The following is a 268,587-nucleotide window of genomic DNA, read 5'->3' as shown; positions in this document are numbered from 1 at the left end:
TTTAATTCATTCAGGCAGTAGACATTTACTATGCACTTGTTACAATGAAAAGATTGTCTCTGCTTGCTTTTTTTTTTTGAGACAGAATCTTGCTGTGTTGCCCAGGCTGGAGTACAGTGGTGCAGTCATAAGTCACTGCAACCTCAACCTCCTGGTCTCAAGCAAGCCTTCCTACTTATGCCTCCCTAATAGCTGGGACCACAGGCACACACCACCATGCCCACCTAATTTTTTATTTTTTGTAGAGATGGGAGCTCCCTATGCTGTCAGGGCTGGTCTTGAACTCCTGGGCTCAAGTAATCCTCTCGTCTTGGCCTCCTAAAGTGCTGGGATTACAGGTGTGAGCCACCATGCCTGGCCATCTCTGCCTTTGAGAAATTCACAGTCTAATATGGACGCACGATGAAGATGATAGAGATCATGGCAATTATAGCAATAATGTGCATAGAAGAGTGCCTGACGCATAGTTGGCAAGCAATACACGTTTGTTAAATGCATTAATTAATGAATCACTGTTCCAAAATGTAACCTCAAAGAAATGTAATTTGTACTTTTATTTTCTTTTCCTTCTTTCTTTCTTTCCTTTTCTCCTTTTCCCTTCAACTCCCTCCTTTCTTTCTGCAAGGAAAGTGACAGGAAACTGCCCTGGATTCACCCAGGGTATCCTCCATTAGCACACTGATTTGGAGGTCCATGGGGTAGCAGAGTCCAGAGCAACTTCTGAAACTCAGTCCTGGAGCCAGCTAGCTCCCTAGGAGATGGATGCTTATGAAGAACAGGGCACTAGAAATGTAATAATAGGAGCCCAAGCAAGAAGCACCCTTGGCTTAGCTAAGAATGGAGGAAGTGGACTTGAAGAGCCACTCCCTTGAAGAGCCACTGAAGCCTGGGCAGGAATATGAGTCACCAATGGACCAGCACCTTCTGTACACCTGGTAGCACCAGATTTCAACAGAACACAGGGTACCAGTGGTCCCATTCACTGTTTATCTAACGAACATTTATGGAACACCTGTATTGAGATAGGCCCTCTTCTAGACACTGGGGATACAATGGTGAATGAGACAAATAATTGTGCTGCTTTCATGGCACTTAAATGTATGGAGACAGACCAAAAGGATGTAAATAAATGATATCTTTTGGGATAGTGATACATGCTTTGCAGTATAATTGACATAGGTTGTAGTAGGGAGAGCGGGCTTCTTCTTTACCTAGAATGGTCAAAAAGGCCTCCCTGAGGACATGACATTTGAGCAGAGACCTGAATGAGCTAAAGGAAGTAGCCATGCAGAGATCTGCAGAGTAGTCCACATTAAAGGAACAACAATAAGGTCCAGAAGTAGCAGTGAGCTTGATTTGTTCGAGTAAATGAAAAGGGAGCCAGTTTGGCTGGAGTGCAGTGATCAAAGGGAAGAAGAACAGAAATGAGATCAGACAGGAAAGCAGAGTCAGGTCAAAGAGAGAGAGGCTGGTTTGTAATCTAAGCACCATAGGAAGCCAGTGGAGGATTTTAAAGCAGCAGAACGATACCTGATTTATGTTTTAAGAAAGATCACAGGCCGGGCGCGGTGGCTCAAGCCTGTAATCCCAGCACTTTGGGAGGCCGAGACGGGCGGATCACGAGGTCAGGAGATCAAGACCATCCTGGCTAACACGGTGAAACCCCGTCTCTACTAAAAATACAAAAAACTAGCCGGGCGAGGTGGCGGGCGCCTGTAGTCCCAGCTACTTGGGAGGCTGAGGCAGGAGAATGGCGTAAACCCAGGAGGCGGAGCTTGCAGTGAGCTGAGATCTGGCCACTGCACTCCAGCCTGGGCGACAGAGCGAGACTCCGCCTCAAAAAAAAAAAAAAAAAAAAGAAAGATCACATTCAGGCCGAGCACGGTGGCTCATACCTGTAATCCCAGCACATTGGGAGGCCGAGGCTGGTGGATCACTTGAGACCAGTAGCTTGAGATTAGCCTGGGCAACATGATGAAACCCCGTCTCTACTAAAAATACAAAACGTAGCAAGACGTGATGGCACACGCCTGTAATCCCAGGTACTTAGGAGGCTGAGGCAGAATTGCTTGAATCCGGGAGGCAGAGGTTGTGTAGAGCCGAGATCGTGCCACTGTACTCCAGCCTGGACGACACATCGAGACTCTGAAAAATTAAAAAAAAAAATCACATTGACTGATCTGTGAAAGGCAGGGTAGTGGAAAAAATATTTGGGAGGCCACTCCAAAGATGGATATAATAGACCTGACAAGGGAAGATGATGGCAGGGACTAGGTGACAACTGTGGAAATGTAAGAATTTATCAGGCTCAAGATCTACTTGGAAAGTAAAGCTGACAGAGCTTGCTAATGGATTGGATTTAGGGTGGGAAGGAAAGAAATCAAAGATGATCCTAGGAATTCTGCCTGAACAACTAGGTATATAATGAATGGTGCCACAACAATAGAAAAATGTGGAGAAGAACTGGTTTGGAGAAAGAGAGAACTCAGTGGTTTTATTTATTTATTTATTTTTAAGATAGAGTCTCACTCTTTCGCCCAGGCTGGAGTGCAGTGGTGTGATCTCAGCTCACTGCAACCTCTGCTTCTCAGATTCAAGTGATTCTCCTGCCTCAGCCTCCCAAGTAGCTGGGATTACAGGCGTGTGCCACAATGCCCAGCTAATTTTTTTTGTATTTTTAGTAGAGATGGGTTTTTGCTATGTTGGCCAGGCTGGTCTCAAACTCCTGACATCAAGTGATCCACCTGCCTTGGCCTCCCAAAGTGCTGGGGTTACAGGTGTGAGCCTCCACATCCGGCCAAAACTCAGTGGTTCTGCTTTGGACTTGTTAAATGTGAAGGGCTTAATGGAAATACAAGTGGAAGTGTCTATCAGGCAATTGGATATATGATTCTGGAGCTCAGGACAGAGGTTGGATTCAAGACGTAAACAGGAGGGTCATTGGCATGAATAGAGGAGATTTGATGAGATCACACAGAAAGAAAGGGGAGAGAGGAAGGGAGGAAGATAGAGAGCCTATGGAACTGAGGAAAAAGCCCGGGGCACTCCTACATTTAGAGGTTAGGAGAAGTGGATGAGCCAGCAAAAGAGATTAATGTAAAGTAGAACGCAAAGAAAAAGAGCTGACAGTCAAGCCAAGAGTAGAGTGTTTTAAGAAGTGGTTGATGCATGACAAATACTGAGAAATGACCATTGGATTGAGCCAGTTAGAAGTGGCCTTGGCAAGTGTTGATTCTTTGAAGGGGTGGAGATACAAATCTGAATGAAGTGGGTTGAAGAGAGAAGAGGAAGTAAGGACAAAAAGTATAAACAATTCCTTCAAGAAGTTTTGCTATGAAAGGAAGCAGCAAAATAGGCAGGTATTGAAGGGAACAAATGATAAAAGGGAGGGAGTATTAAGATGAGATGTAATAAAGCAATTTGAGTTCCAGAGAGGATGAGCTAAAGAGGGAGGAAAAGAGAGATTAATTATAGAGATGAAGTCTTTGAGTAGAGGAAAGAATATGAGATCCAGAATAAAAGTAGAGCTCCAAGAGGGTGTTTCTGGATTTCTAATAAGTCTAATAGTTTATTGATCAATTAGTTGGAAAAAATAAGAACTATGGGTTATTGTAGTTCGGCATATTAAAAGCATCCTTCATGTATTATCTCATTGAATCATCATACTAACCCTGTGAGGTCATAACGATTACCCCAATTTTACAAATGAGAAAATATGATCCAGGAGATTAGATGAGTTGCTCAAGGTCATACAACAAGTAAGTGGGAAACTACTGTTAATTTATGAGTATAAGAGAGGCATGCATAAAGTATTATGGAGGAAGCGATGCCTCAAGCAACAAAACAGGTCAAAAGAAGAGGAATGGTGAAGGGTGAAAGTTAAACTCATCCACCTACGGATTTTATTTAGGGGTTTTTGTTTTTAACTGGTGGATCTGGTGTTCCTCAGTTTCCACATTATTTCCATAAAGGTCCCTTTCTTGGTTACCTTCTCCCTAACCAGGTGCTCTAGGTAAATATAAATGCTAACTAATAAGAATCCTACAAAAATGTCAAGGAGGGCGGGCGCAGTGGCTCAAGCCTGTAATCCCAGCACTTTGGAAGGCCGAGGCAGGCAGATCACCTGAGGTCAGGAGTTTGAGACCAGACTGACTAACATGGTGAAACCCCGTCTGTACTAAAAATACAAAAAATTAGCTGGGCGTAGTGGTAGGCACCTGGAATCCCAGCTACTCAATAGGCTGAGGCAGGAGAATCACTTGAACCCGGGAGGCAGAGGTTGCAGTGAGCCGAGATTGTGCCACTGCACTCCAGCCTGGGTGACAGAGCGAGACTCCGTTTCAAAAAAAAAAATTTAAGGAAATACATTTACATCTTACTGTTTAAAAAGTCTCTTCTCTCTTCATTGTTAATCCTGAAACACCCAAGAAATATAACTGTTCATAATTTCAGATTCTAATCAAAATCTAAGGTTGACCTACCTTAAACAGGACATTTGGTAATTGTATTAAAAACCACTCCCTTTTGTAGACAGAAGGAAACAGAAAACCATATCAGCCTGTAGAAATGATTGTAATGTTCTTTATCAAAATCCTTAAGACCACAAAACTCTCATTAACTATTTGCAGGGAGGAGGTAAGTGGGCTGGGTCAAACAGGCTAGATCCAAAGGTAATCAAATAAAATTTTTGTTTCCAGGCCGGGCACAGTGTCTCAGGCCTATAATCCCAGCACTTTGGGAGGCCGAGGTGGGCGGATCATTTGAGGTCAGGAGTTCGAGACCAGCCTGACCAACATGGTAAAACCCCGTCTCTACTAAAAATACAAAAAAAAATTAGCCGAATATGGCGGCACAAGCCTATAGCCCCAGCTACTCGGGAGACTGAGGCAAGAAAATCGTTTGAACCCGGGAGGCGGAGGTTGCAGTGAGCCGAGATCGTGCCACTGCACTCCAGTCTGGGCGACAGAGTGAAACTCCATCTCAAAAAAAAAAAAAAAAAAAAAATTGTTTCCAGCCTTAAAATCCCACTGGATGTTATCTGCCTTTATATACTTTTCTTTATAGTATTTCAAGAACAAACTGTCACCAACTAGTTATTTTTTTCATTTAGGTCCAGAAAATGTATGTTATTTTTTTCTTCCTACTTCCCACATGCCAGCTAAAACCACTTATTTCCATTTATTCAAAGCTGTCTTTAAATATATCTCCTGCAAAAAAAGAAAGTTGCAAAACCATTACCTTCTGTATAATCTCATATTTCTTTTTTCCTACATATTTCCTGAGTGATACATCCTTTAAATTGAGTAATTTATATCTTGTCCAAAGTGCTTTGTACTGTTCTTTGTAGACGCTTTCTTGTTTTTTTTTTTTTTTCTCTTTTTTGCAGGTGCACGTGTTTGTATTGGTGATCATAGTTGGAGGAGGAATTCATCATTCTTTCTTCACTCTTAAAAATACATCATCTCTTACTTTTCAGTTTACACAGGGGCTTCCATATTGGTGGGGGGAGTATGTATATAGCTCTACAGATATAGATGTCCATTCATTCATCCACTCAACAAGCACCTATGGTGTTTTGGCACTGTTTCAGGTGTGTGATAGACAGCAGTGAAGAAAAGTTGAATTCTGCCCTCAGAGATCTTAAATCCCAGTAGGGATGATAGGCAAAAATAACACAAACAAGTAGACACATAGTATAATATCTGAAATGTCGGTAGATACATAGTATAGTGGTAAGTACTATGTTACAAAAATAAAGCAGGGCAAGAGCAGTATAATGTCTTGTTTAAAAATAGCAGATGAGATCAGAAAATCTATGATACAATATGGTGACTATAGTTAAAATCAAGGTATTGTATTCTTAAAATTTGCTGAGAGTAGGTTTTAACTTTTCTTACCACAAGAAATTGTAAGTATGTGAGGTAATGCATTAATTAGCTCGACTTAGCTATTTCACAACGTATACATATTTTGAAATAATATGTTGCACATGATAAATATGATTTTTATTTGCAAATTTAACAACTACTTAATTAAAAAAATATATAGCAGATGAGATGACCATATAGAATATGGCTCTGGAATTAAACTGCCTGGATTTTAATCTTGGCTCTGACACTTAAGAGCTTTGTGACCTTGGGGAGGTTATTTAACTACTTGTATGACTCAGTTTGCATGTCTGTAAAGTGGGGATAATAATAGTATCTACCTCAAAGAGTTTCTCTAAAGACTAAATTAGTTAAAATATGTAAAACAATGGCAGGGCACCATTGTTAACACCTTTAATCCCAGCACTTTGGGAGGCTGAGGCGAGCAGATCACTTGAGCTCAGGAGTTTCAGACCAGCCTGGGCAACATGGCAAAACTCCATCTCTACTAAAAATACAAAGAAAATTAGCTGTGCGTGGTGGTGCACCCCTGTAGTCCCAGATACTTAGGAGGCTGAGGTGGGAGGAACACCTGAGCCCAGGAGGTAGAGGCTGCAGTGAGCTGTCATTGCGCCACTGCACTCCAGAGCCCAGGGAACAGAGTGAGACCCTGTCTCAAAAAATAATAATAATAAGGCCGGGCGCAGTGGCTCACGTCTGTAATCCTAGCACTTTGGGAGGCCAAGGTGGGTGGATCACCTGAGGTCAGGAGTTCAAGACCAGCCTGGCCAACATGCCAAAACCCTGTCTCTACTAAAAATACAAAAATTAGCCAGGTGTGGTGGTGGGCGCCTATAATCCCAGCTACTCAGGAGGCTGAGGCAGGAGAATCCCTTGAACCAAGGGGGTGGAGTTTCCAGTAAGCCAAGATTGCACCACTTCATTCCAGCCTGGGTGAAACAGCGAAACTCCATCACAAAAAATAATAATAACAATTATTATTATTATAAACTATTAATATTAAGAAAACAGGAAGTGATGGGGGGGTCCTATTTCAGAGAAAAAGTTTAATGAAAATCAATCTGAGGAGGTGAGTGAAATGAAAGAAATAAATCTTGTGATGTCTACCAGACAGAAGCTACCAGGCAGAAGAAAAAGCACACAGAAAAACAGATGAGGTTGGTATGGCTTGAGCAGAATGAGTGGGTAATAGTTGTAGGGAATGTGGTAAAAGAATGGAGTTGGGCCAAATCAGCTAGGGCCTTATAGGTCATAGAAAAACCTCAGGTGGTATTCTAAGAGTGATGGGAAGTCATCAGAGGGCTTTTAGCTGAGCAGTGTCATAACCTAATGTTTAGAAGGACTATCCTGGCTGCATGTGGAGAATAGGCTAAAAGTGGCAAGACGGCTGGTTGTTAAAAACATGTACCAGCACACTACTGGATTCAAGATATACTAATAAATAGAAAAAGGCAAGGTGTGGGACAAAATGCATGATATGCTGCAATGTACATTTTAAAAATCTCTATATATGTGTATTTGTAACATATATGTGTATATATACATATATACATTTTACAGCTATATATAGACATTACATATATACATATACACAATGTATATTACATATGTATTTTCTTCATATACATATCCTATCCCTGGAAGGAAGGATATGTAAGAGACTGGTAACAGTGATATTTTGAAGAAGGGAACTAGATGACAGGATTTAAAAGATTATCTTTTGCAATTTTTGAATTTTGTTCTTTGAGACAGAGTCTCGCTCTGTTGCGAGGCTGGAGTGCAATGGTGTGATCTCGGTTCACTGAAACCTTTGCCTCTCAAGTACAAGGATTCTCCTGCCTCAGCCTCCTGAGTAGCTGGGTCTACAGGCATGCACCACCACGCCCAGCTAATTTTTGTGTTTTTTAGTAGAGATGGGGTTTCTCCCTGTTGACCAGGATGATCTTGACCTCTTGTCCTTGTGATCTGCCTGCCTCGGCTTCCCAAAGTGCTGGGATTACAGGCATGAGCCACCGCGGGCGGCCTTGAATTTTGTTCTATGTGAATGTATTACCTATTTAAAAATAGATAAATATTGTCGGACCCTTGAAAAACAGAAAAAAAAAAAAAAAAGATAAATGAACATTAAAAGGAAAAAAAAAAGAATCAGAATCATTTTACCCAGATGTTAAAAAGTGGTAGTGGGCCGGGCACAGTGGCTCACACCTGTAATCCCAGCACTTTGGGAGGCCGAGGCAGGGGGATCACAAGGTCAGGGGTTTGAGGCCAGCCTGACCAACATGGTGAAATCCTGTCTCCACTAAAAATACAAAAAAATTAGCTGGGTGTGGTGGCAGGCACCTGTAATCCCAGCTACTCAGGAGGCTGAGGCAGGAGAATTGCTTGAACCTGGGAGGCGGAGGGTGCAGTGAGCTGAGATCGCACCACTGCACTCTAGTCTTGGTGACAGAGAGAGACTCCATCTCAAAACAAAACAAAACAAAACAAAATGAAACAAAAAGTGGTAGTGAAATCAAGGTTGAGGGACAGGGCTAGAACTAAAGTTCATAATGGATGGGATGCTCAATAGGAAAAAACATGAATGAACATCATGTTTAGGAACCCCAAAGGTCCTAGTATGGGTTAAATAAAGTAAAACATGGCATGGTTTCCTGATACCTTTTTATTTCAATGATAAGTTGACTAGTGTGAATTGGTTGTACAATTATTGCGTCATACTTTATTTCCTTGATTTTTTCTTTTTCTTTTTTTTTTTTTTTTGAGACAGAGTCTCGCTCTGTCTCCCAGGCTGGAGTGCAGTGGTGCGATCTCATCTCAATGCAACCTCCACCTCCTGGGTTCAAGTGATTCTCACGCCTCAGCCACCTGTGTAGCTGGGACTACAGGTGCGTGCAACCACGCCCAGCTAATTTTTGTCGTTTTAGTAGAGATGGGGTTTTGCCATGCTGGCCAGGCTGGTCTGGAACTCTGGACCTCAAGTGATCTGCCCGCTTCAGCCTTCCAAAATGTTGGGATTACAGGCATGAGGCACCATGCCCAGCCTTCAATTCTTTTTAACTTTAAAAAATTTTGGTCTTGTGTGATGACTCATGCCTGTAATCTCAACACTTTAAGAGGTTGAGGCAGGAGGTTCGTTTGACCCCAGGAATTGGGGACAAGCCTGGGCAACACAGGGAGACCCCATCTCTATTTAAAAAAAAAAAAAGCCAGAGGTGGTGGCGTGGACTACCTGTGGTCCCAGCTACTTGGGAGGCTTAGGCAGGAGGATCACTTGAGTCTGGGGGGGTTGAGGCTACAGTGAGCTATGATGGTCCCACTGCACTCCAGCCTGGGGGATAGAGTGAGACCCTGTTTCAGAAGAATTGTTTCCGTTGGCCGGGCGCGGTGGCTCAAGCCTGTAATCCCAGCACTTTGGGAGGCTGAGGCGGCCGGATCACGAGGTCAGGAGATTGAGACCATCCTGGCTAACACGGTGAAACCCCGTCTCTACTAAAAATACACAAAATTAGCTGGGCATGGTGGTGGGCGCCTGTAGTCCCGGCTACTAGGGAGGCTGAGGGAGGAGAATGGCGGGAACCCGGGAGGCGGAGCTTGCAGTGAGCCAAGATTGTGCCGCTGCACTCCAGCCTGGGTGACGGAGCGAGACTCCCTCTCAAAAAAAAAAAAAAAAAAAAAATTGTTTCTGTCACTTAAAAAATGTTTTTCTTTTTTAAAAAGAAAAATCTTGCCCTCTGTGTACACCACTGTGTTTTCAACAATGTCTGTTTTCCTTTGTGCTGCTTGCACATCATGTTCACTTCTGCAAATTTTAACATTCTTTTTCACTTCTCTCTGGGCCCTGCTGTCTCATGTTTCGTCAACAGGAAGAAAAACACGTCTTCATGTTTGTTTTTTAAATTTGTTTGTTTGTTTGTTTGTTTGAGACGGAGTCTCGCTCTGTCGCCCAGGCTGGAGTACAGTAGCACGATCTCGGCTCACTGCAAGCTCTGCCTCCCGGGTTCACGCCATTCTCCTGGCTCAGCCTCCTGAGCAGCTGGGGCTACAGGCGCCCGCCACCACGCCCGGCTAATTTTTTGTATTTTTAGTAGAGACGGGTTTTCACCATGTTAGCCAAGATGGTGTCAATCTCCCGACCTCATGATCCGCCCGCCTTGGCCTTCCAACATGCTGGGATTACAGGCGTGAGCCCCCGCACCCAACTGTCTCCATGTTTTATTTTACCTTCCTTGAAGCTTATATTTCTGCTTTGTGTTCTTTTAATTCATGACAATGTGTTTGGTCTCAACTTTTATTAGCTCTATGGTGAGAATGCTTTATCTACTGTTTGTTTTGTGGGGGCTGGAGGTGGGTATTCCCATCTTTTCTTTTTTTTAAATAGTTCCTATGCTAGTTTTTATTTTATTTTAGGTCAACTTTAAATAAGGTAAGTTCTCATCTATTTACCGGAGTTTTGTGTGAGAGAGGCCAGGATGGCATTCGTGGTCAGCAGAAACTCTCTCCATAAGACAGGGTTATGTGCTGCCTGTGTGAATAAACTTTATGTTTTGCTTCTCTGCAGCCTCCTCAAGGTCAGCACCAATGGGGTGTCACAATGCAGTCTCTCCCCCTTCTCCTTCCTCAACTACAGACTACTTCCTGAAAAACATGATTAGTTTATGATATTTCTTGCTCAAATCCACTTCCTCAGCTTTTTCTTAGTACCAAACTGTCCAGAAAAGTTCCCACCACCGGAACCTCATTCCATTGTTGCAAACAAAGAGATTATTGATTTTTCATCTTAGGCTATGCATTTCACGTTAGAGTCATGTATTCTGCTGGCTCTGTACATTTCTGTTTGATCTTCACTGCTTTTGGAAGACCTTTTTTCTACTTCAGTTTCAAATGTCTTCTAGTTGCATCAGATATAGAGTTGACGTTACCGTTTCTCATTCTTTTTTTTTTTTTTTTTTTTTTTTTTTTTTTTTTTTTGAGACGGAGTCTCACGCTGTTGCCCAGGCTGGAGTGCAGTGGCGCGATCTCGGCTCACTGCAAGCTCCGCCTCCCGGGTTCCCGCCATTCTCCTGCCTCAGCCTCCTGAGTAGCTGGGACTACAGGCGCCCGCCACCGCGCCCGGCTAATTTTTTGTATTTTTAGTAGAGACGGGGTTTCACAGTGGTCTCGATCTCCTGACCTTGTGATCCGCCCGCCTCGGCCTCCCAAAGTGCTGGGATTACAGGCTTGAGCCACCGCGCCCGGCCTTCTCATTCTTCTTATTACTTTTGGGTGGCTAGGCAGTAAAGACCTACATTCTTTGCCATATTAATACCTGGATAAGATCAGAAGATCATTTTGCATTAATTCTGCCTGGCATTTAGTAGACTCTTCCAATCCAAGTCCTTCTTTAGCTCTGGAAAATGTTCTTTTTTTACTTCTTTGATAATTGTCTCCCTTTTATTCTTACAGTCCTATAGCTCTATACTGTATAATTTTAGTTATATGTATCTTCTGTGTCTCTTAATATTGGTGTACTTTTTCTTTTTTTCTTTCTTTCTTTTTTTTTTTTTTTGAGACAAAGTCTTGCTCTGTTGCCAGGCTGGAGTGCAGTGGCGTGATCTCGGTTCACTGCAAGCTCAGCCTCCTGGGTTCACACCATTCTCCCGCCTCAGCCTCTGAGTAGCTGGGACTACAGGCGCCCACCACTACGCCCGCTAATTTTAGTGTTTTTGGTGGAGACGGGGTTTCACCATGTTAGCCAGGATGGTCTTGATCTCCTGACCTCATGATCCACCCACCTCGGCCTCTCAAAGTGCTGGGATTACAGGCTTGAGCCACTGCGCCTGGTCTATTGCTGTACTTTTTCTTTCTTTCGTTTTTTCTTTCTTTTTTGCATAAATTTTGGAAAAGTCTTGCAGCTCAATTTTCCAACTCATTAATTGTATATTCAGCCCAAGTATTGGATTTAACATTTTTTTGTTTGTTTGTTTGTTTGTTTTGAGAAGGAGTCTCACTCCATCACCCAGACTGGAGTGCAGTGACGCAATATTGGCTCACTGCAACCACTGCCTCCCGGGTTCAAGCAATTCTCCTGCCTCAGCCTCCCGAGTAGCTGGGATTACAGGTGCCTGCCACCACGCCTAGGTTTTGTATTTTAAGTAGAGATGGGGTTTCACCACGTTGACCAGGCTAGTCTTGAAATCCTGACCTCAAACAATCCACCCCCGTCGGCCTCCAAAGTGCTGGGATTACAGGCATGAGCCACCGTGCCCAGCCGTAATAATATTTTAAAATTTCCATGAATTCTGGTTGTGTTTCACAGCAGCTGTCTCTTGTTTCAGTGTGATATGCTTTAAAGCAACTCTGAGGATAGGAACTATGTTTAATTTCAAGTTTTTATCTGTTTCCATTTACTATTTTTTTTTAAGTGGGCTAGTTCTGTTTGTTAAATTTGGTGCTCTCTTTAATGCTGTAGGTTTCTCCAAATGTTTGTTGATTCTTGGTTTTTTTGTTCCATTTATAGGAACAGAATTTCAGTCTAGACTGAAATTCATAGCCGGATGCATTTCCTCACTTCAAATGAGAACTCCTGTTTACCTGGCAGTGAATGCAAGTTTTGATTACAAGAATCTGCCTCATGGGATTTGGTAGGGATAGGCAGACTCTGTAGGTAACGTCTCTTCTTAGAATGGTTTCCTGACCCTCCAGGGTATTGTCCTTTTCCTCTGACCTTAGCTTACTCTGGAACAGTGGTATGTTGGTAAATGTTTGACAACCAGCTCTGGGTGGAGTAGGGGAAGTCCTAATCTGCAGCATTTCCTGATTTCCATGCAATGTAAAATCTCCCACCCTAGCCAATTTCAAGCTAGCAACGTAACATCACTGAAAGGGGAGCTGAGAAGAGATGTGCAAACTAGATTCTTAAGAGACTGACTTCATTTAGCACACCATTGCTGTGGGGCTGCTGCACTACGTCAGAAAACTAAACCCATGACTCTCATCGAAGCCCGAACAATGGAGCCAGCTGCTCCAAGAGCAGCTCCAGGAATTGATGGGGACTTAGGGGTATGGCTCCGTTATTTCCTCCGCTAACAAAGTTCTTTGTTCCCTTGAATGGTTTTAGGCTCTTATGCCCTGCTAGATTTTTCTATCAATTCCGTGTTTTTAATTTTTTTTGAAAAATTCCTTTCTATGTTGTTTGCTGGAAGCACCTTTTCTGGTTTTCCTGTGCTGCTTTGAATTTATTTTTCTTTTTTTTTTTTTTTTTTTGAGACGGAGTCTTGCTCTGTCGCCCAGGCTGGAGTGCAGTGGCCGGATCTCAGCTCACTGCAAGCTCCGCCTCCCGGGTTCACGCCATTCTCCTGCCTCAGCCTCCCGAGTAGCTGGGACTACAGGCGCCCGCCACCTCGCCCGGCTAGTTTTTTTTGTATTTTTTAGTAGAGACGGGGTTTCACCGTGTTAGCCAGGATGGTCTCGATCTCCTGACCTCGTGATCCGCCCGTCTCGGCCTCCCAAAGTGCTGGGATTACAGGCTTGAGCCACCGCGCCCGGCCTTGAATTTATTTTTCTATTTCTTTGTGATTTCAGTGGAATTTGGAGAAGGAATGGCAAAGCAGATGTCCTTCTCCTATTTCATGCCTTAGCTTGTTTTTATTGGAAGTCACTTTCTCTTTCATCTCAGAGGCTGATTTCCCTCCCATAACCAATGATTTTCCTATAAGCTCATTATCCTGAATGATGGTTGAACTAACCAAGGCTACTGGCTGCTGAGGGGTTTCTGAGGAAACTTGGGTAGCCTGATTGAGGCCATCTGCCTCTCCACCTGGGCTCTGGTTGTGGAGTATACCACTCTGTTCGTGGAGGCCATGCACATTGGCCAAAGAGCAGCCCAGGTGCAAAAGGATCCATGTGAGCATTTTCCATTTTCACAGTTCAAATAAGAGGACTTCCCACATTTATTCAGAAGGTAGTTGAAAGTGGTCAGCCCCAGATCTCCTCCATGTGACTCTTTGGTTGATGCTACTTGTACCTCAACACTTGGAAGGCCCGTTCTGGCCAGGAGCAACTTTCACTTTACTCTAGAAACATAGGCAGGTGGGTACAGAATAGAGTGAGTCTGTCCCTGAGGCAGGAACTCCTTCAGGCTAACTTTGTGACAGACACTGTTCTAAGTCTTTAGGTGAGTTAACTCATTTAGTCTTCAAGACAATCCTCTGAGGTAGGTATTGTTATTATCCTTAGTTTACAGACACAGAAACTGAGACACAGAAAGGCCCTTTAGCCACTCAGTGGTTGAGGCAGGACTGAAACTCAAGAAGTCTTGTGATAGTTGGAATGAGTTAGTCGTGATGGTGGCTACCAGGTAGGTGTGTGGATAGATATGTAGTGGCCTCTCCTCCGATGGAAAACTCCCAAAGCCCTGTGAAACAGTCTGGTAGCTGTAGTTGCCGAGGGGTGTAGGGGCATTGGTGAGCTCAGCAGACTGTGTTCCAAGCCACATTAAAGAGGCAGATTTATCGCAAGCCTATCTCCTAGAGACAGAATGTATTTTCCAAAAATGGGCAAAACACTGTGTCCCATCCCACATGCTGTTCTTATAATGTAACTTTGATAGTACATTCCTATTTAGAGATGGAAGTCCATGTTTCCTCCCTTGGATGCTGGGCAGAATTGTGACTACAATGAAAATAATGCTATATGGCTTTTGAGGCTAGGTCCTAAAAGGTAATGCAATATACATATAGTTCTCTTGGAACATTTAATCTTGAAATCCGACCACCACACTGTGAAGAAGCCTGCAGCCCATGGAGAAGTTCACACAGCCAGGAACTGAGGGCCAGCTGAGCTCCTGGCCTACAGCCAGCCCCAAGGTGCCGTCATGTGAATGAGACATTTTGAAAGTGGATCCCTCAGGCCCAGTCAAGCCATTCCTGCCAATAAAATGTGGAACAGATATGTGATTTCTTTTTAAGACCTCCCCAAATGACAGATTCATAAGCAACAATAAAGGACTGTTGTTGTTTTAAGCCACTAGGTTTTGGAGTGGTTTGTCATGTAGCCATAGATACATTCCTGGATATTACCTGCTTGTCTCCAAAAAATCCAAAACTCAGTCTAATAGGTGGGACTTCCCCTGAGGGCTCTGGCACTCATCACATTTTCCCCATAACTTTCACCAAATTATTGAGCTGCTCCAGGAGAGGAAGAATATAAAGAGTATATTTACAATCTTCCTTTATTTCATTTATTTTTAAATCTTCTTTTTTTTGAGATGGAGTCTCATCCTGTTGCCCAGGCTGGTGTGCAGTGGCACAATCTTGGCTCACCACAACCTCCATCTTGGGTTCAAGCGATTCTCCTGCCTCAGCCTCCCGAGTAGCTGGGATTACAGCATGCATCACCACACCTGGTTAATTTTTTTTTTGTATTTTAGTAGAGACGGGATTTCACCATGTTGGCCAGGCTGGTCTTGAACTCCTGACCTCAAGTGATCTGCTCACCTTGGCCTCCCAAAGTGCCGGGATTACAGGTGTGAGCCACCGCACCCAGCTTACCTTGAAATCTTTAACCTATTTAGAATATAAAGTTTAGATGAGTCATAACATAGGAATCTAACTTTATTCTGTTTCTAGTTACAACACAACAGTTAAAATTTTCATCGTTTTGCTATTGATTTAAAATATCACCTTTAGGCCGGGCGCGGTGGCTCAAGCCTGTCATCCCAGCACTTTGGGAGGCCGAGGCGGGTGGATCACGAGGTCAGGAGATCGAGACTATCCTGGCTAACACGGTGAAACCCCGTCTCTACTAAAAATACAAAAAACTAGCCGGGCGTGGTGGCGGGCGCCTGTAGTCTCAGCTACTCGGGAGGCTGAGGCGGGAGAATGGCATGAACCCGGGAGGCGGAGCTTGCAGTGAGCCGAGATCACGCCACTGCACTCCAGCCTGGGAGACACAGCGAGACTCCGTCTCAAAAAAAAAAAAAAAAAAAAAAAAAAAAAAAAAAAAAAAATCACCTTTATCATAAATTGGGCCCCCTAAAGACAATATTATCAAGGTAAAGTTAAGCACAAAATAAACCTATACACAGAAGGGGATAGAAAGGAAATTTGCTAATTTGACCTTCACACTAGATGGAGAAAATCTCTGCTAAAAATTCATAACCACAATCTAGGAGTTACATGAATGTGCAGCCTGAGTTCATGCTACTTAAAAAAAAAAATCAACCAACGGTCAAGCAGAAAATGTATTTCAAAGTGGCCCTGGGTTGCTTGTATGCCAAGTAAATAGCAGAGGCAAACATAAATTATCTCTGAACAACAGTAATTTCAACACATGCCTCAAGAACTTCCACAAATAAAGTTCTAAGAAACATGAAATAAACAAATTTAAAAATCACGAAACATAAGGAAACCAGGCACCATAAATAAAAGAGAATCACACATACAAAGAATTCAGATATTGAAATTATCAGACACAGAGTATAAACAACTATGTTGGCTGGGCACAGTGGCTCATGCCTGTAATCCTGGCACTTTGGTAGGCCAAGGTGGGAGGATCACTTGAGGTTAGGAGTTCAAGACCAGCTTGGGCAACATGGTATGATCCTGTCTCTAACTAAAATAAAAAACTTACCCAGGCATGGTAGCATGTGTCTGCAGTCCTAGCTACTCAGGAGGCTCTCTTGAGCCCAGTAGTTTGAGGCTGCAGTGAGCTATAATCATATCACCGCACTCCAGCTCAGGCAACAGGGTGAGACCCTGTCTCTAAAAAGAAAAAAAAATTATGTTTAACATGTTTACACACAAAAAAAGAAATTGAAAATAATAAGCAAGGAAATAAGAGACTATATAAAGTAACCATATTTGAAAAAGCATCAACTAGAACTTTTAGTTCAATACAATAAATAAAATTAAAGACTCAATGGAAAAATTAAGCGGAGGAATAAACAGAACCGAAGATAGAATTAGTGAACTGGAAGATAGATATCTGAAGACATTGAGAAAGAGATAAAAATATTAAAAAGTGACCGGGCCTGGTGGCTCATGCCTGTAATCCCAGCACTTTGGGAGGCCGAGATGGGTGGATCCCTTGAGGTCAGGAATTTAAGACTAGCCTGGCCAATGTGGTGAAACCCCATCTCTACTAAAAACACAACAAATTAGCAGGGTGTGGTGGTAGGCAACTGTAATCCCAGCTACTCGGGAGGCTGAAACAGGAGAATTGCTTGAACCCAGGAGATAGAGGTTGCAGTGAGCCAAGATCTCACCACTGCACTCCAGTCTGGGTGACAGAGCAAGACTCTATTTATCTATCTATCTATCTATCTATCTATCTATCTATCTATCTATCTATCTACCTACCTATCTATCATCTAAAAGTTATTAAAAGACAGATAACAGAGTGAGGTCTAACAAACATTTTATGATATTCCACAAGTAGATGAGAAAATATTCAATGTTTTAGAAGTGGACTGGTAAAAATTATTAATAGGTATTAATCTGCATACCTGGCAAGACCAATGTCTCCCAAGCAGGATAAATTAGAAATATTTTCACAAACAGGATAAATTGGAAGGATTTCCACACAACTTTAAGATCTTAGAAACAAAGAGAAAAGCAGATGACCTATCAAAAAAATTTTTAAAAAGGTAATTCGCTGGGCATGGTGGCTCACACCTGTAATCTCAGCACTTTGGGAGGCCGAGGTAGGCAGATCACCTGAGGTTGGGAGTTGGAAAGCAGCCTGACCAACATGGAGAAATCCCATCTCTGCTAAAAATACAAAAAAATTAGCTGGGCGTGGTGGCACATGCCTGTAATCCCAGCTACTCAAGAGGCTGAGGCAGGAGAATCACTTGTACACAGGAGGCGGAGGTTTCAGTGAGCCAAGATCGTGCCATTGCACTCCAGCCTGGGCAACAATAGTGAAACTCAGTCTCAAAATAAAATAAAATAAAATAAAATAAAATTTTATAAAAGGTAATTAGATTGAGGACTTCTCAACAACAATTTAAGGCTCAAGACAATGGAATGATATCTTCAATGTGCTAAGAGAAAATAAATGTCAACCTAGAATTATCTGCACAGTGAAAAGATCTTTCAAGAAAGAAAGCAGAATTAAAAAAAAATTAGGCAAGCAAAAATAGAATTTACTACAAATGGTGAAATGGTTTGGCTGTGTCCCCATTGAAATCTCATCTTGAACTGTAGTTTCCATAATCCTCATGTGTCATGGGAGGGACCCAGTGCGAGGTAATTTAATCATGGGGGTGGTTATCCTTACGTTGTTCTTGTGATAGTTGCCATGAGACCTGATGGTTTTATAAGGTTCTTTTCCCCCTTTTGCTTGACACTTCTCCTTCCCTGCCACCATGTGAAGAAGGACCGACTAATATAAATGGATCTTCACTAAAGAAAATTCTGGCCAGGCGCAGTGGTGTACGCCTGTAAGCCCAACACTTTGGGAGGCTGAGGCAGGTAGATCACGAGGTCAGAAGTGCAAGACCAGCCTGGCCAACATGGTGAAACCTTGCCTCTACTAAAAATACAAAAATTAGACAGGTGTGGTGGCCGTGCGCCTGTAGTCCCAGCTACTTGGGAGGCTGAGGCAGGAGAACTGCTTGAACCTGGGAGGCAGAGGTTGTGGTGAACCAAGATCGTGCCACTGCACTCCAGCCTGGGCAACACAGAGAGATTCTGTCTCAAAACAAAAACAAAAACAAAAACAACAACAAAAAAGAAAATTCTAAAGTATGGGCTGGGTGTGGTGGCTCTCGCCTGTAATCCCAGCACTTTGGGAGGCCAAGGTGGGCAGATGACCTGAGGTCAAGAGTTCTAGACCAGCCTGGCCAATGTGGTGAAACTCCATCTTTACTAAAAATACAAAAATTATCCAGGTACGGTAGCGCACGCCTGTAGTCCCAGTAACTTGGGAGGTTGAGCCAGGAGAATTGCTTGAAGCAGGGAGATGGAGGTTGCAGTGAAGCAAGATCATGCCACTGCACTCCAGCCTGGGCGATAGAGTGAGACTCCATCTCAAAAAAAATCCCAAAAACCAAAACCAAAAAACAACATGGAATGAGTAGAAGAGGAAGGATGATATAAATGTCAATTAGTGCTAAGTAGTTTCAGAAAAGAAAAAGGATTATAGCAGCCACCCATGGTCTCTTCCTTGCCTTGTTATTAAAATACTATATATGGTAACCAATTTTCTTTTCTCTTTCTTTCTGATGAATCAATGGTAATTCAAAAACTTAATCCTTAGAATATAAGATATCAAGGTACAGTTGATACCAGGAATTAAAAAAAAATCTATTCAGAAATCAAACTGGATTTGTTTGTTCTAGTTCTTTGAGCCCCTTTCTGAATCAAATAAATGCTCACCAAGGCTCTGAAGCCTATGGCTGGGGGAAGGAAAGTAGAGAGGAAAGAGGAGGCAGAGAAGAAGAAAAACCTATGCTAAATATTACCAATTTTTGACCTGAAGGAAAGTAGAGAGGAAAGAGGAGGCAGAAAAGAAGAAAAACCTATGCTAAATATTACCAATTTTTGACCTGAAGGAAAGTAGAGAGGAAAGAGGAGGCAGAAGAGAAGAAAAACCTATGCTAAATATTACCAATTTTGGCCTGATATAAAGCCAAAATTCCTTAAAATTCATTTCTTCGTACTGATATAAATGAATAAAGAGTGGGACAGGAAAGACCTTCCCTATAGTAGAATACCAACTTAAAAATGTAGAAAAACACTATTTGGTAATCCACATAGTAATAATTGACTCAAGGCAAGAAAAATCAATAAATGCTAAAACTACTGGAGGTGTAATGAAGAAAAAATGATACAGTATTTGCAAGTTTCAAGTATTGGCCCACAAGATATTTATTAATTGCAGAGAAAGTAGTAACTTTACATTTGGGAAACGTGGTAGATAGCAAAACATGGTAGAGATCAAAGTTGACATTACTAATAATGGTACAAATTGGTATGTTTCCCTTGTAGAATAGTATTTCTGCCAACAATGCATATTTCTGGATCCAATATAAAGGAAACAGTAGATGAACCAAAGTCGTGAGACATTCTACAAAACAACTGGTTTTTCCTCTTTAAAAGTATCAGTCATGAGAGACAATGGTTGAGGAATCTTTCCAGATTGGAAATGAAGAGACAAAGCCACCTGGATACAGTGAGTGACCTGGGAATTTTCTTTGCAAAGGTTGCAAATTGAGTCTTAACTTTGATCATTTTTCTATGGCTATGTAAGAGAATATATTAGGACATACAGTTTGAGGTATTTATGGATAAAGGCGCATTCTGTAACTTATTCTCAGGTGTTTCAGGGGGAAAAAGAGTTGTAGTTATTAACATTTATTTCCCTGTAAAAAATTACCCCAAAACGTATACACTAAGAACAACAATATTTACTCAATAATATTTACCCAAGTGAATAGCTTATATATGGTTGTTATAGAAACCAAGATGTTCAACAAGTAAAATGATAAACTGTAGCATATCCATATAATGGAATACAACTTAATAATAAAAAGGAAGGCCGGGCGCGGTGGCTCAAGCCTGTAATCCCAGCACTTTGGGAGGCCGAGACGGGCGGATCACAAGGTCAGGAGATCGAGACCATCCTGGCTAACATGGTGAAACCCCGTCTCTACTAAAAATACAAAAAAACTAGCCGGGCGAGCTGGCGGGCGCCTGTAGTCCCAGCTACTCGGGAGGCTGAGGCAGGAGAATGGCGTAAACCCGGGAGGCGGAGCTTGCAGTGAGCTGAGATCCGGCCACTGCACTCCAGCCTGGGCGACAGAGCGAGACTCCGTCTCAAAAAAAAAAAAAAAAAAAAAAAAAGAAAGAAAGAAAGTAATGATGAAAAAAGGAGTTGACCTAAGTAACTTGGGAAAATGGTGTAATTTGAAAATTACAAAATTACAAAAATCGTGTAATTCTGAAACTACGTTTACTAGAGTTGAACAAATAAGTAAACACACTGAAGATAATTGGAGCTAGGTTTATTACTTTCAGAAAAATAAATTATAAGTAAAAGTGAAGGTGGAGGGGGAAGAGACTAGAATGGATTGTAGCTGAAGATATTTGAAGTTATGTTTCTTTTCCTATAGTAATAGAGAAATGTAGATATGTGGATATACCTGGGTTCATATACACATATTTATTTCCTTGCCCTGCGCACTGAGAGGACTAGAACAGCGGCAGTAGCAGTTAACTTACACAGTGGCCTGATCTTGGTTTCTAAATGCTATCCTCCAATAAAAAGAACCAGGACTTCTTAGGGAAACAGCCAATTCTACGGCTGGGGCAGGAAATATACAAGATGAGCCTGGAGCATCATATAGTGCCAGAAAGTAAAGAAGTGACACAAAATAAAAAAGGATGGGAGTATGTCAAAAGTACACTGCTAGGTGCAATGGCATGTGCCTGCAATCCTAACTACTTTGGAGGCTGAGGCAAGAGGATCACTTGAGCCCAGTTTGAGCCCAGCCTGGGCAGCATAGCAAGACCCTGTTTCTAAAACTAGCAAACAAACAACCCCTCCCCACCGACACACACACACAGGAACCAATCTGAAAGTATTCCCAATAGTCAAACCCAGAACAAGCTGGGTGATGAAATAATGATAGTATTATATTATAATCCAAAGAATACAACAAATATTCATGAATCCACACTAATATAAATTATTAAACAGATAAGTAAGAGAGAAGGAACAGTCTTCTTTAGAGAGGAATTCCAAATAGGATATGTAGATGCTCCCCTTCCAGGAGGTGAGGTTTCATTCTTGTCCTCCAGAGTGTGGGCTGAACTTGATTAGCAGTTCAGACATTTGAAACTGATGGTATGAAGACCTTAAGGTTCTCCTCACTCTGTGATGAAGGAACAGAGAAGTCATGTGGCAGGGGGAGGGGGAAGGGGAAAGAGAGAGAAGGAGAGAGGGAGGAGACAGGGAGAGGGAGTGTATTTCCCAAAAGAGGAAGAGGGGTGAGGGAGAGGGAGACTGAGCTGGGAGACACAGAAAGGGCCAGATGACACAGAAACCTGTGAAAATTTGATAGGCCCAAAAGAACTATAAGAAACAAACAATCTTAGTATGTCAAGTATTTCTGCAAAGTATTGGGAGCAGAGGTTGGAGAATATATATTTAAGGGACTTTGGGATTACAGGAAATAAAGATATCTAAAAGGTAGGAGAAGGTCTTAGGTAACTTTGAATTTACATATACAGGTTATCTTTTATGTTTCCTAAGAAGAAGATAGAAGCTTTCTGAGGTATCTGTGAATCTTCCTATTCAACAAAATCGTTTTTATTGGGTCCGGGTGCGGTGGCTCATGCCTGTAATCCCAGCACTTTGGGAGGCTGAGGTGGGTGTATCACTTGAGGTCAGGAGTTTGAGGCCAGTCTGGCCAACATGGTGAAACACCATCTCTACTAAAAATATTTAAAAGTTAGCCGGTGTGGTGGCGCACCCCTGTAATCCCAGCTACTCAGGAGGCTGAGCCAGGCGAATCACTCGAACCCGGGAGGCAGAGGTTGTAGTGAGCCGAGATCGCGCCACTGTACTCCAGCCTCAGTGACAGAGTGAGATTACATCTCCAAAAAAAATTTTTTTAAATTGGGACATTATTATTCAGTATTAAATACAAAGCTACAGGAATTTAACTTTCAGTCACAAAACAAATTCGCTGCAGACAGAAAATGGATTAGTTGAACAGTAAATGTGTTTATTAATACCACACATCCCACTATTTATGTACAAACTTCTGGTAGATAGAAAAATTTGAAGTAGCCATCTATTTTTCTTTTTTTTTTTTTTTTTGCCAGATTTGCAAGTAAGATTAAATTGGTGGCTTTGGAAGATTAGAAAAAGTAACAATGCCAAATAAAACTTTCTTCTGACAATATGATGATATAACTGGAATGGCAATTCCTATCAGAAAGCCACAGAAGATAGCTTAGTACTGATCTCTGGTGCAGCAGAAAGCCTGAAAATTAGATATTAAATAACTCCACTTAGCTGGTTGCCAACGAACACTTGAGGAGCTCCTGTCTTTATCAATCATCTTTAATTTGGGATTATGACAGTTCATTCCTTTGGCTGATGAAACTATAAGACTTAACCAAATTAGATAATGGGTTAGGGACTAGTGGGCACCTTGTTCCTTCATTAAACCTAAGTGAGTCTTAACGGGATGTTTCTCTTGTTTCTTTCCCACCCCCGATGTGTGAGCCAAATCAGAGTGGGGAAGTGCTCCCCACACCAACAGTGTGCAGTCTTGACTACCATCATCAGGACTCTATGTTGTGGCATAGCGAACCTCACCATCAGACAGCAACAAGCAACCATACACAGATATATCAGGCCTTTGGACAATAATCACCTGTATCAGTCTGATACTTGAGCACCATGTTGGTAACAACTTACCTAAAAACGGGTGGCGGTGGCAGTATTTTTGTTAAAGCATGGGCTCTTGGGTCACACTGACCAATTATTTGGGTTCAAATCCTTGTTTCATTACATATGACTTATTTGCTTCTCTGTGAGCCAGGAATAATAGAACTTACCTCAGAGGCTGTTAAGATTAAATGAGTTAATATACATAAAACACTTAGACATGTCCTCATTCATTCAACAAATTTTTACTGAGCATTTATTTTGTTTCAGGAATCGTTCAGGGCACTGGAGATACTTGAGCAAACAAAATACACAAAGCCTCCGATATCTTGTGAAGTGTACATGCTATTTTGTTATTGTTGGTTAAAACGGAACTTCAATTTTCCAAGAACTCTCTGGGTTCTTGCTAACTCAAAGTGAGTGAGGTCCATAAACAAACAATGAGGCATCACAAGGGAGCCTGTGAGAAATACACAATCTCAGGACCAATCCAGACTTTAAGAATCAAGAGATGCATTTTCACAAGATTCTCAGGAGACCACATGTCCATTGACGTTTGAAATGTCCTGTCTATATCATAAACTCTGTACTTGGACTTAAGGAAATATCTTGAAGGTTTCCTGCATTCCAAGGTGAGAATAGCACTGACATTTTAAAACTACTCTAAAAAATGTTTTCAATATTATTTTCATGTAAAAATGCATGTTGAAGTGACCTTAAGAGGTGGAAATATGCTTATTATATGTACATACCTTACATTCCTATAAAATACTGTTCTGATACTAGCATTCCAGAGTTAATCTAGGTAAATGGCTCCCTCTAATGGAAATATTTTGATTTATACATCACTGGGTATAGCTTAAGCTTAGAGTCCTAAGAGAATCTCAAGAAAAATAAAACTCATTTTAAGAATCTTAAGGAAAATGTGCATGCCTACAAGGGACAAATAAAGGATGAGGTTTAACAAAAACAGAAATGCTTGTAAAATCCTAGCATACATGGGAAAGACTTAGTAACCTTAATTCCTTTCTTTTCACGTATAAAGAGTGGGCCTTCGAACAAGTGCTAACTTTTAAACTGTAAGGAAGTGTTAAGAAGATAGCATCCCAGATATACTTCTCTAGTTGGGAATATGTGCCTTCAAAGTGAAAAAGTGAAAGTACTTAAGGAATTTGTCAGTAAAGATGGTAAAATTTCAATGGTAAGAACGTCAATTACTTTTGCACCAACCTAATATGTTATCTGTCCTTGTAGAAAATATTTAATACTTGAGTTTAACAACAAAAGCTCTTACGCTCTTTTGTTCCCAAGAATACTGGATTGAAATGATCTTAAGTTAACACATCATATGCTAAGTGTTGTTATAAACTTGCCTTTTTAGGATGGGCATAGTGGCTCATGCCTGCAAACCCAGCACTTTGGAAGGCCGAGGCAGGTGAATCACCTGAGGTCAGGAGTTCGAGACTAGCTGGGCCAACGTGGTAAAACCCTGTCTCTGCTATTTAAAAAAAAAAAAAAAAAAAAAAATTAGCTGGGCATGCTGGCGGGCACCTGTAATCCCAGCTACTCAGGAGGCTGAGGCAGGAGAATCGCTAAAACAGGGAGGCAGAGGTTGCAGTGAGCCAAGATTGTGCCATTGCTCTCCAGCCTGGGTGACAAGAGCAAAACTCCATCTCAAACAAAACAAAACCAAAAAACCAAAAACAAACAAAAAAAAAAACTGCCTTTTTTCTCAGTCCTAGTTTTATTATAAAAGGTGAACTTACTAAAAAAAAAAAAAAATAAAGATATGTTGCCATTGCATGGTAAGCAAATAGGTCTTCTCTGGTGCAATGAAGTTATGTGTGAAATGAGTATTTATGTACCATTTAAATAAGAATATCTATGTGCCCACCACCCAGGTGCACAGATGTTCATGATTGTATTCTCAGCTCTGCTTTAAAGATGTAACCATCTTAATTTTGTATTATACATGTATACATGCATCACTATGTATTTTTTGTTGTTAAACTTCGATATAAATGGCTTCTCTTTAGGTACAGAATTGAGACTGGCTTTTTTGGCCAAGTTCTATTTTAAAAATTTACCCATTCTTTCGGGCATTTGGGTTATTCCTTTTTGTTTTTTTGCTATTACAATGCTGATATACATTCTTGTTTCCTGGCACATATGTCAAGTTATTCTAAGGCATGTATACACTGTACACATACCTTGGCGGTAGAACATAGGTCTAGGGGTAGGCCTAGGTTTTAGCCTATGCAAGTGTTCAATCTTACTGGGTAATGGTAAATTGGTTTCCAAAGTAGTTGGACTAAATCATCAGTGTAAGTTCCTATTCCTCCATCATTCATCCTAACAACTGATAGCAACTGTGTTTTCAATTTTTGCCAGTTCAGAGAATGTGAAGATTATTTAGCACCTTTCTGTTTATTTATGGGCTGTCATGCAGGTTACTTAGGGGATGATTTATAGGTCAAACTATACACACACACACACATATATTTTAAATATATTACTGATTTATGTTTCCTTCATGTTGTACTAATTTGCTCCTACTAGCGATGTATGAATGTCTTTCTGTATTCCCTAGGTAAGATTATGTCCTCAAACCTCTTTCACCTTTGTTAATGTGTATGTGACCTATTAAATTTCAGTTGATTGGGGTGACTATCTTTAAAACTTAAATTCAAGCTTGTGAACTATACATACCCATTGCCTACTTTTCTATTGGGCCATCCTGACTTGTAGTGTTTAGTTTAGAAAGTTACCATTTTCTGTGAAAGGAGTCTGTCAAGTTTTTCCCAAGCTTTACTGTCATGCAGACTTTTTTTTTTTTTTTTGAGACAGGGTGTCATTCTGCTGTCCATTCTGGAGTGCAGTGGCATCATCACAGCTCAATGCAATCTTCAACTCCTAGGCTCAAGCGATCCTCCCCAACCAGCCTCCCAAAAGTAGCTAGGACCACAGGTGTGCGATACTATGCTCGGCTTTTACTTTTTGTAAAGATGGGCATCTCCCTAAGTCACCCAGGCTGGTCTTGAACTCCTGGGCTTAAGCAATCCTCCCAACTTGTCCAACCAAAGTGCCACAACGCCCAGGTAATTTTTGTATTTTTTGTAGAGATGGGGTTTCACCATGCTGCCTAGGCTAGTCTCGAACTCCTGAGCTCAAGATCCACCTGCCTTGGCCTCCCAAGGTGCTGAGATTATAGGCATGAGCCAACGCACCTGGCCTTTTAAAAATTGTAATACTTTGAAGTGCCATAAAATAGTTTCCAAATATATTAGTGTATTTAGATGTTTCTAAACTTAATTCTTCCAAGCTGCTTATTCATGCATCATAAATTCCTGAAGCCATAATTTAAAAGAATGTCAAACTGGCATTGTTCCACACTCATTACTGTTTTTAACAATTTTTCTGCCTTGCCTTTTTCATATGAACTCTAAAATAATCTCATCTAATTACAAAAACTTGTTGCTCATCTTTTTTTGGGGGATGGTGTTTTATTTTGTATGTAGACACTACAAGCTGGTAATATTCAAGGTAGTAATCTGGCCACTTTGGCCTGTTTATTCACTCTTCATAAGCTTCCAAATTTCTTGAACAACTGTTTTAAAGAAACAAAGCCACTGAACTTGGCCTTGAGGAAAACAGAATCCCAAGCTTTGTAGAAACCTAGAAGAGAGGAAGGAGATGGCTCTCATTCTACGTCTCCCATAGCCATACAAAAATCTACCAAAATAATGACCTTCATACTATAAATGTAATTCTCACTGCAGACAATATACATCGAATACTATGCTCCTTTGATTTTTAGTCAGCTCTCAGACTTTAATGTTGAGTGCTACAGGGTTAGTCCCTACCATCTTTAATTGTTCCAGTCCTCGGATGATGTTCTTGTTCAATGATTTGAAACAGTATTTATACACCAGCTTCCAGCTTTCCATCTTTAGTCAGGTTATCTCCCTGAACTCCAACTGCCTACTCTACTTCTCGTGGGTGTCTCAAACCAAATGCCAGATCTTCCTTACTTTGGTTAAGGTAAATTCCACCCTTCCAGCTGCTCAAGTCAGGCCAAGTCTGAAGAGCCATTTGTGATTCTTCTCTCCACAACCCAAATCCAGTATGTTGGCAAATGTTGATTCCTCCTCAAAACATATCCAGCCACTTTTCACCTTCCCCACTACACTCTGATTCAAGCCACTGATAACTCTTCCCTGTTCATAATAGCATTCCCTAAAGCATCTACTTGCTTTGACCTTTGTGCTATAGTCTATTTTCAATTACATCACTTTTCTAACCCAAAACCCTACAATGGCCCTTTACTTCATTCACATGTAACACTTATACCATGTGGCCTTCCAGTTACCTCTTACATCTAATCTACTCTTCTCCCTTACTTTGGGTGCTCAAATTAGAACCCTCTCATTTATTTTACACAAACGCATTACGGTTTTTGGGACATCTGTCTTTATTGTTCCCTTTACCTGAAATAATCTTCCTCAGACATCCATCATTTCTTCAGCGTTTTGCTCATATGGCACCCTCTCAGACCTACTTCCTTACTCCATTCGAAAAAGCAACCTCCCCCACTATCATCACCTTCCATCTCCTCCTTTCCTTATGGGTACTTGCCACCATTAACACACTACTATCTGTCTCCCTAAAAGAGAATGTGAAGCTCCATGAGATCACAGAACACTGCCTGCAATGTAAGACTCAAACAACTGTTAAATATGTAATATAAAAACCTAGATTTTGTATGTAAAATTTCATACAAAATCATGCTATTAAATCACAACTTACAGCACACATGACAGAATCCACTGAAGTTGGTGCTGGATATGAAAATTAGTACAATTTAACTGAAAGGTAATTTAACTACACCAACTACCTTTGACCTGCTAGTTTCACTAAGAAATCGCTACAGATGTTTGCAAACATTTAAGCATTGTGACTCTCACTACAACTTTATTTCTAAGAGTGAAAAATTAGCAGTAACTTCGGAATGTCCAACAACAGTATAATTGCATAAATTGCTTATAGAATAATACGTAGGTGTCAATGTATATTAAACAATTCTGGATATAACTAAAAACACAAACTCACCATATATTTATGTACGTACACAAGAATATTAGCAGTTAACACTAGGTAGTTCTATTACTATTCATTTAACTGTTCACTTGTCTTTCTTAAAATTGTTTCAAGTTCTTCAAGAAGTAACACAAAGCTTGAAAAGAATACTTAAGATTTAAAACATCAGCGTAAGACTGCCATCAATCACATGCATATAAATGAATTGCCTGGCACAAAAACCTAAAGGGTCTCAGTGTAACAACTCTTCTCTGTATTGCTCTTGCCAATGGTTTAGAAATTTACAAACTGTGGCCGGGGTGGTGGCTCACACCTGTAATCCCAGCGCTTTGGGAGGCAAAGATGGGCATTTCACTTGAGGTCAGGAGTTTGAGACCTGCCTGGCCAACATGGCCAAACTCTGTCACCTAGGAGGTGGAAGTTGCAGGGAGCGGATATTGTGCCACTGAAGACTGGGAGACAGCGAGACTCCTCTCAATTAAAAAAAAAATTTACAATTTGTAATGTGTAAATTATTTGTGTCTATCTACATACTGGAGATGTTTCAGGAGGTTCTTAAACTTTTACATCAAATTAACACAAGACTCAGAAATTAAGAATTTAAAAAATGACAGAGCTTTGGCAATTCCATATTCCACTGTGTAGTACACAAAGGAAATTAAAAGTTAGCTGTGTAGATCCTACTGCCACTTTTCCAATCATTCTTAAAGAACCACGTGAAATTGTGGAGTTATACTGATTATGCACTCATTACAAGAATGCCCACCAGTCTAAAAATTGTTAAGCCAGGCTTACTCATTTATCATTATGATGGTTTAATCACCTGAGCTGAGAAGGAAAAGATCATTTGCATAAAATGGATAAGGCTTTAGTGTCACTAAAATATTGACGACTTAGAAATGACTTTTGGTTTCTAATCTTGAACAAGAATTAGGCTGATTTTAATTATCTTTTCCCCACAACCTAAATCCTAAAATTCTAGAATATTAATCTCTTGAGGATGTGTTTTAGAACACGGTATCTAAGTTCCAATTTTCTTTTCTTGTTAACACAACAGAAGTATCTCAAATATTTTCAGGGCCAGGTAACAAAGAAAAAGAAACCCAAGCCTCATTTCTCTTAAAAGTTTTTGCATTGTACTGATGTAATCTTAGGCTCTTTCCTGTTCTAAATCTCAGATAAAAGACTGTATGACAAGGCCGGGCGTGGTGGCTCACACCTGTAATCCCAACACTTTGAGGCCAAGGTGGATCACCTGAGGTCAGGGGTTCGAGACCAGCCTGGCCAACATGGTGAAACCCCATCTTTACTAAAAATATAAAAATTAGCCGGGCGCAATGGCACATGCCTGTAATCCCAACTACTTGGGAAGCTGAGGCAGGAGAATCGTTTGAACCAGGGAGGCAGAGGTTGCCGTGGGACGAGACTACGCCACTGCACTCCAGCCTGGGGAACAGAGGAAGATTGGATCTCAAAAACAACAACAAAAACCATATGACAGTTATGCACACATATTCCCTGAAATATGTTAATATACATTTAATTAGTAACATGCAACTATATTAATGGATTACAACCTGAAGAAAAAATTACTTTTATAAGTTAATTCCCAAAATTACAAATCTTAATTGTTTGAAGGATATACAGGAAGGCTTAACAGGATATACATTCATACACACTCATGCAATTTATCCTTACATCAACATTTTATATTCACAATTTCACCTTTAATTCCCTTTTTACACAATACATCTCCCCCGTCCTCAAACAGCTGAACCTAGAATCAACTGTTTAAAACACATCGAGTTAAGTTAAACTGTGGAAAAATAAGTTTTTACTATACTATGCAAATAAGAAAACACTCGTTTTAAGAAATAAATGATGTTCAACAACAAAACTGTACTAATGTGTAAGCTAAGGAAAAAAAACCAACCAACCAAAACAAAACCTCAAACTAAAAACAAGGGAAAAAACCCCCAAAAACATAAGGCTTATCTAGATCCAAATGGGGTAAGAGGGAAAAAGAAAACTCATTTCCTTTCATTAAAAATCAGAGTGCAACATCTATAGTTAAACAACTTTATTAACATAGTCAAGCAGTGATTAACATTCACATCTATTATGTCACATCATACAAATGTAAATACAAAATTACTACAGTACAATATATATTCTCTGCATGATCCAAAATATTTGGTGGCCCCAAAAAACTCTCTTTAAAATTCAGCAGCTTATCAAAAATTAAAACCGTATTCTATTTAAAATGGAGATCTGTTAGCACAGAGTTAGACTTCAAGAAATATCAATTTAGTACAGTTTGAGAAGTTGCAGGAGGATATGTTTGAAGGACACATTCTAACATAGTGTGGCAGGTACACGAAACATCAGATTTAAAGCTTTTAAGCGTAACTCATACAACCTAAGTTGTCAGCAGAAAGATCCAGTTATTTATAACTAAAGCTAATGCTACTAAATTATTGCACCCAATGTTAACATATTAAGTGTAAAACTGTTTTGTAATATGAAGTCATTTACCACGTTTAAACATCTCTTCTCACAAGATGATAATCTATTAAGTAAAACTAATCATACAGTATTGTCTAATTATTGTCTCCATAAAAATCACCCAAGCTCAGTTTGCTTATATATCCATAAAGGAAAACAACAACAAAGTAGTATGCGGAAAGTACGGTGGAACCCCTTTATGAGGCCGACATTAGAAGGGGACCAACACTGCCTTATAGGCTAACCATATTATAATAGGCTTTCAGAAAGATGTAAGACCTGCGAAATAGCTAATCTTGAATAATACCAAGCCACAGTATAAGGAAATTCTATGGTAGATAAACAAAAATTGCAATGAAAAGAAAAACTGCTTTTCTTATTAGTGATACACTGCTTGGCAAATAGATTTGGCTTGGTTTTAAAATGTACAAGAGGTGAAAAAAAATCACCATTTTAACTTCTTTCAAAGTCATGCATACATTCAGCTATTATGCATCTTTTAAAAAACAAAATACATTCTGGAATACAAACCACAATGAACAATTGTGTAATTTAAATGTGTACCTTTAAAATTAATATGTATAATAACTAGGCATAAAGAATTATCTACGTAAATAATGCTAATGGGTGAAAGATCTACGTAAGAATGAAAAAATTAGTCACAACTCACCTGGAAAGCCTAAAGGTGAATAAAACTAACTTTTATGTAAAATTTAATTTTAGAGAGGCATTAGAAGTATCTCCACATTTAATACAGTATAAAATGCACTACGTTGGTATACAATGCTATATTGCATGGTATTATTACCAGATAATATTAACAACACAGCTCATTATTGATCTGACCTTTCATTTAGATTATCCCAGGCCCATAACTATCTGAAGACCAGTTTTCTTAAAGGTTCCAAGGCCTACACTTCATTAACAATACTAGTACCAACAGTTAGTTTCCCCGCCTTGTATTATTTGCAAAAATAATTCAGTAAGCAAAGCTGTGTGTGTTTTAAAGTACTATCAAAGGAAGGACTTAAATTGCAGTTATGCATGATACACTCTTCCCCTGGGAAGAATGCTTTTGCACCATTATCTGTTAATACATTCAATATGAATAATATAGATTAACCATATGAAGCAAAAAAACACTTTTTCCTCATGGCAAAGGACTTAAATTTAGACTAAAGAGTTTAAGATGTAATTAATTTATTTCTGGCTTTTCTGCTAGGTAGAATAATTTTATATAGGGGAGAAAAATGTCCACTTTCCTATTTGAGAGTCTGAAGAAAATGAGGACCAAATGTAGCTCATTTTCAGTTAAACCTGCACGCAGGCGGCTTGTCAGGAGGGCTTTATACCACCCCAGTCTGCTAGAGTATTAGGAAAAAAATCAGACTAAATGGAAAGAGTCTCAATGAAATACACTAAAAAACAAAGAATGTAAGTAGGATGACCCTTTATAAGCATGTCACCAAAGCAAAAACAATACAAGAGTATTCACCTGAGATAAAACTTGTATCTGAATATTTTATAACTGAGTAGACAAAGCATTTCAAGAGGAAAGTCCATTGAAATTAGTTTAAAATATACATCTGATCCTATTTTACAATATATGCAATTTAAGCAATTCAGATGAAAAAGTCTTAACCAAAAAAATCACAGTGTTTATCAATATGTTAATTACAAAATGTATGCTACTTGTTTTGTTTTTAAGATGTAATGGCTTGGTTAAGTGTTTTAAAATCTATTCTTCTGAAATCTAACTTGCGTAACAAAATCAAGTAGCAATAATGTAAAGCATCAGAACTGGCTCTTAAAAGATTATTTACATGTTGATTATTTGGGAAATAACCAACCAAAAAATATAAAAAAGTGATTTTTTTTTCTAACACAGTATGAAGTCATTGAAGAGATCAGACAATACAAAAAGCAAAATTCTTTCCTGAATAAATGAATACCTGTGTCACTAAGTTCACTCACTAATGGACTGTAACATGGAACTGCCAAACATGCATTTAAGTTATATTAATTACACTTTCTGTTTCCAACTTAGGTTGATCAGCAGCTTTGTTCTGTTAGAATCCTTCAAAGAGAGAAGCTCAAACAGGAAAAAGAAGGCATATATAAAACAGTAAACACTGACCTCCTGAGGTTCCTACAACATAAAAATATTCAAGTAGAAAATCTACATCACTTAGCAGCGGCTATTTCTGTAGTTGAGCACACTAACAGCGTTTTAGTGTGTAAGGAGCAGATGAAGTAAGCCGTGCTTTAAGCATGCCAAGAGGCAGAAACACTGGAATGTAACAAAGACAAACTCACAATTTCATAGACATTCAGTCAACATTCAAAACTATTAAGACTACACCACAAGAATTAAGTTGCTTTATATATATCCCATGATGTATTAGGTTTTATCAGAATAAATGCTAAATCAGAGCTTACCTCAAAAGATAACTTAAATGGCTTCTGCAAATTCCTGTTCTACACTATGTATCTGAAATATAAATTAGGAAGAAACAGTAACCTCAAGGGGAAAAATACAGAAAAAATCCCAATACAAATTTAGGTTGCCAGTCATATTTACCTATTTTTATTATTTTCAAATTAAATTTCATTTAAATTAAAAAAATGTCAAGTGACTACAAAGCTGGGTGCATTTTTAATAGTGTTACTCATCTGCCTAATTGGAAACTAATTTTTAACCAGACAGGTGACAATATTGCCTTTAGTCAGTACAGAATTGTCAACCACAAGTTCAAAAAACTTTACTGAAGATTGTTTTTATGTGTTTTAAATTGAATTTGGTCATTTCAATTTAAAATATTATCTATTCCAGAATACTAAACTAGCTCTCATATTATTCTAAGTATTTGAAACACTACAGAATATCACTATAATCTAAGAATAAAACAGCTACTCTACTCAGTTACTAAAGACTAACAGGGAAGAAAATTTTGAGTCCCCAGTGAAGCAATGGTACTAGAAAGCAAAATGCTGTATACCCTCTGAATCCAACTTATAATTTTAAAAATATTAGGCACTATAAAATAATTTAATTTCAGGCTCTACAGACTGAAATTTGCAAAGCCAAAGTAGAGGAAAGGTGAAAGAACGTGTTAAAACAAAACAAAACAAAACAAAACAAAAAAATACACACACACACACATAATAACAAAAACCTTTCTGCATGCTACCATGCATTTGAAATTTTTGAAACAGTATAAATTCACACGCACACAGCTCAAACTTCAGTGCAATGGCTGTATCATTCAACACTTTTAGAGAATAGAACCATGCAAAGAGGAGCAACTGCTTATAAAAATGGTTACTCAGTATTTATTCTGCAATGCGAAGGTGACAAACTAAAATATAAAAAGGCTGTTATGGCTTAACATTTTTGTTGCAGATTAAATATGCAGCATTGAAAAATGGAAAGGCGTGGCTTCATCTCTGACCAGCAGAGTTAAAAAGAAAAATCTCTCCATTTTCCTTCATCATGGGATACACTGTTCAGGCAATCCAAATTAATAAAGACTTGCACTTTCATATGAACACAAGATCAAGTGTACCAGTTAGGTTTTCACATTCACAGTATATAAGAAAATACACATGGAAGGAAAAGTAAAGGGTTAACTTAACAAGGATTTATTCACAGGAATACATGTAAGTAGAGAAAAATAACAGAAAAGCTAAACAAATGAAATGAAGAGGATCCAAACCAACTTTCACTCTGTAGCTTTTAACTTGCACCCTGTGTGCATATATCTAGGGCACAGAGGGCCACCAACATGCGCCAAAATACAGTGTAGGAACCCTGCATTACATCCATTAACTTAAACATATCTTTAAGATCATGCTTTGAACAAAAAAGGGAAGCTTAGAAGGCAGTATGTTGAGTGGGAATAAACATTGAAATATAGCAATCATTTTTCAACTTCTACAATTGTCTTTATGTGCCAACTAACATTTATGCAGCCTTTTACAGATCTTTTACCATGTAATTTAAATTTTAGGAGTTTTGATAAAATCACTAGTAGTATATAACCATGCAGAAAGCACATCACACTGACAGCACAGAGGCAAAGATTTTGCACAGGTATATCAGCTTTCCACATTGTGCAGGTTACACACGATACAATATCAATCTTATCCTAACAGATCCTAAAAAAGATATTTCAAGGCCTACCTGTAACTACAGTACTTTATATATCTATATTCTTAATAAAAAATAAAATCCACAAATCTTAAAAAGGAACTTTAAATGCAGGGCTATATTGAATTGGTAAACTGCAACACAAACTGGCGCAACATAGGTAAATGAATACCAATCTCACTCTATGTGATGCAAGCATGCTACTTTCCCACTAATTTCAATTACTTTCAACCACTATGAGCCAGAATGCATGCCTGAACCTTAAACTGCACTTTAAAAAATAACATCTTGGCCTAGAAATTAAATCTAATGAAGTATAACCATCAAATTATATCTGCTACATTAATGTTCAATGCAAAATTAAGATGTCATCTTTAGTTTGATATGCCCAACCCCATTTATTCCTCCCTCCCTGCCCATCCCAAAAAAGGTAAAAGGAGTGACTCATTTGGCATTTCACAGGGTGCTTCATTGTTTATGTTTGTTTTGCTTTATTTCCAACTTTTTTGGGGTACCTTAAATTGTAACTTCCAAGAACCTGCTTCTACTATGGGAAGGCAAGCTGATTTTAACTATATTAGTTTTGTTTGTGTAGTTCTTCACCAACATGCAAAACAAGGCCCCATCATGTGGGAAAACTTATATAAAAAAACTTTAAATTAAAAAAAAAAAAAAAGCTTCTTTACTATTTGTAACTCCCATTCTTAGGTTTCCTTTATTGTGCGCTGTAGAATTGTTCCTCTTTCTTGTCCCTAGGCATCATTTATATGGTTCTTGTTTTGGTACAATTCCCCATAATATTCCACAATGTACTGTTTTGTGAGTAGACTGAATAGATTTTTTTTTTTTTTTTTTTTTTTTTTTTTGCTTCTTCACATCCACTGCGGAGTTGTAACTGGAGACATATTTCCACCCACAAAAGCTCCAGATGTTAAAACGTTTCCCAACATCGACTTAATACAGTGACGGCAACACCTCCCTCCCGCCCCTCCCAGTAGGGTTGGGATTGTACTGTATTCCCTACTGGTTTACCCTTCCCCCCTGTAAAGGGTAACATTTTCCCTGGGTGCAGAGGCTCCCTCATAGTCTCCAAGACTGAAGGACCTATAAGAAAAAGAACAAAAACAATTTTATCTTTAACGATCGTTTGTCTTTCAAAGCCAGTGGAGCACAAAATTAATCAAATAAGAATACTATCTTTACCCATAAAGAAAATGAGAAGTTTGGACAAATTGCCTAAGATCATGTTAGTCATAACTACACTGCTTCCTTCTCTTATGGCGCTGAATTGTGCTGCATCAGGTATGAAAGTGAGGCCAAGCTGGGTAGCAGAGTTGTACAGACAGCCGTACAACACTTTGTATAGATGAAATATGGCTTGTATGATGCTATTAATCTAATTCTTTATCCCCTTTTGCAAAATGGGACCCAATGGGAACTGGTTATTTATTATATAACAAGTGGCCTTATTTTCTTGAAAATTAAGTAGCCCTTTCTTTAGGACAACCCTCAGAATGAAAACACCATCTTCCCCCCCCCAGTATTCTCAATATTAAGCAAACAAAAATTCAACCTATCAAAACACAAAGGAGCATTTTTTATTTGGTGTTGTCTGATATTTTAGCCTAGAAGGCACTAGAAGTGTTCATTACCACAGTAGGGTTACTAATTCAGTAAATATCAAAAAACAAATTCTACATAAAAAAAGAGAGAAAAGCAAATTTAACATTTATTTATTTATTTTGGAGACAGCACCTTGCTCTGTCACCCAGGCTGGAATGCAGTGGGGTGAATATGGCTTACTGAAGCCCCAACCTCCAGTGCTCAAGCAAACCTCCTGCTTCAGCCTCCTGAGTAGCTGGGAACATAGGTGCATACCACCATGTCCAGCTAATTTTTTAAATGTTTTTCATAGAGATGGAGGTCTCATCATGTTGCCCAGGCAGGTCTCAAACTCCTGGGCTCAAGCAACGCTCCCACCTCAGCCTCCCAAAATGCTGGAATTATAGATGGGGGCCATTACACACTGCCTACACTTGCCTTCTTGATGTTCCTAATTCTCATTCTGATCCTATTTCATTTGGTCATTTCCACTATCTTCCAGTCACTTGGTTTTCCTGGTAAGACCTTTTTTCTATGCTAAACAGTTTTAATGATAAAAAGGATATTAAGAAATAAGGTAAGATTACTGGGAGATTAAACTGTTACCTGACAGTGGTCCTTTTACAAACAGAACTCTACTACCCACTGATGCCAAATTTTGGCCATTTATGAACGTTCATGTGAATTCACAGAGGGCAGTTAATCCATCTGTGTAGAAATACAAGCAACCCACCCCCCTTTTCTCCTGCCTCTGAAGAAAGGGAAGAGGAGTATAAAAAGGCAGGAATAAAAGATACTGATCTATTTTTAGCTCTAATTACAAAATCGAGAACTATTTCATACCTTGTCTTAGAACAGTTGATTCATAATTGGTGATGAGACCACAGAGGTAATAAATCTGAAAGTGATTCACTTAAGTAATTTTATTTTCTATTTATATGAGATGGAGTCTTGTTCTGTCCCCCAGGCTGGAGTGCAGTGGCACGATCTTGGCTCACTGCAACCCCCATCTCCCAGGTTCAAACAATATTCCCACCTCAGCCTCCTGAGTAGCAGGGACTACACGAACGTGCCACCACCACGTGGCTAACTTTTGTATTTTTAGTAGAGGTGGGTTTTCACCATGTTGGCCAGGCTGGTCTCAAACTCCTGACCTCAAATGACCCGCCCGCCTTAGCCTCCCCAAGTGCTGGGATTACAGGCACGAGCCACCACGCCTGGCCCACTTAAGTAATTTTAAATTTAAAGCGCAAGATAGAATGATATGAGGCTATGTTTTATTCAACCTCTAGAAAACAAATAGCTTTTTATTCTATTTAGTAGTTTGAAATGATAGCCCTAACAAAATTTTCTTCATCCTGAAAATTTCCAAACTTCTTATAACTTACCCCTAATTTTGGGACTGCAGCTTAAGTGTATTAGATTAAACACCATAAAAAGCTGCAAGACGCTCTTTTAAGGGAAGAGGAAACTGGTCAGAGAAACGCCTCCAATTTTCATCGCCAACTTGATTTTTAAATCCATGAAGGATCTGTAAGAGTGAAAAACCATTAATTTATCACTAACAAAAGAGAAAAACAGATCTGCATAGTTTCTGAAATCCAACACAACTGATTTTATTATTTATAAATTTTATCCATTTTAAAGTAGCAATTCTCAAACTTTGTAGGATTCTACACCATTCCCTGCTAATATGTTTCGGCTGTGTGTGCCCACCCAAATCTCATATTGAATTGTACTCCCATAATTCCCATGTGTTGTGGGAGGGACCTGGTGGGAGATAATTGAATCATGGGGTCAGTTTTTCCTATACTCTTCTGGTGGTAGTGAATAAATCTCATGAAATCTGATGGTTTGATAAGGGGAAACCCATTTCACTTGATTCTCATTCTTTTTCTTGCCTGCTGCAATGTAAGACGTGCCTTTCACTTTCCACCATGACAGTGAGGCCTCCCCAACCACATGGAACTGTGAGTTGAATTAAACCTCTTTCTTTTGTAAATTACCCAATCTTGGGCACATCTTTTTTTGTTGTTGTTGGGGACAGAGTTTACTCTTGTTGCACATGCTGGAGCGCAATGGCACGGTATCAGTTCACTGCAATCTCCACCTCCTGGGTTCAAGCGATTCTCCTGCCTCAGCCTCCTGAGTAGCCGGGATTACAGGCGTCCGCCACCATGCCCAGCTAATTTTTTATATTTTTAGTAGAGATGGGGCTCCACCATGTTGGCCAGGCTGGTCTGGAATTCCTGACCTCAGGTGATCCACCTGCCTCGGCCTCTCTCAAAGTGCTGGGATTACAAGTGTGAGCCACCGCGCCCGGCCCTCGGGCATATCTTTATCAGCAGCCTGAATATGGACTAATACACCTGCCTTTCTTAAAAGTACCTCATAGCATATGCTTAAACTCTGCTTTGAGAAGTTTAGAATTTGGCAAGTATTCCAGCAACAGACATACTCTAAGCAATCTGATACCATACTAATGAAAAAACAGAGAAGTAGAGAAGTCATCCAAGTAATACAATTTTTATGTAGTATTTTTTCAAACTGGAAATATACAAGCTTTGAGCTCATGACAAACTACAGTTCACTAACTTTAATCTTGGGTGATTCAAATGTGTAACTGCATTTTATTTTTTACTGTGGTTGAGTACTGATGAGTTAATCAAAAGGGGGTATTGACAAAGCAAATAGGCCGGGCGCGGTGGCTCATGCCTGTAATCCAGCACTTTGGGAGGCTGAGGCGGGCGGATCACGAGGTCAGGAGTTCGAGACCAGCCTGACCAACATGGTGAAACCCCACCTCTACTAAAAATACAAAAATTAGCTGGGCATGGTGGTGCGTGCTTGCAATCCCAGCTACTCAGGAGGCTGAGGCAGGAGAATCGCCTGAACCCAGGAGGCGGAGGTTGCAGTGAGCTGAGATCATGCCACTGCACTCCAGCCTGGGAGACAGAGCGAGACTCCGCCACCAAAAACATAAACAAAGCAAATAATGACATGGGCTTACTCCTGTGGCGGCCATTTAGATTTACTCTTTTTCAGATTATACTCCAAATCTCCATTTCCACTTGAAAAACATGTACTATTTTCCTTAAATGGAATAATGGGACCACCTAAACTAGTGGTACACTTGGGAAAATACTTTCAAAGTGCATCCTCTACAGATAGGAGTCACTGCTAGGCCGGGCGTGGTGGTTCACGCCTGTAATCCCAGCACTTTGGGAGGCCGAGGCGGGCGGATCACGAGGTCAGGAGATCAAGACCATCCTGGCTAACATGGTGAAACCCCGTCTCTACTACAAATACAAAAATTAGCTGGGTATGGTGGTAGTGGGTGCCTGTAGTCCCAGCTACTCGGGAGGCTGAGGCAGGAGAATGGCACGAACCTGGGAGGTGGAGCCTGCAGTGAGCTGAGATCGCACCACTGCACTCCAGCCTGGGCAACAGAGTGAGACTCCATCTCAAAAAAAAAAAAAAAAAAGGAGTCACTGCTGTATTTTAAGAAAAGATCAAACCAACTTTGTTACCAAGAATAAGAGTTATATATATAAACTATCAATACTGACTTGAAGAGCCTAAGTTTTGTAAAAAATGTAAACATAATTTAAAGTTTTCCACTAGGATATTAACAGTCCCAAGATGACGCATTATAAACACTTATTAGTTACCTTACAGAACATGTCTCTGAGATCATCTTTTGGGTTAATCCATGATGCAACGGCATCACAAAAAAATATAAAATCCTGTAACAAGCAAGAAATACATCTTAGGTTGACATTGTATTTGTCAAACTCAGCAAAAGATATATGTAAACCTTGGAGTTTAGAATCTAGCTTAAAAAAGGAAACATTTAAAAATTAACTATGATCATGAGGAATTAGAAGAGATTACCTTAATGGTTGTCCCTATTAGCCCACAGTCAAGGAACCTCAACTCATTCAGTTTATACTGGACTTTAACGTCCTCCATCACACAACAAAATAACCCCCTGTGCAGTAAATGTTCAGCATCAGAAATGAACTGGAAGCACCAAATCGACACCTATAAAAATACTCTTTCACTTACCGGATTAAAGAAAAACATAAAATCAATGACCTTACAGTTCTGACTAGCCAAGAACTTAAAGCTAGCTAAATATATGTTAAATGACCTTGATTTGAAATAGAGAAATTAGTGATTTCAAGGTCCATTTTCAGACAAAACTTAAGTGAAACAACCAAAAATTAGAGAAAAACTAATTATGTAATTACAAATACCCAATCCAAACAAGAACAAAAAACCCAACTTTTGGACAATTCCTTAAAAGACAATCAGGCTATTCTGACTACAAGAACAAGATGACAATATGCTTTAAGCATTTCATTAAAACATTCTCTCAATCTTGCCTATCATACTGAAACATTAACAGTTCAACAAACAGCATTCAACATAATGCTGATTTTCTGACATGTCAACTATAAATTTTACTAATAAATTCAGAGAACATCACTAATTTCAAAAAATTTGGTAATACCACAGTATGTGTATAAGATGCTTATTTAAGCAAATAAGACTTGCTTAACACAATTTATTCAATTATGTCTTCCAAATACCAAATCTGATGTTAAAAATTTAAATGCACAGATACCTAGAATTTGTGATTAAAAAATTTAAATGTAAATAAACCTATGACATTTTATTTTAACCATATCCAAAATAAGGTATGTAAATAAAAGTTGTAAAACAGAAATTGCTACCAACTCTTAAGTTGGTTTCCTTCCATGCTTTCTTTTCCTCCAACTCTTAAGTTGGTAGCAATTTTATGATCATACATGTGCTACTTTTATCATCTTACAACATTAATTCAAAGAGAAAGAAACAATAAAATCCTGGTCGGAAGATGCTTTTGAAAAAGATGGTACATGTCGTATCAGATATCTCTAACACACATTTGAGATCACACGAAGTTCTTAAGTATTAAAAAAAAACCAGAAAATGTCAAAAGCTTATTGTGTAACTAGAAACCTCTCAAGATGGCACTAGCTTGTTCTAACAGTAAGTTATGAGTATTTTATGAGTGTGAAATCAGTCAGAAGTTATTATCTAACTCTAACTTGTAGGTTTTCAATGTCTATCACCTATATCAATTTGAATTTTATAAAACAGAATTAACGTTTCTAAAACTGAGTTAAGAAAAACCACAATACAAGCTAGGAAACATCAAACGGTCACAATTTAAAAATGTTCAAAACACCCCTCTCGGAGTGGAAAGTTGGAATTTTCTTGAAAATTAAAAAATGCGAGAAAGTTATTGCTATAAAAGCATTTTTTGGGGGCAGTTTTCTAACTCTTGTGTGTATTCCTGGACACCAAAGTTTAGTTCTTCGCTTCCCTCCCTCAACTACTTTTTTTTTCCCCAGACAGTCTTGCTCTTGTCTCCCAGACTGGAGTGTAATAGCGTGATCTCGGCTCACTGCAACCTCTGCCTCCCAGGTTCAAGCAATTCTCCTGCCTTAGCCTCTGGAGTAGCTGGGATGACAGGCACCTGCCACCACGCCTGGCTAATTTTTGTATCTGAAGTAGAGACAGGGTTTCACCATGTTTGCCAGGCTGGTCTTGAACTCCTAACCTTGTGATCTGCCCAACTCAGCCTCCCAAAGTGCTGGGATTATAGGTGTGAGCCACCATGCCTGGCCTCAACTACATTTTTAAATTGATTTGATATATCTTGGGTCTCTTGTCTACAGGTTTCCTTCCATGCTTTCTTTTCCTTAAACATGTCTGCTGAAGAATCCAGGTATTTAACCTGGAGTCCCACAGTTAGTCTTTTGTTCACTGAATATACATGGTGTAATTCAACATGTTTTTGTTTTGCGTGTCTAGAAAATTGGCAGTTGGATCCAGATGCTTAACTGGACTCATGTTCAATACTACTGCCAAATAATTAAAATGTCTACATATAACTTGAACTTGGAAAACAAAGATGAATAAATCATAAGCTCTCAAAATTAGAGCAATTTCAATGGCTGATTTGTATTTCATTTTATTCATTATTTCTAAATCTGATTCAAAGTATTTTATTTAGAACAGAGAGATAGGATTCCTACTATTTGGTCACTCTCTTAAGTGTAGATATCCACAAACTGATATCCAGGGATGGGAGGCAGGGACAAAATAAATAAATGAGGTCTGAAATCTGGATGAAAGAAGCCATGGCCTGATTCAAGACAAGAATATAACCTTGTTGTCCCAATCTGCTGTTACTATCTCATTTCATGACAAAAAATTTTCGGGAAAAAAGGTATTACAATGTCAAGATATTAAGAAATAAACATTTTAAAGGTTTAACTGTATTTTAGTATTTTTGAAAACAGTTAACTTTTTATAATTAAAGTATTAAAATATTTCTTCCTTTAAAATTTTATTAATCAGACATTAAAAACAAATCTTTGTGAAATCTTACTTGGATTACGCCACTGGGATTCACACTGATCATGGTACAAATTCCACGGAATGCTGAATCCTTTTCCTCATTGTCTCTTATGTTTCTCAGAGAGGTGCACCTATTGAATTACAGAATTGAGTTCAGCATTTAAGTAACAAGCAGATTCAATTACAATACTAATGGACAGTATTTAATGGAATAAGCACCACAGTATAGATAATGATTATATTAAAAGAGTTTTTCGGAAAGCTTTAGTTTCATTTACTTATACTTCCTGTTTGTTGGGCCCATCTTATCTCAATACAGTAGAACCAGTGAAATCCACATTTTCTTAATAAATTGCATCTATAAAGTAGATAACTCATTTGAATCTCCCATTTTAAACTATTACTGAGCCTGAGCCAAGAAGAGCAAATTACCAAATTAACTTTTAAAATTGTACTCATGACTTGTATTCCATTAAACACTACTAAAATGATTTGAATTGAAAGATTATCAATTGAAAGAAGCAAAACATAGGATATAGTGCCACAATATAAACTATTACTATATAGCTTATGGTGTAGATGTTTAATTTTTACATTAACAAGTAAATAATATTTTTATACGTAACAAATTTAAACATGTATTTCTTAATGCAATCCAAGTTTCCAAATTAATTCTAAAAAAGAAACGTAATGCAAAACCTAAATTTATAGAATTTGCATGCATCTTTATTTTTCTGGTGGATATTTAAATGCTTTTTATGTATAATCAAGCTTTTTAACACAGCAAGCATGTGACAATCTTATCCCATGCATCAATTAGTCGTTAGCCACAACATAAAATAAATATACATGACGATGCTATTGAAAAACCTCACAAACCTGATAGGACAAGATTAGTCACATGGTTGGCAATGATAAAGGATTGTGATTTTTGTAACCAACTGAAAATATATCTAAAAGTGAGATAGAGAAAGAAAGAGTGAAGAAAAATGAATTAAAAAAAAAGATTGAATAATACACACCAGGGTCTTATAAACTGCTGTAGCATGGGGGCCACCTCTTGAGGACAAACGTAACCAAGACGACCAATTGTTATTGCTAAGGTAACGCAATCACGGTTATACACCACCAAACGCCAACCAAGACATGAGCAAATGAGGGGGGAAGGAGAAAAAATAAAGAAAAAACAACAAATAACTCAGAAACAGAAACCAACAGAATTTGTGTATGATAATAAACATAAGATTTCACCAGTGCTGTTTATTACCACCCCCTAAAGTAAGGGGCAGCAACATATATGGCATACTCTTGGAAAAAGAAAAACAAAAGGAAGTAAAAAAATCTAAAGATTGAGAGAACACCAAAAACCATAATGAATTGCTTTTCTTGCTCAATCGAATGTCAAGTTATCATTCTGTTAATAAGATGAGCAGTTAAATGGACAAATTTAGATAACCTTCATTCAAAAGTCAGCCAAAATTTCAGAATTTAATAGTAAAATCTAGTTTTTTTTCCTGAGGAAATATCAGTAAATGTGATTATATTTCTCAAGTATCTCAAACTAATACAGGTGAAAGTAATTTCCATTCCTTGGAAATTATCTAGGGAATTTAAACCAAATTTTTGGTAGTTTAAAAATTTTTTTGATTAACATTTGCCAAACCAACCAGTGGAAATCTGTTACTTTATATCAAAATCAACTGTCAGATTTTAAGTCTCACGGTACTCACTGAATGAATGGATTAGAATATTGCTATGCTACAATGTCAAATCTCATTTTGACAAACCTCTGGTAATTCAGGTAACAGTCCACTAACTTTAGGCCATATTTGAAATAAAATTCTAATAAAGGAAATTTACAGCCCACTGCAATGACATATGATATGTGGACCATAGGAAAACATAAATATTCTGTTTCTGCTACTAAAGGTACAGCACAAAATAGGTAATACATTATAATAATTACACACTATTATTTTATTTTTTACAATTTTGAAGTGGGCAAACATATATTCACCATAAAAACTAAGGAAGTCTTTAAACTTACAAAGAGCTAAAACAAATGCAACTCGGAACTGCATTCTGCAATTCAAAGGTACGTACATATAAATACATTCATACACAACGGGAAAAAATACAAACAGAAAACAAACCATGAAGTGCTTTAATGGTGTTCTCTCAAAAACTTACAGGTTAACCTTTCATAAAAAAAGGGTAGGGGGTAAAGAAAAATGTTTAAGGATTACTTGAAGCAAACTACACAGATAATACTAAAATCCAGCAGATTCATATGAAGCAAGAGAAAGAAAACCTATGTTCAAAAGACACAAACTATGCAACATTCTCATTAAACAGGCAAGTATGAACAATCCAATGAAACATGCGATAAAGCAGATGATGGTCCATTGAAAAAGTTCACTGTAGGATATATATTAATCGGAAAAAAGCAAATTAATGGCAGACTAAGGAATTGGCTTTATGAAATACTGAGATAATGGTAATTAAAAGCTGCTAAAATCTAGTATTAGCCATTGACAATCATTTTAATAATTAAAAAAAACCCACTTTTTTGGGTAAGTAATAAAGAAAACAATACTTTATGCAGCCACTTGTGATAAGTGATAATCTAATGAATCCCAAGTGTGTTTCTCAATAACATCAATTTAGTCCATCAACTTTAGGGCATTACGACTCATTTATTTATGCAGGATATAATCATACTTAAAATATAATCTTATAAATAAAGCCAATTTGTTAAATAAACTATGTAACAAATTCACCAGCTGATATCCCACAAGAAACTTTCATATACATTACACTCAACATTTATTTGCAGTTAAGCATTCACATTTAAAAATAAAAAGAAGTTTTTTTAGGTTCAACAATAATTTTATAATGGCAAGTGTTTCAAATCTGAATGTCATGTATAGGTACTGCATTCTGAAAAGATAAAAACCTAACAGGATTTCATAACCCATCCTATACATAGATTTTTGCACTTTTCAGCAAGAAAATCTAATTCACTTTGTAAAATAAACAGTACCCATACAGCCAAACAGCCAGATAACTGCTTCATAATTAAAAGATTTCCTTCCATACCAGTAAACATTATCAATTTTAATAGCATTAGAATAAAATGAACTTTCTATAATTTAAAAATACCAAATAAAAATGCCTTTGAAAATTAACTTTCTTATTTGGAAAACCTTATTTTAATCTTTGTCTAGTATTCTGGTAGAATACTCATTGAATTATAAATAAATTATAGGAATCATCTTAGTATGTAAAGAAAGGAATGTGCCTGAATGAAAACAAAATTTCTGTCTTTCTGGATTGTTAGCAGCAATCAGGGAGGGTAGAAAGAAAAGGACTCAATTCACCCACAAATGTGTTCTATAGTATGGAAGGTACTCTTTAATATAAACATGCTCTCTATAATGCAAAAGAGAAACAAGCTTCCTAAAAAAAAAAAAAAAAAAATCCCATAACATACTGCCTAAATTCCCAATTCGAAGAAAATTGTATGATGAAATACAAACTACAAATGCCATTGTTATCTAACCAATTTGCCACTGAATCTTTTTGACCACATTTGGACAGATTGAAAAAATAAAAATTACTTCCCAGCTCCCAGTTACTCTTCGAATTGATTTAAAAGCAAAATTCAGGTGGTTCAAATAGTTATCTTAGCTGGGATCCATTTTAGGAAGTATTAAAACACTGGAATAGGGGAGAAAAGTGTTTTTCTGGTTATACCACTAAATATATAACCACTGAAAACTGGTTATAGAATGTAGCTGGAACAGTATATTTCATTACTGAGAATCCAAAATAGCAATTAAATACAAAATAAGCTTGATTTTAAAAGCTAGTTTTGCTTTGGTTTCTCTACGCATATTAAAATTAAAATGCAACAAATTTTCTCTTCACTGAAACAGTTCAGTCATATGGTACCTGTATTCTCTAACAACGTCTTTGGTGTGTTGGGTCTGTTAATGATTTCTACAAGCTGGTGCAACACCATAGGAATATAAGGCTGCATCTCTATACCTAGAGATCATCCCAAAAAGAAAAAAACAAAACAGAAAAATTGAACGTTAAAATACCAATGTGAAATTTTGCTTCCCTTATTAACTCTGATGTGTCATACAAATACAGAAACATAAATAATTAAAATTAAAGCAATCACAAAAATATCAAGGCACCTAAAAATTTATATTTTATTTATTTATTTATTTAGAGACAAAGTTTTGCTCTGTCGCCCAGGTTGGAGTGCAGTGGTGTAATCTCAGCTCACCAAAACCTCTGCCTCCCAGGTTCAAGTGATTCTCCTGCCTCAGCCTCCTAAGTAGTTGGGATTATAGGTGCCCGCTACCACGCCAGCTAATTTTTGTATTTTTAGTAGAGATGGGGTTTCACCATGTTAACCAGGCTGGTCTCGAACTCCTGACCTCAGGTGATCTGCCCACCTCAGCCTCCCAAAGTGCTAGGATTACAGGCGTGAGCCACCGTGTCAGGCCTTACGCTTTTAAATAGGGAAAAACATCTTACCCATTTGAATGGAGATTTCTCCAATTGCCCATGTGGCATTGTTGCAGACTGAAATGAATTCTGGATTTAGGTTGGTTCCCAATATTGGCATGAAATCAGCTAGAAAAAAAATTTAAACTATGTAGTAAACTTTTCAATAGCAGTATATTGTATTTTAAAGGAAATCTACTAGATGGAAACAAAAATCTAAGCAAGAAATAACAAGTTTCACCATTAAAAAAACTACTGCAACATCGATTTAAAAATCAGTGGAAAAAGGCGACTGTATTTAAAAATATTTTTAAAAGGGGTTGGTAATGTTTATCTTAAGAAAGCAGTATCTGGCCAATGAACTTTCATATAAAGTTGAACAGGAAATACGAGTTTGGGTATATTTTACAAAATGCCACTAAAAAGAGTTGGTCAGAGTAATCTCTTGTAATTAGATGAAAAAAAAAATCAATGATTATGGCTTTTAAAGCAACTTTCACTCTTGTACTCTGATTGTGGTCTCTGAATATCATTTTCCACTAAAAAAAAAAAAAAAAAGGACTCTCAGAAAATGTCACATTACAGGCAAAGGCAGAAAATGTGTAAAATAAGTGGACTACCTCGTCGTAACGAAAGGACTTGGGAGCCAACTTAAGTTCTCACTGCAAGCAGTACAACAGCTTGAAGATCATGAAGTCACACTGGCACTAAAAAAACCCAAAAACTAAACTCTGAAACATCAAAGATACTTTTGGAGGATGCTAGGAATCAATTCATTTTCTCAAAATCGGTAAATAGAAAAGAATCAAGTATTTATCTTGCCTTTGCTATATGATTTTACCTCAGGGCAGTAATCTATTGATATGGGAAATGTCTCTCTATATAAGCATCTTTATTATTAAATGAAGAATTAGAATATCATAATTTTTTAAACCCCTAATAAATCAGGAGATGTAAGCCAGGGTTTCTTGATCTCAGCAATACTGACAGTTTGGGCCAGATCATTTTTTTGTTGGGGGGAAGAGGAGCTGTCTCCTGTGTAAGATGTTTAGCAACATCCTTTGCCTCTACCTACTAGACATCAAAGGCACCTCTCCAGCGTTAAACAAAATGTCTCCAGACATTGGCAAATGTTCCCTGAATGGCAAAATTGTCCCTACTTGAGAATCACTGATTGAGACAATCATCAAGATTGATAACATAAAAAAAAGGAGGGACAACTAGACACTATGTAGGTACCTCCTTAAGAAAGTACACAATACCATCTATAAAGTCTTAAAAACAAAACAACATAAATCTCATTAAACCTCAGTCTCTGTATCAAAACAATTTACAGTAAATACAACGGACAAAGGAACATGTTAAAGACATCAGAAAGATGCAATCAGTAAAATTCACAGTAAACTCTTCAGAATAAAAAACATGGTTTAACAAAAAACAATTGTAAGAAGAGGTAGTATGTACTAAAATATTGTGACTTCTAACGCTGTGTTTGAGATTTGCTCCAAAATATCTGAGATCTATGTGTCTCTCACCATTGACAACAATATATAGGAAACATGGCTGGACAGCTGAAGCTGGGTGATAGGAGGTTTGTTACATTTTTTCTACTTTTGTACATCTTAAAAACTTTATAATAAAAAAATCAAATCCTTTCATGTAAATTTCAACTAAAAAACTAAATTAGATGGTAAATATGAGAATCATAAGCTTCCCATAAGAATTCATTATACTGTTAGGTTTAAACTTGATGGTTCTTAATATATCATAATTTATGTTAACGTTTTTTGAGAAATGGTTATTACACAAAAGCACGATTATATCAGATGATAAAACATTCAATAAATATTTTAAATTAAGGTTTAAATCAAGTATTAAAACAATTTTTTTTCTTTTTTCTTTTTTTTGAGACAGAGTCTCACTCTGTCACCCAGGCTGGAGTGTAGTGGTACAATATCGGCTCACTGCAAACTCCGCCTCCCGGGTTCAAGCGAGTCTCCTGCCTCAGTTTCCCAAGTGGCTGAGACTACAGGCGCATGCCACCACGCCCAGCTAAATTTTTGTATTTTTAGTAGAAGCTGGGTTTCACCGTGTTAGCCAGGATGGTCTTGATCTCCTGACCTCATGACCTGCCCACCTCGGCCTCCCAAAGTGCTAGGATTACAGGTGTGAGCCACCGTGCCCGGCCATATTAAAACAATTGTTATCCAGCATGCTGAGATACAGAAAAGGGGGGAAAAATCCCATAACGCATTTATAATCCATAGGTTTGAGAACAATTCATGGTACAACATTCAAGGAACTCCTTATCATTGTCACAAAAGGCCAAGACAAATGCTATGCTAGTCTCGAACCTCGCACTCCTGACGTCAAGTGATCTGCCTGCCTTGGCCTCCCAAAGTGCTGGGATTACAGGTGCGAGCCACCAGGCTCAGGCTCAGTTAGAGTAACATTTGTTGGAAGTTTTCTGCAGTATCTGAAAAAGTATGCTGGTTTATTAGAGAATAATAAACTGATTATTACTATTTCTGTGTACCTCTACCAAAAAGGTGGCTACTCAAAAAAAGGATCTATTAACTAGGCCGTGGTACCAAGGCTTCCATGGTGGGCATGTCCTTTAAAGTATTATTACTAAGATTTCCTCCAGTAACAGGAGCGCCTAAAAAGCTGAGATGATGGCAAGCTCAAGGAAATTTTAGGGGTTCCTGCCATCTTGCCTGTTTCAGTCAGAGCAACTTCACTTTAACCAATAAAGTGTACATTTATAAATGCTGGGATTCCATGCAATTTCAGTTTAATAATAAAAAACAAAGCTGATGTAAAAATAACTTTAAAAAACCATATTCATAGCAGTAGAAAATATTCATACCTATACAAGGCTTAACATGCTGAAAGCAAGCTTTTGTGAGGTCACCTAACAGGGCAAAAGAACTCTGTCGAACTTCTGGCATTTTATCCTACAAGAAATAAGAAGAAATTAACCCCAATGTGACACAGAGAAACAGGCTTCAATTTATTTTCACCTTTCACGTCTCACCTGCATACACTGATACATTAGTGTTAGGATGTTACTTCGGGCTACCAGCTGTTCAATGTTGCCTCCAAGTCCTTCAGCCAGGCCACTCAGTAAATCAAGAGCCACTATCATAAAATCTTTATCTGGAGCTTCATATTGATCTGGTTGAGCATTGTTTAGCTGAAATTAGACACAATGTTTTTTGTAAGTTTGTTTTAAATTAACTACTGAAAAAGTTTGTATACATTATGCCTATTTTTGGAAAAATGTCCACCATGTCAAGAAGGGAAAGACATTTTAAAAAAATTACCATGGCTTGTGCAAGAGTCTTCTGTACTAGGTTTACACAACGCTGATACACAGGTTCACAGTACGGAAGGAAGCCAGACTGCAGTGCTGTGGCAACTGAAGATAGGCACTAGGAAGAATAAAGTACACATGCTAAATTTTCTGGTTACACTGAAGATTATGATCAATGCTTTAAACTGTGCTCAACAGAATCCTGGTCATTTACGAGCTTGCTCTACTAGTTTCTACAGTAGCAGGTGTCTTTTGTTTTTGTTTTTTTTTCCCCAAACATCTCTTTTGGAAGCTATTCATTGCTGTTAGTTTGCGAGCCAATCAGGTCAGGTTTACTCAGAGGAAGAGTTTCTACAAGAAACATTATCCTTCAAGGACAGATTGAGTATTATGTGTTCATATTTTTCCCTCAAATTGAAGTGATTCATTTCATGCTCCCATCATGGTCAATGTTGTGGATGGACTTTACTGGGCACATCTGAGATCCCACTGGAAAGTAATATACATACAGTTGGCCCTCTGTATCTATGGATTCAACCAGTCTTGAATCAAAAGTATTTAGAAAAAAAATTAAAATGATTTAAAGTATATTGGGAGGAGATGCACAGGCCATATGCAATACTACACCATTTTATATAAGGGACTTGAGCATCGCTGGATTTTGGTATCCACAGGGAGTCCTGGAAACAATCCCTTGAGGATACTGAGGAACGACTGCATACAAAAAACGAACCATAATGATTCTTCTTGTTTTGTTGGGCCCAGAATTAGTTGTTGCTCATGGTCATAAAAAATTTAACTTCTCTGGCTAAGGAAATCCACGGTAGAAGTTGGCGAACTTCTAAGTTTCAGTGACTACATTTCATAGTGCGTTCAGTTACTACAAGGTCATATACAAGTTTGCAATGGAAGGGGTGTTACAAAAAAGTAAGTATGCATGGAAACATTTTCAAATTAGAAAATAAAGTACCTCCTTACTGGCACCAAATCCTACTACTTCACATATATTTATAAGTGAAAAGATATATACACACACACACCCTGGTATACCAGCATGTTATCTACTGTCTATATATAGAGAGTAGATAACGTAAGAGAACTTAAAACTATAATTTATTATCAATTAAGTAAATCAGGTTAGAAAACAACATGTATAATATAATTTCCTTTGTCTACTTCAGAATATAAATTTATTAACACTTTTCTTATCACATATACCCATTTTGGATTTGAACATGTGTTCTTGGCAACAGATTAAATATTACTAGCCCTGCATACCTCAAGTAAAGGGAAGAGATCTTTATCTTCATCCTTTAACATGTTCCATTTCTGGATCAGTGGAGGCATTAGCATCTGAATATATTCCTATTTACAATGATGAAAAACATATAAACTTCCACTATCACATGTAAACAAGACCACTGAGTCTTTGAAAATTAAAATCCATTTTAAGCAATTGTGTAAAATCATTACAAAAGGCATTTTAAGAGTCATTCCTCACTTCTGCACACTCCCTTTTAAAGTTTTCCTTTCTTTTGCCTACCTTTATACTTACATCACCATGTTCTAGTTTTAGATCTAGAACTAGTGATCTACTAATCTTTTATCCCTGCTGAAAAAGAAAAGTCTATCAACAAACACACAGCTAATCAAAATCTATTACTTAAAAAAATCACAATCAAGGAAGATCTAAGTTTTTAAGTTACAGAACATTTTTATTTCTGCAGCTGGGCATGGCGGCTCACACCTGTAATTCCAGCACTTTGGGAAGCCGAGGCAGGCAGATCACTTGAACCCAGGAGTTTGGGCCAGCCTGGGCAACATGGCAAAACCCTATCTCTACAAAACATTGGCCACGAATGGTGGTACCCGCCTGTGGTCTCAGCTACATGGGAGGCTGAAATGGGAGGATCGCTTGAGCCCAGGAGGTGGAGGTTGCAATGAGCTATGATCACACCACTGCCCTCTAGCCTAGGTGACAGAGTGAGACCTTGTCACACACACACACACAAAAAAAAAAAAGAAAAGAAAGAAAGAAAGAAAGAAAAATAAATTCTTTTTAGTCCTGGAACTGTAACATGTAATATGGCTGTTACTATACAGTACATTTTAAAATCAAGAGGTAAACTTATATAGACGCATTTGTAGAAAAACAGACTTAAAATCATTTAAGTGTCAAACTAAAGAATGATCCATAAAACGAATAAACAGTTATCATGTAAACAGGGGCACAGATTCTAAAGACATTCAGAAAACCACCACAAAACCAAACCAAACAACCAACAGCAAAGCAAACCTACAAACTGCCCTGTACCAAATTTTAAGTATAACCTAAAAATAAAACAATTTCTTAAGACTTTTGATATAGCAATCATATAGAAGTCTATTCAGCAGGGTATGTGGAGCTATATTACAATTCTACTATCACTTAAACCCTCATTAGACAAATCCATCCTCCTCTTCTCTTAACACTACTGGAAACAAGGCACTTTTGCATTATTATTTAGCATTTTTAAACCTATCACCCCAATTTCTAATTGTTTTATACAGTATACTCCCCATACCTGCTGAGAAAACAAAGATGTCTAGATATCATACTCTAAAGCTACAGTGTTTATGAAGCAGGAGATTCAAAACCACTAGAAAAAAGCAGATAGCTAGATTCTAAAAACTTTTTTATCCCTTTGCTTTAGTCATTCTAAGTAGTATCAGAGCATTCATGTGAAATGCTGTTGTAGTTTCCACACCAAGTATATACTTAAAGAATACCATATGAAAGGGGATATATTTGCTGCCTTTGTAAGATCTATACTCCTTAAAGTAGCAAATGCTACCTATTCACATCTCCCAAAACATCTTAATTTCCAAATATACGCTAACCTATTGATTGTTAACTATGCTACACATTATTTTCCATAATAGTTCTTAACAGATACTTACTGGTTTGTTTAAATGATGTCCTACTGAATCTGCTAATGTTCCTATGGCATCATAAAGAATGAGCAGGTTCTTATGCTGGTATTTACTAAATGCAAAAACCAGAGTATCAAGTATATAAGCAAGGTAAGGAACAAGTTCTGTACAAGCCTCCTCTTCTAGGGTAGCAAAGGCACTGTTAAAAAAAAAAAAAAAGAAAAGAGTACTTATTGACTGCAAGACATATCTAACTCTTAATTTCTAAAATGTTTATGTTCTGTTTTACCCAATCAGAAATTTCCTAAAATGGTCTAAACCATCTGTTAATGAAAGCCCTGGTCATCAGCACTGTGAATTATTTACCCATTTCTTCTATAGCACCTGCTATAAATGATAATTATGTTGTTGCTTTGTATCTCCTACTAGCCTGTATGCCTCAAGATGGCAGAGACTGTAAACTCAGCACTTAGTATATGCTTAACAATTAATAGCTTAAAAAAACTCAAAAACCAGGTACTGAATGAATAAACTATAGGATCTCAAACATAATCTATATCCTCCCTCCCTTGAAATTATTTAGTGCTATATTAATCACTATAGCCCCCTGTTCAACTTTCTTTCATCTCACTAAGAATATCTTCCAGATATTAAGGTCAAACTCAGATTTACTTTTCTTGCCAGGTGTGGTGGCTCACGCCTGCAATCCCAGCACTTTGGGAGGCCAAGATGGGTGGATCGCTTGAGGTCAGGAGTTCAAGGCCAGCCTGGCCAATATGGCAAAACCCCATCTCTACTAAAAATACAAAAATCAGCTGGGCATGGTATCGCACACCTGTTGTCCCAGCTACTCAGGAGGCAGAGGCAGGAGAATCGCTTGAACCCGGGAGGCGGAGATTGCAGTAAGCCAAGATCGTACCACTGCACTCTAGCCTGGGCAACAGAGCGAGACTCCATCTAAAAAAAAATAAAATGAAATTTTACTTTCCTTTGTTCAACAGTTTTTCTTCCTACTATCAAGGTCAACGGTAAAAGCAAATCTACTCGAAAAAGTAAGAACTATAAACATAAGCAGAAGGCCCTTTTAAAATATAAAGGTTTGTTCCAGGAAACTGGAATATTTGCAGTAATAATAGCAACTGCTGCTTTGATATGAAGAGACAGCCTCCAAAGCAACAACAGAATGGCTACTGGAGCAGAACTACTAAGCACTCAAGACCTGTAACTGGTAAGTAACAGAGCACAGGTCCCTGTGGGACTTTCTAAGTTACAGAGGTTGACCTGTAGTCTAAAGATGTCACTCTGCTCAAACTTTGTTATTCCTTCAAGAGTAGGAGTCCTGTCATCACTACTTCAGATGTTTGAGAGAATTAGGGTGTAAGATAATTCTGTTATAATAACCACTGAGTGGGAAAAATGAGCCAAGGAAGAAACAGCTAAGATTGATGTTGTCACATTTAGATCTACAAAATCATCAGGTAAAACCCGTATGACAAAATTCTCCTGGCCAAACAAAATGTATAAAATATGCTAATATGCAAACCCAAAAGCTACAGATCCTGCAAAAAACTTCACCAAGAAGAAAAAAGAAAACTAAGCTTTCCGATGTAACTGGAAAATTTTCAATTACGAAACACTTCATTAAAGGTTTAACACCAACACTCCATCAGAAGGTTGAAAATTAGTTTTTCACTCCCACAAAGAACACTGTGTTATGAATCTGTCCCACCTGCAGGCAGCTTCTTGTACTCTCTTGTTGCTATCCAGGATGCGCTTTAGCAATTCTGTCATTAATGGCTTCAGGTACGTGTCTGGTGGCTGGCTGACTACCCAGTGTGCATAGCGGCTAAGAGTCCAGCATGTTATGGAACGCACAAGAGCCTTTTTATCAGAGAGGCACTGAATAAGGTGAGGAATAAGCTCAGGCAAGTATGGAATCATGCCCTGCATGCAACCTAGAAAAAAAATAAATCTTTCAAAATGCTAAGATTTGGTTATTATTATTTTGATCGTGAAAATAAAACATGTATCTATGAAAAAATCCAGAATATTTCTACTGCTATAAATATACTACAATAACCTATACCAAATTTTTAAAACCCTGAAGTTACAGCTACCCACTCCCAAGCATCTTATAATAGGGTTAGGACCTCATTTTATCTCTGCTACACGAATTATAGCTTTCAGAAATGCCTATTAACGTGTTTCAATTTCTTCTAATAGATGTTTACTGCCAGGACAGAATCAATAATAACCCTTCATAGAGAATGATGACAGTCTTGCCTTATTGTGTTTCCTAGATTTACCTAAGAAATCAAGGATTTTTTTTTTTTAAAGCAATGGGGATGCTTCAGACATCAGAGCCTTTCATTCTGTTCCCTTAATTTTTTTTGTTATTTTTTTATTGAGATGGGGTCTTGCTCTGTTGCCAAAGCTGGAGTGCAATGGCACCATCTCAGCTCACTGCAACTGCCACTTCCCAGGTTCAAGCGATTCTCCTGCCTCAGCCTCCCAAGTAGCTGGGACTACAGGCGCATGCCACCACACCCAGCTAATTTTTGTATTTTTAGTAGAGACGTGGTTTCACCATGTTGGCCAGGCTGGTCTCGAACCCACCTCAGGTGATCCACCCACCTAGGCCTCCCAAAGTTCTGGAATTACAGGTGTGAGACAACATGCCTGGCCTCTGTTACCTTTATTATAACAAAAACATTTTGCAAAATATCTGGCTGGGGTTAGAAGCCAGCATATGGCTGTTTAATACCAGTTATCTGCTTCAAAACAGAAATTCCTTAAAGTCGCCTAGCCTTATTAGTACCTAATAGTAGTAAGAAGCCAACTTACATAATTCAAACTGGACTTAGACTTACCTTCAGCAATTGCTCCTAAAACCAAGATGCCTGATTCTTTAACAACCCATTCATGATGAAAAAGTAATTCTTTCAAAAGGGGCAAAATATGTGGCAGCAGCTCATCACGATACACATTTGCCAGAACATCTAGGGCAGCAGCAGAACATTTTCCTAAGGAAATATTTAATTCAAAAACATTACATTAACCTCTTATTACTTATATATTAAAATATTTACTGTATATGTAACTGTTTGTTCATATCTCTAATACAGGGTTTTAAAGTAAGAATTCAATTGAATAGGACGTAGTCTGTCACATGAAAACATTTTCTGTTTTTTTTGTTTGTTTTGTTTTTTTTTTTGAGACGGAGTCTCACTCTGTCGCCCAGGCTGGAGTGTAGTGGCCGGATCTCAGCTCACTGCAAGCTCTGCCTCCCGGGTTTAAGCCATTCTCCTGCCTCAGCCTCCCGAGTAGCTGGGACTACAGGCACCCGCCACCACGCCCGATAGTTTTTTGTATTTTTTAGTAGAGACGGGGTTTCACCGTGTTAGCCAGGATGGTCTTGATCTCCTGACCTTGTGATCCGCCCGTCTCGGCCTCCCAAAGTGCTGGGATTACAGGCTTGAGCCACTGCGCCCGGCCGTCATTTTTTTTTGAGACAGAGTCTTGCTCTGCTGCCCAGGCTGGAGTGCAGTGGCACGTTCTCGGCTCACTGCAAGATCCTCCTCCCAGGTTCAAATGATTCTTCCACCTTAGTCTCCTGAGTAGATGGGATTACAGGTGTATGCCACAACGCCCAGCTGATTTTTGTATTTTTAGTAGAGACGAGGTTTCACCATGTTGGCCAGGATGGTCTCTAACTCCTGACCTCATGATCCGCCCACCTTGGCCTCCCAAAGTGCTGGGATTACAGGTGTGAGCCACCATGCCCGGTCAAAAACATTTTCTATTAAGATGAATATTTTTTATGACAAGAACTTACTTGGCAAATTAATTGTGAAGACATTGTATTCTGTACATAACTATCATACTAGAATTCTGCCTATACAGAAAAACTAAAACAAATACTGTGCCATTCAAGTCAATGCTTCTAATATAACCACTCAATACGATATAATCATATTACAATCATGATTACAATCAATGTTACAATCATGCAAAAAACATATATTAATTCTACTTAACATTTCCAGCGGTAAATCATCTAGAATTTAATACGCAATTACTTAGCTAGAATTTAGACACAAAAATTGGAACAAAAGTCACTGACACATGAAACATAAAACATGCTAGAAAATACTCTTTACAGACAAAGAATTAACTATGGGACTATAAATCAACCCAGATTTTATTATCATAATAATTTAGACAAGAGCAACAAAATCGAAAAATATCATTTAACTGTTATGGGTAGGAACATGTTCCTGAAAGTTCATGTGCTGGAAACCTAATCCCTAAAGCAACAAAGATGGGAGATGGGACCTAATAAGAGAGGCTTAGGTCTTAAGGGTTCTGCCCTCATAAATGGTTTAATGTTGTTATTGCAGGAGTGGGTTAGCTATCAAGAGAGCTGGCTTATTGTAAGTGTGAATTGAGCTCTCTCTTATGTGTGTCTTTCTGTCATCAGATGTTGCAAGAAAGTTCTCACCAGATGCAGCCCCTCCACTCTGAACTTCAGGTATCCTGTTATAGTAGCACAGAATGGACTAAGAAAATATCAAAAATCAAAATATCAAAAAAAAAAAATCAAAAACTAGGCATAGCAAATGATGAATCACAAACTACTAGACAGTAACAAAATCCTTAAAAACAAAAAACAAAAAACAAAGCCATTACATTGGCCAGAAATTAACACCTTACCTATCAATAAGGATCTTAGTTATACCACATGGTAGATCCATACAACTAAACAGTACACTGACATGCAATAAAAGGAAATCTAAATTTGTATGTACTGATGAAGAATGAGGCATATGATATACAGAAAGAAAGCAGCAGAGTACATATAATCTGATTTCACTTTTAGAAATTTGGCTTCTCCTCTAGTTATCTGTGTAATGATCTTGAGCCATCCGGCTCCCCCAGTCTGAAAGTAGGGATACACTGGGAGATAATCTGTAATAGCAGTGAACACCATGGGTTGTCTTAACAAGTGAGACTCGCGTACCAATACTAGATGTGCTATCAGTACTAGCTATGCTAACCTTGGGTAAATTTCTCTTTCTGCAGTTTTCTTACCTATTCAAGGTTGTTGGAAATCTTAAATATAAATATGACTTTATTCTTACTTATGATTAAGTAAGACTTTCATATGCATGTAAAGTCCTTGGCCTAGTGCCTGGCACATTAGGCACTCTAAATAGAATGTTAGCTATAGGAAGCTGAAGAGGCAACAGAGGAATCAGCATTATCTAACCAAACGAATGACACAGCCCAGACTAATAATGTCTGTCCTTAACTGCTTTATTCATAGTTATTAGAAAGCCCAACACTTTGAACTAGAGTAGGGGCTCTAAACTGGGGGCAATTTTGCTCCCCCAGGGGATATCTAGCAATGCCTGGAGGCATTGCTGGTTGTCACAACTGTTTGTGCTGCTGGCATCTTTGGGTACAGGCCAGGGATGCTGCTTAACATCCCATAATGTGCAGGACAGCCCCCACAACAAAGAATTACGTGCATGATGTCGCATTCACATGTAAGAAAAAAAAAAAACTTATGTGGCCCAAAATGCCAATAGTGCCAAGGCTGAGAAACCCTGAACTAGAGTAGTAGAGGTTTAAAAACCAGCAAGCAAGCAAGCAAGCAAAATCAGAACACAGGTGTTTAGGTTCATCCCCAATTAGGAAGTGTGGGCCAGAATGCTAGCTCTACAGGTGATGTGATTTGCAGCTAAGGTTGGAAATTAACATATTTTAAAAAGCATATTTCATAAGTTTTGAACATAACAACTTATATTATTTTAGAATTACCTATGATAGCCAATTCTCATGCAAATTACCACACAAAAAACACTCATGTTAGAAAAACCAAAAAAGCTTGTGGTAATGTTCTTACAGTATTAAAACAAACAGCCTTTTGAGAAACGGTAGTTTAAGAATACAATAATGATAAAATAAGAGCAGGCCCACCAGGAAAATGCAAACCAAAACCACAAAATACTACCTCACATCCACTGGAATGACTATAATAATAAAGAGATAATAATAAGGCAAGTGAGCATGTGAAGAAACTGGAACCCTCCAGACAACGGTGCTAGGAAAGCAGAATGGTGCAGTCACTTTGGAAAACATCAATTTCTCAAAAGGTTATTTCTCAAAAGGTTAAATATACGGTTACCATATGACCCCAACAATCCTTCTCCAGAGTGTTTACCCAAGAGAACTGAATACATGTTGGGCCAGACACAGGGGCTCACGCCTGTAATCCTAACACTTTGGGAGGGCAAGGCGGGTGGATCGTTTGAACCCAACAGTTCAAGACCAGCCTGGGCAACATGGCAAAACCGTCTCTACCAAAAAACAAACAAACAAACAAAAAACACACAAAAAAATCAGCCAGGTGTACTGGTGCACACCTGTAGTCCCAGCTACTTGCGGAGCTGAGGTGGGAGGATCACCAGAGCCCGGGGAGATCAAGGCTGCAGTGGGCCATGACTGTGCCATTGCATAATCACACCAGCCTGGGTGACAGAGACCCTGTCTCAAAAAAAAAAAAAAAAAAGCCTACACACAAAAATTGTACATGAGTATTTATAGCATCACAACTCAACAGCCACAAAAAGAGAAACACAAACATCCACCAACCAATGAATGGATAACTAATATGTGGCATATTACTACAATGAAATATTATTTCATAATACAAGTGAATGCCACAACATGAACTGTGAAAACTTTATGCTAAGTCAAAGAAGATGGTCACAAAGGACAATGTATTGTATGACTCCATTTACACAGAATGTCTAGAATAGGCAAACCCAGAGACAGAATATTGACTAGTAGTTCCCCAGAGCCAGTAAACAATAGGGAGTTACTGCTGAAGGGTATGGGTGATGAAAACATTCTACAACTGATTTTGGTAATCGTTCAACAGTTCTCTGAATATACTAAAAACCAATGAATTGTATACTTTAATGGGTAGTAAACTGGACAGATGAATTATACCCCAATAAAGTTGTTACCACAGCAGGCAACTGTGCTTTTCCCTTTCTGACTTACTTAGATTCCAGTCAGAAATTGTATCATCATCATCAATTTCATCATCATCATCATCTTCCTCTTCAATTCCATCTTCATCATGCTGCTGGGCCACTGTCCTTGATCGGTGAAAACGTGGCCGTATATCCTGTTCACTATCAGGAATCGTTTCATCTTCTTCAACATCACCCTGTTGTTTTTTTTAAGATAAATTTTTGGTGGCATTCATTATAGGCTAATAACATGTACATGAGTAAGAGAAACAGAATATCCAGAGATGGGGTCATGCACAGGATTCTGAAGTATACTTCCAGAGTGATTAAGAACCACGCCCACGTACAGAACATATTCCTTATGGAGGGGCGAACAGATTGACATAACACACCTATTAGGTTATATGTCCCTTTCAGCCAACTACATGGCCTCCAGTGGCTGGTATAATCTAAGTGTACCTGAATCAAATTCAGAGCAGCATATATAAGAATATTTTTAAAATAACTCCAAGTAATTAAGGGGAAATTAATAATAACCCTACCAATGTCACCATCTAGTACCAAATTAAGCAAGAATTTATCATTACTCAAACTTATGCTTCTAACTTTAAACTTCTATAACCTATTATAGACAATAGGAAGTCTATTTACTGGATATCTATTCTCAATGAATGTTTTATTGGCCAAATTCAAAGATGTACTAAATCAATATAAAAATCATGTTCCCTATTCATCAAAAAAACCTTCCTTACCTTAAGTAGGATAATATCTATATCTGAGTACTTCATGCCATTCACTAACACAGGAATCAACCTATAAAGAAAGAAATTCATGAAACAAAGTCCAAAAGATCTCAACAGAATAATTAGTAAGTCTTAACCTTGTGTGTACTAATAAAACCAATGAGATAATTAACGGTAATATTGTCTTTGAACTTATTCAGTGATATATATCTGCTCTCATTAACTGAAGAAATGCTAATAGAGAAAAGGAAGCAGTGAAATACAAAATCCCCTGGATAGGTTTAAGAAATGTGGGCTAGTCAAACTTTCACGCTCAAAGTCCTTCTAAATTCGAAAATAGAAAGATTAGTAGTAAACATTATAGTTAGCATAATTTAACTAGGTAAGACTTAAAATACATAGAACTATATTTTGTAAGCTACAGGCATTTTGCAGGAGAAACAGGTGTATCTGGATCACTAACAGTTAATCACTGATGATCTTTGTCAACAATTTCAGAGAAATGGTGAGGACAGACATCAGAATGTAAGATAATGAAGAGTTAACAAGATGTGGGTTAAAGAAGTGAAGACAGTAAGTCCCACTCAAAAAAAGTTTGAGTTGTTTTTTTGAAGACAGAAAAAACTGCAGCAAGTTATAAAGTTATGGAAAATGAGGCAACAGGGAGAAGCTAGGAGTGAGTATTTATCTGGTACGGTGAGGTCTCTGGGGATATGAAAAATTTATACTATACGGAACTTAAGTTTGGTTAGGAGAGGACAACTCATATGAAAATATTATCTGTAAGTTTTGGGGCAAGATAATGGGTCACCTGCTTTCTTTATAAGCAATAAGAGCTCAAAGTGCATTAAGAGAACATCAAAAGAGTGACAAAGGTTTCAAACAGTTGCTCTTGGTGACTAAAAGATAAAAGCTGATCTGGAACATGAATTAGCAGATTGTGAAGGGTCCACTTGTGGATGATGACCACAGATTTCTATAGCCAACAATCCCCCTGGGGGAGTGTAATTTTCCCCAAAGGCATTCGACAACCTGGTTAAAGAAAAGAGTTCACAGTTCAATTAGTCTAGAGTAGGGTAGACAGAAGTTTCGCGTTAGTAGGGTTTATTCATGGCTCTGATGTTTGTCACATAAAGAGAATAAAAATAATCAGATTAGGTCGAGGCAAGCGGATCACAAGGTCAGGAGTTTGAGACCAGCCTGGTCAACATAGTGAAACCCGGTCTCTACTAAAAATACAAAAATTAGCCAGACATGGTGGCACGTGCCTGTAGTGCCAGCTACTCGGGAGGCTGAGGCAGGAGAATCGCTTGAGCCTGGGTGGTGGAGGTTGTAGTGAGCTGAGATCACGCCACTACACTCCAGCCTGGGCAACAGAGCGAGACTCCATCTCAAAATAATAATAATAAAAAAGAATCAGATTAGAACACAAAGAGGTCAAGGGCCTTGGAATGGGGTGGCAGATGGGCCTAGCAAGGTTTGCAAGAAATAAAGGACTGGCTGGTAAGACTGGGCAAATAAGAAAAAATTAGGCCAGAAAATAAGACACGGAAATTAACTGTGACCATGTGGCAATCTGGCATGTGCCTGGCAATCACGCTAGGCAAATTATTATTTTTGAACAGGTCTAATTGTGAAGATTTCTCCTGAAGCCCCCATGTAGCCATTAAAAACAATATTTTTTTTTTTTTTTTTTGAGATGGAGTCTTGCTCGTCACCCAGGCTGGAGTGTAATGGCACGATCTTGGCTCACTGCAACGTCTGCTTCCTGGGTTCAGGCTATTCTCCTGCCTTAGCCTCCCAAGTAGCTGAGACTACAAGCACGCACCACCAAGCCTGGCTAATTTTTTATATTTTTAGTAGAGATGGGGTTTCACTATGTTGGCCAAGCTGGTCTTGAACTCCTGACCTCAGGTGATCCACCTGCCTTCGACTCCTAAAGTGCTGGGATTATAGGCGTGAGCCACTGCACCCAGTCAAAAAACGAGTTTTTTAATGCAACATCACATAAAGGTAGTAATATAGATAATAAACATTTACTGACTACTTAAATATGGCCTGAGCACTGGGTTGTTTTACATGGAAAAGCCACACAACAGTCCTATAAGACATTAATGTACAAGAATAAAGGTGGGAAAAAGCCAAAACAATTTCGTAAAAACAAGAGAAATCAAGAGCTGCTATACCAGATTACAAAATACATTAATGTTCAATAACATAGTACTAGTTAAAAAAAATAGGACTATATAGCCCAGAATGATAATAGAACTTAATATCCTCCCTGTTACATTGGTGCATTTTTTTTGAGACAGGGTTTCACTCTGTTGCCCAGGCTGGAGTGCAGTGATGCCATCTCGGCTCATGGCTCACTGCAGCTTCTGCCTCCTGGGTTCAAGTGACTCTCCTGCCTCAGCCACCCAAGTAGCTGGGATTACAGGCATGTGCTGCCATGCCCAGCTAATTTTTGTATTTTTGATAGAGACAGGGTTTCACCATGTTGCCCAGGCTGGTCTTGAACTCCTGAGCTCAAGCCATCTGCCCGCCTCTTGCTCCCAAAGTGCTGGGGTTACAGGCATTGAGTTACTGTGCCCAGCCTACAATGGCGCTTTCTAAATGAGTTTTTATTTATGAGCGATCTTGTAACACATAACAATTTTAATTCCCATGCAAATGCTTTTTGCTCGTATTATACTAAGCAAGTGTGGTTAACAACTAGGAAAAACAAGTTATTTCATTGTGCATCAGACTGATGATGATATTCTGCTATCCTGTCAATACATTAACTAAAACAATAAAAACAGCTGTGTTTTATATATAAAAATGGCTCCCACCGGGTGCAGTTATCCATGGCTGTAATCCCGATGCTTTGGGAAGCCAAGAAGTATGGATTGCTTGAGGCCAGAGGATCAAGACCAGCTTGGGCAATACAGTGAGACCTCCTCTTACAATAGTAGGGAAGACATAAATCAAACTCAGTCATGACTGGCTTGAGTTGTTTAAGGTTGGCACCTAATTAGTACAGCAAAATGGGTAGTGCTGAACTTTTAATTTCCTGCTTGTTTTAGGAATATTTGGATTATATTAGTGCAATAATAGAGTTAAGAGTACCTAGTTGTAATTCCTCATTTTCAACATCATCTCTAAAGTTATAGCCTAGGTTTTCATTAATAAAATCTCTGGAGTGAAGCACCTGCTGCTGAAATTTGGGGGCAAATAACTGGAGTCTGGTGGGAATAGGAGTTCTAAAAAAGTATGTCTGGAAGGCTGTGGTCCAAGGCCTTTTCTGCTGGCTAAAAGCAGGGCCTCCAGAACCAAAGGAAACACACAGCTCTTCTTAAAATTGAAGATGTTTATGCATGAGGTGAAACAGAATTCTCTTTGGGCAAGAGATGTGCTTATGTATATAAAACAAAGAAAAACACAGAGATTCCTGGTGGCAAACCAAACAAAGCCAGAGTAATCTGGGCCCATGGAAACAGTGCCATGGTTCATGCCAAATTTCAAAGCAATCTTCCTGTTGAGGCCATTGGACACAAAATCTGAGTGATGCTGTACCCCTCAAGGATTTAAACTAATGAAAAGTCAATAAATAAAAGTGGATTTCTGCTCTTGAAAAAAAGAAAATCTCTGCAGTTTTTATAAAAATTATCTATGACTTTTAGAATTATATGACCCCACAGAAACCCAAACGTATCATTAAAGTGGTATTACAAAGTAAAGAGGAAAGGAAAAATAATAGATTTCCTAAAGAGAAAAAAATCCAGTCAGTGTATTTGGAGAGTAAGGTTAAGCAAGATATGACGTGCCTTGCTTAAAATTTAATTTAATTAAAATTAAACACCACATCTTGCTTAACCTCACCCTCCAAATAAAGTGACTTTACTGTTGCTTTCTTGATGGAAAGAAAAAACTCAGTTGACCATAGGACAATAAGAACATTCAAGTACCATAAATATCTGAAACAGAAAAAAAGAAACAAAAACCCTTTACTATTAAGACATATTAAAATAATTATTTTTTCTTATCCAGATGACTAAGATTTGAGACATTAAAATTCGTGGCTGCCAAAGTTGTGATAGACACACAGTGGCGCATGCAGTTCTATAAATTTCCTAGAGAACTATTCGGAATATTGTGAAAAATCATTAAAATGCTCATATACTTTGACTCTGGGGAAAAAAATCACTCCTAGCAATCACAACAAAAAGGAATAACCTTTTATTGACAAAGAAAGATATTCACTTCAGGATTATTTATGAGGGGGAAAAAAAGCCAAAACAACCTATTCAACGGCAGAGAACAGTCTTTCTCTCTCTATACTATACACATATACAATCGTCAATTATGTAAATATGGTTATGTATACTATGATAGAATAGCATACCTCCACTGAAGTTTTAAAGACTAATGACATGGAGGAAAGCACACAGCATATAACAACTGAAAATTTTAAATAGTAAACAACTGAAATTTTAAATAGTATATTTAAAATTTTAAGCACTAACTACAGGCGAGATGTCATGTTAATGTATTATATATTATTAAATCCAATTCCTTCTCAAACACCCTGAATACATGCTATTTGGTATATGGTACTTTCACAGAAAAGAACATTAAAAGATGACAGCAAAAATACTGCCAGTGATTACTCAGAGTGGTGAAAATGCAGAAAATATAAAATTTTCTGCAATTTAGTTTTCTCCCATGAGCTTGTATTTTAGAAATACTTTACTTTAGAAAAATGGGCTTAACATTAACTAAATTTTGTTGCATCACAACTAGTGGGAAATTATTTCTTGGGAAAAAAGCCTCGTAAGAGTCTGTGGTTAAGTAACAATTAAAAAAAAAAAAACCCAAAATACTGTGCTGTAAATTATCCAAAATCAATTATAATTTAAAATAGGCAATTGCTTTTTGAAAAATCTCTTTACTAACAATAAAATTAAGTCTGGCTTCTTTAGAATCTCACTCCCTGATGGCAAAAGAATGAATTTTATAAAAATACGAAAATGAAGAATCACTTAGAAATTAAAGAACAAGGCAGCATTTATAAGAAGGAACACTTACTTAGGAAGATGCCTTACGAGTACATCTTTGCATATTGGCTGTTCAGCTAAAGTTAGCCAAAATTCACAGGCTTCTAAAGCCACATTTTCGTCTTGATCTTGAGTCCTCTGTAGCATGTACTGGAAACACAAGATCCTTACTATTAGTCAGTTTAAATCACACAATTAGTATCAATTCAGTCCCATTATCAAGCAAGCTTTTTACTTTATGGTTTTCAACCTAGGCATCTGAATTTTTTAAAAGTTTCCTAGGTGACTATAAAATACAGTTAAATTAAAGAAACACTGATTTAAAATGTTACCCAATGAAAAGTGTTCAGTGAATGTATTATGTTTCTGTGTAGTTTTTTTATGATACCACTGAGATTTTTGAAATGTGAATGTTAATCAAATATTAAGTCTTCTTAGAACATAAAAATAAAAACTAAGAACTCCATATATATTTCTTAAAATGAAGACTCTATAAAAGAAAAAACTGTAACATTATAAATTAGGCTCCCCAGCTGTGACCAAGCAACTGATAAAATATTTCTTCACTTTAGTTAACACTAAACTTTCAATCAGTCCTGCCTGACTTTTCAAAGAAAAAATAGGCCTACCTTATGCAGCCACGTTTCCTAAAGTTTTAGAACAGGAGTTGCTGCATACCACGAATGCTAGCTTTTTAACAGATCTTAGACTACATGCTTTAAAAAAGATCCTCCCTTCTCTCTACCATATGGAACTTCGGAAGTGAAAAGGAGACTCTAGATAACATACTACTTAAAACACTTCCAAAGTTATATAGTACATACAACTATATCCAGAAATACAAAACTCCCCACAAAGATAACTCATAATTTTAAGACAATCATAATTATTTTATAGTCCCCTCCCCACCTGGTATGCTGCATTTTCTATCTAGTATTTCTCTTAGGGGAAAGATGAGGAAAGAGCCTTTAAATTGCCAGTGTTACCTCAACTATGTTATGCATGTGAGGAAGCAGGCGATCCATTCGAACTTCGAGCAACATCACAAGCGCTCGGCACACATTTTTCCGTACCTCTGGTTCTTCATCACCAGCTAATGCAAAGAGATTCTGTTGCACAAGAAATAATTTTTTCTAGTTTTAGAAAGGCTTATACACAAATAAGTAGTCTGCAAGCTGGTGACATTTAAAGAAACCCTACGAAGATAACATACCAAAAAGTGACTCAATGGCCTACAATATTAATTATAAGAATTAAATGTGAAATAGCTGACAAAGATTATGATTTTGATAAAAGATGAACAGCTGTTCTTTTCTGATAGAGTACAATCAGTTGTATTTTGGGGAAATTTTTAATTTTTAAGAAACCATGTCATTAGGACATAGGACCATTTGTTTGCCCACCCAGAAGCAGAGACAAAAGACTTCCCTACCAACCCTGATTTTTAAGGTGAGAGGTGGTAATAGATTCAAGTTCTATAAAAAGGTGATATAGATGCAATAATCAACAAATATTAATATATACTGATTTTCTAACTTAACCCTAAACTGATGTTGTTCAATAAAAATAATATTAAATATTATGCTGTTCCCTACAAGTACGTCTGCAAGGTAAAAATACAATGTCTGAATGGACAATAGGCTATTTTGTTTAATCTTCAAAACTCTTAACATGTTATTATTCAATTTTACAAATAAGGAAACACATTAATAGAAGTTAAGTAGCTTGATAACCAGCAGAAGATCTGAATCTGGCTTTCACGGAATCAGAGTCCATACTCATTTCCTTATACCAACAAGCTTCCACTAGAAGAAAAAGACATCTCTCAGAGCGGGGATGTGAAAGAAAAACACAATGAAGCCTTCCTCATGTCACACATAGTCTTACTTTATTTACACATACGTGTATTAAAAGCAGTAAAACAAGCATTTAAAAAATAAGTAAAATCCAATGTGTCCCACTGTCTTTTTTCAGGAAATCACAGAAATCTCTACAAAATGAACCTAAAGTCTCATTACAAGAAATTCAGAGGAGAAATTCAATGATCAAATGGGACACTATCTGAAGTACTATTGCAGCATTTTTAAAATGTTGATTTACCCAAGTCCTGCTTCCACATTTGACCCTCTCAAAACTAGATAGTTCCTGTTTTAATCATGTGTTTTACATAGAGAAGAGCACTGTTTTCCCAGCAGGCATTGCCATTAACAGTGCATCTTCCATTAAATTTTATTAAAAGATTTCATTAATTTACTCTAGAGAACAGCAACTGGGTTGGGGGTGGAGATATCCAATGCCATCATCTTGCATTTGTCACTTTTGTTACTACTGTCAATGAATACCTAGCTTTGCCAAGGTTACACATTATAGCCATGTACTAGTAACCAATAAACTTTTCATCAATACATTAGACTTAGCAGACTTGATACCATAGAAACAATGGCAAGTGAAGAAAATCAGTTTACTTATTCACTTGGCAAATTGTTATTGAGGGCCTACTATATGTTAGAGGCACTTCCTCCAGAGGTTTACTGTTTTTGTAGGGTGGAGAATTGGCTAAATTCTGTAGGACTATCAAGTAGTAAACAAATATTAACATATTATTTAATAGTAAAGCAAAATATTTTAAAATGTTAGAAAACGCTTCTGCCTCACTTGCTGAGTACAGTCCTATGAAATTTTTATTTTCAGAGAGAATTCAATTTCATTTATTTTAGATTATATTTCCTTATAAGGTGCTTGTATGTCTATCACTGTCCCCTTTATTAAACTGTGAAAGAGTAATACAAAAGGAAACACCAGGATAATTACAACAGAAATAGCACTATTAATACTTTAATAGCTAACATGAAGTACTTGCTTACTCCGTGGCAGGCACTGTTCTAATTTACTTTTATCAACTAGGTGTATAACAATCCAAGAAGGTAGGTCAATTACTGACTCATTTTACAGATATAAAGAAAACATCAGTTAAATAAAGTATCTAAGGTTACAAAGCTACTAAACTGAGAAGCTGGGATTTGAACACCAATAGTCTACTCCAGACCTCTAGTATTACCCACTACATTATACTACCTCTAGACTAGACTAGATTAGACTGAAAGAAAACACCTTGTAGGCATAAAGTTTAAGTATCCCTAGTATCAAGCACAGCATCTGTCCCACAGTAGGTAGTAAGTCAGTAGAACTATTTAAGACACATTTTGGTTTTAACTTGTAAATGGTTAAAGGATCTTTATGGCTACTACTCTTAGTCTATTGGTAAAAAATGCTCAGAAAGAAGCTGGTCAATTTAAGTGACAAGAAAAAAAGTAACATGACCTCCCCCCTCTGCCGACTCTTCCTTATAATTTCCCAACAGTAATATCAACAGTCTGACTTCTAAGGGACTTTTAACAATTCCATTTCATGAAAATAAAAGTGAAGGCGCTTAAGGAACTTTAACAATCCTTTTAATTGTTATCAAGTAGCAGAGATTTTGAAAAGAAATTGTGGTGCTCATGGTTCCTGGCCAGAAAATTATGCTCTTTTCTTTCCACTTTTATTGGAAAGTTCAAAATGCCTTTAAGAGTCTATTTTTCCTGATGTCTCTAATTTTACAATGGAAACCAATGGAAAATATTGTCCTTGTAGTCTGTGCCTTCAGATTCTACCAATCAACTTAATCTAACCTCACCAATTTTTCACATTTCAAAAACTGCATGAGCTGAGGGACTTGGTTTCCATATGCAATGTGAACAGTATATTGAAGGAAAAATTTTTAAAGTAGTCAAGATACTAAACACCCCCCGCCACCAAAATCAGTGCTTGTATAATGATACAAGTAGAAAAATTAGTAAAAGAAGTGCTTTCTCAGCTAACAAAAATTACAATCTATCCCATATCCAGTTTTAATACTATCAGAAATCATTTAATTAAATACTGACTTTAGAATTATAAGTGATTATTTTGTTTTAAAGCAAAATGTAGTTAGTATCACCTAATCTTCTCAAAAAAAAAAAAAAAGTTGGGGGTTGGGGGGAGGGAGACAAGAACAAGTCTTACCTCAATAAAAGAATCAATGTGCAACATTAGAGCTTGAGTCCTACTGATGATAAACTGATTGACACATGCAACAGCGTGAGACCTAGAAACAAAGTTTAAAATTTAACATATGCTCATTGTAACTTTGTTCTATCTACAGAAAATTGGCAAAAACATTCCTCCATAAAAGTATTATGGTATATGTCTATCAATATACCCACTAAAAATAATAAGTCACACTTCTGTATCAACAAAGAAAGAATATGAATGATATAGTAAGTGCAAAATGCAAGTTGCAGGGCACCATGTATTTCTAAGCAACTGAAAAATGTTAGAAAGGACATGGCGCAAATTTTTAATAGGGCATACCCCCTAAAGAGTGGAGGTTGAGTGAGGGGCATAGTTGTTTTTTAGATACCTATAGATTTAAAAATGATAGGTAAACATTCCTTTTGAAAGTAAAAATGGAGAATAGTCCATGTGTTCTGGCATATGCAATTCAATTGCTCAGCAGTTCTTATTGGCACCACCTTTAAAAATTTACTCTTAATTCAATCATTTCTCACTGCTTTCATTTCTCTCATCCAAGCCATGATCTCTGATCTCTTACCAGAGTTAGTGAAATAGGCTGTAATTGGTTTCCCAACTTCCACTGTGCCAAACCCCACTACAGCCTGTTTGACACACACAGACCACAATATACTCTCATTCAGATTGCTGCAATAAAACTTAATCTACTTTCTCTACAAAAGGTCAAACAGTAAATATTTTAAGCTTTATGTGCCACATAAACACCTTTGTCATTTTTTTCCCTCTTAATTACAACCTCTTAAATTAAAAAATCATCCTTACCTTGCAGGTCATGGGCTAAATTTGGCTCCATGGGACATAGTTTGCTGACCACTTGCCTAGATATTCCTTTATACTGTGGCTCCTCCCTTATTCCCTAACTTCAATTCCCATCATGCTGCTACAGACCAAAGTTTCTTTCTTCTGTCACTCTAAAAAGCTGATTCCTAATTCCAGAGCCACTTGCTGTTCTCTTAAACATTCTTCACCATCTTTCATAGACTCACTTCCTTACTTTGTTCAGTCTTTGTACAAATGTTTCCTTTACAGAGAACCATTTATATCAAGTATCTCTGAATCACTGTCTATCCCTGATCTCATTATTTTTCCATCATACTTATCACTGTCTGAAATTATATTACTTATTCATTATCTGTCCTATCTCCTCTTCTGAAATATAACCTCAAGAGAACCTTTGTCTCAACCACTGTGCCAAAAACACAGTTGGTTTTTGGTTCTGCAGTTACAGCAAAGCACACAAACATTTACTAAGGTAACATTAAGTGAAAAAAGCATACTATGGGGAGCTCAACCACTTAAATGTGCAGCACAGGGTAAGCTGCTTATGCTTTAAAGTCTGTTTTTTTTTCATTCTATAAAACCACCACTGGCTGGGTGCAGTGGCTCATGCCTGTAATCCTAGCACTTTGGGAGGCCGAGGCAGGTGGATCACTTGAGGTCAGGAGTTCGAGACCAGCCTGGCAAACATGGCGAAGCCCTGCCTCTACTAAAAATACAAACATTAGCCAGGCCTGGTGGTGCATGCCTGTAATCCCAGCTACTTGGGAGGCTGAGGTAGGAGGCAGGAGAATCTCTCAAACACGGGTGGCGGAGGTTGCAGTGAGCCAAGATCGTGCCACTGCACTCCAGCCTGGGCGATGGAGTGAGACTCAGTCTCAAAAAACAAACAAACAAACAAACAAACAAAACTCTGTCTCGAAAACAACCACAACTCTGTCTCGAAAACCACCACCACCACCACCACCACCACCACCTACAATTCATCCATTTGTTGGGGGGATTAAACTAAATGAGCTAATATATATGTTAAGTACTTGGCATAATAAACAAATGGAAAAAAAATACAATAAAGTCTTTTACAGGGCCTTTAAATTAAGGCCCTTTTAACTTGCATTTTTTTGTGTGTGCATGTGAGGCTAAATTTAAAAGGCAGAAATTTATCCTATCCCCAGCCTCCAGAGGCACCTATTACTAGCTTCCCCAAATAATTTTCAGAAACTTGGGAACAGTCAGGATTTACATTTTAAATTAAAAGTAACAGTTTGACATGCTTTCTTTAGAAGTTTAATATAGTTTCTGTACATCAGCAATGAAGAAAAAAACTAGAAAAACTTAAATGCTACCATTTACTATAGTATCAGAAGACCAAGTGCCTGGGAATACATTTAATGTAATATGCTCAAGGCCTCTAAAAAGAAAAGTATAAAACTTTATTAAAAACAAGCAATTGCCAGGCACAGTGGCTCACGCCTGTAATCCCAGCACTCTGCGAGGCCAAGGTAGGCGGATCACCTGAGGTCAGGAGTTTGACACCAGGCTGGCCAACATGATGAAACCCCATCTCTACTAAAAATAAAAAAATTTAGCTGGGAGTGATGGCATGTGCCTGTAATCCCAGCTACTTGGGAGACTGAGGCAGGAGAATCGCTTGAACCCGAGAGGTGGAGGTTGCAGTGAGCAGGGATCATGCCACTGCACCCCAGTCTGGGAGACAGGAGCGTAACTCCGTCTTGAAAAAAAAAAAAAAAAAAAAAAAAAAAAAAAAAAAAAAAAAAAAAAGCAGCAGCAATTAGTATTGTGAAAATGACTATTTCTCCTAAATTGATCTATAGATTTAATGTTATTCCAATGTAAATTCCAAGATTTTTCATAAAACTTGACAATTCTAGAATGTATAAGGAAGAGAAAAGGCATTCCTACTGTCCTACTGTAAGCTCTAAATATCATTTCCCAATAAAAGGAATCAGATGTAGGCCAGAAATACAGATGACAAACTTGGAATGCTATGGATATCTGTGTATATAAAAATAAAACTTCCTTGTATTGATTTCTGGTGATCAAAGGCAATAACAAAGGCAGAATAATTACTCACGTCACGTATTCATAATCAATACCAACTTGTTAATTAGATCTGATACCATATAAATGGCATTTGTTGTGAAGAATGAATTTTTTTTCCAATATGATCTCTTCCTTATAGATTATAAGAAAATATTCCCCCTAGAAGCAACTGAGATATTTAGTAAGCTCCGAGTAATTCTGCTAAATCATGTATATTTTCAATTCTAGTATCTCATCCCGAAAGTCTACATATTTCAGGTCAAATTCTGATTTTTAGCTTTTCTTCAACATATATTTTTATAAGGTAAAACTCTTTAAAGAAGTTGTTTTATTTATTTATTTTTGAGATTGAATCTCACTCTGTCACCCAGGAGGGAGTACAGTGGCGCAATGTCAGCTCACTGCAACCTCTGCCTCCTGGGTTCAAGTGTTTCTCCTGCCTCAGCCTCCCAAGTAACTGGGATTACAGGTGTATGCCACCATGCCAGGCTAACTTTTGTATTTTTAATAGAGGTAGGATTTTGCTATGTTGGGCAGGCTGGTCTCAAACTCTTAACCTCAGGTGATCCACTGGCCTCGGCCTCCCAAAGTGCTGGGATTACAGGTGTATGCCACCATGCCAGGCTAACTTTTGTATTTTTAATAGAGGTAGGATTTTGCTATGTTGGCCAGGCTGGTCTCAAACTCTTAACCTCAGGTGATCCACTGGCCTCGGCCTCCCAAAGTGCTGGGATTACAGGTGTGAGCCACTATGCCCTGCCGTTTATGATTATTTTACAAGTTCTGCCAAATTTATATGTTGTAAAACTGTAGGCCTTATTTTCATTCCATTTTGGGACAGAATGTAAATTTAACTTATAAATAGGAGTAACGTCAAACAAAATTTTTTTCAAGTTGAGATATCCCAGAACACAATAAAAATACGGAAAAATTATCTTTATATAGTTTGAGCTGTTTGTACAACTCTTTCCTTGCTGTGTAGAAATTCACTGCAATATGTCATAAACTTTTTTTATTTTGAGACGGAGTTCTGCTCGTTGCCCATGCTGGAGTTGCAATGGTGTGATCTCGGCTCACTGCAACCTCCACCTCCTGGGTTCAAGTGATTCTCCTGCCTCAGCCTCCTGAGTAGCTACAATTACAGGCGCCTGCCACCATGTCCAGCTAATTTTTTGTATTTTTAGTAGAAACAGGGTCTCACCATGTTGGCCAGGCTAGTCTTAACCTCCTGACCTCAGGTGATCCACCGCCCCCAGCCTAAACTTTAAGTAACTACAATTTGTTAAAAAAAAAGAAAAAAGCCTCAAACGCTCCAATTTTTGCTCTAAGACATACCAGAATTCAATTTGAAGCTTTAGTCATGAAACAGCAATGGAATAAAATAGAGGGCCCATTAATAGACCTACGCACAGATATAACTAAGCATGTAACACAGGTGACATTTTAAACTGATGGGGAAAAGGAAGGGACTATAAAATAAATGTGACAACAAGAAAAAGTTACCTAAATGGAAAAGACAGAATATTTCTCTCATAGCACACACCCACAAATGCCAGATATATTAAGCTCTTAAATGTCAAAGAGCCCTTAACATTTTAAACTCTTAGTAAAGACAAAAAGGGATTAAGATATTCTCTACACACATAACCGATAAAGGATGAGAATTCCTGTAAATCAATGGAGTACAAATAACCTAGTAGAAAAAAGGACAAAAGACAAGAACAAGATAAAGGCAATAAACATACAAGATCTTCAACATCATTAATGATAGTAAAGAGTATCATCAAGACCATAATGAAACACCAAATAGCTATTTGATTGGCAACACTTAAAAAATACGCTAATTGTCATGCAATGGAGTATTACAGGAGTCAAAATGAGCTATATTGATTCAGTACAGATGAATCTTAATGACATAATATTAAAGTTGCCTATGTTTACATTCAGTACTGTGCAGTTCTTATAATGCTAAAAACTAAGATATATAACACCCTTTGCATATGCATGCAATAAAATTATCAAGAAATGTAAGGAAAGTATGAAATTGGGGTTTAGATGTAGACTGTTGTCAAGGTCTTCATTTTGTTTCAGGTGGTGGATCTGACTGCTTATGTTATTAAAAATAACTAATATATAACTAAAGGCTAAATACGAGTAGGCCATGATGAGAATGTCTTCAACTAAGAATAATAATTCAATTCTGAGTACCTCAAGTCTGATAAAATGGTTCTTATTTTTAAATTGTTTAGTCATCACCTATAGAACTAGGCAATACAGTGTAGTTTCCTATACTCTAATTCTATTTTCTTGAAGTCCAACAGTTATGTTGAGAGGGAAGAATGCTTAAGAGTACATAGTAAATGCCAGTTAAACTACATTAATAAGGTATTAAATAATGTAGAATAAGATCACGTTAAAGATGGATGATACATTTAGTATATATTTGTAGCAGATAGTTACTTACCCAAATATACATTAAAATGAAGAATGCTTTTTTTTTCTGTACAACAGAATCTCAAATGGGTATTAATCAACATTCACGGAATGGAATTTTTTTTTTTGCAGACAGGGTCTTATTCTATCACTCAGACTAGAGCACAGCGGCTCACTGCAGCCTTGAATTCCTGGGTTCAAGTGATTCTCCCGCTTGAGCCTCCAGAGTAGCTAGGACTATAGGCACACACCCCACTACACTCAGCTAATTTTCTAAACTTATTTTTTGTAGAGAAAGGGTCTTGCTATGTTGCCCAGGCTGGTCTCTAACTCCTGGCCTCAAGCAATCCTCCTGCCTCAGCCTCCCAAAGTGCTGTGATTTTAGGTGAAATATTTCTGAATTGCTCAACTTTACCTAATGTTTTAATCAAATGACCATCTACAAAATAAAAACCGTGAAAAAAAATTTATGAATAATATCCAGCAATGGTGTATCAATTACCAGAAATATGGTTTTTGGATTTTTCTGTTTTTCTTTTTTGAGACAAGGTCTCGCTCTGTTGCCCAGGCTGGAGTGCAGTGGTACCATCTCAGCCCACTGCAAACTCATCGTCCTAAGCAATCCTCCCACCTCGGCCCTCCAAGTAGCTGGGACCACAGGTGTGTGCCACCATGCCCAGCTAATTTTTATATTTTTTGTACAGATGGGGTTTCGCCACATTGCCCAGGCTGGTCTTAAACTCCTGAGCTCAAGCAATCCACCCACCTGGGCCTCCCAAAGTGCTGGGATTACAGGCATGAGCCACCAGGCCCAGCTGTTTTTTCAATTACTGAGAATCAGTCACAAAATGTGAAGTACGTATATTACCACATTTGCATTATCTTAGTTAAAATGTTAAAAGGGGGAAACATCGTGGAAACGCGAACTCTTGTTAACTATGCCAGAAATAACATTATTATTATAATGTTACAATAATGGAAAACCAAATACCTGCATGCTCTCACTTATAAGTGGGGGCTAAACACTGGGTACACATCGAGGTAAAGATGGGAACAACAGACACTGGGGAATACAAGAAGGGGGAGGGAGAGGGCCAAACTCGCTAATGGGTACTATGTTTACCACCTAGGTGATGGATTCATTTGTACTCTAAACCCCCAGCATCATGCAATAGGACTTTGTAACAAACCTGCATATATATGTACCCCAATTCTAAAATCAAAGCTGAAAAGAAAAAAACCACAACTAATCTCGGCCTTAAATAAAGCAAGTTAGAAGACGCCTGTTAACTACCACAAATATAATTAACTACTGTAAAAGGCAGAGAACTTTTATCACGTTTAACGAAAATTTCCTCACAATCAACATTTCACAGGTTTTGTTACTGAAGTAGTAAACTTCAATTACATAAGTTCACCTCTCTGGAACATCCAATATCTTTTGCTAATCTCAAAAATACCAAGTAATGAAAACTAAGGTAATGGTCAGGTTTATATCAGAGTTAATGAATTAGTACTGGCAATATAAGTACCTTATTTTTGGACTACTATGCTTGAAGAACTGTAAAAATTTGGGAATCATGATGTTGAGAGGACGATCTAAAACATCACTATCTAAAATCTCAGCAGAATCTTCACAAATCTTCTGAAGGGCACCAAATGCTCCCTGTAAGAGACACATTTAAATTATTCGAATTTGTTAAAAATGAAGCCATATGAAAACAAGCTGAAGAATGCTGACTAATTTGTATGGATTAATGTTCTCAGCCCACATAAAATGCCTTATAAAATCTGTAAATTTATTTATTTATTTATTTATTTATTTTGAGACGGAGTCTGGCTCTGTTGCCCGGGCTGGAGTGCAGTGGCCAGATCTCAGCTCACTGCAAGCTCCGCCTCCCGGGTTCCCGCCATTCTCCTGCCTCAGCCTCCCAAGTAGCTGGGACCACAGGTGCCCGCCACCTCGCCCGGCTAGTTTTTTGTATTTTTAGTAGAGACGGGGTTTCACCGTATTAGCCAGGATGGTCTCGATCTCCTGACCTCATGATCCGCCCGTCTCGGCCTCCCAAAGTGCTGGGATTACAGGCTTGAGCCACCGCGCCCGGCCTAAATCTGTAAATTTAATCGCTCAATTTTTTTTTTTTTTTTTGAGACAGAGTCTTGCTCTTTCGCCCAGGCTGGAGTGCAGTGGCGCAATCTCGCATCACCGCAACTTCTGCCTCCTGGATTCAAGTGATTCTCCTGCCTCAGCCTCCTGAGTAGCTGGGATTACAAGTACCTGCAATTGTGCCTGGCTAATTTTTGTATTTTTAGTAGAGATGGGGTTTCATCGTGTTGGCCAGGCTGGTCTCAAACTCCTGACCTCAGCTGGTCTGCCTGCCTTGGCCTCCCAAAGAGCTGGGATTACAGGCATGGGCCACCACGCCTGCCCTAATATTCAATTTTAAAACAAATTATAGTATCATCGAGTATGTAAACATCTCAGTTAAAATACAAGGGTATATTTTAGTTTTAGCATTAAATGACTTAGAAGTGGAGGATATTTTGGTTGGCAGGAGAAGTAAATACCAGTTTGTTTAAATTAAATATAAAACTACATTTACATAGAAGAGTAATCACCATAATACTTTTCTTTTTGAAGCACAGAGAGGTCATTAATACCATTAAAAAGTTACTTAGGCCGGTGCGGTGGCTTAAGCCTGTAATTCCAGCACTTTGGGAGACCGAGGCAGGTAGATTACCTGAGGTCAGCAGTTTGAGACCAGCCTAGCCAGCATGGTGAAACCCCGTCTCTACTAAAAACAAAAAAATTAGCTGGGTGTGGTGATGCATGCCTGTAATCCCAGCTACTCCATAGGCTGAGGCATGAGAATCGTTTGAATCCTGGAGGCAGAGGGTACAGTGAGCCAAGATCGCACCACTGCACTCCAGCCTGGGTGAGAGGGCAAAACTCTGCCTCAAAAAAGTAAAGTTACTTACATATAAAAGTATTCACCGGGTAACTGGTGACAAAATCTGTTGCAAGGGCAGGCAATGCAAATTGGCGACCATTTTCCTAAAACCATTTTAATACTAAAGGGGAAAATCCAGAGCCTTTGCACGTAACATATAACCTACTAGTTACCCACCCACCTACTTTACTGTTTATATTATATAATTCCAACAGCAGCAACTTGATGCTTATTCTCCATAGTACAGTTTTAACGTGTCCAACAGAAGGTAAAATCCTTTAAGGAAATTACTCAACATCCTTTCAGATTTTATAGTATCTTAAAAATATTAAATCTGAAAATATTTTTAAGTCTAAAATTTAATCAATATATTAAATTTCAGTCTTCAATTTAATATGCGTTAAATATCAGGAATTTTAATTGTCATGCTAAAATAGTCATATTTAATTATTAAGGTTTTTTTTTTTTTAAAAAAAACTTTACTTCTGAGACCCTATTACATCAAATTAAATGTGAACTTGTTACCCATGTGGCAATTAAAAATTTCAAATAAGAACAAACATTTAGCTATCACTACATACCAACATCTGGAAAACCACTATCTTTAGTGCAGATGGATGGGAATATTGTTTATTTACAGTATGACTTCTATGTAGTACACCAGCTCAACAATTTCACAATTACTGCAGCTTAAATTTTTTATTCTTCGAAAGTGCTTGCTTAAAATTTTGATCTTTTTTTTTGAGACGGAGTCTTGCTCTGTCGCCTGGGCTGGAGCGCAGTGACACAATCTCGGCTCACTGCAAGCTCTGCCTCCCAGGTTCAAGCCATTCTCCTGCCTCAGCCTCCTGAGTAAGCTGGGACTACAGGAGCCAACCACCACGCCCGGCTAATTTTTTGTGTTTTTAGTAGAGATGGGATTTCACCTTGTTAGCCAGCATGGTCTCCATCTCCTGTCCTTGTGATCCGCCTGACTCAGCGTCCCAAAGTGCTGGGATTACAGGTGTGAGCCACCACGCCTGGCCTGATCTTTTATGTTACTACCATCACACCAAAGCACTATTTAAATGCAATCAACTGTCACATGATTACTTACTTAGCTTTTCTGTAATCTTATCAGTGTATTTCCAAAGTTTGTTTTTTTTTTTTTGAGATGGATTCTTGCTCTGTTGCCCAGGCTGGAGTGCAGTGGCGCAATCTCGGCCCACTGCAATTCCTGCCTCCTGGGTTCAAGTGATTCTCCTGACTCAGCCTCCCGAGTAGCTGAGATTACAGGCATTCGACACCATGCCTGGCTAATTTTTGTGTTTCAGTAGAGATGGGGTTTCACCATGTTGGTCAGGCTGGTCTCTCAAACTCCTGACTCAAAAGATCCGCCTGCCTCAGCCTCCCAAAGTGCTGGGATTATAGGTGTGAGCCACCACACCTGGCCCCAAAGCATTTTTATGTATATGGGAACGAACAATTTTTCTTTTTCTTTCAAGGAGCAAGAAAAGTGGCTTTAAGCAGTACTTAGCTAACTCCCCCTTCTCTCTATCTTCTCTATTTCCCTGTATCCACCTGTTGGGCAACAAACTGCCATGTCCTAAAACCACCTTATGTGTGGTTAGGTGTATTTTTTTCTGGAGATAGGGTCTTGCTCTGTCACCCAGGCTGGAGTGCACTGGTGTGATCTCACCTCACTGCAGCCTCCACCTCACAGGTTACAGTGATCCTCCCACCTCAGCCTCCTGAGTAGCTGGGACCACAGGCGCACATCACCACACCTCACCAATTTTTTCTAATAGGGTTTCACCACATTGCCCAGGCTGGTCTTGAACTCATGCAATCCACCCAGCTAGGCCTCGGGATTACAGGTGTAAGCCACCATGCCCGATCGGTTTTCTTTCCCTTTTAGGTTAGGTTATTCCTGTGGGTTTTTTTTGGTTGTTGACAGGTTATTCCTGTGCCTGCCCTGCCTTCAATCTCCGCTCTCTGAGAGGTAGAGGAGTCACTGCTTTATAGAGTCAAGACACGGAATATGGTTTCCACATAAAATAGATTTCCACCCAAATTGGAAGCCTGCTAATAGATACTTACAGTATCCACTAACCATGAGAAATCATTCTCTCTCCCCAAACAAAAAGGATGCTAGTGATCTAATCAGTGGCAAAGAACACCCACAGGTCAGAGTTAACATATGATTAAAACTAAGACAGGCCGGGCGCGGTGGCTCAAGCCTGTAATCCCAGCACTTTGGGAGGCCTAGACGGGTGGATCATGAGGTCAGGAGATGGAGACCATCCTGGCTAACATGGTGAAACCCCGTCTCTACTAAAAAATACAAAAAAGTAGCCGGGCGAGGTGGCGGACGCCTATAGTCCCAGGTACTCAGGAGGCTGAGGCAGGAGAATGGCGTGAACTGGGAGGCGGAGCTTGCAGTAAGCTGTGATCCGGCCACTGCACAACAGTCTGGGTGACAGAGCGAGACTCCGTCTCAAAAAAAAAAAAAAAAAAAAAAAAATTAAAACTAAAACTAAGACAATGGTCTGGTGCAGAGGCTCACACCTGTAATCCAAACACTTTGGGAGGCTGAGACAGGTGGATCATTTGAAGCCAGGGGTTCAAGACCAGCCTGTCCAACATGGGGAAACTCCATCTATACTAAAAACTCCATCTATACAAACACATTAGGCAGGCGTGGTGGCTCATGCCTGTAATCCCAGCTACTCGGGAGGCTGAGGTGGGAGAATCACTTGATTCTGGGAGGCAGAGGTTGCAGTGAGCTGAGATTATGCCACTGCACTCCAGCCTAGGCAACAGAGCGAGACTCTGTTTAAAACAAACAAAAAAACAAAAAAATGAAGACAAGTTTAGTGAAGTGCAGTTGCTCATGCCTGTAATCCCAGCACTTTGGGAAGCTGAGGCTGGAGAATTGCTTGAGCTCAGGAGTTCGGGGTCAGCCTGAACAACAGCGTGACCCCATCTCTACCAAAAACAAAGAAAAAATTAGTCTAGCATGGTAGCACATGCCTGTAGTCCCTGCTACCTGGGAGGCTGATGTAGGAGAATTGTTTGAGCCCAGGAGGTTGAGCTATGATGGTGCCACTGCACTCCAGCCTGGCAACAGAGTGAGATCCTGTCTTTAAAAACAAAAACAAAAACAAAAACCACCAAAAAAACGACAAAAGCACAAGTTCAGCATCCCTTAGATATCACATAAGAGGCATAAAAACAATTTAGAGAAGTTAAAAAAGTACTCAAGGTCCAGGAATTTGGTAAATTTCAGTCTATCTTTAACTGATTAAGCTTGACACAAACTGTTTATTACATACGTATACATCCAAGAATAATTTTATCACAGAAAAACAAGATACATCCTTGTATGAAATATAGTAAAAGAGGTTTATAATGTAAGTTTTTACAGAAAAATAAATGATTTACAAATGTAATATAACACAAAGGTAACTTTAGGTTTCTAAGTTTTGAGAAGCTGTATGTTTCGTAGGAATTATTTTCCCCCAAATCTGCTAATACATAACATGACAAGAAAAATAGAAAAAACCCAATTATATATGAAACCAATATCCTTACCTCACAAGTATTGTAATCTTCAGAATCCAACAGGCTACAGAGTTTTGGTAAGAGGTCAGGCCAATTCTGCAATTCTCCCTTGGAGGCTATAGTTGTGATCAAAATACCTTGAACGAAAACACACTTCTTTAGGAAATCCAACAGCATTATGTTAGGTATTGCCATGTGAGTAACTGTATGTACAAACACACTTTATGTAAATAATAACATTTGGCTAGATGTGGTGGCTCATGCCTGTAATCCCAGCATTCTGGGAGGCCTAGGTGGGTAGATCTCTTGAGCCCAGGAATTCCAGACGAGCCTGGGCAACACGGTGAAACCCCGTCTCTACTAATAATACAAGAAAATCAGATGAGCATGATGATATGCACCTGTGATCCCAGCTATTCAGGAGGCTGAAGTGAGAGGATCACCCGAGTCAAGGAGGTCAAGGCTGCAATGAGCCATGATTACGAGACCGCACTCATGCCCAGGCAGAGTGAGACCCTGTCTCAAAAAAAATTAGTAACCCTCACCGACGACACCCATATCACCATTGCATATCTTGTGGGGAAAAAACCTCACAGAAACCAGATATGTTTCTAATACTGTTTTTCAACATTTCACCCTCTAAGGGTTTTTGAGTTAAATTTACCAAGTATAAAACTGCAACTTCTTTTTCTGCCATACTACCAAGAATAGTTCCACCAATTAAAATTAATTCTAATGGCTGGGCACGGTGGCTCATGCCTGTAATCTCAGCACTTTGGGAGGCTGAGGAGGGTGGATCACATGAGGTTGGAAGTTCGAGACCAGCCTCATCAACATGGAGAAACCCCATCTCTACTAAAAATACAAAATTAGCCGGGCATGGTGGCGCATGCCCGTAATCCCAGCTACTCAGGAGGGTGAGACAGGAGAATCGCTTGAAACCGGGAGGCGGAGGTTGCAGTGAGGCGAGATCACGCCATTGCACTCCAGTCTGGGCAACAAGAGTGAAACTCTGTCTCAAAAGAAAAAAATAATAATTCTGATTTATCCATACGGAAGAGTAGAAAGAAAGTATACCAAAATGTTAGCAGCACTTAACACTGGGTGATGAACTTACGAGTCTGTTAGGTTCAAATAAAAGACACATTAAGAGGCTAAAAATAGCTCCCTGACTTAATCTGGAACCAGAGACAAGGAACATGGTAGGAAAAACTTAAGTGGATAAGCATCACTTGAGAATAATTCTACATGTTTCACTGCTTACAACACTCTCCCTCATGTAGGCAGGCTACATAATCCTAAAACAGTTCCCACTTACTGGATCAAGAATGAGTCGCTAGAGAGGCGATCTTGGAGGCTGGGTGGCCCAGGCTCACTGATCATGTTGTTCTGACTGAACAGATTATCTCAACTGTGTTGTGCAGCTGAGTTGTGATAGTCAATGAATTATGCAAATACACACAAATGTAAGGAAAGTTTTGTGTTAATACAAACACAAGGACAACAGAAAGGTTTTGTGTTAATATTTTTTTCTGCCTTAGTAAACATATTAGTGATATAATATGCTTAGTGATTATGGATCTTTCAGTGCCAGAAGAGTATAAACTCTGACAACAGAAAAACTATATGCATTCTAAGCTGCAAAATATGAGTGTGCAAAAAGGAAAAAAGGAAACTCTTCATAGGGTTATTTTGAAAATTCAACTGGATATATACAAAATGCCTGACATCTAGTAAACACTCAATGACTATTACTGAACAGCAAATATTACTGTGTATATAAATTTTCTACCTTTAGTTTTGAGAAGGTTACTCCCAATGATAAAGAACTAAAAAAGAATCTAGAAAGTAAAGCTCCTGGCAAATTTACTCTTCACACACACAAAAATTAAATTGTATAGTAAGAATTAATGTACTGATAGCATTTTCAAGATATAGCCCTTACTTAATAAAATAGCCTTCCATTAAGATCCAAAAGCAGCAAGACCTGATCCTTCCTGCAAATTAGTCTTTCCTAAAGTTAAAATATAAAAGAACTAAGGGAATGAGAAAGATCTGAATCTGTCTAAAAGAAACCAAGCATGACTTAAAAAAGACTACAAACAAGCAATAAATCACAACAATTAAACCCAATCTACAACTTGGTACTAACAAACTGCTCACGTTCATTACTTCTGTTAGCAGAACACTAAAGAATGTTGATGTACTAACAAACTTACCTGCACCCATCATCTCACCCACACATGAAGAAGCATCTAATACCTAGCACAGCTGCAAAAAGTGGGAAGTGACACATATTTCTCAGTATTTACAAGAAATACAGGAATGAAATCAGTGTGCTTGGCAACAACTACTAAAATCTTAAAAAGTTTAAACACACTTTGACCCAATAATGCCACTTACACAAATTAATCCTACAGAAATTTGCCTGTAGATGTACAAACACATACAAGAGAATATTCATTGAAATAATAAAATTACAAACAAACTATATACTCTCTAAACAAGAGAAACATCTTTACCTCATCTAATGAATTACCCAACAGTCATTAAGATGTGGTCCCTTCCAAACAGACTTCCTTGGTAAGACTCCCAACATGTATTGTTAAGGTTAATAAAAATTTTTAAAGCCAAAGCTGCAAGTCTATTTTTATAATCAGTAATCTTTTAATTAAGATATTTAAGTATTGTAAATATTATTAATAGGTGCTAAGAAATACAAAAATAACACATGGTCCTTGCCCTTAAGGAGCTCAGTCAGGCACTCTCTGACCCCAACACGTGACATGGTCTGGGGACATTTTTGGTTGTTACAACAGGGTATGTGGCTGCTACTGGTACCTAGTGGGTACAGGTCAGGTGTGCTGATTAACATCCTGTAGTGCACAGACAAAATAGCCCAACAACAAAGAATTATCCAGTCCAAAATGTTAAGTGCTGAGGTTGGAAAACTCGGGTCTAGAGGAACAGAGTCCTACATTAACTGATAATGCAGAGTCGGAGTACTTGCATGACTATACATACACCAAGAATTTTCTGTGAAGGTTACTAATTGATGAAAAGCCTGTTGCCAATTCTTAGAAATGATTTTCAGAAACCCCAAAAAATTATTTCACTTACAAAATATGTTCCTGGAAGTGTTTTACATCTTTTTCTCATGTAAACAAAGATTAGGCAATTTAGGTGATTAAAAAAACAACCACCTTCCCAGATTTGTTGGAAAGCACCAACGTGTTTAAATAAACTCATCAATTTTCCTGAAGCAAAACAAACAAAACAACAAAATTATGAAATATTTTAGAGTGGTTTTTTTTTTTTTTTTGAGACGAAGTCTTGCTCTGTAGCCCAGGCTGGAGTGCAGTGGCGCGATCTTGGCTCACTGCAAACTCCACCTCCCGGGTTCATGCCATTCTCCTGTCTCAGCCTCCTGAGTAGCTGGGACCACAGATGCCTGCCACCACACCCGGCTAATTTTTTGTATTTTTAGTAGAAACGGGGTATCACCGTGTCAGTCAGGATGGTCTCGACCTCCTGACCTCATGATGCCTGCGCCTTGGCCTCCCAAAGTGCTGGGATTACAGGCGTGAGCCGCCGCACCTGGCCAATACTTTAGAGTCTTAATGCTGTGCCCCCAAAATAATTTCTCCCCTCTTTGGGAAGAATCTGTCAATCACACCTTTCACCACCTTCACTAATACATATAGCTGGAAGGGGTGTGTGAAGGGAGGAGGGACAAAAATGAACTCATTTTTAGCTAACTTATTTCAAGCTCATAGCTGTTTTATCTAGTTAACATTACAGACTTTTTAAAATAGAAAATTTCACATATATACATAAAAATAGAAAAATACAATGAACTAAATGTATCCATTAATTAGGTTCAACAATCATTAATACATGGTCAATGTTGTTTTATCCATACTTCTACCCACAACCACCTTAACATTCCTAATTGCTCTTTTATGAAATCCCAGACATCATGTCATTTGAAAATACACTGCAGTTATGTTTGAAGCTCCTTCATCTGTATTAAAGCAACTAAATAAAAGCTGTTTCTACACTGAAAACTACAATGGTCCCTCACAATTAGAATACTTAAATATCTACTTAACATAAACTAAAATGAAAGACCTTTCGTATTCTACTAATACACAGCAAGAAATAAAAATACCTACATAAGTCAATTTCACCAATCTCCGTTTTAAAATAAGTCAGATGATACATAAGTGCTTAAATAATTCCCAAGATAAAGTCAGCTCCTAAACATGTTCAAAAACCTTATGGAAGGTGAAAGTACTCACTGGGAGATAAAACCAATTCTTCTCTCCCCAATACTATTACTTCTAACCTTTCAAATTTAAAGACACAAAGTATTGTAGTTTGGACCAAATGGCACTTAAAGATAGGTTTATAATGAAATACAGTTTAGGAAGAAATAATCTTATATCTAGTTTCTAAATCCTCTCCTTTCCTTTCAGCTGAGTTGCCAACTCTCAGAGGAAACCCACCTTCCCTCCAAATCCCATTCCACTTATGTATGGGGACTTCTCTCCTGGATCTGAAATGGAAAAGGCTGGCACACACTCACCATTCTTTTTAACAGTATCAAGAGTAGGTAAAGCCTTAAGGTACATAAGAGTATATTAATCTAGGGAGTCCTTTTTCTTAAACCACAAATGTCCTCTACCCATCAAATTTAAAATCAGTGTCAATGATGGCACTGTTTAATACAAGAATATCTAGAGGGATGTGATAGAGCCAATGCTTTGTAAGTAAGAGATGAATATTTTTCAAACCCACAACAAGACAAAATAGGAACTTCTTTTTTTTTTTTGAGACAGATTTTCACTTGTTACCCAGGCTAGAGAACAATGGTGTGATCTCGGCTCACTGCAACCTCTACCTCCAGGGTTCAAGCGATTCCCCTGCCTCAGCCTCCCAAGTAGCTGGGATTACAGGCATGTGCCACCACACCCGGCTAATTTTTTTGTATTTTTAGTAGAGACAGGGTTTCACCATCTCAGGCTGGTCTCGAACCCCTGACCTCAGGTGATCCATCCGCCTCAGACTCCCAAAGTGCTGTGATTACAGGTGTGAGCCACCATGCCCAGCCAGGAACTCTTAATGAAAGCATCTGACTCATTTAACTGATTTTCATTTAACCAGCCTGGGTAGATTAACAGAAGCTTTCCAGGTCGTTGTAAAAGTTAGCTGTTTAAGCCCATGGTATACTAAAGTCTGCCCATTAGTAAGCTCCTCTTCAGTATGGCTATTTATTACTGCTTCCATTGGTTGGTATATGGTGTTAACCAACAGCCAGTTGCGTGTGTTTCCAAATAGATTTATACGAGTTACTATAACTAAGCATGTTAATTCAGTATTACATAAGCTAACAGAAAGTTGTACTGCCCCTGAAAATAAGCTGAACGCTCTGAAAAGACTAAAAAGTTGCTGCTGAATTACTGACAAGGCAAATATTTAAAAACAAGGGAGAAAATAGTGAAAATCTAGAATCCTATATACACTTAGGTTTTCCATAAACAATCAAAAAGTATTTCTTTACCTGTAAAAGTGAAACAAGAAATTATATCCCATGCATTATGCTAGGCAGAAAATAATAACTCCAAACCAGGCACCATGGCTCAGGCCTGTAATCTCAGCACTTTGAGAGGCTGAGGCAGGCGGATCACCTGAGGTCAGCAGTTCTAGACCAGTCTGGCCAACATGGTGAAACCCTGTATCTACTAAAAAGTACAAAAATTAGCCGGGCATGGTGGCGGGTGCCTGTATTCACAGCTACTCGGGAGGCTGAGGCAGGAGAATTGCTTGAATCCAGGAGGTGGGGGTTGCAGTGAGTCAAGACTGTGCCACTGTACTCCAGCCTGGGCAACAGAGACTGTCTCAAACGCCCTCACCCCACACACACAAAAAACAAAAAACAAAACAAAAAACCAGAACTCCAATCTGCACGCTCAAGAAAAAGTAGTGTCTGCAAATTAGTATCACTTGTTGATGCCCCATTTTAACGAACTCTGATTAAGCTAAGTTTAATTAGGCTCTCCTTTTATCCAGGGTCACTGGTTTCACTGGATGAGAGAGCTTTTACCATGATTACACCATTTTGAAAGCATTTAAGGCAATGAAAGTTTCCCCATCACAATTTAACATAAACCAATAAAAATTCCTAAGGAAATAATCTGTCATCTCTAAAAACGACACATTTACAAACAAAGTAAGCAAAACTGTTGTAATACAACTTACCAACAGTGGCTCTAATCAGAGGAGAGGAGTCACCAATATTATTTAAACATTCACTTTTAATAAAGTCTGTTACACCATTTGGGAAGTTCTGAAAGTGTGCTTTCACATTATTCTTCAAGATGAGACCACTCAATGATCTTGTGGGTTCATCTGTAATAAAACAGTAATAGTATTGAGTTTTGAAGTAGTCTTAATTTCAAAATGTGCCGATAACAGTAGTTTTAAAAATACTTATATTCAAAAGTTGACTGACATTCAAACTTGCTATAACCAGTTAAAATAATTATAACTGATTAACAAAAGATTAGTGTATGATTTATAGCTCAGGGTTTTTCAACGTTGACATACTGACAATTATTTGTTGCGGGGTGCTGTCCTGTGCATTTTAAGATGTTAAGTAGCATCATTAGCCATAGATACCAGCAGCACCCCTCCAAATTGTGTTAACCAAAAATGTTTCCAGATAATGTCAAATGTCTTCTGGGGGTTAAAATTGCCCTTGGTTGAGAACCACTGATTTAGTTTGAGTTAATTTAGTTTACATATATGGCCACTGTGCTTGAGCTTTATTGTTTCCTGATATAAACATCATTATAGAGCTGGAAGTATTAGTCATTAAAAACATCCAATTTTTTTTTTTTTCGTTTAAGGGCTGGGCGTGGTGGTTCATGCCTTTAATCCCAGCACTTTTGGGAGGCCAGGAGTTCAAGACCAGTCTGGCCAACATGGTGAAACCTCGTATCTACTAAAAACCCTCAAATTAGCCAGACATGGTGGTGTGTGCCTGTAATCCCAGCTACTTGGGAGATGGACGCAGGAGAATCACTTGAACTCAGAAGGCAGAGGCGCCAAGATCATGCCACTGCACTCCAGCCTAGGCGACAGAGTGAGACTGTCTCAAAAACAACAAAAAATTTTTTTGAAATCATTTTCCTCCAATGTCAAAAAATATAATATTGGAAAAATTAAGTGGACAAAGAATATATAAGATCATCTTCATGTAACAAATATAATTGCTGTTAATTTATATCATGTTTTTCATTTGCCTCTGAACTTAAAAGCAAAAAAAAAAAAAAAAAAACTCCAAAAACATTTAAAGAGTTTCCTTAAAATAAGTTTAATCCATAGACAGTATTTACAAAATTTCAAAAAGCAACTTAATACTAGCAGAACATAACTGATGGCTTTACCAGTTGGCATCAACACCAACAATATTAGCAATAGCTAACATCTTCATTAAACACTGCTAAGTGCTTTCCAAATGGCACTGCACTTAATCCTTACAACTTCATGAGGCAGGTATTATTCATTCCATTGCACAAGTGAAGAAGCTAAAGACTTTGAATCATTCTTCAGTATTACCCTCCTCTCAAAGGGCTATAAGATGAAGAGCTGGTGTGTTGAAGAGAATGTTATTTTAACACCATTGTTTTACCTGTCTTCTTAAAAAATAATATATTCCAAGCTTGTTCTAGTTAGTATGATGTTCCCAAACTCTGACTGGCACTGAAATCTTCAAGAGTGAAGCACATGTAGAGGCAAAAAGAGCATTTTCTCTGCACACAACTCCGCTCAGGTCATCACAGCACTATAAAACCTTGTATGTCATCATTTAAAAACTACTTTCCATTTTCAATTACAACCCATTCCAATGAGTAATTTAAAAGGAAACAAAACATATTTTTAAATTCTCTTAAAAGTTAAAAATTGCCATGAAATAAATGAAGTCAGATATTTAACTTCTTCAAGCAATAAACTTGCCTTAAATTACCTGTTAATAATTCAGCCATATAATTATTTTATTTTATTTATTTATTTATTTTTTGAGACGGAGTCTCGCTCTGTCGCCCAGGCTGGAGTGCAGTGGCCGGATCTCAGCTCACTGCAAGCTCTGCCTCCCGGGTTTACGCCATTCTCCTGCCTCAGCCTCCCGAGTAGCTGGGACTACAGGCGCCCGCCACCTCGCCTGGCTAATTCTTTGTATTTTTTAGTAGAGACGGGGTTTCACTGTGTTAGCCAGGATGGTCTCGATCTCCTGACCTCGTGATCCACCCACCTCGGCCTCCCAAAGTGCTGGGATTACAGGCTTGAGCCACCGCGCCCGGCCCATATAATTATTTTAAATGGCATGACTTCGTTTACAAGAAATATAGCATATTGTTTTTACCATAAAGGTTATAAGATGAAGAGTTTTAATAAACCACAAAATGAAGTGAAACAATTCAATATGAGAAGTATATACTCTCTTAAAATCCATTTTAAAAATTCAACGACTAACGATTTCCTTTGTTTTAAAAAAATTAAGACTATTTCAGTGGACCCTCAATTTGTTCATTTGCAAAGTGAGAGAATTAGAGCAGCTGATCTGAGGGCTCTTATAGATCAAAAATTTTACTCTACAATTCAGTGATAAGATTGCTAAACAAGCATTTTTCATTTAAGATGTTACTTGTATTGCTGCTTTAATATGAACGGCCATGATGCAAAGGTTTTTTTAAAACAGAAAACTACATGCAGCAAACTTGTGTCCCAATCTTCCCAGGGAAAAAAAATAAATGCATAAACGCAAGAAGAAATATCAAGTGTTATACCAACGTAAAACTACTGCATCCTTGGAGAAACTGCATAATGAACATAAACACATTTTAGGTTCAAGAAAATCTGAAAAATATCCTTTCCAACATTTTATGGTTTTGTAATTAATGCTCTGTGAAAGCAATGGCTTCCAAACTCTCTTGCCACTACTGAACAAGTTGTATGTTTGTGTTTTTTTAAGTACTTCTGAAGCATCCCAGGCTGGGGTGCAGCTGCACAATCATAGCTCACTGCAGCCTTGACTTCCCGAGCTCAGGTGATCCTCCCACCTTAGCCTCCTGAGTATCGGGACCACAGGTGTGTGCCACCATGCCAGCTAATTTTTTACAGAGATGGAGTTTCACCATTCACTATGTTCCTCATCTTGAACTCCTTGCCTGAAGCAATCTTCCTGCCTTGGCCTCTCAAAGTGCTGGGATTACAGGCGTGAGCCACCTTGCCTGGCCTGAAGTATCCTTATATTCCAAGAAAGAGCCACCTTGCCTGGCCTGAAGGAAGTATCCTTATAAGAAAGCTTCACTCAAGAGTATAATATTGCAACAATCCTAACATTTAGAATGTAGGATGAGAACATGAGAGTGGACAGCTTAGTGAAAATAAATAAAAATTTCAAATAAAACAATTACAGATTTTAAAAATCCATTTATAAAATCTTAGTAAAGAAACAAACAGGTTGATCACAAACTGTGTCAGAAAAATTTCTATATTAAGAAGCAATGTATCACAAATATATTTATCAAACTAGGAATATTAATTGCTGAAAGAATTCTTAGTGTCTTAAAACCTAGACTTACGAGTTCTCGATTTTCTATTGTGTCCTTCATTCACAAATTAAAATCCCCCAAAATTAACTACAAAATCAACTGAAAATAATTCAAAAGAAATTGCTGTGTATGAATTATGAAAATCTGAATACAGGATCAGTGAGATTTTTACTACACATTAACACCATTAACCTGTCAGAATTTGGAGCTAAAACTTTACAGATGGTCTGGTTGTCTAAAACTTGTTATTTCCCAATTCCAAGAGCATGGATTTTATTAATTGCACCATAGCTTCTAAAACACTAATCACTGAATAGGGTACAGTGCTTTCATTTAGAGGCCAAACAGATGCTCAATATTTAATTGACTTCTAGGTGTCCACAATGTTTCAGGAAGGGAATACCCAAATAATGCTACCAGAAACAACACTCACTACAATGTAAGCTCCTTGAGGGCAGTGAGTTTTGTCTGTTTTGTTCACTTTTCTCTCCTGAGCCTGCAAATTGCATGGCAAAGAGATGGTGCTCCATAAATATTTATGAAATAATGTCTAGTGGGATACATTATGTATTATCAGAAATAATCAAATGACCATGTTATTTAATAATCAGACTACTCAGGCTTTAAACTGTCATATAAATAATTTAAATTTAAAATTAAGAGTCATGAAAAAGTTTCATGTATACTGTTAGAAGTTTCTTAAAAACTTACAAAAGCCTACTTATGAATAGAATGATCCCACTTTCTGCTAAATAATTTTAAAATAGTATGTGGCCATATAAGAGCAGAGAAGGACAGAATTCAAGAGATCAACAATAATTATCTCTGGAAGATGCAATAATTTTTCATTTTGATTATATGACCTTTCAATTTTTTTCTACAATAAACACACATATATTCAGTTATTAAATCCTACATTCAATCTTTGTATTACAACCTTTGTTATATCCATCTATATGTATGGAAGCAAAACATTAGACTTTGCAACAAGTTTTTTATCTGCAAAGAATTAAGTAACTTATTATACAAACACCCAATTAAAAATGAATGCTGGCTGGGCACAGTGGCTCACACCTGTAATCCTAGCACTTTGGGAGACTGAGGCAGGCAAACCCCCTGAGGTCAGGAGTTCAAGGTTAGCCTGGCCAACAAGGCAAAACTCTGTCTCTACTAAAAATACAAAAAAATTAGCTGGATGTGGTGGCGCATGCCTGCAATCCTGGCTAATAGGGAGGCTTAAGCATAACAATCGCTTGAAGCCGGGAGGCAGATGTTGTGGTGAGCCAAGATCGCACCACTGCACTCCAGCCTGGGTGACAGAGTGAGACTGTCTGTATACATAAAAACAGGAATGCTTATTAAGCATGTAAATATTGAGTGGTATTAACTAAGACTGTTCATCCCACATGTATAAAGCACATGGTTACTACAAAATGAAATTATTTGAAATGAATAATTCTCAGTACATTTAAATAGGTCTTAAAGAAACTTTAGTTATCAATGCAACTCCTACTTACCTTCAGATTTTAATTTTGTAAGAACAAAAATCAAGTAGTTGTTAAAGTCTGGATATTGATTAAGTTGTTCCAGTTTCTAGAACAAACAGTAGTTAAGGAAACTTGTCTGTGTAATCTCAGTGAGAAATTAAGCGTTTTTAATGTAACAATCAAGGATCTCTTTGGTGATATTTTCAGTCCTGCATTTTTTTTTTTAACTAAGGCTAAGGATATCTTATCAAATCTATCAACGTGCTATTTCAAAAACACACTGGTGCTTGCTAAACCTCTTAGGTGCTTTATGGCTGAAATGTATCAATTACATGCAATACAACATAAGAAAGTGCCAGCTTCAGCATGCTCAATATAGCAAAAAATATTCAAAAAAATTCTTAGATTTCAACTTCAAACCACTCTAAACAGAAAGGCATTTAAGTAAAAAATGACAAAAATAAAAGCATTCCAAGTGAAAACAAGTCTCTCAGAGTTAAAGATCATTTACAGAAATTAACTTTATAGAATAACTTAAAAAAAAACTTTTCAGACTCATTTGTTCTTTAGAATCCAAAAAGATAAAGTGCCATTTATGCACCAGGTTATATATCTTACCATAAGGTCAGCATTATGAGATTATTGCACTACAGTTGTACAATTATTCCCCTCATCCCCAAGATTTAACATTTCCAGTGACACCAACTTGCAGGTATTTCATCGCTATCAGGAGGCAGCTGTGACAAAATGCTCTATTACATCTTTCTTCAAGCCCTGACTCCCAACCCCTAACTAATATGCTTCCCAATTGTGTTTTACTACACAGAAAGATTAAAATGTTTTTACCCAACAAACCTAAACTTCTGATTAAATCCATGAATCAAACTTCAGCAACTTTATTAGCTATTTATTACATACTTGAATACCCTCAATGTTTAGGGGTCAGAATGTAAACGAACCAACAACATAGCCTCTAGTAAAATTCCAAAGTGTAACCACTTTCTCCAACCCAGACAGTAATTCTTGTTTCAGTGAATGGCCAAGACTAACAGCATGCTGATATGCCGATGAATTTTTCAAAACTATTTCCTGATAAGGTTTACCTTCTTACAACTTGAGCTACATCTCTTTATCCTATTATAGTGGTCTTTCAAAAAGTACTCAAAAGCCTATACGAAACAATAATTAAATATATTATCTTCTTAGGAGAGACAAAATAAGGTACTCTGAAACAGCAGTATATATTTTTAGCTGAAGTAGTTTTCCTCTCACAGCAACAGAAAGTTGTTCTTTCTCAGAGACATGCTAAGTTCCAGGCACACGGAAGAAACTGTAATTGACTACCAGCCCAAGCACAGTACTGAGCATCTGACGTGCCTAATAAATGTAGACTGAAACAAGAAATTATGATATATGGTGCCACAGAATAACTGCAATGCAGGACTGAGCTTAGCTAATTTAAGAAAGTAGTAATTGTATCATATAATACCTGTAATTAATCAACTATCAACTTCTATCATCCCTAGAACTATGACAACACAAATTAAGACTAAGCCATAGCAGGGTTTACAAGACACAAACGGCAATACACTCCGAAACTGTTCTTTCCTCAGTATACTAGAAGTATCCAAACAAAATGGCTTTAAAAAATCCAAGCAGATCTAAATCATTATCCCTTCCACTTTTAAATGGGAAGTATTATATTAACCAAGAAGGTACGTACTAATTTTATCTATTGAAGGTTTTAAGTTACGGCAATGCAGTATTTCTGCGAAACAATCGGGGTAAATAACTTCATCTTTATAGATGTTTTGAATATAAATAAACTCAAACACGAAGAGCTTACTTACCAAACTCCATATTAAGTAATTTTGCTGCTTATTGACAATAAATATCAAGAGGCTTTTCTGCAAAAAACAGTAGACTTAACTTCTTTAGGCTTAAAAGATCGGGGGTTAAAATATTATTCATGATATAATGAGTGAATGTTTCCTTTACTGGATCCATTAAGAGCTCTCCATTTGAGCACGGTTTAGGGCACTACAGAAAGCATACCTAGTTGAGTTTTGGTTCTCTTAACCTTTTCTGTCTGTAAAACCGTAGCAACAGGATCACTACACCAGCACACTCCGTAAAGACCTAGATAATTGTGCAGTCAGCCTCGAGCCAAAGCTTTAAAAAGAAAATCTCATTTGGGTGACAAGGAGCTCGCAACAGGTGTTAACACCAGTAACCCCAGGGTGAGGCACAGAGACCCTTTCCCCCCACCTGTAGGTCCCCGGCCTCTTTAGGGCAAGGACGTGGGAAAAAAACCCCAGGACCCACACAGCTGCAGTTCAAACCCCGCGCCAGCTCCACCCATTTCTGGCCAGTCAGGCGGCGAACTCCGCCGCGCACAGAGCGCCCTCCACCCGGCCTCCCGCTCGGCCCGCCGCCCCCACCCGCGGGGCGCATTGTGTGGGCCCCGGCCGCTCCCGCTCGCTCGCTCCCTACCCCCGCGGCAGGTCAGCGGCGGGCGGGGACGTGGCGGTCCGGCCCGCGCACATGTAGCGATCCCGGGCGGCGGCCGGGGGCCCCCGCCTCCCGCGGGCCGGAAGCCGGGGGCCTCCGCAGCATGAGCCCCACGCGGCGGCGCCCCCGGCCCAGGCACCAGGGCCGCGTGCGCTAGTCGGCCGGCAGGGGTAGCGACGGCTTTCCCCGCGCGCGGACCCAGGCAAAAGGCCGGCCTCGGAGAGCGGGGGAGGGGCAGAGGCGGGGGCGACTGGAGCCCCCGGCCGCCGGGAGCTGGGCCGCAGCGCGGGGCGAGCTGCCCGGGTGGCGGCCAGGCCTCGGAAAGGATACTTGTTGCACGGTTCTCTGGATGGTGGTGTCTGGGGACTGGGACTCCTTCAACAGCTGCAAGATTTGCTGAAGCCCTTGCTCGTCAGGTTTCCACTCATACTCCATCTTGGTTTGCTGCAAATAAAGCCAGACACAGGAAGAGACGGAGCAAATGTTACTCCCGGTGCACAGGCCCGGAGGCTTCCCGCGCGCAGCGGACCCGTTCTCCCAGCCACCACAACCCCAGCGCTCCCCAGACGTCGCGGACCTGCCTGGGGTGCCCCGAAGGAAGTCTCGGACAGTGAAACCCGGCGGAACTGCTCCTGGCAGCCCGGCCGCCAACGTCTGCTGCTGCTGCCGCCGCGGCCGCCGAGCGCAAGCAGCCGACCAGACTGAGTCACCGCGAATTTGCAATCTGGCCCCAAGATCCGCTCACGGGAGCCCCCTGGGTCCTAGTGCCACGCAGTTTTCTCCAACCCAACCCATCTCTAATTCCGTCCAGAAGATTACTACTGACTTAAGGGCTAATAAAAAGTCAAGTCCTTATCAAAACCCATGCGAAACACCTGAAGAGATCTGTTTTTGGTATATTATTTTACATACACATGGCGAATTAACGCAAAATGATTGAAATAGGGTAAAAAGGTGGTTAATTTCCCTGACAGTTCAGCAATAATTAGAAGCAATAAAAATGTTTACAATTCAATTTGATATATAAAGCACTAAAAAAGTCTAAAATATTGATGCAGTCACAACCCACATCTCGAAAACCATTAAATGCAACATCTGCAGAACCTGACTAAAAAAAAAATGTATTCCCGCATAAACTTCAACTTTTGAACTCCTATTAAGTGAAATAAATTCCATTATGAACTAACTACATTCCATAAGTAAGGACTTTGGGTCGAAGAAAATACAAGAAAAATAATGTAATTTTACAACTGGGTAGTGTTTAATTCCATTAAAGTATTTTCACATACTACAGTTTCTCATTTGATTCTCATTACAACCTAGTGAGGTATTATTTGCCTCGATGTGGCAACTAAGGCGAAAAAAGATCTGAGCAAACAACCACACTTAATCAGTGAAGACTGAGACATGAATATAGGTTTTTAAAGCTACTATGAGTTGCATCTGCTACAGTCAACTGAAGCTATTAATGACATTTTTCACTAAAACTAAATGCTTAAAAACAACAAAATGTAAGTATCAAGCATGACTTATTTGTAAAAATCAAACAGTTTGATAAAGGAGAGGATTTTTAACATGAAAAGTCCCTTGCTAGTAGGGTTTAGACAAACTACTACCTTTTCACCTCTCTAGTTAGCTTTTTCTTTCTTTTTTAAAATGCCTTTTCCTCTCTCTTTCACTCTTATTTTTCTGCTTAATATCCTGTAGTCTGACTTTGCTCACCAAGTTCTAATGACTTCATAAATGGCCCAATCTAATAAACTGTTCTTTTTTTTTTTTTTTTTGAGACGGAGTCTCGCTTTGTCGCCCAGGCTGGAGTGCAGTGGCCGGATCTCAGCTCACTGCAAGCTCCGCCTCCCGGGTTTACGCCATTCTCCTGCCTCAGCCTCCCGAGTAGCTGGGACTACAGGCGCCCACCACCTCGCCCGGCTAGTTTTTTGTATTTTTAGTAGAGACGGGGTTTCACCATATTAGCCAGGATGGTCTCGATCTCCTGACCTCGTGATCCGCCCGTCTCGGCCTCCCAAAGTGCTGGGATTACAGGCTTGAGCCACCGCGCCCGGCCAAATAATAAACTGTTCTTAAAAAAAAAAACCCAAAAAAAAACCACCACCATCCAGATATACAATGTATTAATGCTGTAGTGTTTTTATTCTAGTCTTCATTCTATTTTTTATGTACATTATATTTTATAATAATGGGACTGTCCTGTTTCTTGCCTGACTTCATATATCATTAAATATTTATTGAAAATATTTCAATAAAAAGTTAATAGTATTCCATTGTACCACTATGTCATCATTTATTTTTATATACTTTTATTTGATACAATATAGACACAAAATTGTACAAATGATAAGCATATAATCCATAGATGGATTTTTACAAAGTGAACCCATCTGTGTAACCAACACCCAGTTCAAGATAGAGATCGCTGAGTATGAAGAGGTTTCTTTTGTGTCCAATCCCAGCCATCAACCCTTCCCAAAGTAATCCCCAGTATAATTTCTATCACTATAGATTTCTCCCCTTCCCTCTCTTAACTTCAGAAACTTTTAAAAAACTACAAATATTATAATAAATCAAACAACATGGTTGTATAAGACAAGTTAATTCAATCCTATCTCCAGGCTCCCTAAAGAATCTGTTTTATCAGTTTTATGTGAATCTTTCTACAGTCTAATCTCATATATATGTTTTCCTCTTTTTTTTAAAGATCATCCTCCATACTACACTAATATTAACTCTACAATGTTTTTTACACATAATATGACATGGCCATAATTCCAGGCCAATACACACAAATTTAACTCACCTTTTAATAGATGCACATTGGTCTTGAGAATGGATAGAGCATAATTTGTTCAACCATCTCCTGATTGGCTTCCAGATTGCTTCTACTTTTTTGCCACTACCAACAACACAGTAAAAAAATTCTTGTACCAATGTCCCTACATAATAGTGGCAACCTGGCAGGGTTATTAGGCCAAAAAGTATGTGAATTTAAAAATTTTAAACAGTTACTACCAAATTATTTTCCAAAAAGTTATACAATTCACACATGCCAACAATATGAATGTTTTCTTTATCTCCACCAGCACATTCTTTGAATTTTCATGAAGCTAACCAATGACAATTTAATTTCCCCTGATACTAGTGGGGGTGGGGAACTTAAAGTCTGAGCCTTAGTAATATTAGAGTTGGAGCTGCTACCAGGCATACCCTACCTGCTGAGGTGACATTCAGATAGCCCACTTAACCCCCTAGCTGCCCTTTTATTTTTTTATTTTTTTTTATTTTTTATTTATTTATTTATTTTGAGACGGAGTCTCGCTCTGTCGCCCAGGCTGGAGTGCAGTGGCGCGATCTCGGCTCACTGCAAGCTCCGCCTCCCGGGTTCACGCCATTCTCCTGCCTCAGCCTCCCGAGTAGCTGGGACTACAGGCGCCCACAACCGCGCCCGGCTAATTTTTTGTATTTTTAGTAGAGACGGGGTTTCACCGTGGTCTCGATCTCCTGACCTTGTGATCCGCCCGCCTCGGCCTCCCAAAGTGCTGGGATTACAGGTGTGAGCCACCGTGCCCGGCAACTGCCCTTTTAAAGAAGAAACTAAAACAAGGGACCAATAGCAGTCCAGTCTGAAAGGCATCTTCATTATCACATCCATCCTGAGGATGGCTGCACCATAATATCAGGCCAATAGCGTGCTTCCTTCTTTATTTCTGTCGTCAAATAGGGTTTTCTTTTCAAACAGCTTAGTATTAAGAACATTTAATTTGATCAGCCTATGATGACAGAATAGGTGTTTCCCCACACCTTACTCAAATTATCTGTAACAAAAGGCTCTTAAGAATATTTGATTCAGATAACTGCTTGGTAAGAGATCTTAGGCCACTTTGAACTTTTCTATCACATCTTTTTAAAAATTGTGATAAAATCTACATACATAACATATACCATTTTAAGTATACAGTTCAGTGGGATCTATCTCCAAAACTTACTGTATTTTAAAAACCATTAAAATAAGGAAGAATCTTATACCCTGGGCTAGCCAGACATTACAGGGTTAATTAGATAACATCTGAAGTACTTCAAGCTAACCAAGGACATTAGGATTATTATATGAAGTAGAAATCATTTATTTAAATAGCAAACTACATTTATATTAATTAAATAGAATAATTAATCCAATCAATATTGGATTTTCTTATAAAATTTAAATATTACCTGGAGTATTCTTTTTGCATGTTGAAGGCTCAGCTTTCTAAATGTCTCAAAAAAAGGAAGTAGTACTTCAAATTTCGCTCCTTTAGATGATACTCCATACTACACTAATATTAATTTTACAACTTATGCCTGATTGGCCCATGACATTCAATGGTGACCAAAAAAAAAAAAAAGGCATTTAAACAAGCCAAAATACAGTTATTTGAAAAACAAGATAGAAGACAGCCCTAAAATAAAAAGTAGCCTGCAAGTGGTGAGTTACTGTGATACCATTTTGGACTTCCAGAAGACTAGAGCTTACTTATGAGTAAGTTTTTAACTTAAATTTACATAAAAATTTTGAATTTGCTACAGCTCAGAATCATGTGAGGTAAAGAAGCCGGATTGGCTGAAAAGAAAGTAAAAATATATAGCATCTTCCTTGCTGGATACTCTGTAAAATATAGTTTAAAAAGCAGACTGGAGATGTGGACTCAACTGACCTACGTTTGAAGTCTAGTTCTTCCACTTGGTAGCAGTGAAAACCTGGGCAAGTTAATTCATCTGAGTCTTAGTTTCCCAACCCTAACATAGGAATACACTACCTCTGTATGCAGATCATAGGTACCTGGCACACAATATATGTAATTTGAAAAATAATAGTTAAATGAAAGGCTTTCTAGCATCTGCAAGATAAAATATAACTTCTTTTCATGGAAGAAGTCTCTTCATGATCTGGTTCATTACCTTCAGGGACATTTTTATCTATGACTCAACCTCCAACTTTATGCTCCATCATCTTTTCCTGCACCTCTCCTACCTCTGAGCCTTTGCATAGGGATTTCCTGCTGGGAACGCCCTCTTTAAACCTGACCAATTGGCAAACTCCTTCTCACTCTTTTTTTTTTTTTTTTTTTTTTTTTTTTGAGACGGAGTCTTGCTCTGTCACCCAGGCTGGAGTGCAGTGGCCGGATCTCAGCTCACTGCAAGCTCCGCCTCCTGGGTTCACGCCATTCTCCTGCCTCAGCCTCCCGAGTAGCTGGGACTACAGGCGCCTGCCACCTCGCCCGGCTAAGTTTTTGTATTTTTAGTAGAGACGGGGTTTCACTGTGTTACCCAGGATGGTCTCGATCTCCTGACCTCGTGATCCGCCCGTCTCGGCCTCCCAAAGTGCTGGGATTACAGGCTTGAGCCACCGCGCCCGGCCTCCTTCTCACTCTTTAGAGCTACCCTCATTCACTGATTTTCCAAATATTTATTGAGAGTCTTTCTTGGCACTATGATTGATACTGGATACTATTTCTCTTCTGTGTCATTATTCCAAGATCTCCCCACAAGACTTAAGATTATTTTTCATTACAGATCTATGGTTTATAGCTATTTCCATTCTAGAAACTGTCATATTGTATTATAATTATTTCTAGGTCTGTCCTGGCAATAGATCACAAGTTCCTTGAGAGCAGGGACAGTGTCTTTTCACTCTGTTTGCCTAGCAGAGTCTGATTCAACAAATAATTGTTGAATAAACGCTATTGTTGTTGCTATTAATTCAACTGAGTAAATATTAAGTTGAACAACTACCATGTGCTCAGTGAATTTTGGAGATTCAAAGATAAGTAAAATATAGTTTTAATCCCCACTAAGTTCTCATTTGGTGAGAGAGGCAGATGAGCTGTCAATGAATGAAGTACATGATAAAGTACAATAGGAAAAGAGAAAAAAAGCAAATACATTCCACCAGGAGAGACAGATGCATTTTCCTCTCATCTAGCTCAATTAAAATTTTTTCCATCTAATTTCAACTAAATTCAAAGTTAGATGTTTCCATCTATATGCTGAATCACTATGAATGTGAGAAATGTTGCTATTAGTGACATCATTTCCCAAAATGGTAAACAACTCTTGGTAAGGATCCAAACAAAACAAGGTACAATTGTCCTTCAATAACATAGTAGTTTTGTTTTTTTGTTTTTGTTTTCGTTTTTGTTTTGAGACAGAATCTTGCTCTGTCACTCAGGCTGGAGTGCAGTGGTGCGATCTTGGCTCACTGCAAACTCCGCCTCCCAGGTTCAAACAATTCTCTTGCCTAAGCTGCCCAAGTAGCTGGGATTACAGGTGTGTGCTACCATGCTCGGTTAATTTTTGAATTTTTAGCGGAGACAGGGTTTCACCATGTTGTCCAGGGTGGTCTGGAACTCCTGACCTCAAGTGATCTGCCTGCCTCAGCCTCCTAAAGTGCTGGGATTATAGGTGTGAGCTACCCTGCCCGGCCATAGTAGTTTTTATTCCTAGAAAATTCAACATATATTAAAACTCTGCAAAAAGTTCCATGTGTATATGTAAAATTGAGTTAGGCTCTTGGCTCTGATATCTATAAACAGATTTATTACACCTTTGTGATTATCTAATGAGACATTTACAAGTCATACAAAACTAGGACAATTCTTCATGGTGAACATCTAGCACCTCTCAGCCCTGCCCAGTAAATGACAAGAGCACCTCCCAGTCACTAGGACACCTCCAGAGAGCAGCACTGCCTCAGTGGAGAATGACTATGGCAGGGAAAGTACAAAGGGCTGTGAAGACATTATGCTAACCCAGTTAAGAGGTCAGGAAAGGACTTCCTTGAGGAAATGACTCTTTATCAGAAACCTAACAGGAATTACCAAAAAGCAAAAGTGAGGCTGGGAGGACCTCATAGATGATGTTAGGAAGCTTGGACTATTTCTTAAGGATAATACAAAGTTTGTGAAAGGGGTTTTAAATTGATTAAAAAACATGATCAAATACAAGTCTGGAAAAGAATTAATCCTCCTAGAAAGCAAAAATGGTGAAGGAGAGGTTCATCTTTTGCTCTATAGCTTCAATATTATGTTAATTTTTAGAATGTGTCATATTTCAATAAAATTGATTTTTAAAACCCATCAGTTTGCAATGAGGGCAGGAGGAGCCATAGAAGACCTAACTGTCCAATCCGCACATAAAATGAAATTACAGTTTGTTAGGGGAAGGGCAGTCATGTTTCACAGAGAACCAAGATGCTACCAAAAACTCTGGTAGTTAAATATTGAAGACTTAAACACGTGCACTATTTTGTTAGTAATAGTGATAGCTAATATTTTTTGAGTACCAAGCAACGTTCTAAGCACTTCACAACTCTATGATGCTGCCCTATTAATTATATTTTACAAATAAGTACATTGAGGCACAGAGAAGTTACCTGCCTAAGGTTGCTCAGCTAGTAAATGCCAAAGCCATGATTCAAACCCAACTAAACTGGCTCCAGTGTCCAGTCTGGAAGCCCCTGATATACTGCCTTTCCAAAAGAAACATCAATCTCTATAAACTGGCAAACTACTCATAAATACAACCATTTGCATACTAAAGAACATATATTTTGATACCTTTGTGGTGAGGTAAAAGAGAAAAGTAAAATCACACTTCACCATCATAAGTCATAATAGATCTAAAAAAATAGTAGTATGTATATAGTATAATAAAAATGAGATATTTCCATAGCATTGAGTAAATGAGTTAAAAACATTATCAATATAATGTTCACAACACCCCTCTGTTGTAAGTAGGTAGCAAGTATTATTTTTATTTGACAAGCAGATAAATCAAAACAACTTAAGAAATTTGCTGAATGTGAATCAGATATGTAGACTTCCACAGAAAATGTCTCTCTTATACTGTTTTTTTTTTTTTACAGAAAAATGCTATGATGAGCAAGGACAGAAAAAAAATCAGAGCTATCCAATGATCTAAAAAGAGCATGCTATTTAAAGAATATAAGTATTTAATAAAACTTTTATGAGAAATTGAACCAAAGTTCAGGTATGAAGGGAAAGAAAGAAAAGTTTACAGGCACCTAATGATGCATCAAAATGTTGACAAACTTGTTAAATTATAGCTATCAGTGGAACTAGAAAGTCCTTTAAGAAAGTCTATAGGCTGGGCGCGGTGGCTCATGCCTGTAATCCCAGCACTTTGGGAGGCTGAGGCAGATGGATCGCCTGAGGTCAGGAGATTGAGACCAGCCTGGCCAACATGGAGAAATCCCGTCTCTACTAAACATACAAAAAATTAGCTGGGCTTGGTGGCGGGTGCCTGTAATGCCTACTAGGGAGGCTGAGGCAGGAGAATCTCTTGAACCCAGGAGGTGGAGGTTGCAGTGAGCAAAGACTGTGCCATTGCACTCCAGCCTGGGCAACAAGAGGGAAACTCGGTCTCAAAAAAAAAAAAAAAAAAAAAAAAAGAGAGAGAGAGAGAGTCTAAAATCAGAGGTTATGGATCAAGAAAGAAGAGAAGAAAATGCAAAACGAACTGTTGAGCTCATATTAGTTGCAGAAATGAGCTCAACTAGATTAGAAGGGCAGGGACCATAACTCATGTTACACAGTGCTAGGCACATGGGTTTTAAATCATCCTTGATTGAGACTGATGGGTAAATCATCTAGTTCACCATTTGAAAAAATTAGGCTAAGACCTAAAATTTTAACTTTCTGGCATTACAAAGTTATTGTCATCTAAGAGCTGAGAGATTAACAGAACACAGAAAATGGAAAATAGGTACTAAGGAAAGTTTGAATAAATGTATTCTTAGAGTGCCTTTTCTGGAAGAACTTTGAAGATGACTAGACATGCTTACCAAATGCTGAAGTTTACAAATCAACATTAAAAAAAGAAAAAAGAGTGTGGTATCAAATTGAGGGATAAGAAGGAAATCTTGGTCTCAAAATTTGACCCAATCTATAACCAGACACTTCCTATACTTTAGCCCATTTAATATTCACAACAGCACTATGAGGTAGATGTTAACTCCATTTTATATTAACCGAGTTTCAGAGAGGTTAAGTAGCTTGCCAGCTAGTATGTGGCAGAGTAGGCATTCAAAACCAAACTTGTGTGATTCCAAAGTCTGAACCATGCCTACTAATAACAGCAACCCTGTTAGCATTAATGGGTCCTTCCATATGCCAGTTATTATGTTAAATTCTTTAAATACATGATCTCATTTAATTCCGTGAATATGTACTATGATTATCTCCAATTTACAGAAAAGGAACAGGCTTAAGAGAACTTAAGCTATGTGTCCAAGTTCACACAGTAACGAATAAAGCCAGGACTCAAGCCCAGATGCACCCAACTCTAGAGCCCATGCACTGAACTGCTCTACCATATTATTCTCGTTCTGCTACCCCACGAACATGTGACTAACCCTTAGAGAACTTAACAGTGGGCAGACTATGAATGGTCTGCATTATACTACTCTTTCCCTTTCTATTTCATGCATCACCAATAATTCAACAGCTCTCTTGAAGAATGTCTACTTCAGGTCAATCACTTCAGATATGATAACTGCACCTTGCTTTTCAGAGCACAGATTTTGCATTTGTAATGAAAACGAAAGGCTGATAGGAGTAATACCTCCCACACATTTAACTTTTGGTTATCTCATTGTCAGCCTCAAAACACCAACTCCCTGTTGAGTTCTAAAACAGATTTAACCTTCGCAGTTGGTCTCACTCTGCATGTATGTTTAAGCAACTTAAATCAGTGGTTCTCAACCCTGACTGCACATTATAATTACTGGGAACTTAGAGCCAGTTGAGAACCATTATATTAAATCAATATATCTGCTCCTGGCAATTTCCATTATTTCTTACTCTTTAAGCAGTGGCGTTCTAGCTGTACTGGAAATGACAGAAAGCAGAAAAAGAGAACAGAATGCAGGCTGCACCAATTCATATAGGAAACATTACTAATCACTAAAAAAGTCTTTGATGAAAACCAAAACATAAGAACATACTGTTTGAAGTTACACAATAATTTGTACTTCCTAGTAAGGATAAGTACAATGTTTATTTACTTTGTAATTTAACAGTGACAGAGAATGGGTAAGAAGTTCCACTTAAGTTGTAAGACAGAAATGGGAACTTGGGAAAAGTAAGTTTTGGGGGAAGTTTATCTCCAGTAAATAACAACAACACACTAGAAAATTATGATCCTTAACTGGCAAAATATGATTTAAATTTGTATATCAAATCAACTTATCTTGTGAATAACTAGATCTTTCTTCAAATGGCAATATTAAGTCATTCATAAAACTAAACTCTTTTAATAAGCCTATACATTAAAAACCAATTAATCAAAATAATTAGGTCCCTGATTCTCTTAGTATCATAGGATTTATTAATGTGCTTTACTAGGGATTGTCCCACTGCTACATTCAACTGAAGAGTTAGTTTTTAAGTAGTTCAATGGATTACTGTCACTGCCTACTGTTAACCCTAGTCCAACAGTTTTCATTTCTGTGGCACAGACTTAAGAAAAAAAGCTTTTTAAAAGTCTTCTTTAAGTATTATACCATGATTATAAATTTCCTTTCAGAACATTGCCAAGTGGTTTGAAGTAAACACAGTGCTTAAAAAGTTTCAAAGTACTTTCATATTTTACCTCATTTAATTTTCAGAACTACTCTGTGAGTTGAGGAAACTGTCTCAGTGATATTAAGTCACTTGCCAAAAATTGCTCAGCTAGTAAATGTTAAGAATTGGGTTGGAATGAATGTCTATTTCTGGTCGAATACTTCTACTACTCCAAACTATTCCTTTAATTCATAGTTCATTAAATATGCAAGTACCATCAATTAAAAGAGTAGCCTGTCTTCAAGTAACACTGCTCTACACTGATTATACATATGCTGATTTATATGATGATATGCATAAAAGGTGGAGACAAGCTGTAGTACTCTAGGTAAAATAATGGCACTGAATGACAAAATATGAGCACCAGGCAAGTTACTAATTATAGCTATACTTACTGAATTTAAAGAGCTGGTAAAAAAGGCTATGATGCAAATAGCCAAATATTTTCCTGTGAAACACATCTGAAATTATAAGTCAATAAAAGGTATGATTCAATATTTTAGAATCCACTTTACATACTAATAAAGTGAGACATACCTAAACAGTTGATAGGAAGCCAAGTTGATAATTTAAAAAAAAATTAGCACATTGGGATAAACGTTATAGCTCATTTTGATAACTACAAGTATACTGTTTTATTGCCGTTAGCTTGCTCCTGAAGTTCTGAAGTGAGAGGGATCCAGAAATGTCTTATTCATGTCCAAAGCTGTCCTTGATTAAGTATAATGTATGGATTCAGTATTTCACATTTTCAAGTGTATACAGAAAAAGGAACATAGCACTGTATTTATTGGTAAGGGTTGAATGAGAAAAGGATCAGAGCAGTTTAGAGAGCAAAATAGGAAGATTAAAAAAAGTTAAGCGGTTAGTAGGCTGATTAACATTAGGTTTTACCTAACCATACATTTCTTCATAGAAATCTCACACACAACAGGGGCATATATTAGTCAAATTTCAGTTATGAAAAGATAGACACAGCAGAAAAAACATTTGAAAGGGAATCAATTTTTACAAGTTTAGTTCCTGAACTGAATCTTGTTCCACATTACTTGTTGCTGGTAAGCAACAAGATGGAGTAGAGGAAGCATGGGTTCTGAGTCGTACATTCATTGGCTCAAACCCCAGTTCTGTTAATTATTGACGCTGTCTTTTTTAGGAAAATTGCCCAATCTTTTGAGCCACAGTTTAGTCATCTGTGAAATGGGGTTGATGAGAAGATTAAATGAGAACGTAAAGTGCCACAAGAGTCAGTACTTAATGTTCATTCCCTACACGCTACACTCCCAACTAAAATTGTCATTAAGACCCAGGTTTACTGATGGCAGTTCGTACCATCAGATAACAATAGGATGAAGATTTCTTAGATTATTTTTGTACAATCAAAGAATATGCATCAAAATGGGCTGTTTAACTTGTCATTTAAATGAACTGATGCTATGGTTTAACGTTTGTATCCCTCCAAAATTCATGTTGAAACTTAATTCCAAATGCGACAGTATTAAGAGATGGGGACTTTGGGAGGTGACTGTCATTGTCATGAGGGCTCTGCCCTCGTGAATGGAATTAATGCCCTTATAAAAGGGCTTGAGGGAATCTATTTGGCTCTGCTGCTCCCCTTCAGCCATGTGAGGAAATAGTGTTGTTCCTTCATCCATGTGAGGATGCTGCAAGGTGTCACTTACGAAGCAGAAAATGAGATTTCATGACACACCTAATTCACTGGTGCCTTGAACCTGAACTTCCCAGCCTCTAGAAGTGTGAGAAATATATTTATATTACTCATAAATTACCCAATCTAAAGTATTTTGTTATAACACAGGAATGGACTAAGACAGAAATTGGAACCAAGAAGTGAGGTGCTACTATAAGAAATACCTAAAAATGTGGAAGTGGCTTTGCAATTGGGTAATGGGTAGACGTTGGATGGTAAAGGGCTATTCTGGTAAGGGCTATGAAGAGGAGAGCTGCATGACATGCCTCAATCCTCTTAGAGATTTCTTAAGTGGTCCTGTCTGTATTGGTAGAAATACAGACAGTAAAGCCTATTCTGATGAGGTCTCTGAGACAGATATGAGGAATATGTTATTGGAAACTGCAGGAAAGGCCATTCTTGTTGCAAAGGGGCAAATAACTTTGCTGAATTGTGTTCCTGTCCTAGTGTTTTGTGGAAGGCAGAACTTAAGAATGATGAAATAGGATATTTGGCAAAGTGTTCAAGGTGTGGCATGGCTTCTCTTGACTGCTTATAGTAAGATGTAGGAAGAGAGAAACAAATTAAAGATGGAATTTGTAACTAAAAGAAAGGCAGAACTTAAGACAAATTCTTGACCTGAATGTTTGATAAGGAGATTAGTACGGACAGAAAGAAGCTAGGTGCTATTTATCAAGACAATGGACAAATGAACCAAAAGGCATTTCAGAGATGGTTGCGACTATCTTGCCTATTATAAGCCCGGAACGCCAGTGCCTTGGGAACAGAATGATTTCAAGGCTCTGCTACCCACATTGTAGTGCAGCACTCCCTGGCTACCCTAGCTGTGGCTCAACCACACCGAGGTTCAGCTCAGATCACCCCTCCAGAGGGCACAGGTGGTAAACCTTGGTGGTGTCTACATGGTGCTAACTCTGCAGGTGCACAGAATGCACAAGCTGTGGGAGCACTGTTACCTCACCTAGATTTCAAAGAATACTGAAAAACCCTGGGGCTCAGGCAGAGCACCATCACAGGGTGGGGCCACTGCAGAGAGGCCCCACTAGGGCACTGCCTAGTGGAGCTATGGTAGCAGGGATACAGCAGAGAGCCTACACAAGGGCAATACCTAATGGAGCTGTTGGAGTGGATCTTCTTAGACTGAAAGAGCCACTGGAATGTAATTCCAGCTTGGGAGAACCACAGGCGGTAGACTCTTAACTCATGAGAGCTGCAGTATAGGTTGTGCCCAGCAAAGCCATGGGGGCAGGGTGACCTGGAGCCTTGGGGGCCCAACCCCTACCCAACTGTATCTGGAAGGCAACACAAAGATTATTCTGGAGCCTTAAGATTTAATCTTGTTTGCCTTCTTGGATCTTGGGCTTACTTGGTTTTGCAGGCTCATAGCTGGATAGCAATTTGCCTCAAGATGAATCGTACTTTGGGCCTCACCCATACCTGATTTAGATGAGATTCTGGGCTTCAGACTTTTGAATTAATGCTGGAATGAGGTAAGACTTCTGGGGCTATTGGGATAGAATGAATGTATTTTGACAGAAGCACATAAATTCTGTGGGGCCAGGGGCAAAATGCTATGATTTGAATGTGTCCTTCCAAAATTCATCTTGAAACTTCATCCTGAATGCAACAATATTAACAGGTGGAGCCTTTAGGAAGTGATTAGGTCATGAGAGTTCTGCCCTTATTAATGGGATTAATACCCTTACCAAATGGAGCCAGTTTGGCCTTTCTGCTCGCCTTCCACTATGTGAGAACACAGTGTTCATCCCTTCTTCCATGTGAGGATGCAGCAAGAAGGTGCCATTTATGAAGCAGAGGGCAAGCCTTCACTAGACATCAAATTGGCTGGACTTCCCAGCCTGTGTAGTACTATGAAAAATACATTTTTATTATTTTATAAATTACCCAGTCTAAGGTATTTTGCAACAGGAACAGACTAAGGCAGGTGATATTCTAAAGTAGAAAAATCAAAACAGAAACATTGGAAGAATAAGAACAAAGAAACAAATGGAAATCAAGTGGTGGACATTAAAGCAGATATGAATTTAATCAGCACAAAAATTGTATAAGGGCAAAAACTAAGTATAGTCACGTGTCAGTTAAGGACAGGGATACAGTCTGAGAAATCCATTGTTAGGCAATTTCCTTGTTGTAGTTAACATCATAGAGTGCGCTTACACAAACCTACACGTTATATAGCCTACTACACACCTAGGTTATATGGTATAGCTTGTCTGCTAGGCTACAAACCTGTATAGCATGTTGCTGTACTGAATACTGCAGGCAGTGGTAACACAATGGTAAGCATTTGTGTATCTACACATATGTAAATATACAAAAGGTACAGTAAAAAAAGCCTAAAAAGATAAAAAGCATAAAAATAAAAAATAAAGCATAAAAAGCATAAAAGATTTAAAAAAAAAAGGTTTATCACTATAAGGGACTTACCATGAATGGAGCTTACAGGACTAGAAGTTGCTCTGGGTGAGTCAGAGAGTGAGTAAACGCAAAGGCCTAGGACAATACTGTACACTATGGTACTTAATAAACATTTTCTTTCTTCAATAATAAATTAACCTTAGCTGTTACTGTAACTTTTTACTTTACAAACTTTAGATTTTTAAAAATTTTGACTCTTTTAATACTTAGCTTATAACACAAACACTGTACAGCTATACAAAAATATTTTCTCTTTATATCCTTATTCTATACACTTTTATATATATATATATATATATTTTTTTTTTGAGACGGAGTCTCGCTCTGTCGCCCAGGCTGGAGTGCAGTGGCCGGATCTCAGCTCACTGCAAGCTTCGCCTCCTAGGTTCACGCCATTCTCCTGCCTCAGCCTCCCAAGTAGCTGGTCACTTTTTTATATTAATTTTTGTTTTACTTTTTAAACTTTTTTGTTAAAAATGAAGACACGAACACACATATTGGCCTAGGCCTGCACAGGGTCAGTGTCATCAATGCCACTGTCTTCCACCTCTGTATCTTGTCCCACTGGAAGGTCTTCGGGGCAATAACAAGCATGGAGCTGTCATCTCCCATGATAACAATGCCTTCTTCTAGAATACCTCCTGAAGGACCTGCCTGAGGTGGTTTTACAGTTGACTTTTAAAAAAATAAGTAGAGGTACACTCTAAAATAACAACAATATAGTAAATACGTGAACCAGTAATAGTTATTTACTATCATTATCAAGTATTATGTATTGTGCATAATCATATGTGCTATATTTTTATACAACTGACAGTGCAGATTTATTTATACCAGTGCCACTGCAGACATATGAGTAATGCATTGCACTATGACATCAAGAGGCAATAGAAGATTTTCCGCTCTATCATAACCTTATGGGACCACCATTGTATATGTAGTCCATCGTTGACTGAAATGCATGAGTGTAGTTGATGGAGGGTGGACCTCATATTATGCAAAGGGATAGGACAAGAAAATTCTATAGAGACAATCCAAAAGTGGGAAAAAATCAGTGGGAACTAATGTCATATAATAGACATTAGATACCACACAACGAAGAGTTTAATACAAAAAACAGCAGCATTTATTCTGTGTTATGTTATTTTTCTGTTACTGTGATAAAGAAACATTGAGGCTCAACCAAGATTAATGAGACATATAAAAATTCATGAGTACAAAAAACAGAATGAAATGTGAGATGGAAAGGAAATCTGAAATTACACTAGACACAAAAGATAATGTTAATCTGCACACATTAAGAAAGTGTTCAGTTTATAAGCATAGACCCTTAAAACTGAATCTTAGGTTAAAAAGTTTATTTTAGTCTTACAAATAGAGATACTAAGTTATTGGCCAATTGAATATCATGTCCATTCATTCCCCTCAGCCCACAAAATAAAAATTTGTTAACTTACACTTTAACTGTAATTAGAGAATGGCAATCATAGCACCTAAGCTTCGAATGTAATGAGTACTAGACAACATCTATCCAATCCTCTTATTTTAAAAATGGGGAAATCAAGACCCAGAAATCAACATTACAAATTAAGAGGGGCTGTGTGCGGTGGCTCATGCCTGCAATCCCAGCACTTAGGGAGGTAGAGGTGGAAGAACTCCCTAAAATATTCAATTTCTTCCACTTAAAGCAAAAACATCTTGGGACTAGTCTGTCATAATATATATATTATATAATTATGTAATATATACAGTCATGTGGTATATATTTGAATTTTTATCTAATCGATAAATTAATAGATAATATTTTACCTAATTGCTATCCTGATTAAGCTCTTTTATTTTCAAGAGGGGGGATAACTCAAATTCAGATTGTCTAAGAGAAAAGGGGAGGTTTATTTTAAGTCATTCATGGATTAGAAATAGAAAGCCATCAGGAAGTAAGGCAGTTTTCAGCAGCAGGGAGTTCTCTAGGAACTGCAGGGTTGGTACAATGAAGGCTGATGACTGCCATGGGAATTAATTTCCTTCAATTTGAACACCAATGTAAATCTGAGAGCTGACATGCAGGTCTCTGAAAGGTACGAAGTCTAATGAATATACCCAGATGGGTGGAAAGGAAACTGAATGGGAAAAGTAGAGAAAACCCAGAATAAAGTCATCTGCCAGTTCAGGTGTACACCTCTTTATGGACAACAGAATTCCTTCCCCATCTCCTTCTATCCCTCTCCTCTCCTATCTTCCCCCATCTTTTCCAAATTACACTATTTTGTTTTTGAGCACTGACAATCACTGCTACTGATGCCATCAAGGGAAAAAAACACCTCACAGCATTCATTTTACTAACACTTTACACCAGGAGAAGATGTAGGGAAAGTGGCAATTTACTCTCCCTATGATGCTAGCGGTATTACTTGGTTCTCAAGACTTGGACATTCCATATCTCAAAGGACCTACAACATCTCTTAGGCATTTCCAGGAGGTACCACTGTTGACAAATATGGTAGATGAATATCTGCTTTATTTGAACGAGTATAAAAGAGAGCTCCTAAAATATTCCAACAAGAAAGCAATATATTAGTAACTTTTCTGGGAAGCTAATATAGAACCAATAGTAGCACATGAAAGAAAATTCACAGGAGGAAATACAACATTAAACAAACATGAGAAAATGCTGAAGCTTACTAGTAATCAAATAAATGTAATAATAAAGTAATGGTTTTAGTCCAATTAGCAAAGATAATTTTGAAATGATAATATCCTATGCTGCTGAGGAGATGAATCAACTTTAACAAAATACTGACGGTAGTATAAAACTAGTATGACCTATAAGAAATAACTCAACAATCTATATTGAGCCATATACATTTTTATACACTTTGTCCTCATGATTACACTTCTGAGCCTGTATCCTAAGAATCCTAAATACACAAAAGACAGTATTATACTCAAAGATTTTATCCCAGGGTTATTTCTAATATCAACAATAAATATATGGCAAATAATATAACCTTCAACTGATGCAGCTATTATGCAACAATCAAAATAAGTAGACATACTATGAAGATAATACTGAAAACAAAAACATCTTCATAGTTATAAAAAAAAAAGGATTCAACTTTTGCAAAGCTCAAGCATTATACCAAAAAATTGTTTTAAAATCTAAGAGACCTAGTTTCAGAGAAAGGCTTTCCTGAATATTAGAGAACAGAAGTTTTACTTAGATAACAGGAGTCATTACATATTCTACACTTGTGATTACTGTTCTGATACCTTGTATATACAAAATCATTTTTAATATATTAATAATATGAAATTCACGTTGACATTTAAATGCTACAAAATACTAAGTAAAAAATATAGAAACAGTAATAGTATGAAATTTAAAAGAACAAATCCCCAAATTTTATTTTATATCAAAAGAAATAATAATACAAGGATCTTTCATTAATTTCCTAATTTTTCAAATGCCGATACAAAATTCTGGCAATGTAAGAAAAAACAATAACTCACTCAAACAATACATTGTACTAGAAGAACTAAGAAAAAATCTCTACTAAATATGTAAAAGCCAAAAGCAAATGAAAATGAATTTTAGCTTAGAAAAGAGGGCCTATATTCTCCAACAATGGTTCTTGAGACTTCTGTAGAAATAAATTCTACAGACTGTCTCAATAATCATAACTAAAATATGTTAAGTAAAAAACTAATTCATAATAAAATCTCTACTGTAAAAATAAATAAATCTAAAGTACTTATGTTAGAATCATCAATAGATTCTTCTTAATACATTTTTCTGCCGAAGAAAACTAATGTGGTAAGAAGGGATGGAAAGAACATGAATGCTTACAACTATCTTGACTAACGAGCTAATGGCATAATTCTGTGTGCCTGTTTAGTCTTTAAGGTAGATACCACTCACAACTATACACTTACAACTGGTAGACATAAGAGTCTAATTAACTATTTCAAAAACATATACTATTTCCATTACAGTAAACTGATTCTTAGAAAAGAAACATAAATTCACTTATTATAAACTTCTCCTAAATCCTGGAGTAGGGTTGAGAGACACAAAAAGAAAACCTTTGTCTTGAGTCACATGAAATGATACTTCAATTTAAAAAATAATTTCATGTAGTAACTGATTCATATTATTTACAGTTAATAAAATACATAATCTTCAGTTAACTCTTGGTCATACATTATTATAAGCATACTGTGCATCTCCTAGAAGGAAGGAATGCCAGCTATTAAATCAAAAGGAAACATGTCTTAAGTGCTTGTATGTGCAGGATCTCAGCTGGAAATTACCAACATAATAATAAAACATCTGAAATGAGAGGATGAACTCAGAAATTCCTAAGATTTCTTAACTTATTAATTTAAATTGTTATTAAATTAAATAATATGTGGGTAGGCATTTGATGAACTTGCTCAAAAACATTTGAGATGTTCACGAGTTTGTATTTCCCAGAATCAGAATACAATAATTTTATCTAAAATGACACTTTTGCCCTAGCTGCTGAGCAATTTAAACTCTACGGGAATCACACTCCAGTAAGAGTGTGTATATTCTGTTTTACAAATAAAAATTGCCTGCCATGTACCTAACAAAAGTCTCTAGCCCATTAGGATGTAAGGTTAAAACAAAGCTAGAATTTTTATTAGTGCCTTATCCTTTTTATGTCTCATCCTTTTATTTCTCTACTGATTCTTAAGCTTCTCCATCAAATTCCTACATTAAATATTAAACTACCGTACCACTCTCTTGATTCAGAGCTTATTATCTATGCTAAAACCGACTCCAGAAAAATCTCCTACCTTCACCCTCCCTTTATGGTTTCATTGTTTCTTATTTGTGCAGGGGGCTCAGGCTAAGGGAAGGATGACGCAGACACTTAAACTCACAGCCATAACCTGTCTAGAGCTAACAGCCCAGGGTAACTGTATGGGGCTTTAGGACCAACTACCTTCCTCTAAGGGTGTTTAAATCTTCAGTGCCAAGAAGAGTCAAAAAAAAAAAAAAAAAAAAGAAGGGGCACCAGGAATCTGGGGCTCCAGTCTCAATTCTCTGCATTAAGAGTAGCCAGCTGGGGAATTCTACACCAATCACATACTCTCATTTGGTTTATTTCCCCACCTATAAAGCAACTAAAGACCATGTTCCTTTCAGCTTCTAGAAGTAAAACATTTAGATGACTATAAACAAGGAATCTAGTCATACTTCACATATAAAAGCTGGCATTACTTCTTATACTTGCTAATGAAATTCTCCGAGCCACTCCTATCCTTGAGGGAAACTTGTATTCAACTCAATTGTTCAAGAGTAGTTCTGGGTCTAAGTTACCTGAGTGAAAGCTACATGTCACTCGATACTTTCAGCTAATACTTGGGCCCCTGTGAAAGAGCACAGTACTGTGCTAGCCTTAGGTGACTTCTTGCAGAAGTCGTATTCAATAGCAGGAACAATCTCTGGTTGAAAATGTCGGAGACAAATTTGCATCATAACTTGTGCTTTCAGAAGTCTTTACTCACTACCCCTCAAAACTGTGTAACAGAAAACTGTGTTCATCACTGAACCAAAAACCCAATGGAGCATTCTAATGCCTATTCTGAAACACTTGTGGTTCCAATGTTTCACTCTATAATGCTCTTTTCCTAAATTAAGTCTCACAATATATTCTAATAAAGGTTTGACATGCAGCATTTTATGAGATGAAACAAACTCTTTTTGAAAAACTCTTAAACCATGTCCATATACTACTGCCAACTCAACCCTATCACAAAAGAATCCAAGTTGTTTTACCTTTCTAAACAATAAATATCAATAACTCTGAAAACACATTATTTATGCGCAAGTCTGATAAATGTACATATAAAGTATCTTCACTTTCCTTGCTCTTCTTTCTGTCCTAATGCTTATCAGGATGACATATTAAACTGATCTACCATTATGAAGTTATAATACACGTCTAGAGAATTTTAAATTATCTTTCTGATATAATGATCATTGCAAATACCTCTCTGTCTAAACAGACATGACAACGAAATAGAGCATAAAATCCTAGACCAGATCAGGTACTGGTAGGAAAAAAAAAATGCTACAAAAGATGTTACTGGGACAACTGGCAAAATTGTAATGTGGGCTGTAAAAAACGAAATATCCTGAATTTGCTCACTGTATGCAGTTTTGTAAGAGAATATCCTGGCTGTCAGGATGTGCACATTAAAGTATTAAGGGCTAAAGAGGCACAGATGTATGCAGCCTACTCTCAAATGACCCCCCCAAAAAAGAGAGAGCAAACAAATGTAGCAAAATGTTAAAAACTGGTGAATCCAGGTAAAGTAAATATGGGAGTTTTCTGAATTATTTGTACTACTTTCTGTAGTTCAAAAGTAATTTAAAATAATATCTTTAAAAACCAGCTTAGACTCTGTTCATCCCCCACAACTAAGTTTCTCCACTCCCCACCATTCACAGAAACATCCTGAAAGTTGTGAATAGTCACTGTCTCCCGTTGTACTCCACTCCACTGAGAGATTTCCACAGTGCCAAACCCAACAACTTCTTCTCGGCCTCATCTTAATTTCTTCACAGTGCTGAATGCAGGTGACCACTCTTTCACCTCTTATGGCGCCACATCTCGCTGGTCCTCCTTGTATCTCACTGGCTGCTCTTTGTCTCCTTTGCTGGCTCCCCTCAATATCCTAGACCCCCTTCTATTCTCTATCTAAATAATCTCATCAGTCTGCAACATTAAAAGCACCCTGAATTCCAGACTCAAGTATCCAACATCTGACAAGACATAACTGCTTGTTTGTCAAATGGGCATCTCCAACTTTGCTGGTTGAAACAAAACTCTTTTTTTTTTGGCAGGGTCTCCCTCTGTTGCCCAGTCTGGAGTACAGTGGCATGACCACAGATCGCTGCAACCTTGACCTCCCAGGCTCAAGTGATCCTCTCACCTTAGCATCCTGAGTGGCTGGGACTATAGGCGCATGCCACCACGCCCAGTTAATTAAAACACATTTTTTTTTTTTTTTTTTTTTTGTGGAGACAGGGTCTCCCTATGTTGCTCAGGCTTGAAACAAAACTCTTGATTCCCTTCTCTAACCCATTCCAATCTGCTCCTCCTTCAGTTGCCTAATACCACTAAATACCACTAGTTTTCACCCAGTTGTTCAGGTCAATTATGGAGATCAGAAGCAATGATCCTTATTTCCCTTGATTTCCTTCATATCCCAAATACCATCAGCCAAGACTTAAAATACACCATCAAAATATACCCTGAATTGACCATTTCTCACCCCCTCTGCTGTTCACCCTAGTCCATGGTCTAGGCAGATTTGCCTGCCTCCCCTTTTATTCTGTCATAACCCATTCTCTGAGACAAAGCAGCAAAAATGAGCTTATTAAATCTGTAATTAAATCATGTCTTCCCCCCATCAAAATCTTCCAATGGTTTCCCATCACACAGAAGACCTTATATCCTCATCACAGCCTGCAAAGCTGTACCTAACATGGGTGCCTGTCCATCTCTCTGAACTTATCTCCTAGCAGTCTCTGTCCCCTTTTTCACTATGTTCATCACACTGGTTTTCTTACAGTCTCCAGATCATGCTAAGTTTGTTCCCACCTGAGGGCCTTTACTTTTGCATGCTCTTTCCCCCATATTCACATTGCTCACTCCTTCCCCTCTTTCAGATTGACTGCTGGCCAAATAAGACATTTAAGAAAGGCAATGTCCTCTTCCTTTTCCTCTCTCTGCTTTATTTTCTTAATATGTATTTGTTTTTTCTTGTCTCTTCATTAAAAAATAACTTAATGTAAAACATTAACATGTGACAGTTTCTCATTGCTAAAAAAAAGAAAAGCAAACAATATATATGAAATTCAAGCTCCTTTCAACTATCTCCCTTAATCTTGGTTCCCTCCCCAGAAGTACTTTAGTATTCATTTGGTTGCGTATCCTTGTAGAGTTCTTCTCTATGGAATTAAATACACAGGTATCTGTAGAAACAAAAAGTGTTTTATGCCTGTTCTATAGCAAACTTCAAAATACGCCTTAACTTTCCTAGTCATTATACAGAGATTTATTTTGTTACTCATTGGAATATATAGGTCTATTGGTGAACACTTAACGTAATTACCATTTTGCACCATTACGAACAATTAATTTAACAAATATTTACTGAGTGTCTACTACATTCTAGGCTCTGTATCTGTATCTTGCTGCAGATACAGCAAAAAATAAAACAAAGATCTTGCCCTCTTGCAGCCCGTATTCTTGCAGGAGGAGGAGGACAATAAACAGAATAAAATATACAGTGTAAACTTTTTTTGAAAAGGGCCAGAGAGTAAATATTTTTGGCTTTGCAGGCCACATATATATGTCACATATTTTTTGCTTTGTTTTTACAATCCTTTAAAAATGTAAAAACTATTCTTAGCTTATAGAATGTACAAAAACAGGGCAGAAGCTCATGGAGCTGTGGCTTGCTGACCCCTAATAGAGTACGTTAGAAGGTGGTATGTGCTATGCAAAAAATAAAAAGGAGTCCAGGATAAGAGTGCGGTGGGGGGGAAGTGCAGGATATAATATAGTATTAAATAGGGTTTCATAGATGGTAAGATCTGAGCAAAGACTGGGAGGTAAGTCCATTGAGCCAAGCAGATATGTGGAAGAAGTACATTTCAGAGAGTGGAGCCAGCAAGAGATCTAAAGCAGGAACAGGACAGATATAGCAAGGAGGCCAGTGAGCAAGAGGAAGACAGTGGTAATAGTTAATGAGGTCAGGAGGGTAAGGAGAAAGTGGAGTGGATTGGGCAGATCATGTAGAGCCTCACAGGACCAGCTATTCTCTGGCTGAATGAAAGGGAATGTCTTAGTCCATTCAGGTTGCTATCACAAAACACCACAAATGAGATAGCTCATAAACAACAGAAATCGATTTCTTACCATTCTGTAGGATGGGAAGTCCAAGATCAAGACATATTCAGTATCTGGTGAGGGCTGCATTCTAGCTCACAGACTTCTTGCTGTGTCCTCAAGAGACAAAGGGCAAGGGATCTCTCTAGGGTTTTTGTTTGTTTGTTTGCTTTGAGACAGAGTCTCGCCACGTCACTCAGGCTGGAGTTCAGTGGCGCGATCTCGGCTCACTGCAACTTCAGCCTCCTGGGTTCGATTCTCCTGCCTCAGCCTCCCGAGTAGCTGGGACTACAGGCACGTGCCACCACGCCCAGCGAATTTTTTGTATTTTTAGTAGAGATGGGGTTTCACTGTGTGAGCCAAGATGGTCTCGATCTCCTGACCTCGTGATCCGCCCACCTCAGCCTCCCAAAGTGCTGGGATTACAGACATAAGCCACCGCACCTGGCCTCTAGGGCTTTTTAAGGGCACCAATCCTGTTCATGAGGACTCCACTTCCATGACCTAATGGCCTCCTAAAGGCCCCATTTCCTAATAATATCAACTTCGGAGTTAGGATTTCAAGTTTGGGAGGACACATACATTCAGACCATAACAGAAGCCATTGCAGGAGAAGTGACAGGGACTGTCTTAATTTGCGAAAGGCTTATTCTGGCTACTGTATTGAGAAAATACTCTTGGGAGGGGCTAGGGCAGAAGGGGCAGACCACATAGCAACCTATTTCAGTAATCCAACAAGATGTGATGGTAGTGGCTTGGACAAGGGTGGTGGCAGTGCGGGAGGTGGTGAGGCATGATAGGATTTTGGATGTATTTTGATGATACAGAAAACAGATTGCCCTGAAAGAACAGATCTGAAGAGCAAAAGAAAAAGTGAAGTAAAAAAATAAGGTCAAGATTTTGGTCTGAGCTGCAGGATGGAGTTGCCATTGACAGAAATGGGGGAGTCTGTGGGTAAGGTAGGCACTGGGGAGAAAGTTTAGGAGTTTAGTTTTTGGGTATGCCGACTTGATGTCTATTATTAAACATTTAGGGGAGATGCTGAATAGGCAATTGCACGTATAAGACTGGAATTGGGGAGAGGGGCTAAAGATCTAAATTTGGGTATTGTTGATATTTACATGGTATTTAAAGCCATGAGACTAAATGAGATTACCAATAAAATGAGCATAGATAGAAACAAACAAACAAACAATAAAATTGGGGCTCTCCAACTTTAAGAGGTCAGTGAAAATAAAGGAAAAGGAGAATTACAAGGACCAGCATTGAGACAGCAGATAACCAGGAATGTGTGACGTCCTAGAAGGCAAAGAAGAAATGGTTTCAAGGCTAAGGGAAGCAAACAGCTGTGTCAAATGCTGCTGACAGGTCACATAGGATGAGAATCAATAACATAGGGCGTTTAACAATATGGGGGCTACTGAAGAACCAGAGGAGCTGTTTCTGTGGGAGTGGTGCAGACAAAGGCCTGACTAGAGTGGGTTTAACAGAGTACTAGAGGAGAGAACTTGGCAATAGCAAGTACAGACAACTATTTCGAGAAATACTGCTCCCACGGGAAACAAAAAATTGGGGTAATGTGGTGAAATGGGACAATTTTTTTCCTAAGAGGAGAGAAATGATAGCATATTTGTTTGCTGATAGAAATGATTCAATAAAGAGAACAAAATTGATGATGTGGAAGGAGAGAACGTGAAGCCAAGTCCTTGAGCAGATGAGACAGAATGGGGCCTAGTACAAAGGTAGACAAGAATATGAACAGTTAATCTAAGGTAATGGGCAGGGAGATAGTCATGTACTGAGCAAATGCTGCATAGACCATTTCATAAATAGAGTGCCAGAGGTACGTGGAGTGGTTGCAGTCTATGGAAGTTCTGATTACTTCAATTTTCCTAGCAAAATGGGAAGCAAGGTCATGAGCTGAAGGTGAGGATGGGAAAAGAGATATGGAAGGTTTGGGGAAAATAAGATATGAAATAGTCATTTAGAAGAGTGGGAGAGTAAGCAGACTAGGAAATACAGTACAATCATCGGGCAGCATTACGGACCCACTTGAGGTTTGTGGTCATGTGTGGTTGCGTGGTTTTTTTCTGGCCATGCCCAGTTACATAGGGGCAAGTGCAAAAAAAAAAAAAAAAAAAAAACCCAGAGAGTTTGTTTTAACTAGGGCTCTGGTTTTGCCAAACAAGCAAAGAGCAAGGAAGGGGATCCAAAGAAGTAATTAAACTGATTAACCATGAAATTTAGATGAGTAAATTCCATGTAAAAGGGAGTAAAAACATCAAGAGGGTAAGGGGCGGGGGAATAGTAATAGGATCAATGGGTTGGAGATTCCACTGGGGTCAGAAGATGGTTAGGGCTGAGGCACTAGGAGTGAGCTGCAAAAATAGGAAGAAGGGGTAACAGAGCAGAACACATGAAATGGCAACTATGGAAGGATTGCAGTTATTGACAATATAGGAGGGTATCACTGTGGAATGAGTGGCTGACATAGCGTAGATGGGAAGAACACTGGAAGAGAGGTCTAGGAAATGACAGGCCAGAGTTTGGGCGGATCAGTTATGTATACTCTTATCAATTTCAATATAAAGACTGGAGAGTGGGACAGTGAGCCTTTATGACATAATTCAAAACTGAAGATTGTAGGGAGAAAGGAGGAAGCATAGTCTGAAAGAAGCAAGGAGACTCGTGACAGATATCTTTCCCACCTCTAGAAACAGTGGTAAGGAAAGTTATGGAGCAAACAAACAAAAACACCCACAAGTGCACAGTGGAAGAGAGTCCGGTTTCCATTAGAGCAAGAAAGTGAAAACAACATCTAAGAATAGGTTCAGGGCCGGGCGCGGTGGCTCACGCCTGTAATCCCAGCACTTTGGGAGGCCGAGGCGGGCGGATCACAAGGTCAGGAGATCGAGACCACGGTGAAACCCCGTCTCTACTAAAAATACAAAAAATTAGCCGGGCGCGGTTGTGGGCGCCTGTAGTCCCAGCTACTCGGGAGGCTGAGGCAGGAGAATGGCGTGAACCTGGGAGGCGGAGCTTGCAGTGAGCCGAGATCGCGCCACTGCACTCCAGCCTGGGCGACAGAGCGAGACTCCGTCTCAAAAAAAAAAAAAAAAAAAAAAAAAAAAAAAAAAAGAATAGGTTCAGACTGGATTTTGCAGATGATAGACAGTTAATTTCACAAGGCACACTAGAAGGGTATGAAGAGTTGAGAAGGGGTTTAAGAAAAAGTGTAGACCCCATTCCAGCCTGGGCAAGAGAGCTAGACTCTGTCTCCAAAAAAAAAAAAAAAAAAAGTGTAGACCCAGTTCGAGCGCAGTGGCTCACACCTGTAATCCCAGCACTTTGGGAGGTCGAGGTGGGCGGATTGCCTGAAGTCAGGAGTTGGAGACCTGCCTGGCCAACACAGTGAAACCTCGTCTTTACTAAAATACAAAAAATCAGCTGGGCATGGCAGTGTGTGCCTGTAGTCCCAGTTATTAGGCAGGCTGAGGCAGGAGAATTGCTTGAACACAGGAGGCAGAGGTTGCAGTGAGCCGAAATCACGCCAGTGCACTCCAGCCTGAGCAACAGAGCGAGACTCCATCTCCAAAAAAAGTGTAGAACATTTTATGAATGGAGAGCCAGAGATAAAATGTGAACGGGAAGTCTGGAGGTTCTGTGGTTACTGACCAAGACTAATCCTAGCACACATGACTCCTATGATACACTCATGTGTTTCACTAAGAAATGGAAACTGCTGGGTCAAAGTTGTTTTTACTTTAAAATAGCTGTACTGATATATTCAATGTTATCCCTTTAACCTTCTCAATACATACTAACAAAACTTTTTTCTCTTTTGCCGGTATAATGAGCAGGAAAAAAAAAGTCACTGCTTTACTTTGCATTTGTCTACTGGTGAGGTAAATCATTATTCCATGTTTACCCGCTAGCCATATTTCCTCTTCTGTGGAACTTGCCCACTTAAAAAACAGTTGTTTTCCCTTTTAAATTGATGTACAGTGCTTTAAAAATCTATTTTATTCTCTTCTTAATGATTCACACAAATCAATCTTCTAGATTCGTTTCATACCTTTCAACGGCTCATGATAGGGTGATATAAGGCTCAGTAGGTGCTCTCTCTTCCAAATCCCTCTGTACTATATATTAGAGTTTGTCTAATTAAGGCCTTAGTCAAATCTGGCCATACCACTGGTTTCATAACTGTTTTTGCACTACAGTGGTAGAGATGGTATGGCCCACAAAGCAGAAATTATTTGCTATCTGGCCCTTTACAGAAAGCTTGTGGACCCCTGCTATATACCTTTCAGGGCCCCTGAACTGCTGAAGATTTCCAAGAACACAGCGGATCCTTATCTTTACTGACACACTCACTGAAATGCTGTTCCTAGTTCCCAAAATGCTCCAGACATTCCCCCTATTCTACTCAACGAATCTATTACTGGCCTTTCTTGGTGTTTTTACAGATTTATATCACGAAATCTGTAAATACACTTATTGAACTTGTTTATTTACACATCTCTTTCTCCACTAGTATGTAAATCTCTCGACAAGAGATAATGCCAGCACTAATAAATGGCACACAAAGTCCTTCATGGTTTGCTAGCTCTCTCATCATTTCCTAGTTCTGCTATACTCCAGTCAAAATATATATTTAATTTCATTAAATATTTTTCAAAAAACATAATTTCTAATGGTAGTATAATAATCAAGAGTTCTGTACTTTCATACTCATTTCTTTAAAATTTTGGTGGATACCACCTATTCCTAATAATTTATTTACATTTATTTAGCATATTCATGATTTGCTGAAATACTTCTCTTCCTTAATTCCTTTCTTAGTAAAAACAAAAGTGGTGGAATCTTATCCTTCCTAAGATTAACTTTTTCATCTGTGGTAGGAACATATGCATCTAGGATAAAGGGGCTCCACTACCTACCTTGTAGGTAGTTCTATTTTCCTTATGTGAAACATATTTTTTTTTATTTCCCCAGTAGAACCTTCATTTACTTTACCAGGAGTTTTACTAAATGCATATTTCAATTTAAGCACTTACGGGCCTTTTCATTCCTCTTACGCCCCAGATTTAATCAAATTTGAGATTTCTTTAGTTTTCTCTCACTTATTTGTTTTGAGATCATTAAGAGTTGCACCCACAGATATTTGGTGCATTCACTTTAGAACCCAGTTTTATATAATTGTTACCAATTATATCTCACCCGGGTAAAGATTTTTCTCTAAAATGTATGTGAAAAGTTAAGCTCTGTCTTGTTTAACTTTGCAACTTACCCATTCATTATTCCCAACTCAGTTTATCTTAAAAGTGTGGTCTGTGATCTATAGTTAGTTACAGCATAAAATTCCAAGTATGTATATGATATAAAAGTATACAAACAAAACAGCATGATGAGCTTTGCAGCCAAGCAGATCTAGATTCAGATTCAGGCTCGAACGCTCTGAGCCCTTGGACAAAGTACTTACCTATTTACACTTTGTTTTCTCATCAGTAAAATAGAAGTAACTCCCATGCATAACACAGAGCCAAGATAATAAATGAGAAAAATGTACATGAAAGTGACAATGTATATTAAATGCCTACAAATAATGTCCAGTACATTACAAGTAAAACGTTAATCCACTCTCTATTCTTCTAATCCCCAAGCAACAGGAACAATAAATACTGTGTAGTCTCAATTTATTGTATTAATAAGTTCATTATTAAATTCCCTTAAATAAAAGCAATTTGGCAGTATGGACCATGAGCTTTGGATGTTTACTTTGACTCAGTATTTTTGCTTTGGGGACTCTATCTTCATAATCTAGAATGCAGAAATTGATATTTTTTATGAGGATGTTCATTGCAGTGTTTCTTATAACTGCAAAAAATTTAGAAACTGTTTAATAATGAGAAATCCACACAAACATGCAAACATTAAATATGGTAACAAAATAATTTAGTAGCATAAGAAAATGCTTATGGTGCTAGGTGAAAAAAGAATACAAAATTACCCACATAGTAAAGTGTCAACTGTGAAAAAAATCCAATAAACTCAGAAAAAAACATTGGAAGGAAATGCACCAAAGGGCTTACAGTAGTTACTATGTAGTACTGATATTTGTAATTTTTATTTTATGGTTTTCTATATTTTCTGAAATAATTAACAATGATAATGACATTGATGATAACAGCAGTTATTATCTATGAAAAAGTTAATACATGACAGGCCCAGTTTTAAGAGCTTACTGTATTAACTCATTTACTCCTCATAACATAAGATGAAAAAGTGAGATTAAATAACTTGCCCAAGGTCACACAGATAATTACAGAAGGTGCCAAAATCTGAATCCCAATAGTGTAGCTCTAAAGCGCCTGTTCTCTACACTACACTGAAAAGTTTTGCTTTGTTTTAAAAATTTAACCGTTAAAAAGGCATATATCAATCCCAACTTTATGGTCTCACGGTTATCAGCTTTTTTTTCAGTACTGAGTTGTAATATTTGCTCTGGCATGGAGTGTCTTTTTGGATTAAGATGTAGCCACTATTCCTATATGTATTCTATCTACTCCAGAAAATTCCAAGACAAATCTGCCTCCCTATTTCCCATTTCAATATCTCATTTGACCATTGAGACTCTAGAACTCTAATATTCTTACTTATTATAGCAACTGACAGTACTTCAAAGGACCCTTCAAAGCAACCCAATCACACTTGCTTTTGAAAACCTCCCAACTAACATCCACGCATATAATTACAAATCAGTTGCCACTTGCTGTAGTTTGCATATGGTGTGTCTGTCTCCATCAAAATTCATGTTGAAATTTGATCATGATCTCGTGGACATGATTTAGTTCCCCGAGGGTGAGTTGTTAGAAAGCCAGGCCCCTCTCCCCTCAGATTTCCCTTTCTTTGCCTGGGGAGCTTCCCCTTTGACCTTCTCTAACATGATATGATGCAGCACAACAAGCTGACCAGATGGCGGCGCCTTGCTTCTTATACTTCCCAGCCTGCAGAACCGTGAGCCAAATAATAAACCTCTTCTCTTAATAAAGGACCCAGTCTCAGGTATTCTTTTACAGCAACACAATACGGATTAAGGCACCACTCTTGCAAACATCTGTCTTCCATTGTGAAGTTCATTCCTTGTACAACTCAGAAGACTCCTTCACCTGCCAACACTCAACAGATTTACCATGGCAATGGCTGAATAGGGCCAACTAAGAAAAATCCTCAACCTCCAGGGGAATTTCACTGTTTCTGATCCTTCCTCTTTAAGGATGGCATTGTTCTCCATTGTTTTTGAAAACCTCATCAGTTTCTTTGATTCTCTCAGCTTTCTCACCCTTTTGCTGGTAAACCAAACTGTTTTGAGGGGGGAGGATATCTTTTTGGCACCAATATGTATTCAAATATCAATCTCAGGAAAAAAAAATCACAATTTATACCCTGGCCAATAAAAAGAACTCCCCCACTCACTGCTGTGCTCCTCTCTGCAGTTTATATTTGATAAATTTATTTCATTACACGTCACTTGGTTTGACTTCCTTTATAACCAGGTTTCTTTTCTTATAAAAACATTTGCAGAATCCAACATGCTTAAAAGTCAAGAAATTCTTCTAAATATAGATGTTTACATTTCAATGTAGGAGCTCATTTACAACACTTAGAAAAACTGAGTTCATGGAATGGCTTTAAAATTATAAATAAGAAAAACTATAGTCATAAAAACAATGAATACAATAACAAGTATTGATATCGGAAAAGCTTACAACTAGAATTATATATTTTTACAAAAAATCTTATTCTGTTCACATTATATAATGGTAATAAAGCCGCTGAGAGTTGAGGTAGAAGCGCAAACAAGATTTTTATAGATATTTCAGTGGGAGGAATTTAATAATTCCTGACTAGGACAAAGATGCAGCCACACCAAGACTAATCCAGGGTGGCGGCCCCTTTTAGGAAAAAGAAAACAGAACACTAGTACTTCATTAGGCTCACGTTAAATTGCACGAAGTAAAAATCGTACTGCCAAACTAGTATAAATTTATGCATTGCATAGCTAGAGACTGAAAAAGAAATCTGCACCTTCAAACTACTATTTCCCTTTTGTGGTTGCTAATTTTCATCCCGATACAGCCTTCTCTAGGAACAACTAGGGTGCCAAGTAAGGTAAAAGTGGAAAACAGATCCTTTCCCAAAAAACGGGACTTTCCCCTTTTCCACTAAATATAGCTTCTTCACCACTCTAATATGAAAGCTTTGATACAACAGGGAAACTTAAAATCCTGCAGGAAGTTTTGTTATTCTAAAAGTGAGTACGTCAGGACAGCCATTTTACAACCTTCATTTCCAAACACCTATTACACCATACATCTTGCAATTTTAAAAGTATCTTTTTTTTAGGGTAAAAGAAGTACCATTTACGCATTCATCATTTAAGTCATTACTGTTTCAAAGGACAGTTATTAAGCTTCTTAATACAGCTGTCAAAATCAATTTGTAGATAGCCTCCAATTTCAATTTTCTACATTTACATCTACTGATAGACCAACCTGATTAGCGATTAAGATAACAGACTTAAACTGTAAGCAATCCTTGCAAAGTCCAGTTGATTTTTAAAATCAGTAAGCAACACGCGATCATTTTTAAAGAAAGCCATTCCGAAAATAGCTTGATTGTGGTGGCCGGTCTGCTCCTCAGCAGCTGTTCCCTGTTGCTTGTACGCATGGGAGTGCAGGTAGAAGTGCAAACCCCACAAACCCACGCCAAACCCGTACAGTCACAAACATTATGTAAACATGTCGTGAGGCCAAGAAGCCCCAAGGAGAAAGAATCGCCGGGAGAAAGAGATCGGCAAGCTGCATGTGAGGACGATGGGCGCTGTGTGCGGACGCGGGAGACCCGGGCAGAGGGGCCCAGGGCGCGACAAAGACTGGTCCATCTCGGGCAGCGCCGGCCAGCGCCCAGAACCAGTGGGAGGCTGCCGTCCCGGGGCAGCCGACTGCAGCGCTCAAGGGCCCTCAAACGCCACAGCTTAACAGGCGAGGCAAACGCTTCCCTGAGTATCAGATCATTCCCTTCCCGCCCCTTGTAACGGGCTCCCGCCGCCCCTGACGGGCTCCTCGGACACCTGAGGAGCCGCCGTCGCCTGCCCCCTACCCGGGTCCCGCAGGGCGCCTGGGCCGGCAGCTGTTGGGGTTAGAACCGCGCCGCCGCTGCCTCCCGGCTTCAAACGGCCGGGCGGGCACCGGGAGAGCGAGCGAGCCCAGCGTCTCTCCCGTAGGCGCGTCAGGCAGCTCGGAGCTCCCAGCCTCTACTGCCGCCCCTCCAGTTCGGGGCCGCGCACCCTCACGCCACCTACCCGGTCCCACACCATCCCAGAGGCCTCGGGCGCTCAGGCCTTCGGCCGAAGCGGCACTGCCTCCTGTCCGGGGCCTGAAATGGCTGCGGAACAAAGAGAATCTGGGCTCCACCGAGCGCCGGTCCGATTGGCCGGGGGGCGGAGCCCGCCGCGGGAACGTTCGGCGGCGGTCGCCTTGGCAACGGCGGCGGGGCTGGGAAAACTGCGGCCTCGGTCGGCTGGGCCTGTGGGCCTGCGTCCGGCAGCGCGCGGCAGTGCTTTCTAAGCGGGCTCTGTAGCTTCAGACCTCACCGGCCTGGCGCGGGGCTCACAAGTGCTCGCACTCCCTGCGGCCGGCGCGCTGACCGGAGCCTCTGGGTCTCGCACGCAGCAGCTGCAGACGCTGTCCTGCGCGGTGGGGCTGTGAGCAAAATGGCCCGCCAGTGTGGTTGCTCAGACTGTGCTGGGCCCTCCTAGGAGGATGGCCCTGCCCCAGCCTAACTTCTGTACCCCAGCATAACCTCCAAAGTAACAGCCGTGCCCTGGGAGCCTGTTCAACACTGAACATATCCCACAATAACACAGTTCCAGCGTCGCTGGTAAAAAGCAGAAATGGCTTCGGTAGGTAGATGCGGGTGGATGGCTGCCTGCTTAGTACAAAATAGGCTTTTGACGTGTGTTATATCTGGCGTATAAACTACTATGTAATTAAAATTCAGTGATTTATAAAATTTTTACGTCTCCAGGTGTGCAATCCTATAAAACTGTAGTTTCTTGCTCTTAGAAATAACAAGCCCTTCTCTCCCTAACCTGCCATCATGAGAAATTAAAATGTCCTCTATTTTCTGTACGGCAAATGATTCAAAATGGGAGTGGTGGACGTTTTTATACCCAATTGCAACAACGGTAATGAGATAAATATCAGTTCCCTTCCCTCAGATGATTCTTATATGTAACATTTACTGTATAAAAATACTTAAAATTTGCATAGCTAGCTGATTCTTATTTTCTAAGGTGATAATTCCGGTGATAATATTCCTCACATGATCAATATGAGTAGAAATACCAGCAGTTCCGACTATCTTACTGGAAGTGCTGTATATATTTTGAGAATACGTAACAGTTGTTGCCTTCCTGTCATAGTTTAGGTAAAATTGCAGTATATAATACTAGAAAATGTCTGTAAATTTTTACTAAGATAATTTATTTGTTCATCTAAACATGTTAACAGTTTTCATTTGAACTACAGTCATTTTGCAGGAACAACTAGTTTATTTAACTTAAAATTTGAGACTAAAAGTACCATTTTTAAATTATTGGGAAATTGAACTTAGCAAGGAAAATATTATAGATAACTAAAATACTCATGATTTCAACATGTTCTAATGTTAATTTGATAGTAATTGAATACAGTAGTGTATATCAAAAAGAGCCCCCCCCCAAATAGGAGTGGATTACTAAGAACAAAAATGTAATATAAACTTTCCTAAATGGTAGTTTATCTGCAGGAAAATATACCCAGAAAAAGTGTATTTATCCAAATAACAAATGGCTTATTTCTGCATTTGAAAAGTTACATCGTGGACTAGGATCTGTACAAATCAGAGGATGTGTAGTATTTGCATTATTCTTTGCTAAAGGAAAAAACACAAATATTTCTAAAATCTAAAGGATTAGCAAATAATGACAGATGTAAATACTGCTGACTAAGCAATTAGTAGGAGTTCCTCTGATTAATAGTTTAGAAATAATTGAAATGAAGAAAAAGCAACATTATTTAGCCTAAGAGGATTTATTGGCCACAATCGTTTGAAAGAAAAAAATGTTGATTATCAGATGTTGTAAAATTGAGATTAAGCAAATTAAATATGTATTCTTTTGTAAAAATCAAAGTGAATGAAAATATTAATATAAAATAGTTCTATGTTGAATAGAGATTCTTACACATGTAGCCTTTTTGTCTCTTCTAGGTCAAATTAAAAATACATGTTTTAAAGAGTAAATCTTATCATTAACAAGGATTTATTAACATGGCTTATTTTATTTTTCTTTGCACCGTTTGCACATATAATAGCAGCTATCCAGTAGTATTTTCTCTTTATACCTAAATATGCTCATGTGGTAAAACTTTGAAGAATTATTGATAATTTTTAAATGACAAAAATGAAGTTAAAAATTATAAACTTTGTTTTTACCTTTAAAACATAGATACCTTATATTTTAAATTTCTGTATTAATTTTATTTTCTCAGGTGAAAAATTTACCAAGATAAAAATAAAAACATGTTAGAAGTTACAAAATAGCATCTGAGGAAGAAAACATGCCTATAAGCTTTCACCTAGGAATGACAAGATGCTTATTTTGTCAGGTGTAGCATTGTCAAAACAAGTGTGGAGCTTGCAGGCAGAGGACCTATATGCAGACGCTGGCTTTACCACTTATGAATGCTTTTGGTTCAGTCTTTCTGAGCTTCACTTTCTTTTGTCTGAAACGAGATTAAGTAAGATAAGTTACATAAAGAACTCATGAGCAGAGTGCAGGGCAGGTTGTTAGAGGGCAGTGAATGAAAGTATTACTAGACATTAATATAAATCAAAGATGTTTGAGAAGGAGGAATGATTATTGAAAAAGTAGGTCTGGAAGTTCAAAAATTGTTAAATAAATATCTTTAATAGGCAATTGTTGGTGAGTATATAGAAACCTGGTAAGATAAGTAATTTTTAAATGCAGCCAAGCTTCTAAAATAGAACAAGCCTGGGCGCAGTGGCTCACGCCTGTAATCCCAACACTTTGGGAGGCCGAGGTGGGCAGATTACCTGAGGTCAGGAGTTTGAGACCAGCCTGGCCAACACGGTGAAACCTCGTCTCTACTAAAAATACAAAAATTAGCTGTGTGTGGTGGTGAGCTTCTGTAATCCTAGCTACTCAGGAGGCTTAGGCAGGAGAATCGCTTGAACCCGGGAGGCAGAGGTTGCAGTAAGCCAAGATCACACCATTCATTTGCACTCCAGCCTGGGTGACAGAGCAAGGCTTTGTCTCAAAAATAAATGAAAAAATAAAAATAAATAAATAAAAAAAATAGAATAGAATCTTCTAAAATATTGTTTCCATTTATACTTCTGGAAAGACAATTATTTCACATTATGTAGTTTAAAGAATTGCCTTACACTGAAACATCTTCAGGTTGACATTATGAAAAAAAGTTTCAGTAATTATTTAGAAGAATTTAATTCAAATATTGAAGAGGACAACTGTAGTCAATATTCAGAAATGTATAAATAATCTACAGGCATTTCTCATTTAAAGTAAGCCCAATATATAAAGTTTGAATTCTTAAAAATGATAAATTAGGGAGTTATGAGTTGGGAAAAATTAACTTCAAAGCTCCTTTAAGTATTAACATGTCCTAGTGATTATAATACGATTCTGCTTATAAAAAGGTCTACTTAGACTTCCAGTTTTGGGAAGATGGAGTAGATATACTTGTCCCTATTCCTCCCACTAAGTATAATGAAAAATTCTGAACATTACATATGAAGCAAACATAAAAGTCTCCAAATGGTGGAAAAAAGACAGATCAACTAGAGACCTTGGGACCCAAGGAACAACATGATGGTTAATTCCCTATGTTTACTTTTTGCTTTAGATACACCAGACTTGAAACTTTAGATATCAGCAACCTGGAAACACCAATGGCACAGACAAAAAAAGCCCCAATCAAAACACTGCTCCAGCTGAAGGGCCAGAAAAGGAGTATAGCAGACAGAGAACTTTTTGACAATAAATGCATACTCTAGGCAACTACAGACAGAATTGTGACCCCATCCTACTCATGTCAGCAAAGTCCTAGTGGAGAGCATAGACCCCTACCCTCACCAGACTATTAGGTAGTTTAAAGAATTGCCTTACACTGAAACATCTTCAGGTTGGCATTATGGAAAAATATTAAGTAATTATTTAGAGGTGTCCTAACCCCTCCTTCCCAGGGTGGTGTCGGAGAAGGTCAAATAAAGAACCAGTACTTTCATCATCATACGTCAGTAATAAGGAGTCTCCCATCCTGGGTGTCAGTGAAGGCCAAATGAGGAACTTGGATATCTCCTCCAACTTGGCCTGCTCCCCACACCCACTTCCCCTGCCAGTACCATGTTAGAAAAAGCCAGCTAAAAGAGATTTTAATGAGATTCAAAACCTCATAAATATCCCATATGTCCAGGTTTTATGAAAATCACTCATGATATATATCAAGAACTAGGAAGATCTCAAACGATATGAAAAAAGACCATTAATAAATGACAAAACCAAGAAGACAAATATGTTAGAATTATCTGACAAAGATGTAAAAAAATTATCTAACAAAGATGTTAAAAAATAAAAATGCTTCAGTGAGCAACTACAAAAACACTTGACACAAATGAAAAAATAGGAAGTCTCATTAGATAAGTAGAAGACATAAAGAAAAACCAAATGGAAATTTTAGAACTGAAAAATACAATAATCAAAATTAAAAACTAAATGAGTTGAATAACAGAACGAAGGAGACAAAGGAATAAATCAAGGAACTTGAAGATAGAAGAACAGAAATTATCCGCTCTAACAAAAGAGAGAAAATAGACTAAAAAGAGCAGATTCTCATGGAACTAAGTGACTACAACAAAAGATGTAACATTCATGAAATCAGAGTCCTAGAGGGAGAAAAGAAAGAGGGTAAGGCTAAAAATACTCAAATAAATAATGTCTGAAAACTTCTGAAATTTGGTGAAAGACATAAACCTACAGATTCAAGAAGCTGAGTGAGTTTTTAACAAAGGAGCCAAAACAGTTAAATGGGAAGAAGGTAGTTATTTTTTAACAAATAGTGCTGAAACAACAGGGTATTCACATGCAAAAGAATAAAGTTGGACGTCTGCTTCACACCATATATAAAAATTAACTCAAAATGGATCATAGAACAAAATCTAAGTGCTAAAACTATAAAATTATCAGAAGTAAACATGGAAGTAAAGTTTTGTGACCTGGAGTTAGGAAAAGACTTACATATGACACCAAAAACACAAGCAACAAAAGAAAAAGTAAGTAAGTTGGATTTCATCAAAATTTTAAACTTTCATGCTTCAAGTGGCACCACCAAGAAAGAAAATGAAAAGACAACACATGGAATGGGAGAAAATATTTGCAAATCACATATACAATAAGAGATTTATATTTAGTATAGATAAAAACTCTTATACCTCAATAATAAAAAACAACCTAATTAAAAATGGAGAAAGGATCTGTATAGACATTTCTTCAAATAAGATATACAAATGACGAATATGCTTATGAGAAGAAGCTCAACATCATTAGCTACTAGGGAAATGCAAATCAAAACAAGGAGACACCACTTCACACTCATTAGAATATCTATAACATGAAGTACAGGTAACAGGTATTGGGGAGGATATGGAGAAATTGGAACCCCCATACACTGCTGGTGGGAATGTAAAATGCTACAGCTGCTCTGGAAAACAGTGTGGCAGTTCCTCAAACAATTAAATATAGAGTTACTCTATGACTCAGGAATTCTACTCCAAATAAAAGAAAACATATGTCTACACAAAAAGTGGTACAAAAAGCAGGATTATTTGTAATTATTTGTAATATCCAAAAAGTGGTACAACTCGAATGTTCATCAATTGATTAATGAATAAACAAAATATAGTATGTGTGTGTGTGTGTGTGTATATATATATACAATGGACTATTAATTGGTACTAAAAAGGAATAAAGTGCTAATACATGCCAGAGTATGACTCAACCTTGAAAGCATTATGCTTTAAGTAAAAGAAGCCAGTTACAAAAGCCACATGTTACATGATTATGTGAAAGTCTAAAATAAGCAAATATATAGAGACAAAGTATGTCAGTGGTTTCCAAGGGTCAGGAGGGGAAATAGTGATTACTAATAGGTATAGGGTTTCTTTTCTAGGTGATTAAAGTGTTCTAAAATTAGATAGTGGAGGTTACACAATGTTGGGAATCTAAAAACCACTGAATTATAAACTTTAAAAGGGTGAGTTTTATGGTTAAAAATTATATGTCAATAAAGCTGTTACTAAAAAAAAGACAAATGAAACCTAATAGGATAAACTCAAAGATATTTCATGCCAAGATGTATCATTCAACTTTTGAAAACTAAGAGCATAGAAAAAAATTGTTAAAAGCAGAGTGCAAGAAATGACACCTTACTTGTAAGGGAAAAGCAATTTGAATGACAGTGGATCTCACATCAGAAACCATGGACTCCATAAGGAAGTGACACAACATCTTTCAAGTGCTGAGAGGAAAAAACTGTCAACCCAAATCTAATATCCAGCAAAAAAAATCCTTTAGGAATGGAGGGGGAAATAATGATGTCCTCAGATGAAGGGAAACTAAGAGATTTTGTCACTAGCAGTTTTTTTCTAAAAGCATGACTACAGAAATTTCTTTAAACAAAAAGGAAATTATGAAAGAAAGAATATTGGAACATTAAGTGCAAAGAAAAAACACATTAAGTAAAAATATGAGTCAATATAATAGGCTTCCCTTCTCTTGAGGGATTAAAGCAGAAATTTTAACATCTGATTTGGTAGAGAGAATACTTAGGACAATCATATTATAAAAGAAAAAAGATAAGGAACTATAAAGGGAAATAAGGTTTGTACACTTCACTTGAACTGGCAAAATTACACCACAAGTACACGAGGATAGGTTTGATATCGATATTGACTTAGTCCACTTATGCTGTTATATCACAATACCTGAGACAGTAATTTAGAATAAACTGAAATTTATTTTCTCACAGTTCTGGAAACTGGGAAGTCCTAGATCAAGGCATCGGCATCTGTTGTCTGCTGAAGACCCTCTTGTTGCATGAAGCCTCTTTTATAAGGGCCTTAATAACATTAATGAGGAAGAACTTTCATGACTTAATTACCTCTTAAAAACTTTACTACCTAATACCATCACATTTGCAATGCCTGAATTTTGGAAGGGACACATTTAAACCATAGCAAATATATGAAAAATTTTAAGTTATAAAAATATGTATAATTTTAATACCTAAAGCAACTAGTAAAAAAGAAATAGATACACTCAAAAACAAAAATTAATATGGAATTCTAAAATGTAACCCACAGGAAGTAACCCACAAGACGATAAGGAAAAGAAAACAGAGAAATGAAAAACAGAGAGAATAGACAGAAAACAAAATATAAAATAACTGATTTAAGCTCTAACATATCTGTAATTACATTCAACATATTGGAAAAAAGGATTGTTGGAGGTGGGTGGCAAGATGGCCGAATAGGAAGAGCTCCGGTCTGCAGCTCCCAGCGAGATCAACGCAGAAGGTGGGTGATTTCTGCATTTTCAACTGAGGTATCTGGCTCATCTCATTGGGACTGGTTAGATAGTGGGTGCAGCCCACGGAGGACGAGTTGAAACAGGATGGGGCGTTGCCTCACCCAGAAAGTGCAAGGGGTCGGGCAACTCCCTCCCCTAGTCAAGGGAAGCCGTGAGGAATGGTACATTCTGGCCCAGATACTATGCTTTTCCCACAGTCTTTGCAACCCGCAGACCGGGAGATTCCCTTAGCTCCCTACACCACCAGGGCCCTGGGTTTCACGCACAAATCTGCGTGGCCATTTGGGCAGACACTGAACTAGCTGCAGGAGTTCTTTTTTCATACCCCAGTGACGCCTGGAATACCAGTGAGACTAAAGTGTGCACTCCCCTGGAAAGGGGGCCGAAGCCAGGGAGTCAAGTGGTCTAGCTCAGTGGATCCCACCCCCACAGAACCCAGCAAGCTAATACTCACTGGCTTGAAATTTTGCTGCCAGCACAGCAGTCTGAAGTAGACCTGGGATGCTTAAGCTTGGTAGGGAGGGGTGTCTGCCATTACTGAGGCTTCAGTACATGGTTTTCCCCTCACAGTGTAAACAAAGCCTCGGGGAGGTTCGAACTCGGCGGAGCCCACCGCAGCTTGGCAAAGCCGCGGTAGCCAGACTGCCTCTCTAGATTTCTCCTCTCTGAGCAGGGCATCTCTGAAAGAAAGGCAGCAGCCCCAGTCAGGGGCTTATAGATAAAATTCCCATCTCCCTGGGATGGAGAACCTGGGGGAAGGAGCGGCTATGGGTGCAGCCTTAGCAGACTTAAACCTTCCTGCCTGTGGGCTCTGAAGAGAGCAGCGAATCTTTCAGCACAGTGCTGGAGCTCTGCTAAGGGACAGACTGCCTCCTCAAGTGGGTTCCTGACCCTCGTGCCTCCTGACTGGGAGACACCTCCCAGCAGGTGTCAACAGACACCTTTGCAGGAGAGCTCCAGCTGGCATCTGGCAGGTTCCCCTCTGGGATGAAGTTTCCAGAGGAAGGAAAAGGCAGCAATCTTTGCTGTTCTGCAGTCTCTGCTGGTGATACCCAGGCACACAGAATCTGGAGTGGACTTCCAGCAAACTCCAGCAAACCTGCAGCAGAGGGGCCTGACTGTAACAAACAGAAAGAAATAGCATCAACATCAACAAAAAGGACATCCACACAAAAACCCCATCCAAAGGTCGCCAACATCAAAGACCAAAGGTATATAAATCCACAAAGGTGAGGAAAAACCAGCGCAAAAAGGCTGAAAATTCCAAAAATCAGAATGCCTCTTCTCTTCCAAAGGATCACAACTCCTTGCCAGCAAGGGAACAAAACTGGACACAGAATGAATTTGACAAATTGGACAGAATAGGCTTCAGAGGGTGGGTAATAACAAACTCCTCCAAGCTAAAGGAGCATGTTCTAACCCAACACAAGGAAGCTGAGAACCTTGAAAAAAGGTTTGCTAACTAGAATAACCAGTTCAGAGAAGAATATAAATGACCTGATAGAGCTGAGAAACGCAGCATGAGAACTGCGTGAAGCATGCACAAGTATCAATAGCCGAATCAATCAAGCAGAAGAAAGGCTATCAGAGATTAAATATCAACTTAATGAAATAGAGTGTGAAGACAAGATTAGAGAAAAAAGAATGAAAAGGAACAAACAAAGCCTCCAAGAAATGTGGGACTAGGTGAAAAGACCAAACCTACATTTGATTGGTGTACCTAAAAGTGATGGGGAGAATGGAACGAAGTTGGAAAACACTCTTCAGGATATTATCCAGGAGAACTTCCCCAGCCTATCAAGACAAGGCAACATTCAAATTCAGGAAATACAAAGAACACCATGAAGATACTCCTCGAGAAGAGCAACCCCAAGACACATAATTGTCAGATTCACCACGGTTGAAATGAAGGTAAAAATGTTAAGGGCAGCCAGAGAGGAAGGTCAGGTTACCCACAAAGGGAAGCCTATCATGCTAACAGTGGATCTCTCTGAAGAAACACTACAAGCCAGGAGAGAGTGGGGGCTAATATCAACATTCTTAAAGCAAAGAATTTTCAACCCAGAAATTCATATCCAGCCAAACTAAGCTTCATAAGTGAAGGAGAAATAAAACCCTTTACAGACAATCTAATGCTAAGAGATTTTGTCACCACCAGGCCTACCTTACAAGAACTCCTGAAGGAAGCACTAAATATGGAAAGGAACAACTGGTACCAGCCACTGCAAAAACATACCAAATTGTAAAGACTATCAACACAATGAAGAAACTGCATCAACTAATAGGCAAAATAACCAGCTAGGATCAAATTCACACATAACAATATTAACCTTAAATGTAAATGGGCTAACTGCCACAATTAAAAGACACAGACTGGCAAATTGGATAGTCAAGACCCATTGGTGTGCTGTATTTAGGAGATCCATCTCACGTGCAATGACACACATAGTCTAGGGAACAATGAACAAGAAGAGCTAACTGTCCTAAATATACATGCACCCGATACAGGAGCACCCAGATTCATAAAGCAAGTTGTTAGAGACCTCCAAAGAGACTTAGACTCCCACACAATAATAGTGGGAGACTTTAACACCCAACTGTCAATATTGGACAGATCAACGAGACACAAAATTAACAAGGATATTCAGGACTTGAACTCAGCTCTGGACCAAGCAGAGCTAGTAGACATCTATAGAACTCTTCACCCCAAATCAACAGAATATATGTTCTTCTCAGCGCCACATCACACTTATTCTAAAATTGATCACATAATTGGAAGTAAAACACTCCTCAGCAAATGCAAAAGAACAGAAATCATAACAAGCAGTCTCTCAGACCACAGTACAATTAAATTAGAGCTCAGGATTAAGAAACTCACTCAAAACCACACAACTACATGGAAACTGAACAACCTGCTCCTGAATGACTACTGGGTAAATAATGAAATTAAGGCAGAAATAAGTTCTTGGAGACCAATGAGAATAAAAACACAATGTAGCAGAATCTCTGGAACGCAGCTGAAGCAGTGTTTAGAGGGAAATTTAGAGCACTAAATACCCACAGAAGAAAGTGGGAAAGGTCTAAAATCAACACTCTTAACAACACAATTAAAAGAGAAGAGGGGGCAGGCAGATTCAAAAGCTAGCTGAAGACAAGAAATAACTAGGATCAGGGTGGAACTGAGGGAGATAAAACACGAAAAACCCTTCAAAAAGTCAATGAATCCAGGAACTGGTTTTTTGAAAAGATTAACAAAATAGATGGACTGCTAGCTGGATTAATAGGGACCAAAGGAGAGAAGAATCCAATGGACACAATAGAGAATGATGGGATGTCACCACTGATCCCACAGAGATACAAACCACCGTCAGGGAATACTATAAACACCTCTGTATAAACTGGAAAGTCTGGAAGAATCGGATAAATTTCTGGATGCATGCACCCTCCCAGAACTAAACTGGGAGGAGATCGAATCCCTGAATAGACCAATGACAAGTTCTGAAATTGAGGTGGTAATTAATGGCCTGCCAACCAAGCAAAGCCCAGGACCAGACAGATTCACAGCCATATTCTACCAGGGGTGCAGAGAGGAGCTGGTACCATTCCTTCTGAAACTGTTCTGAACAATGGAAAAAGAGGGGCTCCTCCGTAGCTCATTTTATGAGGCCGGAACCATCCTGTTGCCAAGACCTGGCAGAGACACAACAGAAAAAGGAAATTTTGGGCCAATATCCCTGGTGAACATCGATGCGAAAATCTTCAATAAAATGCTGGTGGGCTGAGTTCAGCAGCACATCAAGAAGCTTATCCACCATGACTGGATCAACTTCATCCCTGGGGTGCAAGGCTGGTTCAAGATACGCAGGTCAATGAATGTGGTCTATCACATGGGCAGAGCCAGTGACAAAGGCCACATGATTGTCTTAGTGGATGTGGAGGGGGCCTTTGATAGAGTTTGGCACCCCTTCATGCTGGAAACTCTCAATAAACTAGGTATTGATCGAACGTATCTCCAAATAATGGGAGCTGTTTATGACAAACCCGCAGCCAATGTCATGCTGAATGGGCAGGGGCTGGAAGCATTACCTTTGAAAACCAGCACAAGACAGTGGTGCCCTCTCTCACCACTCCTATTCAATATAGTATTGGAAGTTCTGCCCAGGGCAATCAGGCAGGAGAAAGAAATGGGGGGTGTTCAGACAGGAAGAGAGGAAGTCAAATCGTCTCTGTTTGCAGAAGACATGATTGTGTATTTGGAAAACCCCATTGTCTCAACCCAAGATCTCCTTAGGCTGATGAGCAATTTCGGCAAAGTGTCAGGATACAAAATCAATGTGCAAAAATTACAGGCATTCCTATACACCGATAATAGACAAGCAGCAAACCAGTTCATGAGTGAAGTCCCATTCACAATTGCTACAAGCAGAGTAGAATATCTAGGAATACAATTTACAGGGGATGTGAAGGACCTCTTTGAGGAGTGCTGCAAGCCACTGCTCAAGGAGATAGGAGAGGACACAAATGGAGTGTTCCATGCTCATGGATGGGAAGAATCAATATTGTAGAAATGTTCATACTGCCTAAAGTAATTTATAGATTCAATGTTATCCCCATCAAGCTACCATTGACTTTATTCACAATTAGAAAAAAGCTACTTTAAATTTCATATGGAACCAAAAAGGAGCCCATATAGCCAAGATAATCCTAAGCAAAAAGAGCAAAGCTAGAGGCATCATGCTACCTGACTTCAAACTATACTACAAGGCTACAGTAACCAAAACTGCATGGTACTGGTACCAAAATAGATATATAGGCCAATGGAACAGAACAGAGACCTCAGAAATAATGCCACATATCTACAACCATCTGATCTTTGACAAACCTTGTAAAAACAAGCAATGGGGAAAGGATTCCCTATTTAATAAATGGTGTTGGGAAAAATGGCTAGCCATATGCAGAAAACTGAAACTGGACCCCTTCCTTACACCTTATACAAAATTAACTGAAGATGGACTAAAGACTTAAATGTAAGACCAAAAACCATAAAAACCCTAGAAGAAAACCTAGGCAATACCATTTAGGACATAGGCATGGGCAAAGACTTCATGTTTAAAACACCAAAAGCAATGGCAACAAAAGCTAAAATTGACAAATGGGATCTAATTAAACTAAGGAACTTCTGCACAGCAAAAGAAACTATCATCACAGTGAATAGGCAACCTACAGAATGGGAGAAAATTTTTGCAATCTATCCATCTGACAAAGGGTTAACATCCAGAATCTACAAGGAACTTAAACAAATTTACAAGAAAAAAGACAAACAACCCCACCAAAAAGTGGGCGAAGTATATGAACAGACACTTCTCAAAAGAAGACATTTATACAGCCAACAAACATATGAAAAAAAGCTCATCATCACTGGTCATTAGAGAAATGCAAATCAAAACCACAGTGAGATACCATCTCATGACAGTTAGAATACCCATCATTAAAAAATCAGGAAACAACAGATGCTGGAGAGGATGTGGAGAAATAGGAACAGTTTTACACTGTTGGTGGGAGTGTAAATTAGTTCAACCATTATGGAAGACAATGTGACAATTCCTCAAGGATGTAGAACAAGAAATACCATTTGACCCAGCAATCCCATTACTGGGTATATATCCAAAGGATTATAAATCATTCTACTGTAAAGACACATGCACACGTATGTTTATGGCAGCACTATTCACAAAAGCAAAGACTTGGAGCAGACTCAAATGCCCATCAATGATAGACTGGATAAAGAAAATATGGCACATATACACCATGTAATACTATGCAGCCATAAAAAGGATGAGTTCATGTCCTTTGCAGGGACATGGATGAAGCTGGAAACCATCATTCTCAGCAAACTAACACAGGAACAGAAAACCAAACACTGCATGTTCTCACTCATAAGTGGGAGTGGAACAATGAGAACACACGGACACAGGGAGGGGAACATCACCGCCTGTCTGAGGGTGGGGGACTCGGGGAGGGATAGCATCAGGAGAAATACCTAATATAGATGATGGGTTGATGGGTGCAGCAAACCACCATGGCATGTGTGTACCTATGTAATAAATCTGTACATTCTGCATATGTATCCCAGAACGTAAAGTATAATAAAAACAAACAAGCAAACAAAAAAACATAAATGATCTACAACATTGTATTTTGACTGGCAGAATGGATTAGAAAATATGAACCACGTATATGCTTTCTATAAGAAACTCACTTCAAGTATAACAACATAGGCAAGTGGAAAGTAAAAGAATGAAAAAAAGATATGTGATGTAATAATTAACCAAAAGAAAGTAGGAGTGGCTATGTTGATATCACATACAGCATATTGCAGAGCAAAGAAAAGTACTAGAGTCAAGGAGAGATATTATATAATAATATAGGGTCAACCCACCAAAAAGACAGCAATTGTAAATGTGTCTGCACCAAATAACAGCTTCAAACTAGTGAAACAGGAAAAGTCCTGTGGTTCCCCTCTCAGGGCATGTGATGTGGGTGTGGCTCGCTTCCTCAGTTCCCTGCTGGTCAAATCTCTAGGGAGCATACAGATGGGCAAGCTATCGGCCTACAACCCCATGGTAGTGTCTAGGGGTGAATGTTTCCACCTGAACCCCCAGTGGGCATGTGTTACAGTGTGCTCTTTTAGTTTAGCCGTCCATAGGTGGCATCGGTTAGCTCAATTAGGCCCCTGCCTTATCTCAAAGACAGAGGGCTTTCTGTATCCTAGGGTTCTTGCCTCAGTGTACCAAAATAATCAGATCACACATGGGCTTGGAGAATGTGTGCAAGGTTTTATTGAGTGGGAAGCTTTCAGCAGATGGGGGAGCCAGAAGGGAGACAGTTTTCTCTTGAAGTCGGAGTGCTCGGCGGCCCAGGGTCTCCATCGACTGCCATGGCCAAACTCTGCCTCGTTCTGCTGGTTGATGCTATGCCAGCACCTGTCATGTGCTCTTCTTCCAGCATGATCCCCTCGCCATCCTCTCGCCATCCAGCTGCTTGTGTGCCTCCCTGCTCGAGTCTCGAGAGTTTTTATAGGCACAAGATGGGGGTGTGGTGGACCAGGGTGGTCTTGGGCAATGTAACATTTGGGTGCGGAGTCAGGAGTGCCTGTCCTCACCTAGGTCCATGGGCACAGGGCCAGCAGTTAAGCCCTTGCCAGGGACCTGCCCTTCCCTTCCCAGTACTTCCCTGCCCCTTTCTGTATTGCTAGGTGAACTGATAGTACTAATACGAGAAATAGGCAAATCCACAATTATAGTTAGGGACTTCAGCACCTCTTAGTAGTTTATAGAACAACTAGATGAAAAATCAGCAACTCAACAATACCATCAACCGAAAGGCTTTAATCAACATTTATAAAATACTCTATCCAACAACAGCAGACTTAACATTCTTTTCAAGTGTTAATGGAACAAATGTCAAGATAGACCATATCCTTTTACAAAAGAAAGCTCAATAAATTTCAAAGAATTGAAATTATATAGTGTGTTCTTTTACCATAAGAAAATGAAACTAGAAATCAATAACAGCAAAATGTTCTCCAAACATTTGTAAACTAAACAACACACTTCCAAATAATCTATGGGCCAAATAAGTCTGAAGGGAAATTTAAAAATATGTTGAACTGAATCAAAATGAAAATATATAAAATTTTATGACACAGCTAAAACAGGGCTATAAGGGAAATTTATAGCATATGTTAGGTTAAACTTAAGTGCATTTATTAGAAATGATGAAAAATCTCAAACCAATAATCTAAGACAATAAATGTAATATCTCTTTACTGTCTCCTTTTTATAATTGTCTTAGATATTTCCTCTAAATACATTTAGAATCACATCAGATAATGTAAGTTTTCAGCAATTAAACGTAATTTAGAAAACTCAAGGGCCAGGCTTGGTGGCTCATGCCTGTAATCCCAGCATTTTGGAAGGCTGAGACAGGCGGATCACGAGGTCAGGAGTTCAAGACCAGCCTAGCCAACATGGCGAAACCCTGTCTCTACTAAAAATACAAAAATTAGCCGAGCATGGTGGTGGGCTGTAATTCCAGCTACTCAGGAGAGGAGGCTGAGGCAGGAGAATTACTTGAACCTGGGAGGTGGAGGTTGCAGTGAGACAAGATGGTGCCATTGCACTCCAGCCTGGGTGACAAGAGCAAGACTCCTCCATCTCAAAAAAAAAAAAAAAAAAAAAAAAAAAAAAAAAAAAAAGGAAAAGAAAAGAAAACTCAAGAGAAGGGAAGCCTGTTGTATTTAACCATATTTTTGAGTAAAGCATTTTTTCTTGGTTATCAATGTTCCTAAATTCCTCCTTTTATAATGTAATTTCTGTTTAGTTTTTTTTTTAGCCATTCTTTTAAAAGAAGTCTGCTAGTGACAAAATCTTAGTTTCCCTTCATCTGAGAATGCCATGATTTCCCCTTCCCACCTCAAGAACCTAGAAAAAGAAAGAAAAACCAAAAGCAAGTGAAGAAACAGAAATAATAAAGGTAGAAACAGAAATTAATGAAGTTAAAAACAGAGAGAAAAATCAATGAAACAAAAAGCTTCTTTGGAAAAAAATTAAAATCAATAAATGTCCATCTCTTTTTCTTATGAAAAAGAAAGAAGAGAGAAGACATGAATTACCAAACTCAAGGATGAAATAGAGGATATCACACAAACCCTCTAGATATCAAAAAGATGATATGGGAATAGTAAGAGCAATTCTGCACACAAAAATCTGACAACTTAGATGAAATGGATCAATTCCTTAAAAAGTACAAATGACTATAATTTGCCCAACATGAAACAGATAATTTTAATTACATAACTATTATATAAATGTAACTATTAAGATAATTGAATTTATAATTTTAAAACTTCCTGAAAATAAATATCAAGGCCTGGGTGGTTCACTGGAGAATTCTACCAAACATTTAAAGAATTAACATCAATTACGTAACTTTTCCAGAAAAATAAGAGAGGAGGGAGCATTTCCCAATTCATTTTATGTGGCTACTTTCACCCTGCTATCAAAACCATACAAAGACAACATAAAAAGGAAATCTCCACGTCAATATATAATGAACATGAACTCAAAAATTCTTAACAAAATGCTAGCAAATAGAATTCAGCAATATATAAAAAGAATTACATACCATGAAAAAGTGATTTTTTTTTTTCATGGATGCAAGTCGAATCCAATATTCAAAAATCAGTCAACATCATTAGCCATTAAAGAAATGCAAATTAAACCACAATAAGACATCACTACACATCTATCTGAATGTCTGGAATTTAAAAAATAAGTGACAGCACAAAATCTGGCAAGAATTCAGAGAAACTGAATCACTTATACATTGCTGTTGGGAAAAAAATGAAACGTGATTACCCTTTGACGTAGCCATTGTTAGAAGAGTTATCAAAGAAATGAAAACTTAATTTTACAGAAAACCTGTACATGAGTGTTTATAGCAGTTTTATTTATAATATCTAAAAACTGGAAACAACCCAGATATTTTTCAATGAATGAATAGTTAAAGGAAGTATGGTACATCCATAACCAAGAAATACTACTCAGAAATAGAAAACAGAAAAACAATTGATACAACAACCCAGATAAATCCCTAAAGAATTTTAAGGGAAAAAGAGCCAATCCATGGTTCCCCTAGCAAAGGCCATTCCCTCTGCATTATGTCCCTCTAGCCTTCTCTCTCCTGACACCTTCAACCTCAAGTGACACATATTACCAATTTACTATTTAATCTCCTTCCTTTTGCATCTTCACAATACAACTCTGATTTCTTTTTTTCTTCTTTAAGAAGTAGTGAGCACAAGGGTTAAAGGCAAAGCATTAATGCTCAGTGTATCTAGGTTTAAATCTTGGCTTTGCCATCATGGAGACGTCAATTGGCCTTTGGAAGCCTTGGTTTCCTCATCTGTCTGATAAGAATAATAATAGTACCTATCTTCTAAGGCTGTTGAGAGGATTAAATGAGCCTATGCATATAATGAGCTTGTCACAGTGCCTAGCTCAAAGTAAGCACTCAACTAAATACCAACTATGATTATTTTTATTGCTTGGGATGATTAATAATTTGTTCTAGGAGAATTGAAAATAATGCCAATTCTACTATCATTATTAACAGTATAGCCAAAATTGAGGAATGCAAACTTTTTTCTTTAGAAATGTCTCAGTATTGATAAATGTTTTGAGTGTCTGTGTTACAGTTTAGTAAAAATAAAGATGAGTTGGGCATATTGATTAATCCCAACAAAGCAAAACTAGTGGCAAATAATGGCAAATCTTAATGAGAATGCTATCTAAAGGTATCTCAAATGTAGATCTTTTGTTGAAAGGCATGGGGGTAAAAGACTGAGTTAGTCTTCTCTTATCTCTTTATGATATTAATCGGGGTTAAAAATCAATTTTCTTCTATTGCCTGCATTCTTCACCCACCCCCCAAGTTCTTTTTCTTCTGTTCGTTTTTGTCTATGCCTTTGATTTTGGTGGCTTTTTAAAAATATCTGGTGAGGCTTGGTTCTCCATTCAGAAATATTTAAGAGTAAGGCACCGAAAAGCTGATTGGAAGCTCTGTTGTAATGAGGAACTTGTAGACAGGTGGGCAACTCTTGAGGGATGTGGGACAGTAAGATAGCTTTTGTGTTGAATGACTTTCTGGGTCTCCATAGAAGGCTCTTCTGATGTCTTGATTGGGAGGAATAAAAAGGATTCCTTGTGTCCTGGCACCTGGAAGGAGTTATAGGGCTACAGGTGGAAGGTTGATTATGACTAATTAGTCCCTTATTTTCTGGCTGGTGCCTCATTCCTGCTCTCTGTGTTCCTGGAGTGCTCAAATCTGGGGCCTCACTTGTTCAAATGCCATAGAAAATAAACCTCCTCTTTTCCTAAGGGTGAGACAAGAGTAGTTAGCTGGCTTCATAAGGTAGGGCTCCAGTGCTCTTTTCAACCTCTTTTCAGTAGGTTCTCCTGCTGTCAGTCTCACCCTACATCTCAGCCTTTTCTGTACCTCCAATTCCTGAGCCCTTCTCCAGCTTTATGGAGAGAATCAGCGTACTTCAGTATGGTATTAGGAACTTTGATTTCAGGTTTCTCTGCTCTTCTAAGAGCAGAATTTGGAAAAAATAGAAGAGTTCCAGTTCCAAAATTTAGAAAAAATGAAAGACATGTACTGTCAGTTTCTGGTGCTTTCAGAAGAGAGAAGTGACAAAAATAAATGTAGTAGCTTAAACCAAAATTTTTGATACTACTTAAAAAATCTTTTTAATTTTTTTTTTTTTGTTTTGAGACAGCATTTTGCTCTTGTTGCCCAGGCTGGAGTGCAATGGCGCGATCTTGGCTCACTGCAACCTCTGCCTCCCGGGCTCAAGTGATTCTCCTGCCTCAGCCTCCTGAGTAGCTGGTATTACAGGCATGTGCTACCACGCCTGGCTAATTTTGTATTTTTAGTAGAGACGGGGTTTCTCCATGTTGGTCAGGCTGATCTCGAACTCCCGACCTCAGGTGATCCACCCACCTCAGCCTCCCAAAGTGCTGGGATTACAGGCGTGAGCCACTGTGCCCGGTCTAAATTTATTTTATTTTTTAAGAGACAGGATAGGCTGGGAGTCGTGGCTCACGCCTGTAATCCTAGCACTTTGGGAAGCCAAGGTCAGTGGATGGCTTGAGCTCAGGAATGAGACCAGCCTGGGCAACATAGTGAAACCCACCCCTACAGAAAAAAAATACGAAAAATTAGCCCAACATGGTAGTGCGACCGTGGTCCCAGCTACTCAGGAGGCTGAGGTGGAGGATCACCTGAGCCAGGCAGGCCAAGACTGCAGTGAGCCGAGATCATGCCATTGCACTCTAGCCTGGGCAACAGAGCGAGACCTTGTTTCAATGTTTTTTTTTTTTTTTTTTTTTTTTTTTTTTTTTTTGAGAGACAGGTTTTTCTCTGTTGCCCCGACTGGAGTGCAGTGGCACAATCATAGCTCGTTGTAACCTCAAACTTCTGGATTCAAGCGATCCTCCTGCCTCAGCTTCTCAAGTAACTGGGACTACAGGCACGCATCACCATGCCTGGCTAATGAAAAAAAAATCTTGTTTTCATTTTTGTAAAGACTGTGGTGGAAGGGTGCGGAGAGTGTCCAATTTTATTGCCCAGTCTGGTCTAGAGCTCCTGGGCTCAAATGATCCTCTCACTTCCAAAAATGTTGGGATTACAGGTGTGACCCACAGTGCCCAGCCTGATACTACTTTTTAGAGTCATTAAATGATATTCTATACATGGTTTCATTTTTGATTTTGATTGTAAGAAAAAAAGTAGTTCGATGTATGTGACTATATGTAATTTTGAGTTAGCAGGTTAACAACTAGAATTAAATATTTTAAACATTTAGTTTTAATTTCATTAATAATTTAGAAGTCACTTATAATTTTATTATAATTACATGTGGAATAACATGTAATTGGTCCAAATAATCTGCCATATCATTTTTCATGTTTTGTATGTCATGAAAATTCTGCACAAAATTAATTTATACAGAATTTGTAGCTTTCATAATAAGAGACATTCTATCAAGAAAAGTTTATACTTTTAAACCTAGATTGTTATAGCAAAATTTATAGATTAAAAAGTCAAGATTCCTATGTACATATCTCTTAAATTATCCCTGGAGATAGAAACCAAATAAGGGCAATAGGAAAGTCTGCTTATAATTTTTAATTTCTGTACCAGAAATTCTGGAATCATAATATCCAAGCATCAGTGCATTCCACCAAACCATGGAGGCTTTCTGCTACGAAGATGTCTTCCAAACTTTTAAAGTAACGAAAGATTTCCTTATGAAGTTTTCCCTTGTGGCTCTGAAGTCATACCTATGCTGGACTGGCTCCTTTTTCTCTTCCTCTGCATTTTTAGTTCAATTTCAACTGCACTTCTCAGCTATTACTTCTGTTTTGTCCTTAGTATTCACTGTTGTTCTTCCTTTAAGAGTCAATAGATTGGCAGTTTGTCAAAAGACCAATTTGTGATTCCGTATGTTATGCTTTTTCTAGCACTCCTGTCAGGGAAGATTTAAAGAATTCTAAAATGAGAACTGTCTCTTTTCTAGTTGGCCTGAAGTGTAAGTGGTAATTTGGATTTGCTTTGCCCATACTGGTAATGATTGTACAGTTAGATAAATGAATTTTAAAGCATGAAAGCTCTGCCTGCATTTCACAGGGCTTGTGTTGCCCGTGGGGAAAAACATATCTCATGGTCCCTTAGGACTAAACAGAAGGAAGACTTTCTAATCTTGGAATTGGATTTTTTCTGAGGGCATGCGTATTTGCATAAATTACAAAGAAAAATCATTAGGGATTTTATTGTGAAGAATATATAAGCCAGTAAGATATCTACAAAAATCAAAACAAAGGAAAATTTCAACAATAGTTGTGGATAAGCTATTAATTTCTGTCCCTTAACACCTTTCCCACTTCCTCATTAACTCTTTTCTCTATGTTGGTTAGTTATATTTATGCTCAGTTTTTGCTCAAATAATTTGTATTCTTTCCTCAGAAGTATGTTCTGATATATGGAGTGCATAAAATTACTTTGTAATTCTTGTGGGTATACTACTGGAATTTGACTGCTGAGGAAGCAGGAGGCCATCACATTGCTATGTTGAGGATTTACCATGATTCTAGTATATCTTAAGTTGTTTTGATCCAAAAGATTATTTCTCTCAAATTATCACACATCTTTTATTTTTTCTCTCACTTCAAGACCTGAGAAGATGAAATTGAGGCCCATCTTACAGGTGCAACAGAAATCTGTACATAGTTTAAGTAGTGTCTAAGTTCCTGTAAATCTTCTTTAACAGACGACTGTATTGCTCTGTGCAACAGAATCTGAAGGAGAAGGGCTCAGAAGTGACAGATTCAAGGTGAAAATATCTCTAAGCCACACAGATCAATTTTTGCTGGAGAAAGTACATGTTATACTAGTTAAGCTAATGGGAAAATTTCATTTTAAAAGGAAGGAGTAAGGTGAGCAGATAACTCAAGGCACTCTTGTAGAAGTCACAGAGATGAACAGGGTTATGGGAGAAGTAATACCTGCTGGGAAGATTATCTGAAGATGAGCGATTTCATCTTATTAGAAGTTGCATTATTTTAGATTTATTTTATTTATTTTTATTTTTTATTTTTCAGGGGAGAAGGCAACAAATCAAGACTCTAACCAGCTTAGGCAAAAGGAAGAACTTATATAAAGTATACGGGGACGAGTTGAACAACCTACTCTACAGATAAGAATCCAGCTAGCCTAGGGACCAGCAATATTAGATCCTCTGCTTGCTTCTTTTTTCTGTAGACCAACTTTTCTACGGGAACACAGCTGCCTAGCACACCCAAGGTTTTCACTTTATGGCTTCAAGAATGAGAGACCAACTTGCTTTCTATATTTTTTCCTATCCAAGACCCAAATTCCTGGGGATGGGACTCACTGGCTCTGATTAGGTGAGGTATCCACACCTGGATCACAGATGATTAGCTGTGGCCAGAAGGAAGGGTCCCATTATAGCTGCACTATGATGGGAGGATGAAAAAGAGAGGGAGGAGCAGTTCCTAGAACAAGCAGAGAAGCTAGAGAGACTACCCCAGAGTTTTCCATTGCAGAAGTACTACTCCAAATCATATGATTCATGAGATTTAATTGGAAGAGATGATTTGATGTTTGGGTACAAAAATTCCACTATCCCATCATCATATTTTGATAAGATAGCAGTACCTAAAGGTTTACCAAGGTTTGCTTTAACAATTTAGATATGAGTAGTTTATTAATATTACTTTTATACATTTCTCTAATAGGTTATTCATTTTAAATTGCAGCTGGAGGCATCAATAAATCTAATGCAGTGACCTCATGTTACAGAAGAGAACTCTAAGAGGATAAATAACTTGGCCAAGATCACATGGTAAATAGTGAAAACATCTGGGCTGGAATCCAAGTGTTATTTTTTATCTAGTGCTGCTATCTTGATCTCATTATTTGTTTAGAAATACTTTAGCTTTTGCCAAAAATATTTAACAATTATGGGTTCTTATTTGTACAATCTTTGAATCAAACTATACATAAATCCCAGGTCTCCCAGTGTCCAGTAGCAGCAAGGCTTAGAGGAGGTCAGAACATTAGCTCAGAAACTGAGGAACATGAGTTATATGCAGTACTCTGTGCTGAGTGAAAGGCCACTTCTGCACAGAGATGACTTGCAAAGAAAGCTGCAGGAAAGGCCAGGATTTAGGAAGCAGCTTTGGTTTCTATTAGCTCCAGGATAGTACTGTAATGCTAGATCAGGGTATATCACAATTTAATATTGCAATGATGATCTGACCAATAAAGATTTCAAAGCAAGCATTACCAGTAGGGGCGCCATGCATAGCAGACGGACAATAACATGTAAACCAGTGGCTCCAACCTTTTTGGCACCTGGGACTGATTTTGTGGAGGACAGTTTTTCCAGGGACTGGAGTGGGGGCTGTGTAGGGAGGTGTGGGGGTATTGGGGGTGTGGGAGTGTACGGGTGAAATGGGTAGGAGGGTGGTTTTGGGATGAAACTGTTCCACCTCAGATCATCGGGCACTTGATTCTTATAAAGAGTGTGCAACCTAGATCCCTCACAGTTTTGGGATGAAACTGTTCCACCTCCGATCATCAGGCCTTAGATTCTTACAAAGAGTATGCAACCTAGATCCCTCACATATGCAGTTCACAATAAGATTCATGCTTCTATGAGAATCTAGTGCCGCTGCTGATCTGACAGGAGGCAGAGCTCAGGCAGGAATGTTCGCTTGCCTCCTGCTGTGCAGCCCAGCTCCTAACAGGCCACGAACCAGGGGGTGGGGGACCCCTGATGTAAACAAACAAGCTAATTTAAAATAAAATAATAACTGCCATGAAGAGAGCAAAATGAAGGATGTGATAAAGAGTGAGGGGAGGCTACTCAAGATTGGGGAATTAGGGAAATTCTCTCTCTAAATCAGTGAATGATTCAATGAAAAGGAAACTGTCAAAAATCACAGATCAGTAACTTCAATAATAAAACTATATGTCAATAAAAGCCCAAAACATTTGATAAAATTCAAAGTCCAGTTTTAAAATACCTTGTTAGAATATAGTTTTGCTATTTTATGACATCGAAACAGGAAAAACTTCAATAATAAAACCATACGTCAATAAAAGCCCAAAACATTTGATAAAATTCAAAGTCCAGTTTTAAAATACCTTGTTAGAATATAGTTTTGCTATTTTTTGACATAAAAACAGGAAAAACTAAGAATTTAAAGTTTTATAAAGGGTAGAGCAAATCTAGAAACACTTTCCTTTAAAAAAATGAACAAAGCAGCTGGGCACGGTGGCTCATGCCTGTAATTCCAGCACGTTGTGAGGCAAAGGTGGGAGGATCACTTGAGGCCAGGAGTTTGAGACCAGCCTGAGCAACACAGTGAGAACCCTGTGTCTGCAAAAAATTAAAAAACTAGCTGGGCACAGTGATGCATACCTACAGTCCCAGCTACTTGGGAGGCTGATGTGGGAGGATCACTTGAGCCCAGAAGGTCAAGGTTGCTGTGAGCTGTGATCGTGCCTCTGCATTCCAGCTTGGGCAACAGAGCAAGACCCTGTCTCAAAAAAGGAAGAAAAAAAAAGGTAAACAAAGCAAAAGTGCCTTTTGTTACCATTATTTTCCAATTTAATGCTGAAAATTCTTTAAATCATAGTAGGTCCTCCAAAAGCAATGAGAATTAAATATTGGGAAAAGAGGAAACAAAGTTGTTATTTGAAGAAATAGAAGATCCAAATTAAGCCATCGCCACGTGCAACAAAACTATTAGCGATATTAAAAACATTCAGTGAAATGGGCTAATACAAGATAAATCCGCAAACACCTATATCTTTCCTAAATGTCAGGAATAGCCAACTAGAAAAGTTAAATGAAAGAAGATCTTATTCACAATGTCAGCAAATTATAAAATATATGGAAACTAATGTGGAATCTTGAAAGCTTATAAACTGTGAAAGGAAAATAAATCTTAGGGCCCCCAAATTACTAAGCTAAAGCGAAAAGCCAAGCTGGAAACTAGGGCAAACCTGCCTCCCATTTTATTTAGTCACCCCTCTGCTCACTGAGATAAATGCATATGTGATTGCCTCCTTTGGAGAGACTAATCAGAAACTCAAAAGAATGCAGACATTTGTCTCTTATCTACCTATGACCTGGAAGCTCCCTCCCTGCTTCAAGTTGTCCTGCCTTTTCTGGATGGAACCAATTTTCATCTTACCTATGTTGATTGATGTCTCATGTCTTCCTTAAATGTATAAAACCAAACTGTACTCTGACCATCTTGGGCACATGTCATCGGGACCTCCTGAGGCTGTGTCATGGGCACGTGTCCTCAGCCTTGGCAAAATAAACTTTCTAAGTTAACTGAGACCTGGCTCAGATTTTCAGGGTTCACAAAAGTATAAAAAGTTTAATGAAATAATTTTAAAAAACCCAAATGAAAGCAAAGACGTAGGATGACTGTGAATAGTAAAGAAAATATTTCCCAAATTAATGTATAGATTTACCATATTCCTATTAAAAACCAAAGAATACTTTATAGAACTCAATAAAATGATTCCAAAACTGCTTTCCAAAATAAATGGGCAGAATTCTCATATAGTAGTCTAAGAGAGGAAAAAATTATAAGGAAGAACTATTATTGTTAGATACTAGGATTTTAAAGGAAATGAGTGGAAATGATATGGAATGAGTTTAAAAAATGAAGAGGCAATTGAACAGATAGATAGCCTAGTTTACATAGATGTTAAAGATATGATGAACTCAGCTTATGCAAGTAATGAAGTAATTAAGAAAAGAATCATGACTTAAGCACTGGTAAGAAAACCAACAGGTCATGGTAGCTTATACCTGTCATCCCAGCTGTTTGGAAGGCTGAGGCAGGAGGACTGCTTGAGCCCAGAAGCTTAAGGTTTCAGTGAGCCACTGCACTCCAGCCTGGGTGACAGATTGAGACTCTGACTCTTAAAAAAAAAAAAAAAGCATGGGTTGGAAACTTAATCCTCAGTGCAGCAATGTTGGGAGATGAGACCTAATGGGAGACGTTTATTTTCTACCCTCATGAATGGATTATTTCTGAATAAAAAGGAGTTGAGCCTTCAAGTTTGACCTCTTGCTTGCTCACATGCTCTCTTATCCTTCTGCCCTCTACCATGGGATAATACACAAGAAGGCCCTTAACAGATGCTGGCCCCTCAACCTCGAACTTCATATCCTCCAGAAATGTAAGAAATACTTTTTTTTTTTTTTTTTTTTTTTTGAGACAGGGTCACTTTGTCACCCAGGCTGGAGTGCAGTGGCACAATCATGGCTCACTGCAGCCTCAACTCCTGGGCTCAAGTGATCCTCCCACTTCAGCCTCCCAAGTAGCTGGGACTACCTGGCTAATATTTTCTTTTGTGGTAGAGGTAGGGTCTCACTATGTTGCCCAGGCTAGTCTCAAACTCCTGGGCTCAAGTGATCCTCACTGCCTTGGTCTCCCAAAGTGCTGGGATTACAAAATGAACCACTGTGCCCAGCCAAATTTCTTTTCTTTATAAATTACCCAGTTTGTGGTATTTTTCTATAGCAACAGAAAATGGGCTAAGACAACCAGATGTTAATATGCAGAAACTTTAACTTGGACATTTACCTCACACTACTTTATTCATTCTGCAAGAGGCTGCACATCAGGACTTTACCTTTTTTGAAATCTGGCATTAAATCATTCAAAAGTTGCCACATGTTTTCTTTTTAAAAGATGGAGTCATTGATTCATCTTTGGAGCAGACTTTCTTTGTTTTGGGAAAATTACCAGAATGGGCCTTTTGAATTACACACGTCTACAGCAAGTACTCACTTGTTGCTTTTTGAGGAGATTGAAGTTTCTAGTAAGCTGACAAGCTTCGTTTAGAAGTATAAATTGGGTTTAGTGGCTTGTGTATGTCCTTTCAAAATCAGAGGGGGAAAATATGTAGCCCTAGAATATGGATTTAGGTTGAATTGTCCTTGCAAAGTACAGTTTGTTTGTTTATGTTGGAAGAGAGAGACAGAGAGAGTTTTGTCTAAGTAATTGGTAACAGGAGATTGTCTCACTGGACCATGCCAAGAGCATTGTGTAGATCCGAGCTCTTTATTATGGAGATAAAAATTGTGAAAGGGAATCACGGGACTAGGATTGGCATAATACCACCTGGATTTGGAGCATTGGTGCCTTTCACATTGTGTTATTTAAGACAGAATAACTCAGACTTGTAAAATGTACTGTTGACCTTTATCATTGCCTGTCTGGCCATAGGAGCCCAGACTGTACTCTGCATAAGTGGGTGCTTCCACTGTCAATTATTTAATTTAACTCATTTAATTGTCACAACAGCCAAAACAAGCAGGGAATGGATTTGAAGAGGAAAGATCTCTTTCTGAATCTCTTCGTCCATCTCTACATCTCTTTCTCCTCTCTGCACACACACATACTCCCACCACAGTGGTTCTTAGGGCCAGTGTTCCAGAGTGTGGAGATGCCTGGCGATTTTCTGTTGGTGGGGTGAGCTGGCCATTGCCACATTGTGTTCCCAAAGTAACTCCTTCCGGTAGTTGGTGGAATCTACACTGCATTGAGAGTCTCACTCTGTCACCCAGGCTGGCGTATAGTGGTGCGATTTTGGCTCACTGCAATCTCTACCTCCCAGGTTCAAGTGATTCTTGTGCCTCAACCTTCCAAGTAGCTGGGACTATAGGTGTGCACTGCCACGTCCAGCTGATTTTTGTATTTTTAGTAGAGACAGGGTTTTGCCCTGTTGGCCAGGCTGGTCTTGAACTCCTGGCTTCATGTGATCCACCTGCCTCGGCCTCCCAAAATGCTGGGATTATAAGGCATGAGCCACTGTGCCCAGCCTGCATTGTACTTCTTTCATACCCAAGTTTGCAGTACATTTTTGTTAATTGTTTTATTCATGTGTTACCTGTGCTCTCTATAATTAAGGGAGGGATCAGAATCCATGCTTGGAGAGTAACTGATAGGGCAGAGCAGTATTCTTGAGAAACTGGTGATCTGATGGCAGAAGTGACTTGCTGGACTCTAACAGCGCTGACAAATGATTGTAGTACTGATTTAGTGGAACATTTAACAGATCCATGGGAAGGAAATCCTCTCGAAGAATAGTTTTTTTGTAGCCTATGGAATGCAAGTTCATAGTTTTTATAAGTTGGCTGTCAAAGAAAAAGTGACCTTATTATGTAATCTCAAGTGAGTGTGGTCTGTGGACTACTGGGGCCAATTCAGTTGTTCCTTCACTTACTCATTCATTCCACAAGTATTTATTGGTAGTTCATTACATGCTGGGACTGGGCTAGGCATATAGATACAATAATGATTCACAGAGTCTCTGTCCTTTAGGAGAAAACTACAGGAAGTTAAATATTAACAAATCAAATTGTAAGAAAACAAGAAGAAAAGAGGAGAGCAATCAGAAATGAAAAAAATAGAAGATGGACACACATAACTATACAAACATTTAAAATATCTATAATGTGAAAAACAATAAAAGGGGCTTAAAAAGAAAACAAGAGACTGAGAGAATTACTTGTACTAAATATGACAGATGAAGCAATGAAATTTTCATTATGTCAGTCTTTGGTCAAAACTAAAGCCTGGCCGGGCACGTTTACTTATGCCTGTAATCCCAGTACTTTGGGAGGCCAAGGCAGACGGATCACTTGAGGCCAGGAGTTCGAGACCAGCCTGGCCAACACGGCAAAACCCTGTATTTGCTAAAAATACCAAAAAATTAGCCAGGTGTGGTGATGAGTGCCTGTAGTCCCAGCTACTCGGGAGGCTGAGGCATGGATTGCTTGAACCCAGGAGGCGGAGGTTGCAGTGAGCTGAGATTGCGCCAGTGCACTCCAGCCTGGGCAATAGAGCAAGACTCTGTCTCAAAACAAACAAATAAAAAACAGCAACAATAAACAAAACAAAACAAAAACTAAAGCCTAACGCCAAACCCCTAAAAACAAAAGGGCACTAACAGCATTCAAAGAAAAGGAAATAGTCACTTAACTTACAAAATGCCTTCAGTAGCAATTAAATAAATTCACATTAAAAAAATAAGGTAATGTCTCACACTTTATAAATTTAAAGGTGTAAGAAAATCCATACATTTATAATTTCTCACACATAACAAATTTAAAAGTATTAGAAAATTTGGAAAGTATAAAAATAATTCATTCTGGGCAACAGAAGCAAGTGGAAACTCTCTGTTACGCACTTTCAACCACTGAGATTTCTATTTTATGATGGATTTATCAGGCTGTAACCCCATGGTGTCAAGGAGCATCTTTAGGTAACACCTAGATGTTGAATCCTACATGCTGAATTAATGCCAGACACTTTTCTAAGTGCCTTTCATATGTTAACTGATTTAATCTTCATAGCAGCCATATGAACTGGGAATTTTATTATATCCATTTTACACATGAGGAAACTGAGGGAAACAAAGATTAAACAAATTGCTTAAGATCACATGGTTGGTCAATGGCAGAGCTGGGATTTGAGGCTAGAGAGTAGGACTCCAGGGTGTGGCCTCATTATCATTGTACCATGCTGCTTCAGTGGAAGAAAAGAGCTCTATATACAAAGATGAGGCTTGCGGCATCATTATTTACGAGGTAAAAGGAAAAAATATGGGGGAAAACTACATGTTCCACAGTAGGAGAATGGTCAAATATATTATGGCATATTCATTCAATAGGTAATTGCTCACCAGAATTGTTCAGAACTTTTCTTTCGTTTTCCTGGGGTACAATGGTATGGGCCACAGACTTCACAAAAGTATTACTTGTCCTTTTGTAGTCATATGTCCTCACATATTTGAGAAATTCATGAGAATAAGAAGGCCCTGTACCAAATGGACACTTCACCATTTTCTCCTGCAGTGGTCCGTGGCTCCATATATTATGTCATTAGATGTACTGAGAGTTGCTGGAGTGTGAACTCTTTAGGAGTACAAATAACCACCTTCTCTGGATACTTAAGCCACACTTAATGAACTCACACATTTCTTTGACCTCACAGGTCCAATCCTTATCCAAGTAAAGCTGTTTCTTATCATAAATATATTAACACAATTATCAACCTTTTTTTTTTTTATCATAAAGGACTGTGAAGTGCTAAGATTTTTGTGTTGTAAATGTTTTCAAAATATTAAAATTTTTATTTATGTAGAAACAAGGAAAGAAAAGCACATTAATTATGTATTTTAAGATAAAGTCTTTTCATACTTAAAAAAATTAGTTACAAAAATGATGTATCACATTTATTAGGTGTATACCATGTGCCAGGAACTATGCTAAGCTCTTTACATAATTTATGCTTTTAATCCTCTCAATAGCCATATAAAGTGGATATTATTTATTATCATCATGTTACAGATGAGAACACAGAAGCTTAGAGAAGTTTAGTCACTTGCCCTAGGTCACACAATTCATAAGTGGAGGAGTCAGGAACTGTCTGAATCCAGAGATCAAGCTGTTAATCATACTGATACTATCTTTTTCTTCCTCTTCTTTTCAAAAAATAAATTTGGAGTTACTGTCTCTAACGCTTAATTCTATGATGAAGTTCTATGTCTGTGGTCACAAGTAACATTATAACCAGTTGCCTTGGAAATGAAGACGATATAATAAATTACAACTAGAAGTGGCTTACCATATTGAATACGAAGTTCTTTGAGGAGAACCCTGCCATAATCATCAAATAAAGAAGAAAAACAAGTAAGGGAACATAAAAGCAGAATACAGAATACTCTGTCAACAAATTGACATGTATGGTTTATAAATATGTTTTCTAAAAGGAATATTGTATATAATAAGTGATAATCTCAATAGGGAATGAAGTTTTGAAATTGCCTAAATATGTATTGGTTTCAACTATAACTCTTTCAGAAGAATCTCTTCCTTTTTCTACTGGCTCAACCATACAAAGTACAACCTACCCACAGGAATCTCACTCATACCGAACATTTTCCATTTAACTTGAAGGCTGACACCTGTTCCCAAGTGGTAAGGTATACCATTTTTGACAGAGCTCCACCATGCTGAGCCATGAATAGCCTCCAATATTTCTATTTCTTTTTCTTTCTTCTTTGATCATATTGTTGAACTTGAGAACAAAGAAGGTTCTTAGAAACATAGGAAAAGATTGATAATTCTGAAGTCATGGTAACAAGTAGCCACTATAACTTGCTTTAAATCTGTTCTATCAAACGACTCAGTAAACACAATTTTGCAATCCAACTACTCTGTCAATCTCACTTATGAAGATCAGTCAATCAGGGACAAACTCATTCCAATAAGCATGTTTCTGAGCGGTACCCAATCAACAATAGTCTCACCTGAGTAATCACACTTCTACAGATGATGTCAATCTACTTATGTTTCTGAGAGTCAACCAATTCCTAAATGCTATGCTTTCTTGAAACACTATATAAGATCAGCCATCTGTTCTGCTTGAAAAGGCTGTGCCTGACCCACATCTCTTATTGTAACAAGCAATAAGTTAACTTTGTCTTTGTATGTTAGATATTGAATGCTGGTCTTCATTTGGCAGCCTTCTAGAGGACCATTAGGCCAACAGATGCACTCACTGGACACCTTGTACCAAAATTCTATTTACCCTTCAGATATGTTGCCAAGTTAGTTAATCTCAACAATAATCTGATCTCTGGCTAGTTTCATTGACTCTTGGTGCTGAATTTATTTTGTTATTCTAGTATTTGTAGCCAAATAGGTCTTTGCTTAGGCCTAGGTCGTTGCAAAAAGCAATTAGGCGTTTTTTGGTTTTTAATATAAACCATACAATAAACAATTAGACTTAGAACTTTTTATAAGACAACAACTAGACCTTTTGTTTTGGAGGTATGCCATTTGATATATATATATTCTTTACTATTAACATGCTTATTCTTTTGCTGCTTGCCTTTTGCTCTTGTTTGTCTGTATGTACAAAGTCTTGTTTCATGTGTTTTGTTTTATCCTGGATTGTCTGTTTCTATTGAGTGTATAAGGGAGTGTTTCATAGAGAACATATGGGAGTATAGACCAGATAAGTTTCCAAAACAATGAAAGTGGCCTTAAGAACTAATAGCTGGAGGTCCATCAGACCAGCAATCACTTGGTGAAAAAAGGGTTGGCCAAACATCGTCTAGGGACTCCTATAAATCCTTTATGAGGGTACCCTTTTTCTTGTTAATTTGGAAAAGAAGCTTACTTTGTTTTGTCCCTTCTACAGAGTCAAGAATTGTCAGGTTGTTGACTGTGTTGTCCCTGTATAGTTTATTCTTGCTTGGGGAAACCTAACACCCTTCAAAACCTCACGATGTAGACTGACTGTAGTGGCTTCTTTCTCTTGTGTGTTATGGATTTGTCCATGTGAATGCCTCATCCTCCTCCTGAAAGAACTTCTATTTCCTTTGAGAAGCACCATAATTTTAACTTTTCATTTTTATTGAAAAACGGCAAAAAGAAAAATTGTCTTGGAATAACGATGCCATGTTTTGACATGTCCAAATCTTTAAATTAATACCTTTAAGAGAAACGCTAAAAAGTTAGGAGACAAAATACCAAATAGTCAATAGTCTTCTCTAATTGATATTCCAAGGCCTTGAAAAATAATTCTAACTCCAAGAGAGTCTCTCTCAAAGACTTTGTAAACTTTTGAGAGCTATCTACTTTGCATTTTTCTCTTTTTCTACTTAACTTTACCTGACCTTCTAAATGAGCTACTCTTTTGTCAGGGCAATAATAATTATTTTATAAAATTTCTAGGCCATAAGGATGAATTAAAAATTCTGGTCTACAGCCAAGTTAAGGGCCATAATAAAGGATTTTGCTAAATTTTCAGAATATCGGCAGAAAATTGTTATGGAAGTCAAAATTTTATTACATACTTGATTTCTTCTACCACAGATCTGTACCAACTAGTTCAGCTAAGTGTTAGCCTCTTAGTTATAGAAAATGCTTAGTAAGCAGAAAGATAGGAGAGAAAAGATTTGTCAACCAATTATGTAAAGTTTTTAAACATTGTCTGAAAGCAGCAATAAAAATTCAAAAATTAACTACAATAAGGAAACTTAAGATGACATTTCAATAGAAAAATTTAAAAGGTTCAAATTATAAACAAAGCAAAGATGAAAAACAGACTTCACGAAATATTCAAGAAGCTACCATAAAACCATAGCTAGAGAATTGTATTTTCTCTTATTGTGAATGGAATCCATCCTGAAATAGAGAATTTAATACTGAAAATTAAGTTGAAATGTAAAATTGCCAATTTAGAAAGTATTCAATGTGTGTCAGACATTTCCAGAGTCTTAGAAAGTAAATAAGCTGAAACTCAATATAGTGCTTGGCCTTCAGTTAAAAAACAACCATAAAAACCTCTATTCTCTAAAAATTGGAAGTCTATGAATAAGGATACCTGTAGTTGTTGAAAGTACAATAGTAATTTAAAGACTCAATGTTCCATACTGGCTAAGAAACAGAAGGACAATTATTCGAAGTCTGTCCATTTTATTCATTGATCGATTAATCCATTAATGAGGGCAGAACCCTTATGATCCAATCACTTTTTAAAGGTTCCACCTCTCAATACTGTCACATTTGGGATTAAATTTCAAAATGGGTTTTGGAGGGGGCATTCAAATCAAAGCATTCTGTCCCTGCTCCTCAAAACTCATGTCCTTCTCATGTACACATACATTTATTATATCCTTGTAGCCCCAAAGTCTTTCCTCATTCCAACACTAACTCAAAAATCCAAAGTCCAAAGTCTCATCTGTGAGCCTGTGAAATAAAAATGCAATTTGCTCTTAAAATATAATGGTGGGACAAGCATGGAGTACACATTCTCATTCAAAAACAGAGGAATAGGCAAGAAGAAAGGGGTAATAGGGCCCAAGCAAGTATGAAACTCAAGAGAGCAAATATTGGGTCCGGAGACTTCAGAATAATCTCCTCTGACTTCTTGTTGGGCATCCTCTACACACTGGTGGAAGGGTTGGGCCCCCAAGGCCTTGGGAAGCTCTGTCCCTTTGACTTGGCTGGGCTCAGTACACCCAGCTCTCCCAGGCTGGCATTGCGTGCTGGTAGCTCTACAGTTCTGGGGTCTCAGTGGCAGTCCCACTACCATGGCTTCAGAAGGCATTGCCCTATTGAAAACTCTCTGCAGTGACCTCACTTCCACAATGCCACTAGGCATTGCCCTGGTGGGGACTTTGCAGTGGCTGAACTCTCTTGACTAGGTATTACTGTAGTGGGACTCTCTGTGATGGCCTCACTTCCATAGCTCCACTAGGAATTGCCTTGATGGGGACTCTCTGCAGCAGTCACAATCCTGTATTTCTGCTTGGCATTGGTCTAGTGAGGCTTCTCGCAGTGGTTCTGCCCCTGTAATTAGTCTCTGCCTTGGCCCCCAGGCTTTCAACAATATCTTTTTAAGTCTAGGTAGGGGCTGCCAAACCTCCACAGCTCTTGCTTTCTGTAAGCCTACAGAATTAGCACCATGTGGATGCCACCATGGTTTATGACTTGTACTTTCCTGAGCTGCAGCACAAGCCATACCTGAGGCTTAGAAGTGCTGTGCTGGGATACAAATAGCACTCCGAGCCTGTCCCCTGAAACTATTCTGCCCTCCTGTGCCCTTGAGCCTATGATGGGAGTGGTAGCATTGAAGATCTCTGAAATGCCTTCCATTGTCTTTTTTTTCACTGTCTTGAGGAATAACACCTGACTCCCTTCTATCTGTGCTAATCTCTTTAGAAAATGGTTTGTGGGCTACACCCTTGGTTTCCTCTACTGAACATGCTTTTTCACTCTTTACTTTGCTAGGCTGAGGGTTTTCCAAATCTTTCTGTTATGCTTTCATTTTAGTTATAAATTCTGTCTTTAAATTATTGTTTTTTCTCCAAAATCTCAGCATAAGCAGCTAAAATTAACCATGAGCTCCTTCTATATTTTGCTTAGAAATTTCTTCTGCTAGATACCTTAGTTCATTAGTCTCTACTTTGGCCTTCCACAAAGTTCTCAGGCATGGGCACAGTTTAGCCACATTCTTTGCCAATTAATAACAAGGATAGCCTTTACTCCAGTTTCCAATATCTTTGTTCTCAGTTCCATCTGAAACCTCATCAGACTGGCCTTTATTGTCCATATATTTTTCTTAAAAAATTTTTATTGATGCATAATTGTAAAAATCTGTGTGGTCCATTTAATATTTGATCCATTCATACAATGATTAAATCAGAGTAGGATGTCCATCACCTCAAACATTTATCATTTTTCTGTGTTGGGAACATTTCAAATCTTTTCTAGCTATTTTGAAATATACAATAAGCCGGGCGCGGTGGCTCAAGCCTGTAATCCCAGCACTTTGGGAGGCTGAGACGGGCGGATCACAAGGTCAGGAGATCGAGACCATCCTGGCTAACACGGTGAAACCCCGTCTCTACTAAAAAATACAAAAAACTAGCCGGGCGAGGTGGCGGGCGCCTGTGGTCCCAGCTACTCCGGAGGCTGAGGCAGGAGAATGGCGTAAACCCGGGAGGCGGAGCTTGCAGTGAGCTGAGATCCGGCCACTGCACTCCAGCCTGGGCGACAGAGCCAGACTCAGTCTCAAAAAAAAAAAAAAAAAAAAAAAAAAAAAGAAATATACAATAAATTATGGTTAACTATATTCACTCCACTATGTTATCAAACACTAGAAATTATTCTTTCTGTTTAGCTGTGTTTTTGTACCTATTAACCAACCTCTTTTCACCCCCAATTCTCCCCTACTCTTCTCAGCCTCTGGTAATCATCATTCTACTCTGACCAAGAGACCAACTTTTTTACCTACCAAATTTGAGTGAGAACATGTGATATTTGTGTTTCTGTGCCTGGCTTACATCACATAACATAATGTTCTCCAGTTCCATCCTTGTTGCTGAGAATGGCAGAATTTCATTTTTTTTTCATGGCTGAACAATATTCCATTGTGTATATATGCTAAATTTTCCTTATCCATTCGTTTTTGGACACTTAGATTGATTATATATGTTGGTTATTATGAATAGTGCTGCGATAAATAGAGAGTGCAAATATCTCTTCAATATACTGATTTTCTTTCTTTTAGCTATATACCCAGCATGGGATTGCTGGATTATATGGCAGATCTATTTTTAGTTATTTGAAAAACCTCCATACTGTTTTTCACAGTGCCTATACTAATTTACATTCTCACCAACAATTTTCAAGCATTCCCCTTTCTCCACATTCCACAAGCATTTGTTATTTTTTGTCTTTTTCATAATAGCCATTTTAACTGAGGTGAGATGATATTACATTGTGGTTTTGATTTGCATTGCCCTGATGATTAGTGATATTGAACATTTTTTTATATACCTGTTGGCCATTTGTGTGACTTCTGAGAAAGGTCTACTCATATCATTTGCCCATTTTAAAATCAGATTATTATTATTATTATTTTTGCTGTTGAGTCCTTGTATATTCTCTTTATTAATCCCTTGTCAGACGGATAGTTTGCAAATATTTTATCCCATTCAACAGTCTCTTCAGTCTATTGTCTATTGATCATTTCCTTTGCTGCAAAGAAGCTTTTTAGTTTGATGTAATCCCATTTGTCTATTTTTGCTTCTGTTGCTTTTGAGGTCTCACCAAAAAATCTTTGCCCAGACCAATGTCCTAAAGCATTCTCCAATTTTTTTCTTCTAGTAGCTTCAGGATTTTTAGGTCTTACATTTAAGTCTTTAATCTATTTTCATTTGATTTTTGTATATGTTGAGAGATAGGGGTCTGGTTTTACTCTTCTGCATGAGTATATCCAGTTTTCCTGGCACCATTTATTGAATAAACTGTCTTTTACCCAATGTATATTCTTGGCACCTTTGTCAAAAAACAGTTGGCTGTAAATGTGTGAATTTATTTCTGGGTTCTATTCTGTTTTATTGGTCTATGTGTCTGTTTTTATGCCAGTACCATACTGTTTAGGTTACTATAGCAGCTCTTTAGTATAATTTGAAATCAGGTAGTGTGATGTCTCCAGCATTGTTCCTTTTGCTCAAGATTGCCTTGGCTGATCATGGTCTTCTGTGGTTCTATGCAAACTTTAGGATTTCTTTTTTGATTTCTGTGAAGGATATCATTGGTACTTTGAGAGGAGTTGCACTGAATTTGTAGATCACTTTGGATAGTATGGACATTTTAACAACATTAGTTCCTCCAGTCCATGAGCATAGCATATCTTTCCATTTGTTTGAGCCCTCTTTCATTTCTTAGTTCAAGTGTTTATCGATTTCATTGTAGAGATCTTTCACTTCTTTGGTTACATTTATTCCTAGTTTTTTTTTTCATAACCATCATAAAGGGGATTGCTTTATTGGTTACTTTTTCAGATTGTTGGTTGTTAGTGTATAGAAATGCTGCTGATTTTTGTATGTTGATTTTGTATTCTGCAACTTTACTGAACTTATTGACCAGTTCTAACAATTTTTTTGGTGGCATCTTTTTCTAAATATAGGATCACATTATCTGTGAACGAGGATAATTTGATTTTCTCCTTTCCAACTTGGATGCCCTTTATTTTGCTCTCTTGCCTAATTGCCCTGGCTAGGATTTCCAGTATTATATTGAATAAAATTGATGAAAGTGGGCATCCTTGTCTTATTTCAGATATTAGAGGAAAGGCTTTCAATTTTTCTCCACTTAGTATGATGTTAGCTGTGGATTTGTTATATATGTCTTTTATTGTTTTGAGGTATATTAGTTCTATACCTAGTTTTTTGAGAGGTTTTATCATGAAAGCATGTTGAATATTGTTGAATGATTTTTAGCATTTATTGTAACTATTGCATGGTTTTTGTTCTTAATTCTGCTAATGTGATATATCCATTTATTGATTTGCATATGTTGAACCATCCTTGCTTTCCTGGGATGAATCCCACTTGATCACAATGAATGATGTTTTTAATGTGTTGTTGAATTCAGTTTGCTAGTATTTTGCTGAGAAATTTTGCATCTATGTTCATCAGGGATATTTGCCTGTAGTTTTCTTTTGTGTGTGTGTCCTTGTCTGATTTTGGTATCAGGGTAATGTTGACCTCATAGAATGAGTTTAAAAGTATTCCCTCCTCTTCAACTTTTTGGGATAGTTTGAGTAGAATTGGTGTTATTTATTCTTTAAATGCTTGGTAGAATTTAGCAGTGAAGCCATCAAGTTCTGGGCTTTTCTTTGATGGGAGAGTTTTTTACTGCTTCAATCTTGTTACTTGTTATTGATCAGTTCTGATTTTCTACTTCTTTGTGGTTCAGTCTTGGTAGATTGTATGTGTACAGGAGTTTTATCCATATCTTCTAGACTTTCCAATTTGTTGGCATATAGTTGTTCATAATAACCTCTAATGATTCTTTATGTTTCTGTGGTATCAGTTGTGATGTCTCCTTTTTCAACTCTGATTTCATTTATTTGGGTATTCTCTCTTTTTCTTAGTTTAGCTAAAGATTTGTGAACTTTTCTTATCTTTTTTAAAAACCTACTTTTTATTTTGTTAATCTTCTTTTTTTTTTTTCTATCTCAGTTTCATTTATTTCTGCCTTGATCTTTATTATTTCTTTTCTTCTACTGATACTGGGTTTGGTTTGTTCTTTTCTAGTTCCTTGTGATCCATCATTAAGTTGTTTATTTGAAGTCTTTCTACCTTTTTCATGTAGATATTTCTTCTCTCTTAGCACTACTTTTGGTGTATCCCATAGGTTTTGGTATGTTGTGTTTCCATTTTAATTTGTCTTGAGGAGTTTTAAATTTTTTTAAAAATTTCTTCACCAGTCCCTCCATTGTCCAGGAGCATGTTGTTTTATTTCCATTAATTTGTACAGTTTTCAACATTCTTTCCATTATTGATTTCCAGGTTTATTCCAGAAAAAATATGTTGTTATTATTTTGATTTTTGAAAAATTATTAAGATATATTGTCTATCCTGGAGAATGTTTTATGGAAACATTCCATGTGTTCTGGAAAAATATGTGTATTCTGCAGCTGTTAAATGGAATGTTCTGCAAATATCTGTTAGGTTCATTTGGTCTACAGTGCAGTTTAACTCTCATGTGGTCTACAGTGCAGTTTAACTCTCATGTTTCTTTGCTGATTTTCTGTCTTCACAATCTGTCCTTTGCTGAAAATGGGGTGCTGAAGTCCTTTACTATTACTGCATTGTAATAATACAACACATGGTATTATAATCTCTCCCTTTAGGTCAACTAATATTTGTTTTAAATGTTTGGGTGCTTTGGTGTTGGGCGTATATATATTTAATTGTTATATCCTCTTGCCGTATTGACCCTTTTATCAGTATATAATATCCTTGTTTTGCTTTTTTTTTTTAACTGTTCTTGACTCAAAGTCTATTTTCTCTACTATAAGTATAACTACTCCTGCTCTTTTTTGGTTTCCAGTTGCATGGAATATCTGTTTTAATTCTGCCACTTTCAGTCTGTGCATGTCTTTATAGGTGAAGTGGGTTTCTTAAAGACAGCATATAATTGGGTCTTTTAAAAAATCTTAACCCATTTAGCCACTCTATGTTTTTTTTTTTGGGGGGGGGGAGAATTTAATACATTTACATTCAAAGGTATTATTGATAGGTAAGGATTTATTACTGCCATTTTGTTACTTGTTTTCTGATTGCTTTGTGGGTCCTTCCCTCCATTTTCCCTCTCTTACTGTCTTCTTTGTGGTTAAGCAATTTTCTCTAGTGATACCTGTTGATTCCATGCTGTTTATTTTAAGCGTCTCTGTTATATATTGTTACTTTCTGGTTTCTATGAAGCTTACAGAATCCTCTTATAGTTATAACAGGTTATCTCAAACTGATACTGACTTGAATTTGATTGCAAAGTAAATAAAGTAACAAAACAAACTCTACACTTTAGCACCCTTCATTTTGATTTTTGATTTTTTCAATTTACATCCTTTTATATTGCTTATTTCTTAACCAATTGTTGTCGTTATTTTCATAAAACAGTTTTGTCTTTTAGTCTTCTTTCTTAAGCTATTAGTGGTTTCTTTATCTCAATTACATCATTAAACTATTCTAAATTTGTCTGTTTTCTTTCTTTTACCAATTAGTTTAATATCTTTAGATGTTTTCATGTTACACATTAGCATCCATTTCTTTCAGATTGAAGAACTCCCTTTAGATTTCTTGTAAGGCAGGTCTAGTGTTGATGATTTCCTCAGCTTTTGTTTGTCTGGGAAAGTCTTTATCTCTCCTTTGTGTTTGAAGGATAGCTTTTCTAGGTACAATATGCATGGTTGGCAGTTTATTTTCCTTTAGCACTTTGAATATAGCATCCTTATCTCTCTTGGCCTACAGGGTTTCTGCTGAGAAATCCACTGCATATCATATTGGAGCTCCATCAAATGTGATATTTTTTTCTTTCCTTTTGCTGCATTGAGTATCCTTTTTTTGTCTTTGATTTTTGCTAATTTGATTATGATGTGTCTTGAAGAATTCCTCTTTGGACTGAATTTGGTTGATAACTTCTGAGCTTCTTGTACCTAGATGCTGTCACCCTTCTTCATATTTGGGAAATGTTCAGCCATTGTTTCCTTAAATATGCTTTCTAAGCTTTTTTCTCTCTTGTTTCCTTCAGGGATTCCTATTATGCAGAGGTCAGTTCATTTAATGGTGTCCTGTAATTCTCATAGGACTTCCTCATTCTTTTTAATTCTTTTTTTTTTCTCCCTTGATTGGGTAATTTCATATGTTTTGTCTTCAGTCTCATTAATTCTTGCCTCTGTTTGATCAAGTCTGCTGTTGAAGCTTTCTAATGAGTTTTTCAGTGCAGTTATTATACTCTTTATTTGTAGGTTTGTTATTATTTTAAAAATTGTTTTCACTTCTTTGTCAAATTTCTTATTTTGTTCCTGGATAGTTTTCCAAATTTCATTTAGTTTTCTATCCATATTTGCTTGAGCTCTCTGAACTTGTTTAAGAGGATTATTTTGATTTCTCTCTCAGACATTTCATGGGTCTTCAATTCTTCTTGGTTCATTGCTGTAGCTTTGTTGATTTCTCTTGGTCATGTCATCTTTCTCTGAGTTTTCACAGTTTTTGTGTCTTTCCATTGATGCCTGAGCATTTGAGGAGACTGTCACCTATTCCAGTGTTTGCAGATATTCGCTGGTGGTGTTAGACCTTTACTACTTACTATCAGAACTTAAATGCTGTTCTGTTGTTGCTTCTCATTTTGGGGAGGACTTATGGTGACCTGAACTGACACATTGCAGTGGAACTAACTAGTTGCCCTACTGTTGTTTCCTGGCCTGGGGGAAAGACACATATTGAACACTGGAATTTAAATGCTTCTCCATAACTAAATTGTTGCCTTCACATTGTTTTTGAGTCTGTGGAAAACTTATAGTGAGCACTGGAACTTAGATGTTGCCACAAAAACATATTGCTGCCCTGAAAATGTTTCCCAGTCTGAGGAAGACTTAAGTTGGCACTGTAACTTAATTCTGACCTTTTAGTTGTTTCTGGGAAGGGAATGCTCCACGCAAGCACCTGGGCTTTATGGAACATCTGGCCAAGGATTTGGGCTTTCCTGTAGGTTGTGACCCTTGCAGTGCTTTGGTGCTAATCAGTCTCTTCAACTTGGGATCTCCACTTTATTGGAGTGCAGAGAAGCTCTCAAGATCCACTTTCCAGTCATTGTGATTAATGCCCTGCTTTTTGTCCCCAATTCGCTGCAGGTGGTTTAGCCCTCCTGGAACTCCTGATGATTCCTGTGGGACAGGACAGGAGTAGGCTTCCATAAAGATTTGAAGATCAATGGAGAGACAGAACATGCACCTCCAATTCCCTCCTCTCACCACAGACATCATGAGTTTAAAGAAATCTCTGTGAGTGGTATTTTGCTGGCTTGGGAAAGGCAATGGCACAGTCTGAAATGAACAATTCTTTTTACCAGTTGTGACTTCTCTCAATCCTGTGGATGCGGGGGGGGGGGGTCTCCATTTCTCCCCCAAGTTCTGGAGAATTCAGGGTGATATTCTTGTCTTTGAATATTTTCTAGTTATATTTTTGTTGGGGAACTGATGTTGGGGAATCTTCTACTCCACAATCTTGCTGATGTCACTGTACTGTTCATATTTCTATCAGCATCCTAATCACAACCACTTATGCAATAACTAAGGAGTTCCAAACTTTCTTTAGTCTTCTTGTCTGCCAAGCCCTCAAAATCTAGGTTTATCTAGCTTGTTTCTACAAATTCTTCCAACCTTTTTCCATCACCCAGTTCCAAAGCCACTTCCACATTTTTGAGTATTTGTTATCAGCAACACCCCACTTCTCTGTACCTATTTTCTGTATTAGCTTGTTTTCTGTTGCTTGTAACAGAATATTTGAAACTGCATAATTTAAAAGAAAAATAATTTATTTCCTACAATTAAGGAGGCCAAGAAGTCTCAAGTTGAGGGGCGATAACTGGTGAGAGCCTTCTTGCTGGTGGAGCCTCTTTGAAGAGTCCCAAGGCAGTGCAATACATCACATGATGAGGGGGCCGAACATGTTAGCTCAGGTTTCTAGTCCTTGTCTTATAAATCCACCATCCGGCTCCCATGATAACCCATGAATCCATTAACCATTTAATCCATTAATTCATGAATGGATTAATCTGTTCATTATGGCTAAACCCTTATGATCCAATCACCTCTTAAAGGCCTCACCTCTCAAAGTTGCCACATTGGGGAGTAAGTTTCAAAATGAATTTTTTGAGGGGTCATTTAACCATAGCAGGGTTTCAGATTTGCAAGATAAAAAGTCTGGAGATCTGTTTCACAACATGTGAACATACTTAACACTACTAAACTGTATGCTTAATGGTTAAGATGATAATTTACAGGTTATGTGTTTTTTACTACAATTAAAAAAACTATGCTTGTTATAAATAAGTAGCTCATTCTCCCTTGTAAAACTTACTACCTGTTCAAATTGCTCAAACTGAACCAGTGACTGAACTGTGGTCTTCTCTAGGGTACTTAAAATTACTGAAATAAAAGAATAAGTATATAAAAAGTGCAGTGGCGCGATCTCGGCTCACTGCAAACTCCGCCTCCTGCGTTCACTCGCCATTCTCCTGTCTCAGCCTCCCCAGTAGCTGGGACTACAGACGCCTGCCACCATGACTGACTACTTTTTGTATTTTTAGTAGAGACGGGGTTTCACCGTGTTAGCCAGGATGGTCTTGATCTCCTGACCTCGTGATCTGCCCGCCTCAGCCTCCCAATGTACTGGGATTACAGGCGCGAGCCACCGTGCCCGGCCTGGTAATGCTTTTAAAATAATTCATTTATTTAAACTATGACACAAAAAAAGAGGTTTTAAAATCTTACTCAGGTGCTCTTTAAAAATAACAAATATATTAATTACTTGATGTCTTTACTATATCTAAAATAATTGCTGTATCAGAGGTAGGGACACAGTAAAAGAGGTACTATTGAAGCTAGTATACTATACTGCAGATACTGTTGAAATACCTTAGAAGTACTATTGAAATATTTTAACAGAATAGCACACTAAACAGACTGACTGAAGTTCTTATACAAGGATCTCATGTAAATAACAACGAAATAATAATAAGTCCATCAATTCCATAAGAGATATATACAAAATTTGGATGCCAAAATTCTTTTTTTTTTTTTTTTTTGAGATGGAGTCTCGTTCTGTCATCCAGGCTGGAGTGCAGTGGCATGATCTCGACTCATTGCAACCTCTGCCTCCCAGGTTCAAGTGATTCTCCTGGCTCAGCCTCCTGAGTAGCTGGGATTATAGGCATGTGCCACCATGCCTGGCTAATTTTTGTATTTTTATTAGAGATGGGGTTTCATCATGTTGGCCAGGCTGGTCTCGAACTCCTGACCGCAGGTGATCCTCCTGCCTCAGCCTCCCAAAGTGCTGGGATTACAGGCATGAGCCATCATACCTGGCCCGGATGCCAAAATTCTTAAAAGAAACAAGGGGAGTTATCTCATTATGAATTCCATAAGACTAAGATCTGGCAAAACTGGATCTTGAAATATGAGATGAAACCTCAAATTGACACTTGCCAAAATTCTCCATTAAACAACCCATCACAGTAGGGATAAATTTGCCACAGTATTAAACACTGACCAGAAAACTTCTGTAGTATAGCAGAAGACATGTCCAGTTCATGCATTATGTATACTAAATTAAGCTCATTATGGTTTCAGGATGATTCAAGCACATTACATTTATTGTGCACTTTATTTCTATTAGTATCACATTTTAATATATAATGAAATAATTATACAACTCACCATAATGTTGAATTAGTGGGAGCCCTGAGCTTGTTTTCCTGCAACTAGATGGTCCCATCTGGAAGTGTTGGGAAACAGTGGCAGATAATCAGGTGTTCAATTCTCATAAGGAGTAAGCCACCTAGATTTCTTGCATGTGCAGTTCACAATAGGGTTCACACTTCTGTGAGAATCTAATGCCACCACTGATCTGACCAGGAGGCAGAGCTCAGGTGGTAATGTGAGTGATGGAGGACAGCTGGAAACACAGATGAAGCTTCGCCTGCTTGCCCACCACTCACCTCTGTGCGGCCCAGTTCCTAACAGGCCATGAACCGGTGCCAGGTGTTGTGGACCTCTGCTCTAAGTAATAGTTTTAGCATCCCCAAATAGATTTATATAATTTATACAATTGTGTTTATTAATGTGTACTAATAGGTACAGTTATTTCCTGGGTAAGTTGAAGTATTTCCCTATCAAAAATCCACAGCTCTTACTATGGCAGAAAACAAAATAAAAACAAAACAAAACAACAAAATAAAAGCACAATTAGATTTTGTGTTACTTACTTAGAATATTCCAATTGTCTAATACACAGACATATTTAATTAGAATGCTTATTTATGGAATGCTTACATAAAAGCTATGTAAGGCTTTTTCCATTAGTTATAAACTTTATTGTCCTTATAGTGATAAGGACACTTAATCCTCTGAAAAAATGAAAAGATCCTTGACCCAACTGAAAAGTTACATCTGCTAGATATGTTAAATTGAAGTTCTCCAGAGAGCCTTCAGCAGATGGTTCACAGAAGTTGACTGCTAACCCAAGATCCTCAGAATAAGCTAATGATTACATGGAGTAGATAATTTTGGCTAAAGATCATTGGAAGAAGATTCTTCTATATATCACACTCTCTATTGGATATTCTTATATATTATATTTGTGGTAATACTATTCTCCTTTATTGCTTAAAGTATTCTACTTCTGACTTAGCCTGTCATATTCACTTTACTAGTGATAATGAGTTACCTATGTCTAGACCAGAGTTGGCAAACTATGGCTTACAGACCAAATCTGGCCAGCCACCTGTTTTTGTAAATAAAATTTTTTTGGAACACAGCCACAGCCTTTTTTTTTTTTCCTTTTTTTTTAACATGTTGCCTATGGCTGTTCTTGTGCTACAACAGCAGATCTGAGTTGTGACCAAAAAACAATATATGGCTCACAAAGTCAAAAATATTTCACATCTAGTTTTTTTACAGAGAAAGTTTGCTGATCCTTGATCTAGGTAATTGTCATTATAACTCTATAATTCAGTTCTTCCAAACTATTTTTAGCTCAGCCATTTAAATAAATGATGTGAAGGTATGTTACTCTGACTTTCCAATAACAATACTCTTTGTCCAAGAAGCCTAGTGAGAAGGAAGACAACAACAACAAAACAACAACAAAAAAAGCCAAACAAACGATACTCTGAATGCAATATATAAATGAAATAAAATGTCCCTGCACCAGGGAAATTACAAAACACAAACAATAAGTATTTGTCAATAGTACTCAGAAACAGTATATCTGGAGTTCCATCAATGTTGAATTATCTCTTGTATATCTTTTTGTTATTTTTTTCTCTATAAAACAATGAGACTCTTTAATGCCAATATAGGACCAAGATTCATTGTTCTGTTGAATTACTAGTTAGGCCATTCCAACAGTGTAATTTCTGTGGTAGTAAGTCTCCAAGATAGTACCTAATGATTTTTGCTTCTTGGTATTCATGCACTTGTACACTGTACCTCTCCCACACTGTGCCAAGGTTGGTATATGTGACCTCTGTGGCAACAGCGATAGTATGTCACTTCCAATGTTAGGTAATAAAAGACAATGTATTTTCTGCCTTATTCTCTATCATACAATTCACTCTAGGGAAAGTTAGCTGCCATGTTGTCAGCAGCTCTATGGACAGGCCCACGTGACAAGGAATTGAGAAATCTTGCCAACAGCCCATGAGAAACTAAGGCCTCCAGTCCACAGTCAGGTGAGTGAGCCTTCTTGGAAGTAAGTGGATCCTATACTCTATTCCAACCTTCAGAGAACTGCAGCCTTAGCTGACATCCTGGCTGCAACTTCATAAGAGACACTATTCCAGAACCACTCAGATAAGATGCTCCAAAACTTATAACCCTCAGGAACTATATGACATAATTTTCTTGTTTTCAAGCTGCTAAATTTGGAATCATTTGTCATAGAGCAAAAGATAACTGATACAATTTAGCTCCCCAACTAAATTCCCCAACATCCCAAATGAATTATATATCATTTCAAAGAGTACATAAAACCCTTTATGGAGAGAGAATTCTGAGAATAATGATCCTATCCACAGGAGTGAAACTACTAGAAGCTTTCATAAAAAAATTACTTTGGTTGACGTAGTAAATAATCCATCCCAAACTGTGAGGCACAGCAAACACAACAAACCAGTTTAAATTCCTTAAACCAAGTCATTATAAATAATAGAATTGTCTTGGATTTTATTTTGGCCAACCAGGGAAGATTCTTTACCATTGCTAACATTGTGTATTGCTAACATTGTGTAAACACTTCCGGTGAATTGGAATAATCTATCTCTAAGCTAAAAGAAAAGGCAACCTGGCTACCTAAAATAGACTTGGAAAATCTTTGAGACTTGTTTTCGTGATCAGGTCTGGGAAATCTGTGGTCATGGTTCCGAAATATCTGCCAGGCCTTTCCAGTTATACTTATCTCACTGGTGTTCAATGTCTATGTTCCAGAATCTTAAATGCTTGTGTGCAGCCACCATCCTGACAAATGATTCAACAAATGATTCAGAGACAAAAACCAGAATACAATTATTTTCATAGACATGTAAAACTGAAAATCAAATATCCTCAGATGAAACTTCACCTTCGAGGAGAATCCCCAACAGGGGTAAAGAGCTGCACAACACTTGATGTTTTCTCCTGCAGCTTTGATTGAACAAGGACCAGTAAGAAGGACTAACAATAAAGAGGTTCCTACAAACATAGAAAAAGACTAGTTTTTTTGTTGTTGTTGTTGTTGTTGTTGTTGTTTTCTGTAGCAATGGAAACAAAATAGCCACAAGAACCAGTTTTAAACCCATTCAGTTGATCAAGAATAACCTGCATCAGTGAGCCCCTCTCGCATGAGTCAGCTCGCCGGGGAAAGACTCACTCCAGTAAACACACCTCTCAGTGCCAGCTAATCAGCAGCAGTCTCACCTGAGTAACTGAGCTTCCGCAGATGTTGTCCAACCACTCATATCCCTGAAAGTCTGTCAATTCCTAGCACTTCACGCTTCCCCTAAAGAAAAATCCGATATAAGGCTAACAGTCTGCTGTGCCTGACTGGCATAGCCCTCCCTGATTATAGGAAGCAACACATTCAGCTTTGTCTTGTCAATATTTTTGATGTTTAGTGCTGGTCTCATGATTCTTTGACCAACTCCCCTGATTCTTTTATCATTTTTTTAACCTCTTCCTGTTTAATACTACTAAGAGTAATAGTAATGATGATGATGATGATTTTGTAACCGCTACTCACCATACGCCATGCACTGTGACAAGGGCTTTCATTGTCTTAATATCTGGCCACCAGCACTTCTTAGATTTTCAGGTAGCACTCACACCTGAGGCTATTCCTGGCTTATTCCGTGTGCCAGTCGTTTGCTGGTTGCCTTCGATTCACTCCTCATCCTTTCTCTGCTCTGTCACGGAAGGCTGACTCCTGAAGACAGGGTTTGCCAGGCTCTTCTGTCAGCTGGCTTCCAGCTCATTTTTGCTAATGGGAATCTGTGGTGAAAGATGAAAGACCAGAAGGGAGAAAGAATATTTCTTCCTTCTCTGCTTCTGGAGGTGGCTTGGCCAATAGCTGTGTTTCTTCCCATTGCTCCAGCTCTTTGAAAATACCTAGTTTTTTTTGGTGATAAAGGCATGATGCTGTAGATATCTAGGTTGTTTGGCAATCCTGTTTGGATTCTCAGCTTTTACAACACCCAATAATACATTCTTTTTTAAAAAGCTTCAGTCTTTCTAATTTCCTAGACCATTGATAGAATCAGCAAGAATAGGTGGTAGAATTTATGTCAGGTAAAACTGAGAGTCTTGAGATTTAGTCCCAAGTCTGTCTCTGAATCACTTGTGACCTTGAAACAATTACAGGTTGGTGCCTCAGTTTTGCTATCTGTGTAATGGAATTGTTGATCTTTAAAGGCCTCCCTCCTGGCCATCCGCCACCACCCTGCCCAATTAGAACCTTCTATAATGCTGGGCTTGCAAGAATTGGTTTAACATTTGTAAGAATTATAGCTGTTCTATTCTCTCATGTAAGAGTTCAAAAATTGCTTTATAATGAAAATGCAGAGCCCACGTTTAAAGAGCAGGAAAAAAATGTCATTAAAAGTGTTATAAATAAAGTTTTTCCTTTAAAAATTTGTATTATTTATAAAATATTAGAGAGGTAATAGTGATATATGAGCAACAATTAACTTAAAAAGTACAAAAATTGGCCGGGCGTGGTGGCTCAAGCCTGTAATCCCAGCACTTTGGGAGGCCTAGACGGGTGGATCACGAGGTCAGGAGACCGAGACCATCCTGGCTAACACGGTGAAACCCCGTATCTACTAAAAAATGCAAAAAACTAGCCGGGGGAGGTGGCGGGCGCCTGCAGTCCCAGCTACTCGGGAGGCTGAGGCAGGAGAATGGCGTAAACCCGGGAGGCGGAGCTTGCAGTGAGCTGAGATCCGGCCACTGCGCCACAGCCTGGGCGACAGAGCGAGACTCTTGTCTCAAAAAAAAAAAAAAAAAAAAAAGTATGAAAATTTTCTGGCATTATAATATTTTCTGGCATTATAATATTATACAATACAATATATAATACCACTTTATTAATGTGATATCCTGATTACTGGTAAGATTTTTCAGGCTTGCTTTTCCACAGACTCATTTAATGGATCATCAAAATTTAAACTTTTAGAAATTTTATTTTCAATTGATGCAATTGAAGGTGACATTAGTTTCTCTTGGAAAATGACAGATTGCCAATAATTTTTGATAATTTTAAATTTTGATGAGGATCTTACTGCTGATGCAATTGTTATTGGAGCTGTTAAGAGTATTTTGTAGCCTGTTACATTTGGGATTCATTTCTGATAAATTATTATTGTTATTATATTTTAAGACTAGTCAAGTATAGTAGTGAGAAAGGGGAAAGAGTAGAACAAAGAGTTTGATCTGTATCTGACTGAATAATCAATTGAGATAACTCACTACCCTCAGGTCAGCCTGATAAATTGTTTTGAAATAAAAATTTTAGAATATGTAGAGCTGATGATTCTCTTAGAGCAATTTTTCTAAAAATATTTAATTCTTTATACAAATTAGTTTTGTATGAGACTAAATTTAATTTTAAATGTAAATGTATACAATGGCATCTTAATGTCTCCTTTGACATTTCCTATAACATGTAGAGGTTGTATAAGAAACTAAATGTGGCTTCATGATTTGTATAAAATTCAAAATAATGGTTTATGCAGTCTACCAATATATCTTCAATTATAAGGAAAAAACTAATTTAAACATGGTCTCAGCTGCCATGGTGGCACCTACCTGTAGTCCCAGCTCCTTCAGAGCCTGAGGCAGAATGATCCCTTGAATCCAGAAGTTGGAGGCAGAATCCCTTAAGTCCAGCAGTTCGAGGCTATAGTGTGCCATGACCATGTCTGTGACTAGCCACTGCTCTCCAGCCTGGGCAGCACAGCAAAAGCCTGCCTCAAAAATAAATAAATAAATAAAAGTGAAATTGTCTTACTCATTAATAATTTGTTCATTTGAAGCTTCATATGAAACTAGTGTATTTTTCTATCAAATGCCACCAACTTTAAATTTATTTTATATTTTTAAGCCATGATCTTTAAATTTCTTTTCCATTTCCAAGCCTATTTCTGTTTCTAAGCAACTTTGTAATGTTGAGGCTGTTTTCAAAATCTGAGATTCTAAACTCTTTAGAGAATTTGAATGACTCCCTCATATGCTTTCTTGCAGTGTCCATGTGTGCACTTTTATTTTGTAATAATCTGATGAGAGTTTACTGCCTGTGTCCTGGCAATTCCTGTCCTGGCTTCAGGCCAGAATTAATATTTGTACAGATGCCACAAGGTTAGGCTCCAGGGACTGATGACCAAGCCTGTCTCCCTCTATGGGTCCCAGTGATGCCTATATGCAGAATCCCTTCTTTCTCCCTTGGCTGCAGCCACTGCTGCTGTTGCTGCTACTTTTGTGCTGCTGTCACTCTCCCTGCTACCATCCTGGTCCCATATCTAGGTCCAGCAGCCTTAGTCAGGTAAATATAATCTTTTTGTCTACCTAAGACCTTGAAAGATGAGCAGAATACTGCACAAGAGGAGCCAGGGGTGTTTATCTTCTTTGTACAAGAAATTTTTGTAGCCTCAAAGGTGAGGGACCTCAGTCATTGAGACTTATTGGCACCAGTAAATCTAAAATCAGGGGTCCAGACACAGAGCCACAGATGCTCAGGAAAAGCCGTAGCATTGCCAGGGGACCCAGGGGATTGAGCACAATTGTTTCCGAGATGTTCAACATCATATTCAGTATTATAGGTGACTGGGAATCTTCCAGAAGTGGTGTTATGTGAAGATTGGTGTGTTGGAGCAAACAGTATCTGACCACCTTGAGGAAACTTGAGAAGTTTACTTACATGTCAGCATGTTATCTTTAGTATTTCTTGAATATTCTATATGATTCATTCACTGTAGGTGTGAGATATATTGTACCTTTTTTTTTTTACAATGATACTGTAAAAAAATGTTTTAAAACAAGTTTTGAAAACTTTTTGTTATGGAAAGTTTCAAACATATTCAAAAGTAGAGTGAATAGATAGTATAATGAACCCCGCTTTAGGTACCCATTAACTCAGCTTCGTTGATTTCATGACTGAATTTTATCTACATCTCCTTTCCCTTCCCTCAGTCCTAGGTTATTTTGAAACAAATCCCAAACATCCTATCATTTTATCAGCAAACATTTCAATAATATATTTAAAAGATTTACTATTATTTCATCTAAAAAATGAATGATTCTTAATACTATGAAATAGTTATTAGTTAAATTTCTTTAATTATCTCAATTTTTTTTCAGAGTTTGTTTGAACCATGATCTAAACACACTCTGCATACTGCTATTAGTTGGTATGCTTCTTAAATCTCTTTTAATATATAATTGTTGGCTGGGTGCCATGGCTCATGCCTGTAATCTCAGCACTTTGGGAGGTTGAGGTGGGCAGATCACTTGAGCGCAGAAGTTCAAGACTAGCCTGGGCAAAATAGAGAAACCCTGTCTCTACAAAAAAAGACATAAAAAAGTTAATCGGGCACAGTGGTGTGTGCCTGTGGTCCCAGTGACTTGGGAGGCTAAGACAGGAGGATTGCTTGAGCCTGTGAGGTGGAGGTTGCAGTGAACTGAGATTGCATCACTGCAATGCAGCTTGGGTGACAGAAGTAAAACTCTGTCTGAAAAAAAAAAAACCCTGCTGAAAAGAAAAACCCCAAATATATATGTGTGTGTGTATATATATTCATATATATATTCATGAATATGAATATATATAAGTGCATATATATATATACAGTTGCCCCATCTCCTCGTTTTTTGTTTGTAATTTATTTGTTGAAGAAACTGGGTCATTTTGTCCTGTAGAATGAATCATCGTATGGATTCCACTTCTTGCATCCTCCTATGGTCTGAATGTTTGTGTCCCTGCAAAACTCATATGCTGAAATTCCAGCCCCTAAGGAAATGGAATTAGGAGATGAGGTTTTTGGGAGGTAATTAGGTCATGAGGGTGGAGCCCTCATGAATGGCATTAATGCCCTTCATCAAAGAGATGCAAGAGAGATCTTGTGTTCCTTCCATCATGTGGGGACACAGTAAAAATATGGTTGTCCATGAACTATAAGTGGGTACTTGCTAGACACCAAAGCCTTGATCTTGGAGTTCTCAGCCTCCAGAACTGTGAGAAATAAATTTATGTTTTTTATAAGCCATTAGTTTATTGTATATTTTTTAGAGCAGCCTGAATGGACAAAGACACACCTCTAGATGATTGTTTAACATATTCTGCTGTTCTTTGTATTTCTGTAACTTGTTCCTGGTATTTCTGTAGGCTTAAGAGATTTATCTTTGATTATTTGGTGTGTGGCTACTTCATAGGTGGTCTTGTGTACTTCTATCCAGACACAATAATGTCACTTTTTTGTGATGTTAACAGCCATTAAATCTTTTTTCAGATCCATTATTTCATGAAGATTTACAAAAGGATTATATTTAAATTGTATTATTATTTATTGGCTGGGTTATTTCTATAAAGATAAACCTTTCTGTATAAAATATGGTTATTATGGCCTGAAGTATAGTATGCATAAAAAAACAAGACTTATGCTTGATTTTTTCTCTTTATTTACCAGTTTTCGAAATAGTGAATTGCTTCTCCAGCATCCTCCATATGTGACCAATGAGAGTTTTTAAAGGAATAATTATGAATTCATGACTTTAAATTTATTTGATGTGTTTTAATCCCTACTAATGCCCACATTGTCTTATCTTTGGCCAGTGAGAGAATTGCTTGGCTCTAGAGTCCTTTGACAGGTTCACACTAGTCTTTTATAGTTTCCTTGCTTTTTGGTATAGTCTGATATTCCAGCTTCATCTGGTACATTTTCTGTCCCATGTTTGGAAACAGCTATTTCTCCAATGTATCCTGTGTTTTTTAGAGGAAATCACGTTTTCAAACTACAGTCAAGTTTCTAGGTTTTTCCAGTAAACAGAGCCAGGGGTTTTTAGAAATAAAATAAATGATGAATTCATACTGATACTTCTAATTCAAACTCAGCATCACAGGGTTTTTGTTTAACATTATCAATCTTACGTCATCTGTATCTTCTTTTTCCATGAAGAAAGTGGTTGCTTCTCAAGGACACCAACATAATTATTCATTTGCTTTGTCCCACAGAACATAACCCCCCAAAATAACTGTGTCAACACTATACCAACAATGTGTTTACTGCAGACAATTTATAATTATTTTATTTTATTTTTAGAAACAAGGTCTCACTTTGACACCCAGGCTGGAAAGCAATGGCACCATTATTGTAATCTTGAGCCCAAAATAGCTGGGACTACAGGAGCACCCCATTACACCCAGCGAATTTTAAAAATTATTTGTACAGGCAGGGCCTCACCAGGTTGCCCAGGGTAGTCTTGAACTCCTGGGCTTAAATGACCCTCCTACCTCAGGCTTCTAGAGCCCTGGGATTACAGGTGGGAGTCACTGCACTGGCCCAATTTATGGCTACTAGGATTAAACAATCAAATTATTGTGTTGTAAAGTCACTGGAAATAATTTGTGTGATCTATTTTTAAAATTTTGTTTTTGTTTTATAGAATTTAATTTTTAAATTTAATTTTGTTTTATAATTATGTAAAATATTTATGTGTCCTCAAAGTCAAATATACAAAATTAAATATATTCAGAGTAGTGTAACTTTTGCTTCTCCCCCTACTCTATCCTCTCTCTCTCTCCCATTATTTTTTTAAAATTAAATTTTTTGTTTAGTATTCTATTTTTTATAGAGTATATATTATTGTGTCAAGAAGATATATAAAATATGTCAGGGTCATTAGCAAACTAGGTATCTTTCACAGTCTGAAGTTGTAGAGTCTGGGGGTGAGGAGGGAAAAGGAGGATGGAGGTAGGCATTGGGCTTCTGATGGGCATGGCAAGAGTAAATACGGCCTGGAGATTGAAGAGTCTGCCGTTGCTTGCTCAAGTAAACAAAGGAAAATGCTATACATACCTGGGAAGATATTAGAAAAAGTAGAATGATAGTGAGAAGCAAGGTAAAGATTCATTCAACACTTATCAAGAACTCATTGTTTTCCAGGAATGGTGACAGGGCAAGACTGATCAAGTTTCAGGGAAAGTCTAATTTCTTAGTCAGTATACATTTTCATTTGTGATTACTTGGGTTCTCTTATTTTATTCATATAGTAATGAAGTTGTTGAGAAGAAGTTGACTTTGGATTGGGCATATCAGGAAATGTTTCAGTCCAGTTCTTAGGTTCTATAATGTCTTGTTTCAGTAGATGGCTCTTGATAGATAGACAGCCAAAGAGATAGATAGAGAGGCAAAGAGAATAGATTGAGAGGCAAAAGATAGACAGGAAGACAAAGAGAAAGGGCATCCCAGGAAGAAGGGGACAGGTGACCTAGGTGTGTTTGTGAGCATTCATTCATGGCTGTTCTCATCTTTTCTTTTCCTTTTTTTTTTTTTCAGATGAAGTCTTGCTCTGTTGCCCACCCTGGAGTGCAGTGGCACGATCTTGGCTCACTGCAACCTCTGCCTACCGGGTTCAAGCAATTCTCCTGCCTCAGCCTCCAGAGTAGTTGTGATTACAGGCACATGCCACCACACCCAGCTAATTTTTGTAGTTTTGTAGAGACAAGGTTTCACCATGTTGTTCTTGAACTCCTGACCTCAAGTGATCTGCCCACCTCGGCTTCCCAAAGTGCTGGGAACACAGGTGTGAGCCATTGCCCCCGGCCAGGTAACTATGGAAGGTGATGGAGATATATATATATATATATATACTTTTTTTAAGAGATGGGGCCTTGCTATGTTGCCCAGGTTGGTCTCCTGGGCTGAAGTGATCCTTGCACCTCGGCCTCCCAAAATGCTAGGATTACAGGTGAATCATATGAATCATTTCTAAAACTAGGACTTGGGCCGAAACAACTCAACATGCTTAAAATACTAGATGATTTGGCAGAACCAATCAGTATTGTATAAACGAAACATTTTTAAATAAGGAGAATTTATTTTCTCTCATAGAATTATGTTATCTAGAGTAAGATGATTAATTGTGTGTGTCCACTTGACTGGCCACAGGGTGCTTAGACTAAATATGATTTCTGTTGTGTCTTTCTAGATGTTTCTGGGTAAGATTCACATTCAAATTCATGGACTCATTAAAGTAGATGGCCCTCTCCAATGCGGGTGGGCATCATCCAATCTGTTGAAGGCGTGAAGAGAACAAAAGGGGGAGGAAGGAAGAATTCACCATTTTTCTTGCTGCCCACCTGCTTGGGCTGGGACATCTCATCTCACCTTCTCCAGCCTTTGGATGAGGATTTACACCTTGGTTCTCAGGCCTTCAGGTTCTAACTGGAGCTACACTATCAGCTTTCCTGGCTCTCCAGATTGCAGTTGGTGGATCACGGTACTTTTTAGCCTCCATCATAATGTAAACCAATTCTTAATAATAAATCTATCTATCTATCTATCTATCTATCTATCTATCTATCTATCTATCTATCTCCTCTCTAGTTCCATTTCTCTGGAGAACCCTAACACATAGAGTTAGAAATTAGGTTTTTTGTTTTTTGCTTTTTTAGAGACGGAGTTTTGCTCTTGTCGCCCAGGTTGGACTGCAATGGCATGATCTTGGCTTACCGCAAATCCCATTCTCATGCTTCAGTCTCCTGAGTAGCTGGGACTACAGGTGTGTGCCAGTATTCTTAGTAGAGATGGAGTTTCATCATGTTGACCAGGCTGGTCTCGAACTCCTGACCTCAGGTGATCCACCCACCTCAGCCTCCCAAAGTGCTGGGATTACAGGCGTGAGCCACCACGTCTGGTCAAAATTAATTTTTTTTTTTAAATTTAAACAAGGCCTGTCTGTGAAAAAGGCAAAAAGAGATCTTTTAAACAATCCTGTTATGTCACAAAAATCTCAGTTGCTCTTATCACAGCTCTAAAAGTGAAATAGTCAGGTGAAATGGGAAAAAATTGTTCTTGATTATTCTAAATGGTTGTAAGGCACCACTTGTTATAGTGCTGCTTTTATTTTTTCTGTGTTACTTGTCAGGTTTGTGAGGGAGTAAAATATGTTCTTGGATACAGTAGTAAGAGAGAGAAGAAATTACTGCATTTCATCAACTTAAGATGCCACTGACTATAAGATGTACTGTTATTTTATGCACATTAAGAAAGAGAAAAAACTGTCATTAAACCATAACACAATATAGATCCATTTCAATTTCAGAGATGTTAAAATGTGAAAATAAGTGTGCATTTTAGAATCAATATGGTATAGTAATTATTGACTGCCTACTATGTACCAGGCTTTGTTGCTGATCCTTGACAAACACTATCTTCATTAACCTAGTGATGTGTACCCCTGGCCCTATTTTACAGATGAGAAAAAAGAGGCACAGTGAAGCTAAATATATTGGCTAAAGATCACAAAGTTAGTAAGCAGAACAAGCTACTTACCTACTTGAAGAAGAAACTTTCTCTTTTCAAACCTCTGTTCTGTTCTGTTCTTTATTTTTTTTTTTTAACTACAATAGTCATTTATTCTAACAGTTACTATTGGTGAGGAATTTTGGAGTAATTTGATTGAGTGTTCTCGCTTAAGGGTCTCTTATGAGTTTGCAGTTAGATGTCAGCTGTGGCTACATCATCTGGACACATGACTGAGGCTGGAACATTCAATTTCAAGGTATCTCACTCATATAGCTGTTAAGTTGGTGCTGGCTGTTGGCTAAGAGTCTTAATTTCTGGCCACATGGGCCACTCCATGGCTTGAGTGTCCTCTCAACATGGTGTCTGGATCTTTGGATTACAAAAGGCCGATGTGGAAACTGCAATGCCATTTATAATTTATCCTTGAAAGTTCACACACTTCTGCTGTACAAACTTCTGTTCTTACTTGTGACTCTTTTGTCAAGCTGTGCCTTGATAAATTGTAATACTTTTGAGTCTTTGAGGAAAGTGATCTGTTTTTAGTGTGGGTACTTTTCATTGATCTCAAACTCTTGTAGCATAATACTGGGAAGATAATGAGTCACTGAGTTTTAAATCATTACTTGAGTAATGTTAATGAGAATCTTTTGGGGTATATATTTGAATACCAAATAGTTTTTGACTATCCAAAAAGTGGTTTTCCTTGTTCTCTAGACAGGGACTTTGCATTTATCAGTGTTCTTAAGTAGATAAATAGAAAGAAAGAAAGATAAATCGATAGATAGATTCAGATATAGCTATATGAGAGGAGATTTAGCAGGGGAATTGACTTACATGATTATGGAGGCTGAGAAGCCCCACAACAGGCCATCTGCAAACAAGAGACCCCGGGACACCTGTAGCACGTCTCAGTCGAAGTCCAAAGCCCTCAGAACCAGGGAGGCTGATGTTTAACTCTCAGTCTGAACCTGAAGGACTGAGAACCCGGGGGACCACTGGTATAAGTCCTGAAGTTCAAAAGCCAGAGAGCCTGGAGTTCTGATATCCATGGTCAGAAGAAGAATGTATCCCAACTCTAGAAGAGAGGAGATTTCTTTTTGTCCTATCTGGGCCCCCAGCCAATTGGGTGGTGCCAGCTCACATTGAGGGCAGATCTTCACTGGTCAGTCTACTGACTCACCCACAAGTCTCCTCCAGGCACACCCAGAAATGATCCATTACCAGTTCTCTAGATATTCCTTCATCCAGTCAGGTTGGCACCTAAAATTAACCACCACAAGGGCTTTACTTTATATGTCTAACATTCCTCAAAGAGTTCCTGGCCAAGGGCTATTGTTGTGCTCCATAGTAGAATGCTAAAGAATGCCTTTTAATAAGACAGTTCCTTACTGCTTTTAAAATGCTCTGGGCTATTTCCATTCTAAACTACTGAAGCATACACTTGTGGAAAAGCAGCAAGGATCCTTAACACATAATCTGGTGGAAAGCAGACAGGTAAGCATTTGTCTTTGGGGTGAAACTTCCCTTTGTTTTAGTGTGGACAACTTGAGTGAATTCTTTTAGTAATATATTTGTAGCGCAAACACCTATCCATGTTTTGGGGGGAAGCCCAGGATGTAAAGTAATAATCTCAAATGCAAAAGCTTTAGAGTAAGCTATTGTTTAATAACATAAATGTAGTGTTTTAGCAAGTTAATGAAAAAAAAATTACCTAAATCTGGATTTAGACTATCCTTTACGTGAAAATGATTGTGTTAGTGGAATTACGTGTCCTTTTGTTCAAGCGGTGTCCTTTCAAGGTTGGGAACCATGGCAGGAAGATCACACATCTGGACTTCCTTTCCCCTCAAGACAAATAGAATTCTGTGATAAGGATATAGACCGGCTTGAAGCTAGATGAACTGGACCGTAGGTGTCCTACACAGGAGCTATTTACGAAGGAACAGCCCTGATTTGGAAAAATGTTTAAAGACTCACTCTAGTGATTGTCCTGGGTGTGTCTTTGAGATGAGGGCAGCTTCACCCTGAAGGAACTGGGTTCTCATGTTTCTGCCATCCTGAGGTGAAAAAGAAAAGGGTCTTGGACAATGGAGTGAAGGCAATTAATCCTTGTATCTTGGGAGCAAAGAGGGAATTGAGATTGTCCTCTGGTATATGGAAGGGTCTGAAGATTTCTACAGATGAGGGTGCAGCTGATCCCCACTCCTATCAGGAAAAACTTGTGGGAGTCGGGTAGAGAGAGTCAACTTGTGTTTGGGCTGTGGCTTTCAAAGTAACCACTTTTAGTCATGCAATAGGTTGCCTTCAAGGGGTATTCTATTCTTTCAAATCTTTTAGTGCAGCCTTATTTAAGGGGATAGGCCCCTCCTAGATGTGCCTTGGGGGCATTAGTGAAGAGGTCTATGTCCTTGCTTGGGATCTACATGACACTGGGGAGGCAGAAAGAGTCTACGGCAAGGGGTTAGGTCTGAGTGGAGATGCTGTGCACGGATTGGTGCAATAATCCAGTAACAGTATCTGTCTTGGGGATCCCAAGAATTTGCAGAACTTGCCATCATTCCTCAGGTTTTCACTGCTATACTTGAGAAAGTAACCAAATGAAAGATGTGACTTTCTGCTTTTACAGGGATGTAGGTCAGGCTATTGTCATTTGGGCATTGAAGAGAAGGTTGCCTTTGGAAAGCTGGAGAACTTGGGGGAAATAGCTGACTTGCACATCCTTCAGTACTCCACTTAGCTATCATTCCTTCTAATGTCTCCCCAACTTCATGTCTGAGTTCAGTGTCTTTTCTAGTGTTCCTTTAGCCCCTGGATGCTATCATTTACACAAGCAAATAATAATTACAACAGACTCTTATTGAGTACTTACATTGTGCCAAACACTGAGTTAAGTGCTTCACATGGATTATCTCATTCAGTAATTTGGTAATCTCCATTTTTCAGCAGAGGACACTGAAACCTAGAGAAACCATGTGATTTGCTTCAAGTCCTACAGAGAGACACTCATAAGCCAGATTTTGAACCAAGATGGTCTAGTCCAGAGCCAGTACATGCAGGATTTAGAATATACTAATTTTATTTATCTCCTTGTTCATTTTTTTTAAGTACTATGAGCTTTCTTAGGATAGTCTCTTTCCTTTATATCTGTATCCTTATCTTTTAATATAGGGCTGGGCACCTTAATAAGTGTTTGACAAATGTTTATGAAAGGGATAAATGAAAGATACAGCCTAAGGCATAAAATTTTAAGACAACACACTGAAGCTCTTATAGTTTATGACTGAATAAATAAAGTACTCAGCTCTCCTCTTGGTACATAATTATCATTTAATAAATGTTAATTATTTGTTATCATTAAGGTAGTTATTTTATTATCATTTAAGGCTGGAGGATCACTTGAGGCCAGGGTTTCCTTTTTTTTTTTTTGAATCTTCTCACATCTGTATTTGAAAGGCACAGCTAAGCCCACCCTTGATACAGCATTTTCCACTTTTCTCTGTAGAGATCAAACGACTGAACACAAGATAAGCTGACTGTATACAGACACAGGTGTGGGTGTTGCTTTTTTTAGAATCATTTTTGTCTTTTTTTTTTTTTTTTAAGATCCCCTTTCTTAAAAGACAAGCTAGTACACTGGAAAAAGAATAAAATAAAATAAAATAAAAACCAAGACAACTTTAGTACCCTCATCTTTATTTGGGAAGGTGGGGGGAATCCTGGGTCGCCCACTGTCACCCTGCTCTTCCCAGCTCAGCTAAGCTCGTCCCTTGTGCCCCCGCTTTTGTGGGCGATGGGAGAGGACTGGGTGGGCGTGGAGGCCTCTGGAACTAGCAGAGGCGGTGAATGGGGCAGGAGGTGGAGGTGGGAGCATATCTGGGACCTGGGGTCGGGGGAGACTTGGGTGCCCAGGACAGGAAGGGGGCAGCTAGCATTGCGTGCATGCAGTATCAGAGTGAGAGAGCTGTGGCGTGTGCCCCAGGGAGCCCGGGCAGACTGTCAGTTACACGTGTTCAAAATTGGGGGGGGGGGAAGGGCCGAGGGTGCTGGGCTTGTCGAGGTCTTGCTGCCTTGGGACCTGGTTTCCCATCTGACCCTCCAGGCCTTAGCTTGCCTCACGTGTCAGGGCAGGTATCCACCTATCCAGGCTGCAGGGGAGGAGGAGGGAGGCCGGGACTGGGGTACGAAGAAAGCTAGAGGTGGCCTGCAAGCCGTGCTGGGGCCCCCGCAGGCGGCCGCCATGAATACTATGGGAGTTTAGCCAATCCTGAGCTCCACTGTGTCTTGTGCTAAAAATTCCTTTCTCTCTGTGTGAGGCCAGGATTTCAAGACCAGCCTGGACAACGTGGTGAGACCCCTGGATCTCTGCAAAAAAAAAAAAAAAAAAAAAAAAAAGTTATATTTATTAGAAAAACAATTATTTTTGCATAGGAATGCATCATACGTCTCAATTTTTCAAAATTTCCTTCACTTTAATCACATATTTCCATATGATTTTAGAAAGAGGTGAATGGTTAGTTTCTATGCAGTATTTTGAATGTATAGGAGTTAAATGTCACTTTTGATAGAGTTTTCTCTTGAAATTTGAGCTGTGCTTGCTTGAAATATGAATATATTTAACTAGAAAAGCAGGCTGCTACAAGTTCAATGTAAGAAATCTGTCGTGTAACAATTTGAGAATGAGGATGACACTAAATGTAAAAGGTTTCTTATCATATGTGTCCAGCACCATAGCCTGAGGACAAAAGCCAACTGCCAGATTAGAGGAATATTGTGATTTTAGTATACAAAACTAGCTTTCTTATTTTTTGCTTCATAGCCAATCTATTCTCATTATTCTTACTACAAAAGTTCCTAAATTGATTTTACATTAAAAATTTTATAAATATAAAATGTATTATGATACCTACTTACGGTATTGGAATATCCTGATGTGGATGTCTTTGATGAGGTAGCTCAAGTAAATTATTATATTCTCATTATTGTTATATTTATCGTTTACCCATTTGTGGCAGAGCCTGGTTGTTGTACCTTCAAATATCCATTCTCTTCCTCCATAGGAACAGAATCTTGCATTTATATGGAGGCAATACACCCAAATAATGGACTTAGCCTTCCTTGCAACCAGGTGTGGGTGGATTCTCTGTTCAAAAAGATCAAAATGGAAGTGTTGTGAGTTATTTTGGGAAAATCTCTTTTAAAAGGAGAGAGTAGATCCTTCTTTCCGCTTATTTTTTCCCATTGCCTGGATTGTACACCTAATGCCTGGAGCTCCAGCAGCTATTTTGGAACATGAGGTGACATTGAGAATAGAAGCCATAAATGACAAAACAAAATGTAGAAAGATCCTGGGCCTCTAACACCATGAAGCCTTAACACTAGCATTGAACTACCAATTTCCTGCCTTCTATTATGTGAAAGAGGTATAAACTTTCATCTTATTTCCACTGTTACTTTGGGTCTTTCTGTTACATATGGTCAAACCAAATCCTACTAAATAAACCATTATTTTAATGAGGTATCAGAAACTTTTCAAGAGAACTTTCTTTGTATTTCTATTAGTGTGTCGAGGTGCCTTCATTGTGTGGTGTTTTGTTTTGTTCATCTCTAACCTCCTGGTCCTATCTTCCCTTCTCTAATACTCTCGTTAATTTCTCTTTAAGATGTCAGCGATTTTGAGGACCCTTATTGCTATACTCCTGTTTTCAGTATTACTCTAAGGATCTTATCATTTTCTCAGATATCTCTCTTTTCTCTGAAATTTGCCTGGGGCCGCAGCATAAATCTACAGTTACAACCATGAAGATAGAACTTGCTCATTAATTCAGAGGGCAGGAACTTGTGAACACAACTGTTCTAAGTGATATTTTATTTAATAGGATTTGTGGATACTAATTTTTAGATAGTGTTTCTAGGATGATAGATTAGCAAATAATGAGTTGAATACAGACAGTCTTGATTTCAGCCAAGCATTTGATAGTCTCTAATGAGAAACTGCATACAAAGAACCCTGACCAAGGAGTCTAGAGCTTTGACTCCCGGCTCTGACATTCATAGCTATAAGAAAAGATATCTTTTGACTTGGAAGACATCGAAACTCCTTGAGCCTCTGTTTCCTTATCTGTAAAATGAGCTGTGATAATGATAAAATGAGCTGTGATAAATATTAAATGAGTTAATGCACATGTAATAATACAAACATTTTTGTTTTTAATTCTAATGTACTTTGCAAACATAATGTACTTTGCAAACATAACATACTTTGGGTCAATGGTAAAAATCTGGGTCCAGAACTAAGTATAATCTTGCTAGCTATGTGATTTGGGCCAAATTATTTAATGTCTCTGAGCCTCAGCTTTCTTACCTATAAAATGAAAATGACGATAGTACAGCCTTACATGGGCTGTTATGAGAATTAAATGAAATAATGTATGTGAAGACTCCAAGGCAGTACCTGGTACTCAAAAAATGAAAAATATTATGGTTATATATACCATATATATTATGGTATAAAAAATACTTGTGGTTATTGCCATTATTATTTTCTTGGAGATAAATGGTGAACTTGGAGAGAAATGTCTTGCTGACATTTAGAGTAGATAAATGGATGTATAGTTGACCCATACTATAAAAAGAATATCTATTACTAGCTTAAAATCAACTTAAAGGAACAAATTGGGTAGAATCTTGCAGGCTTAGCCAATGTTTTTATTAATGTGATGTGTGAAGATCAAGTTTGCTTATTACATGTGATCATAACACCAAGTTGGGAGGAATGAAACCATGGATGTAATATAATGGAAAAGACTTGGAGTTTGAAGACTTTGACTTTGAGACCCAAAATTCAACCATATGACTCAGTTTCTTCATCTGTAAAATGATATTAACACTAGCAAAATACCAGGAAGATGCATTGTGAGTATATGTTTTAAAGTATCTCACATAATTCATGACTCATTCTGAAAAATGACAGTAGGTTTGCTTGTTTACCATTTAAAGTAGATCCAATAAATGGCAATAATATAAATACCATTTACCAGCTTCAAACTTATGCAATTTCTTTTAAAAATAGGAAATTTGAATTATTTCAAATTTTATTCACAAAATGTACCTTTACTAGTATTTCCAATTCATGTACTAAAAATTTGCATAAAATGAATCAACCTGGGCTGCTACTCAGGAGATGGCTGGATTGTTTGGATTCTGAAACCAGTCTGAAACATTGGGAAGATTTGAGAAGAGCAATTTGACCAAAACCTGATGGTTGTTCCTAAAAAGATCAATTTTGATAGAAGACTGACAATATACTTTTTTTTTTTTGGTTTCTCAGCCCTATCTCGGAGACAATGATGCCCTGCTGGTGTGGGGTAAAAGCTGGTTGGAGTTGACAGATAAGCTAGATTTATGTATTAAGTTGGATAAAACTGAAATTTGAAGCTATACTGGGTACCTGTTATTTTCCTGTTTGTCATTCAGACTACAGGAAGGGTCTAGCCACAGATATCTACCAACAATGGCTATATCAAATGCATTCTTTCAGTCTTACTTGACTTCTAAAGCCTTGTGTTTTTATGGCTTTGCCATAGCTACTGTGGTGAAGAACTCTATGTGGGCCCATGCATTTCTCTTACCTGAGGCTAACGCTCAGAGTCTCTGGCCTGTCTTAGCATTACTAGATTTCTATGAAGTCCTACAAAGAAGACTAGCTGCTAGTGGCTGCTGAAGTGGCCACAGCCTGGGTGTTTAGAGGAATCCACTCCTCATAGAGCAAATCTTGATTAGGGAGAAATAGGAATCAGGATGGAGCTAGCAGATAAATTCCCTCTCTACTTCTCCCTGCAGTGGACTGTTCGGAGTTATGATTTTTCCATATAGCCTGTCCAGACATGTCCTGCATGGCCAAGTGGGAGTCAAGCAATGCTTGTTTTGGAATGGTAGCCAGTGTGATCAATGCATTATCTTACATTTGCTTTCCATCCTCTGCTTCTTCAATTGTCTTTTCCTTTTCTCTTGTTGCCCTGGGATTACACTTGTCCATAAGCCTTGCCTCACACTCATTTTTTTTTTCTAAAGAACTCAGACTAGAGCACTTACTATGAGCAGTAAATTCAGCTAGGTACTGAGTCCGTACCTTCTAAAAGCTACCATTTAGGTTAAGAGACAGACACATGAAGCATACACTACAATACAAAGCCACGCATGATGACAACACATGATCTCATCTTTGAGATCCTCCAAAACTTGGGTAGTTATCTCGGGTTCTGGTGATTTCTTTTTGCACTACTCATCACATCCTGATTTGCCTCTAACGTTGCAGTTAGTCCTCTGAGATTTATTTAAACTCTTCACCTTATGTGAAGGCCAGCATTTTCCTTGGAGTTTCAATATTTTGAATGTGTTTGTTTCTGTGGATATTTTGCTTTAGAAAATATGCCACTTAGTTTTTCTTTAATAATAGCATTTTATCATAGTTCTCTTTTCAAATCAAATTACTGTCAGATTTTTTGGCTATTTGTCTGAGTCAGATAATTGAGTATAATGATGTTGTTTATCCATAGACATTGTTTAGACTAATTTTTGTCCTGCTTTGTGAAATTAATTTAGCAGTCCTTGCAGCCTAGCTAGCTGCCTATATGGTACTATGGTGGGTGTTTTGGACCCAGACTTTATATTTTTGAACACAGTTGTCTTGAAGTGGAGACAAAAATGTGATTCAATTTGAAAAGTACCAGAAATTTGCTTTAGTTGACTAAAGGTAGAAGATAAAATGTGTTGTGCGGGAAGTCTTTTTCTTCATTTTGGGAGGATTACTTTGTTGAATTGTCTTATTCATGTGGATATAAATTAGGTATATAGGTTAAATATTGCTGCTTAATAAATCATCCTAAAACTTGCAACAAGAACAGCAATTTATTTTTCACAAAGTTTCTGAGGGTCATTAACTCAAGAACAGCTTAGCTGGGTAGTTCTGGCTCAGGGTCTGCCATGAGATTTGTTAATCCATCACTTGGCAGTTACGATGTTGATCAGGGCTGTAGTCTTCAAAAGCCTTTACTGGGGCTGGAAGATCCATTTCCAAATGGGCTCACTCATAGGGTTGGCAAGTTGATGCTGGCAGTTGGAGGAGGCCTCATTTCCTCATCACTTGGATCTCTCCATGGGGCTGTTTTGGTATTCTCATGACATGGTAGCTGGTTTCCCCAGCATGAAAGATCAAAGAGAAAACAAGGATGGGGTAGAATGTTTTAAATGCCATAGCCTTGAAAATCACACATTGTCACTTCCACTGGATTCTACTGGTTGCACAGACCAACCCTGATACACTGTAGGAGGGAACTATACAAGGAAGGTAATGAGCACCAAGAGGCAAGAGTCATTAGGGAGCCATCTGGAGGCTGGCTACCACATTAAATTTTATCAGTTATTTTTCTTGAAAGCCTTTTAACTATGGAGTAATCCAAATGCAAATCTCATCAGACAGTGATGAGAGGTATTTTGTTTGATAATAACATTCTCAAAGGCTGACCTGATAGGAGATCAGCATGCATCTCTGCAGAGATTAATTTAATGGTAAGTGATTTTTCTTCCTCCTCTGCTGGAGAGACCACAAGTGGTAGTGAGAAGGGAAAAAACGAGATGCCCACTGGAAGGATTCATGGGGATGGGGTAAAATCTTAAGTTCTTTGCAGTTATAACTTGAGTAACTCAAAGTTCCAGTGGCTCACACTTCCGGCAAAATTCCCACAGAAAGTTATGTGATTCTCGAAAGGGGCCCTGGCTTCATGCATGCCCACAGTCCAGCCCATTAGGAGCAATCATCACATGGGACTGTTGTGTTCTCTCTCATGTTCCAGCTTCCCTGAGTCCACATCTGCAGCCTCCACTTTGCCTGTGATAATAGTGCCTATTATAAGAATGCCAAAATCTTCACGGAATATACTTTTTCCCTGAAGCTACAAATCCCCTAGGAGCCAAAGGGATGCTGGGCCCAGTGCAGCAGTCACACAGGGAAATCAGCCCCTTTTCTAACTTTTGGGTCCACATCATTGCCAGGGCCCTGAAGCTGCACCACCTGTGCCCAGACCATCGCAAAGTGTTTCATGAAAACAGGTCCTTTTTGCCTTTGATTAACTCTCCACCAAAAATGCACAAGGACCAACAGTAGTATTTAGGCACAGTTAGTCTAAAACCACAATCCAAAAGGAAACATGCCTCCAAAGGAAATGGTGTTTGCAGAAAATCAGTTTGTCCTATAACATAGATAACATTTTCTCATCTCGGCTTGAGCATTCTTTTTTCCTTGAGTGGTACTCTCAACTATTTCTGTTTTCATTATGGCCTGTGACTTGCATACCCAAGGACCTTTCTGGTAGGCCTTCCTAGAACAAAGAATGAGTCTTCTGTAATGCCTTATCAAAATCTCTACTTCTAAGGCCTGTTCATGCCTGTAATCCCAGCACTCTGAGAGACTGAGGAGGGAGGATCACTTGAGCCCAGGAATTCGAGATCAGCTTGGCAACATAGCAAGACCCTCCATCTCTAAAAAAATTAAAAATTAGTCAGGCACGGTGCTTCGGTGAGCCATGATCATAGCACTGCACTCCAGCCTGGTGACAGAGTGAGATCCCGTTTCAAAAAAACAAAAATAAAAACAAAAATTCTACTTCTTGCATATCAAAAGCTCTTGCATAGCTAGACTAAATTCTTCTTGGTCATGGTGTATAATTCTTTTTACACATTGTGGGATTTGATTTTCTACTGTCTTAGAGGATTTTGTGGCTAAGTTAATGAAAGACACTAGTCTGTAATTTTCTGTTTTCTGGAAGAGATTGTGTAAACTTGGTGTTAAATTTTTGGTAGAATTCTACAGTGAAACCATCTGATAATTGATTGGCTTCTCCTTCCTGCTTTCCTTCTCTCCCTCCTCCCTTCCTTCCTCTTTCTCTTCCTTCCTTCCTTTCTTTTAGTAGATTTTATTTTTTAGGGCAGTTTTAGGTTCACAGCAAAATTGAGCAGAAGGTACAGAGATTTTCCACATGCTCTCTTGTCCCCATGCGTGGGTACCCTTCCCCATTATCTACTTCCCTCACCAGAGTGGTGCATTTGTTACAACTGATGAACCCACATTGACACATTATTATCACCCAAAGTCTGTGGTTTACATTAGGCTTTATTCTTGGTATTATACCTTCCATGGATTTACACAAATGTATAATGACATGTATGCACCATTATAGTACTATACAGAGTTGTTTCACTGCCCTGCGAATCCTCAGCCTATTCATTCCTCTTTTCCCTGGCAACCACTGATCTTTTCACTGTCTCTGTAGTTTTGCTTTTTCCAGAATGTCATATACTGTAGTATATGACACACAGCACAGCACATAGCTATGCATAGCACGTAGATTTTTCAGGTTGGCTTCTTTCACTTAGTAAAAAGCATTTAGGTTTCCTCTATGTCTTTTCATGGCTTGACAGTCATTTTTCTTTAGTGCTGAATAATATTCCATTGTTTGGATGTACCACACTTTATTTATCTGTTCATCTATTGAAGGACATCTTGGTTGTTTCCAAATTTTAGTAACTGTGAATAAAGCTACTATAAACATTCGTGTGCAGGTTTTTGTCAATTATATCCAGTTGATTGATGGGTCATTGAGTTCAACTATGTCCTTATTGATCTGTCCTAATGGATCTGTCCATTTCTGACAGAGGGGTATTGAAGCCTCTAACTACAGTATTGGATTCACCCGTTTCTCTTTGCAGTTCTATTAGTTTTTGCCTCCTTTATTTTGATGCATGCTTGTCAGGTGACAGGTTGTTATGTGTTCTTGGAGAATTAGGCCCTTTATCATTACATAATACTCCTCTCTATCCCTGAGAACTTTCCTTGCTCTGAAGTTTGCTCTCACATTAATATAGCTAATCCTGCTTTGTTTTGGTTAGTGTTAGCATAGTATATATTTTTTGTTCATTAACTGTTAATGTATGTGTGTCTTTATATTTAAAGTGGGTTTCTTGCAGACAATGTAGAGTTGGGTGGTTTTTTTGATCAATTTGGATAATCTGTCTTTTAAATGGTACACTTACACTACTGACATTTAAAGTGATTATTAATATATTTGGATTAATATCTAGCATATTTATTACTGCTATTTGTTCCCCCTTTTTCTTATTCCGTTTTTGTCTTCCACTCTTTTTCTACCTTTTGTGATTTTGATTGAATATTTTATGGTTCCTTTTTTCTCCTTTCTTCACATATCAGTTGTATTTTTTTTTTTTTTTTTTACCTTTTTCTTAGTGGCTGCCCTAGAGTTTGCAATATATATTCACAACTAATCCACATTCAAATAACACCATACTGCTTCACAATTAGTGCAAGTACCTTATAGTTAAAAAATAATCACAATTCCTCCCTCCCATCCTGTGTGTATCACTGCTTGCATTCATTTCACTAACACACACACACATTCACACACACACACACACACACGCACACACACACACGCACACAGAAGGATACATAATCAAATACAGCAGACCCCTCTTATCTTCAGTGGATACCTTCCAAGACCCCCAGTGGATGCCTGAAATCAAAGATAGTACTGAACCTGACTGGCATTAAGTGGAACACACTTCTGTTCACATCTTCCACCCATAAATTTAATGCCTTTTTCATCTTAACAAAGTACTTATCATGCACTATGGCTGTAACTTTTGCAATCTGAAGTCTGACAGCAAAACTAGCATGCTTTTTTTTTTTTTTTTTTCTGCACAGTTCACGGATTGAAATTCATTCTTATTATAGAATGTAGCAGCCTTGGCATATGGTTTTTTCCCTTTCCCTATTAAGTAAAAAACTCACCTTTTCATTTAAAGGCAGCACTTTAAGGCTTCTCTTGGCCCATTCAAATTGCCACCATCATTACTTTTGTGCTTTGGGGCCATTGTTAAATAAAATAAGGGTGACTTGAGCACAAGGACTGCGATACTGAAACAGTTGATCTGATTGCCAAAATGGCTACTAAGTGGCTGACATGTGGTTAGGGTATACAGCAGAGGTCCCCCTACCCGCCTCCGTTGCGGACCTGGATCTGTTTGTGGCTTGTTAGGAACGGGCCCGCAGAGCAGGAGGTGAGCACCCGGCAAGCATTACCGCCTTAGCTCCACCTCCTGTCAGATCAGCAGCGGCATTAGATTCTCATAGAAGCTCGAACCCTATTGTGAACCAGTAGGCTAGGGATCTAGGTTGACTGTTCCTTATGAGAATCTAATGCCTGATGCTCTGAGGTCGAATAGTTCCATCCGGAAAGCATCCCCTCACCACCCCGCCGTTCTGTGGAAAAATTGTCTTCCACATAACCCGTCTCTGGTGCCAAAAAGTTGGGGACCGCTAGTATACAGCATAGATTCTCTGGATGAAGGGATGATTCATGCCCCAGGCAGGATGGCATGAGATTTCATCACACTGCTCAGAACGGTGGATAATTCAAAACTTCCAAATTGTTTATTTCTAGAATTTTCCATTTAATATTTTATTTTATTTTATTTTTCTGAGACAGGGTGTCTGACTCTGTTGCCCAGGCTGGAGTGCGGTGGCGCCATCTTGGCTCATTGCAACCTCCGCCTCCCGGGTTCAAGTGATTTTCCCGCCTCAGCCTCCGGAGTAGCTGGGATTACAGGCATGTGCCACCAGGCCTGGCTAATTTTTGCGTTTTTAGTAGAGATGGGTTTTGCCATGTTGGCCAGACTGGCCTCAAACTCTTGTCCTCAAGCAATCCACCTGTATTGGTCTCCCAAAATGCTGGGATTACTCGTGTGATCCACTGCCCGCAGCCTCCATTTAATATCTTCGACCTTGGTTGACCATAGGTAAAGGAAACCGAAGAAAGTGGAATTGCAGATAACTGGGAACTATTGTACATTGTTGCTATTATTGTTTTGAACAAACTCTTCTCTGTGGGATTAATTAAAATAAGAACAAATAAAACTTTTAATTTTACCTTCACTTGTACCTTCTTTCTTGTTCTTCCTTTATGTAGATATGAGTTTCTGACCTATATATTTTCCCTTCTCTCTAAAGAACATAACATTTCTTGCAAGGCAAACCTATTGGCAATCCATTCCGTCCATTTTTATTTGTCTGAGAAAGTCTTTATTTCTCCTTCACTTTTGAAATATAATTTTGCAGAATTCTAGGTTGGCTTTTTTCTTTTTATCTCGACACTTTGAATGTTTCACTCCATTCTCTTCCAGCTTGCATGGTTTCTGAGAAACTGAATGTAATTCTTATCTTTGCTTCTCTGTAAGTTAGGTGTTTTTTTCCCCTCTGGCTTCTTTCCTGATTTTTGGTTTATCTTTAGTTGTTCTGTAGTTTGAATATGCTGTGGCATAGTTTTTTGACATTTATACTGCTTGGTGTTCTCTGAGCTTCCTAGATCTGTGGTTTGGCATCTGACATTAATTTGGTAAAGTTCCCAGTTATTATTATTTCAAATATTTTTCTTCCCTTCCTTTCTTCTCTTTCTTGTATTGTCATTACGTGTATGTTATGCCTTTTATATAGTTGTCCCACAGTTCTTGAATATTCTGGAGGGTTTTCAGTCTTTTTTTCTCTTTGCTTTTCAGTTTTGGCAGTTTCTGTTGAGATATCCTCAAGTTCAGAGACTCCTTCCTCAGCCATGTCCAATATACCAATAAGTTCATTATTCTGTAGTTCCGTGTTTTCGATCTTTAGCATTTCTTTTGGGTTTCTTCTTAGAATTTCACCTCTCTGCTTACATTTCCCATCTGCATGCATAGTGTCTACACATTAAAGCCCTTATCATCTTAATCATAGTTGTTTTAAATTCCCAATTTGGTAATTCCAACGTCCCTGCTATATCTGGGTCTGGTTCTGATACTTAACTCTGTTTTTCCACATTATATTTTTCACCTTTTAGTATACCTTGTAGGTTTTTCTTTTTTGATGTCATCTGAAATAAAGATAATTTATTTTTTACTTTTCAAACTGAAGGTCTTTTTTTTCCTTGCATGATTTTCCTGGCATCACCAGAACGATGTTTAGAGGAAATAATAAAAGTGAACATTCTTATCTGGTTCTCAGTCTTCTGAGGAAAATGTTCAGTGTTCAGTCTTTCATCATTAAAAGTGAGACTGAAGCCTGGCGCTGTGGCTCACGCCTGTAATCCCAGCAATTTGGGAGGCCGAGGCAGATGTATCATTTGAGGTCAGGAGTTCAAGACCAGCCAGGCCAACATGGTGAAACAGTCTTTATTAAAAACACAAAAGTTAGCCAGGGGGTAGTGGGCACTCCTGTAATCCCAGCTACTCTGGAGGCTGAGGCAAGAGAATTGCTTGAGCCTGGGAGGTGGTGGTTGCGGTGAGCCGAGATTGCACCACAGCACTCCAGTCTGGGCGACACAGTGAGATAGAGTGAGATCCTGTCTCAAAAAAACAAAACAAAACAAAACAAAACAAAAAAAGTGATGCTGGTCACAGATTTGGAGTCTTTATCAGTCTTCTGTAAATAGCAATCATTTTTTTTTCTTTCTACATAATTTTTTCTTGATAGCCTTACATGATGTACTGGGTAAAGAGAACTTCGTAGATAAGCCTTTAGTAATGTGGTGGTAAGGTGTGAGGTGAAGGGAAGCCTTCCATATCCCTATGGTTAGGTCTCAGTCTTTTAGTGAGCCCATGCCTCTGGACTGTAAGCTTGGGGAGTGCTTCTCAGTTTTTTCCCCTTTAGGTGGGACAGGATAGCTAGAGGAGGCTTAAGTTGGGTATTTTTCTTCTGTCACTAAGAAGGCTTGAGCCAGCTGGGGTTGGATATTTCCTTTCCCCAGGTCAGCTAGGCTCTGACAAAACCCCAGCAGGTTAGGCTGTGATTTGTTTCTTCCGAGGGCAGACTTTGTTAAGAAGAACAGAATTCTCTGGAGCATTCAAAATTACGCATTTTCTTTCCCTTTGCTGGAATCATTAAGGGATGTTTCTCTGATATTTACTCTCACAAAAATGTGCCATCTTCCCCATCCCCCATGACTGGGTATCCCTGGAGTTTTTTTTTTTTTTTTTTTTTTAATTATACTTTAAGTTCTAGGGTACATGTGCACAACATGCAGGTTTGTTACATATGTATACATGTGCCATGTTGGTGTGCTGCACCCATTAACTCGTCATTTACGTTAGGTATATCTCCTAATGCTATCCTTCCCTCACCCCTCCCTATAATAGGACCCGGTGTGTGATGTTCCCCTTCCTGTGTCCAAGTGATCTCATTGTTCAATTACCATCTATGAGTGAGAACATGCGGTATTTGGTTTTCTGTTCTTGCGATAGTTTGCTGAGAATGATGGTTTTCAGCTACATCCATGTCCCTACAAAGGACACTAACTCATCCTTTTTTATGGCTGCATAGTATTCCATGGTGTATATGTACCACATTTTCTTAATCCAGTCTGTCACTGATGGACATTTGGGTTGATTCCAAGTCTTTGCTATTGTGAATAGTGCTGCAGTAAACATACGTGTGCATGTGTCTTTAGAGCAGCATGATTTATAATCCTTTGGGTATATCCCCAGTAATGGGATGACTGGGTCAAATGGTATTTCTAGTTCTAGATCCTTAATGAATCGCCACACTGTTTTCCACAATGGTTGAACTAGTTTACAGTCCCACCAACAGTGTAAAAGTGTTCCTATTTCTCCATATCCTCTCCAGCACCTATTGTTTCCTGATTTTTTAATGATTGCCATTCTAACTGGTGTGAGATGGTATCTCATTGTGGTTTTGATTTGCATTTCTCTGATGGTGAGTGACTTCCAGACTTGTCCACACTGAGCCTCCAGCAATTTGTCAATTACAGTTCAGGTTCTCCCACCCTGCCACCAGTTTCACATAGGTTTCTGCTCACAAGCTCCTGCTTTGGTAAGTTATGATTCTCTGTATTTACCTGTCTTCCAAATTTTGGGGGCAGCAGTTTGCCCTATGAGCTCACTTCTCTTATGGACCTAAGAGGAGCTGTTGATTTTTCAGGTTATTCAGTTTTTTACTTGTTATTAGGGCAGAGTGACCACGTCAAAGTTTCTTATATGTTGGACCAGAAATTGGGAGTCCAAGATTTCTTATTCAGAAGTTTTAAATTATGAATTTGATTTCTTTAATGGCTATAGGAGTAATTTGGTTATCAATGTAATCTAGGCTGAGTATTGGTAGTTGGTTTTTTTAAGGAATTGATTGGTCTATTTCTTCCAAGTTGTTGACTACATGAACATGAGGTTGTTATGTAGTGATATGGTTAGGCTTTGTGTCCCCACCCAAATCTCATCTTGAATTGTAATCACCATAATCCTCATAATCCCCATGTGTCAAGGGAGAGACCAGGTAGAAGTAATTGAATCATGGGGGAGGTTTCCTCCATGACGTTATTGTGATAGTGAGTGAGTTCTCGTGAGATCTGATGGTTTTTATAAGGGGCTCTTCCCCCTTCTCTTGGCACTTTTCCTTCCTGATGCCTTATGAAGAAGGTGCCTTGCTTCCCCTTCAGCTTCCACCACAACTGTAAGTTTCCTGAGGCCTCCCCAGCCATGCTGAACTGTGAGTTAATTAAACATCTTTCCTTTATAAATTACCCAGTCTCAGGCAGTTCTTTATAGCAGTGTGAAAATGGACTAATACATGTAGTATTTCCTCATCATCCTTTTACTGGCTACAGGATCTGTAGTGATATCTTATTTCATTCCTGCTATTGATAATTTTTGTCTTCTCTTTTTTTATTTTTACCAATATCACTAGAGGATTATCAATTTTATTCATTTTTTTAAAACCACCTTCTTATTTCATTGACTTTCTCTATCGTTTTCCTGTTTTTTTATTTCATTGATTTCTGCTCTTATTTATTATTTCATTTCTTCTGCTAGGTTTGAGTTTGTTTTGATCTTGTTTTTCTAACTTCTTGTCGTGGGAACTTAGTTTATCAATTTGAGATCTTTCCTCTTTTTTAATGTAAGCATTAGAAATGTAAGTGCTGTAAGTTTCTCAGCATTTCTTTAACTGCATCCCACATATTTTGATATGTTGTAATTTTAATTGCATTGAAATTCTATGTTTTTAAAAATTTTCATTTGAACTCCGTCTTTGACCCATGGGTCATTTAAAAGTGTGTTGTTTAATTTCTAAGTATTTTAAGAAAATTTTATCTTATTACTGATTCCTGGTTTGTTTCTGTTATGGTTAGAAAAACACTCTGTATGATTTTAATTTTAAAACATTTGTTGAGGTTTTATGGCCCAGGAGATGGTCTACCTTGGTGAATGTTCCATGGGTACTGGAAAAAAGTGTCTATTCTGTTGTTGTTCTGTGGAATGTTTTATATGTCAATTGGATACTGTTGATTAATTATATTTTTCAATTATTCTATATCCTTGATGATTTTCCATCTAATAGTTTTCTCATTTGCTGAGCGATCAAAAGCTCTTTAGTTTTAAAAAGAGGCTTTTTGGAAGAATCATCATTCTCAATAATAAACAGTTAAAGATCAATTTCAAAGCAACTTGTGCTTTCTTTCCTTCTAGGAATGTCTCTGTTGTTTCCAAACTCAGGCTAAAATCAATCAGTGGTCACTCTCTCCTTTTGTAAATAACCCAAATTATTTTCTAGATTCTTTATTTTGGATGCAACTGAATAACCCTCCAGCCTGACTTATATTTATAGGTTGCTATTTTCTTCCCACATATTTACACAGTCTGCTAGTTATTCCCCATACTGCCAAATGTCTTCTGAAATAATCAGCTGTCAAAGGTGAGAAAAATCTGTTAACACATGATGTGTGGCATAGCACAGAGCTGTGATAAAAAATGATCTGGAGTATTAAAAGTTCAAGCTGTCCTCTTCTAGCTAAGCTTTAAGTAAGTGCTAGTCACCTGCCCAAGGTCATCTGACTTTTGCCAGATTCTCTGTACTTTGAACGCTCTTATAATACTTCTTATGTGGCACCGTTTACAATTTTCTTGCATACTGTCTAGATATTTTACATGGAAGTGCTAAGGAAACTGTGCTTAATGTCTTGGATCCATCAGGTCTCCTGGGCCAGAGCTCTGGGAATCCCTAGTTGGCGGTTTCTCTGTTATTGCACACATTGCACGTATCTCCTGTGGATTCTGCCTCCAAAATACCTTTCAAATTTATCTCTTTCTCCTCATCTCCACTGCCACTGACTTGGTTCAGGCCCTTATCAAGACTTTCCTGGATAATTCCAATAGTATACACACTGGTCTCATCTTGCTTTAATTCATCCTCCATGTTACTACTGTGAAAATAATCTAAATGTAAATAAAATCACATTTCTCCTTCTTAAAGTCCTTCTATAAATCCTCCCATAGATACTGGGATCAAATTCAAGCGATAAGTTAGCTGACAGATATTTGCCTACCTCTCTAACCTCATTTTCACCAACCTCCCTTCTGTGCTTATTTGCAGCCACTTAACCTGCAATTGCGTTAAGTTTAGGCTGTTTAGTGCCCTATGCATTAGCAGTTATTGTTCCTTCTGCCTTACATGCATTTTCTACTCATCCTTCAAGACGTAGATCAGGCATCATCCCCTCTAAAATGCCTTTCGAATGTGGGTTGGATGTTTCTCCCATGTTCCACAGCATCTTCTACATGATTCTTTCCATATGAGATGCAGTACTGCATTGTGTTGCGGGCTGTGAAGCCAGAGTATGTGAGTGTAAGTTGCCCCCCTTTTTTATTTCAGAGTCCCGCTCTCTCACCCAGGCTGGAGTGCAGTGGTGTGATCTCGGCTCACTGCCACCTCTGTCTCCTGGGTTCAAGCAATTCTCCTGCCCCAGCCTTCCAAGTAGTTGGGATTACAGGCCTGTGCCACCATGCCTGGCTAATTTTTGTATTTTTAGTAGAGACAGGGTTTCCCCATGTTGGCCAGGCTGGTCTCAAACTCCTGACCTCAGGTGATCCACCCACCTCGGCCTCCCGGAGTGTTGGGATTACAGGCATGAGCCACCGCGCCCAGCCATAAATCACCTTTTTAAAATGACTATCTGTGTGACCTCTGCAAGTTTTTTAGCTTTTTTCATTCCTCAGTTTCCCTGTCTGTGAAGTGACTATCTCATGTGTCACTTCACATGTGTCACTTCACAGTATCTGTCTCATGTGATTGCTTTGGGTTTTATATTGAGGTCACAAACATGGAGTCCTTAGAATTATGCCTATGTCAGAGTCAGAGCTCAATGCCTGTCAGCTGTTCCCAACAATTTGTTTTATTTTCAGTTTGCTGTTTCATAAGATCCTAAGCTTTCAAAGGGATGGAATTAGTCTTTGTTTTCTCAGCATCTAGTACAAGAAGGCATTCAGTACTTTGTGAATGCATAAATGAACTATAAGCACCATATGTAAGGTGTTATTTTACTTGGTGGACTTTCATATTCCCTGTACTTTCTGACACATTTAGCTCATACAAGAACAAGCTAGCAGTGTGCATAGCAAGTCTTTAAACAATTATAGTAAATTATAGCATATATATTATATATTATATTATTTATTGCCAAAGCAAATTTTCTTAACTTAGTGAAGAATTATCTGTAAATTTGATAGAATTTTATTTTTTGGGTGATTTGTTTTGAAAAGTCAGCACTATTCTTTCTTGTTGGTGTGTGGCATCTTCTATGATACCGTGTGCCACTAGCTTCAAATTATGACAAAATCCACATATTGCTCATGTTGTTGGCATAGGGGAAAATTCTGTTTCCTATCTTCTTTGAATCTCTCACATATTTTTGCATTTTACACAATGTTTTATAATCACATCATGTGTCCAATAGACTAAAAACAAGCAAGCTCCTGCCATCTCCCTGAGAAAAGACTGCTAAATGGCACAAGATTTCATTTTCCAGCAACATTGTCTGGCAAATACACAAGACGTTCATCTTCCTCCATTTCTAGATTAATATGTTTTTATTTAATAAAACTAACCACATTGTGTAGCAGTCCATAATCTTCTGGATGTCTATATTAGAATTAGGTTTGACTGTGAATGATAGAAACTCAAAATAACAATGGCTTAAACAAGTTAAAAGCTTATTTCTCTTATGTAAACAGAAGCAGTCCTGAGCTAGAATGGCAGTTCAATCATCAGAGACCAAGGCTCTCTCCAGCATGCTGCTCTGCCATCCTTAATACACAGGTTCAACTCCTAGTTTAAGAGAGCTGTTCCTTTCCAGCCTTCACATCCTCAGTCCAGCCAGCAGGAAAAGGAAAACACTCTGTTGCTATTTAAGGACACTCCCTGTAAGTTGCATATGCATTCCCAATTATCAGAACTTGGTCACAGGGCTACATCCAGCTCAAGGGAAGTCTTGGAAATGCAGTCTTTGTCCTGGGTGGCCATGTGCTCAGCTGAAAATTGTGGATTCTATTTCTGAGAAGGAGTAAATGTATATTAGATGACTACTACCAGTCTGTGCTACTTTGTCTTTGCCATTTAAGTGTCTCAGCTTACTCGGGTCCAAGATTTAAAAAATTGTGGGTAAAATGGCCTATTGATGTAAAAAATATGTATTTGATCCTTCAGAAAGGGTCAAAATTAGAGTGTTAGCTAGTATGAGACTCTTTTTAAATTTTAGAAGCTATGTTAATTTTATGAATTGACTCCAAAATATCTTTTAAAATATTAATATTGTTATAGCAAATGTTTCTCATAAAGGAGCAACAAGAAAATAAACTGGCATATGACACCAAAGGCACAGGCAACAAAAGACAAAGTAGACAAATTGTACTTCATCAAAATCAAAAGTTTTGTGTATCAACGACCAGGTGCAGTGGCTCATGCCTGTAATCCCAGCACTTTGGGAGGCTGAGGTAGGAGGATCACTTGAGCCCAGGAGTTTGAGACTAGCCTGGGCAACATGGCCAGGCCCTGTCTCAAAAAAAAAAAAAAAAAAAAAAAAAAAAAGAAAAAGAAAAAGGAAAAAGAGATACCTAAGATATCTGAGAAGGGAGAAATATCAAGAATATGTGAAGAACTACAACTCAACAACGAAAAAACCATACGATCCAATTTTAAAAATGGGCAAAGGACTTGAGTAGACATTTCTCTAAAGAAACTATATAAATGGCCAAAAAGCACATGAAAAGATGCTCAACATCACTAATCACTAGAGAAATGCAAAAACAAAAAACAAAAAACAAAACAAACAAACAAAAAAAAACCACAAGGAGATACCACTTTTCACCTATTAGAATAGGTATTATTTAAAAAAAAAAAAAAAAACAAAAACAGTAAATAAGGATTGGCAAGGATGTGGAGAAACTGGAACCCTTGTGTAGGGCTGCTGGGAATGTAAAATGTTATGACCTTGGTAAAAAACTGTATGATGGTTCCTCAAAAAGTTAAAAATAAAATTACCTTATGATCCAGGAATTTCACTTTTGAGTATATACCCGAAATAATTGAAAACAGGGCCTCAAATGGACATTTATACACTCATATTGATAGCAGTATTATTTACAATAGCCAAAAGGTGGGAGCAATCCAAGGATCTATCAGCGGATGAATGGATAATACAAATATTGTGTCTACATATAATCAAATATTATTCAGCATTAAAAAGAAAGGAAATTCTGATGCATATTACATTATAGATAAGCCTTATAGACATTATGTTAGGTGAAATAAGTCAGTCACTAGAGGACAAGTACTGTCTGCTTCTACTTATATGAGGTATCTACAATAGTCAGATTCATAGAGACAAAAAGTAGAATGGTGGTTGCCAGAGGCTCGGGGAAGGAGGAGTGGAGATATTTTGTTTAATGGGTATGGTTTCATTTTGGGAAGATGAAAGGGTTCTGGAGATGGAAGATGGTGATAGTTGTACAATATGAATATATTTAATGCCACTGAACTATACTCTTAAAAGTGGTTAAAATGCTAAATTTTATGTAAATTTTATATTTTACCACTTTATATAAAAATAGTTTATATTTTTATGCACATGCATTTATATAATCAATCTCGAAGCCATTTCTAGAATTTTTTCCCCAGGAATCTTGATCTTATTTTGAAATGTTATTTTTAAAAAAATGCTATAAAACATACACAAAACAGAGATAATAACATATGGAAAATTTCTAGTTCCCTTTACTTAATGTTAATACCTCAATTTGTAGTAAATATTTTCTGTGAATGATTAGACCATTGCCCCAATTGTTGAGTGCCATTTGTATTCATCCCTCTCATTCCAGTGATTTGAAAAGCCAACTATGAACTTTTCATATCTGTGAATTGAACTGAACTAAAAAAGCTTTAGAAAACCTGACTTATTATAGATTCTGCAAAAGTAGCAGCATTGTGCAGACCAAGAGTTGGAAAACTTTTTCTGTAAAAAGCCAGATGGTAAATAAACATTCTAGGCTTTGTGGGCCACATAGGACTGTTGAATAGTCTTTAAAAATTTTTTTAAAAAACATCCCTATAAAAATATAAAAACTCTTCTTAGCTAGTGTAGCCTTGCAGTAAAAGGCTATAATTTGCCGACCTCTGGAAGACCATGAAGCCCTTCTGTCACCAAGCCACAGTTAATAGGTAGATGTGGGCATGTGATAAAGGTAAGCCAATCTTTAGGGTGCTAGCAACCTCTCTCTAGGCCTGACTCAAGTAGAATGAGTGAAGCATATTGGGTTTATTTCCTGAAACTCTGATAAGGAAGCATGTAGAAGTAAGCCACCCCAGGAGGAACAGAGTGGGTCCTAAGTGAGAGACGAGTGGGTGGTTATTCCCTAGAATAGGCTCAGTTCCAGTCCCACTGCATAAGTATAATAAACCACTTTTTCTTGAGGGAATTTATGTGTTCCTTGTTACCAGAAGAACCTAAATTACTTTCATCCATTACAAATGTAAATTGATACAACACAAGACAGCCTGGCAATATTTAATAAAGTTGAATATGGGCATATTAGTGATCCAGCAATTCCATGCTTAAATAGTTTTCCTAAAAAATTATTGGATATGTATACCAACAGATATTTATAACAACACTCACAGCATGTAGCAGAAGGTCCACAGAGACTCTTTCAACCTGATCAAATCCCAGCTCTGCTCCTTACACAGCTGTGTGACCTCGGATAAATTGCTTAGTTCTCTGTGCCCCATTTTCCTCACCTGTGGGGTGAGAACAATTATTTTATTCTTACAAGGTTGTCATGGGGGTTAAATAAGTTAATATACATAGAGTGCTGGGCACAATCCAAATGCTATATTTTTAGCTATTATTACAACTCTCATTATTATAGCATCATTGTTCATAATAGTAAAATACTGAAAACAAGCTAAACCTCTATCAGTAGAGCATGGGTAAATAAATTGCAGTATGTTTCTACTATAGAATCTTATAGCATAGGAGTAAAAAGAATGAACTAGACCCACGTATATCAATAGGTACAAATCTTGGACACATAATGTTAAAAGAAGAACACATGTAGTATGATCCCTATGTTATAACATAAGCAAAATTAAACCTATTCTTTAGAGACACACATATAGGTAGGAACAGTACAAAGAAAAAAATGGGAAAGAAACAAAACTCAAGATAGTGAAAAGGCAGATGGGATTGGGAAAGAGCTTCAGAGACCTTTGTGAAGTTCGTAAGTTCATAAATTTGGTGGTAGGTTCATAAGTGCTCTATGTTATAAACATGGAACAATTAACCTCAATGAACCAAATCTTTAAGAAATTTTCTTCAAGAAAATTTACATGGATATAAACTGAGCTGGTGGAAAATCCAGAAGAAAGAATGAAAACAAATAGTTTTAATAGTTAATATGCTCTTCCAAGAATTCATTCAGGAACTAAATTGGTTGAATGGAATTTGCTCTATGAAATACTTTTTGATGGAAATTTATCACTGCTAGTATACTTATTAGGATGTTTGTCTAAATATGTCTCAATAAATTCAAAGTCATTATGATCTGATGGTCATATTTAGATGAATAAAATCATCCTGTGCATAGTTAACAAAAACTTAATGGTACAACAGACATTAAATTTATTTAATGAGCTTTACATATTCATAGGAAAAACAAGGTTTTGACAGAAGTCTGGGTGGGAATCAGGTGTCAGGAAAACCTAAATGGTCAACTAGCTTTAAGGCAAAATAGCAAGAAAGTATTCATCTCTGGAGATAAGAGAAACAGGAAAATACCAAGAAATAGATCATCAAGGCAGAAAACTAACAAAGATATTTGGGACCCAAACTTGGCACTTGACCAAATGGACCTAACAGACATCTATAGAATGCTGCACCAAACAACAACAGAATATACATTCTTTTCATCTGCACATGGCACATACTGTAAGATTGACCACAGACTCAGCCATAAGGCAATTCTCAACAAGTTAAAAAAACCTGAAATTATGCCAACCACACACTCAGACCATGGAGCAGTAAAAATAGACATCAATACCAAGAAGATCTCTCAAAACCATACAATTACATGGACATTAAGCAATCTGCTCCTGAATGACTTTTGGATAAAGAATGAAATTAAGGCGGAAATTAAGAAATTCTTTGAAACTGATGAAAATAAAAAATACAACACACCAAAATCTCCAGGATATAGCTAAAGCACTGTTAAGAGGAAAGTTTATAGTGCCAAACGCCTATGCCAAAAAATCAGGAAAATCTTTAACAACCTAACATCCCACCTAGAGGAGCTAGAAAAACTAAGAGCAAACCAACTCCAAACCTAGCAGAAGAAAAGAAATAACCCAAATTAGAGCTGAACTGAATAAAATTGAGATGCAAAAACCTATGCAAAAGATTAGTGAAACCAAAAGTGGGTTTCTTAAAAAGAATAAATAAGATAGTAATAAAAAGGAAGATCCAAATAAACAGCATTACAATTGACAAAGGTGACATTACCACTGGACCCACAGGAATACAAAAGCAAACCCCTCGGAGACTATGATGAACACCTCTATGCACACAAATGAGAAAACCTAGAAGAAATGGATAAGATCCTGGAAGCCTACAGCCTTCCAAGATTGAACCAAGAAGAAATTTAATAACTAAATAGACCAATAATGAGTTCCAAAATTAAGTCATTAATAAAAATCTTACCAACCAGAAAAATGCCCTTGGACCAGACGGATTCATAGCCAAATTCTACCAGATATATAAAGAAGACCTGGTAGGCCACGCACAGTGGCTCATGCCTGTCATCCCAGCACTTTGGGAGGCTGAGGTGGGTGGATTATTTGAGGACAGGGGTTCAAGACTGACCTGGGAAACATGGCAAGACCCTTCTCTACAAAAAGTACAAAATATATCAGGTGTGGTGGTGCATGCCTATAGCTCCAGCTACTTGGGGGGGGGGCTGAGGTGGGAGGATCGCTTGAGCCCGGGAGGTCAAGGCTGCAGTGAGCTGTGATCACACCACTGCACTCTACCCTGGGCAACAGAGCAAGGCCCTATCTCAAAAAGAGAAGAAGGAGAAGGAGAAGGAGAAGAAGGAAGAAGAAGGAGAAGAAGGAAGAAGAAGAAGAGGAAGAAGAAGAAGAAGAGGAGGAGGAGGAGCTGGTATCAATTCTACTGAAAGTATTTCAAAAAATTGAGGAGGAAGGACTCGTAACTCATTCAATGAGGCCAGCATCATTCTGATACCAAAACCTGGCAGAAACTCAATGAAGAAGAAAACTTTAGGCCAATATTCCTGATGAACATAGATGCAAAAATCCTCAACAAAATACTAGCAAATCGAATCCAGCAGCACATCAAAAAGGTAATCCACCTTGATCAAGTAGACTTTATCCCTAGGAGGCAAGGTTGGTTCAGTATATTCAAATCAATTAATGCAATTCATCACATAAACAGAACTAAAAACAAAAGCCACATAATCATCTCAATAGATGCAGAAAAGGCTTTTGATAAAATGCAACACCTGTTCATGTTAAAAACCCTCAACAAATAAGGCATCAAAGGAACATGCCTCAAAATAATAAGGGCCATATATGACAAACCCATAGCCAACATCATACTGAATGGGCAAAAGTTGGAAGCATTTCCCTTGAAAAACGGAAGAGAAGGATGCTCACTCTCACTACTCCTATTCAACGTAGTGCTGGAAGTCCTAGCTGGAACAATGAGGCAAGAGAAGGAAAAAAGGCATCTAAATAGGAGGAGAGGAAGTCAAACCATCTCCCTTCGTGGATGATATGATTCTATACCTAGGAAACCCCATAGTCTCTGCACAAAAGCTCCTAGAACTGATAACTTTAATAAAGTTTCAGGATACAAAAATTGATGTACAAAAATCGGTAGCGTTTCTATATACCAATAATGTCCAAGCTGAGAGCCGAATCAAGGATTGCATTCTTGTGCCGAATCAAAGATCGCCACAAAAAGAATAAAATGCATAGAAATACAGCTAACCAGGGAGGTGTAAAATCTCTACAACAAGAATTATAGTAAAATACTGCTGAAAGAAATCAGAGACGACACAAGCAAATAGAAAAATATTCCGTGCTAATGGATAGGAAGAATCAATATTGTTAAAATAGCCATAACTGCCCAAAGCAATTTACACATTCAATGTTATTCCTATCAAACTACCAATGACATTCTTCATAGAGATAGAAAAAACGTTTCTAAAATTCATATGGAACCAAAAATGAGCCCTAATAGTCAAAGCAATCCTAAGCAAAAAGAACAAAGCTGGAGGCAATCTGACTTCAAACTGTACTACAAGGCTACAGTAACTGAAACAGCATGGTACTGGTATAAAAACAGACACATAGACCAATGAGGCACGTTAAACAACCCAGAAATAAAGCCACACACCTACAATCATCCAATCTTTGACAAAGTCAATAATAAGCAATAGGTAAAGGATTCCCTAATCAATAAATGGTGCTGGAATAACTGGCTTGCCATATGCAAAAGACTGAAACTGGACCCATAGCTTTCACCATATACAGAAATCAACTTGAGATGGATTAAAGACTTAAACACAGAACTGAAAACTATAAAGACCCTAGCGGGGAGAACCTAGGAAATACTCTTCTGGACATAGATCTTGGCAAATATTTCATGACAAAGGCTCTAAAAACAATTGCAACAAAACAAAAAAATTGATAAATGGGACCTAATTAAACTAAAGAGGTGGGACATAGCAAAAGAAACTATCAACAGGGTAAACTGACAGTCTACAGAAGGGGAGAAAATTTTTGCAAACTAAACATCTGACAAAGATTTAATATCCAGAATCTATAAAGAGCTTAAACAAGCAAAAAAGAAACCACCTCATTAAAAATGGGCAAAGAACATAAACAGACACTTCTCAAAAGAAGACATACATGTAACCAACAGGCATATGAATAAATGCTCAACATCATTCATCATTAGAAAAATGCTAATCAAAACTACAATGAGATACTATCTCACGCCAGTCAGAATGGCTATTATTAAAAAGTCAAAAAATAATAGATGTTGGCAAGATTGTGGAGAAAAGAGAAGACTCATACACTCCTGGTGGAAATGCAAATTAGTTCAGCCACTGTGGAAAACAGTTTGGTGATTTCTCAAAGAACTTAAAACAGAATTACCAGTAGACCCAGCAATCCCATTACTGGATATATGCTCAGAGGAATATGAATTATTCTATCATAAAGACAAATGCATGTGCATGCTTATTGCAGCACTTTTCACAATAGCAAAGACATATAATCAACCTAGATGTCCATCAACAGTGGACTGGATAAAGAAAATGCGGTACATATACGCCATGGAATGCTATGCAGCCATAAAAGAATGAAATCATGTCCTTTGCAGCAACATGATGCAGCTAGAGGCCATTATCCTAAGTGAATTAGTGCAGGAACAGAAAACCAAATACTGCTTGTTCTCATAAGTGGGTGCTAAACATTGAGTATACATGGACACAAAGGCAGGAAAAATAGACACCAAGACTCACTTGAGGGTGAAGGGTGGGAGGAGGGTGAGGATAAAAAGCTACCTATTGGATACTGTGCTCACTATGTGAGTGATGAAATCACTCGTACACCAAACCCCAGTGACCGCAACTTATCTATCCATGTAACAAACCTGCACTTGTACACCCTGATCCTAAAGTATAAGTTGGAAGAAAAAATAAATAAATAAAAAAGAATGAATTCAATGTTGAGGTGATCATTTGGATGATAAGTTTGATCCATGAAGCTGGCATATGCAGTTTAGGAGTGGACATATCTGCGGAACACTTCACTTCCAAAAGCCACTGCGTAGTTAGCTGTTTTCTGAGGCAACAGCAAATACGCTGCCTTCAGGATATCTTCAGGGGTGAGAGTACAGCGATTTCTGAAATACATCAACCTGTAAGCTTTCATGGAAATGTGTTGAAAGAAGTTGTTAATCAGAGTGTTCATGAGGTCCAAGGTGCGAGACGATGTGCCTCTATGGGACACCACTTCCTTTAGGACCTTGTTTACGAAGAATGAGTAATTTCCATGGACAAAATCAATGCTGGAACGTGCTTTCTTTCTGGAGGTTGGGCTTTGATGTCTTTTGGAGTACTTATGCTTTTTGGTGCTGGATCTAGCCATTGTGGATGTTGTTCCTCTGATCAGTTATGAATGGAGAGGAGAAGGGCCCAAGAACAGGTGGGAGTGCTCATCTTTATAGTGACATGTCACAGTCAGACTTCAGAGGCTTCTCTGATTGGAGGTTGCTTTTCCTATGTCACAATCACCTAGCAATAGCACTAATTTGTTGTTAAGGGCAAATCTTGTTCTTGACTAACCTAAAGCTTTCCTAAGAAGGAGAATTGAGGCTGATTTCAGGGCAGAAAAGAGGAGTGCTCATTCTTTCAACTTTGTTTCTTAGCAATTTGCAAGCATAATATACAATATCCTCAGAATTGCAAAATCCCATCAAACTGGGAGGGTTAGTGAAAGGGAAGGAAATTTGCCATAGGCCTTTTCTCAGGGCCACTGTATTCATAAAAAGCATTCATAAATTCATTTTATGAGCAAATGAATAATTAAATAAGCCACTAAAGTCTCAAAATGATTATTTTTTAAAAATGTATGGCTAATCTGGTTTTAAGAATTGTTACCATTACTTTAAAAATGAACTTAAGTTTTTGTCTAGACTCATACTCCTCAGGAATGAGTATGTACAACTGAAGAATAAAACAAAAACTCCCCTATTTTATTGTTAAAATTGTGACACAAGGACTGTGTTCATTAACCTTTTATAATGACATTAATATTATTCTTGCAAATTTCACAGATTTCATTGCATGGTCTGCATTTACTTGATATTGTAGTTCTGTCATTAACCAAAAGATGTTTGTAGGGTCACTCTTGAACATGTGCTTTTAAAACATATTTCATTTGCTTTCTTAATCAAATTTATCCATAAGTAAAAGAAAAAGACATACAAGTAACCATAAAAATAATAGGCTTGGTGCCATGGCTAACACCTGTAATCCCAGCACCTCGAGAGGCTAAGGGGGGTGGATTGCTTGAGCCCAGGATTTCAAGACCAGCCTGGGCACCATAGAAAAACCACATCTCTACAAAATGTATAAAAATTAGCGGGGTGTGGTGGTGCACACTTGTAGTCCCAGCTACTTGAGATGCTGAGTGGGGAGCATCACCTGAGCCCGGGAAGTCAAGGCTGTGGTGAGCTGTGATCGTGCCATTGCACTCCAGCCTGGGCAATACAGTGAGACCCTGTCTCAGAAAAAGAAAAAGAAAAAAATCAGTGTATGAGCATTTCAGTTATTCACAATTGCCACAACCCTTAATGCTGTCACTAAATGTCCTTCACTAGGAGCTTCTTCACAGATGAGGTAGACTGGCTTATGTGTAATTTCTGGAACGTAATCTGTAATTTCTCCCCTTTCTCTCCCACTCAAGAAAGTAAATCTGAAATGAGGTAAGAATAATGTTACTATAGGGATACTTTGAACAAGCTCTTAATTCTAAAGACAACAGACAGCGTTTGTAAATAGCTATACCATATTGTAAGTACCACACCTCAGACTGTTTTCATTACACTAAGAGGGAGGCTGCTGCTTCCAGGGATGCTTGGGAGTGACGGATCTGTAGTCAGCTCTTGCTAATTTTGCTTTCAAATTTCTCTCTATATAATTACTTAGTTTGCTTAATTATAGCATAGCTTTATTTGCTACCATTTAGAAGTAACTATCAGGTGGAGAACGTTGATTCCCTCTTCTTCAACATATCCGTGTTAAAGAGCTTCCACAAGCCTAACGATCCTGGCCTCTCTTGCTGCATCACTTACTCCTCCTGGAACAAATGGCTTACTGATGGGGAGGTGAAGACAGGACAGTCATGTGGATCTCACTCCCTTCCGGATTCTCCCCGGGATATGACTGTGGGGAGCTCCGTCACTGGGAAAGGGTCACTATTTGCCAGCTGCTCGTGACTGAGTAGGTCCTTCTGCTTAATGATTTGGTGCTGTATTAGAAGCCTATTGTTGCACCACACCTAAAGACTGTTCTCCAAATAGCTTGTCAGTAATAAAGTTGATGTTTTCATCTTCATCTTTCTGGCTCCTTTGACTCTCTCAGTTGGTTCTATGCTTGAGTGAGGAGAAGGAAGGATGCAAAGTATTACAGTAGCTAAATGAAAAGTTTTTAAAGCCCAAACAATAAGCTGTATGTTGAAATACTGAACGGCCAGAAAGGCCAGAAAATGAGGAATACTGGTTATATAAAATTTCTGGTTAACTTAGGGTTAACTCAAATTTCCTTCTAAAATTCAGCGAATTATTCTAAAATACGTATGAATTCACCACTGATGGGCTATTTTTTTTTCTTTTCTTTCTCACTTCCTCCTCCTCCAGACAGACCGGGACAAAGGATAAACACCTTTTTGCATAATGGCCTGCAGGAGATGCCCACAATATGATTAATCCAGGCAGTGCAGCAAGTCTGTTTACTTTGCATCTATCACATCCTGAGAATGGACAGTGTAAGAATCTCTGTCTTTTCTCCCCTTCCTCTCTGCCTCTATCCCAAGACCCTAGCTTTAGAATGAAGCCTGGTGTCCTTCAGCAGGAGACACAATAGATTGAAAGGACGGACGACCAGTATACCAGAGGTCCTGGGTCTCCAAGCTATTCAAAAGGCAGGCTGGAATCCAAAGTCAAGAATTGTTTCATGCATTTTTCCGGGCTCTTGTTTTGTGCTCCATCATATTATGTCTATATAGGACATGGACTGTATTGTGTCCTCCTTTCCATGATTGAGCGGGTAAAGGATTGGAGTTATAGCGGCTTATTCTTGCCTTGATGACTCAGGATCTTGTAATGATTCAAGGTCATCAACAAGACTACCCGTGATTATATCGCAATAATGTAACTACGGCAGAGGTGACATTAACTCAAAGCAGAAAGCATGCACTGACAGGTATGAGTGTACTCTAGGAACATTTTTATAGCCACAGTATTAGTTTTCTATTGCTTTAACAAATCACCACAAATCTAGCAGCTCGAAACAACACAAATCTACTGTCCTACAATTCTGGCCTCTCACTGGGCTAAAATCAAGATGTGGACAGGGTTGCTTTCCTTTCTGGAGGCTCCAGGGGAGAGTCTGCTTTCTTGCCTTTCCCAACTTCTCGAGGCCACTTGTGTTCTTTAGCTTTTCCTCCGTCTTCCAAGCCAGCAGTGGCGGGTAGAGTCTTTCACACACTGCATCATCCTGACCCTGACTCTCCTGCCTCCCTCTGTGACTTAGAAGGACCCTTGTGATTACATTGGGCCCACCCTGATAATCCAGGATAATCTCCCCATCTCAAGGTCTTTAGCTTAATCACATCTGCAAAGTCCGTTTTGCCATGCAATGGAACATATTCATAGGTTCCAGCGTTTGAGACATGGATGTCTTTGGCAGGGGGCATTATTCTGCCCACCACGGCCACCATCAACAGAATGGGATTGTCATAGAAGATCTGGGTCACTGATGGTAAAATAGTCCGAGATGAAAAATACTGTCCTTAGTAGGTGACCAGAAATATAGTTTAAAAAATACCTTCTATATATGTGGGTTTTCTTGTCACTTGCTTATTTTTCTTCTAAAAAATAGAGAATTGTCTTGGATTTTTACTTTCTGTGCTATGTCTCTATATTATAGTTCCAAAAATATGCTTAGTAAAACATTTTACCCTTGGAAGGCAGGAGGATGACAGTAGAGGTGAGGTATTTCCTTCTCCTCCTCCTCCTCCTCCTCCTCCTCCTCCTCCTCCTCCTCCTCCTCCTCCTCCTCCTCCTCCTCCTCCTCTTCTTCTTCTTCTTCTTCTTCTTCTTCTTCTTCTTCTTCTTCTTCTTCTTCTTCTTCTTCTTCTTCTTCTTCTTCTTCTTCTTTTATTTGAGACAGTCTCACTCTGTTGCTCAGGCTGGAGTGCAGTGGTACAAGCTCGGCTCACCGCAATCTCTGCCTCCTGGGTTCAAGCAATTCTCCTGTCTCAGCCTCCCGAGTAGCTGGGATTACAGGCACCTGCCACCATGCCTGGCTAATTCTTGTGTTTTTAATAGAGATGGGGTTTCACTATGTTGGCCAGGCTGGTCTTGAACTTTTGACCTCAAGTGATCCACCTGCCTCGGCCGCCCAAAGTGCTGGGATTACAGGCAAGATATTTCTTCTTTTCTTTCTTACTTCTCTCCTTCTCACATTCCCTTCTCCAGCTCTTCTCTCCTGCTTGCTCTTTTTCACAAGTATTTATCTGATGCCAACCATGTGCCAGGCACTGCATGAGTTACACTGTGCAGATACAGAGATGAAGAAGATGTAATTCCCACTCTCAAAGAACTCACACTTTATTGAGGTAGGCAGACATGGAAATAGCTGATTATTATAAACAGAGAGATAAAGGCTATGGCAGGCATCCATAGGGTGTAAGTGAGAAGAGAGGGAGAGAGTGTGGTTCCTAGATCACTTGGCCTGTCAGGGCAGTCCTCTAAGAGGGAGAGTTACTGTTTTAGTTGCATTTTGAAGGACACAGATGTTATTCAGGCAGATAAGGTTGGTGGTGGTGGGGAGAGGTGGCATGGGACATGTAAATAAAGTACTTTCAGGAAAGGAGTAATGTTTTTCTTTGTTTGTGCATGGGGATGGGAGACCCACGGTCTGGAAGAGGCAATCTGGGGCCTGAGATTGACTGTCCCATCTTGTCTGGCAGTACTCTGGTAAGGGAGGATGTGGAATCTCTAGAGAGGGGTGCAGGAAGCATGTTTGCCAGGAGATAGTCTAGGTTCCAGTTAAGGCAGTGGTTCTTTAGATTGGGTACACCCTGGAAACACCTAGGGATGTTAAACAAACAAAACCAAAACAACAGAACATCCATACCAGGGCTAGACCCAGGCTAACTAAATCAGATTCTGCAGGGGCCAGGTTCAGGCTTTTTTTGTTTTTGTTTTTGTTTTAAGTTCCCCAGGTGCTTTTAATGTGCAACCAGGGTTGAGAATCACTTAGCTAAGACAAAGCAAAATATTTGAAGGTGTTGGGGAGCTTTTAAATTTTTTTCTTAAACACAGAGGAAAGGGTTAAGAGGGAGGGAAAAGAAGAAGGATAGGAGGTGAGCAGATGAGAGGACGGATGAGTGGAAAAATGGCCTCAGAGAGCGACACATGTCCTCTGATCACCGGACTCCCACCACTGAGACATGAAGAGGAGTAGACTTTGATGTAAACTTGTTTCCGTGCATTATAGATTGAAACAATCTGAAAGTTCCTTCAGCGTTTGACAAGAAAGAGACCTAGAAGAACTAAGAAGGGCTAACTGAGGAGGAAGGAACCAGGCTGGTGTCCTCTTTGCTGGGGAGACCAGTTTGGCTTTTGCCTGTCTTATATTTCTATGTTTGAAAATAAAACAACAGACAATGTTCCATGCTCCCCTTTCCTGACTTGTTGACAATTTTCTGGCCTAGGTCATTTCTCTTTGACTTCCCGTCTTTCGCTGCATTCCTAAGGCTGGTGCTCCTGACCTCACAGTGCAGAGCTCTACCACACCCGAGTCACTCATGTCCTGCTTTGGCTAATCTGAAAGCTGGGTCATTGTTCTCAGGTGACCTGAGTGAGAGAGAGAGAGAGAGAGAGAGAGAAATTAGAGTAGCTTTGTGCAGAGTAAGAATGTCATAATAAAGGAATTAGCCTTGAGTAGGTTGAAGGTTGTCAAATCCTAGATGAGGTTCCTGAGAAGTCTGATGTTCTTTAGTAGAAAACAGAAAATGTACTAGGACAACAGAAAGGAGAAAAATTCTAATTTTGTTTTGAGTTCTCATTCACTTATTGTAGTAAAACATCAGTGAATTAAAAGGCAATTAAAGCCCCCCGAATCAATACTTTTATCACTGTAAGTGGATTTTTCTCTTACTATGCTGAGTGTCCTTGTTCAGCACACGGAATTGGCATTGAAATTGCCCAAGATCACATTCCTGCCAAGTTATGGAGCCAGGAGGTAAACCAGGCCTGTCAGACTTCTAAGCTGGGATTCTTAATCACTATACTACACTGCCTCCCATTCATTGGCCCAAAAGGCAGGATGTTCTAAGCAGGAAGAAAAGAATAAATGAAAACAGTGAGGCATGAAATCACAAGCTACATTCAAGAACAAGGGGAAAATTATCTTGCTAAGAGTAGAAAGATTACATGTGAGAGAGATAGATGGTTCAAAAGGTATGGTGGGCTCCGGGCAGGCATGGTGGCTCACACCTGTAATCCCCGCACTTTGGGAGGCCGAGGCAGGCGGATCACGAGGTCAGGAGATAGAGACCATCCTGGCTCACACGGTGAAACCCTGTCTCTACTAAAAATACAAAAAAAAATTAGCTGGGCATGGTGGTGGGTGCCTGTAGTCCCAGCTACTAAGGAGGCTGAGTCGGGAGAATGGCGTGAACCCGGGGGGCGGAGCTTGCAGTAAGTCGAGATCGCGCCACTGCACTCCAGCCTGGGCGACAGAGGGAGACTCATTCTTAAAAAAAAAATAAAAATAATAAAAAAAAGAAAGGTACGGTGGGATCAGTTTATAATGTCTTAATTGTAGTCTAAGGTATTACAATTATTCTATAGGTATTTGAGAATCACCAAAAATTGGAGGCTTGAATGTAATTGGCTTGAAGTGATGTTGTGAGAGGATCGATTTGGAGCCAGGTGCAGGAGGGAATAGAAAAAGTGAGGTTAGAGAGTCCAGCAATGCCATTGCTCAGTGGCTTGGGAGGGGCCAAATAGAGGCCTGGACTGAAGGTAATGGGAATGAAAAGGAGGAATCATCTCTGAAAGAAATGGTGAGGTGTGATGATTGATTCACAACTCGAGACCAAAAAGAAAGAAGCCTCTAGCAAAATGCTAACATGTACTGAGCACTGATAATGTGTCTAGGCACTGTTCTACATGCTTTCTATCAGTTGGTTCTCACAACAACCCTACGATACAAGTACTATCATTAGCATCTCCTGTTCCCAGGTAAGGAAACTAAGTGGGCCTCAGATCACATAGCTAGTAGCAGAGTCAGGATTCAGAGCCAAGCAGCTTGGTTGCAGGCCCCGTGCTCCTTACTCTCAGACACCCTGCTTCTCCCCCAGCCCTTAGGTGTGTGGTGTTCTACCTGCACGTAACCACTGTGTCTCATTCATCTCCACAGGCGTCCCGGCAAGCAGGGAGCACTTCCGCCTCACAGCTGTAAATGTGTCTGTTGCCCACAAATAAGTGTCAGAATCATGACTTGAACCCAAATCTTCTAACTCTGTCTCCAGTGCCCTGGCCAAAACTTCATGCTTGAGACTACAAGGAAAAAAGAAAAAAGAAAGATTCATGAACCAAAATAGTGCACTGGGGGCAATGGAGAAGATATGATTTTAGGATTTAGGATGAAAAATCTGATTTTAAGCAACTTTAGGAGTATGCTTTTCTCATTTTACGTTCAGTAGAATTCCTGAGGCTGTGGTCTATATAAAGGGGGAATCATTTCTTTTCTCAACAAAAGATAAGATTCTGAAGGCCTTAATGTAGATTTACATTCTAGATGAGTCAGAGGGAAAGCCATACCTTTACCTAGGGAGAAAGGATGACTGATTCTAAATTGGGAAGAAAGGATTTAAGGAAGGGAGCCTACACTCAGAGAATCCTAATGCGGTTTTAAAAGCATATATCTTCTTCAGTTGTCCTGCAATGCCCTTTTGAGCTGGCTTACACATAAAGAAACCAGAAAGACAAATATATTAGACATCATAAAATCAGAAGCTAACAAGCATAATAAGAAAATTATGTCCATTGCAAAACAGCCAACTAGAAACCAGGGGCTTCCAAGTGTTTTCTTTAAGTGCACAGGAATGTTTTCCAGTCTAAGTGATATTATAAAGTCCTGCCTTAGTTGTACTCAAATAACAAAATCCAGTACTGAATTTAGTAAAATCTAAAGACCTAGATCCACTGTCTCTCCAGGGCCTGATGAAAGAAAAGAATTCTCTAAGGAGCTCAGTGTGAAGACATTCACACTAAGGCTAGTTCCCAATGTTCTTGTTGCTGAGTTTGATTTTAAATAAGTTTTATTTCAACGTAGTACAGTCTTTCTCTCGGCTTCCCAGTCTCTCTAGTCTCGCTAGGCAAGGCTGTGCTGCTAGAGACCTCTTAGAGGAATGCGGAACTGAGTGAGGCAATTCATTTCAGTGTGTGCTGGAGGCTGCCATCTGGGGACATAATCTCTCTGGTCTATTGTTTCCTGAAATCATCATTTATGATTAACATCTGCAGAGTACTTTCTACCTTCCAAAATATTAAGAGTTGATCAACTGAAAGAATAATGCTATACGCTGGAGTAGGCCTTGTCAGTTTCCCTGATGAGGCCCCATCTCCTCTCTCTTGTATAAAAATGTATTATTTTTTCACAAGGAAGGGTTTAGGGGACATCTGCTTACATGGGTCTGTCTAGGATCCACAGAATATTGTAACCAAGAGTCTCAGGCCAATAGAACACCTTAGAAGTGCTTATTTTTTTCCAGTTATACAGATGAGGCAAGTTGTGATGTAACTGAGGACTCTAAAATAACCCTGTGGTTCTTCTCTGAATGGTGCTTCCAACAGAGCTGGTTCAAGAAATCTCTTGCCTTCTGGGCATTTTATCTTCACTATTGAGAATCTCATCACCTTGAAGAAGTCAAGGCCATACAACACAAAGAATTTTTAAAACACAGTTTCCTTCCATTTCCTTAATAATCCTTTGATAGCTGGGTAGCTCTACTGCTTTACAGGCGAAATTCAGAGAAATTAAGCTCCTTAATTCAAAGATGCATACCCCAGAGGTATGTGGTAAAACTGAACCTAGAACTAGTTTATTTATTTATTTATTTTTTTGAGACAGAGTTTCACTCTTGTTGCCCAGGCTGGAGTGCAATTGGCTCACCGCAACCTCTGCCTCCTGGGTTCAAATGATTCTCCTGCCTCAGCCTCCCGAATAGCTGGGATTACAGGCATGGGCCACTACTCTCGGCTCACGCTTGTAATCCCAGCACTTTGGGAGGCTGAGGTGGGGTGGGGTGGGGGATCACCTGAGGTCAGGAGTTCGAGACCAGCCTGACCAACATGGAGAAACCCTGTCTCTATGAAAAATACAAAATTAGCAAGTCTAGATTTCTTTTACCCTGCATTGTGCTGCTGGAATCAAAGCACATACCTACCTCTGCAGCCTTAGTGCAGTTGTTGGTTTTCAGGGGACTTAGTGGTATTTGTTAGAGAGTCTCTTTGGGGTTCTGTAGGTCCTTCATTCTTGTAAGAATCTTTGATGTGCACCCCAGTACCCCAGTACTTAGGGAAATACCGACTTACATGTCTCACTGAGACTCATGAGCTGTTTCCTTTCCGAAATGCTCTTCTTCTCCTACCTGCCACCTCATGATTTGTTCTACCATCTTGCCATCCAAATCAACTGCAATTTCAAAAAAAAGAGAAAAGACTATTATAAAAAGGACTGTGGAAGTAGTCAAAATTGGCCTCTGTTTTCTGTGTGGGCGTTTCCTCTGCCTCCTCACCTCCACTACAGATCATACTCCTAATGACCTAAATCAGCCACTTAACACTTGCATTTCTCTACCTTTTCTCTCTTCACTTAAGTCGGATTTTAATGCACTGAGAGGTAAAAACAGATTATGGAGAAGAACTCAAATTCTGGATCTGCCACTGATGTTTAAGCTGCATGTCTTTGTGCATACCCATTCTCTATCAGTGCTTTCTTCATTTTTAGGAAATTCTCTAATGGAAGACAGCGTCTAAAATTCCTAGAATGATAGGAAATGGGAGCTCCTGAGGGTCTTACTCATTATTATATTCCTAGTGCTAGCGCAATTACTTATACCTACTGGTGTTCAAAAAGTAATTCTAAATGAAGGAATAGGGCCCTCCCAGAGCAGTCGGCAGGCCACATCTCAATCTTTCACATTGCAGGGAACTGCAGGGAACCAACATTTGTGAATGCTGTTGTGCAGGTGCTTTATATGTGTAATCTCATTTAATCCTCATAATACCTCTATGAAGTGATTTTATGAGCACTATGCTCCAGTGAGGGAAGCAAGGATCACAGACAGAGGTGAAGGAATGTGCTCAAGATCATGAGTCAGTGATAGGACTGGAATTGGAAGTTCATTCTGCCCACTTTTGGAGCCTGTGTTTTCTGATACACTGAGCTACTCCTGAAGGATGTAGGTATTGTCTCTAGAAGTCACCTTATTTTATTTCACTCTCCTCCGCCCCTTCAGAAGGAACATGGAATACCACTCTATTCAAATATTTAAACGTTTTCTCTTGGGATCAGTTCAAAGTTTTCTTTTTTTCCTTTGGCTGTTTGTCTACTTTCTCACCTATGATGTAAGTATTTCACAAAATGCTCCTTAAGTTAAAACCCAATATAACAATATCAGGAGAAAATTTAGAGAAAAGATGTCACATGAGTTAAGAGAGTTATATTTAGCCATGTGTATAATACTGTGAAAGTATTTTTGTGGAATAGCTCTTACTATAGAAGTTTTTAAAATAGTTAATCAAGAGTTGAGGTTATTACTGATTCTCTAGCATGCAAGCATCCTCCACCTTTTGTAATTGTTAGTCCCCTCCATGGTGAAGTGACTCCATGGCTAAGCTGGGTCCGCTGTGCATCCAGACCCTCAGACATCCTCAGGTGTTAGATCTGCCACAGGAAGCAATGAGATGTGAGATGTGTTGGCTTTATGTCTGAAGATGTCTTTACCATGATAAAATTTAACTGGTTCAATATTACTTAACCATGCATACTTTAGAGTAGTCAATAAAGATTCCAAATGGGTGCAGAAACCCAGGAACAGGAATGAGCAACTTAAAGCTCTGGAGGTATTTTCATGACAAAATGTTAGAAGCTAAATGTTAAGGCATTTATCTAATTTTGCTTCATATTATACATGTTTTATCTTCTCTACTAGACTCTAAGACTTGATAAAAAAGAATTTTTTGTATTCCCCCACTGCTCTTATCACAGCGCATTTTAAAGAATATTTTTTCAATAAACATGTATTTTTCCTACTTATTTTCCTATTTCTTATATTACACCTTGCTAAATGCTTCGTTGTTTCATTTTGTCCCTCATCAGCAATGTGAGGAAGGTATTTTTTCCCTTAAATTAGTGGTTTCATGGTTATCTCTATAATTATATGTATCTTTTTCTATTTCTTACATTCCTATTTCTTTTATTTCTGTTTCTTATTTCTTATGGAAAATGGGATAACTCTTTTATCTTTCCTAAGTAGCCAACATAAACTCATATTTTTCTTAAATAGTTAATTTCTATAGAATCCACTAGCCTGTTAGAACCAAGGTAATTCTTCTACTTAGAGTAATAAGATAAGGTTCTGGAAGGAAAAGATATTATGTGGATCTCAATTTTCTTAGCTATGATGTAAATAAAAAATAAATATGGACTCATGATGCCCTGAATTAATAGAAAAATAATTTCCTGGAGACGAGGAGAAAGTGTTCTTTAGGGGAGATGACTGCCGCCTTCTTGGAGCAGCTCCTGCTGGTGTAAGTGATGGCCACAGTCCTCAGACACAGTAACTTTTGGTGATGAGATCATGTCAACTTTTTTCAACTGAGCAAAAATCACTGAAGTTGTTGAGTAATTCATGTAAACGAAGAGGAACAAATTATTGAGTGCCTACTGTGTGCTAAGCTCCCTGTTAAATGCTTCATTGATTCATTTTTGGCGTCTCAGCAGCAATGTGAGAAAGATATTATTTTCCTCAAATTAGTGGTTTCATGGTTATCCCTATAATTATGTTCACTCACTTGTATTCTGATATACTTCCTCGAATAAGAAAAAAATAGGGTAGGGCTCCAGGTCTCCATAGGAAGTTGCCCAGAAGTTCAGACACTCACATGGGATTGTGCTGGTGATGGGAATGCCATCTGTGTGTATCTTGGCAGAAAGGAAAAAAGATTGAGAATGGCTGGACTGTAACTTGAAATGTAACCCTGGGCAGAATATCCTATCACTGGGGAAATAATAGGTGGCTCATTCATACATATTTTTATTTGTAAAGTTGTATGTTTAATTTAAGGTATAAATGAACAGCACATCCTCAAGTTATAATTTCTCACATGTTATGACTTAGGACAAGTATAAACAAAAACCCAGAATGATTTACTTACAGACAATGTAAAGGCAAATATTAAGTAATTAATGGTGATATGAATGGATGATATGCAGATATGACAAAATCTTGGAGATGACATGTAATCGACTGGCATTTGGAAAACCAGGGTGCTGCCTGACCTAAGGTCTGGAGCTCTGTGTCAATCTTTATTGAGTAGCACTCAGTCACCTTCTAGGATCCAAAGAATCTTCTCTGAGGTGACTCTAGGCACTCCAGATTGGAGTGTTTAAGAGTGGAATAAAGTTGAATCTGAGTCAGACAATCAATAACCTAATATGTCAGTTCTCCCTTCTAAATATTGGCAGAGAACAAATTTATTTTATAAATTTATATATAACTATCTATAGAGAGATGGGGGGAAGAAAAAGAGAGATTTATTATAGGAATTGGCTCATGCCATTTTGGAGGCTGGGAAGTTCTGTGAGCTGGTGTCCACAAGCTGGAGAACCAGAAGAGCTGGTGTTGTAACTTAGTACAGATCCAAAGGCCTGAGAACTAGGGGAGCAGATGGTATAACTCCCAGTGGAAGTCCAAGGGTCTGAGAACTGGGGGCAGAGGATGAAGAGGGGGATGTGGGTGGGGAGGGAGCTGCTAGTGTAAGTCCTGGGGTCTGAAGGCCCTAGAACCAGGAGCTTTGATGTCCAAGGGCAGGAGAAGATGGATGTTCAGCTCAAACAGAGGGAGTGAATTGACTCTTCCTCCTCCTTTTTGTTCAGTTTGGACCCTCAACAATTCGGTGGTGCCTACCTGCATTGGTAAGGGTGGATCTTCTTTATTCAGCCCATGGATTCAAACATTCATTTCTTTTGGAAACACCCTCACAGACACACCCGGAACTAATGTCTCACCAGTCATCTGGGCATCCCTTAGTCAGTCAAACTGACACATAAAAACCATCACATGGGTGAAACTCAAGGACTCTTATCAACCAGCTTTCTGTGGAAGAGATAGAAAACAATCTGTTTTTCTTTGACATTGCTGAGGCTTCCATGACCCTTATTTTATTTTATTGTAGCGATTTTCTTCACTTCTCAGAATGGAAAATAGTCCAGGGACAGTTTATCAAGTACTCTCTATGTGCCAGACAGTGCTGACCAGAGAAATAACAGGATCGTGCCCCTGAAAAGCTAAGTAAAACATTTTTAAGGAGATCTTGGGATACTGATCAGGGAGATGCACTAGATTTAAGATGCTGATTTAGGACAGCATCTGGTAAACCCAGTAAATAACAAAGACTTCTAAGAAAATCTCTGTATATTATACTGTGGTGAAGAGGGAATTGGATTGGAGAAAATTCAATGCAGAATCATAGTTGCGTATGGACGGATGCATTTGTGAAAGGTCAGGTATCCCAGGTATCCAGGTTTGCCCTTAAGCCACTACTAAAAGATGATAGTTACTCCTATTTCTTAATATCTTCAGAGATGGGGTTTCCACATTTTCCCCACAATGCTTATACCCAGGCTATTTTCTAATGTCTATCATAAATCCCTCCTATTGAAAGTTAAGCACATCCTTTCTTGGGGAATGGCTGTCTCATGTTTCTTTCAATATCATGAATGATTGAAAAGAACTTCTTATGAATCTGCCCTCCCTGTCCATCTATATTCCATTCCAAATTCTACTTTTTTTAGCACCTCTTGCCATGAATGCTATCATCCTGTTTTTTCCTTCTTGTATTTTTTTCTACCCCCAGATAATTGCACCATTACTTTGAGTATTTCCTTTCAACTATATAAACATAAATGTCTTTTGGCTTATCATGCCTTCTCCCATATTTCAAATTTCCAAGGTTTCACATTCTCTCTTTTTGCATGTTTTATTCTTCTTCAAACTTCTCTTCTCTTCTAAACTCTAAATTTTAATTTTGTTTAAGGTCCACATCTTTTTATCTTTTAGCTGGACTTAAATTCCTTCTTAGAATCAGTATTGCCTCTTTCATTCCAAGCCTCAGAGTGTATTTAGGCATTTTAATTCCTCTCTCTCTAGAGATATCTTTGGGCTAAAGCTTGATGAGAAGAGTCTGCTTCATGGAGATCTGTAGAGATGGGCTGAGAAGGCAGTGGAAATGCTTTCACGTGGGCACCCACTGCACTTGGTGCACCACATTGGGGCAGTTATTGGGAGGTACATACTTCTTAAGGGGGTCTCAGATTATTTCTTACCTCTGGACCAGAAGAAACATGGACAATGGTCACCTCTCATATGTATGCACCATGGTACGTACAAGACAAGGGAGCCCACCGATTTAAATTGTGCTTTGCTGTGTTCTGAGGGTTATAGCTACATTATTCAGTGTGTGAGAATTCAAGGGAAAAAATTATACCTCTGCTGTTTTGAATCCTTTTCTGGGCTGTAATTTCCAGGACCTGGATCTTTAGGGGTGTATTACTGTTATTGCAAGAAGGGAGGGAGCAGATGGAAAATAAATATACTCAAGGGCTCAGAGGCTATTACTGATGCTGGAGGCAGGTAGTCAGGCAACAGGAAGTAAATACAGTGAAACAGTGGGAGAAAGACATTTACCTTTGGTCTCTTGAGCTGCACAAGTCAGGAACTAGGGGATGATTAGTCCCAGGGCTTCTGCATAGGGCAGCCTTAACAGGTGGTTCGTAGAATGTTCTAGTCATATAGCAATTGACTCTGAGCAGTTGCATCTTATAGACCTAAAAATAGCCCCAAAATGAGATTTCTGAGACCCCAGAGCAGCATACGCAGAGCTGGTGACCGTAATGACAGCTGGGCATTGGTGATATTGAACAGCTCTTTACAAGGCACCTTCCATGCCCATTGTTGGAGAGCACCGTGTAACAACTCTGTCAGGGAAAAGGGCAAATATCACCAAGACTCTGTTGTGCAGATGAAGAAACTGAGGCTGAAGGAGCTTAAATAAATTGTCCAAAGCCACGTACTTAGTTTTAATGTTATCCCACGCTTCCCAGCGCCTAACAGCTTCAGGGTAGAATTGGATCCTAATAACAGTGTCTCAGCAGTATTTCTTTTATTGCTATTCACCAACTTTTGGGAATTCCAGGTCTCCTAAAATTCCTTCATAATAATAATATTAATAATGGCAACTGCATTTAAAATTAGCTATTATTGTTTAAGCATTTACCACATGCTGTTTAAACCTCACAAAAATCCTAACACTTCACAGTGTTATTGTTACCCCTACTTAAAATATACTTAAAAAAAGGTTCAGAGAAGTTTAATAATTTCCTGAGATAATACAGCTAGTAAGCAGCTGGTCTAAGATCATAACCTCAGGATATATAGTTCCAGAGTCACGTATTTGCATTAGGACATATTCAGGGACTCATTTAGGCAGTCCCCGGGGATGATCCCGTGTGCTCATAAGCACAGCCCTCCTGGCAACAACAGCCTTTCCTCTTCTCCCGGGTGTGGCACATTGGGTCTGCTCTGACTCTTGGTCTTGGTGGGTGTGGGTCTGGGTCTCTGTTCATGGTGGCTCCAGCTGCTTCATCTCTCTCCTCATTTCTATTCCCTGTTAAAGTGGCAGCAGTGTAAACTACTTCTCCAAGAATCACAGCCTGATGTTCTGGTTTCTTAAAGAGGTGTCAGCAGTAAATACCTTTTAACCTTTTTATGTATCTCTTCTTCCTAAGAACTTGGGCATGGGCACGAACCCAGAGGGGCAGGGCAGAAGGGCATGCTCTTTGATCTGTGAAAAATTGCTCTTCTCTTTCAACGGCTACTTCTCAACTTTTCATGCCTAAGCACACTTTCTTACCTTTCACCTACTTAGGGCCCAGGGGGCCATTCAGACGTGAGCAAGAGAGTCTGACCTCTCAGAATTAATATTTCCTTTGGGCTGTTAAACGGGAAGACCCATTATCCCCACCGTTCATTGCTTATCATACATGCCTTAGAACTTCTCCTACTAAGTTGTGGATGTGAGGGTAATTTTTTTTTTTTTTTTTGAGATGGAGTTTCTCACTTGTTGCCCAGGCTGCAGTGCAAAGGTGCAATCTCAGCTCACTGCAACCGAATGTGAGGTTTATTTTGAGGCAACACATCTTTGCATTTCCATACACAGCAGGGTGCTTGATATGTAGTTTATGATATGAATGAAAATATGAATGAATGCACGTAGGTAAACAACATTCAGTAGTGTAGTTACTGTTGATTTTAGATTATATTTCTATCAGAACATTAAATTAAACCTTGGCTTATACTCATTGGAAAGAATTTATATTTTTATTAAAAAAGAATGTTAAAATAAACCCAACTCATTTCTGCCACAGGGTATTTGTACTTTCTATTTCCTTTCACCGAATACTCTTCTCTGAATTTTGCATGGCTTCCTTTCTTATTTCTCTTAAATCCAATGTAACCTTCTTATAGAGGCTGTCCATGATAGCGCCATTTAAAATATTATCTACAGAAGTTCTTTACTCCTTTACTCTGATCTATTTTTTCTTAAGAGAGCTACTGAATGTTTTCTTACTGTGGGTAAAATGAAGTTCCATGAAGATTGAGATCCTTGTCTTATTTCCTGCTGTATCTCTAGGGCCTTGAATAGTCACTGACAGGTAAGTAGTGATGGTGGTAGTGGCCCATCTGGAGCAGCTGCTGTGGGAATGCCAACTGCAGCAGGGGAGGTATGGTTGGGGCTGCACACTCCATGGAGCTAGCAGGGCCTGGGAACAGGCAGAAACCCTGCCCCCTACTGAGTTGGTGGGATGGGAGCCCTCTGGTCCTGGGCAGGGCTGCAGCTGCCCAGCCATGGCTCCAGATCCAGGCCTCCCAGTGCACTAGGGAGCCCAGGAAGCCCTCCTTCTCCACAGGCTCAGAAGTGCCCACTCCTGCTCCCTGGCCTCTCCCTGCTCCTGGTGCCTGCTCCAATTTCAGAGCAAAGTTGAAGCCAAGCCCAGGCATTGTTGCAACCATCCCTCACACTGCCTCGGCCCCCTCTGAAACTTTGGACACCAGTGAGCTCAGAGAGGGAGGCTGGGGGCTGCTGAGGGCAGTTTGGTGCAGGTCTGTAGGTGCCCTTGGTGCAAGCAGTCTGGGCACCATGGAGAGCATGTTGATAGTGGCAGGAGGCAGACAGATTTCTAGGAGGGAAGGGGTGGGTCCCTGGTGAAGCTCCACCTTCAAGCCAGGGACGACCTGCAGCCTTGGGGCCAGGCTGCCAGTTCCAGGTGGGGTCCGTGACCCAGGGCAAGAACTTATGGTGCATTTTCCAGGCCTGCCCATGGCCACCCATGGACAAATCAATACGCACTTCCTCGATTCTGAGCCCATGAAAATCCCAGACTCAGTCAGACTCGCACACTCATTGGGATTACCTGCCTGCAGAAAGGAGCTACCCACTGCGGGTCTCCTCTCTGTTGAGAGCTGAACAACCTGTCTGTGGAAAGAAACCACTCACTTCAGGTCTCCCGCAAGCACTTCTGTTACTCAGTAAAGTTCTCTCTGCCTTGCTCACCCTCCAGTTATCTGTATACCTCATTCTTCTTGGATGAAGAACAAGAACTTGGGACCCACTGAATGGTGAGATTGAAAGAGCTGTAACACAAACAGGGCTGAAACGTCCTCCCTATTCACCACCTTGCAGGTGATGAGGAGAGAAGAGCTGCCACCTTTCTGGAAGCCTAGACCTTGGAGCTCCCCAAGCCAGGGTCGTGACATGCTGTAACACCCTCTTTGGGGCTCTGCAGTTCCTGGTGTCCCTGAGCTTTCTGGCACCATTGTGTTCTCCTTGTCCAGGTGCTGGTGCCCACAGTGGAAGCTGCTTGTAGTATTTCTGGTCCAGCTGTAGCCTTACATGGAGCCAGCACCTGTGCTGGCAGCTGGAGCTGCCTGCCCTGCTCTAGCTGGTGCACCTGGCTGTACACAGTGGCCAGACCCTGTACTCACTCACTCACACACCTCCCACTGCTCACCTTTGGTGGGTATGGGATCTGGACCAGTAGTGCAAGCTGAGTGCAGCTACTGGACCGAGTGGGCAGAATGAGCCAGCAGGCACAAGCAAAACCCAAGCAGAGGTACTGCTGGCCACAGAGCTTTCCAGTTGGTGAGGCAACACCCTAAGGACCCTGTGACAATAGGAGCTCAATAAATATGTACTGAGTCAAAGAATTAAGCCAAGAAAGGCTCCCTAAAGGGGTGTGTGCCCACATGCAGAGGTTTCCTTAGTTTTTGTTAGATGCCACTCTAGTGAAGACATTCAAAGTTCAACAGTTTGGTAATATCTAAAATGTCAACTCCTCAAAAAAGTTAATTGTTTATTGATCTCTTGTTGTTGCTCCTTGAAAATGTGTATCTAGACCTATAAAACTCTTTAGTTGAGAGTCCATTATTTCCTAGTTTTTACAGCTGGGCAGTCTCATGATGAACAACAGCTTGTATGAAAACCTGGTTTTATCTGCCAAAATTGAAAAATAAGTAGACTTTAGTGCAGTGTAGATTTTAAAAATACATTTATACTAAAAAAACAAACTATTTTGCTGACATTAAAATATTTGACAAATTTTGGACCTTTGTTTCTGGTCATGATGGAGTAATAATGATTAGATTTACTCTCTTGCCTGAAATAAGTAAAAAATAGGACAAAGTGTATGAAACAACGGTTCTCAGGATATTGGACATAAGATCGGGCACAACAGTGACCTTTGAGAGATGGTAAACAAGCAAGGCGAACCCTACAGTTGTCCCAGCTTATTGTCTTGAGAAAGTGTCTAGGCTGTGGGACAGGGAGAAGAATCTATAACAGAGCTTGGCAGCTTCCCTGAGTCTAGGAGTTGGAGCTGGAAGTCCAGGTAAGGTAGACCAAGAGGTTAGAGTTCAAGGATGGACTGCCAGAGAAAGAGAGATGCACAGAGAACTCAGAGACATGCACAGGGTCCCCTCAAGCATTCAGCTGAGTACTGATCAGCTCATGCATATGTAAAACCCAACTGGGCCCTGGGAAGAACCACTCAGAATGATTAGAGGGAGCAACCTCTCGGGCTCACATGGCACAGGGAATAGTGCCTGCTCCCACCAGCAGTGGTGGGAAATGTAATTCACAGGGTATCCGCTGAAGTATTAGAAGTATTTTCTCTCAGTAGCACAGCAAAATTAGTTGTATCCTAAACGCTGCTCTGGTCCTGACAAAGTCTGAAAGCAAGATTCGAAGTTTCCAAGTAACTTAACCATGTCCCAGATTGTGATAAATATGAAATACACCCTGCAATTAGGTAAAAAGAAAAAAAAAAAATCTGTCAGTAGAAACTGACCCCAAAATGACACAAATATTAGAATTACTAGACAAAGACATTAAAACAGCAATAACTATATTTATTATCTGTTCAAGAAGCTAAAGGAAAGGTTGAACATGTTAAGTAGAGATATGAAGGATATTTTTAAAAGACCCAAATTGAACTTCTAGAGATTAAAGCAACAATAACACCAAAAGCATACTAAATTGTGTTAGTGGCAGATTAGACATACAGAAGAAAAGACTAGGAAACTTGAAGGCATATCAGCAGAAAGTATAATTGATAGGTTCAACAGTCATATCTCAAAAATTGCTAGAATAAGTAGACTAAAATTCAGTAAGAATATAGAAGACTTAACTAGCACTATCAAGCAACTTGACCTTTTTGATATTTCTAGAACATTCCACTTCATAACAGCAAAATACACATTCTTTTCAAGTGTGCACAGAACGTTTACCAACACAGGCCTTATTTTAGACCACATAACAAATCTCAATACATTTAAAATAATTCAAGTCACACATATGCTCTCTGACCACAAGAGACTGAAATTAGAAAGCAACTGAAAGATATCTGTAAAATCCCCAAACATTCAGAAGATAAAGAAACGTTTCTAAATACCCTATGGGTTCAAGAAGAAATTAAAAGAGATATTAGAAAGTATTTTGAACTGAAGAAAATGAAAATACAACATATCAAAATTTGGGGCATACAGCTTAAGCAGGACTTAGAGGAAAAAAATACAGCACTATATAACTATGTTAGAACAGAAAAAAGTTATCAAACCAATGACCTTAGGTCTTACCTTAAGAAACTTGTAAAAGAAGAGCAAATAAAATACAGATAGTCAGAATAAGGAAACAATAATTATCAGAGCACCATTGAATGACACATAAAACAAAAATAATAGAGAAAAGTTAATAAAACCAAAAGCTTATTGAGAAGGTCAATACAATGGATAAACCTCTAGCCAGGCTGATTAGGATTGAGAGATGGCATCACTACAGATTATAGGGACATTAAAAGGATAATAAGGGAATACCATGAACAACTTCTTGCCAATAAATTCAACAATATAGATGAAATGGAGAAATTCCTTGAAAGATACAAATTACTAAAGCTCATTCAAGAAGAAATAGATAACCTAAATATCCCTATACCTACAAAGTTTGAGTTTGTAGTGAAAAACATCCCACAAAGAAAAATTCAGTACCGGATAACTTCAATGGTAAATCTGACCAAACATTTAAGAAAGAAACAATACAAATTTTACACAATCTCTTCCAGAAAACTGGAAGGGAGAAAGTACTTTCCAACTCATTTCATGAAACTAGAATTACACTGATACCAAAACCTGACAAAAACATTACAAGGAAAAAAAAATAATAATCACAAATCTGGAGCCTGGCTCTGGCCAAAATTCTATGTGTGATCTTTTAGGCCTGACCAAGGTAATTACAAAGGTTTTATCTAGCAGGTCTCATGGGGAAAGCTGCCCTCCCAACACCAGCCTTGTACTGAAGTTTCTGAAGGGAGTAGCAGTCCAGGACTCAGGTCCCCTGGCTAGCCATTTGGAGAGGCCTTTGGTTGGGACATCTCTGCTAAGACCTCCCTCCTTATTGGAAAGTGGAGTTGGAGAGGATTTAAAGACACTCTTCCCCACTCTGATTCAGTACTCGGTACTTTTCTACTCTGGTACTTCCCCTTTGCCCTCTCCCTCAACGCTCTAGGTCCCACAGAATGGCAGGACCCTTTAATATGGTGATCCCTTGACAGTGAGACAACGTCCTTCAGTCCATGCTGAGACATCTGACCCTCACTGGATGTCATTCTCTAGGGCAAAAAGGGGATATTGAGGGAACCAGCACTTTCTCCTGTTTGGCCTCTTGCTTATACAATTGCAATAAGTGATTCAGTTAGGGGTGTCTAATCTTTTGGCTTCCCTGGGCCACATTGGAAGAAGAAGAATTATCTTGGGTCACACATAAAATACACTGACACTAAAGATAGCTGATGAGCTAAAAAATAAAATAAAATAAAAAGGCAAAAAATGTCATAATGTTTTGAGAAAGTTTACAAATTTTGTTGGGCCACATTCAAAGCCATCCTGGGCCACATGCAGCCTATGGGCCATGGACTGGGCAAGCTTGGATTCAAGGCTTCAATTGTTACTTTCATTTTGGTTTGTCTTAATGGCTACTCTGACATCTAGAAGCTAAGCTCTCTCCAACTCAGTTCAACTCTTGACAAAACCAATATTCTTCATGAAATATAGAAAATCAAACCCTACAATATATAAGAAGAATAGATATCATTACCAAGAGAGGGTTATCCCAGGAATGCAAGATTGGTTTAACATTTGAAAATTAATGAATATATTTCACCATATTAAAACAAATTAAAAAGTAATAATCATATGATCATCTCAAAAGATGCAGAAAGAGCATTTGACAAAATCTAATACCCATTCTTGATTAAAAAATAATTTTAGCAAACTAGGAATAGAAGAGACACATCCTCATTTTGATAAAGGACATTTATGAAAAACACAACTAACATCATATTTAAAGACAAAATGCTTTCTTCCTGAGATAGAAACAAAACAAAGTTATTTGTTATCATACTTAGCATCTTCATTTTGATTAAGGACACTTATGAAAAACACAACTAACATCATACTTAAAGACAAAGTGCTTTCTTCCTGAGATAGAAACAAAACAAGGTTATTTGTTACCATACTTCTATTGAACTGGAGGTTGTGGTCCATGCAATAAAGCAAGAAAAAAATAAAAAGCATCTAGATTAGAAAAGAAGTAGTAAGTGGTTTTTATTCATAGATCATCTATGTGGACAATTTTATGGACTCTACAAAAAAGTCACTAGAATGAAAAAGTAAGCAAGTTTGCAGGATACAAGATTAATATACAATTAAAATTGCATTTCTATTTGCTAGCAACAAATAATGTGGAATTAAAATTTTAAAAGAATACTATTTATAATAGAATTAAAATAATGAAAATCATGAAATATTTAGGGATAAATCTGACAAAAGATGTGCAAGACCTGTGCACTGAAAACTATAAAATATTGGTGAGAGGGATAAAAGAAGACCTAAACAAACAGAAAGAGATCATGTCTTCATGGATCAGAGACTCAGTATTTTAGAAATTTCAATTGTCCCCAAATTGATTGCTAGATTCAATGCAATCTATCAATCTAAATTCCAGAAAGTTTTATATAGAAGTTGACAAGCTGATTCTAAAAGTTATATGAAAATGCAAACAGTCAAACAACTTTAGAAAGGAGAAAGTAGAAGGCTAACATTACCTTATAAGATTTTTAAGTCTTATAGTAATCAAGGTCAGTGTGGTACTGGCATAAAAATAAACAAATAGATCAGCAGAACAGAATAGAGTCCAGAAATAGACCTACATATATTGGGTCAACCTGATTTTGACTAAATAGCAAAGGTAATTCAAGGAGGAAAGATACTCATTTCAAAAAATGGTGTTGTACAATGGGATATGAAAGAACCCCTGACATTATACACAAAAATTAACTCAAAAGGGATCATGGACCTAAACGTAAAACCTGAAACTAAAAACTCTTACTGTCATTGAACAGAACTGGGTTCACTTGCCAGTACACAATGGAAAGCCAAACACAGAAGCACTAGGTTTTTGTACAGAGAAAAGTTTGTGGCAAGGCTGCTGAGCAAAGAGACCAGTGCCTGGCTCAAATTTGGAGTTGGGGTTTAGGGCAGATTTTATAGTGAGAGGATAATGAGGCATGATGTGATTGGATCTTGCAATGAGGTGATGCTGGGAGGCCTAATCTGACTGGCTTCTACAATGCAGTGGCACCAGGGCTTGATCCGATTGAATCCTGGATCCTGCCATGTGCCTTCTGCATCTTAATTTGGTCCTCGTTTCTTGGTCCAAGCACTTATGTTCTGCTCATCGCTGCATGCTTGGTTCATCTGCCTGGGGGTGTCCATGGCAACTGAAAAACAACTCAGCTTTGTTACATAAAAGTTGAACCAGATTGATTTGGTGATTATACTAGAAGAAAACATGGGTAGAAGACTTTCTGGCCTTAAATTAGGCAAATCCCTTCCTTCCTTCCTTCCTTCCTTCCTTCCTTCCTTCCTTCCTTCCTTCCTTCCTTCCTTCCTTCCTTCCTTCCTTCCTTCTCTTTCTTCTCTTTCTTTCTTTCTTTCTTTCTTTTTCTTTCTTTCTTTCTTTCTTTCTTTCCTTCTTTCTTTCTTTCTTTCTTTCTTTCTTTCTTTCTTTCTCTTTCTTTCTTTCTTTCTTTCTTTCTTTCTTTCTTTCTTTCTTTCTTTCTTTCTTTCTTTCTTTCTTTCTTTCTTTCTTTTCCTTCCTTCCTTCCTTTCCTTCTTTCTTTTTTGAGACAAGTCTCACTCTGTCACCCAGGCTAGAGTGCAGTGGTGTGATCTTGGCTCACTGCAACCTCCGTCTCCCATGTTCAAGAGATTCTTCTGCCTCAGCCTCCCAAGTAGCTGGGATTACAGGAGCACACCATCAAGTCCAGCTAATTTTTGTATTTTTAGTAGAGACAGAGTTTTGTCATGTTGCCCAGGTTGGTCTTGAACTCCTGAGCTCAAGCAATCCACCTGCCTTGGCCTCCCAAAGTGCTGGGATTACAGGTGTGAGCCTCTGCACTCGGCAACATTAGGCAAATATTTCTTCATGAAACACCGAAGACATGATTTATAAAGGAACAAATTAAACTGAACTTCACTAAAACTAAGAACTTCTCCTCTTCAAAAGATCCTTTAAAGATAATAAAAAGACAAGTACAGATGGGGAGGAAATATTTGCAGATCATATATCTGATAAAGGACATGTACCAATAATATATAAAGAATTTTCAAAGACTAATAATAAGAAAACAGACAACTCAATTAAAAATTGGGCAACATATTTGGATAGTTGTATTACCAAAAAAGATATATGTATGGGAAATAAACACATGAAAATATGCTGAACCTCATTCGTTATTAGGAAAATACAAATTAAAACTACACTGAGATACCACTACAGAATCGAAAATGAAAATGACTGACTCTCCACCATGTGTTGGTATAGATGTGGAGGAACTGGAACTCTCATATACTGCTGGAAGAAATGGAAAATGGTACAATCACTTTGGAAAACAATTTCTAAAAGTAATTTCTGAAAATGTTAAACATATACCTACTGTCTGATCCAGTCAGTCCTCTCTAAGGTATTAATCCAAGAGAAAGGAGAGCATATCTCCATACCAAGAGTTATACATAAATGTTTTCAAGAACTTTATTTTTAATAGCCCCAAGTTGGAAACAATTATAATATATCCATCAACAGGTAAAAGGGTAAACTAATTATAGTATGTTCACATAATGGAATTCTATTCAGCAATTTGAAAAGAATGAACTATTGATATACACAGCAATATGGATGGATTTCAAAACAATCATATTGACTGAAAGAAGCCAAACAATAAGAGTAGATAGTGTATGATTCCATTTATGCAAAATTATAGAAAATGAAAACTAATCTACAGTAACAGCAGATCAGTAGTTGCCCAGAGATTGTTCCTAGGGCAGAGATATGCAGGAGAAAGGTATTACAAAGGGGTGTGAATAATCTTTTGGAGGTAATGAGAATGCTCATTTTCATAATTTTTGGAATGGTTTTACAGGTGTATACATATATCAAAATCTCCAATAATGTACACTTTATGTATGTGGATTACATTGTTCATTAATTATGCCTCAATACAGCTCTTAAAAATATGTAACAATTTTTCATTAAACTCTTTTTAAAGAGAATTTCATTTGTTTTGCGTTTTTAAAAAGAGTGAATTGAACACAAGTCAATACCTTCTGAGTGACTCTGGGTCATCATTGTGAATATGAAGTATTATGAGACAGCCTTAAAAATGAACTCAGTTGAGTATAAGTGATTGAGTTTATACCTGGGATTTTGGTCTGCTCTTCAAGTTCTTCAGGCCCCTCTCTCTGCTGTCAGTGTTCATGACCTCCTGCCACCAGCACATCCTCTTCTAATCTGAAACTTTCTTTCAAGCATCATAGGCCAAAAGTGTATTGCCTAACCTTTCTACAGACTAAAGCTCACAGGCCACCTCAGCAGATGCCCTCACCCCTTATTTCTGAATACTAAGAAGTTGTCACTTGCTCAATATCATTGGGCTAGCCCCAGCCTTCTCTCTCTCTTCATTTTCAAGATCAATCCCAGACAGTGGGACATGTGTTGCCTTTCAAAGGCATGGCTAGTAAATGTTCTCTGTTCAGTAAGTGAACGAATGAAAAAGAGATGAAAAAAATGCTATAACCTGACATATGCTATCTTCTTTTTGGTCCCTCTATCTGAGTTGCTTGTCTTTCAGTGCTGTTTTCTGGAAATGCTGCTCTGTGGTATCCTGCTGTGGCTCGTGGTGATGCGGACATTAGAGACCTGGGATCTAAGGTGTTAGTCACATTACATTGTGAACATCTAAGTCCCAGAGATGAAAGGAACAGCATGATTGCTGTGGAAAATGGCATAAACTTTGTTTTGTTGCTAGGTCTGTGTATATGGAAATCGGGATAATTTTTGTCTGCCAAGTAGAGAGCTAGATATTTTCACATTTCTTTTTCTCCTCTTGATCATCCTAATGTTTTAAGTTATTTCTGGTGCCTCTTCTATCATTTATTTTGAATGCAGCAAGCCTTTCTCTGCAGGTTTGTTGACGCCTTCTCATTGAACTTTCCTGGGAACAAGCATGTTAATGGCATATTTAATGTCGGTATAAGCCATTGATTTGGGTTTGTGATATTTGCTGGAACATTGTGTCCTGAATAAAACATAAAAACACACTAAAATGTAACCTAAGAAACTGAATATTTAAATGGTCATGAATGAGAAAGCACAATCCAATTATTTTTTTCCCCTGGAGTATACAGAATGTAGAAATCTAAATCTGAGGGATTCATATTTGATTTTAAGAAGTGTTATGTTTCAGAAAAATTCTTTTTAAGAACAAATAAAGAATATAAATAATGACATCTAAAAAGTTTCTTGCTTAAAATTTCTATAAAAGCTGTAGTATATATGATAGTAAAAGTCACTTACTGGCATTTACCATTGAAATGTTGGTCTTTAGAAATGAATTGCTGTAAAAAATAAATTTGGTATTGCTGCTGTTCTAATAAAAGCATACTGAAATCATAATCCCTCTGAGGTTGATGACTCAATCATTTTTTTCATTGTTGAAAACTCTTACTTTGCTATTGGATTAATTAAGAGTCTGTGTTCAGAAATCTTTTTTTTTTTTTTCTTTTTTTGAGACAGATTTGTGCTCTGTCACCCAGGCTGGAATGCAGTGGCATACTCAAGGCTTACTGCAGTCTCAACCTCCTGGGCTCAAGCAATCCTCCTGCCTCAGTTTCCCAAGTAACTGGGACTACAGGCATGCACCACTACACCTGGCTAATTTTTGTATTTTTGTAGAGATGGGGTTTCACCATGTTGCTCAGGCTGGTCTCGAACTCCTGGGCTCAAGCAATCTGACTGCCTTGGCCTTCCAGAGTGCTGGGATTACAGGAGTGAGCCACTGCACCCAGCCTAGAAATCTTAACTTGAAATAGTAAAACAAAATTAAGTTTTTTTTCTTGCTGTGGTAAATGGCAGCATTGGCCCTAATCCTTCAACCCTTGCTGTGTCTCTGTCCCTTGCTATGTGAATTTACAGTTCCCTTCACTCCGGTGGGTGGAGGTTATTTTCTCTGTCCTGTGATAGTGTGCTAGCTGAGGAGAATAGAACAGAAGCAACAGCGTAACAGTTCTGAGTCTAATTCTCTTGTGATTCTGTTTCTCTTGTGCCTCTGCCATTGCCATGAAAGAACATGCCTCCTCTCAACTGCCCATAGGAGGAAGAGGGTGAGGGACACAAGGAACAGAGCCACTCAAACTGAGCCCAGGCGAGGTCAGCTGGGGCCTGGCCCACACAGCGATGTGCAAGTTAAATAAATGCCTATTGTGGTATGCCACTGAGATTTTATGGCTATTTGTTACACAACGTTATCACAGCAATGTCTAACAAAGTATTGTACAAAGAGAATTTCAATGATAGCACCAAAAATAGTTATCCACAGTGAGTTTTCTAAACATTTGTAGCAAAATGACATATATAGTGTTTTGCTTGTGTGTTAAGATCCTAGATTAAAAATAACTGTGGTAGCAATTCTTAGAAATATAGACATTAATACATCCACGATAATATTAAATTAAGTAATATGAAAAGTATAAAAATTTGGGTTGTGATTGCCTTACTATTCATCTTTTACACAATGTCTGTTACCTTTCAATACATTCAACAAATTCTTATTGAATGTGAAATAAACGAATGAAGGAGTGAAATATCTTTTCCTTCCTTAATTTTCATTATTTTTTTCCCTTAAAAGTTTACTACAAAAATGCAAAACATCTAGAGAAGAGACTTCAAGCAACAAACAAACCAATCAGAAATTCACAAATCATTGCTCTAGGTCAGTGGTTCTCAATGGGATGTGACTATGCCCCTCAGGGGAATTTGACAATGTTTGGAGACATTTTTGGTCGTCATAACTAGGGGTGGGGTGCTAATGACATCTAGTAGGTAGAGGCCAGGGATATTGCTGAATATCCTACAAATGCACAAGATAGACACCTCCCAACAATAAAGAATTATTTAGCCCTAATAATTTTGTGTGTCCTTTGATTACTTTTGTATTCTTTTGTCTTGCAGGTTCCTAAATCTTTCCCTCGTGCTTCTTTTTGCATTCTTTATGCAGTCTCCAAAGATTACCCATACTTTTCCTTTGTCTTTTTCTTCCCCAGCCTTTCCAGAACTGCCTCCCTGAATCTCATGTCACTTTTCAGTTTCTTCCTTGTTGTCTGTATTCTTATCCACAAAAACTATCTTTCAGTATTTTAACATTGAAGATGGGCTTTCTCTCTCTGGGAGCTATTTTAGCTTGATCCCCTCTTCTCTCTTCCTCCCAGATTTTCTGGAGATCCTCTTTCCCCTACTCAATCTCTGCTAAGGCTTGTAGTGGAAGATCTAGTATAGTGTGTCTGTATATATATATTTTTTGTTAATTACAGATAATTTAAAGTTTGTCGTGTTACTGGTTTTGATGAAGGTGTGGAATTTGTGTATGTATCTTTTTTCTTCTTTTTGACCTATGTGGTTTTTTGGAGGATGTGTGGAGAGATTCAGATTTAGATAGCCACCATTATCTCAGCTATCCAGAAGTGATGTCATTTGTTTTTTAACTTTGCTTAGAGTATCCTGGTTGTAAAGAAGTTTTGCAATTTTGAGTAGTTAAATCTGTCTTTTTATGTTGTTTATGGATTTTTGTCATGCTTGAGAAAGGTTTGTTCCCCTCAAGATTGTAAAAATGTAATCTCATATTTTTTCCAGTATTTTTTTAAACAAAAATTTAAAAATCTATGTATTTATATTGTAGGACACAGGATTCAATTTTTTTTTCTTTTTCAACTTCTATTTTAGAGCAGAGTACATGTGCGGGGTTGTTACAAAGGTATATTGTGTACTGCTGAGGTTTGGATAGATTGAACCCATTTCCCAGGTAGTAAGCACGGTATCCAACAGGTAGTTTTTCAGCCCTTTCCCCACTTCCTCTCTCTTCCTCTCTAGTAGTCCCCAGTGTCTATTGTTCCCATTTTTAGGATATAGGATTCTAATTTTAATTTTTCCTATAGATAGTTGATTTAAAAAATAACATATGATTTCAGGGAGGTAAACATCCTTCCCAAATTCTTAGGCTAAAGAAATATTACAGCCTATAAAGGGCATTTGTAAAGAATTTTGATGTGAAAATTCCCTGGTGCAACCTGTACCAACTTGTGAATAACCATTTGAAATACAAGTATTTGAAGATTAGGAAATGATTGTGCTTTGCGCACACAATCAGTCATGGCAAATACATTTTGATTCATGTATCATCTCTAATTGATAATGGCTGCCTTGGAACTCTGGGTTGAGAAAGGCTCTCAGGCCAAATATGAGCTCGGTTGAAAAGGACATAATGACTACTGATAGGAAGAAGTGAGCTGGGCTTCAGTGGAGATGCTATGAATACAACACGTTGCCATCCACATAAGAACCTTTAATTTTGATAATCACTGCCTAGGATGGTGTCTGGCATACGGTAGAGCTTGAGCACAAAAGTTAGGCTGCCTGTATTTGGTTGGATTCTGGCTTTACTACTTACTAGTTTTATAACTTCGGGTCAATTATTTAGCCTCTCAGCATTTCACTTCATCTGTGAAATGGGGGTAATAATAACATCTATCGTATAAAATTGTTTTAAAGAATAACAACTTAGATGCAAAGTGTTTAGAATAGTCCATGATTTATTATAAACAATAGTTATTATTGTTGTTATTATTATTACAGATGTTAGATATCTGTGGAATGAATATATTTAGCTCTTTTATTACAATGTTCCTTGTGTGTATAGGAAATTATGCTAGTATCTATGAGTATAATGGTGTTAACCACTCTTTTGGAAAGCTTAATTATACTCAATAAGAGAATCATATCCAACATAGATGTTCTATTTAGAATCTACTTACCCGAATTACAGAAAAATTATGTTGCCTTTAGATATTAACCTTGCAAATCCAGATTTATAATGTGACCCATTGTCTTAGCAAACTCAGAAAAGTTTATTGAGAGAATGAATATGAGGTGTTATGAGCTCCTCAGAAGAAAGTTGCTATTAAGTACAGGATCATAAAATCATGAAATGTGAACCAGAATATTGTGAATCTTTGACATTTATCTCCATAGTTGAATCTATATTAGGCTAATAAATTTCAAAGGGAATTAATTTTAGTAATTTCAGAAATCTTATTTAAGTATGTCACATTTAAATAAACTTTGCACAGCAGATGCTATAGGTGAGAATATGAACTTGAATCCTATTCTCAGGAAGAGGTTTTCAAAAATAAGGAGAGCATATTTCGATTTGTTTATGGACATTTACTGTAAAGGAAGAGCTAAGCAGTCATCAATAGTGCGGCTGTGGATAACTATTGGCTTTAAGCTTTGCTTTAAATGAATCTGTGTGTGTTCTGTCTTGGATCACTTCCTGAAGTCAATACTCATTGGCCTCAAAGGACCTCTCTGAGATCTAAAAAGATATCTATCCATGGAGACAACATTTAGGGAGATTACTACTGTGTTTTAAAATTCATGTTTAAAATCCACTTCTCCTTAAAAATAATCATTGTTATATTCCAGGAAACAAATCACATGCAACTATGTAACTGTGTTTCTATTTTCTGTTGGAAATTTTAGAGAAGATTATCAAGGTTATCTGTGCTCAATGTGTGCATCTCAGATCAGCAGCATCAGCATCACCTGGGAGTTTGTTAGGGCTGGAGGATCTCAGGCTCCATGGCAGACTTCCTGAATCAGAAGCTACATTTTAACCAGATCCTCGGGTGATCTGAAAATGCAATAAAGGTTGGGAAGCACTGCTGTTGGTCATTAGACAATCTAATGAACTAAGACTTTTGCCGAGCATCTGGTAGGTGGAGGGGGTCCATTACACAATTTAGACTGGCAGTCATTTAGATAAGTACAAGTTGCCTAAGGTGGGAATAAAATGTTTGCTCAAATGATCTGTTGATTTTTGTAAAAGGAAGAAAGGGCAGTAATACCTGAGGGTATTAAAATGAAGAAGGGCAGTGTCTGATGGCTGTGTGTCAAGGATGTCATGCCCTATTACTTAATTACAAGTGTATTGTTTCTGTTCTCTGCTTTTACAGTCAGATAAACATTGAACAGAACATCACATCTGTTCAGTGACTCAGGAGTTGGACTTTCAAGGGGGAAAGTTATCTAATTATAATGTCACTAAACTTGTGCTAATTTTACAACACTTATTTTTCGGTCCTCTATGGAGAGTGAGATTAGGAAGCATCCAGAAAGGGCAAGTCAGGTCTGTAGAATGAAGTCAGCAATCATTGGTTAATTTAAAACAAAACAGCCACACAGTCCAACCCACACACAATCATCCTGTTGCCTTCTGCAGACACTTTATCTGTTGGAGCTGATACCCGAGGACATTTATCCTCTCTTTCCCAGGTTTAAAGCACAGGTGGATTTAAAGCTCTCTTCGTATGGTTTGTCACAAAGTAACAGTAACTGATAGATGGTCTCTCCACTCTGGATACAGAGCGAGCTAATGAGATTTGACGATGGCCGCTGGTTAAAGACCCAGGACTGATAAATGCGCTAGTGACTCTAGTGACCCCAGCCTACTGATTTTTATTGACAGCCTGTCGACGTAACTAACTAAGAGTTTGTGATTTAAGCTTTTTTAAGCCCTTAAATAAAAATAAGGCCTTTCTAATAGTACTTCTTTGTAGTTTGTCTTAATTAAACATACCACCTTTTTGGAAGCACTATTATTGTTTTTTAGTTATTTGCAAAATGGCTTTGTCTAAAGAGAAGTATGTGTGAGTGTGTGTGTGTGTGTGTGTGTGTGTGTGTGTGTGTGTTTTACCATCCTCCCCCTCCTGCTATGGCAAAACTCAGCAACATATGAAACCTGGGAGCTGTAATTGATTTTTCCATTTCTATGTTGTTGGGAGATGGAAGTAAAAGGGTTATATCAGAATCTTTCTAGAAACATTCTGCTCTAAATCAAACTCTGCTGGTGAGGAATTGTTGTTGCCTTGGTGAGCTTTATTGCCATTTGCTGATGCAGCTTGCTCTAGCCAAACTGCCACAAGGGACGTATAATGGGAGCCCTGTATTGAAGCCCCTCTTGGAAGAAATCTATAAAAGAGCAGAGATGTGAACCTAGCAATAAATCCTAGAGGCATTTGTGCTGGAGCCATGAAATGATACCAATAACTCCTTAGTAACACACTAAAGGGACAATAAAGGGAACTCGCCAGGGAATTTTATGTATTAAGGCTATTTTTAATTGAAACTCATCAAAGAGACAACAGAGCATGTGACAGCAGCTGTTTGCCCATTGCGTTTCATTCATTTTAGATTTTATCGTGAACTCTACTTTTATCTTGCCACTTAACGGCTCATTATTTAAAACAGCCTTAAAGATTGGTCAGCGCTACTCAAGGGCCCCTAAGTGGGTTCCTCAACCTATAAGCTCCACACTTGTTCTCACCCTTTCAAAGCTGCTTTCTGTGATCTCATCGAGACATCCTCAATAAGTCAGTTAAGTAATCAGCCAGTCAGTTTGGGTTGAGTTGGTGCCTACTATGTGTCTAGTAGTGTGCTAAGTGTCATAGAGAATATGAGGAAAGAGAGATCACTGCTGCTCAAGGGGCTCAGAGCATATTTAGAGCTGCTCAGAATAAAACAAGGGGGCCAGGAGAATAACTCAAGGTAGAGTTAAATGCTAAACTGTTTAAGGAGCTCAGGGTGGTGGGAATAATGAGGGAGGGTTTCTTGGAAGAGGAGGAGCTGAGATGGGCTCTGAACAGAAGGCAGAGATTAAGGGCAAGTGGGAGGTGTTGTAGGTGCAGACAGGGCTGTCTGAAGCACGAGCTTTATGTTAGAGACTGGTGGGAAAAGTTGGATGAATTGGGGGTGGGATACAGGGTAGAGAAGATGATACAGGAGGACTTCACTCGGAGGAGACCAAACTGGAGCCAGAGAGGTAAAACTGTGGCGCCTCCAGGGCGGGAGAAGATAAGGGAAGGGGAAGGGGGTATAGCTGTGGAAGGAAGAGCCAAAGAGACATTGTAAAGGGCTTGGGATCTCTTTCCCCCGTATCAGAAATTCCTTAGCTAACTTCCTTCCTACTCAATGTTTCTCAGAATGTGTTCTGTGAACCAGCTACATCGAACTTGTTAAAAAGGCAGATTTTCAGCAGATTCCTTGGACCTACTAAATTAGAATCATTGGAAATACAGATCTTTAATAATTCCTATACATTTTACCCAGGAGGAAATGGAAGCTCGGGAAGGCTAAGTGATTTGCCCAATTATCACAAAGCTCAGGAAGTGGTGGAGCTGCAGCTCGCATCCAGCCTCCAGATTCATTCTGTTTCTATCCCAGTTGCCTCTCTGTTTACTCTCTTTATGTTGTATGGAGAAACTAGGCTGGCCACATTTGTATTGTGGCTTTCACGTGTTTATCTTTTTAAATGGTTTTTTCTTGTTTGCTGTGTGTTTTCGGGACAAACATTCTGACAATAAAGGGAATAAAAAAGAAAGTTTTCCCCAATATTTTACCTCATCAAGTGAACTATTTTCATTTATAATGTTTCTAATGGGCTGGGAGAGATAATATAAATGTAGCAAAATGTCCACAATTAATCTAGGTGAAAAGTTCTTGGTTCCATTTTTTTGTCTTTCCATTTTTTTTCTGTAGAGTTGAAATTTTTCAAGATGAAAAGTGGCTGAAGGAAGAGATAGGGAAGTGGTTTGCCCCAGTATTCCTCTTTCTACCTTCACATTGACTGGGAAGTGGCCATTAGCAGGGCCACAGCCTTGGATTAGAGATAAGAGGCACAGGTGGAGGAAGGTGGAATCTTCCCCACAGCCCCGGACCGGGTGCATCTGTGCTAGTGTACAACGCGGAAATAAACACCTATATTTAACAACAACAACAGCGACAACACAACCACTTGTAGTTATCAGTGTGGTTTCTGGATTGCTTGGGTCCAATCCCAGCTCCTCCATTTGCTAATTAGGTGACTTATTGAAACCTCACTGTGTCCCAGTTCACACGTTTTAAATGGACATAATATCACTTTTTCATAGGGTCGTTTTGAACATTGGTCACAACGTGTAACACATGTAGAATAGTGCCTGGCATACAGTAAGCATTCAATACATGTAATTACTATTACATGCATTTAATACATGTATCACATGTAATTAAATATAACTATTAAACACCAAAGAAGTTGACAATGAACCGCAGACTTGGCTCTGAGGGACACTAGGCAAGTTTCTGCGGAAGAGAAGTCAGAGGAAGAAAGTGAGTTTCATATTGGTTTGGGATTTCAGATAGTTCTGCAATAAAAGGAATGTTGGTGTCAAACTAGGTATAAATCTGTATTTTATGTGATAAACAACCTATAAAAAGGCCATCGGAAAAGCAAGTCTATTCATTTACTTTCAGACTCCAGTGCCGACAAAAGCCAGGAAGAACCTCTGGGGCAATCAGTCTGCGAGTGCCTGGGATATATTGCTGTCACAGTGCGGTCAGTGAGGGCCAGTTGAGAGAGCGCTAGGCTGACAGACAAGCACCTGGGCTTCCAGCTCTGCCAACTACCAACTGTGTGATTTCTCTGGTTTTAGTTTCCCCATCTGCAGGAGGGGGGTTCATTTTAAAGATCTGGCTTCTTAAGTAAGCATTGCCTGGAGGAGTTCTTTGAATTTAAGCAGAAATCATTCAATCATGCTTCACCTTTCATTTCCAATATAGCAGGCAGATATTTATTGTTATGCCAGTCCTCTGATGCCTACTGACTCAGCCCATGTCCTCAGCTTTAGAGCCTGATGCACTTGTCTGGGTGAAGATGTTTGCTTTCCTGCATGGATCCTCATTCGTTCATTCATTCAGTCGTTCATTCATTCATTTAATATACACATATGTGCCAGGCTGTATGCTAGGCTCTGGCTATACAATGATAAACAAAACAGTCATCTGCCTCCTGACACGTAGTCTCTGCCTCCTGACACGTAGAGTCTCATGGATGAGGCAGCCAATAAACAAGGAAGCCAACAAAAGAAAATATGCTTATAAAATTATGTTAGGCACTATAAAGGAACACAATGAGCATCACTTGGTGGTCTAGCTGGCAGATTTCTGAGGACATGAATTTAGGCAATCGTCTGAAGGTGGGAAAACCCTAGCCATTAGAAGAGATGGTGGTGGGGTGGAGAGAATGAGCTAAGTGGAGGGACTAGGCAATGGTAAAATTGCCAAGAGATCTTGTTAATTTTAAGACACTATAGAGTTAATGCTTCATGTTCTTACTATGACTATTGCAACTTAAACTTTTCTCTAGTATCTTTTTGAAAAACAAAACAAAAATGAAAGGCAAACTATACTTAAAAATTGAAGAAATAGATGTTCATTATTTTAAAAAGCTGAAAAATACAGACATGCCACCAACGAGGGGAAAGAAAGCTCTCTTTTTATTACTCTCAGATATAATCACTTTAGCAGTATTAGGCATTATATCTACATCCATCTCTGCATCTATGTCTCTGCTGCTAAGCCTGTGTCTATATCTGCATCTGTTTCCATTTTCATTTCCATATCTATATCTATCTCCAAGGAAGCATATGGCTTGTACTATTTTACAACTTGCTTTTTTATTTGTGAAACAAATCCCAGGCATCATATCATTTTATCTGTAAATATTTCAGCACATACACATATTTTTCCTGGGGGGATTCATACTGTACTGAGGTGGTAAGGGAAGTAACAATGACAGTTATCAATCATTGCATTTGGGCCACTGAGAATAATTGGGCAAACAGTTCTTACTCTAATAGCTTTCCAATAATAGTGGCAACAATCATTAACATTTATTTAACACTTACAACTTTATCCCAATTTTCTCATTTTATTATGTTAGGAAGCATTTTTTACTCATTTTACAGACAAGGAAATGGAGGATCAGAGAAGTGACACAGACATCCTCACGTTGACAAAAGAGGAGAGACACTGCTTACACATTGTCAGTCTATGTCTGAATTCTCTGCATCTTGATGTCTTCTGCTCACCAGGATATGCCCAGTGCTCCTGAACTCTAGTTAACAAGATGCGTTGGGATTTTAATTGGAATTAATTAATAATTTGAACTGAAAGTATTTCCTCAGCAAGACAGCGCAGATAAGATCAAAACGATAATGTCTTTAGTAAGATCCCACTTTTAAGAACTTACTGGCACATATGCAATGTAAAAGAATTATACCTTCCAAAAAATATAAATAGGCCCTCAAATTCTAGGAAATACTGGATACCAAGTGAGCTGTTTGATTTCATTTCTGCCTGTGAGTTTTTCAGTTTCTTATAAAGTAACATGTTCTTTCCTAGCATATACATTTGAACACAAATTTCAAGTCTCAAATCATGTTATTAAGCACAAAGAGCTAGATATGTAACCCACAGACAGGGAGGCAACAATGGATGTGCTTCCTCTCCAGCAGAGGAAATCAAGCCCTCCTCCTTGTTATTCCAGTCTATCACAGCAAACTGATTACTTGGATGCATTTTGAATAGCTCGTCTAAAATGACTCGAGGCAAGCAGACACTTGAGATTTTATAATCAACCTTTGGGCTTCTATAGATCATTCTTATGCACAGAGGGTACCTTTGACAGATGAATGAACATGCACGGGTTTTGCTGGGGATTAAGCTGGTCATTCTTGTATGCTATTAAAAGATTTTCTATCTGGGTTGCCAGATTTCTACAGAGACAGAGAAACAAGTATTTTTTAACTTGAAAAGATTCCATGATACTACTAGTAGTAATAATAATTAACCTTTCCATCATGTTTCGTAGTTTATTAGGAGCTTTTAATTGTCTTATTAACACCACATTGAATTTAGCATTCTTTTCACTTTCAATTTTTAGATGAGGAAACTTTGATTAAGAAACATTTAGTGACTGGAAACCATGTGCTTCAAGCATGGGTTCCAGTGTTTTCTGTAGCAATTTGTTATCTTGCACATTCAGCAATCATAATGAACAATAAGATTTCAGTTCAAGGGATGGTGCTTCCATGAATCAAGGCTAATATCTTTCTTGGATGATGAAGGTGATCTAAAGAGGAGACCATCCAATCTGTCACCTTCTTATGCTTCCAGCTGTGCTAAGGGAGTGCATTTTGCTTTCAGCACAGTGCTCAGCTCACACAGTTCCCATGGAAACCCAGGATCCACAGAGGTGTCTAGACCCTGTTTGGCACTGTAACCGGAAGTATTCCCAGAGACTACAAGCACACTGCACACCTTGGCTCAGTTTCAAACTGGAGACAGGCAAAGAAAGAAAGATCTTCCTCCCCTACTTCCCTGGGGAGGCCTTAAGGAGACTTCCTTTTTGTTAGTTGTTTCCAAATTGTCCCTATCTGAGTGGTTCTCAAATGGTGCATCTTGGAGTGGTTGTGAAGGGCCTGCAAGAAGATAAGGGCACCAAGCGTGGCCTGTGGCTGAGATAAATGAAGCATCTCCCATATATGTGTTATGATTTTTCAAGTAAATGAGGTTGCTATTGGGCTTAATTAAAATAAAAACTAATTTAAGAGCAATGCTAAATAGCTTTTTGCCATGATGTATTTTTGTAACCAGTGGTTATGAAAACTACTGCCACTCTCACATGGGGAATGACAGAATTGTTTACCGTGAAACTCTGCTCTTACATGGAAGGCTGGGGACAACTGCTTCCTTCCAGAGGAGCAGGGCTGTGGTATGCAGCTGATGATGTTCTCTTCTTTATGTTGCTTACAGCTATGATGGCTCCCTTTATTGATGGGACACAGAGTCTCATCCTTTGAGGTCAGAGCCACAAGGATCCTCAGAGATCAGCCAGTCAGAGTCCTCGTTCTGAAGATGAAGAACCTAAAGCCAGGAGAGGTGGAGTGACTTGCCCGAGGTCATGTACTTAGTGGAGGCAGGCTGGACCCAGGTCTGAAATCCTCTAACTCTTTGAGTCCAGAGTACCCATTCGGCTGCCACCATTTATAGTAGCCCTTAATTATAACGACCTCATTATCTGAATTAATCTTCGTAGCAATAGGTGGTAGACAGTCTCATTCCCCTTTTATAGACGGAGAGGCTGAGGCACTAGGCAATCAGGAACTTGCCCAGAGTCATCCATCTAGTGTATACGAATTGAGCTGTACCCCTGGGGCACCTCAAAGCTCATGTGCTTAACTACTGCACCATATATATATATATATATATATATGTCATATGACATTATTTTGTAATCTGCTGTTTTCACTTAAAAATATATAATTAAATTTTTCAATAATGTTTTCTACCCATGATTTCAATTTTATCATATACATTATACTCTGGTATGAGCAGCTTCACTATCAAATTTCAGTAATGGAAACAGTGCTAAATTTTGCAGAAAATTCTTTGTTATTTCCTTAGGCTACATTCCCAGAAATTAAATTGCTGGGCTAAATGGCATACGCATTTAAAAATATTTTGCTATGTGTATTAGTCTGCTTGGCCCATCATAACAAAATACCACAGACTGTGGTTTCAACAATGGAAATTTATTTTCTCGCTGTTCTGGAGGCAGCAAGCTTCCAGCAGTGTTTGGTGTCTGGTAAGGGCTTTCTTCCTGGCTTGCAGACTACCACTGTGTCCTCCCATGGCCCTTCCCCTGTGTGTGCACCAGAGAGAGAGAGGTCTCTGGCCTCTCTTTCTCTTCTTACAAGGACACTAGTCCCATCAGATTAGGGCCTCACCCTTATGACCTCGTGTAACCTTAATTACCTACTTAAAGGCCTTATCTCCAAATATAGTCACTTTGAGGGTTAGAACTTCAACAGATGAATCTGGAGAAGGAAGGAACAATTCAGCTCTAAGGACAGTATTCCAAACCATCCTTTAAATGGGATGTCCAGTTGATGTGTCTACCACTGGCGCATGAAGAGCTTTCCCCTGAACCCTTGTCAATACAGTATTGTTTAAAAATATTTGTCAATTTGATGGCTAAAAAATCGTCTTTTGTGGTTCTAATTGTAATAATTTTTCATTACATACATATTTTAAATGCATTTCCTATTTATTCCATTTATCCATTTTTCTATTTGTTATTTATCATTCGAGACTCACTTGGGCATATATACTTTTTGTCATACGCTACTAAATTTTTTTGCAGGTCATTTTTACTATATAATTTTGTTTATGAGTATCACTTTTAAAATTTTATTGTGATTTATTAGATATTATACTTAAAAATATGATTTTTAATTACCAGCATGTATCTTTGCTATTTTATTTTATTTTTATTTATTTATTTTTTTTGAGATGGAGTTTCGCTCTTGTTGCCCAGGCTAGAGCGCAATGGCATGATCTCAGCTCACCACAACCTCCGCCTCCTGGGTTTAAGTGATTCTCCCGTGTCAGCCTCCCGAGTAGCTGGGATTACAAGCATGTGCCACCATGCCTGGCTAATTTTTTGTATTTTTCTTTTAGTAGAGATGGGGTTTCTCCATGTTGGTCAGGCTGGTCTCGAACTCCCGACCTCAGGTGATCCACCAGCCTCGGCCTCCGAAAGTGCTGGGATTACAGGCGCCCAGCCTTGCTTCTTTATTTTATACGGGAAATACAAATTTATTATAGCAAGCCGAAAAGGCATAGACAAGCAAGACAAAGAAAAAACTCACTTAGATGTAACCTCTGTAGACATTTTTGGGTATAACCCTTCAGACTTAACCATGCAAATATATATATGTGAATATCTGTGTTATACATAGACTTTTAAAAGTTTTGTAAAAATGGGATCATACTTGTACCAACCCTGGTTTATGCAACAGCCCAAATCTGTTTGGTCCTGCTTCTCCTTGCTTCTCTGATGGAGTTGCCCTAGCTAGCCCCAGTGACCATCCCCACCCCTGCCACTGGTGCCACCTCCAACGAGAGACACCGTGAGTGTCTCTGGATGGGACCCACAGAGGCCACAGCATTCCCAGTGGCTGCTTGGAGAGGCCAGGCAACACAACCCAGAGAAGGAGGGAGAGAGAGGGCTATTGCCCTGTGGGGGGACTTTGACAGTGAGAAACAAAAGATGGAAGGGACCAGCAGAAAAAGGATTCATCTTGCCCTCATCCAGTGGACTGTTCTGACAAGCAGTGGTATGGGCACCTCTCTAGAGATGTTTTGTTTGTGCAACATTGTGATACTTAATAATGCATTATGATGAATTTGCTCTCCCTCCTTCCCTGCCTCACTTTTCTGCTTCCTTCACTCACGTTTCCTCAGGATTGCACCTCCAAAAAACCACTGGAACAAAAATGTTTGCCTCATACTCTATATCCTGGAGAATTTTGGCTAAGATTGTTTTTGTATTTTTACCCCACTGTGGCAAATAGATTTGTTTAATTTTGAGCAATTAGCTTTAACTATCTTGAGTGCTGTGTTGAGAAAGATTCTGAAGCTCTGCTCTAAGCTGAAAAGAGAGTCATGGTTGAAAAGTAATATCTGCAATGCATGTTTGGAATGGGCTTGCCAGAGTGGAGGAATGTGTAAGCTGAATTGACTTCCTGAAAGGTTATCTGAGTTTATATAGCAGTATACTGAATCCTACATATATACAGTGCTATGTTTTTCTCCTATACACATATATGTATAATAAATTCTAATTTATAAATTAGGCACAGTAAGAGATTAACACAATAACTGATAATAAAATAGAACAATTATAACAATATACTGTGATAAAAGTTCTATGAATGTGGCGAATTCCAGCCAGGCATGCTGCCTCTCTGCCATCTCCTTCTCCACTTTTGCTGTTTCCTGTCACTTCCCTGTTGAATTCCAGTGTCCTCTCTGGATAATGTGTTTGAAATGTGACTGTTTATATACTCTTTTGGTTCTTCTAAGTGGAAGGAGTAGGCATAAAATGCTTCTGGTCAGCCATTTTGAAGCCCACTCCCCAGGCACAGGGAAGTTTTAGGGCAATGAAACTGTGCCATATGATACTGTAATGGTAGATACGTGTCAAACTCTCTTTCTCTCTCTCTCAAAATATCTTATTGTCCGTACTAACCTATTTTCAGATTGCAGTTGATCACTGGTGGATAATGGGGACTACTGTATATGACTGTCATATTATTTTTAAATGTTTATATTATTTAAATATAAACATTTATATTATTGTTTATATTTAAATAATATAAATTATATTATAATTATATAATAATATAAATTATATTAAATATATTTATATTTAATATAATTAATAAATGTCATTTATAATGTCATATATTTTTAAATGTTTCTTCTTGCGTTGCAGATTTTCTTCTGAAATAATTTTTTTCTTTCTCTTGCTGTATACCCTTTAGAAATTCTTTACTGAGAATCTCAGGTTTTTTTCTTCTGAAATATTTGTATTCATTCATGAATGGCAGGTTTTTGGAGTATAAAATTTGAGGTTCATGTTTATTTATTTTCACTCAGCACATTTAAGAAATTATTTTAAGTGGCCTCCACTATTGGTTTTGAAGTCAACTGTCAGAATACTTGTCTCTTCTTTGTAGATAATTTGTATGGTTTCCAGCTGCTTTTAAGATAGACTCTGTATTCTAGGTATTCTTCTATCTTACTACGTTATGTGTAGGTGTGCCTTTATATTTATTTATTCTGTTTGGAATTCACTGTGCTTCTGGATTTAAAAATGCATGGAATATTCTGGAATATTATTTATACAGTCTCTTCAAGTGTTGCCACACCTTTATTCTTTTTTTTTTTTTTTTTTTTGAGATGGAGTCTCACTCTTTTGCCCAGGCTAGGGTGAAGTGGCATGATTGCAGCTCACTGTAACCTCTGCTTCCTGGGTTCAAGTGATTCTCCTGCCTTAGCCCCTGGAGTAGCTGGGATTACAGGCATGTGCCACCATGCCCAGCTAATTTTTATATTTTTAGTAGAGATGGATTTTTGCCATGTTGGCCAGGTTGGTCTCGAACTCGTGACCTCAGGTGATCCACCCGCCTTGGCCTCCCAATGTGCTAAGATTACAGGCATGAGCCACTGCACCTGGCCTCCTTTATTCTTTTTTAATCTCCGTTGTTTCTGAAACCCTGAGTAGACGTATGTTGGTTCTTATTCTTTTCTCTGTACCTCTGAACTTCATTGCTATATATGAAGTGTGTGTATAAGTATATGTGTGCGTGTAGTTTTTGTCTCTTTATGCTGCATTGTGTATAACTTTTTTCTGATTCATTAACTCTATTTCTAATCTACTGTTTAATTCATCTATTAAGCTTTTTTTTCATGATGTCCCTTTAAATATAGTTAATAGACTTTATTTTTTAGAGAAGTTTTAGGTCCACAGCAAAACGGAATGTAAAGTACATAGAGTTCCCTCATAACCTTTTGCTACACACACTCCAGCCTCCCCACCATGCACATTCAACCCCAGTGTGGTCCAGTTGTTACAATCAATGAACCAACACTGATACTTCAATATAAACCAAAATCCATAGTTTATTTTAAGATTAACTTTTTATGTACATTATACAGGTTTTGACAAATGTTTAATGACACGTATCCACTGTTATAGAATCATATGGAATAGTTTCATTGGCCTGAATATCTTCTGTGCCTGGGGGGTGGGCTTCAAGATGACTGACTAGAAGCATTTAATGCCCACCCCTTCCACTTAAAAGAACCAAAATAGTATATAAACAGTTCCACTTCAAATATATTATCCACGAGAAGACACTGGAATTCAACAGAGAAGTGACAGGAGACACCAGAAGTAGAGAAGGAGAAGCTAGAGAAGCAGCACACCTGGCCAGGATTTGCTGAGAGCTGTGAGTAACTTCTTCATGTGGGGAAAGAGTGAGTGAAAGCCTTCTAGTGCCCCACATCCTCACTGTGAATCATGCATTCCTGGTTACAAAATTACCCCTCAACCCGCCTAATCCCTGAAACTAACATGGGGGAGTCGGCAGGAGACCATAGGATGAAACAACACCCAGGAGGGAGCTTGTGGGAGGGTCCCACACCTTTTCTAAGGGTCCCACACCTTTTCTAAGACATAAGAAGCTATAGCAAGGTACCAGTGTCAAACTCATGCTTTGACAGACTGTAGACTGTCCTGGAGCACAGTGGCACTGGGACTGAGGTGTTATGGAAACTCAGGCTATGGCTTCTGGGACTAGGGAGGGAGCAGGGAGCATTCCTGCAGTTGGGACCAAGAAATGAGTGAGGTATGGGCTGCAGCTGCTAATGCTGGGAAGTGAGCACTTCTGAGACGAAGACCCGAAGGCAAGTGGTGCATGAGTTGCCACTGGGATTTGGTCACCAGCTGGGTGGGGAATCCTGCAGACAGGTTGGGGACATTACTAGGTCCAGGCTACTGCTACCAGGGCTGGAGGGCAAGCCTCATCAGGACTGGGACATGAGAGGTCCGTGCATTTTCTACTTGCTGGTGCGGGCTATGGACACTGAGTATGGCTGCACCATCTCCAGTGGCAGAGTCTCAGCACTGCTGCTACCACCCCTCAGTCAAGCACTCTGCCAGGAGTCCGAGGGATTTCCCACCCTTGCCTACCATGGCTGCTGCCTGCTTTTACCCTTGCAGGGCCTGAATATAAGCCCACCCAACCTGGCTTCCCACCTACCCCTCTGCAGCAGAGCACATGGCCTGGGGTCCTGGAATTGCCCAACCCAACCCACCACATTGGGCATCAGGGCACTCCTCCTGGGGACCTGAGGTTGGGCCTAAACTCTCAATCACTGCCATCTTAGCTGGCACCTATCTGCAAGTGCCACCTATAGGCCTGGAGACTGACCCACCCAGCCCATTTCAGCCACTGCCAATATTAACACACACTGCTTGGAATCCAGAGAATTGTCGTGCCACTGCTACTGTCATTGCTCATACCACACTAGCTGCCCAGGGGACCAAGAATCCACCCACTCTCCTAGTTCACCACTGCCACTATCAGCATCTAAGCAAGCCACTTGGAAGCCCAAGAATTATCCACTGAAAACATAGAATGGCTGAATAAATTTAAAAAGCTGTGATCCAACTGTGTGCTGCTTACAAGAAACTCATCTTACCAGTAAATACATAAAGACTGAAAATTAAGGGATGGAAAAATATACTCCATGCAATAAAAACCAAAAGTGGGGGCATTTAAGATGACTGGATAGGAACAGCTCCAGCCCCCAGCTCCCAGCGTGATCAACACAGAAGATGGGTGATTTCTGCATTTCCAACTGAGGTACCGGATTCTTCTCACTGGGGCATGTCGGACAGTGGGTGCAGGACAGTGGGTGCAGCCCAACGAGCAAGAGCCGAAGCAAGGCGAAGCGTCGCCTCACCTGGGAAGTGCAAGGGGGAAGGCAATTCCCTTTCCTAGCCAAGGGAAACTGTGACACACAATATCTGGAAAATTGGGTCATTCCCACCCTAATACTGCACTTTACCAAGGGGCTTAGCAAATGGCACACCAGGAGATTATATCTCATGCCTGGCTTGGAGGGTCCCACACCCATGGAGCCTCCCTCATTGCTAGCACAGCAGTCTGAGATCTAACTGCAAGGTGGCAGCGAGGCTGGGGGAGGGGTGCCCACCATTGCTGAGGCTTAAGTAGTAAACAAAGCAGCCAGGAAGCTCAAACTGGGTGGAGCCCACCGCAGCTCAAGGAGGCCTGCCTGCCTCTGTAGACTCCACCTCTGGGAACAGGGCATAACTAAATAAAAAGCAGCAGATACCTCTGCAGATGTAAATGTCCCTGTCTGACAGCTTTGAAGAGAGTAGTGATTCTCCAAGCACAGAGTTTGAGATCTGAGAATGGGCAGACTGCCTGCTCAAGAGGGTCTCTGACCCCCGAGTAGCCTAACTGGAAGACATCACCCACTAGGGGAGACTGAGAGCTCACACCTCACATGGCCAGGTACACCTCTGAGACAAAGCTTCCAGAGGAACGATCAGACAGCAACATTTGCTGTTCAGCAATATTCATTCTTCTGCAGCCTCTGCTGCTGATACCCAGGCAAACAGGGTCTGGAGTGGACCTCAAACAAACTCCAACAGACCTGTAGCTGAGGGTCCTGACTGTTAGAAGGAAGAATAAGAGAGAGAAAGGACATCAACACCAAAACCCCATCTGCATGTCACCATCATCAAAGACCAAAGGTAGATAAAACCACAAAGATGGGGAAAAACCAGTGCAGAAAAGCTGAAAATTAAAAAAATCAGAGCTCCTTGCCCCCTCCAAAGGAATGCAGCTCATTGCCAGCAGCAGAACAAAGCTGGACGGAGAATGACTTTGATGAGTTGAGAGATGAAGTCTTCAGATGATCAAACTTCTCAGAGCTAAAGGAGGAACTACAAAGTTCTCCTTTACAAACCCACTGCAAAGTGGGTTTACAAACCCACTGCAAAGAAACTAAAAACCTTGAAAAAAGATTTGGCGATTGGATAACTAGAATAACGAATGCAGAGAAGTCCATAAACGACCCGATAGAGATGAAAACCATGACACGAGAACTATGTGACAAATGCACAAGCTTCAGTAACCGACTCGATCAACTGGAAGAAAGGGTATCAGTGATTGAAGATCAAATGAATGAAATGAAGCAAGAAGAGAAGTTTAGAGAAAAAAGAGTAAAAAGAAATGAACAAAGTCTCCAAGAATATGGGACTATGTGAAAAGACCAAATCTATGTCTGATTGGTGTACCTGAAAGTGACGGGGAGAATGGAACCAACTTGAAAAACACTCTGCAGCATATCATCCAGGAGAACTTCCCCAACCTAGCAAGGCAGGCCAACATTCAAATTCAGGAAATACAGAGAGTGCAAAAACGATACTCCTCGAGAAGAGCAACTCCAAGACACATAATTGTCAGATTCACCAAAGTTGAAATGAAGGAAAAAATGTTAAGGGCAGCCAGAGAGAAAAGTCGGTTTACCCACAAAGGGAAGCCCATCAGACTAACAGTAGATCTCTTGGCAGAAACTCTAAAAGCCAGAAGAGAGTGGGGGCCAATATTCAACATTCTTAAAGAAAAGAATTTTCAACGCACAATTTCATATCCAGCCAAACTAAGTTTCATAAGTGAAGGAGAAATAAAATCCTTTACAGACAAGCAAACACTGAGAGATTTTGTCACCACCAGGCCTGCCCTACAAGAGATTCTGAAGGAAGCACTAAACATGGAAAGGAAAAACCAGTACCAGCCATTGCAGAAACATGCCAAAATGTAAAGACCATCGATGCTAGGAAGAAACTGCATCAACTAATGAGTAAAATAATCAGCTAACATCATACTGACAGGATAAAGTTCACACATAGCAATATTAACCTTAAATGTAAATGGGATAAATGCTCCAATTAAAAGACATAGACTGGCAAATTGGATAAAGAGTCAAGACCCATCAGTTTGCTGTATTCAGGAGACCCATTTCACGTGCAGAGACCACATAGGCTCACAATAAAGGGATGGAGGAAGATCTACCAAGCAAATGGAAAACAAAAAAAGGCAGGGGTTGCAATCCTAGTCTCTGATAAAACAGACTTTAAACCATCAAAGATCAAAAGAGACAAAGAAGGCCATTACATAATGATAAAGGGATCAATTCAACAAGAAGAGCTAACTATCCTAAATATATATGCACTCAATACAGGAGCACCCAGATTCATAAAGCAAGTCCTTAGAGACTTAAGAGAGACTTAGACTCTCACACAATAATAATGGGAGACTTTAACACCCCACTGTCAACATTAGACAGATCAATGAGACAGAAAGTTAACAAGGATATCCAGGAATTGAGCTCAACTCTGAATCAAGTGGACCTAATAGACATCTACAGAACTCTCCACCCCAAATCAACAGAATATACATTCTTCTCAGCACCACATCGCACTTATTCCAAAATTGACCACATAGTTGGAAATAAAGCACTCCTCAGCAAATGTAAAAGAACATAAATTATAACAAACTGTTTCTCAGACCACAGTGCAATCAAGCTAGAACTCAGGACTAAGAAACTCAATCAAAACTGCTCAACTATATGGAAACTGAATAACCTGCTCCTGAATGACTACTGGGTACATAACGAAATGAAGGCAGAAATAAAGATGTTCTTTGAAACCAATGAGAACAAAGAGACAACATACCAGAATCTTTGGGACACATTTAAAGCAATGTGTAGAGGGAAATTTATAGCACTAAATGCCCACAAGAGAAAGCACGAAAGACCTAAAATTGACACCCTAACATCACAATTAAAAGAACTAGAGAAGCAAGAGCAAACACATTCAAAAGCTAGCAGAAGGCAAGACATAACTAAGATCAGAGCAGAACTGAAGGAGATAGAGACACAAAAAACCCTCCAAAAAATCAATGAATCCAGGAGCTGGGTTTTTGAAAAGATCAATAGAATTGATAGACAGCTAGCGAGACTAATAAAGAAGAAAAGAGAGAAGAATTAAATCGACACAATAAAAAATGATAAAGGGGATATCACCACCGACCCCACAGAAATACAAACTACCATCAGAGAATACTATATGCAATAAACCTGAAAACCTAGAAGAAATGGATAATTTCCTGGACACATATACTCTCCCAAGACTAAACCAGGAAGAAGTTGAATCCCTGAATAGACCAACAGCAGACTCTGAAATTGAGGCAATAATTAATAGCCCATCTACCAAAAAAAGTCCAGGACCAGATGGATTCACAGCTGAATTCTACCAGAGTACAAGGAGGAGATGGTACCATTCCTTCTGAAACTATTCCAATCAATAGAAAAAGAAGGAATCCTCCCTAACTCATTTTATGAGGCCAACATCATCCTGATACCAAAGCCTGGCAGCGACACAACAAAAAAAGAGAATTTTAGACCAATATCCCTGATGAACATCGATGCAAAAATCCTCAATAAAATACTGGCAAACCAAGAGACCCACTTGGGTCTCTTCCAAGCGTACCTTCCTTTCTTTCCACTGCAAAGTTTTTTAATGGACTTTCACACTTGTTCTAAAAAAAAAAGTAAGCAGGAGTAGCTACACGTATATCAGATAAAACACACTTTAAATTAACAACAGTAAAAAAACAAAGACAAAGAAAGTCATTACATAATAATAAAGGCATCAATCCAGCAAGAGGATTTAACAATTCTAAATATATATGTGCTCAATACTAGAGCACCCAGATTCATAAAGCAAATATTACTAGATCTAAAGAGAGAGACAGACTGTAATACAATAATAGTGGGGGACTTCAACACCCCACTCTCAGCATTAGACAGATCATCTAGACAGAAAATCTAGATTAAAAAACATTGGATTTGAACTGCACTTTACACCAAATAAACCTAACATTTACAGAACATTCTCTCCAACAACTGCAGAATATACAGTTTTTTAATCAACATATAGAGCATTCTCCAGGTTAGACTACATGTTAAGCTGCAAAATAAATCTAAAATGTTTTTAAAAAATTGAAGTCATATCATGTATTCTCTTAGACCACGATGGAGTAAAAATAGAAGTCAATACCAAGAGGAACTTTGGAAACCATAGAATTACATGAAAATTAAACATGTTTCTAATGACCATTGGATCAATGCAGCAATTAAGATGGAAATAAAAGCATTTCTTGAAACAAATGAAAATGGAAATACAATTTACCAGAACCTGTGGGATACAACAAAAGCAATGCTAAGGGGGAAGTTTATAGCAACAAATGCCTACATTAAAAGAGTGGAAAGATTACAAATGAACAATCTAACAATGTACCTCAAGGAAGTAGGAAAACAAGAAAAAATCAAACCCCAAATTAGCAGAAGAAAAGGGATAATAAAGATCAGAGCCGAGCTAAATGAAATAGACTAACAAAACACTACAAAGGATCAATGAAATGAAAAGTTGGTTATTTGAAAAGATAAACAAAACTGATAAACTTCCAGCTAAACTGACCAAGATAAGAAAAAGAGCCAAGTAAACAAAATTAAAAAATGAAAAAGAAGACATTATAACTGATACAACAGAAATACAAAAGTTATCAGAGACTATTATGAACAACTTCATGCTGACAAAGTGGAAAATCTAGAATAAGTGGATAAATTTCTGGAAACATGCAACTTCCCAAGATTGAATCAAGAAGAAATAGACGACCTGAACAGACTGATAGTAAATACGAGATTCAATTAGTAATAAAAAGTTTCCCAAAAAAGAAAAGCCCAGGACCAGATGGATTCACAGCCAAAGCCTACCAAACACACAAAGAAGAAATAATACTAATCCTCCTGAAACTATTCCAAAAAATAGAAGAGGAGGGAATTTACCCTAACTCATTCTACAAGGCAAACATCACCCTAATATCAAAACCAGACAAGAGCACAAGCAAAAACAAACAAAACAAAACAACAAGCCCATTTACCTGATGAACATAGACACAAAAATTCTCAACAAAAATACTAGCAAACCAAATCTGATAGCACATCAAAAGGATAATAAACCACAAAGAAGTGGAATTTATATCAGAATGCAAGGATGTTTAATGCCTGCAAATCAAAAAACATGCATATCACATCAAGAGAACAAAGGACAAAAACCCTGTGGTTATCTCAATAGATGCAGAAAAAGCATTTGATAAAATTAAACATCCTTTCTTCATAAAAACTCTCACAAAACGAGGCAGAGAAGGAACGTACCTCAAAATAATAAAGATATATGTGACCCACAGGTAACAACATACAGAATGGGAAAAACTTAAAAGCCTTTTTTTTTCTAAGGATTGGAACAAGACCAGGATGCTCACTTTCACCACTCCTAGCCAGAACAATCAGGCAAAAGAAAGAAATAAACGGCATCCAATTTGGAAAACAGGCAGTCTAATTGTCCCTCTTTGCTGATAATATGATCTTATATCTAGAAAAACTCAAAGACTGCATCAATAAACTCTTAGATTTGATAAATAAATTCAGTAAAGTTACAGGATACAAAATCAATATACAAAAATTGGTAGCATTTCTATATACCAATAATCATGCAGCTTGGAAAAAAATCAAGATGCCAATCTCATTTACAGCAGCTACCAAAAAATACCTAGGAATCAATCTAACTAAGGAGATGAAAGATATCTGCAAGGAAAACTACAAAACATTGATTAAAGAGATAGAAGGTGACACAAACAAATAGAAAACATTCCATGATAATGAATTGGAAGAATTAATTTTGTTAAAATGACTATATTAACCATAGCAATCCACATATTCAGTGCAATCCCTATAAAAATACCAAGATCATTTTTCACATAATTAGAAAAAACAATCCTAAAATCCATATGGAAGCCAAAAGGAACTCCAATAACAAAAGCAATCCTGAGGAAAATGAACAAAGCTGGAGTCATCACATTATCTGTTTTCAAAATATATTGCAAGGCTATGCTAACCAAAACAGCATAGTATTGATATAAAATAGGCACATAGGTTCATGAAACAGAATAGAGAACCCAGGAATAAACCCATATATTTACAGCCAACTGATCTTTGTCAAAGCCAACAAGAGGTTAAATTGGTAAAAGGATGCCCTCTTCAACAAATAGTGCTGGGAAAACTGCATAGCCATGTAGAGAAGACTGAAACCAGATCCCTATCTCTCACTATATCAAAAAATCAACTCAAAGTGGATTAAAGACTTAAACGTTAGACCTCAAACTATAAAAATGATAGAAGAAAACATAGGGAAAACTCTCCTGGACGTTGGTTTGGACAAAGAATTTATAACTAAGACCTCAAAAACACAGTCAACAAAAACAAAAATAGACAAATGGCAAAGGAAACAATCAACAGAGTGAAGAGGCAACCTGTTGAATGGGAAAAAATATTCACAAATTATTCATCTGACAGGGTACCAGTATCCAGAATATGCAAGGAACTCAAACAATTCAACAGGGAAAAAAATCCCATTAAGAAGTGGGCAAAAGACATGAATAGACATGTCTCAAAAGGAGATGTTCAAATGGCCAACAGTTCTATGAAAACATGCTCAACATCTCTAATTAAAGAAATGCAGGCCAGACATGGTGGCTCACACCTGTAACCCCAGCACTTTGGGAGACTGAGATGGGCAGATCACTTGAGGTGTTCAAGGAGTTCAAGACCAGCCTGGCCAACATGGTGAAACCCGTCTCTACTAAAATACAAAAATTAGCTGGGCGGGGTGGTGCACGCCTGTAATCCCAGCTACTCGGGAGGCAGAGGCAGGAGAATTGCTTGAACCCAGGAGGCGGAGGCTGCAGTGAGCCGAGATCATGCCATTGCACTCCAACCTGGGTGACAGAGTGAGAGTTCCTCTCAAAATAAAATTAAAAAGAGAAATTCAAATCAAAACCACAATGAGATATCACCTTCTGCCAGTCAGAATGGTTATTATTAAAAAAGACAAAAAATAATAGATGTTGGTGAGGATGAAGAGATGAGGGAACTCTTCTACACCGTTGGTGGGAATGTAAGCTAGTACAGCCACTATAGAAAACAATATGAAGATTAAAAAAAAAAACCACCTAAAAATAGAATAGCCATTTGATCTAGCAATCCTACTATTGGTTAGCTACCGAAAGGAAAAGAAATCAATATATCAAAGGAAGACCTACCTGCACTCACGTGTTTATTGCAGCACTAATCACAATAGCAAAGATGCATAATCAACCTAAATATTTATTAATGAATCAATATATAAAGAAAATGTGGCATATACTGAATGGGCAAAAGCTGGAAGCATTCCCTTTGAAAACTGGCACAAGACAAGGATGCTCTCTCTTACCACTCCTATTCCTCCTACCACTCCTTACCACTCCTCCTGGAAGTTCTGGCAAGGGCAATCAGGCAAGAGAAAGAAATAAAGCATATTTCAATGGGAAAAGAGGAAGTCAAATTGTCTCTTATTTACAGATGACATGATTCTATATTTAGAAAACTCCATCATCTCAGTCCAAAAACTCCTTAAGCTGATAAGCAACTTCAGCAAAGTCTCATGATACAAAATCAATGTGCAAAAATCACAAGCATTCCTATACATCAACAATAGACAAACAGAGAGCCAAATCGTGAATGAACTCCCATTCACAATTTCTACAAAGAGAATAATATATCTAGAAATACAGCTAAAAAGGGGTGTGAAGGACGTCTTCAGAGAGAACTATAAACCACTTCTCAAGGAAATAAGAGAAGACACAAACAAATGGAAAAAAAATTCCATCTTTATGGATAGGAAGAATCAATATCATGAAAATGCCCATACTGCCAAAGTAATTTATAGATTCCATGCTATTCCCATCAAACTATCATTGATATTCTTCACAGAATTAGAAAAAAAGACTTTAAATTTCATATGGAACCAAAAAAGAGCCCATGTAGCCAAGACAATCCTAAGCAAAAAGAACAAAGCTGGAGGGATTATGCTACCTGACTTCAAACTATACTACAAGGCTACAGTAACCAAAAAAGCATGGTACTGCTACCAAAATGCACATAAGACCAATGGAACAGAAGAGAGACCTCAGAAATAACACCACAGATTTACAACCATGTGATCTTTGACAAACCTGAGAAAAACGATCAATGAAGAAAGGATTCTCTATTAATAAATGGTGCTGGGAAAACTGGCTAGCCATATGTGGAAAACTGAAACTGGACCCCTTTCTCACATCTTATACAAAAAATAACTCAAGATGGATTAAAGACTTAGATGTAAAATACAAAACCACAAAAACCCTAGAAGAAAACTTGGCAATACCATTCAGGACATAGGCATGGGCAAAGACTTCATAATGAAAACACCAAAAGCAATTGCAGTAAAAGCCAAAATTGACAAATGGGATCTAATTAAACTAAAGAGCTTCTGCACAGCAAAAGAAACTATTATCAGAGTGAACAGGCAACCTACAGAATGGGAGAAAATTTTTGCAATCTACCCATCTGATGAAGGTCTACTATCCAGAATCTACCAGGAACTTAAACATGTTTACAAGAAAAAAACAACACTATCAAAAAATGGGCAAAGGACATGAACAGACACTTCTCAAAAGAAGACATTTATGCAGCCAACGGATATATGAAAAAAAGCTAAACATCACTGATCATTAGAGAAATGCAAATCAAAACCACAATGAGATACCATCTCACACCAGTCAGAATGGCGATTAATAAAAAGTCAAGAAACAACAGATGCTGGAGAGGCTGTGGGAAAATGGGAACACTTTTACACTGTTGATGGGAATGTAAATTAGTTCAACCATTGTGGAAGACAGTGTGGTGATTCCTCAAGGATCTAAAACCAGAAATACCATTTGACCCAGCAACCCCATTACTAGGTACACACCCAAAGAAATAAAAATCATTCTACTATGAGGACACATGCACACATATGTTTAATGCAGCACTATTTATAATAGCAAAAACATGGAACCAACCCATATTCCCATCGATGACAGACTGGATAAAGAAAATGTGGTACACACATACCATGGAATGGTATGCAG

At 38.5% G+C, this 268,587-nt stretch overlaps 1 protein-coding gene, 1 long non-coding RNA gene and 1 pseudogene across 4 annotated transcripts; 2 read left to right on the top strand and 1 right to left on the bottom strand.

Annotated features, from left to right (window-relative positions):
* Positions 1–30,432: 30,432 nt before the first annotated feature.
* Positions 30,433–129,285, bottom strand: TNPO1 (transportin 1). 3 transcript variants are annotated; one of them, XM_015140266.3, is made up of 25 exons: positions 129,194–129,285; positions 96,440–96,553; positions 93,629–93,704; positions 88,753–88,902; positions 82,522–82,628; positions 77,530–77,663; positions 70,655–70,736; positions 67,597–67,719; positions 66,642–66,760; positions 61,584–61,644; positions 60,860–61,028; positions 56,659–56,811; positions 55,518–55,743; positions 53,816–53,987; positions 52,154–52,240; positions 50,886–50,993; positions 50,597–50,755; positions 50,429–50,516; positions 47,590–47,688; positions 46,993–47,088; positions 44,061–44,136; positions 43,070–43,169; positions 40,296–40,370; positions 38,013–38,155; positions 30,433–36,126 (listed from the first exon to the last, which is right to left on the bottom strand). In XM_015140266.3, the coding sequence occupies exons 1-24, from the start codon at positions 129,206–129,208 to the stop codon at positions 38,048–38,050; spliced, it is 2,697 nt and encodes an 898-aa protein (XP_014995752.2). In that variant the 5' UTR covers positions 129,209–129,285; the 3' UTR covers positions 30,433–36,126; positions 38,013–38,047. The 3 variants fall into 3 exon arrangements, with proteins under 3 accessions (XP_014995752.2, XP_014995753.2, XP_028705339.1); XM_015140267.3 differs by lacking the exon at positions 129,194–129,285 and adding an exon at positions 96,687–96,812; XM_028849506.2 differs by lacking the exon at positions 129,194–129,285 and adding an exon at positions 96,691–96,812.
* Positions 64,827–65,144, top strand: LOC106998803 (large ribosomal subunit protein eL33 pseudogene; annotated as a pseudogene).
* A 112-nt stretch (positions 129,286–129,397) lies between the features above and the next one.
* Positions 129,398–252,645, top strand: LOC106998804 (uncharacterized). Its single transcript, XR_013418377.1, has 8 exons — positions 129,398–129,793; positions 151,462–151,547; positions 184,072–184,386; positions 185,340–185,395; positions 185,511–185,646; positions 248,750–248,931; positions 249,506–249,553; positions 252,209–252,645. It is a non-coding gene; the product is annotated as an uncharacterized LOC106998804 (long non-coding RNA).
* The last annotated feature ends 15,942 nt before the right edge of the window (positions 252,646–268,587 follow it).

This window comes from Macaca mulatta, chromosome 6, assembly GCF_049350105.2.
Source record: "Macaca mulatta isolate MMU2019108-1 chromosome 6, T2T-MMU8v2.0, whole genome shotgun sequence".
In the NCBI taxonomy this organism is placed as follows: domain Eukaryota; kingdom Metazoa; phylum Chordata; class Mammalia; order Primates; family Cercopithecidae; genus Macaca; species Macaca mulatta.
This window is presented reverse-complemented; position numbering and strand designations above follow the sequence as displayed.

What these genes read in the sequence shown, in the direction of transcription:
- TNPO1 (XM_015140266.3), bottom strand. An exon ending in TCCAGAGAACCGTGCAACAA is followed by an intron (nt 93,705 to 96,439) that starts GTATCCTTTCCG and finishes TGTTTGTTCTAG; the next exon opens with AAACTGGAACAACTTAATCA. An exon ending in GACATCATTTAAACAAACCA is followed by an intron (nt 52,241 to 53,815) that starts GTAAGTATCTGT and finishes CATTGTAAATAG; the next exon opens with GAATATATTCAGATGCTAAT.